The 287495-nt window shown below is 45.5% G+C and overlaps 5 protein-coding genes and 2 long non-coding RNA genes across 33 annotated transcripts in view; 5 read left to right on the plus strand and 2 right to left on the minus strand.

Annotated features, from left to right (window-relative positions):
- The first annotated feature begins 9413 nt into the window (after positions 1 to 9413).
- On the plus strand, positions 9414 to 12344 carry LOC113923519. 2 transcript variants are annotated; one of them, XR_003520352.2, is made up of 3 exons: positions 9414 to 9910; positions 10397 to 10467; positions 11363 to 12344. It is a non-coding gene; the product is annotated as an uncharacterized LOC113923519 (long non-coding RNA). The 2 variants fall into 2 exon arrangements; XR_003520351.2 differs by having other exon boundaries at positions 10406 to 10467.
- Positions 12345 to 68731: 56387 nt separating this feature from the next.
- HABP2 (hyaluronan binding protein 2) lies at positions 68732 to 101399 on the plus strand. Its single transcript, XM_027592172.2, has 13 exons — positions 68732 to 68896; positions 80715 to 80751; positions 87445 to 87555; positions 88959 to 89066; positions 90288 to 90404; positions 91300 to 91419; positions 91981 to 92152; positions 93371 to 93468; positions 94360 to 94615; positions 95880 to 96022; positions 96791 to 96925; positions 98278 to 98423; positions 100804 to 101399. The coding sequence occupies exons 1-13, from the start codon at positions 68828 to 68830 to the stop codon at positions 100966 to 100968; spliced, it is 1677 nt and encodes a 558-aa protein (XP_027447973.1). The 5' UTR covers positions 68732 to 68827; the 3' UTR covers positions 100969 to 101399.
- Positions 101291 to 171613, minus strand: LOC113921442 (nebulin related anchoring protein). 8 transcript variants are annotated; one of them, XM_027592105.2, is made up of 42 exons: positions 171385 to 171612; positions 170943 to 171037; positions 170160 to 170247; positions 165154 to 165258; positions 162606 to 162710; positions 161405 to 161509; positions 160584 to 160688; positions 159712 to 159819; positions 159388 to 159486; positions 156702 to 156806; positions 155589 to 155705; positions 153316 to 153420; positions 151715 to 151822; positions 150567 to 150677; positions 145350 to 145448; positions 143955 to 144059; positions 142115 to 142222; positions 141768 to 141869; positions 139524 to 139721; positions 138836 to 138940; positions 136309 to 136407; positions 135117 to 135221; positions 133857 to 133964; positions 132093 to 132404; positions 130872 to 130976; positions 128058 to 128156; positions 126355 to 126459; positions 125562 to 125669; positions 124906 to 125019; positions 123004 to 123201; positions 121224 to 121328; positions 119984 to 120082; positions 117740 to 117844; positions 117284 to 117391; positions 116079 to 116390; positions 110341 to 110445; positions 109458 to 109556; positions 108066 to 108170; positions 104659 to 104766; positions 103140 to 103451; positions 102232 to 102363; positions 101291 to 101650 (listed from the first exon to the last, which is right to left on the minus strand). In XM_027592105.2, the coding sequence occupies exons 1-42, from the start codon at positions 171454 to 171456 to the stop codon at positions 101546 to 101548; spliced, it is 5193 nt and encodes a 1730-aa protein (XP_027447906.2). In that variant the 5' UTR covers positions 171457 to 171612; the 3' UTR covers positions 101291 to 101545. The 8 variants fall into 8 exon arrangements, with proteins under 8 accessions (XP_027447906.2, XP_027447897.2, XP_027447917.2 ...); XM_027592096.2 differs by having other exon boundaries at positions 161405 to 161512; XM_027592116.2 differs by lacking the exon at positions 141768 to 141869 and having other exon boundaries at positions 161405 to 161512; positions 171385 to 171613.
- Positions 171614 to 178050: 6437 nt separating this feature from the next.
- CASP7 (caspase 7) lies at positions 178051 to 205341 on the plus strand. 6 transcript variants are annotated; one of them, XM_027596235.2, is made up of 9 exons: positions 178051 to 178092; positions 178396 to 178491; positions 180535 to 180683; positions 184004 to 184113; positions 200875 to 201011; positions 201476 to 201604; positions 202361 to 202536; positions 202933 to 203062; positions 203770 to 205341. In XM_027596235.2, exons 3-9 carry the CDS (start codon positions 180564 to 180566, stop codon positions 203991 to 203993), a joined length of 1026 nt encoding a protein of 341 aa, XP_027452036.1. In that variant the 5' UTR covers positions 178051 to 178092; positions 178396 to 178491; positions 180535 to 180563; the 3' UTR covers positions 203994 to 205341. The 6 variants fall into 6 exon arrangements, with proteins under 6 accessions (XP_027452036.1, XP_027452040.1, XP_027452038.1 ...); XM_027596236.2 differs by lacking the exons at positions 178051 to 178092; positions 178396 to 178491 and adding an exon at positions 178556 to 178954; XM_027596239.2 differs by lacking the exons at positions 178396 to 178491; positions 180535 to 180683.
- Positions 205342 to 212245: 6904 nt separating this feature from the next.
- Positions 212246 to 243278, plus strand: PLEKHS1 (pleckstrin homology domain containing S1). 10 transcript variants are annotated; one of them, XM_027597040.1, is made up of 14 exons: positions 212246 to 212260; positions 219956 to 220044; positions 221730 to 221776; positions 228394 to 228482; positions 228594 to 228700; positions 229522 to 229656; positions 231210 to 231285; positions 232169 to 232288; positions 234217 to 234339; positions 235436 to 235542; positions 236233 to 236439; positions 237150 to 237251; positions 238428 to 238563; positions 240998 to 243278. In XM_027597040.1, the coding sequence occupies exons 3-14, from the start codon at positions 221749 to 221751 to the stop codon at positions 241175 to 241177; spliced, it is 1410 nt and encodes a 469-aa protein (XP_027452841.1). In that variant the 5' UTR covers positions 212246 to 212260; positions 219956 to 220044; positions 221730 to 221748; the 3' UTR covers positions 241178 to 243278. The 10 variants fall into 10 exon arrangements, with proteins under 10 accessions (XP_027452841.1, XP_027452839.1, XP_027452845.1 ...); XM_027597038.1 differs by lacking the exon at positions 212246 to 212260 and adding an exon at positions 219198 to 219321 and having other exon boundaries at positions 219766 to 220044; XM_027597044.1 differs by lacking the exon at positions 212246 to 212260 and adding an exon at positions 219198 to 219321 and having other exon boundaries at positions 219766 to 220044; positions 236233 to 236397.
- A 19298-nt stretch (positions 243279 to 262576) lies between these two features.
- On the plus strand, positions 262577 to 271720 carry LOC113923510. The gene is made up of 3 exons (XR_003520347.1): positions 262577 to 262664; positions 263955 to 264154; positions 271526 to 271720. It is a non-coding gene; the product is annotated as an uncharacterized LOC113923510 (long non-coding RNA).
- Positions 271721 to 281050: 9330 nt separating this feature from the next.
- Positions 281051 to 287495, minus strand: part of DCLRE1A (DNA cross-link repair 1A) — a 21371-nt gene continuing 14926 nt past the window's right edge. For all 5 annotated transcript variants that reach the window (XM_027596348.2, XM_027596346.2, XM_027596344.2 and 2 more), the window contains 2 exons: positions 284053 to 284194; positions 281051 to 283013 (listed from right to left, as the gene is read on the minus strand). In XM_027596348.2, the coding sequence (XP_027452149.2) occupies positions 282853 to 283013; positions 284053 to 284194 (303 nt within the window). In that variant the 3' untranslated portion in view covers positions 281051 to 282852. The remainder of the gene's footprint in view (positions 283014 to 284052; positions 284195 to 287495) is intronic.

The raw sequence follows: 287495 nt of genomic DNA on the forward strand, positions 1-287495 counted from the left end.
GAGTGCTAAACCCTCCAAAGCGCTCTCGTTCTTTGATGGCCGCTCCATCAGCCTAGGTCCCCCCATGACGGCAACAAACAGAAGCATTGGTAACCCATGATGGATTTGTAGGATGGGCGACAAATAAAGCTTGTTATGTGGACGGTTGTTTGCTACCGTAACACAGCTCGCCTCTCCTCTCTGATATAATGGGCTTGATTTAGAATGGTGACTCTGGTTATTAGGGAAGAAGGTACGACTTTGAATCAGTCACTTGCCTTCTCTGGGCCTCATTGTTCCCTCAACCCGACAACATTGTCTCAGAAGGCTGGCTGCTAAGAGTCCATGCTCAAGAAGGAGGGAGAAGCAGCAGAACAGTCCAAACAGACCACCATCCTGTGGCTTCTCATGCTAACCTAAGGAGGTAGGCAGAGCAGGTGGATTTTATACTTGTTGAAGATGGAGGAGGTTGGGTCTTCTGCATTTCTGGTTCCCCCCTCACATCTCCCCCTACCCTCTCCCACTCCCCCATCTCTCTCCCTCCCTGCTCCCCTCACCCTTTCTCCCAAACCACCCCCGTGCCCCACCCATGCCCGCACTGTGACCTCCATCTTTTCAGGCACTGGTTGCCATCTCTGGGTAGTCATTCTAATGAATGTCTGCTGGAGTTGCTTTTATTTTACTTTTCTAAGAGTTAAAAGTTTATATATTTTTAAACCAATTCTGGGCTATGCTACCATCTTAGTTTAGATCCACCCCAGGGTCTCAGATCTACACTGACAGCTTTTTACAGAGAAAATGGACGCTTGCCACAATGGCCACAAGATGGGATAAAATCCTAGGGTGTCTTCAAAAATGAAAGGAAGAGACAACTGTGCATGAGAGATCTTCAGTTATGGAAGGAAGCTTAGGGATGGGTTTTTCAGGTTATACATGAGAAAAATGAGACCCAGGAAGATCAAATGACTTGCCCTGAATGATGTAGGAATGATATAATTATTGGAAGAAGACAAAGTCCTCTGCTTCCCAAATTCCCTAGTGTTCTTTTGCAAGATGACAGTTTGCAGGGCCTCACGGGGATTCTGTTCAGTCAGTCTGGGGTGGGGCCTGGGATCCCATGGTTTTAAAGGCTCCCAGGTGGTCCAGGAGGCAGTCAGGGTTGAGTGCCTCCACGGAAGCGGGCAGGGGTAGGGGCCAGCCGGGAAACTGATGGCAGGGTCCTTTGGGTGGGAAGCTCCAGGCAGCTTGTAGACCGTGGAGGGCAAGGCTATCGTCCTTCAGCGAGGCTGCTGGGAGGAGGCTATCGTCCTTCAGCGAGGCTGCTGGGAGGAGGCTTGCTGGCTGCCTGCAGACCCATCAGGTATGGGGCAGAGCCACACAGTTGTATGTCAGTGTTGAACTGACTTCAGCGGTCCCGGGGCTGGCCAGGCCTGGAGTGTTCGGGATGATGACAAGTGATCATGGCCCCGCTTTACTGATCAGGACACCAAGGCTCACAGAGTTCATGGCAGGGCTGAAGCATTAGGAAAAGGCAGAGTTGGAGCCAGGCTGCATTTGCTGTAACAAATTACCACTTAGTGGCTTTAAAACAACGCAATTTTAGTACCTTAAAGAGTCGGACACGGGTCTCACTGGCTCAAATCAAGGTGCCAGCAGGATTTGTTCCTTCAGGAGGCTCTAGGGGATAATCCATTTCCTGGCCTTTTCCAGCTTCCAGAAGCCACTGCATTCCTTGGCTCGTGGCCCCCTCCTCCGTCTTCAAAGCCAGTAGCCATGCATCCCCCCCCCCCCCCCGCTGCCCCTTCTGCCGGCACACCTCCCTATCCATAGCTAGGAAAGTTTCTCTGCTTGTGAGGACTCGTGGGATTATTTGCACCCACCTGGATCATGTCCCCATGTTGAAGTCCTTAATTAGCCTTAATCACATCCGCAGAAGTCCCTTCTGACAGGTCAGGGAACATATTCACAGGATCTGGGGGATTAGAGTGTGGGCATCTCGGGGTGGGGATGGGGAGCTTTGTTCTCTCCACCACACAGTCTCCACTCTTTTGGCTCCTACTTCAGAGCTCCGGGCAGTCCACCAGGCTATGCATCTGCCCTTTTTCCTTCTACTTCCTCCCAACCTCCCCTCAACACAGGGAGTGACTCCACCTCGGGCTACATCTGCTTCCAAACTGTGTGCACCGTTCTCACCCAAACCTGCCATTTGATTCAGAAATTACATGCAGGACTAATTGTTGCTTGAGGCTACTTGTGAAATGGGGATAGTTTGCTACAAAACAATCCCAGCACAAGGATTCGAGGTAGGAAATGAATTGCTCCAGGAGTGGTATCGGGACACACACAAACATACACACACACCGTTCGAGCACAATACTACACCTCCTTCCTAGAACCCACAGAGGCCTCCTACGGGGAAGCGGAGAGTGAAGACGCATCTTTAAAAAAGTTTTGTTTAACCCGACATTAAAAAGGAAGCCGAAAGGCAGAGCAAAGCTAGCTGTGGGCTCAGTCTGGACCACCACCGGTTCTGCAATTAGAAAGACCGTGAACAAGTCATCCCCTCCCTCTGGACCACTGGCTTCTACATCCATCAAAGGAGAAGGGGAGAGCATACCTGTGTAGTTTCCTCATTATTAAAATGCACACATGCTCCCGGGGCTCCTGGAAAGCTCAGCTGCAGAACTGAGTAAAAAGCCCTCAGCACAGGGTCCGGCACTGGTGCACGTCAGTAAATCCTGGCTCCCATTTCGGGCCACACAGGGTTAATTATCTTTTGTAGGGTCACATAGCTTCTCAGAGGCAGAGCTGGGAGGGAAGCTAAGGACACAGAGCCTAGAGTCTCTGCTTGCACCCCCAATTTATGCTTCTCTGGGGTGTTTGCCCCCTTCTCTCTAGCTCTTAGTCCCCTTCCAGCATCATCGATCCTTAAAGATCATCATGGAGTGATCACTGTGAGCCGAAAGCGGATTCAAAGAGCACATCAAGGATTATTTTTTTACTTGTCAAGTGAGTCTGAAGGAAAAAGTGTCCAGACAGAATGGAGGAGAAGTTCAGCCAAATTGTTCAATAGATAGGCCTTTGAAAAAGAGTGATTTTAAAATTAGAAATGTTTGCTGTAGATTTTCTGGAAAATGCATTCAGTGATAACCCCCACTTATATGTGGCCCAGTGCCTCCAAGTTTATCCCAGCTGCCAGAAAAAGTTGGGGCTGAAATTCAATGATTTTTTCCTGAAAGAATTCTTTTACCTCCCCGTGTTTGTGACTTGGGGTCTCTCGAACTTTCTCTGGATGTGTTTTTGTTTCTAACTTTACATGTTCCTCTTTTATTGTGAGCCCTCTCAAACAGTTTTGGCCAGCTCTGGGTTTACATAATAAGGCCACGGTGGGTGGGAGATGCAGGCATGTGGGGTCCAGGCTGTAGAGCCTGGGGCCCACCCAACAGGAGTCTACTTACCTGAGAGATGGGAGAGCCTCCCGGGATGGGACTCATCCTAGGGGAAGGGACAATGGACAGTGTTGGGAAAGATGGGGTGGTCACTCAGGTGAACCTCCAATCCACCCACCAAAGCTGGGCCCGAGCTCTCAGAGGAGGGTCCACAACAGAAGAGGACGAGTGGAAATTGAAAGGGTAGGACAAGATGGTGGAGCTGGCACAGGCTGCTGTTCCCTTCCCTGACCCCAGCCCTGCAGATGCCACAGAGGCCAGAGCAAGGTGGATGAGACCTGCAAAGTAAGTGAAGATGGGGGAGAATGCTAAAGGAGGCCCGACGTGATGAGGTCTCCAGGTTGAGGAGTGGGAGCACTCCAAGCAAAAGAGGGTCGGTTCCCCAGGTGTGGGAGTGCCTTTAAGGTCTGCTCTTTTCTCTTCTGCACACTGCCCAGGGCAGACCACTGATCTCCTTGTCTCCTGTGGGAGGTACAGCGGTGCCTGGACAGTGGCTCCCGGGGGCGGCAGGTGAGCTCCAGCCTCCCACAGAAGCTCCTCTCCAGCTGGAAACAATCTTCTCTGTGTTCCCTGCCCTGTTCTGTGTCCCTGATGCTCCCTCTCCTGAGGGGTCTCCTCTCACACATCACTTGGACAAGAATTCCTGCCTCAGGCTCTGCTTCCAGAGAATTTGACCTAAGCCAGGGTGGCAAATGCAAACACCTAAATAAAGTGACACGAATGAGTCCTAATATATTAGTTGTAAATAGGTTAAATTCACTTATAAAAAAAAAAATTGAGATTCCAGATCGGAGCAAAAGTAAAAACCAAACAGATAAATAAAGACCAAGGTATGGAAGTATCCATAACTAGTAAACTCAAATGAGGTGTTTGTAGAACAATGCATTTTACACTGACTATATATACATCACGTTTTGAGCGCACGTAGAACACACACAAAAACTGGCGTAGATTTAGCCATAAAAGCAGCCTCAAAAAATTCTAAAGAAATAAACCAGACAGTGTTTTCTGATGGTGTTAAGGAAATAAGAAACCAATATCTAAGTATTAGCTTAAAAAATTATATGTTAGGTAACTAAAAAGTGGGCCATTTTATTACTCTTGGATCAGAGAGAAAGTCATAAAGGAAGTTCTAAAATACTTAACGCTAAAAGCAAAATGAAAACACTGTATGTCAAACTTGTGTGACAGATAAAAGGAGGAACATACGGCTTTAAATACATTTGTCAAAAAAAAAACCAAAAAACCCTGAAAACAAATCAGCTAAGCTTTGATATTTAAGGTTTTACACTTTTTAAGTGGCTGAAAAGAAATCTCAGAAAGGCATGATGGGAAGAAATAATAAATATAGGATAGAAATTAATGAAACAGAGAACAGAAAAAAATAGATTTTAAGACTAATAGGACCAAAAGCTAGCACTTTGAAAAGGTTAGTAAGGAGGATCAAATATCTGGCAAAACTGAGTTTTTCATTGAAATTTTGGTTGAGAGATTTGTGGATTTACATGCAATCAGAAGAATTAATGTAGAAAGAGTCTCATGTACTCTTTCCTCAGTTTCCCCAAAGGTAACATTTTGCAAAACCAGAGTACAAAGCACAACCAGGATATTGATGCAAATACCATATACTGATTTTATTTAGAATTTCTCCATTCTATTTGTACACACTGGTGTGTGTGCATGTGTGTGTACTTAGGTCTATGCAATTTTGTCATGTTTAGATTCATATGTCCCCCACGCCAGTCAAGACACTGAATAGTTCCTTCACCATAAGGATCTCTCATGAAAGATCAATTTTTTAAAAAAGGAGTGAAAATATAAAAAAAATAGGTATACGATGAAAGCAGATAAATACTTACAGATGCAGTAGAGAGTAATAAAAGTATATTATGAACAACTGTGTACCAAAAAAATCAGAAAACTTAGGCAAAATGGATAAATTGTCAGAAAAAATATAAAAAACCAAAATTGGGATGAGAAAAATAGAAGTATTGAATAGACATAATAAAGTAATAGATAAGGTGATCAAATAGCTTTCCATGTTAAGTCCCGGTATCAATTTTAGAAGTAAATTCTATTAAATTGTCAGATTAAGAGATAATCCTTACTTTACACAAATTTTGTTTCAGAAATCAGAAGGAGAGAAAGTTGTCTAACATATTTTGTGGGAGGAATATGCCTCAACGGAACACCCAGATAAAACAGTAAAAAGGTAAGAGCTAGGAAAAGATTAGCCAACCAAATTCAACTCTATAGCTAAAATAGATAATGGCAAAGTAAGGTGCATTTCAGAGTGCAAAGATAACTTCACTTCAGCAAATCTAGTATTGTAATTCACCATATTAATGTGCTAAAAGGAAAAATTACATGGTTATCTCAATATTTCCAGAATATGATTTCAATACAGTTCGACATCTAATTATGATTTTTTTTAACTGACAAAAAGGGAAGGTTACTTTTTAAAAATATATAATATATATACTAAATATATATACTATACGTATAATATAGTATAGTACATTCCATTCAATGCAACAGTATAAGAAAAAGAAACAAAACATGAAAATTAAAAGAATAAAAATAAAAACTTTCTTTGCAAATGGTAATGATCAATGGGAAAACTCTTAATACTCAGAAGTGTTCACAAGATTGCCAGATGCAAGAGTAGTTGACGCATGTCAGGGAAAAGAGTCATCTCTGACTTCTGCCTACGGTCCTCTTGAGGTACCAGGACAGGGCTTACCATCCTAGCATAAACAACTAAAAAAAGAACGATAAAACACACGAAGTAGCTGTTTTCAGGCATCTAACAGCAGGCAACACAGGGCTGTGGTCTCTGAGAAAAGGCAAGCCAATGAAGTAAACCCTACGATCCCTGCCCTTCTTCCTGGAGGAAGGTTCTAGAATACAGCACAAACAGGAGGGTCTCAAGCAGTCCATGGCTGCCTCACTGAGTTGAGAAGAAAGTGATCAGAGGCTTCGGTGAGGCTGAGGATCCAGGAACCTGTGGGCAGAGAACCAGAGAGGAAGGAGGTTAGACGCAGAAAGAAGTCCATGAATTTACTAGAATGTGCACATGCGGGGCGAAATTCTACAAAGCCCGGGAAGGGACTTTCCTGTAAGTTTCCACTGTGAGGTAAACAATGTCCAGAGTTAACCCAGGGCTGGGAGACACTTGAGTTCTGACCAACTAAAGGAGAGTCCTTTGTATATCTGGGATTTGCAGCAGAGTCACTGAAAGAGTCACACTCTAGTGATAAGACTAAAGTAGCCCAGAGTAAAAGTTACTATTAATCGCCCCTTAAAAAAAGCATGAGAACAAGACATTCTACGATGTCATAAAGATAGTGTGGTACTAGTGCGAAAACAGACAATAGAGAAACAGAATGAAGAAAATAACTTAGAAAGAGATCCATGATACATGATTTAAAAAAAAAAAAAAAAAAAGGCACCGGGATTCAGTGGAGGAAAAAAAAATGAATTATTTAGTATATTCTGTTGGGGTAACTGGCTCACTGGATGAATAAAATTGTGGCTCTAATTCAAACCACATTCAAAAACGAACTCAAAAAAGGCCTCGATGTAAAAGAAAAATGCTACGTATTCCATAGAAGAATATGTAAAAGAGTATCTTTTTGACGTTAGGGTGGTAAGGATTTCTTCAATTAGACACCAGAAACATAAACCACATGGCAAAGATCGGTGAACTTGACTGCATCAGAATGAAAAGTATCTGTTCAAACATGGCCACCAGAACCACGGTTAACTGATGGGAGGCAGACTGGGAGGAGATAATGAACATTGTCTAAAACCAACAAAGAAATAGGCTCTAGACTACAAAAGACTGCAAACAAACAAGAGAAAAACAGGAAACCCAGTGGAAAGATGTGCACTGTTCCTAGAAGAGGAAGCTGAATGGCCAGTACGTTGATGGAGAACTGTTTAACCTCATCAGTCATTAGAAATAGGCAATTAAAAATAGCAGTGAGGGACGCCTGGGTGGCTCAGTTGTTAAATGTCTGCCTTCAGCTCGGTTCATGATCCCAGGGTCTTGGGATCAAAGCCCGCATCGGGATCCCTGCTCCGCGGGAAGCCCGCTTCTCCCTCTCCCACTCCCCCTGCTTGTGTTCCCTCTCTCACTGTCTCTCTCTCTGTGCCAAATAAATAAATAAAATCTTTAAAAAAAATAAATAAAAATAAAAATAGCAATGAGATGCTGATGGGCAAAAATTGGAAAGGTCAGAAAGAAAAGACAAAATGTCAGTGAAGATGTGGGGAATTGAAGCGTCCAATCAGCTTTCGCGCCGGCAGTCAGCACAGGGCCTCATCCTCCAGAAAGACAGGGACCCATCGTCCTGGGTGAGCTCCGGGTTGCTAGCTGGGTGCCTGGGCAGGAATGGCCTGGAGCCACTCCGAATGACACACACACACACACACAAAGTGGAGCTGTAAATGAGCCACCAGGGCTGCCCGGATGCGGGCACCAGGAGAGAAAATTCAGGAGAGGGGGAGGCTACAGAATGCAATTTCTTTCCACTTAGGAATGCCTAAGACAAGGTGGGAGAAATAGAGGCCAGTCCTGAGGCATTGGAACACTGATACCCGCCCCTCCTCGTCTCTCCTCCTTCCAAGGAGAGGGCAGGTGTGAGTGAGATCCTCAGGCCTGGCGTTTCCAGTGCTTCTGACTTGCTCTGAGAGCCTGGGTAGGACCCTCCAGGCCTCAGAATCCTCATCCACGGGGTGGGAGGGGGTCCTGGCCCTAGCCTGCCTCACAGGCCAGGTTACATAAATATGAAGGCCTGTAATTTCAAAATGCAAGGGGTGAGCTGGACCATTAAGGAGAGTTTGCTGGGCTGCTTTGAGGTTTGACCTATTTATTTTTCTCCAGGAGTATTTTTTTAAATTCTCTTTTTTTTTTTTTTTAAGATTTTATTTATTTATTTGACAGAGAGAGACACAGTGAGAGAGGGAACACAAGCAGGGGGAGTGGGAGAGGGAGAAGCAGGCGTCTGGTCAAGCAGGGAGCCCGATGTGGGGCTCGATCCCAGGACCCTGGGATCATGACCTGAGCCGAAGGCAGACGCTTAACGACTGAGCCACCCAGGCGCCCCTGAAAGTCTCTTTATTAAGGTTTTTCCCTTCCTTCTTCCTTTCTTCCCTCTGACTGACGTCAGCACAAAAGCCGGCGTGGGCAGAATTTGGGCATGCAAGGATATTGCAGAATAGCCCATTCCTGGCCCCTCCTCTTCCCAGGCCCTGGTCTCTGCAAGAGTCCCATCGAACCCCAAGGACAAAGGACAAGGCGTCTCATCCTCTGTCCGCCAGAGGTCCCACTTTCCGGTCCCTGTATTCCGCAGCCCAGGACTGGGGTCCCAGCAGAAACCTCAGGACCCAAGGTTTATCCTGAGCCACGTAGGACCAAGGCATAGTCACACTGCTCCCGTGTGTTACTCCAAAAACAGAACTTTGGGTCTGCGAAGTGTACCCCACAGAACATTCAGGAAGCAGGACAGACTTGATTATAGGATGAGACTCTGGCCACCAGCTTCACATCCCCTAAAATTTTCCCTACTTGGATGCCCAATGTCTCAGAATTTGCCATTAGAACTAAAATCGAGCAAGGAAAACTTGAGCCCAGCCAGAAGTATTCCATTAAGACTTACTAGCCATTTATGGCTCAGTGTGAGTGAAACACTCAGAGCCTTCCCTGAGGGTCAGGTGCGAGAAAATTCTGGAACCTTCCAGAAGCCTGCCTGTAATAGGGGAATTCTAAGAGGCGGAGGGGGCACAGGCAGTCCAGGTGAGGGTGCCAAAGACAAACCCCACCCTCTCCTGACTGACCCTGGACTGGCCTGCCCAAAGATTTCCCAAGCCCCCTCCCGCGCGCGGCCTGTTTCCTGGTCCGCCACGGGCCCCGCCTCCCAGGCCGGCCCTCCCGCCCCTGCCTCTCCCTTCACTCCTTCTCTCGCTTTCTCTCTCCTACGGATCCCCCTATCCCTTGTCCTTCTTTCTTTTCCCTTTCTATTTTACTCTCATTTTTCCTTTTCCTTTCTCATTCTTCGTCATTCGCTTTTGCTCACATTTTTATCTTATTTATTGCCTTTTGCCTTCTCTTTCAGGTTCTCTTTCACGTTCCCTCCTTCTCCCGCACTTCACTTTCACTTTCTCCACCTCTGGGGTGCACAGCCTGCCCTTCCAGAGCCTGGCGTCTTCCTCACTTCCCCAGGTCTTTCTGCATATCCTTCAGTGGAGGTTTTGGTTCCTGTAAATGCTACGCGTCGATGAGCATATGTTTTTGTTTTTGTTTTTCTCTTTTCCCTTCTTTTTCTTCCCCCTTCCCTAGTCTGTGCCTCCCCTCCTCTTTCCCTCTCTCCCTTCTCCCTGGATAGCTTTCTCTCCCCGTCCCCCCCTCCTTCCAGCTGCTTGAACATCTCAATTGTACCATGTCGGCAGATCCTCGCTGACCTGACATTTTATCCTAGGTGCGTCTGCTTTAACTATCCCACTTAAAAAATTAAACCCATCTGCCCCAAACTGAAAACAGCCTCTCCCCAACCAGGGACAATAAATATTGATGACTTGAGGCATGATTGGCCTTCTGATGTTTGATGACAACTGGTCTCAGTTACAGAATTTACATCATTTAATAAAAAAATGAAAAGCCCTAGCAGGGATGTTGCGTGTCAACAGACATTATTAAATGTCAAAAGAAATACATTTTCTTCAAGAGCCTGAAGTCTAAACAACGTGAGGGTGCCGGGGAGGGGTTGGGCGCGGGGAGTTTGGACAGCTCGAATTTGAAGTGCGGAATATTGTTTCTTTTTGGGTTCGCCCTGATTTGCTCCGCTTGAGTTTTCCTAGAGCCCTACTGTAGCCACCACCACAAAGCCTTTCTCGAGAAGTCCTCTCCCTTTTCATTATCTGAAAAGCTGAGCCCATTTGACATCTCTCTCCTTTCCCCACGGGAGAGCTCTCAGATGCTGCCGAGGGAGAAAACTGGATGTACCGAAGGGCATGATGGCTGGAAGCCGGAGATGAGGTGAGAACGCTTGCTTGGGTCTCTCTTTATTTTTATTGTCAGTACGAACTCAGGACTGTCTGGCTCTGAAGTTGAAAGCAAATAAACCCAGAGCTGCTATGTGAGCCCTCTGTGCTTCCATTTATATCCTGATAAGTTAAATATAAAAAGTGCTACTAAAGGGGGTGGCTGCCCACACTTCTATTTGGGGTACACTCAGTCATTAAAAAGAAATCGAAGGGTGGAAACAGTTACTGCTATTTTAAATGCATTTATGTGTTTTACGGAGCTGGGTTCCGACTACCTGAGATGCTTCTGGAGGCTCATGTGGGCATATTTAGAAGGATCATAAATGCTTGTGGTCTTCAGAGTGGTTTCGTGAATTAAGTCCCTAAAGGCGTTTATAATTGAAAAGGTTAACATAGCTTCTTGGAATTCCTCACCGACCTTCCTCCCCTCCCAGTGGCTTAGGCCAGGGGAGAATCAGACTCCTTTTTAATCACAGCAGTTGTTGTGGTCTTTCAAAGAAGGTTCTGGAAAAAGAACAGAACTGCAATAGGAATGCAGGGATTTATGCTACTCGGTCCTGCATTTGTAAAGCAGGGTTGTTATTAATATCTACTTGACGGGGTCATTGCGGAGGTCCCAGAAATGTTATTTGTGGGAGTGTCTTCACAATGGAGAAGGGACTGAGAGGTGTCTCTTCTGGAGAAAGGGTATGTCACCAGGAGATCTCTGAACTTTGGACGCTTAACAGCTGGGGACTTTGGGCAAGTCGTGTACCCTCTCAGGGCCTCGAATTTATCGCCTGTGAAATGAAAATGCTAATACCTACCTCTCAGGCCTTTAGTGGAAATTAGATGCCAAGTGTCTGAAACTGTTTAATAAACATGGAGTGCTGCCTTCTTTCATTCAGAAATACTTGGAACACTGCCTGTGAGCCAGGAAAGCAGCTGGAAGCTGAGGATGGGGACAGAAGTGGCCAGAGGAGCAGTTCTGCCCCTGAGGGTGCCATTCTGCAGCTCTGGCCTCGGAACCTGGAGGCAGTGGGAACCTGTGGGGGAATTGCAGCGAAGGTGGAGGAATGTGGGAGAAAGTTCCAAAGAGGGATGGCAAAGAGCAACTGGGTCTAACTTGTCCTGGATATGGAAGGTGGGGAGTAGGGGCACTGGGGAGTGGGAAAGTTGTCTGTTCCTGGCGAACGAGTCATCCGAGGCCGATGGAAGCACAGCGTGTTGCTGAATGGAAAGAATGATGCTGAATTTGGACAAAGGAGATCTGTGGAGGTTGGAACGATGAGTCGCAAATCCTTGGATGAGCAGAATGGCAAGCAAAATGCAAGGTTCATTAGGATTGTTATAGAGATTGCCATTGTGTTCACATCGACAAGATTTGCCCTGTTTTCTCTTTGTGTGGTTAAGGTTGGAATGAAGCTGGAATGCTCGGAAGGTCCAGTGTCCAGGTTCTGACAGGTTCTCTCAGACCCAGCCCATTACCTGACAATCTTAGTCACCTGAGTTGGGGGGTGGGCAGTTGGCAGGATTCTCGCCGAAATGTCTTTCTTGTGATTTGTCCAGCAATTCCTTCCCTCAGCCAAACCAGAAAAACCACTGAATCTGAGGTATTTGGAGTGGGTAGATGGTGTTCTGGATCCTTTAAAGGCAAATGGCTATAAAATGAAATGATCCCCTTAAAAGTTCACTTCGTCCTTGAAGTGTGTGTGTGTGTGTGTGTGTGTGTGTGTGTGTGTGTGTGTGTGTAGGGGAGGAGGTCCTGTAAGGCTCTCACTTTTTCCAAATGAACTTCCCCAACTTCATTAGGAGCAAGTGCAAACAGATGGGGAGGGCGTATTTCATAATAGCAACAGCCTCCTCACCACTGACCACCATGAGAAAAACAGCACCCCCCCCTTTCTGGAAGTTGTCCCTTTAAGTGAGGTAGGAAAGCTGGAGTTGTTTGCCTCCAAGGAATTTAAGAGAATCAACATGTTTTCCTTTCCTGGTTGCTCCTGTGGTTGGGTTTGCTTAAAATATTTCACTTCTTAAAGTAACCTCAGTTTGTTATGGTGGATTTTTTTGGTTTTTGTTTTGTTTTTCTCCCCCCTTGTTTTTGTTTTGTTTTGTTTTGAGGCAGAGAAGACCACCTCCAGGAAAAGAAAAAGAAAGAAAGAAAGAAAGAAAGAAAGAAAGAAAGAAAGAAAGAAAGAAAGAAAGAAAGAAAGAAACTTCTAGTTGTCAGAATCAGAATGCAATGCATATCAGTTATGCTGGAGACAATGAAAACATCAAAAAGCACATACAAGCCATAAAAAATTCAGGTCCTCTGAAGCAATGTGGGACACGCTTGGTTGCGCTCCTCATTTGCATGTCAGTACCCACAATGCTCTGCAAGCTCCCAGATCTTTCTGAGCAGCCCCAGTGTCTGAGCTCTAGGGAACAAAGTGAAAGGTTGGCGTGTGCTTGTGGGTGAGAGAGGGACTTTGGTATCAGCGGGAAAGGCAAGGAGGGTGTGGGGAGAGAACTGCTCCCACCGTGGTGATTCGCAGCCAGCCCTTTAGGGCTTAATCTCCGGCTTGGGAGCCGTACCTTGAGTTTTATTTTTTTGTTCGTTTTGGGGTTTTTTTTGTTTGTTTGTTTTTGTTTTTGCCTTCCTCTTCTTCCCTTTGCCCAGATATGCTGCGATGGTGAAGGCACGCTGTACAGCCTTCAGAAGCCCTGACTGACGGGGCTGCTACAGCACTTGCCTGGAATTGGAGATTTCTGTGCGGTGTGTGTCTTTGGATGCTGGCCCTCATTCCAAGACATGTTGGCCTCTTTGGCATTTGGGCTCCCATGGGCAGCCCTCACTTGGTCAATGCGGAAACACAGAGGTGCCACTGTGACCTGCTGCTGGGGACCAACGGGGCACCCTCTGACTTCACTCTTCCCTCCCACACACGACACTCTTCTCTGCAAACCTTGGTCCCCAGGACCCCCACAGAGCCATCGTCTGGACATTCTGAATTCCAGGGGCAGATTGGGAATACAGGCCCCAAACTAAAAGTCGGTAGAGGCAGGGCCATATACTTGGTCCCTGACTAGGTGTCCTCCGCCTCCTGGGTGGTCTTGGGTGTGTTGCTCGTTCCCCGCCATGTATCCTTTCCTTCCCAAGCCTGTCCTGTCCTGGGAGGACCTACAGAGCATCTGTGACTAAGACGCCTGTGATTTTTAACGTGGCCAACCATTCTGGGGCCTGACAAAATACGTAAAAAAGAAAAGTGAAGCTCCCATCTTAGAGGCTTCCACCTGGAAGGTTTTTGTCTGGGCTTGAGCGTCAATTTTCTCAAAGCTGCAAAGGAGTTCTTAGGCTAGATTAATTTAGCGGTAGGAAGATACGGGCGGAGGAGTGAACGTGGATACATGCGGGCTCTCAGCCCACCCCCCGACACCTCCAAGCGTCACAGGTAAGTTAAAAGCCAGCCCCCACCTAGAATCGAGAAGCTGCTCCGGAAGCTGGACCCAGCAAGAGGGGTTGGTCTGCTTCAGCCCGTACACAGTGCTATAAAATGTGTTCCAATGGTTACCAACATTTGAAAATCGGGAGCTTTTATAGCTTTTCTTCAAACATCTGCAGATCTGACCACCCTAGGCCTCCATTTCTTCATAGTCACCATGAGACGGCGGCTCCTGAGGGTGGTAGAGGCTCTCCTCTCCTGCAGGGCCCGCCTTCTCTGGCCCACCCAAGTCCTCCACCTACGTATAATCCGGTCTGGCTTTTGCAGGCTCAGCCTTGGCCAGACTCATGCTTTGAATCCCTGAGTTTTCCTACTTTGTTATCAGTCACATCGGCATAAGGATAACCCAGCCCCAGCCCCCGCGCCCCCCACCCCAGCTCTGACAGCTTTTCCTAGTGGGCATCCAGGGGAAACAGGACCAAGGGCCTTGACTTATAAACACCCCCGGCTTTTTATCCCAATCCCCAAACATGCTCTGCTTCAGCAAATGTGTTTTTCACCTGCTACAGCCCCAGGAATCTGCCCCAGCCTCTGTCTCCTCCTGGCAGGCATATTTCCCTTCATTTCTGATGCCTAACGTAGTCTGAGGTGAGGGGTGGGTTGCAAGGTTTGGATTTTTCAAAATTCTTTCCCAGGTTTGTTGTGTCTAATTTGGGCTGCAAATGGTTTTTGGTGTCAACGGCTAACCACTGTTTGGTCTGAACATTCAGCTCTGTTGAATTTAGATGGCGGTGAAAAGCCAGTTTCCCCAAATACAGTCTAAATACATTTACACATTTATTCCCACATGTGTCTTTATGTTTCTGCCTGTCTCACCACACCTCAGACATGTCCGTGGATGGGAGCATCCTGGGAAGAAAATGGGCAGGTAACTTGACCCTCTACTGTAAACTTCATGAAAAAAAAAAAAAAATCAGCAAGTGGACCCAATCAGATGATGAGTGATAAAGATGCTTCTGAGCAAGGGCATTCCACTGAGAGCTCGGACTGGAATTTGGTTGTTTCCTTACAATCTAAAAGATAAATAATATCACTAGAGAGAAGAAGGAGAAATAAAGTAAGGGAGTTGAGAAAAATAAGTAAAAAGGTCTCTTTTAAAAATTACGCACCCCCCCAAAAAAGTCTGTGATTCTTTATCGACATCAGAGCCTTAAATATGTTTAATGTTCACCAATTTACAAGACAGTTAAAATAACAGGTGATGCTAGGTGTTAATAATACCGATGGTGACAGTTAACATTTACTGAGAGCTCACAATGCTCTAGGAACAGGGCTGAGGGTTATTACATACACGCTTACTCCTTTAATCCTTGTAACAACGCTGTAAGGTCAATATATTATCCCCAAGGAAACTGACACTTAGCGTGGTTAAGTAATTTGTCCAAAGTCCCAGAGGTCGAGGTCGAAAGGGATGGAGCAGGTATTCAGACTACACTGCCCTCCAGCATAACGTGGGCCTGGGTGGCAAGACTGATGCTCCCCTCACCAGCTGGCTAGAGTAAGGACCTGGCGGATGGCCTGCCTCTGTCATGACTGGCTTGGGAGCTGGCACTTGGGTGAGCCCAGGAAGGCTGGAGAGAGACAAATGGTGTATTTGGCCCGCAATTCCTTTCCTAAAAAACGACCCCAAGGAGGCCCACTGGCAGGTCTCTGATGAAACCCGAAATCTTTAGAGATTATCCCACTCTAGACACATCGATGGAATGGGCCACAGCCTGGCTGATTTGATGGTTTCCTCACCCTGAATACATGTGACCGGGTTGGAGGATGCACAGTGTGCTCATTGCCTAAGGGTGCCTGGCTGTCTCGATGAGGTGATGCCTGATATGAGGCCAGGAATGAGAGGCAGAGCCAGAACAGAGAGCAAGTTCCATCTTCCTCTGCATCGTAACTGAAGATGGTGATGAGGTTGGAATGGGGGTCTGAGCTCCAAAGCGCGTGGCTGGGAAAGAGGCAGGGCATCATCAGTGAACCTTGAGTCTGAAGTGGGCAGCCCTTTATATGATGATTTTCAGATATGGGCAGATGCGTAAGCAGCCTGGTCTGGGCTGAAAACTCAGCTTTCACGTACCCCTGCCCAGAGACCTTGAGCACTTAAGGGGGAGGCATTGTGCCAAGGTATGGGTGATAGTAGGAAGAACAAGGGAGGTTCTTTGCCTTCTCTGCTTACATAATTCCTCTGCTGCAAGGCAGCTCGAACGAAGATTCCAAGCTCAGTGGAACGGAGCAACTCATGCTAATGGGGAAAAGGGGAAGTGTGTCACAGGGTAGGAGACCATGCCTACTCACCCTTCCATTCCCCAGTGTGGACTGGAGAGTTGGGCATTAAGTAAATGCCTGTTGATGAACGACTGCTTCAGTCGATAATTGAATTTTTCTAGGGCTCTTGGAAATGTCTGTGGGAAAGGTATAAAGGTAAGTTGTATCTGTCAAAATTAGACTTGCTGCTAGTAACCAACACCCCAGTTAGCAGTTGTGATAGAAATTAAAGGTTTATTTTTCTGTCATATAACATGAAGTGTAGAGGTTGGTAATCCCACGGCGGTATGGCAGCCTTTGTAGTCATGAGGGACTCAACCTCTTTCAATCTCTCTGTTCTTCCATCTTAAGTTCATGAATTCCTCTCCTAAAGTCACCTCATAGTAACAGCGTGGCTGCTGGAACTCCGTTTATCACATCCACGTTTCAGGCTGAAGAAAGAGAAAGAGGAGAAGTGCAGCCTTCTCAGAAGCCTCAGTTGACTTGCACTGACATTTCATTGGCCATTTATAGGGGCAACGGAGACTAGGAAACATGTTCTTTTATCTGGGCATATTTCAACCTGAGTAAAATGATGCTTCTGCTAGTAAAGGAGAAGGGAAGAGTGGGTAGTGGGCAGATAGCTGCAGACTCTGCCTTGTAAGATTCAGCCTTCTGTGCGGAGAGGAGGAAGAAAAGGAACTCACCAAGGTAATCCCTGTCTCATTCCTGTCCTTCGAGATGCACAGCTTTGAGACATTCTTTATTGCGGCCTGATGATGTGGCAAATCCAATATGTGGGTGCCTGGGGCGCATAATTAGTTCCTTCACTATTCAAATCCTACTGTTAAGGGCCTGGTTAATTGCATTGACTTCTCCTTCATTAACTTCAGCTGTGTAAAGTGCCTCTAAGACGGCTCGGATTCTATTTCCTAATGAAGCTTCTGGTGAAAAATGGAATTTGACAGGTATGTGGACAGAAATGCCCTGCAGTAGCTGACAGAGCTGGACGTGTTAGCCAGGCATGCAGATGGACAGATAGGCAGATAAAGCCTTTAGTAAATACCAAGTATTACTTAACAGCAAACTTACTGCTTCTCACTGACTCAAACAGGCTCTTACAGAATATTTAATGACTTCTGCTAAACAGAATATTAGAGTTTCTCACTTTTTTTAGGGCTGCAAAAATTAAAGCTACCATGTAAGACAAGTGCCAAATTTCCACTCTCGTGTGTGTTCAGCTTTCTTAGCTTTTTCCCTCAATGAAAACCAAATAGACACCCTTGGTTCTTCCGAGATGGCAACCCAACAACCTATGTGTTCCCAGGTAAGGGCTCCCTCGACACGGAGAGCATAATGGGGCTGGATGTTTCCCAGTTTTCTTTAGCCCTGGGCTTGGGAAACTGCACCGAGGTTTTTGAAGAGGGAGGCAAGAATGTGAAATGGAAGTCCTTGGATTTCTGCCCATTGTTAGCCTTGGTGAATCGCTGAAGGGGCAGACCACCTGCTGATGGTTTCACCAGGAGGTAGAAATGACCAGTAGGCATGGTAGAAATGACCAGTCCTTCAAGGAGGTTGAGATTATCCAAAATCCCAAACCTCACCAATATTCCAATATCTGGAAAAAGACTCATCAAAAGGAGAGAATAAATTCTTTGTATCTTTCATACCGGTAATTACTTACAAATATCTTCCTTTCTAGGAGTGAATAAGTCTTCCTTGTTCCCGATTAGCTTCTTTTCCCCACAACATAAATAGTGCTCAGTAAGTATTAAGTTTAATGGCTGTATAGATAACACCACCTAATTTCTTTCAGGAACAATGTCTGTCTTGGCTTCGTCCATCCCCTTTGTTGCCAGGCTTTTGACATATTTTTTCCTAGGCATTTTCTTTGTTTGTTTTTAGTGATTGAGATTATATTGCCTATACTCAACACTGTGTACAATGTAATACACAATATAATATAATGTAATACGCAACTGTGTACGATGCTCTCGTATTCTGTTTAGCAGAAGTTGTTAATGCTAACCATTGTAGCACAAACATATTCCTATGTGTGTTCATATAGGTTAAGCTGCTATAATAAGGAGACCCCAAAATACAGAGGCAAAAATGAAGTAGTACTTATTTATCTCTCATGTCATGGTCTAAAGATAGGCTAGGGCAGGTGGGCAGTTCTGCTCCACAAGGCAGTCCAGGGAACAGGCTGGAGGAGTACTCTCTTTTAACACATGGTCTCCGTATCTTGATCCCATATGGCTCCTCCAGTTTTCCTCACTTCAAAGCCAAGGAGAAGAGGGAAAAAGAGAGTGGAGGACAAACAGCTTCCTCATAAAAATATAATCCAGAAAGTTCACGTTCTATGTGGGCTTACGTCTTATTGGTTGAAACCTAGAACATGGCCATATCTATAGCTGCAAAAGGGAGGCTGGAAATTGTGGTCTCTCGCTGGACAATCATATGTCGCCTCGGTGTTTCCCAGGGGATATTAATCTTCAGGGTTTACAAATGAGAAGCTGGAATTCCTGGGAATTCTTGGAACTTCCTGAAATCTTAAGCTAGTCTTAAAAGAACTCCAACATTGTTCATACTCTTTTCTCATTCTATGAATTTCTAACAATATTGGTTCAATAAATTAGACACACTAAATTTGGTAAATTTACAACAATGATAGCATGTAGTAAATAATCAAATGTTGGAAAATATCAGTGAACATTAGTGGGTAATAGTCAAATAATGTGACATTTAGATCTAGCAAAGTTAAAGCCCTGTGCAGAATTACATGTCAAAATTACTTGTTATTTCTGAGATTATCATTAATAGGATGTATGTATATCAGATTATCATTAACAAGATATGTATATAAATTTAATATTTGTTTTATTTGCAAGAATGACTTGCCATTCACAGCAGTCAGGGTCATGAACACACACTTGTAATGAGCTAAGAGCTACAAACAAGATTGACTGAGTAGGTCATGATCACTTCTCTCCTATGTACTCTGATCCTGGTTCCTGGAAATGTCAATCTTAACCTGCCCATGTTTTCTGCTCTTGCTTTTGAGTTAACATTGATGGATTCAAACCAGCACTGTCTTTCTGTTGATTGTTAAGCATTGATTCTTACAGGAAAATTACAATACTTTTTTTCATAGTTCTAATTTCTTCACTAATTTTTCCTTCAGGATTTTGAACAACATAAAAATTTCCCAAGAAATTCTGGAAAGGAATCCTCACATGGAAGCCTTAGTCAGGGTGAGAGTGGTGGGGGGGGTTGGAGGGGACTCCCCCAACTCCCCCAGGACTCCCCCTGGGAGCTATCCCTGCTCAGGACCAGCTACATAATTTCTGGGCTCAGTGCAAAATGAAACTGTGGCGCCTCCTGTTCAAAAATTACTAAGAATTTCTGGATAGTAGCCATGGAGTATTAAACCAAGTATGGGCACCAAGGATGGGACCCTGTTTGATAGCTCAAGTCCCACACCCATGAAGCTGCCCCTGCCTCTGCTCTATCACATCATTTAAAAATCTTCGTTCATCTCATTTTAACTGGCTGCATAGTATTCCATTGTATGGATTTACCATAATTTATATAACTATTTCTGTATTCTCAGAAATTCTGGTGACTTTTAACTCAGCCTTCTTTTCCATCAGTTTTACTTATCCTATTCTTGGGATTGGTTTGGTCTCAGGAAATGTGTGGAAATGTTTGGTTTTCTGCCTAAGATGTGGAGCTTTAGTTCTGACACTCCTTAGGGGCTGCAGACCCCAGCTGAGGAGTGATCTGTTACCCACAGAGTTTAAGTCTGAACCCAAGCCCAATGGGCAGAAACCAGGACCGGATGGGAACCCCGCATGGGAGGCATCCTGGTGGTGAACAACATCAACAGGCAGATCAAGCCACGGCTGGGTGGAAAGAACAGGAATCAAGACAAACATGGGCCTGGCCTCAGTGAGAGGACCAGGGATGAGCTCCATGGGGGTTGCTGCTCAGCCAAGAGCAGCTGTTGCCCTTTTGCTCGGGGCTATCTGGCTCTTCTCGAGTTCTTCCCCAGCCCACGTATCCCTGAGCTGGTCTCCTGGACTTTAGAGAGCTATCTCTGTCCATGTTGGATGGCTCTTTCTCTCTTATAAACTCTGGGCAGGCTGGGAGCTCAGTTGTTAGGGGCTTGGAGAGGAGGGGGTGGGCTGGATGACCACTCTCTGGGACTCTAGAATCCCCTGCAGGCCTCTGTGTGATCGTCAGCCTGAGACGTTATGTTCACAGCAAATAAACATGTCCTTCTTGGCTGACACAGCAGGAACAGGCCAAAGCAACAGAGCAGGAAGCACAACAGGGAAGGATGGGAGAGGCACAAGACTAGTTATCCCTGGGGGCCAAAGGCATCCCTGACCCTTTCATTTATAACCAAAATGATCTTAGGTGACCCACAGCCATTCTGTGCCTCTGTTTCCCCATCTGTAAAGTGGGACCAATAGGGATCCCACAGTTTTAGGGAGCAACACACTTTTTCTGTAATGAGACATACAGTAAAAATTTTAGACTTTGTGGAGCATAAGGTTTTGTTTTGCTTTTATTTTTTTTTTGTTTTAGTAACATTTTTAACCTCTCTTGAAACTTTGAAGTGTTTAATACAGTGCTGTTAACAATAGTCACAGTGCTTTACCTAATATCTGCAGAATATACCCATCTCATAACTCAAAGTTTATACCCTGTGACCAGCAACTCCCCATGCACCCCAACCCCGAACCCCTGGCCAACACCATTCTACTCTCTATTTCTGAGTTCAACCTTTTTAGATTCTGCCGCTAGGTGAGAACTTGCCGTGTTTGTCAGACTTACTTCACGTAGCCTAATGCCCTCAGAGTCTATCCATGTTGTCACAACTGGTAGGATTTCCTTCTTATTCATGGCCTAATTTCTTTTATTTTTTGAATGGAGATATGTTTGTCCTATAACATGGTGTACACTTAAAGTATACAGTATGGGGATCGTGTAAATTTGATACACTTATACACTATAAGATGATTTCATTACAGTGTTAACGTCTCTATCACTTCACATAATTATCATTTCGCGCTTGTGGCAGGAATAATTAAGAGTTTGGTTATTAAAGTACCACAGTGTTGTCTCCATTCACTATACTGTGCATTAGATCTCCAGGATTATTTACCGACTGGTTTCAAGCTTGTACCCTCAAACATTTCTCCTATTCCACCCACCAAGCTTCTGGTAACCACCACTTTGCTCTCTGTTTTCATGAGTGTGGCTTTTATAGATTCCACATAAAAGTAAAATCATCCAGTATTTGTCCTTTTTTGGGTCTGACTTGTCTCATGGAGCATAATGGCCTCAAGGTCCATACACATTGCTACAAATGTCACGAGTCTCTTCTGTACCTCATGCCTAAATACTATTCCCTTGTGTGTATATATACCACATCTTCTTTATCCATCTGACAATGGGCACTTAGGGTTGTTTCCATATCTTGGCTATTGTGAATAAGGCTGCCGTGAACATGGGAGGGCAGACATCTCTTCAATACATGGCGTAGGGCGTTTGTCCCAAGCACCCCGCTCTGCTGCTGGGGGGTGAAAGTAGCTGCAGGTGGCACGTAAATGAACGGCAGTCCCTATGAGCCAGTAACACTGTATTTACAAAAGCTGGTGGTGACCATAGCGTGCCGACCCCGACCCATATCACAGGACCGGTGTGACAATGAATAGAAATAGGGTGTGGAAAGCACTTGCTACAGACCCCTTCATAATGAGAGCCTCTCCCCTGTGCAGCAGGGACAGCCGGATAGGAGCCGCTGGGAGAGCCATTCCCAGCTTCTCAGCTTCGAGATCTGGCCCCTGACTTCTTAGCAAGATACCGAGAGGGTCCTCCTCATCTACTTATCCTTCCTGAGAACCAAAGTGCCGAAAGGAGGCATCTTAACATTCTTCAAAGGAGGCATCTTAACATTCTTCTAAGCAGACATCATGGCCTACTTCTGCTCTGCATTAGTCACTCTCCGGGACCATCGTTGAAGATGAATGCTTTCTAAGATGTGCGTGTAGACACGGGCTGCCACCATGAGAAGAGTCTTCGAGAATGTCCCCCTCTCTTCCTTTCCATATTGCACGTTCTTAAAAGCACATCCCTCCTCTTCGATGTTGTCGGCTTGGTCATCCACGGAGAGCACTTGGGGAGGAATTCTCTTGAGCCCAAGACCCCTGGGTGAGCTGCAAAGGTTAGAAGTAGCTCAGAAAAATGGTATCTCCGGGACTGAAACAGAATCGACGCCCGCACTTTCTTTCACCGTGGAATCTCCAAAAGCGGATGTGACGATGGAGATTCTGAATCTAGTCTAGGGTGAGACCTAGGAGTCTGTCATTAAATAATAATTTTAATAATGATAATAACAATAATCTAAAAGGTCCCCCAGGGTGAGTCCACTGCTCAGCCAGGTAGCTGCTTAGCTCTTGGCCATTCTCCTGGCTGTGGTTAATTCCCCCTTGCTATTCCATAACCCCACTCTCCAAAACCCCAAGCCCTACAGCTGCCTGATTGCCTCTTTTCTCTGTGCACTCGCTGTGTTCGCCAAAAGGCAGAAGGCTTCACAGACGCGTTCGTCCCTGCAGCGGAGGCTCTGCGCTCCAAGAAGGAAATGATTTCACACTGGATCGGCCAGCCGGGAAGGCTGGAGTTGTGTGCTCAGCCAGACGACTCCGGAGAGCTTCGGGCCAGGAGGACTCCGGTGTTTCCAAGTCAATGCCGAAGGCTCATACACTGGGGGATGGGCAAGTCATTGATTTTTCTTGAGAATGATAACTTGAGTGTATTTGTTCAGTGTTTTTCAGAAACAAAGGGTTGTCTGATTTTATTTTCATTTCATTTTGGTTTTTTGTTTGTTCTGAGAGGAAAAAGCTTGAGTAACTAAAGCAAAATCTTGGTGTTTTATTATTCAGTGGCCCCAGGGGCCAAGTTGGTCACATCCTTCTATCAAATACATTGATTTTTCCACAGATATTTCATGGACACCTACTGTGTATCGTGCTGGGCACTGGAGGGCTTTGGGAGAAGCCTGAGACCGGGCAGTCTCTGAGTTGGCGGTCCTGCTCCTGGCATCTACAGTCTACCCCCCACGCCCCGAGGGGCTTCTCGACCCTAACTGCGGTACCACCACAAGGAGCCAATCCCAGACAAAAGGATTTTAAGGGAACTTGGACCAGCTGCTCCGTAAATCAGGTGTGTTGTCTGGCCTTGCTCAGCCACTTCCTGCAGCCCATCCTTGCCTTATCCCCAATAAGCAAGTCTTCCTTCCTTTTATTGACTGCCTGCTGTGGAATATGGTGCTTAGTGCTTTACACCTGCTATCTGGTTTGCCCTGCCACAACCATAGCAGGCAAAGAGCATGATGCTTATACGACAGATGAGGAAGCTGCGGCTGCAGAGAGATTATTGGCCTGGGCTTTGATGCCAGGTTGTCAGACACCCAAGTGCTCTTCACCCCTGTCCCAGATGAGCTCCTGCCTTGCGCTGTAGCTTCTGTGAGTGCATTTAGTTACGTTCCCAGATAGAGCTCATCTGCACTTTTCGGCCCTCAACCCTGGTCCCTCAAAACCAAGTGTCTCTTCACTATCCTGCATTTCATGGGGAAATGGGACATTCATATCTAAAAGGATCAGCTGTACTAGAAAATCACTCCTGTTCCTCCAGGTTGTCTGTTGCTGGGGAATCACTAAAGATCTCTAAATCAGTAGTTCTCAAAACATGGTCCCTCCACTAGCAGCAACAGCATCACCTTGGAACCCAGAAATGCATATTCTCAGGCCCCACTGGGACCTACTGAATCAGCACCTCTCAGGACAGGCTCAGGGATCATGTTTTAACTTCTCCAGGGAGCTCTGATGCACACTGATGTTTGAGAACCACTGGCCTAGATTTGACGCCTCAGAGCTAGTAATCGTAACTATGGCAGATGGGGGGGCTGTATGAGGCACTGGGGCAAAACCGAAAAGGGAAATTGGAGGGGCTGGCCCTTCAGTATTCAAAAACTTGGAAACATTGTATATTCTGTTGCTATCTTGGAAATTCAGAAAGATACATGCCACCAGCATATTCAAGACCAGGTCCTCCTGCATTAAAAGCCGTGTTTAAATTTACTTAAACAGCCTTTCCCAAATTCATTTAAATTTAAATCATGGCCCTTGTCTTTTGCAAAAGATCTGTGGACATCCCAAGGAACTAGGAATGAACACACTTTGGGAGGGGTGGATGTGATCATCATGATCATGACCCCCAAGTGTATATGACCCTCCCTTTGAGCATGTTTATCAGAATTAAATATCCAAGAGCCCTATTAGAAATTCAGGAACATCAAGAAGACTTGTTTTGAAAATCATTTTGGATCCATCTAGACACCATTTTGCAAGACTCCAGGAGACAGCTCATTGTACAATGCTGCAGCCTGGACCTATAGCCAAATACTGAATTAACAACAGGCTCAGAGAACTAAAATGTTTCCATCTACCAGAAATAACTTAGAATTGAGATGTTTGGGGGAAGTCTAGGGAGAGGATTTTCAATATATTTAACTCTTGTAAACTGTATGGAAAATATTGCAGGATGAACTTTGTCAAGTGTAACTCTCGCAGTAAGTGAAATGACATTGAATATGGTCATATTTCTGCTCTTTTAAGCCTGGCTCACTGTATGCTTTCACAGAATCTGACAAGAATAGTTAGTATTTAGGTAACATCTTTCATTCCCAAGCTTCAAGAGTCTACTAGAGACAGAACTGGCCAGAAAATTCCCAACATGGAGGTCCCCTCTGCCTATTGGGATGGTAACATTCTAGCAAAAGCAGCAAGTTTGCAGACAAGGAAGTCACTGGCTGACTACCGAAGACTGGAGAGGGTATCAGAGGTCATCAGCATACAGAAGAACCAGCCCGGACAACAGGACTGTGGGCTTCCTATTTCAGTTAATTAACTTAAGAGAAAGAAGAGGATAGTTATTTCTTGTTCTCTTTGTGGTGCCCTAAGAACTTCACATTGGATCCGGAGATGCTTGCCTCCCTCCCAGGCCCCAGTCATGCCTGAGAAGTGCCCCAAATTACTTCGCATGAGATGCTGGTTCCAGATTCAGCAGGGAACCAGCAATACTAGGCATACTTGAAAGTCCAGCATAGAGAGGTGGTGAAAAGGGCCAGCTTTGAGTTCCCCTCTGCTTGGCAGGTGATTTCTTTCTCCCTTATTTTCAAAAAAAGTTTATGATTTTCTCCCTTATACATTCTTATTACAGGAAATTTGGTGAAAATAGAAATGTACGAAGCAAAGAAACTCCCATCATCTGAAGAGAATCCCTATTAGCAATTTAGTATACTTCCCTCCAGTCTTTTTTCTATGCATCTTTTAACAACAGAATTAAGATGACATGTGGAGTATTAAGGTACAAGCTAGGCATATACCCATGGTTTTTTTTTTTTTTTAAATCCTGCATAAACAAATGAGGCCATACACTCTTGGAAGGCAAGGACCGGGTTTGTCTTTTCTACTGTAGTGATCCTGGGACCTAGTACAGGGCCTGGCAACAGTGATGTTATTGAACAAAATTGAACAATGGGGCAATATTTCATTGAGTAGATAAACCAGAACATGTGTAAAGCCTCCCTCTACTGTGGACATTAAAATTGCTTCCAATTTTTCACTGTTACAGGTAACATTGACATTCTGTGTTTTGTTTTGTTTTGTTTTTCTAAATTGGATTATCATCTATAGCAGATACTGTCAGCATCCCATCCCTAGGCCTCTCCCAGGGGTGCCCGAAGACTGCCTCTGGATGGTCTGCTGGTTTCCTGTGTCACCTGACTGGACTTGTTTCCTGGCCATGGAAACATGCTTGGCCTATGTACGTGGAGAATAGCCTGGAGGAGCCAGCATTAATGTCTCTGAGCAAACCTCAACCAGTGGGGATGGGAATTCAAGCTTCCTTGCTCTTCAGCATGGCAACTGACACAATTGACAGGGTGTGTTCTATATCCTCTGTCAGACAGTCTTCACAGGATTGAGCCCCAGCTACCCACCTTGTCTGACTCATTAGTGTATTCATCATCTTCACTTTTCTCTCATTCCTGTTTCCCACATTTACCTACCCCCTCATCATGCTTCCCATGCTTCCCATCTCCCAAAGAAACTTCTCACTTGCATCAAATCCTTGTCTCAGGCTCTGCTTCTGGGAGACTCCAAACTAAGTCATTAACTTTAGGTAGAGTCACAGAAGCCAAACTATTGAGCCAAACCAGATGACTTCTTTAAAGATCCATATTGATGGGCAAGTCATGTCCCTCTAGGGGTTTGCAGGGCTCTTTTATCAACCCTTGATTTTACTGTAAGAATTTGGACCAAGAGCTGGACATTTAGGAAGAAGAGGGAAAAAAATCAACACACTCACCTGCTGGTCTGCACTATAAGACTGGTAAGCTGTTCCATTTGCTGTTCACTTTTCTCTCTTGTTTGTCTTGCTTCATTTTATTCCACGTTCCTGGTCAGAGGCCAGTGGTTATAGAATTTCCTCCTTTGTCTCTATACCAGTGGGAAGGGAGGGCACTAATGGCAGGCAGCAGAGAAAAGAACCCTGGAGGAAGGACCAGGGACACGTTGCTTTGCAGTATTTCAGCCTTCAGTTCTCCATTACAACCAGAGTCTGGTATTTTTGGGGGGAAATGAAGAGAAACAGACTGTGCTATAAAGCAGGTTTTTGTCATTATGAAACCCCTGCAGTTCATGAGGCGTGAGCTTGGTTGTGTTCCAAAATAAAGCTCCATGTTTGGGGATTGTCATAGTGACCCGGGAAGCATAGTTTCTCCAGGGAAACAGAGGAATGGAGTTTCCTACCAGATTCACTGCCAAGGCCATGACTCCACATGGTAAGAAAACCAAGGCTGTTGTCCTGAAAATGAGGGACAAGTCACCCTCTTTTGCCCAAGAATGACTGGATATTCCAAGAAAGCAAGGTCAATTGTGGTTGGATGGACACTGAAGATAGACATTTGAGGACTTTTAGCATGTTGGTGAGGAATCCCTTTCTATTTGGTGCTTGCACCACCGCATCTGGTATTTTTTGTTTTTCTGGTCTTGAGTTTTACAGAATAAAGAGAAGGGTGCCTTGGTCAATGTCAATTTAAAGGCAGTTATTAAACCAGACATGTCCTCCCTCCAACCGGAAAATGTCAGATGCCTCCCAATTGTCTAGGTCCCTATAGCCTTCTCAAAACTCCTCAAACGTGTTCAAAACTCTGTTCTCCGGAGGAATCTAGCTTACTCAGAAATCCATTGTGCGGGGAAAGAGAATCACATGGCACCCACAGACCTGATGCGTGGGTGCCTTTGGGAGCAACACTAGCAGGGTCCCACATCTGGCCAATCTGGGAACACCTGGTACCATGTGGAGGGCCCTGCATGGCAGAGACTGCTTTATGCTCCCGAGCCAGATCTCCTTGTCCTTCAGGACACACAGCTAGACAAGATATGCCAGCCTCCCTGGTGGTGAGGTGGGGCCACGTGATTGGCAGAGGGACATATTCACACTTCCAGGCTGGCTCCTGGCTCTTGTGCCCTTCCCCCCACCTTATCCTTCTGCCATCCTGGCAACTGGATGCAAAGGACTCCAACGCCCCAGAGGATAGGGGACTAGTAAGACTCTAGAAGCCCGGTCCTTGGAGCCATGGCTTGGAGGTAACCTGCCCAGGAGAATGGCTGAGCAGAGCCAACGACACGGGATGTCATGTGAGTGAGAAATCGTATTTCATTCTGTGAAGACATTGACATTTTGTAGCTGTTTGTTAGGGTCCTACTACCACCGGCAAATACTGGTTGTTTCCTGGCATGCGTGTGAGTTCACCGAATGGCAGAGTCCGCTGCTCCAGGGGCCCTGCTGAGCCCCCGCAAGGTCGCTCACGGGAAGGAGCATTCCATCACAAAACAGTGGCGAGGGCGTGTGAAAAGCCTGCGATCCACAGCCTTCCTCCGTGGCCTGGGGCCACAGGAGCATGAGCGAGCGCCCCGCTCAGGTGAGTGGGGAGGAGCGGCGGGGGATGGGGCGTGAACAGGGCAGAGATGTGCCCCCCAAGCACATGGGCACATGGCGAAGCATCAGTGGGCCTCTCAGAGCAACTCACAAGCCGCTCAAATCTCCAGCGCATGCCCTTAAGAAACCACATAATACAAAGCAAAACTTCCCGAAATTCTTGGTCTCCCCATCTCTCTGTGATACAGTGCTCGCGGGCACAGTAACTGCTGCCCAGGCACTCTCCATCTGGGTGCCGAACTCATCCCCTAAAACCTCTCTCCCACCCCTCCCACGCTGTCCCTCTCCCCTGCCCCGCCTCCCCATCCCTCTCCAGAGCCACTCTTTTGTCTCACTGTCAGGTCTCCGCTTTCCAGCTCTGTAAATCAAGCCAGGCTTTCTGCTAGCCCTGGCCTCAGCATTTCTTGTTACAGCTCATCGGCTCAATTGATGAGTTGGTCATAAACCCTGAAAGGCCCATGAATGAAAACAGAATTCTCAGGGGTGGCCTTGGGGCAGTGCCTGTGCATATACATAAATTATTATTATTATTATCGCAAACAGACTGATCATCAGCTCCACTCCTTATGAGTTATATGACCTTGAGTAAATTCCTTACAGCCTTTAGCCTCAGTTTACACCCCCTATAAAATGGGGTGGATGGAGCTCCAGTGGCTTCCCGCCGGGAGGGGATGCAGTATAGTGTGTGTGAGGGCGGTCAGCGCGTGGCTGCCCGTGAGCGGTGTTGCCCTTCCTGCCCTTTCTGAACTTGACTCCTTCCCCCCCTGCGAGGAGAATCAGGGTGGGGATCCAGCCCAAATGGTGTGAAAGAGGGTAAACTGAGGCCCCAGCCCTCAGCAGCACCCCATTTGACGTCAGCTGCTCCAGAGCTCACTCCCGAGTTTCCTGGCCAACTTTCAAGTGACCTTGAAGGAAGTGCTGCTTTTCTGCCTGCCTCCAGCTGAGCGTTTCCACCACAGGGGAAACATGCCCACCCTTCGTCCCCCAGGGTGGGTTGTGAAGGTTAATGAATTGCTATTTGTGAAGTGCTTTGAGATCCCTGGATGAAAGGCCCTATGAAGTCAAAAGCATCGGGATGATGATTAAATTGCCTTGCCTGAGGTCAGACAGCGCAGGACTAGGGGAGCCGGAAAGGGAAGACACATTCCCTTTCTTCCATTCCCCTGCTAGAACAACTAAAACCGGCACCTGTTCTTGTGAAGACGGGCCTGTCCCTCTGTGGGTGGATGTCCTCGGGCCTTCTCATCCTGTCTCCGTTGTTCCCAGGACCCTAGTTAGGACTGGATTCGGGCTCCTCACCAAGCCTGCTCACTGGAGTGCCGAGCAGCTCCCCGCTCTGGGGGAGACCTCTGGCTTGCAGGGTTTTTTAAAAGCCCAGGGAGGCTGTCGTGGGAGGGCCGAAGAATCACACTTGACCCTGAGACCCTTCTTGAGAGGGAAAGGACAGTCTTTCTTATGCCAACTGGCCCGCCAAGCTCAGGAAGACCTCTGCCCCGGCCGATGGTGCAGGGTTGTGGGGCGGGGGGGACCCCACACCGCCAGCAATCTCCTACACCCCACTTTCTCTCCCCTTTCTTTTCCTTTTCTGTTCAACCAGCCTCACAGTGGTGATATTTGTCTTACAAACATCTCCTGCCCACCTTTGTCTTTTCCTGCCCCCACGTCGGCGGGTGTAGAGCCGATTCATTGCAATTCAGACACCTGTCACTTTCGGATGTCAATGTGGCTGTTGCCACACTGATTAGTCAAGATGAAGAAAAAAAAATACAGTGCCATATAAATAAAAAATTAGAGACTGTCACGTCATGGAAAAAAGGGCCCACCTTCCAACACCAGGTCTTGGCAGGGCAACACTCCTGTTTCCCGGGTATCTCAGCTGAGGGGGATGCATATAATGTCTTGTTTTTAGTGATTAAGTGGTTAATGATTTAATGAACTAAAAAAAAAATCTCATTTGTTGCTTCCCTTGGACTTGGAAAAAACCTCAAAGAGCTGATTTTCTATGTACCTCAGTCCAATATTGCTACCTGCTGGGACAGGAACACAGTCTCTAAATAAATTGCTAGTGGCCTTAGGCGGGTGGAAGAGTCTCCCTTTGATCCTGCTGGAGCAGATGAAGTCAAATGTTCAATCAATCAATCACATTCATAACTAGGAGCTACAATCGGGCTGACAACAGCCTATTATTTATTTTTAAAATCATATATTTCATTATTGCAGAACACACAGGCTCTCACGAGGGGGAAGAGACTAAATTATTGATAAGCCGTATAGATGACGGAGTTTGTTGTTTCTGACATGCTTGTCACTAACTATTGTCAGGAAGAATTTACTAAGATGTAGAGCCAGGCAAGTTGGCCTGAAATGTATGTCGTGCCAAAGCGGAGATGGGGAGAGAAAACTCTAATGGCCTCTCTCTCTCTCTTATTGAATTCTTGGAGGTAAAAGGCAGCTGAAGGCAGAACAGGTTTCTATTGTAAAGCAACACTTGAAAAGCCCCCAATTTGATTGCTACAGAGCAGGAGATTTGGTTCTCAAAATAGCCATGCGTCTGGGAAATGAATTTTTGCTGGTGTCTATGCATTCCTGGAAATAACAATCGTAACTCTCCAGAATTCCCACATGGACCAGGGCCAGGCATATTTATTCAGGATTGTGTGGTGGGGGGCTGGGGGTGGGAGGCGATGTGCGAACGCAGCCCAAAGTAGAGGGGATGAAGGAGGCTTGCTCCGGACTCCAATCGTGGGAGAAGAGGGAGCGCTCTCCCCGCTGCCTCCCCTTTCCAAACCCATGAGCTGCCAGGGTGCTCTCCATGGAGGTGGCCTCCCTGTGGACCTGCAAATGAACTTCTCCACTCGACTTAGGAGAAGGACGGCCAGTCAGAAAAATGCTCAGCTCAGGTTTCTGTGTGTGCCTTTCTTTTCTGTTTTCTGGGTCACCAGTTGGGGAGGCCATGGCTAACTGTGAGCCCTGGTGATGCTTACAGTCGCCACTGGTCCCCACGTCTGAACAGTGAGGGGTTGGACAGGAAGATCTCTCAGCACTGTCCCCTGGCTCTCACCTCCACGTTAAGGATCTGCTAGAGCCCCTTGGACGGAGGGAAGGGAAGATGCTTTATTAAGGGAACGTAAATGCTCACGGGTACAGATCAAATTCTATTAAAACAAATACCATTATATTTGAACAAAAACAGCTGTGTAACTAAAGACTGCTCATACCCCCCCCCCCCGCCATTGGATACCCCCTGGAATGAAAATATAATGTAAGTAAAATGCAGGCTCCTTTGGCGGTCCAGTTGAGATTTGACTTGTCCTCCTCAATTATTTGCTAATTCCAAGATGACCTCCCAGTGGTTGGGATGGAAGAGAGACCGTGCTATGGGTGTGCCCTAGAATCAAAATTTTCTCAAGGCAGAAGGGCCCTTCCAGATCAATCTGTCCAACACCTCCCCTCCCTATTTCACAGATGAGAAAACAGTGTCAGAGAAGTTGAAATCAGACAGCCAGTTGGTGGCAGTTGGGGAACGAGATCCTGGCCTCCAACCCCTTCCTTAAGATAACCCAAGGAATCATTATTAATAGAACTTGAGTCAGAAAAAAAGTATCTCGACTCCCGGTCAAGTGTTTGACTTACTTACTACATGATGCCACTTTCTGGTAGAACATTCTGATCTGTGTTCGCTCCGTTTTAAGACCATAAATTCCATTTCGAATCCAAACAACAGAAAGTTACCTAATCGTGTGTGGTTTCACAGTGCTGACCCCAGACGATAAGTAGACAAGGTCATATAGGAGTAGGGTTTGGAAAAAACTTTTGGATCCACTGGAAGATGTTGCATCAATCTTCTGGGAGCTGGGAGCCCTCCCGGCTTGGATGGCCACTTCCTCTGTGTGTCACTCCTGGCTGACATGCCCCAATCTGGGGCACAGGTTTCTGTCTGTGATGTAAGGGGCTGTCTATGTGGGCGGCAAGTCAGTGTCTATCTCCAAAATTCTACATAAAATCCTCCATCCGTGGCGTCTTCCTTTTATTGTTTGAACATTTTGCAGCCTGAGTTAGCACACATGGAAACGGAGCCAACCAAAGAAATCAATGCAGCAGAACAAACCCTACCTTCTCATCTTCGTGGTACAGGAAAAATAACTCTTCACCAGAAAATGAGGAAACTGGGCTGTTTAGTTGTGGCCTTCCTAAGTTTAGGTGAGTTGTGGAATCCTGTGCATCTCAGTTTTCCCATCTGTAAAATGGGAACATTGATTCCTTTTCTACCACTCAGCTGGGGCAGATGGCTATGAAGACCTGACTCCATCACCTAAGGGAGAAGAGGAAAAGAGGAAGGTTAAGGTGCACCGGAGATGTAGAGGAGTGGCATCACTTGGTGTGAGGGGTGGGGGCGATTTACTGCAGATGAGGGAGCTGGCTGCAAATAGAAGATTACATGCTTAATTACCTTCAGATGCTGACCTATATAAATAAGCCTATTTCACTTCTTTGGGAGGGGAGAGGAGAAAGGGGTAGGGCGGAACTCATTAACTTCCTGGCAATGCTTTTTCGCAGCAGTTTCAAGGAAAATCTTCGGGAGGAGGAGAGCCAGCTGCTTTGCTATAGTGGGAGAGCGATGCAGAAGAGACTGCGCCTTCTCTCGTTCCTCTCCTTTTCTCTTCTCTGGGTTGTGAGGTCCATCTGTCCCCTAACAGCACACCGGCAACTCCCCTTGACAATGTCCATAAACATTCCAGTCATTTCCTCTGTGTGACTTTTTCCCTTTTGAAGCCCCTGCGCCGCACACTTTGGGGAAGATTTGTTACCCCGAGGAGGGCCGGAGTACCTGCATGGCGTTGGGGTGCAGCATGCCAGACAGATGGCTTTTTTCCCTGGCAAGATAAGACTATATTAAGTATGATTTTATGAATAGCCTGTTTCCCAGCCCTGGTCCCCCTGGGGGCCTCCCGCGATTGGTCAGTTGTGTGATTACAATGGGCACTAATTATACCCAGAAGCGAAGGAATAGCAGGCGTAACTTACAAAGCCCTTGGTGATAAGGGTCTGGGTAAACACAATGAGATAAAAAACGACTTCATCCTTCCGAAAGGACAAAGGCATTACTTCTTGAAAAAAAATGGATGGTGTAGAAAAACAGTTACAGAGAGAACAGAAATAAAACAGAAATGCTTCCAGCTTTTTTTTTTTTTTTTAGGGGAACACAGGCAAATTTGGGTTAACCCTGTGTGGACCACGGTAGTCAGCAGGGCACAGCCCTTGACTTGTCCTGCATGGATGCTGGGAACGCTCAGATTTCATGGTCATGCCCTTGGGAAGGGGATTCTCAAGTGTGGAAGCCAAATGTGTACATTTAAGACCCCAAAGATATATGTTTAAGCCAAGAAACAGCCCCAGCGTATACCCCAAAACAAGTGCTCTTTAAATGGCACCCTCTTTTTCTTCCAAATGACTCAGCAGTGGCTGTTCCCAGGACTAGCCTGTGGCTCTTCCCCCTAAGACTGGTCAACGGAATGCTTAACAGAGTCAGGATGGCTGTATAATCACGTGCTGAGATGCAGCTTATGCACACAGAGGCAAGGAAGGCCGCACAAACCCTAGAAGGCACTTCCTGGAAAGAGGATGATGGGAAGCAGGAGGAAGACACAGGTAAAGAAGAATCATTTGTTTCCTAGGATGGCTGACTCTGGTGCCTGAGGCACAGGGCTAGACTTTTCACGTATTCCCTGCCCTTGCCTCTGCTGCAACACTCTCCCCCCACGTATCTTCATGGCTCCCATCTGCTTCTGTCAGGTCTCTCTCAAAGGCGCTTTCTTGGTCAAGCCATTCCCGAACGCTCTGCATAAAATACCAACAGCCTCCCCAGCCCCAGGCCTCACTCTGTTCCCCTCGGAGATTTTTCTATGAAGTATTTACTGCCATGTGACACATTCTATTCACCTATTTGTTTATTGCCCGTCTTCTCCCACTAAATGAAGCTTTGTAAGTGAGGGGACCTGGCTTCATTCGTGCTACAACCCCAGAGCTCTGCACAACCTGATTGGGATATGGGATAGCTGGTAACATGTCTGTGTGTGTCTGTGACAGTGTCTCTGGAAGTGATTCGCATTTGGATTGGTAGAGTGAATAAAGAGGATGGCTCTCCCCAGTGGGAGTGGGGACCGCCCAAGCCGGTGAGGGCCTGGATGGGACAAAAAGGTGGAAGAAGCATAGATGTGCTGTCTTTGCTTGAACTGAGGCCTCCATCTTTACCTCCCCTAGACACTGGCACTTTGGGCTCAGACAATGCTCACATCATCAGCCCCCATGGTCAGGCCTTCAGACTTGCATGGAGTTATACCACTAGCTTTTGGGTTTTCCAGCCTGCAGACAGCAGACTGTGGGGTTTCTTGGTTACCATAGCCACAGCTAACCATAAAGCTCCTCATCTACAAGATATCTATCCTATTGGCTCTGTGGCTCTAGAGAGCCCCAACTAATACAATGAAAGTGTCGCATGTGCAACCCCATTTAAGCCTTCGTTTTGCTCATGAGACCACAGATGCTGTGATGTTAAACCATCCAAGATCACACAGATGGTGGGTGGGGGGCTAGACTCAGACCTAGGCGGTTTGCTCCTGAGTTGGCACTCTGAACCACTAGGTTCTAGAACCTTCTTTCTGAGTTCTTGATTGAAAGTATGATTTCCAGCTCCTCACCAGCAACCAAAGCCCAGCTGAGCACAGGAAGGATGCATGGTCCCTTTCTTCTTCCACATTCCCTGTGGTCTGTGCCCCAGTAAAGATGCATCTCAATCGTCAGAGAAACCTGGGCTTTGACCCTTCCTGATTATGTTACTAAGATGCACTTGGGGGTGGGTGGGCCATCAACTGACACAGAGGGCGTTACACAAGAGGGCTGTATGGTGTTCCCCCTAATCTGCAGTTTTACTCTCCATGGTTTTAGTTACCCGCGATCAACGGGTAGGAGGTGGAAGCAGGTGATAGCCTTCTGACACATGGTCAGAAGGTCAGTAGTAGCTTAACGCTACATCACAGTGCTTCCATCATTCACCCCACTTCGTGTCATCACGTAGGCCTTTTACCACCTCACATCATCACGAGAGGAAAGGTGACTACAGTACAATAAGATATTTTGAGAGAGAGAGAAATAATATTCACATAACTTTTATTACAGTATCTTGTAATTGTTCGATTTTATTATTAGTTATGGTTGTGACTTGCTTACTGTACCTTTATAAGTTGAACTTTATCATAGGCATGCACATCTAGGAAAGAACGTAGTCTGTATAGGGTTCACTACTATCTGCAGTTTCAGGCACCCGCGGAGGGCTCTTGGAAGGTATCTCCGGCAGAAAAGGGGGGACTGCTGTATTGCTTTGTCACTTGTTACAATAAAAATGTCACGAGCAGCATTGCCCTTGATATAAGTGACCAGCGACCACCCCATGGGAATTCATGGCAGAAGATTCTCACGTCTAATATCTAAGCAACAAATATACATGCACCTTAGGGGCACCGTGAATCAGAGTAACTTGTAGTCTTTCCTAATTCACATCGACTCCTGGAAACTTAGAGACAAATGTCTGGCCCCACCTCTAGCACATGCAGAGAGCTTCCCAGCCCCAAATTGGTGAGTTAGCTTCCCTCTCTGGGCACAAGATAACTCTTCTAGTCTTGGTTTCCTTTTCCTTTTCTTCTTGAATTGTTTTTAACTGTTCTTGTCATATTATATGTCAGTGAGCGTGGGGGGGTGTGTGTATGTGTGTATACACATTTGTGTAGCTTGTAGATTTCTTTAGCTTAGGACACAAATATGGTCATAGCTCTTTTGATTTTCCAGTTCACTGCCTGAGCACTATCTGCCCTCTGTTAGCAGAATGTCCATCATGAAGGCTCCCCTCAGCCTCCCACCACTTCTGAATCCCTGAGTCTTTTTTTTATCTATTTTTAGAGAAGGAGGAAGGGGCAGAGGGAGAGAATCCTCCATGTAGACTCCCCGCTGAGCAAGTAGACTGAGGCGGGGCTTTATCCCACAACCCATGAGATTATAACCTGAGGAGAAACCAAGAGTCAGATGTTTAACTGACTGAGCCACCTAGGCCGCCCCTCGAACTCCTGAGTCTTTAAACGAAGAAGTGAAACTTTCAGTCCTGCCTCCATTTTCTGGATTAACAGCGAGAAATCAGATAGCTGAGTAGCATGCTGGGTTGTTGTCATGTGGTGTCCCTGATGGTCCTTGCAGTCCACTCCTGTGTTTGAGATCCCTTCCATGGTCTTGGGCACTCCACCATGGAGCTCGCGTTTTCTCTTTCAGTTCACTCTCATGTAAACCATTTATCCTTAAAATACGACATAAGCCAGGGTACAAGGCACACAGCATGCTGGGCCACTTGCCTACCCCCCAACAAAACTCCTGGACTCTTGAGATGTATTTCTGGCCATCAGTCCAGGCTAAACGTCCCTCTTCTGCTCTCCATAGTTCTTCTAGGGAGCCCACGTCTTCTTTCTTGCTAGAGAACTTTCGCCAGAGCCATCCTATCAGATTTCTAGAACTTTTAGTCTCAGAAAGCAGTGTTTGGGGTTCTAATTCCATCCCTCCCAGTAGGTTCTGAGCTTTTAATGTAAATGAGTCCACACCCTCCCCAGAGCTGTACATCTCACCTAGGGCCAGTGGGACTCTCCAAGGTCAGTGTCCAGCTCACATATTCTCTGTTGTGTTTATCTCTGCTCGGCTCTAAGCTTTATTATTTCCTCTCTTCTGCTTGCTTTGGATTTAGTTTTCTCTTCTCCTAGTTTCTTAAGGTGATATCATTGATTTGAAATCTCTCTTCTTTTTATACACAGGTGTTTACAACTGCAAATTTCTCTCTGAGTACTGCTTTTGCTGCCTGCCATGAATTTCAGTATGTTGTACTTTTATTTTCATTCATCTCAAAGTATTTTCTAATTCCCAATTCCCTTCTGAAGTTGTTATTTCTTTTTTGACCCATTGCTTATTTAAGAGTGTGTTGTTTAATTTCTGCATATTTGTGGATTTCTCAGATTTCCCTCTGGTATTGATTTCCAATTTTATTCATCGTGGCTGAGGAATGTATGATTTCAAACTTTTTAAACTTACTGACATTTGTTCTGTGGTTTAACATAGAGACTATCCTGGAGAATATTCCACGTGCGCTTGAGAAGATGAGTATTCTCCTCTTGTTGGGTGCCATATTCTATAGAGGCCTGTTTCGCCTAGTTGGCTTACAATGATGTTTGCATTCTATTTCCTTGCTGTTCTTCTGTCTAATTTCTCTATTACTTAAAGCAAGCTATTGAAGTGTCCAACTATTATTGTGGAACTATTTTCCCCTTCTATTGTGCCAGTTTTTGCTTCATATATTTTGGGGGATCTGCTGTTGTGTGTATATATGTTTATAGTTGTTGTATACATCATTTTCATGGCTTCCTTTAACTTTGTGTCCATGGTCTCCTTTATCTCTTGGAGCATATTTGAAATTGTTGATAGGAAGTCTTGGTCTAGTATGTCCAACATCTAGGTACTCTCAGGAACAGTTTCTATTGATTACTTTTCTTCCCGTGCATGGGCCATACTCTTTTGTCTCTGCATACTTCACAGTTTTGTTGTTGTTGTTGTTGTTGAAAACTGGACACTGAATATTATAAGGTAGCAACTCTGGAAATTAGATTATCAGCCTTCCTGGGGTGTATTGATGCAGGATATTCCGGCTGTTGGCTTGTTGAATGATTTTTCTAAGCTAACTTCATAAAGCCTGATTCCTTGTCATTTGTGAGCACTTAAGTCTGGTTACCGGGTAGAGATTGGACAGAGGTTTCTTTAAATGCCCGGAACAATGACAACCACAAAAACTCCCAGTCTTTGCAGATGGGCTTTGTGTGTGTACCAGGGCATGTCCTCAATACTCAGCCAAGCAGCTGACAACTCCACTTGAGCCTTTACCTCATTCTTGTGCAGCACCTGAATGTCAGCTGGAAGGGAGAGTTTAGGGTCTCCTCAGTTCTTCCCTGAGCCTGCAAACAGCCCTGGGCATGCATGTGGCCTTCACGATTCCCAAGAAAATGTCAGAGAATTTCAGAGCCCTTATTTTCCAAAGCGTCTCATTCCCCAGCCTTTCCTTCCAAATTTTTTGGTTAGTCTATTGCTTGCGCCGACTGTTATCCACTGCCCAGGCAGCAGGAACTAGTACCTTGGTCTTTAAGTGTTTTTGCCAAGTGCTCCGTGGATAGCCACCCAGCACCGAGTGAGTTCTGAGTCAGGCAAGGTAAAGGTGAGTCCTTTGAACTGCTCCAGGGGGCCACCAGACAGGTCAAAACAACCAGCCACAATTCTTTGAGAAAAAGATCTATTTTTCTCCTTCAAGGTGCCAGTGCCTATACTGGGATTGTGGACCGTTGTCTTCAAGACCACTGCTGAGCTAGGGAGTGGGGACTGGGACCAGGATAAGTTAAAAATGCCACAAAGCTCTCTTACTGAGATTCAGTTCTTAGGTTTGTTTGTTTTTGTCTTTGTCTTTTTGGAGGTTGGGTTTTTTTTTTTTTTTTTTTTTCAAAATTTTTATTAAGTGTCCCTCTTTCTGCTGTATGCTTTTGGTTAGTTTCCAGAATTCCAAAAGGGTTGATTCTGAGTTTTTTTGCCAAGTACTCATTGCTTTTGTGGAGGAATGAGCTATTTTCAAGTTCCCTACTCTGCCATTTTCACTGATATCAGCCTTTTAAGAATCGTGTAAGTACCCACATTGGGCTAGGTGATGGGGATGGCTTCTGACCTCAGGGAGTTTACAGTCTGGTAGGGCAGCAAGATTCTGGTACATGAAATAATGGTACAAAATGACAGTTGCTCAAGGTCAAGATTCCTACTCCCAAGGGAGGTCATGGAGGACAGAATCCTTTAAAAAGCCAAGGGTGAGGTGATTGGGCCAAGTCCTTTTTGCAACTAGTTTCCTAGGCATCTCCCTGTCCCTTCCCTTAAGCCTCTAGGGCCTACACTCAGAAGTGGTATTTGTTTCCAACTTTTGGTATTCATTTCTAACTCCATAGTAGACAACAGCAATCCTCTCCTAGGCAGCTCAGAACTGACCTTCTTTGAAGCCTCTCTCTTTAAACTACATATGAATGGAAACCTGAGCATCTGGGACTTGGAGAGCATTGATTAGGTCTAGGCTGAGTTGACCTCATTTGGAAATAGGTGGCCATCAGACTGATAGAGTACACATGTTGTTGGAGGCTCTAGTTAATTTGGAACGGCTGCAGGCCATGACAGCATCCGAAGAACTGTCTCTTAGTATTTCAGGTGAGCTCTCCTGTCTGCCAGGCAACACTTTGTCAGCCCCAAATGCAACTATTTCATTAAAAAAATAAATTTTTGGGGGTGCTCGGTGGCTCAGTCTGCTCCATCAAGCACCTGAGTCTTGATTTCGGCTCAGGTCAAGATCTTGCGGTCGTGGGATCGAGCCGCACATCAGGCTCTGCATTCATTGCAGTTTGCTCCAGATTCTCCCTCCCCCTCTGCCCCTCCTCCCAATAAATAAACAAACAAATAAACAAACAGATAAAATCTTTTTAAAAATAAATAAATATTTTATACATTTTATGTACTACAGAGTTGGTAGAGACAAAATACAGAATCAGTCAAGGTTTTTGGTCCTAACGAGATCATAATCCTTAAGAGGAACAGAAATTCTTGGCAAAATCATCTGCATCTACCCAGCAAAAAATGCACCAAGAGTGCTAGTCAATTATTTGGATGCATCCTTCCCTTCCTCGGCTTTCCTTCTCAATTTTTGCCTTCTTTCCCTCCTTCCCTTTCCTTCCTCCCTCCCTGCCTCCCTCCCTTCCTTCCTTCCACAGATATAAGATGTGTCCAGGGCTGCCTACCTGTGAAGAATAAAACGCTAATAAAAATAGACTTGGTTTCTGCCTTCATGGAATTTACAGTCTGGTAGTTGAGTCAAAGTAAAAAGATACTCACAAACAACTAATAACTGTTGAATCCAGGTAACAACAGAGGCTCGTGACCTAATCTCAGGGGTCAGGAATTGCATCCCCAAAGAAAGAATATCCGATGTGGGATGAGGAGGAGAAAATAAGAGTGATCCAGGAGAAGTAAGGGAATTTTTCAGGAGAAAGGACTAAGAGACGTGCAAAGGCCCTGAAGCAGGAGGAAATCTGAGAATGGGCAATGGAAAGCAGGCCAGTGTGTGGGGCATGAAGAGAGAGGAGAGGCAATGGCCCCAGAAGGGGCAGCGCAGGGGCCATGTCGTCCGGGGTCTTGTGGGACTGAATTGGACTGTATCCTAAAAACAATGGAAGCTGTCATAATCATAAAGCCACTGGAGGGATGGGTGTCCACACTTACACTCTAAGGCTCAAATGTATCATCAGAATGTTACTTTTCCCTCCAGCTAATGTCAGTCTGATCTTGCACCCTCACCATGGAGAAATAAAAAACTCATACTTGATGTTGTTCATGTCTCAGTCGCTTCCCATTTAAAACAATCTAAGATGAACTCTTTGGGATAAATATTTGGTCTTTTCAGAATGTGATCTCAATTCATTCTGGGTTTTCTTCACCCCCTTCTTCAGCCCTCTTCCCTGGGATAGACTACCGCTTCCCTGTTGTAGTTGTTTGTTTGCGGTAGGAGGCTGGTCTTGTGGGAGAAGCATGTCTGTGGGCATCTCCTCCTTGGGCCAGCCCTGGGTCCTCCCCAAACTCTCCAGAGATGTGTCCCATGCTATGGTCCCTGGTGGCTGGTACCTGTCAGGGGAAGCTGGACCTCCTATTCCTCTACAGCCCACCATGGCTCCCCACCAATGTGCTCGCACTTGGTAGCTTCCTTCTCCTCCCTCCCCTTGGTTGTGTGACCATGTGGTAAGTGCACCTCATCAGAATTAGCGGCGACCCTCAGACAGTTGTCCATGCATTCTCACCCAGTAGCTGGGGTAGGTTACTTTGAGACATCCCATTCTCTCACTCATGCTGGGCTCACCCCTTGGTCCTCCTTTGTCCTGGATTGTCCCAGTTTTCAAGCTGAAAGTGTTGTGCCCCTCAGTTGCAGGCAAGTGGAGTCAATTGGCCACCTTCCACCCCTTCCTCCCCGTGGCCGGTGGCTGGAAGTCAGGCGATCAAGGCGAAGAGAACAGAGAAGAACCCACCTTGACAAGATAAGGAAGCACAGTGGCCCAACCCCTAAGTAGCCACGGGCTTTCATGTGGGGTTCAGTCCACCTCGATGGATATACAAAACAACCTCCTGGCTTCTATATTTGCCAAGAAAGGAGTTATTCACTGCAAAAACGGATTTGATAAAACACATAAAGAGAACACATGCTTTAAAGTGTAAGGATTAAGTAGCTAAGTCTTAGGCTGAAGTCAGAAGGGAAACAAGAATCTTAGGTCATGTATCTAAGTTTACACAAACATCATCTAATTCTTATTTATTTGGTTAACACTTTGGAGCAGGAAAAAAAAAGTCAAATGTTATAGTTTCAGCATCAAAAACATATGTAAAGCAGCTCTTACTCTCCTGCACAGTTGATGGAAACTGCCCCTCTGGAAGGGGTGTGGAAGAATGCCTTTGTGTAGCTGAGTTTTTATGTTCTTGACTTACCAGATCAAGGACAGATGTGAATGTATTTTTCAGCTTTGTAACCAACAGGGAGTATTGCAACTTAAAGCAGCTGGGGGAGAAAGCTCTGTATAATACAACGTTCTTTCTGGAAACAGACTTATATTTAATGGAAAAACTGGGAGGCATCAGGGGTGGATACTTTGGTTCACTGGGAGAAATATAATGGAGGTGCATGGAGCAGATCCTGGAGCTTCTTCTGGGGTTATGAGAAGTCCCTTTTGCTCCCTCCGAGAAAAGCCCCCTCTTTGAAAGAATGCCCAGCTATATATTCTGTCTGAGGCCCCACCCGGCAGCTGTGTCCTTCAGGAGCAGGGGCTGGGGAGAGGTTTACTTGCTAGGTGCCAAATTCTGCGCTAAGTGCTTTATGTGTGTTCTCTTGTTTGATTTTCAAAATAATCTTTTGGATTGCAGGTCATCAGGCCCTTATCCCAAAATGCTTGGGACCTGATGTGTTTCAAAAGGAAGCCTTCCCCCCAAGATGTTAGTCAAGAAAAAATGGGGGCATAGACCATCACCCTCCCCCCAGTAGGTCTGCGGTAGCACCCCTTGATCAAACACACTTGTATTTTCCCATTTGGTGGGACAAATAGAAGTTATAAATTGTTTCACATGAATTCTGGTCAGACCTCACCACTAAATGGGTTTTAGTGACAAACATTTGGGCAAAAAAGGAAAGGCCTTGTGTTTTCTGAGCTTTCTGGATTTCAGAAAGACAGGAAGGAAATTTGGACTATTCTATGATGCCCACCTAACAGAGAAGGAGACTGAGGTCAAACACATTTGTTCTATCTCATTCTCTTCCAATTTTAAACTCATTTCTCAATTAACTCCATGTCTTTTGGGTCAGTGCTCAGTCTTTTTAGAATTTGCGTTCAGCTGGTTCTGGCTTTGCCCCCCACCCCCCAGCTGGGCCTCCTTCCTGGGCCGGTGGCTGGCTGCTATGGCTGCGTCCCGAATTGTCCCTGCTGGGTTCCTCAGCTGCATGGAGGGCTTGGCACCACCCTCTCTTTATCTGAACGTAGTTCTCTTTCCTTGACTCCTCAAGAAGGAAGATTTGGGCAAACAAGAAGCAAAATTATGGCTCATTTCTACAGAAATGAGATATCCATGGACTCCCCTGCCATGGCTTGAGAGCTGTTATTTGTGGCTCTAGAACATTCCATGTCTCTTGAATAGTAAATGTTTCCAGGGCAGTTGGGAAGGGCCTCTGTCCATCCACACACAAGAACCTTAGCTCAATATGTAATAAGCACACATCCAGAGGTGGTTCTAAGGAGAAAGAAATCAAAGGTGCTGGTGGTGGGGTGGGGGGTGGCAGGTACTTCCCTGACGGCGAGGTGGGTGCACATGGGTACACTCAGCGATGAAGTGTTTGCCAGTGGGACCCAGGCTGGCTTGACCAGCAAAGAGCCAGTGGCGAGACTGTGAGCTGGATCCTCGCACCTGTACGAGTAGAGGGTGGGTCTCGCTCTGAGCAGGGTTCAAGCCAGTCCCTTCTTGAAGGCAGAAGCATCCTTGATGACTTCTGCCGTCTCCCTCCTCCCTACTTCTGGCCAAGGGAAAGCAAGGGATCCAGAGCCAGAGAGGCCAAAGCCATGAGGAAGTGTGTGTGCGAGCGACCGGGGGTGGTGGCCTTCCCTGTCCCTGCCGGCGACACCATCCCACCATTCCACTGGCTGATGGACGACCATGGCTCTCGTGCGAATCACGAGTACAGTACAACTGACTTGGCTGCTCCAGGCAGATCGTGAATGTCTTTCTCGAAGGTGAAAGGGCCTCGCGATTCAGAGAGCCAGCCAGCAAGATCTGGGGATGGAACAGAAGACTTAGTTCCCACCTCGGCAGAAAGAAAAGTTCTGCCCCAGTGTGGTTCTGCGGTGTGCTTGGCCCCGCTGCCGACACAGCGAATGTTCTCACTTTCAAAGAGCAGGTGGGAGTCTGACACCCCTCCTCCCACCCAGTCCTGACCACTCTGGGGCTCCCCCTTGACAATGAGCAGCTCTGGGGTGGACTGATTAAGCGGGGCAATGATGTCCCCCCTAGCACTCCCCAGGGTTGGCTCCTTCATGCACTTCAGACCCTCTGGGCTCCCAGCCTCCTTGGCTAAGGGACAGCGCCAGAGGAGACAACAGTTGCAATCTTCCCCAGCAGTTTCTGGGTGTCCTTTCCTCACTGAGGTTCCCCTTGCTGGGGGAGGGAGGACACCCAACTACCCCAGTGGACTCCCTGGGCAGGTTAGACTATGGCCCTCGCCCGGGTGCTCCTGACACCCCAACATGCCCATTTGCTACCCCCAGGCACTCAGGCATGCTGGGGTCCACAGCCCAGGTCTTCACTTGGACCCCAGTTCATGGTTACCTCTGATACCTCTCACCACAAGCCTGGGAGGAAGGGACTATGATGCTCATTCCACAGATGAAGAAATAGAGGCCCAGAGAGGTTAAGTGTCAAGTCCAAGCTCACACAGCCAAGATGTGGACATGGCCTGGATTCAAGCTCAGGGCTGACCTCAATGACCTTGTGATCTCCTGGCCCTGCCTCATACCCAGAGGCTCAGATCAACTGCCAGGGAGGCGGTTGTTCGCCACAGACTCAGGACAAGGCCTAAAACAGAAGCGAAGGGATAAGGACCATTTTGGAAAAGGAGCTGGAAATCCAGCTGCCAGGCAGCCTGTTTTCCAGAGTTGAGGGCTGGGCCCAATGCGGGAAGGGTGAGGTAGGAGTACCCCCAGGGGTTCCCACCCAGCCGTGTCCCTTTGGGCTTGTTCTAGAGGAAGATCTTGCTGCCCTTGCTGGGAACTCCCACGAATGTGCTCAGGAAGAATTGAATCACAAGAACTTTCTAGAAAAGATGGGTTCCCACTGTCACCCTTTAACCAGCGCCTATAGCTCCACACCTGTGGGTGGTTATAAACCTGACCAAAAGACAGGAGAATTTCAGGAACCATTATCTGAAGGTAGCCATCAATTTCCAGTCCCTGGCAAGCAGCAAAAAAATTCACTTCCACTCCAGTGACTTCTGCAGCTGCCATTTTCCTGTTCCCTTTGTCTGGGATGTCCTTTTCCCAGCCTTCTCTATCTGGTGAACTCCCAGACCTTCTTCAAGACCCAGCTCAAATGTCACCTCCTCCGAGATGCCATCCTGGACCCTTCCAGGAACATGGTGAGTGCCTCCCTTGAGAATGCAGATACCAGGGGCGCCTGGGTGGCTCAGTCATTAAGCGTCTGCCTTCGGCTCGGGTCATGATCCCGGGGTCCTGGGATGGAGCCCCACATCGGGCTCCCTGCTCCGCGGGAGGCCTGCTTCTCCCTCTCCCACTCCCCCTGCTTGTGTTCCCTCTCTCGCTGTGTCTCTCTCTGTCAAATAAATAAAATCTTAAAAAAAAAAAAAAAGAGAGAATGCAGATACCTTTTAGATACTTGTAGAGTAGAGGTTGTCAGTTTATTTATCCATCATCCTCAGTAGCAGCACAGCGCTTGGAATACAGTAGGTGCTCAATAAATGCAGGTGGGACAAATATATTCATGAATAAAAGCCCATTTAACTTAGTTTATGCTGGAAGTTGCAGAGAAGTCCTACGTTAGGTCTTTGCACCAGCCTGTTGTGGCTCATCTCCTCCGCACATTGTTGAGAGTGGCCTTAAAACAATGAACAGCTGCTGCCCAGGCCTCCACTTGGTTCGGAGGCCTGGATGGAGGCTGGGAGATTTGGTGCTGGTAGCCTTGTCTTTACTTCCCTCTTGTGGCCAAAAATTACTGCTGCAGCTGAAAAAGCCAGAGATTTCACGGAAACCAGGGAGACGGAGGTATTTTTGCCCCCTGGAGCAGTTTTTTTAGGGTCCCCTGAGTCATCCTGATCCAGTCCCACATTTCCTAGATGTATCTGTGACCCCTCCCTCCAGTGCCTTGAAAATACATTAAAACGATGGTAGACATATAACCAGGGGGGCCTGACTGGCCTCAAAATGAGCATCTAAGAGACTCCAAGTATCTATCAGCTTTGGCTTAAAAGTGTATTGGGTGCTTGGGTGCGGAAAAGAAGGTTATATGACAAAGTGTGTGGTAGCTTTCTGCCCTCAAACACCTAACAGTCTATTTGTAACACCTCTGCTGGAAGTTCAGGATGACATATGACACTGTATACTAATAGAGAATCATAAAAATGCCTATCAACCTAACAGCCTTAGCTTTGGAATCAGGCAGAGTCAGAAGTCCATCCTGGTCCGACCACTTACTGCCTAGATGACCTTGAACATGTCACTTTGTCACTCTGAACCTTTCTTCATCTGCAAAATGGACCCACTAAGAGAATTCCTCCTTCATGGAGTCATGATGATTTAGTGAGATGATGTGTGTCCAAACCTCAGCATGGTGCCCAGTCCAGAGTAATTCCCACAAATGTTAGAAATCATTGTTATACGCAAGATTTTTAATTGTCTAGTGCGGATAGAGAACAGGATGGGCTATAATAAAGAACAGGATAAATACATCCCTAATCATGGCCTTCCCTAAAGGCAGATCTCAGGTTTTTTTATTCTTAAAGCTCATTGCAATATGGTATTTATTAATATGATAATGTATCAGGGGCAAGATGACCCACAGGGCTGCCTTGTTTTAAGGCTGCATGGAAGAGGCAGGCTACCAGCTGGCTCTAGCCAGAGTCAACTTGTTTCAATTTCTCCCTCCTTCACCCATGGCAGACATCACTAATCAATCACTTCTCCCTCCCACACCCATGGCAGACATCACTAATCAATCACCTCTCCCTCCCACACCCATGGCAGACATCACTAATCAATCACTTCTCCCTCCCACACCCATGGCAGACATCATTCCTATGACATGGCAGACATCACTGATCAGTCATAGCCCTCTTTCACATAGAGCAAGCATATAATCTCAGATTTCTCAGTCTAGAGCTCCAGGCAGTTACAACAATTAAGCAGAGTGGGGAAATGGCATACAATCTAATTTACCTTTTTGGGTCTTGACCCATGGGTGGTTAAAGATGTATAGAGGAAGGGGACGGACATCTTAGCCAAAGGGAGTCAAGTAAGCTGAAATATGAGTGAGGAGGCAGATGTGCCAGGAAAAGGAAGTTAGTTAGAAAGGGGCTGCTTTGTGGAGCCCCTTGGCCCATAAAGTGGGCAAAGGGAAGGTTGTCGGGCAGGTGAATATGTGACAGCAGTAGCTTTAGGGCAAGATCTCACCAGCAGTTCGTGCCAGGTGACTGTAAAGGGGCCTGAGCTCTGAGGAGGGGTGTGGAGGGTTGGAGCTCAGGTCAAGGTGCAGAGAGAGATAAAGGCCAGGGATGCTGGGAAGGAAGCTCTGGTGGGCTTGGTAACTCCAGGCACATTAGGAATGAAGGAAGTGGTGCCATCAAATCTGCTTTCATGGCCTTGAGCTCCGCAGGCTGGGAGAATAATGACACCTCCAGCAGGAAGGCGGGCTGGGGCTCAGAGGAGAGGATGTGCTTTGTTTCAGGCACTGGAGGTGCCTTGGGGACATCCAGGGGCAATTTCCTGTGGGCAGCTGGAGATGGGAGATTGCAACCAGAGCTAGAGCTACAGATATTAGAGAGGAAGAGAGGAAAAGGTTAATGCTTTACTGAGCCAGCCTCTCTTTTACTCAAAGCACTTTGGGTAGGAAAAGAGAGCGTGCATTCAGAAAAAAAGATGAACTGGGTGAAGGTCATGGCTTAATTAAGGTGCATTCGCTGCAATCCGGTTATTCCAAAAGATACTGCATATCTGGGTCAAGTGTCCTTTTCACAATATCACCTAAAATGAGTAGGGGAAAAAAATGTTTTTTGGTAATAGGGAACAGTAAGTCTCATGCACAGGACCCCTAATGTCCCTATGGCTAAGAAAGAAAGTGTATACTTAACTGAAATACCCAAGCAGTCAGAAGAGAGGTCAGAGGGACAATTCCTTTATTAGGAAACTCCATTTCCTAATGCGTAATAGAGTCACTTGGTCTCAAAGGTCAAACAGACCTGGATTTGAACCTCAGCTCCAGCACTTCCTAGCTGTGTGACCTTGGACAAGGCACTTAACCTCTCTGAACCTTGGTTCCCTCATCCATAAAATGAAGCTAATAGAGTACCTAGTTCACAAAGCTGTGGTGGTAATCAAATGAAATGATAAAGGCTTAGTTCAGTACTTGATCAGTAATAAGAATAGAAAGAATGAGAGCTGGCCTTTTATCTTATCATCTAACTTTTTTTAGGAACAGACTTTAAACAACCAGTGTATCTTTTCAAGGCTGATAGGATTCCTGGGATGTCCTCTGAGGGAGGCAGAGAAACCCTACACTGATATGCACCAGCAGAGCACATTTATTTCTTTTGTTTAAGTCCATCACATTATCCAGTAAAAGACAAAGTAGGAGAGGCTTCCAGAATTCTCCAGGAGATAAACAGCTTACTTGGCCATCTTCTGTGGGCTTGTGCCCCAGGTTGGGTCTGGGGGGCTCTGCTATTTCAGTCCTGTGTCCTTCCCCCTTTCTGCCAATGTTTTCATGACACAAGAGTTCCTGAGGCATTACATGGACTGGTACTACAGTCCCCTTGGCCCATAGATGAGGACACCCTGCCAACCTAAAGAAGATGTCCTTGAGCCAAGGACAGCAAGCAGAAATGGGTCCCCTATTTGGCCCCGGGCCTGTCCTTGAGGACACTTTGGAGAATTCCTACTACTGATGGCCAGCAGCAGACTAAAAGTCTGGAAAGTTCTAGAAGGTTCTGATTCATAGGTTGGCATTCAGGGCAGAAAGGCTATTTGTTGTAGGAGGATTAAACTCAGAGTATACTAACAATATCTAACATTTGCTGAGCAATTACTAAGGGCCAGGAACTGTTCTACGCATGTACTAACTCACTCCATCCTCACCGTGACCTGTGAGGGGACGATCATCTCCATTTTAGAGATAGATCACTGAGTCCCAGGGATGTTAGCCAACTAACATCTACTAAGATAAACTAAGTGGCAGGAGAATGGTTTGAACCCGGGAAGTCTGACTGCAGAGCCAGGGCTGTAACCACTGTGCTCCAGCTGTGTCCCAGGGCCGTGGTCCACACCTGAGGGAGGGGAGGGCCGTCGTGTGAAGCCTGAGCTGAGGAGAGGCTGTGGGGCAAAGGCACCCCTTGTAAGTGCTGTTTTCCCAGGCCTGAGCCCACCTCAGCGGAACGTCCTACCTGGGGCCAGGCGCCCAGATAAAGAGCCTTTTTGTCAGATGTTCCCAGGAATGAGTCACCCTCAGGAAGCTGCTGGATTCTTCTAAGGGCCACTGTTCTTTTATCTTCTTGTTCCTTTCCTGGGGAGAAATAGGACACTGAGAGAATTTCTTTAATTCCTATATTTACTCATATGTTCTTCTCATCCCCAAACAGTGTTTAATAGGAAAGGTAAAAAGTTCCCTGTTACACCATCGTCCTCCCAACTAGGGGAGGAACTGGGGAGTTGGCTCCGGGACCAAGCTGAATGGCTTTCCTTGTTGGACGTGTAACCCGGGACTTGACCACTGTTCCCACCTCTGCATTGGCTCTAATGAAACTGTTGAGAAGGGGAGGGCCGGAGTGGAGCAGCAGAAAGGGGGTGCTGTTGTCATGCTCCCAGCTTCAGAAGGAGCAGGGGGACACCCAAGGAAATGGCCTTATAGGCTCTTCTCTCACAGCCACTGGCATGAGGGTACGGCGTTGGATCTTAGAGTCTCAGGACAAATCTCCGGTAGAAATGGTAGAGGACAGAAACATGAAAACATGTCTCAGATCACAGGGCCCTTGGAGAGTAAGTCCCCAGTGACTTCATGCTGTCCTATCCTTGGGTCTACCCAGAGTCCAAGTTGGACACAGGAAGGCCATGGAATGAAAGACTGAAGTCCACTCATTCATGATTCACTCATTCATTCTACAAACACTCTCTCCACTGAGCCCTTGCTCTGTGCCAGGAGTCTCCCTGCAAGGTGGGGATGCAAAGCCAAAATGGACACAGTCTCTGAGAAGCCTGCAGTCTGGAGAAGAGTGGACCTCAGGCACCCAACCGAAACAGCGCCAGATCTCCGGAAGCTCAGAGACGCATGGGGGCCTTCCCTGCTGGCACGACTGGGAAGACGCAGCGGTAAGGTGGCTGCCCTTGGAGCTTGGGGAGGAGACAGGGGGCAGTGGGAACCCCTCGGTCTCCCCACTAAACAAGCTACCTGCTGATCAGAGCTCCAAGTTTAGCCAGCCCCCTTCTCTACTCCTCTTCAGGAGGCTTTGGGCAGATGTGCTCGGTGGGACTTGCCTGGGTCGAAGTTACAAAGCCATTCCTTCCTCCCGCTCTTGTTCCCACCATCACCCAAACTATTCAAACAGCACTGGTCACAGCAAGAGAGGGGACACGGGGCATGGGAGTGCTTCTGCTCGGAGGGCCCACAGAATCTCACAGAGGTTCGATGCCCAGAGGGGAAACCAGATCTACTTCAATATACATCCAGTGTTGCCCCCCCCCGAGCCCCCCCGCCGAGCAAATGTCTTGATCTCTCTGAGCTCCGGCTTCCCCAACTGCAAAGAATCGATAAGAAGACCTCCCTCACAAGGCCATCGTGACGATGACGTGGGACAATGCCAGCAGGGGCCCTTAGCAGAGTGCCTGGCTCATTGCAGCCTGCAAGAAATGGTAGCTATTCATATAATAGTATTAAGTGCGCTTTTACCATATTTGGACTCTTTGACATTTGGAGTGTATTTAAAGTCAGAAGATCTGGATTAGAGTCTGGGTCCTGTCCCTTCATCACCACTCCTTATGTCCATCAGTGTCTTGCGCCTCTCTTCCCTCATCATGGGGGAAAGGATATCTGCTCTACTGTGTTGTGAGGATCAAATAAGACAACAATGGGAGAGAGTTTTATGAATCAAGTGCAGTGTGGATTGAGATGATCACAAACCAAGAGCGTTCCTGGCTTCTGTCCCGTGTCTGTGGTGAACACTACCTGGTACCCAGAACTTCCTCCCCTCCTCTGATGTCTTCCAGCCCCTCTTGGGAATGAAGTGTTTCCACCTGATTCTATGTTTGACTCCTCCCCAGTCTCCAGCGAAACTTTAAGTCTCTTGAGGACCAGACACATGTTTATACACAACTAAGAGTCGCCTTCCGTTGCATGCAGGATGCGCCAAGCATTTTGTAGGCATCATATCATGTTCCCCCGCCCCCCCCCCCCACCAGGTCCCTGCCAGGAAGGGACTGCTGTTATCCCCATTGTCTAGACGAGGAAATTGACGCTTCTGCGAGTTAAACACTTTGCCAAAGATCTAACAGCCACTGTCTGACTTTTTCACCAGGACCCACAGCACTTATCTGAACCTAGATCAGTCTGACCCCAAGCCAACCTCTTAGCCCCATGAAGAGTCAGGCCCAGCAGGCACCCAGTACATTCATTTTGCTTGGTTATTTTTTGTTTCTCTTTTATCCCCACCTCACACCTATAAGAGAGAACCCCATGCAAGAATTCCCTGCCCTCTTGAACATTATGTGGGCACTGAGAAATGCACATGGATGACCAGTATAGACATAGTCTCTGTCCTAATCCCATCGGCAGGTTTCTGACTACCTACAATGGCCAGACCTTATCGGAAGGGCTGGGACTATAGTAAGCGACCTAGCAGACGAGGTCCTGTCCCCAAGGGGAGCGTGTTCTGATGAGGAAGATGGAGAAGGGCCAGCAGGGAATAGAGCTATGGGGAGAGTAAGTCCTCATAGGATAAGAAGACTAAGGAATGAGGGCTAGAGCATGACACAGTGGGGTACTGTTTACGTTGAATAGTCAGGGGAAGATGTCTTCAAGTGACATTTGAGCAGAGACCTGAATAAATGGAAATGAGCCGTGTGGATCCCAGGGAAGGGGTAGTAGTGCAAAAGGTGTTCCAGGCAGCGTGAAAGGCAAGTACAACAACGCTAACAAGGGAGCAGGCTGGGTACAGAGAGAGAAGACAAGCTGGCCAGAGCGGCTGGGTGTGGAGCCGCGAGGGGAAGAAAGGTCAGGTGAGGCTGAACCAGTGGAGCACGAAGGAGCCTGGAGAGCTTGGTAGACTCTGAATGAGACCAGAAGTCCCTGGAGGTTTGGGTAATCTAACAGAGAAACAAAATCACTCCTCGTCTTTCCTAGTGGAGACCAGTGGTTCTCAACTGAGGGTAATTTTGCCCCACCCTAGGGACATCTGGCAATGTCTAGAGACATTTGGTCATCACAAAAGGTGGGGGGCGGGGGGGCGGTGTGCTACTGGCATCTAATGGGTAGAGGCCAGTGATAATGCTAAATATCCCCAAACGCACAGGACAGCCCCCCTCCTCCCCAGCAAAGAAGCATATGGCCTAAAATGTCAACGGTGCCAAGGCTGAGAAAGATAGGTAAGAGGCCCAAGCATGGGCAGTATGCTCTTGGGAAGACAGCAGGGACTCACCAGTGCAGGATCCAAGCCCAGAGTCAACATTCCCTGCACTACTGTTGGTATTTCCTTCTCCGCTCCAAGAACCACTTAATTGGGACACATTCCAGGCCACTTCCTGCTGTGTGTCTAAGCTCAGGATGATGAATTTTCTGTGCTCAGGGCCATCCGTATGTGTATGTGGCCCTGACGTTTTGTGTGCATCCTGCATCCTGACGTGTGATTTATTAGGCCTAATCCCTGTCTGGGGTAATGGTAAGTCCTCCCTGTAGAAATGCTGGAGAAGAGGATATGCCCCATTATTATTTCATTAGGACACCATTGGGTATTCGGGGCGTCCCTGAGTAGATATCACGTGTTCCTCGGATGATTTAGGCAAGACAGCCGGGGGGCCTCCTTCCTCCCAGAACTCAGGACAAATAGCCCCAGATTTCCATTCGAGCATCTTCGGCGCTCTCCTTATTACCGAATTCCTTCTTTTCACTCCGTGCCAGGGTTGTTCTTCCAAATCAGGAGGATACACAAACACCTTAAAGAAAGTGTCAGGCATTCACTGCTTTCTCTACAACGTGAGTCGTAGGTCCAAAAGCTAAATGTCGGCAGCAGAGGTTTCTAACCTCAAAACTTGTGCCTCCAGTTTTCCCCTGAAATCAGCATTGATGGAGGCTGCTAAGGCAAGTTAGCATTTCATAAATTTTCTGTCCTCCTTCAGCCCGGCCTGTCTAAACATGCAGAGCGAAGGGGAAAGGCATGGAACTATCAGAAGACTTCTAGATTCTGCTTCCCTCAAGGATACTCAGCACTCTCTCAATCATTGGGCTTTGCCCTTCCTTCCCACCCTGCTTCTCGTGTTCAGGGTCAGCTCTAACCTGCCCTTGGTATAGGTATGAAGGTCACTGGATTCTAATTCCCTAACTCATGAAGATAAATTGTTCTTTGCATGTTCATTGCAGCTCGGAGACGCCTTCTTCTGGGTCCTTCTCTTTTCCATCCTATTGCACGGAGTCTCCAATTGATTTGAGTTGCGATGGATTCATGGACCTTCTTTTTCCTAATACTGCAAAGGGCTCCTGCTTTGCCCAAGGTCCCACTCACTCAGCTCACAGCTTCACTCATCACTATGGGCAACTGCTGGACCAGGAATGGGCTGAGGGATGGCTGCAAACTCGGAACCTTGGGTTCTATCCGAACAGTACACCTCAGTAACTGAGATCCTTGGGCAAGTCTTTTCCCCATTCTGACACTCAGTCTCCTCATCTGGCAAATGGGAATCACTGTATTTACCTCTTTGTGCTGTGGTCTGCAGAAAGTGAAACAACGCATAGCAAAGCAGTTTTCAAAATGCAAGGGGCAACCTGGAGGTTATGATTCTATTCTAATACAGTAGCCCCTTTATCCACAGGGTGTATGTTCCAAGAGCCCCAGTGGATGCCTGAACCACAGATCGTACGTACATACATACATACATACATACATACATACATACTTGTGATGAAATTTATTATAAATTAGGCAAGGAAGAGATTAACAACAATAATAAAATAGAACAATTATAACAATGTACTGTAAAAAAAGTTACGTGAATGTGGTCTCTCTCCCTTCTGTAGTGATGTGCGCTGATCAATGCCTCTGGGCTGAGATGAAGCAAGGTGAAGGGCCCAGATGGCCCAGGCACTGTGACGTGGGCGAGGCTACCATCGACCTTCTGATGATCTGTCAGGAGGAGGATAGTTTGCTGCTGGACCACGGCTGACCGCGGGTAACTGAAGCTGCAGAAAATCAAACCCACGGATGGGCCGGGGTGGGTGGGATACTCATGCCATTTTGCTGTGACTGATGGGACGAGAAGCTGCAGGGTGGTGTGAAAGGAATAGCTTCTCTTCCCAGGGTATGGCCAGAGAGCCCGGGGCACGATCTGTGCTGGGCGAGGCTGTCGCGCCCATGGTCACCATTTTAGCTGAGTGGGTGAAGGGAGAATGGAGGGGCTACTCAGCCCTACTCGTCGCGCAGGTTCAAGGTTCCACATTTGAACATCCTGACCGCCAGCCTTTCTGCAGGAGGAAAACAGCTGACAATAGAAGACAACAGGAGGACCCTCTTTCCCCCCTTTTACTTGGTGTCCAGCAATGCAGTCACGGAGGCAAGTTCACACATTAAGTTTGGAAGTCATTTCTGTCTGCCTCATCAATAGTTGCCTTATAAGAACTCTTCGTGCCTAAGAAGCATTGTAAGCCTTTCTAAGCTCCAAAGATTAGGGCGAAACAGGGAGGGGCGTGGGAGGAGAACAGATAAACAGCCCACTGGAGAGCATTCTCCATGCAGAGAAGTGGATTCTGTACTTTGGTTAGCTTAATCCCCAAACTGAAAGCGTCCCCGAACATTGTTCTGAGAAAGCAGAGCCCAGATAAGAGAGAGCCCCTCTGCAAAGCCCCCGCATTGAGCTGTTTGTGGAAATGAGGATCGTGTCCTTTCCCTGCAGCCAAAGGACAGAAAGACAAGCCCACAGAGGACAAATAGAGGGTGAGAGTTTCCTTGGGACAGCCCGGGGAAGCAGGAGGCAGAGAGGCACAGCAGTGACCACATGGGTGAGGCTCACACGTCCTGCCAAACCACCAGCCTGTCTTTCCTTCTCAGCCTGGGCACCACCAACCTGCCCACTTTCACACCATTAAAAGCACAAGTGTCAGGTTCTTCAAAGACTGAGCAGCAGGCCAGGCCAGCCTTGCTTCCAGTCCACCTGCAAAGGACTCAAATACTCGAATGAGAAAGCCAATCCCTCTCTTGTGGCAAACTTGGTTTCCAAGCCCCAGATCTCAGCCTTGTCGGGAGAGGCAGACTTTGGGTCCAAAAGACTCCTTCAAGTCTATGCTTGAAGGCTGAAGGTTGCCATCAGAGGGGCTAATGGGACATGGGTGGGTCCCAGCACGATGCATGTGGCCTGACTGGAATTCGTGGGTCACCCAAGAGAGCTGAGCACTTCCAAGAGGACAGCACTCCTTTGGAGGTGCCGGTGACTTAAACTAACAGTCTCATGAGTTCATAATCACACCTAGGAAGACTGCACAGTGGCATCTGCAGGTGGGGCCCTGCCCACCCCAGCTGGCAGGGGCAGGGATGTGACGAGCCAGGGCAAAGCAAGACCCTGCAGAGGGGGGCTGGTGGGGACAGGGGCTCCAAGGGCTGCAGAGTGATGGGCCCAGTTCTGTCAAAAGTTGAGAAAGAAGAGGAAGAGAGTAATCGTCAGAAGGGCGTGAGAAGGCTCCGGGCTGAAGGAAGAGCTGCAGTCTGCCCATCTACCTCTGGAACTTTGAAGAACGCCGGTTAATTTCAGACCAGTCCAGGAGCCCCAGTGGACACGGGGAAAGAGGGGTGAGGTCTGCAGGTCCATAGGAAGGGGAGAAACACAGATAGAGGCCACATGGGGAAGGTGCCCCCAAGAAGATGCCAACTCCCCTTCCTCACTCCTCCAGGCTCTGTGAGCACGAGGAGGGACACACCCCTGAAAGGGATTTGGGAACTTCAGGGACATGACAGTTTTTAAGTGCTGCTTACTCACTGGGCTCAGGGTCCCTTGGGCTTCTCTGTAACTGGTTTTCTCCACCCACAATCAGGTGATGAGGAAGGGTGTTGGGCTTGCACGCCTTTCCAGGATCTGAGATATTCCCAAGAGAGCAGGTGGGGGCAGAATGGAAGAACCGTTCTTCATGGCAGAAGAGCCAACGGTCCATGCAACCTGCCTGGGGAGTCTGGGGAGGGGTACAATGATGGCAAGTTCCAGTCTTACCTTGTTTCCCAGGTTTTATGTGGCACCCAACGCATTCCTTTTAACTTATTCCCTTTTCCCTGCTGCCATTTTACCTGTGTTTACCTTTGGGGGAAAAAAATTAAATGTATGAATATTTTAGGAAATATAAAATATTTTAAAATGTTTATCAAAACCACCAAAATGTACATCAAAAAAATTTTTTTAAATTGTATCAAAGTCATATATACACATGATTAAAAAATAATAGCATTCAATGGCATCTAATGAAAAACCAACTTCCTCTGTCAAGCCCAGAGGCAACTTCTTATTTTTAACATTGCTTCTGTTTTTAGTTCTTCTGGTGATTACCTCCATATCTTCAAATCTTCTGCTTCTACTACCACTTCTTGCTTTATTGATGGTGCACTTTATCTATCGCCCTTCTACTTGGGGAGATGAGGACTCAGCTCACTCAGGAACACTCGCCGCTTCTCATCCTTGCTTCTTCCTGGTAGAACTAAAGCTCAGTCTGACTTCCTCTGTTGGTCATCTTTGTCTACATAATGCATGCATCCGTGCTATTTTAAAATATCTACTGTTTACATACATCCGTGTGTGTGTGTGTGTGTGTGTGTGTGTGTGTGTGTGTGTGTGTGTGTATCGACTGGAGTGTCTCTCTTTCCTGTCTTTTGTCCTCTCTCTTGCCATATCTTCATCTATACAATCTCAACATAGTTGAACACTTTGCTTGGATGTGGGTAGAATCAGCACATACATGTTCATTGTTGTCCCATAGATAAGCAAAGAGAAGGAGAGAGTAAAATATATGAGGAGCTGGTGTCCCCAGCCCTGGAAGCTGGCCCAGATAAAATGAAGGGATCAAGGTTCACCCCACTTTTGCCTACATGCACATTTGCCAGTGGATGGTCAGATGCCAAGAGAAAGGCTGAAAACAGAAAACCCTGGAAGCAAATTGCACAGGCTGCTGCTTCTGGCCTGCAAGGACCCCCCTCCATAGTCTTCTCCTCACTGGCCAGCTCCTAGTTGTTGACTCTGCGTTCCTACCTACCCCAGGAACAGTCATTCCCGGGAATGGTCACCCCTGGGAACAGTTGTCCCCAGATACAGTCACCCCTCCAGACACAGTCACCCCCAGACACAGTCACTTCCAGATACAGCCACCCCCAGGAACAGCCACCCCCAGGTATGGTCACCCCCAAGTATAATCATCCCCAGGAATGGTCACCCCGAGATAAGTCACTCTCAGAAACAGTCACCCCCAGGAAGAGTCACCCCCATGTACAGTCATCCCTGGGTATAGTCACCCCCCAGATACAGTCACCCCTAGGAACAGTCATCCCCAGATACAGTCACTCCCAGGTACAGTCATCCCTAGGAACAGTCATCCCCAGGTAGTCATCCCTAGGAACAGCCATCCCCAGATACAGTCACCCCCCAGGAACAGTCACCCCCAGGTACAGTCATCCCTGGGTATAGTCACCCTCAGAAAGTCACCCCCAGGTACAGTCACCCCCAGGTACAGTCACCCCCAGGAAGGGTCACCCCCAGATATAGTCAACCCCGATATAGTTCTCACTCCTCTTACTGCAGTTCCCACCTCTGCTTCTCTGTTCTTGTCCTTCTTCAGCCACTCATGGATGCAACAAATATTCACTGAGCAACCACCCAGGGCTTAGACACTGAGAACATGGGCACGTACAAGACAGACAAAGTCCCTGAACTCTGGGAAAGGGGCTTAAGTGGCGTTTAAAAGGGACAGCCAATAAATAAATTAACTACATGGTGTAGAAGTACCTTAAAGGATATCAAGATAGAAAATAATAGACCTTCCCTTCTTTGAAAAGAAATGCCACTAGGCAGGCATGCACAGAGCAGCCTGAAGGAAGGATGGAGAAGGGAAAGTGAATGTGTAAAGGCCCTGTGGGTGTCTTTAGGAATTGAGAGGAGGCTGGGGCACCTAGGTGGCTCCGTCATTAAGCGTCTGCCTTCGGCTCGGGTCATGATCCCAGGGTCCTGGGATCGAGGCCCGCATCAGGCTCCCTGCTCGGTGGGGAGCCTGCTTCTCCCTCTCCCACTACCCCCGCTTGCGTTCCTGCTCTCGCTGTGTGTCTCTCTGTCAAATAAATAAATAAAATCTTAAAAAAAAAAAAAAGGAACTGAGAGGAGGCCCTTCAGCTGGAGCTTGTCAGGCAAAGGGGAGAATGGTCCAAGGCGTGGTTGCCAGAGGCAAGGGCCAGACTTCAGGGGCCTAGTTGACCAAGAATTCAATTATCAGAAGAAACACAATAGGAAGGCACTCGAAACTTTTAGCAGAAAAGAGATACGGCCCCATTTTTGTGCTTTAAGATGTCCTGTCCGAAGAACAGGCTGAAACATGGGGATTCCTCTGCCCTAACTAGAGCCATGGACACCCCATCTTTCTTGGGGAAACGGGTCCATCTTCTCTCCAGGTGGTGTATCTGTGGCTACCAAAGAGTTCAGGGATCTGGGAGAAAGGAAGGCGCTTAACAGAAAAGCCGTTCAAACCAGGGTGCCGGCTTGGCCACATTTCACAGGGGGACTCTCGCACCGCAGACCACAGAAGGTGCACGGGGTCTGAGCGTCATCACACCGGGCGAGTGGGGTCCGGCTGGCGAGAGAAGCAGCAGCGTGGGAGCATTCTTCCGGGGATCGCAGACGTGGGACCCGAAGGCTGGAATTACCGCCAGATGCATTGCAGTCCTCTATTAACAGGTTTTTCTTTTTTTTTTTTTATCACCTGAACTCTTTCCCGGTCTCCCTGGCTCCACAGCAGGGGTCCCCATGTGATTTCTGCCGGGATCCACCCCCACTTTCAGGGACCGGGTTTGAGGCCCAGCCCCTCCGCTTTCAAAGCCTTCCCCTGGTCATCAGAGAGTGTCTCGTTGGGGCTGGGCTCTGTGAAATCCTCACTCTTCCCTCTCGCCCCGCCCCCTCTCTCTTCCTCTTCCCTCCCTCCACCCCTCTGGTTTTTTTTTTTTTTTCCTGTCCTTTATATTGAGTTATCTGCTCAGAGCAAAGCCATCTCCCGGTACTGTGTGCATGGGATCTTGCCTCCCATCAAAGCCAGAGAACCTTTCTCCAGCTAGTGGTGTCTGTCAAAACTTGAACTGCTGTGGCGTTTCGAGGCGGCACTTCCCTCCTTGGAGCTGTCGGCACACGTGTGGCTCTTGAAGGCCCAGCATGGGCTGGTGCGCGGGGCCTGGTAGGGTCATGCGGGCTGATTACAGCAAGGCTTGAGCCAGCTCCCAGGTCTGGAAGGCACTTGGCCTTGGTGAGCAAGGGCTCTACAGCCCGACTGCCTCGGTCCACCCTCTGGCTAGTTCGTTGACTGGCAGTTGGATGGTTGGTGGGCAGATTAACCTCTTCTGGCCATTCCTCAGCTGCTAGGGGCCACCCCCATTCTTGGCACCTGGCCCTCCTTCCCCATCCTCAAAGTCTAGTCTCTCTCACACTTTGAATTTCTCCTTTTTCTTTTCTTCTGTCTCATCCCTTTGCCCCAGCCAAGAAAAGTTCTCTGCTTTTAAAGACTCATTTCTGTAAGAAATTGGGCCCACCCAGATAATCCAAGATGATCTTTCTATTTCAAGGTCCATACCCTTACCCACATTTGCCAAGTCCCTTTGCCATATCAATAGGTTCCAAGTTCCAGGGAATTTGAGCATGGGTATTTGGGGACCACTTCTATTCTATTCTATTCTATTCTATTCTATTCTATTCTATTCTATTCTATTCTATTCTATTCTATTCTATTCTATTCACATTCCCTTAAAAGCCCAGTTTAAGTTTTACATCTAAAAATTCCTGCCATTTGTCTTCTAAGCCACTGTGCTGTGTAACACTGAGAAAGTCACTTGGTTTCTCTGTTTCTCATTTCCATTGGGTACAGTTATGTGCTGGTGAACACTTAACAGCTAGCTCTCCAGGGTGGGGGAGCCCTGATCTGTAGCATTTGCTAATTTCTGTGATATAAATATTTCCATGTGGCTGATTTCAAGCTACCAGTGTGATGCTCCCAAATGTAGACAATCAGCTCTTGGGAGCCAGTACGGGCCGACTCCAGCACGCATTACATGCATGCTTACAAGGAATTGACTAGTTGATTCAAATATCACTGGTGAATTAATGATTCCTCAGAATCTCGGAAATGTCTGATAACTCTCTGTATAGTATGTCCCTCTCGGCAGCTGGTGCCATCTCCAGGGTAAATGTTGGAAAGATACCTCTGTGAAGAGCATATGGGAGAACTGGTTTCATGAGAAAGGCTGGAAGAAATTCTATCTAGAAAGAGATCTGAAGACCTCTGTGGTCTGTTGGCCTCGTTGTGATCACAAAGCCCCAAATCCAATCACAAAATGTGCTTGGCTTAAGGCAAATACATGATTTCTTTTTCTAGAAATGAATTCAGATGTGTAACGGTTTTATTGTGATTTCCTCAGGTAGACATAATCAAGGGGAGGAATCCAATGAAGAATGCCAGCCTCATAAAAGAACCATTAGGATATTACATAAAGTACAGTAATAATCTTGTCTTGCAATATGTGCATTTCCCTGTGGTGGTTGAAAGTCTTGCTTTTAGGCAGCCCAGGAAAGTAAGGGCAGCACTTACTGAGTATTGACCGCATGCAAGATATTGTGCAAAGACCTTCGTGCGTATTATCGAATTCAGTTGGCCTCCTGGGTCTCCGTGGATTGGATAACCGACCAGTCCCAGATCATTTAGCTAGAAAATGGAGGCACTGGATCCAAACCCTGAACTCCCTAGCTCCACCATTCCTATGTGTGAACACCAACCCATAGGACAGGCTCACGGCAAAGGTCTGTGCGAGGGAGGTCCCGTGGGAGGGGTCAGTCTGAGCCAGAACTGGCGGGAACGCAAGTATTGACAGGGAATCCCTGGGTGTCTGTTTCTGAAAGACGCAGTTCCCGTGAGCCCACCGACAAATGCTCCCCTTGTTTATTTGCTGTTGCTGCCACTTCTATGTACTTGTCCGCAAGGGCAGACGTCAAGGAGAACCTCTAAATAGGCTCAGACTACGTTTGGGGACCTGTCACCCCAGAGCATGCCACTGCTTGGTGTCTAAACCTGCCTTTATCCCTCTTCTCCTTCCTTCACCCCCTTCTGCGATCCCTGGGATCTCATATACCCCTGTGGTGACAGACACACCTCCATAGAAGCCGGAGGCTACTGCAAAGGTCCAGGTAAGGTTGTTGAGGGCTCGAGCCACACCGTGGCAGTGCTGGTAGGCCCAAGAGGACAGACATGAAAGAGATTCAGGAGGCGCACACACAGACTGACACATCACCTGCATCCTTGGCAGGGACCCCCAGCCTGGGGTTGGGGGTGGGGCTGGGGGAGGGGGTACAGGGAGCTAGGCCTGTGAGCTTCGAGAAGCACATTCCAGGAGGACGCAGGAGAAAAGGAACTCTGGGGAAAGAAGGTGATTCAAGACAAAACTCACCTGTCTCCAGGCTGACGGATAAGCCTGGACACAACTGCAGACGTGGCTGCTAGGGGCAAGGCACGGTGACAGCACACACATCAGTATTTTACGGGAGATCAGCAAGGGCGAGGGGAGAACCCACTCTTGCATTCGGGAGGTCATTGTGATCATGAAGCATTTCAGCCTTTCCTCACCACACTGGCAAAACTGGCTGAATGCACAACATTTTACAGTTAAAAAAAAGTGAGGCTTTGGAAAGTCGCCGATTTGCCCAGAGGTACCAAGGGACACAAGAGGGCGCTAGAACTAAACCCGGATCTATGGAGAGGGAGCCCCCGTTTAGCTTCTGGCCATAGGGTCCTGGCTTTCCTCTTCCCCCAGTCTGTCACTCCTGTCGTCTGTTCCACGTGACCTAATACTTGGCCGGTCTCTAACTATGTCCTGGGGTAGTAATGGCTTCACATTTGAGGTCTGTGCTATGTGGCAGGAGCTGTTCTCAATACTTCCTGGGCTGCGAACTGACCCAAGCCAAGCTGTCCATTCCACAGCTGTCAGGCTTTGGGGAAAACAAAAGGAGTCTCTGCTTATTAGAGGGGGATGGGAGCTGCATGGCTTCCCCTCCCAACCTGCTAGCTGAGGGCACTGTAGTAAAAGCGGTCGGCCACACGCAACAAGGAGGCATCAAATCACCCAGGTGGGGTCCTTGTAAGTCTCCACTCTGCTCTTGCAGGTGCTCTGACACCAGTCTGCAGGCAAGAGTCACTTTGCAATTGTAGGTCTGGTCTTTGGTTGGACCAGGAATCAGAGCCAAGACCACAAGGATGTCTAGACTGAGAATTTTTCTCTGAAGGGTTGGGCAGCCAGCTTCACCGGATTCTTTTCTTTTGTGTACACCGGGCAAAGGCACCTGCTCCACCATTTCAGTCAACCTGCTCTCTCACCCCCGAAATTTATTTTTTTAACACCCTTTATGCTAATTAACAAGGCCCTTGGTGCAGCTTTAGATAGTAGTGTTTAAAGCCCCTACCGTAGACACTCCGGAGGGTGGGTCATTTAACAAATGCTTGTAGAGCATTCCCAAGAGCTGGAACAGTTTCAAGCATTTTGAACTTTACACGTCATAACCCATTTAATTGTTGTAACAACCCCATGAGGTGCATACTAATACTGCCCTCATGTCCCAAATGAGGAAACTGAATCATAGAGAAATTATGCCTCCCCAAATGGGGGGTGAGGGCCTTAGTAGAGCCTGTAGGTGTGGTCCATCCTGTGATCTCTATCCTCAGAAAGACACAAGAAATACATGTTGGTGATGGTTAGTAATTACCAATATGGCAACTGGTTTCACTGAATGGCGTGAGGTTGGGGTGTGTGGGTAGGTATGAGTGTTAGCTGATTTATTCTGTAATGACCAATGGGACCCGCTTTGTACCTTCCAATATGACTTCCTCCAATTTCTCTGTGTCCTTCATGGCTCAGAGTTGGCCTCAGCAAGGACCTGGTGTTATAGCTGCTTGTAGATTTGCCTATTTGGATTTCCCTTGACAGAGATGGAAGTCTCTATGCACATTAGAATGCCATAGCACCCCACATTGAATGAGTTCTTCCAAAATCAGTGAAAGAACGCATGATTCAGGGTGCCAAATCATACACCTGTGTGTGTGTGTGTGTGTGTGTGTTTGTGTGTGTGTGTGTGTTGTTTCCACTTCTACCTCCTTCACATATATCATCCCATTTAATTCACACAAAAATTATTTAAGACAGGCTCAGATACATTAAGAAATTTGCTCAAGATCACACAGCAAGTGTGCAGTGCCAACCCAGGCTCTCGCCACCACAACACAAAGCTGGAAGCAAACATGTTTAGAAAAGATGTCAACACCAGGCTGTGTCTAGAAGTACATCCTTGGTGGGGGTGCTCCGAGGTCTGCCACCCCCTCAAAGGGAAAAGGCTTTTGAAAACAGCACATTCTATCCAGAAAGCCAAGTTTAGACAGAAAGGGACACCCAAATCTCAAGATCCCTCCCCTCTTTCAGGTTTTCTATTACACTGAAGTGGGGAGTGGAGGGCTTCCCAACAATCAAAACATATGCAGAATTTTATTCAAAAATGTTTAATAAATGTTTAATAAATCAAATAATAAATAATAAATTCAATAAATAAGTTAATAAACCTGTACACTTAGAACAAGAAGCATCACACAGGCCAGGTAATAGCTCTTTGTGAGTCTGAAGATCCAAGAGGGTGGACTCATGTTTTTGCAGAACTGATTGATGGGATGGGAGAGATTGGGGGGCAAAAACACACTCCCCGCCATAGACAACCACCCAACAGAGGAAATTTAAAATATGAGAGGGAAGATTGAAGCCCTGCTGAAAGATTAAAGAAAGGAAAGAACTGCAAATGGGCAGATCAATTGTTGTGTGAAGATCCTGAGTTGTTTAATTCATACTGGGCTGTGCTGTACTTGGAAGTCACACAGTTGTGCTGCACGGATGGTTCTTGTATCTTTCCAAACCTCGTAGATCACAGGAGTCACAACCACCAGTGACCAACGACCAGGGTTCATTTCAGCTAGAGATTGCCAGCATGTCAGTGGAATTCCCCATCCTGTTTACCCAACTCCAACCTGTGCTCATCAGATCATAAGGGTTTTGGTTTTTTGTTTTTTTAATCAAAATTGACCTGGAATTGACCAAAAAGGGAAAAAAAAAAAAAAAAACACCTTTATTTTTCCTGGAAAACTGACTTAAGTATAATGAAAATCATGCCAAACGATCAGGGTTTTCCTTTATCTTTGGCCAACAGGGAGCTTAGCTATAAATTTGTAGCTTGGCTTATTAACTGTGTAGCATTTATGATTTCCATAATAGCAGTCTGGTTTTCTGTTTGATATTGATTGCCCCAATTAAACATCTGCAATTGCTCCATGGACCTGGGTTGGCCTGGCCATGTTTGTGGCTCCAACCATCTTGAATTAGACCAAGGATAGACTGGGGAGGCTCATCCACAGCTGGACTGAGCCATTCAGGTTTCCTGACTTGGATTTTCCAGCTAGGCAATGTGAAGGAAATTTCCAGTCCATAGTTGGAGTGTATGCCATGGTGTTCAGATCCCTCTTCACAAACGAGGCCCTCTTTCTCTCAGCTGCCTGGTGTTGGCTCCTGAAGGCTCTCAGTTGAGCTCCTCTTGGAGAATTACCCTTACCGAGAGTCGCCTTGACCCAACTTGTGTTCCTTCCATGGGGATAGCCCACGTCCAATGACGCTGGGTGTTATAGGCAACTAATGAATCATTGAATGCTACATCAAAAACTAATGATGTACAATATGCTGGCTAACTGAACATAATAAAAAAAAATAAAATAAAGGATCAGAATAAAGATTCTGGGGCCCAGGCAAGTTGTGCAATGCTCCAGCTGCATCCTATCACTTTCTCCTGGGTCAGGGCTTCACAAGCCATGGCCCTTTTTTTTTTTTTTTAATTTATTTTATATATAGAAAGAGAGAGCGTGAGCAGAGGGAGGGGCAGAAGGAGAGGGAGAGAGAATCTCAAGCAGAACCCCTGCTAAGCACAGAGCCCGACGTGGGGCTCCGTCTTAGGACCCTGAGATCATGACCTGAGCTGAAACCAAGGGCCAGACGCTTAACCGACTGAGCCACTCAGGCGCCTGCCGTGGCCCTTTGTTTGTAAATACTGTTTTATTGGGACATAGCCACACTCACTGGTATAACATTCTCTGCAGCTGTTTCTGTGTCATAGTAGCAGGATTGAGGAGATGCAACAGAAATGGATGGACAGAAAAAAAACTAAAATTTTTATTATCTGGTCCTTTCAGGAAAAGTTTGCTGACCCTTGCCCTAGAGAGAACTAATGAAATAAGGGTTTCCCCCAAGAAGGGGCTTATTCCTTCCCTAGGTTGGAGACTAGACTCACTGAACACCGGGCCCTTTCATCTCTGAGGGTCTGGGGGCTCAGCAAGTACCATCCCATAAAAAGATTTGACTGATATCAAAGGCAGCGTGTTCTGCAAAGTCTCTTCTATACCAGCCGTTGCACTAAGACACCTCGTGCTCTCATGTGTACCTCTCAGTAACGCCACGGCGTGGGAACTATATTATCCCTACTTTACAGATGAGAAAACTGAGGCCCAAAGAGAATAAATGATGTCCACAGCGTCCCGTAGCAGGGCTATGGCAGAGTGGGGGCTCTCCCAGGGCTGTTCTGAGTCCTCGCTGCTGTTCGTGGGTACCCCTCTGTCCGCCTCCCTGTGCTAAAGGCCCAGCAGGAAGTCTGTTGGGACGTCACCATGAATAAACATGAAACAGGTTGGTTCAGACCCAACCAGGGTTGCTGTATAAAAGCAACCCCGACCCCAATACATCGAAGAGTGGGTCTCTGGCAAGGGCATCGTGAGGAAGCCTTTTCTTAGGGTGGAAGAATCAGCCCACAGACAACCAGAGTCCCAAGCCCACCCAAGGCAGAATAGGGGCTCTCGCCACGGGATGTACCCCAACTTGTGAGAAAATGCCGCCCAGAACTCGGATGGAACGACTGACTTGATTAGAGCTGACGCCCACACCAGAACAAGGGCTAAAGACTCTGCATTTGAATTCAAAACAACAGCGATCCCAGGTAGGTCTGCTCCAACTCCCCAGATAAAGACGTATTACACGATAAGCACCACCCTTTTGTCTTCCTAAATTAAAAGGACTACACATCGTTTAGAGAATGCTCTCCTTTAGAGCTATGCGCAGAAATTTATTCAATTTCACATTATTGTGATAACAAGACTGTAGGGAAATAAGATACATTATGTGGGAGGCCTGCAGTTATTACACAAAGAGCAAGACTGTTTTTTGCTTGAGATAAAGGGAAGATTACACGTCAGGGAAATTAATCCTTTTAAAAAGACGGACAGCACATGTGCTGAGGTCACTTTCCATTGACATAGGCAGGAAAGCCGCTGGTTTGTTTTCTGAGACTCTGTCCATAAAGTCAGAAGGTCTCAAGTTCACACAAGGCTGTGGAGGGAGAAAGAGATGCCCCAGTCACATGAGTGATGCAGTGATTAACTTAGGTGAAAACTTTATCTTTCTACTTTCTACCGACCGTACAGGTGCTGTGAAGTCCCCAGCTTAAGTTTGGAAAACAGCAAACTCCCTGGTGCTCTGCCTCTTTGGCCCTTGCTCTGGGGTCAGATAACCATCAATAGTGTCCCCAGCACCTGACACAGGTGACCTGTTCTGCAAACATCACCACCTTCACCACCTCCCAGGCTATGGAGACCTCCCACCCACAAGGATTTCTGGTCCATCACCTTGTTTCCTTCTTTTTTCACACCTATCGCTCACCAAAATGAACTTGCTTACTTTTTCATTGTCTACCTGTCTCCAGACAGAGTGTATGTTCCTTAAGAGCAAAGTTCATGTCTGCTGACTCGGTCCCTTCGTCGCCAGCACCGGGCTCACAGCGGATCACCGGTGCATATTCGATGGATATTAATGTAGTTTTCACGCACAGGTTGGAGTGTGTTTAAAATTTCACAAATACTTTAGTTTTTCACATTGAGCTGGCTCTGCTATTTTAGGGGTCCTTGTTCTAAGGTAACCAACTGTCACTTTAACAAAGTGGTTTTTCATTTAAGATATATTTATTGAACACCTACCATGGGCCAGGCAAGTGCCAGGCTTCTATGCTAGGAATTCAATAGTGAGCAAAATAAAATGCCTGCCCTCGGAGCTTTCAGTCTGGTGGGGAGAGCGGGGGATGAGGATTAATGAAACAGCAATGCAGGCACAGGAAGGCAAGCTCAGTAAGGGCTAGGAAGGAAAAGCACATGCAGGGCTTCTGAGAAAGTCATGTCTGTGCTGAAATCAGAAAGATGCATTATGCACTAACTAGGTGAGTTAACTAAATAAACTTGCTGAAGAGCGATTAGGGTTGCAGTTAAGAACAGAATTAGGGTGGGAGTAAAGATTAGGGGAAGTATAGGGTGAGTCCAGAGAACTTTCCAGAAAAAGGGACTAGTGAGTACATGTGTCATAGACATCAGGTGGATGTTGACCAAGAGTGAGTAGTTGATGGCTGCCAAAAATAGCTGGAAACAAAATAAGTATAGAAAAGAAGGCAGATTTGGAGTTATTTAGGAGGTAAAATGGCATGACTTGATTTGTCCTACAAGGACATCTGGTGCCTGAGGCATTGACCGGCCTTCTCCGGGGCTGGTACATGGGGGGCCCTCCACGGCTAGCAACCTGGCTTCCAAAGCCAAAAGAAGCCACTGAGCTGTCCGAGTGCGTGTGCCAAATAGGTTACGGCCCCAGGTGAGCACCTGCCTTGGTTGGCAGCAAGGTTTCAGAACTGGGATTCAGGACTCAGGCAGGAGGATTCCCGGAGCCCTTACATAGATTACTGTGGGCAATCAGGTGGTTGTGAGAGCTCAAGATGATGCCTACTAAAGAAATCAATTGTGTTCCTGAGAACCCACGCTTCATAGGTAGGTAACGTTGCTTTATATAGCCATCCCTGAAACCAGTGTAGCTAAATGAGGAACAGAGAGAACAATGGGCCCCAAATATGAGCATCGTGGTTTCTTCGCCCTTTTGATCAAAGAAAGACTCCAATGAAAGGAAAAAAAATAATTAAAAAGTAAAAACCTTATGTAATGAGATTTAAAAGAAAACTTTTGAAGGCAACAAGCAACCATGGGCAATGCTTCAAAGGGCCCAGAATCAATGTTTGTCAATAGCAGTTTTGCATCCTTTATCTTTCATGAATAGAAAGTGTGATGTTATTAGGAGCCCATCCATACCTTAATTCTGTTTGAGATTTGATGAGTCAGAACTCTGTTAACATTCTGTCTGAATCAGCAATGGCCACGGCCCATAGCAGAAGCCTTACCCGAACCCAGGCTTTCATCCTGCGACTGGGATGGTCGTTAACTCTCGGACCTTCTGCACTGAACCCTCAGCAGCCCCCGGGGTGCACCCAGGGGCCAGGGCTCTTGAACTCTGCTACTTTCTTTGGAGACTTTCTCCCCAGAAAAGAAACCACCCCATGACTCAGCCTAACTCCAAAGTTACCATTTGTTTAATCAAGATAGTTGGTTTGCAAAACATTAAACATTAAACAGTATTTGATGCCTAGTTAATAATTGGCATCCTCTTCATTTGTTCCTGAATCCTTGGAGACTGACATTTTCCCACCCTAAAGACATAGACAACAGAAGAAATTGTGTGTCAGGCAACGCAAGAGTTCTTAAACTGCATAGATGCTTGCCAGAATGTCTGACCTCCATATTCTGCTGTTAATGGTTCTGGCGGGAAAGACGGCCATGGGGGTAAGTGTTCCCGTCAAACGTCTGTAGTTGAGAGACTGAGATTATGGGGAGAACCAAAACAGCTGGGCCAGGAGTGACTAGAAACTTCAGTTGTGAAGGACTGGGGTTGCCACGTTGAATATGGCCGGGTTGTAAGAGTCAATGCGTGCCTGCAATGTTGGTTGCTGTTGGGAAGTCTGTTCCACAAGACCATGTAACTGACTTGAGCCCTCTTGGAGGAGAGTCTCCCTGAGCGCCTTACAACTAAAGGGACCAGGGCAAGAAAATCTGCTAAGACAGTGGGCTGGGATCCGGTGTGGACCTTAGAGAACCATTTGAGAAGCCTTTGAAAGCTACCAACTCTCCTTGTACCTGTTGATGGACCTACACAGTTTTCTAGCCATTTCAGGCAACACGAGGGTAAGATCCCCTGTGATTTGGCTCTAGAGGAGAATCTTGCTGGTTGCATATGATCCTGGCAACAGGTTTACTTAGATGGATTCATTTTGGAGAAAGCTTTGTGGGTAATACTGTTTCTTCCTTTTCACAGGACCCTAGTAGATGGGGCAGGGAGGGGAAGCAGGGGTCCAAGGGAGGTGGTGGTGAGCAGGGAAAGGAAATGCCATCTGAGGGTCTTGCATGGGGATGCTCGGCATTTGGGAGCAGAGGGCTAGAGGAGAGATCAGCTTCTTCTTTGGACCACTGGGCTCCCGGAGTATTGGCTGGATCTCTGTGGGCACAGGAGAGGCCCCATCAGCAGAAATAGAGCCTCCTGGAATTCCCTACTGGATGTGGTTTAAGCATGAGTGTGGGGTTGGGAGTCAGCACGTTGAATCACAGCTTTGCCACCTTCTTGCTGTGGAATATTGGGCAAGCAACATAATCTCTCAGAGCCTCAGTTTCCTCTACTGCAAACCAACTGATAATCTCTCACTGATCTGGGGAGGGCCACGGCTGATTGAATGAGGCAATGTATTGGCTTTCAATAAATGTTAGCTCTTTTCCCTTAAAATTTCCAGAATGAATACAACTTCTCTGTGAAAATCAGAGAATGCCCCCCTTTGTGCATGTGTGTGTTGTGGGGGAAGTGGATAGAGAAGCAGCAGCGGATGGGAACTGAATTAACAGTCGTAACCTCTTTATCTTGTGAAATACCTTTGCATTTTATTTCCCATTTTACTTCATAGAGCTTTTCCTGTAGGAAGCAGGTTCAGTTTCAGGTTTTCTGATTAGATACTTCAAAAACAAGAGCCTCTCTTCCCTTTTTGGTAAACTGTCCTCAGACCCCTACCTTAGCCCCATATTAACCTGTCAAGTGTCTCACCTCTGAGAGAGTTTTCTTTTCCAGTGATGACTTGTATATGTGTGCTGGGGTTGCAAGTACACATTTTCAAGCGCCCCCCCCCTCCCTGCCTCATTTGATTGCTTGTTGGATGTCTGGGGCAGAGACCCAGCAGAAACAGCACAAGTCTAGAGGAAGAGGGGCAATTATCAGAGGCCCACAAGGGGCCCAGAGAAAGTACCAGTTGGAAAGAATTAGAGCCTGAAGTTTGAAGGCAAGGAGAGAGTTGATGCAGTCTGTTTGAAGTTCACAAAACAATAATGGTCCCCCAAAATCCCTTTTTTGCCGGCCCCAGTGAATTTTTAGGGTTAGCAATGAAATTATAAGTCAATAATGGATAAAAGAGAAAATATGAGAGATAGCCTTCAGGCAATGAGCTTAGTCGGTTCCAGAGAGAGGATTCAGGGCTTTGGAATGTTTTCTTATCCCAGATGTGTGCCAGACAGGTGGTCGGGAAGGCGGCTTGCGTTCCACAGGCCAGGCCACAGACATCCAGGGGAAAGTGGCCAACTCGCTCAGATGCTTTGGAGAGTTCGGGGGCATCATCGGGGGGAAGGAGCCACACAGCCAGATGGGCTGGGCGGCCTCTCCCACTGCACATAGCTAAAAATACTAACCAACTGCTATCGTTTAATGAGAAGTCCTGTGAGCCAGGCTCTGTGTTTTCAGTGGATCAGTTCATCTCGGGAAGGACCCTGAGAAGTAGGAACTGTTATTGCTCCCATTTCACAGATGAGAAGATGGACAGCTTGGCCTCATACCCCTGGGAAGTGGCAGAGCTGAGCTCTAGACTATGGGATACTGTCCACTGTCTGGACCAGATCTTTTGCCTGGACCCTGGCTAAAGATGAGATCTCTTCTGTCCAAAGAGCTTCAAGGGCATGGTCCTTTGTGTAGGAACAGGGAGCTCTTAGACCAGGGGTTTATGTGCTGGTTGGGGTGTAACAACTCCATGTGCCTCTGGAACTTTAGAGAAAAGCAGTCACAGGGCCTGTGATCACTATCCTTTGGAAGGTTGTATGGACACTCTCCCATGAATTTAGGTCATGCAGCACACCTTACAATGCCTTCTCTCTGAGCTCATCTCTAACTTAGATTTTTATTCAGATACCTATGATCCAAAAAGGTATAGGTCAAATGTGATTGCTGTCAACACCAGAGCTTCAGCCATAGGTTCTTCCTGGATGGGGCTAGATTTGGTTTTCCTTAATGAACACCTGTCCCCAGCACAGCCTTGTATGGTTGTCCCCATTTTATGAGTGAGAAACAGATCCAGAGTTATTAAACTAACTTCCCAGCCAGGATTGAGGCCCAGGTCTGCCCAACTCCTTCCCCATTACAGGAAGCCCACTCAACTGTGAAAAGGAAGGGCACCACCATCCAGGGCTCAGAAATCTCTTCTTGCTGTGGTTCTTGGGTGATTTGGGGGTGCCACTGGGCTCGGCCATCATAGAATCAGAAGCCAGAGGACAAGGCTTATTCAAGCCTGCCCTACTTAGCTCGGCCCATCCCCAGAGAGGACAGAAGACAATGGCCCCTCCTCTCCCCAATGTGTTTGTTCCCACTCCTGGACTTTTTAAACCCTAGAGTTTAGATCTAAGAACTCTGGAACTCTAGCATCCTCTCAGGTAGAGCACCACAGAAATTTTTGAATAGGCCAGAGCCTGCAAATTGGCAACTTGGGGTACATTTGGCTCACAGCCCAAGTTTTATTTGGTGGGTAGAAGGTCAGCCTAAGAGTATTTTAATTTCCTTTCAGTTGCTTGGTGACATTTGCAAATCAGAACACTTCACATAGAAGTACAAATTCCCAGCTTCTCTTGAAAACCAGACATTTTAGTAACATGGGGCTCACATTCCTGTTTGGCACCAACCAGATGAGGGGCTATTGCTCCCATTTTTAGAAGAAATTCAAGCCCCCGAGTCCATAGGCCCTACCACTTTCTACTTTGACACCCTTTTGCTTGACAGATGTACATTATCTGCCAGATTCTAGCTTGGAGAGAGAGAGAGAGAAACGAGAGAGCCCAGCTTGTCTGTTATGATGCAGAAACAGTGTGGATGTTGAAGGATTGGAGCCAGTTTTGGATGGTCAAGTAACTGAGTTCAATGTCTGATTAATTTGAGCATCCAAATCTGCATGCCCCCCAGGACTAAACCAGGCCTTTGATGGGAAGATACAAGCCACCCCTTTCTAAGCCTCAATGTTCCAGAATGTCCAAGTCTCTTTCAGACCCAGGAGGGATGTCCTTCCCTCTTGCTGGAACCCACACAGAATCTTATGGAAAAGAGAGAGACTGAATTTCACTGCAACTTCTCATACATTTTTTTTTAAACTGATCCAAAGCACAATTCCAACTCATTAGCTTTGGTGGTGTGCACTGGTATTTAAGGAAATCAGATCGCGGGAAAATCACATGTGTATATAGGCACAGATATATTTATATTTTAAATTCATTATGGTTCCCTAAATGCAAAAGTCATGCTGCTGTCACAAAGAGACAGCATGGCAGAATATTCGGCAGCTGGGATTTTAAATAAAACATGCTTTTCTTTATAATTAATATAACAAGGTTTTCTGGCTTAGGACCTGGCAAGGATCCCAGCAAAAATGAAGGGGTGGGGGTTGGTGTGACATGCCTCTGACCAGACAAACAAATCCCAGGAAGAGGTTATGCTTAGTGAGCCCTCCTCAATCATGTCCACACTTTGCAAAAAAGAAAAAGGAAGGAAGGAAGGAAGGAAGGAAGGAAGGAAGGAAGGAAAGAAGGAAGGAAAGAAGGAAGGAGAAAGAAAGAAGAAAGAAAGAAAGAAAGACAGAAAGAAAGAAAGAAAGAAAGAAAGAAAGAAAGAAAGAAAGAAAGAAAGAAAGAAAGAAAGAAAGAAAGAAAGAAAGAAAAAAGAAAGAAAGAAAAAGAAGAAAGAAAGAAAGAAGAAAGAAAGAAAAGGAAGGAAGGAAGAAAGAAGGAAAGAAACTCAAACTCATTGACAACAGTGGCTAATAATCATAATCATAGTGGCAACCATTTATTAAGTTTATTAAGTCTCTACCATATGTCAGCTGTCGTATGCCTACTGTTTATGATCTCATTAAAGTTTCCCGAGAGCCCCGTGAGTTAGGGACCATGTCATCCGCATTTGACAAATAAGAAACTAAGCTATAGAAGAGTTCAATAATCTGCCGCAGATGGCAGCCCTGGGGGGTTACAGAGCCGGGATTCAAACCTAGGTCTGCCCAATGCCAGTTCCAAGCTCATTACCCCTGGGCTAGAGGTTGGCAATGTCAGGCGCTACCCAAGAACAAAAGAGGAGGTTCAGCATGGTGTTGGGAGTGTCAGAAGAGGGAGTGTCTCAGAGTCTAGCTTCGGGCAGGAGACAAAGTTACTCCTACCCAGAGGCAACTTCCACAGTCCCTACAGTTTTTCTTTCTAACACCAGAAGCATCGAGCCTTGCCAGATGGCTAACCAATCCGTTCAGTGTTTTCAAACCTTACTCATGAATGAAATCTTGCTAAAGCCCAAGCCAGTTTCTTAATATGTTCCTTAAACATACTTATCTTTTCTCTATCTTGATAGATTTATTTTTTAAAGGAAATTGTCCCTACTATATAAATAGGGGGAAAAAAAATCACAGAAAATGTCATTGAATTCTTACTGGTTACACTTGTCACGCAGATGCTCAGAACCTCAAGCCTGCTTTCTCCTTGTGGGAAGGGGAGACTAGCAAGAGGCGGAGAGGATAGACTTAGCAGCTCCACCGAGTTTTTCTTTGTGATGGGTTTGGAAGGGTTGACAGTAGAATTGGGAAGGGAGTGACCGCCTCCTGCTGTGTTTGGTGTCGCGCCCTGGCCAAGCACCACCCAAATCAGCTTGGGGATCCTCGGTTCCACACTAAAGAAAGCACAGCTTCAGGGATGGACTGGGTTCCCATCAGCGGGAAGTTACTTTTCTGAGCCCCTGGGCTGTTTGCTGAGGCCAACCGGCCAAGGTTAACATGGGGAATTATGCCCGTGTGGCCGGCCTCCGACCCATCCCCAAACAAAAGTTTGTTCATTTGCCTTTCCAAAGGCCTTCCAACTGCATTAGCACATCCAGAAAGGAGTGTTTTTATCCAATCTCACTATCCTGGATGACCTTACTCCCTAACCTTCAATCCTCCCCAACTCTTTGCAAATGCTACACTCCCCATGAGCAGCCGCATCCCCTTGAATAAAACATGAGGGCAAGGAAATTTTTACTTTTACAATTGGAGAAACTGAGGGACCGGGAGATCCAACACCTTGCACAGCAGCAAAGATCAGCCCACAGTCTCCTCGGCCAGGAGCTTCATGCCTAAGGCAGGTATAATCAAAAGCGAGGCTGAGGGTAAAGTCACCTGAGGGTAAAGTACCGAGGTGAACAAATTCATGTTCTGGGCCTGCTCCAGGACCCATGGACACTTAACCTCTGCAGATAGGGCCCAGGAATCTGAATTCAGCTCTCCTGCAAAGAATGACAACTGCCATGGAGCTCCTCCCTCCGCCCCACCCCCTCTCTGCTTGTCACATGAAGCTACAGTCCAACCCCCACTTACCTAGGCAGGCTTCTGAGTGGGCTCTAAAGCTCTGAACTTCTTGAGAGCAGAGAAGTTGTACAGAGTCCCTCTGAGCCAGACACAGGTGACTGACTTCGGAGCAAGGAGGTATGGTCTTGAGTCCCTCCCCTGCCCCAATCAGCTCATGTCCTTACAGGAATACTTCACACACACACACACACACACACACACACACACACACCCTGGGCCTTAGTTTCCTCCTCTGTACAGGAAAGCTGTAGACCTGCTCCTCTCAGCAATGCACCCTTGCTGGTCACTATGGTCCTGCTTCGCCCAGGCTCCCAAGAAGGAAACCACCCACCCAGAGCACTGGCCAGGGCTTTCTTCTTTGGCCTCCATAATTTCCCCTTGCCTCCTTGCCCTGAGCTTCAGATTAAAGCAAAGCCACAGTGGACCTGTCGGTTCTGAGATAGCGTCGTGCAGCTGCTGTGCTAAAGCAGGAAAGGCAAGATTCCTTGTGACCGAATAAAAGGACTGAGTGACACCACTTTGACACCTATTAGGATGGCTATTTCCATTTAAAAATGGAAAGTAACCAGGGTCGGTGAGGATGTGGAAAAATTGGAGCCCTCATGCGTGCCTGGTGGGAGTGTAAAATGGCACGGGCGCTATGGAAAACAGGATGGTGTTTCCTCAGAAAGTTAAACGTAGAACTATCCTAGGACCCAGAAAATTCCACTCCTAGGCACAAGCCAAAAAGATGGGAAGCAGGAACTGAAAGCTATTTGGACACCAGTATTCACAGCAGCTTTACTCACAACAGCCAAAGATGTAAACAACCCAAACGTCCCTCAACACACGAAGGGGTAAACAAAATGGATATACAATAAATCCGACTCAGCCTTCGAAGGAATGAAATTTTGATATACGCTACCAACACGGATAAACCTTGAAAACATCATGCCTCGTGAAATAAATCCAGTCACAGAAGGACAGATAGTGTGATTCCACACATACGAAGTACCTAGAATAGGCACATTTAGAGACAGAAAAGAGAAGACAGGTTGGCTGGGGGCAGGGAGGAAAGAGCAGTTGTCTGATGACTATATACTTTCTGTTGGGGATGATGAGAACGTTTTGGGTAAAGATAGTGGGGATGATTACGCACAATGGGAAAGTGACTAATGCCACCAAATGGTCCACTTACAAATGGTTAAAGTTAAAAAGTAGTGTGTTGGGCGCCTGGGTGGCTCAGTTGGTTGGGCGACTGCCTTCGGCTCAGGTCATGATCCTGGAGTCCCGGGATCGAGTCCCGCATCGGGCTCCCTGCTCGGCGGAGAGTCTGCTTCTCCCTCTGACCCTCTTCCCTCTCGTGCTATCTCTCATTCTCTCTCTCTCAAATAAATAAATAAAATCTTTAAAAAAAAAAAGTAGTGTATTTTATCACAGTTTTTTTTTTTTCCCCGAAAAGTTCTAAGTGGCTTTGCACAACTGTTAATTTCATCACCTGGTTTGTCTGGAGCAGGAGACAGAGTGGGGAGATGGTATGGGGCAATACTTGGGTTGGTGACCAGAACCCTGACAACCTCTGTCCTCTGTCACTGCCACCTCTCACCCTGACCTTGAGCTCTTTGTCCAACAGCGAGGACTGGCCTGCTGAACTGTGCACTCCTGTGTTTGGCCCGCCTTCCAGCTCCATGGCTGCATCCTCACCTGGCCCCGGGGCAGACTTCCCTCCCACCCAGCTGCCCTCGGGAGGAATGCAATTCTTCCACGTTGATCTACCACCAGGTCATGGTAGAACATCCAAGGAGGACAGGATGGTGGGGTTAGAGTCCTCAGTTTTTACCCACCAGGGGAAAGGTTTTTCTGTTGTTGGTTCATGCTAAGCCAAGCTTCAGGCCCCAAGGGACAGGTCTAGCTCCCCATCCCCCCTCTTCTGCTTCCCAAGCCTGGGATTCATCAACTCAAGAGTTTTAGCCTCTGCCTTTTTGTTTGTTTTCCAGAAGATTTAAAATTCTGAAAGGTTAGAGGAAGAATCAGAATTGAAATAATCTAGGAAAAGATTAAACTAGATTAAAGAGAGGCCAAAACAGATTAGACTTCAATGCTCTTCACCCCCAAGGAGATCACACTGTAAATCAGTAAGACTCAGAGACAGTATCTTTCTCTCTGGCCTCTGTCTTTCCCACTAACCAACCTTAGCCTAGAAAGACACTAGAAGATACTAGAAGTTGCTATTTTAGCCTATGTTGAGATGAGGAATACAAGTGGTGGCAGAAGCAAGCAGTGACTGGCGTGCCCCTTGATCTGGGTGGAGATGTGTGTTGAGCTGTGTTAGCCACAGTGGACCCGCCGAGGCTGGAGCTGACTTTTGTACCTTCTCAGCTGTCACTGGTGCCCAGTGGCTCTCTCTGTGTGCTGCCAGGACTGGGCTAGTCTGGACAGGGCCTTTCATAAAGCTTTCCAAGGACAGGGGTCTGATCTCATCACCCAGTTCCATGCCCTGCCTCTCTTAGAGTTAGGTAGCTCTTCTGTTTCCTTCTTCATTCTTCCATTCCAGTGAATGCCTGCCATGGCTCCCTTATCCCTCATTGTAATGGAGATTAAGACCAAGGACTCTGACGGAAGGCTGGCTCCATTCCATCCTGGCTCCAGCAGTTGACCCGCTGAGTTACTTTGGGCAACTTAATCTCTGTACATCTGTTTGCTCACCTCTAAAATGGACATAATTATAGAACCTCAATGATCAAGTATTATGTACTTCATTTAGCACACTGTCAGCTCTTGATACATGTCATCGGAGACCACAGTTGTCTCCTCCTTCTTCTTATTCTTTTGCTTTAGGGGTCTTCCTCCTTGGATTTGCAAGCCCCAGGAGTAGGAGTTATATCATTTCCCTGTCACCGTGTAAAAACAGAATGCCATAATGGGAGGAAAGGAGGCAAATATTCGCCTACCCATTCCCCCGGCCCCATCTCCCAGGTTAGTTTCAGGATCCAGACGGAGGGCATAAGTAACTGGCTACCGGCCTGACCTTTCCCACAAGGTCCCCCAGATATCCAGCCTGTGTTTGGGCGGCCCCTTTCCACATTTCACTGCAGTCTCTGCCGGGGGACCTGGTGATTCACAAAACGAGTGGGCCGGCTTCAGATCCCTGGTACCCCCAGACACGCAGCCCAGGCTGCACAGCTGGGCGGCAGCTGCTTCCGACTCCCCCAGAGCCAGTGGGATCAGCAGGGACCCCAGCCCCAAGAGGTCCCGCGTTCTTTTTGTTGGTTTCCCTCTGAGCGCCAGCTCCAGCTCCTGGGAAGGGCACGTCTGCCACCTGCTGGCTGTGGGTGGCACAGCACCCGGCTGGCCCTCCTGGTCCGCGTCAGAGCTACAGTTTGGGGCTCTGGCCCCAGGCACAGGTGTCAGAGGCCTTTCCCGCACTGGGCACCAAGGAAGTCTGTCCCTCAAAGTCCTCCCTCCTGTCCTGAGCACTTCTTGGGGCCGACAGTGGACAGGCACGGCTCACACAATTCAGTTCAAATGGGAGAATTCAGTGAGTACCTCCTCTGGGCTGCACGAATGCGGGTAAAGAGCGACAGGCCCTGCCCTCCAGACGAGCTCCATGGAGGGAAGTGGAGGCGGGGCAAAGGCCAGGACCAAGGCAGAGTTGCCAGGAGGGGTAACGTTGGCACCTGGGGCTGTCTCATGCCCTTCCTTTGGCACTGCCCTAGCCCTCAAGCCTGGAGGGGTCAACTTCAGATGCTCCCCATTTGAGCCCCCAGGCCCAGGAATACCCCTGAGACCTGAACTTACCCTCCCTCTGTCAGGTTCCCCACTATCAACCCCCTTCCTAAGAGAAATGCCCAGCCCTTGTCTCATTCTTTGCAGAAACCAGGTGCGGGGTGGGGGAAGGTGAGGCAATGAGACCGGCACAGACACAGTCCAGACGGTTAAGGGCCTCTCGACTCTCTGCATCCCGCTCCCTCCCCAGCCGTTTGCGGGAGAGTTTGCCAAATCTACAGAAAGTGGAAAGAGTAACACACTGAATATACATGCAGATACATTCACAATACCATCATCATTCTCAAGAAATTCCACATTGATACGCTAATATTCTCTCATATAAGTCTATGTTCAGGTTTCTCAATTGCCCCAATAATGTCCTTTAAAGCTGCTTCCTTTTTAAAAACAAGGATCACTCACTGCATTTGGTTGTCCTGTCTCTTCAGTCTCATTTCATGAAAAACAGCCTTCCCATCTTCTTTGTCTTTCGTGCCACTGACATTTTTGTAGGGTCGAGGCTGGTTGTTTTGTCGAATGGCCGCCATCTGCACCTGCCCTGTTCCTCACGGGTAGACACAGGGTAAGCATTTTTGTCAAGAATCCCACTCGTTGATGTTGTGCGCTCGGTACATCCTGTCAGGATGCATTCTTTCTTTTTACCTGTCTTTTCTAATTTATTGTCCATCTGCCTAATTCCCAAAATGGTTAAAGTGGCCGACGGTAAAACAGAAAACCCAAACTTCTGCCGGGGGGAGAGGAAGATTGATGTGGGTACTGGGAAGATGACCACATTGGCCACAGCTTTTTAGTGGCTAAGACCCAAAGGGAGGCCCGTCAGGGCTGCAACCCTCTTTTTCTAAATCGGATGTCAGCAAACTTTGTCAGGTGCCAAGAAGGAAATATTTGGGGCTGTCTGGTCTCTGTCACAATGACTTTGGTGGAGTAGTACAAAAGAGGTCTCAGACAATACTTAAAAACAGACACGACTGTGTCCCAATCAAATTTGATTTGTAAAACCACACTTCCGGGTTTGGCCCCAAGGGCCTGAGTTTGCTGACCCTTGAATTAAGTAAAAGCAAATATTCCAGCTATCAAATGAGTGAAGCTTTCTTTTTCCGGTAAGCACTGCATTCTAAAAGGAACTATTCATAACACTATTTATTTATTCAGCAAAAACTCTTTGAGGATCGTCATGTGCCAAGCACTATGCTCAGTATGGGGTAATACATCAGTGATGAAACAGACAAGATCTTTGCCTTTCTGGAGGACAGAGTCAATGTGAGAAACAGATAACGTGCAGATAAACAAATGTAAACTACATGTCGCAATAAGAACTACGGAGGAAATGAACGGATAGAGTGACGAAACAATGGGGGAGGGGGTCATACCCATAGGGGAGTTGGGGAAGGCTTCCTTATGACATTTAAGCTGGCACCTAGTGATGGTCATGGGAGACGGCTTTCCAGGCAGAAGGAAGAGCAAGTGCAAAGGCCCTGAGGTGAGGGGAGCTTGGCTCATGCCATTGGAACCCAGGTGTGGCTGGAGATTAGTAAGGGGCAGTGGAAAGGGAGGGGTATGGGGGGAGGTTCATAGGTTGTGGCAGGTGTTTGTATTTTATTCCAAGAACAAGGGGAAGCCACTGGAGAGTTTTAAGCATCTGTCCATCCCCAGCCCAAGGAGTTGTCACCCAAAGCAATCACTTGACTTGAGTGTGAATCCAAATCCTATCACAAATGTGTGACCTCTGAGCCTCAATTTTCTCATCTGTCAATGGGCCAATAAAAGCCTCCTTATAGGGCTCTTATAAGAATGAGATGCAGCAACGCACATCAGGCAGACAGGAGATGCTCAATCCATGCTAATCACTACCACTGACGAGACTGTCTGTACCGGGGCACCCACGCCCCGGCATGAGAACAGATACGCACAAGCACCACAAGTCCCTACCAAGGAGGATGCTCAACTGGCACAGGAAGAAGGAGGCATCTTCAAAATAGGCCCCTCCCTCTCCCTCCCACCCATCCCAGCTACAGCCATCCCAGAGCATCCAGCGCTCTTGATCCTCCTATGTGACCCTGGGAGAAGTTCCTCTTGCCTTGCAGGAGCCTAGGGAGGCACCCAGCCAGTCAGCTGACTCAAACTTGCTCAGCCCTGTGTTGGTTTGTGTTTGTTTCTGTTTTTTTCAGTTCTCCCTGATGTCTTTACTCATAGACCCGGACCCAGGTGAGTGTGTGGATCGCCCTGGGGCTCCTCACAAACTACAGGCTGGTTCTGGGATGGAAGAAAGGGGACCCATGCATGTGAGTGTGGGCGCAAGCTCAGGATTCAAACAATTCAGAAATGTTGTTGACCCCTTCCAAGAATTTTCCCAGAAAAATGTACTCCTGGTGTTTGTCCCTCCGTGCACGTACAGTATGCTTTATTCGATTTTGAGTTGCCCATGGGTACCCCTGGTCCCCCGTCTCAGGACCCCAGGGGAAAAACTGCTGATACAGTTAAATCCCTTCATTTTACAGAGAAGGAAACTGAGGCCCTGGGAGGGGAGGCTACAGGTCACACAGCCCGTTAGTGATGAGATGAGCTGAAAAGGCCGACACAAAGCGAGGGTGGCATTGGGCACTTACTGGCTCCAGGCAGGCTGGCCCTGGGCCCCCACTCGCTCCGGGAGCCGGGTCCTCCGTGCTGTGCCACGCAGGCAGTCCTCAGGCTGACCCGCCCCTGTGACGGCCTCCCACCTGCACCCCCACCACTGCCATCCTGCCCGGAGCCCTCCACTGTGCCCGAGCCAAGCAGGGCTATTGCTCTTGCGGTCACCCAATCTCTGACTCGGGGCCCATGTCTCCCTTCACTGCTCCGAGGCCCAAGGGGGAGAAAACTCCACACCCAAGTCCACCAGGGTGGAGGCTGGTATCCCCCACTGGCAGTGACCTGTGCTGGTCCCCCACAGAGGACCAGAGCCAGGGAGCCAGCACATGGAGATGGCGGTCATGTCTAAACTTTGGGTCAAGGGCTTATTTGGAGCAAATGTGGGGACACCTGGGTCAAAATCCACGTGACGGTCAATATTCTCTGGCAGCAAAGCCGTGGATGGGCAGACAGATTTGTGCTGGTTCAAGGCAGGCGATGTCTGAGCTTTGTCTACCCCTTATGCTCAGGGAATGTTTGTGGAATTGAGCATGGCATGTGCGTTTCCAGAGGGTCTATGTCTTTCCCCAAAGCAAAGGATTCTGTTCTATTCGACAACATATAATTTAATTCCTTGGAGGAATCGTGTTTCAGGGGGCTCCCCCCAGCTGCCTGCACCAGCATCCACATGTGGAGTCCGGGGGAGGGGGCGGTCCAAAGCCAAGAGGTGGGAAGAGCTGCCCCCTCCCCGGCCTTCAGCACACACCACTCAGGCACCAGGGGTCAGAGAGATGGAGCTCCAGAACTGTGGGGTCACACAACAGACAAGGAGCATAGAAGAGTCCAGAGACCTCGCTCTCTTCAAGGATTTGAAAAGCAGATCCACTCCTAGTCCATGACGTCAACTTTGTGAGAATTAAGAGGTGTCTTTACCTCAAGACACTGTACGGCCATCTTCCAGAAAATTGCAGAAGACATCTATAGTGACCACGAGTTTCTGACACCATGGCACTGACGTTGTGCAGTGAACAACTTGCACAACTGGATGCAGTGGCCCCACTGAACACAGATCACAGAAAAGGGAGGATTCATTCTCTGTGTTCATAAGGCTTTTAGCTTTAATGAAAGAGATTAGAAGCGACAGGATCAGATTTGGTCTGCAAACAGGAGAACTTCCTCCCCATCAGAGTCGTCCAAAAATCTGAATGGGCTGTTGGGCTCTTGGGAGGTAGTAAGTTCTCCATCACTGGTGGTCTTTAAACACAGGCTGAAAAACCACTTAGTAGGGAGTGGAGAGTATTGGATTTACCATTCTGAAAGTCTAGGCTCTAGAAGAACTCTGTCAATAGTTTCTGCCAGTTTGGTGAGTGGATGAAGGGACCCTGGAGCCCGCCATCCCTGGGCTCCCAAGTCCGGCTCCAGGTGTTCGGTCAACCTCTGGCTGTGGAGCGGGGCGAGATGTAGTATGCCCGGCCTTTCTGCAAAGAGCAGGTTAGGTTTTTAAAATGCCCCTGTTGGTATCTGCTCTAATTGCACATGGGGGTGGTGCTTCGATGGAATTTGTCAGATCCCAGCCGGCTTTAGAAAGCAGTGTGACCAAGGAAACACCATGCCCATGTCCACAGGCAAGTGGCTTCTGTAGCTGGTCTTGCTGGACACAGTGCATGGCGAGGGTTTTGCGGGAGCAGAAGGCGCCTGGGCCGCAGTCCCCAATGGGTGGCCAAGGAGGTGGCCATCAAACAGCACAGACTCTGCTCTCTCCCCAAAGCAGGTGCCGTGACAGCCAACGGGCCTGCGGAAATGCCTCTTCAAAGCTGGCTTGGCTCTGCCCAGCAACACAAGCTGAGCCCATCCATCAGCTGTCCTGCCACCTGCCAGTGAGGGTCTCCGCTGAGCTTGCCCTGTCAGCTGGATTGGAAGCGTCAGATACAGACCAACAGGGCTGGGGTTTGGGGGAGGCCCTCGGAGGTACCGTCTGTGCTACGGTGATGGATGACGCCAACAGGGACAGCATTCCAGAGATTTTTATTCCGTTCCGCACATCTGGCAAGCTCCTTAACCAGAGCAGCTGAGGAGCCCCCATCACACAAACTCTGAGCTTTTTCCGAGAGACCCTGGGTCCAGACCACGGTAATCCCGCTTGAGGGACTTGGAGCATGTGCTAAAAAAGATTTCTCGACGTGTGTTACTTCCTGGAAGCTGAAACCCATGGAATTTCACGAAACACAAACCCACAAGAGACTCCTGGGCCGGTAGAAAAGCAAACCAGACTTGGAGTTAGGTAGACCTGGATTTGGATATCACCTCCTCCTGCTCTCGTTTTCCCATTTCTGTCAAATCGGAATAATAATACCTATGCCACGGGGTGTCTCTATGGTTAAATAAGATCATGTGCCACCACATTTATTTAGTATAGTGTCCAGTACATAGAAAGTACTCAATAGATAATAACCAGTTATTGGGATGATTTGAGTTAGCTCAGGATACTCTCACCATCCTTCCTGATAAGTTCTAGAAACAGACTCTGATAAATAGACAAATCCACAAGGATTTCTTTTTATACCTAACATAAAATGCTCCTGAGAGCAGCTCCCATTCTTCACCCAAAGCATTCTCCTTTTCGACAGCCTAGAGAAAGTCTCCAATAATCTATATTTGGACCTGCGGTGTTTTCCTCCAACCCAGCAATGGAAGCAAATTCTAGGTCAGGCTCTAACCCCTCTTGATGCAGGAAAGCACTTGGACAAATTTCTAGACTCTACGGAGCTCAACAGGCATCTTCTTGACCAAATACCTACGACCCAGATCTCAAATAGTTTCTCTCCTAAGTTCCCCGTTTCCCCTGCTCCAAGCAAATACCAACTTTGCTGGCCGAGCTCCATGCTGGCCAGTCAGAAAGAAGGGAGGCCCCATCACAGAGGGAAAAACTCACTTGTCAAACGCATCCATTAACTGCATCTAGGGATCTGTGCTGGGTCCGAGGGCTACAAAGAGGAATAGACGTGGCCCTCTATCTTAAGACACCAACTATCTAGTTGGAGGGAACAATTAGATAGACCAAGTTGAATAATAAACCACAAGGAAGAGGTACCATCTGAGCTCCAGCCATGAGACCTAGCACTCTACAGCCTTCTGGGCCACTGAGGAAATACCTAAAACTCTTACCCCACTGGCAACCCAATACGAGTCAAGCCCTGGGTGCTCGTTCATTATTACTGCAGAGTATGCTACCCTAAACTTAGCGGCTTCAACCATGAATATTCTTAATAGAATAAGAATCAGGTCTCAATTCTTTGGGTTGGCGATTTAGATCAGGTTCAGCTGGGCACTTCCTCCGGTCTGGACCAGGCTCAGCTGATGTTGGCTAGGCCTCCTCTCAAGTCTGCAGTCAGCTGATAGATCGCTGGGCTCTCATATGTCTGAGGCCTTGACTGGAAGTGCTCGGCCTTCTGCTGCCCCACACGTTCTCTTAACCTCCAAAGAATTGGCCAGACCTGTACACATGGCAGTCGCAGGGGTGGGAGAGAAAGAGAGAGAGAGAGGGAGAGGACGTGTGTAAGACTTCTTGAGACCCAGACTTGGTGCTGGCACGCTGTCCTTCTAGCACATGCTATTATTGGTCAGAGCAAGTCCCAAGGCCAGTTTAGACCCAAGGGGTGGGGAAATCAACTCCATCTCTTGGTAGGAGGAGCTGCAAAGTCTCACTGCTAAAGATGAGACGACAGGGAGAGGTGGCGAGTCGGGGCCATCTTCCCCCATGGGATTGGCTCATACTGTATTACCGTGCCAGTGTGGAACGTGGAGCCACCTAACCTAGACTTGGCCACATCTAGCCCCGCTGCCTCTCCACTCCCTGTTCATTTCCTTTCTTGGCTGGTTTTCCTCCCTGACTCACCCTGGCCCGGAAGCTCCTGTGTTGGAGGCCACATCTCACTCTTTTTTGCACATCTCTCCATCACTCCCAGTGCTTTCCTGAGCCTGGCGTCATACTTGGCCCATCGTAGGTGCACAACACACTTTTCTTCTGTAGACAATGGGATTAAGTGCCAATAGCGTAGAAAAGACAAAATAAGCTAAGTTTGGAGGTGGAGAAGCCCTGCCAGGGGGTGCTTCTATAAAGCGCTCTGAAAACATGGGACAGGCGCCCCGAAGGTAAAGGATCTTGGTGCCTTTCCTTGCATAGAACTCCAATTGGCTGACTTCTGGTGACCTGGGGCCACTGAGCCTCTGTTGCTTCTCTCCACCTTAACCAAGGGCCCTGGGCCCCCCGGAGAAGAGCAGGGATTTTTTGCCTTGTTTAGCAGACATATGACTCAAAGCTTACATGTCTTATTCCCTCTTTAGCTTCGCCGAGAGCTGAGCAGACCCTGTTAACAAGGCTGGATTCCAGTTAAAATCCTCCAGCAGACATTTCAGCCATCCCCCACCACCTAGAAAAGTCACACGATTCCATTTATGTAAAAACCTTCCCCGTTTCCAAATATCTGCAAAGGGAATGATTCTTAATGGCGGAGCTGAGATTAGCCTGGCTGATCTTCAACCCGTGGGAGGGATGGGAGAAATTACAGGAGCACTCTGAAGGCACTTATCTATAAACACCTGTTGGAAAAACAAAAATAAATTCTCTAAACCAAAAAATAAATAAATAAATGATGTAATCAGCTCATTACCAGCCCATTGTCTCTCCCAGATGTCAGTTTGAAATCTTTCATGTCAAACTCTGAAAAAACGGTTTTTTCCCCTCACTTTCTCACTCTCTTTCTCCGCTTTATCGTGCTAGATGGAAAGAAACTTTATTTGCTCCAGGAAGACAATGGCCTTATCTTCAACCTAGATCCTCGTCCCTGGAAAGGTGGCCTCCTCTGGGAGCATTTTCATAGTGGGGAAAAGCAGCTCACGAGAAATAATGAGCAAGCAAAGGGAGTCTTGACTTGACACTGTGATAAATGAGGTGAAACTTTGGCAAGGAACCAGAGTTGGCGTATTCAAAAAGGAAATAAAAAGATCGTTCCATTTTAATGGGAAATATAAAACAGCCATTGTGCAAAAGTCGATTTTTCAAAAGCCAAAGAGATAAAGACTATAAGGGAATGACTGAGAGACGAGGGAGATAATGCGGTTGATAATCAGGCCGAGGTAAAGTGGCATGCTCCAAGCCACCGGCTGGCTCTGTGGGAGTGCATTTGCAAGTCTCGCTAGCTGCATTTGCTCCCGCCTCATTACCATATGCATCTCCAGACAGCATCCTTATAGCTTCAACTTGCCGCCTTGCCGCACTCCGGCCAGCTGGGGAGAGCAAAGTCAGCCCAACTTTCTTCAAATCGCGAACTTCTCTCCATGAGCCACAGAGCTACCAGCATCTTCTAAGTCCCCAGATGACAGAGAGCCTGAGCCCAGCCTTACGCATGCACTTGCTCTTCCCAAAGGACCTGCCTAGCATGAGGTTGACACCTGTGGGCAGTGCCATACCCTGCCCTGTCTTTCACTGGGCAAAATCCTTGAATCTTCTCTAGGTTGTCCTTGGGCAAATCCTAAATAGCAGCCTGGGTATGTGATGGGAATGGTTGCACCCCTTTCCCCAAGGGTAAGTGTGAATTAACCGAGGCAGTGAAAGAATCCAGCTGAATGCCGTCGAGCTGATGCAATTTAGGGGCTATATGGGGATCAACTGCCTTAGTCCAGATCCTGCCGTTTATTCGCCATGTGAAATTAGCTCTGTAAAATGCTTGGCACAGGGCCCAGTACATAGTAAAGGCTCAATAAATCTTAGCTGTTAGGATGAAGCTAGAGATACAATGAGAGTACTCTGATGCCGCGACCAAGAGGAAACTGACGCGTTTCTTCGACTTCATAAGCTAAGGTGACTAATAAAGGCCCAAGGAGACATTTTATTCACAAAACTGCCCAAAGAGGTGCTCAGGTGCTACTGGGTCTCACCCTGGACACATCTTGTGTAGAACCTTGGAGACCTTCTAAACCCCACTCATCTTCCTGCTGTTCACAGATAAACAAACCAAGGCCCGAGGATACAAGTAGCTTGTCCAAGGTCACAGTCAGTGGAAAGCAAGAACTTGACTTCTCCCCATTTCCGATCAGGTGCTCTGGACCCTGCCAAATGCCAACACTGCCCTGCTGCGTCATAAAACACACCAAATGAAAACACCACGCCTAACCCCTTCTGTCCACCCCATCAGTTGAGGAGCTAGAAAGACACATGGATCCTCCTTCAGGATTTGGAAATCTTTGGGTCTAATGATTGGCGTTTCTTCCATTCCCTTCCCACTTCTGCAGACTGGACCCCTGACTACTACGAGAATAGCTATGAGCAATCCAACCAGGAGGAGAACAGCAATAATACTCCTGTCTACCAGGAGAATCCTGACTGGTACTACATAGAGGACGGTAGGTGCCAAAGCTCTTGGGGGGCCCTCCTGGGAGGAAGCCAGCTCTGCTAGAAGAGTTTATGTGTGATTATATGCAAACGCCTCTCTCTCCTCTCTGACCACCGTCATAGAATGGGTATCGGATAAATGACTTAGACTGGCTTTTTTCAGTTAGAATCATACACTAGGGAGACTGGGGAGGTTCCTAGAGACTCTCTCTCCCACCCTCAAGTGACAGAGGAAGTGGCGTTGACTTAGCCAGGGTCATACAGCAAGTTAGTGCATCATCATCTGGGTCTCCTGACATGGTGAGTAAAAGTCATGTTCAAAATCACTTCCTAGCTTTGATTACAGGTCGGTCCTAATTATGCAGAAGAGGCTGGGTTAGCATTCAGCATCAGATTGTAGCTTTCACAAATGTGGCATTGAAACTTCCCTTCCCCTTGTGCTGTGGTTTTCTTTCTCTTTACATTCCTCGGAAGCTTTGCACAGTTGTTTGTGTGTGTGTGTGTGTGTGTGGTGTGCACACTCACATGTATGCTTCTACACTTGTTTTTGTTTTTATGGCTTCTTAACCCAAGCAATGGGACAGAAGGAAAAATGAGAAGTGGGGCCCAAGCAAAAGCATGTGACAAAGCCAGGAGAAGGAATGGAATGCACTTAGCAGCTAGAATAAAAACTGTAACTGTGCGAAGTGGCCTGGAAGGCAGGGCCAAGATACAGGGCATCAGGGGAACATCAGAAGGGACCATCAAAACAAGAGCTGGGCCCAGGGATCCTAGTTCCTGAACCAAAGAACAATGTGTGTGAACAGAAGGATAAAGAATTCCCCAAGGGAAGATCCATTCAGACAACCATGAAAAGCCAAAGGCACAGATGAAATATGACAAAATCTAACTGAACAAGTAGTTGAAGAAAGATGAAGGCCACTGGGTCATTTCCTCCTCGCCGCCAATCCTTCTGTCACCCTCTTGCCTTTGGTCCTCTTTCCTGATGTTCAGAAAGCTTGTGTTTCATTAGGGGTGGGTTTTCTTTCCCCACTCCTGACCTCCACCCCCGGGCACTGGGAGTAGGGGAGGTCTTCAGGCTTATGAAATGCCTTCAGCATCAGAGGCAGACCCCGTGGTACTCCCAGCGAGACTGGGAGGAGAAAAACACTGATGGTGGAAAAGGGGAGTTTCTCAATGAGAAACTCAATGAGATTCCTTCTCGCCTGTCCTCTTAGTAACCTGAATCTCTCTCTGGTCCTGTGACTGCAGTTTTCCTTGCTCTTTAAGGGCAATTCACGTTTCCCCCTTTCCCCAGTCACCGGCTATGCATTCGCTCTCTCCTTCGGGGCAGGAGACTGAAGTTTGACGAGCAAACAGGGGGCGTCTCACCTGCTGTGCATTGCGATCATTGACTTCTGTCCGCATATCATAGATCCGTGCCTGTCCAACCCCTGTGAACATGGCGGGGACTGCCTTGTCAGCGGGGACACCTTCACATGCAGCTGTCCAGCCCCTTTCTCTGGAAACAGGTGTCAGAATGGTGAGTGCACTTTCACTGGGTTCCCTCTTCCTTCTGAGTTGAACAAGAGGCACCCCAACTCTAGGGGGTAAAAAGAGCTGAATGATTCCATGGAAAGGGTTATAACCATACATATTGCATCATCCATAATGGACTCCTTGGCATGATAACAAGCGACATCTCATTGGATCCTTACCCATGAGTACTGGTATAGGACTGGTATGACCATTTTATAGATGGGAACACTGAGGCTAAGAGGAGATAAGAGCTGGACTCTGACCAAGATGTATTCTACACTCAGGACTTGTTGTTTAGAGTGTTTAGACTAACTACAACAGAGAAACACTGTTCTCAAATGAGAGAGCAGGAAGAATCTGAAGGCACATGAAGCCCAACCCAGTTAGAGAAAGGGAACCCAGAGACACAGGGGACCTGATCATGGTCACACAGCTATTTAGGAGAAAGAGCAGATATTAGAGCCGTGTTGCCTGGCTCCCATCCCCATGCTCTTTCTTCCTACCATCCTCACTTATGGAGACTCTGATAAGAACGATTTCTGCCTTCAGTGACCTCTTATGGGCATAACATGAAGCTATGTGATAAGATATTGAGAATAGAACCCTTACGGGCTGAGTGAACCCCTGGAGGCATGTGGATTCTGTTCCATCTGGTGACCATTGAACGGGGGTGAGGGAGGCAGTGAGGATCTTTAAATAGGGCTTTATGGTTGTCTTCTTTTCTCTGTGCCGTCTTCACCCCTTCCTTCCATTTTCAATCCTGTAAGTCCTTCAATAAACACGTCAGCATGGTTTGGGGTATCAGGCATTAACATAGTATCTGGGTTCATCCCTCAACTTCCCCAAAGAATGACAAAATTGTAAATGAAATATAAAATCAACTGCAAAGTAGAGAAATTCAAATTGTAGCTCTATTTGTTTGTTGAAGGTGTAAAAATGATCAAGGTTTTTTATAAAGATAGAGTAAAAAAGAATACGAGCCCTGGAAGGAACTGGGATGCAATCATCCATGACCCAAGGATTTATTAAAAAAACAAAAAAACAAAAAAAAACTTTTTTTTTTTTTTGTCCAGGGGTAGCATGGTATTTCAGGACCACAGACAAGGGCACGCACTCTGTCAGTCACCCTTCACCACCGCCCCCAAACATTGTATTATGCAGGTACCCCAGTAAGTAAAATTTGTCCCCAAATCATGTTGCTTACTTCTCTATGGATCTCCTACAGTGCAAAACAAGTGCAAGAACAACCCATGTGACCGGGGCCAATGTCTCATTACCCAAAGTCCTCCCTATTACCGCTGTGCCTGTAAACACCCTTACAGGGGTCCAGACTGCTCCACAGGTAAGTGAGGGAGGCCCCTGCTCTGCTAGGTTTTCTCTCTCTGGCTTGTGCCTGGGATGTCTGCAACCTATTGTGTGGAAGTCCAGATGCCTCTGGTGTTTTAGTGGCATCCAAGATGGCCCTTTTAACTATGACTCTAAAATGCATCATCCCAGGATGCCTGGCTGGCTCGGTCAGTAGAGCATGTGACTCTTGATTTCGGAGTTGTGAGTTTGAGCCTCACGTTGGGCATAGAGATTACTTAAAAATAAAATCTTGAAAAAAAGAAAATGCATCACCCCTAGAGAGTCTAGGGGGAATTGACTAACCTGTGTCCCTTCTCATCCAAAAAGAATAATCTTGAAACTCATTTCCTCCAGGAAGTAAGCCTGGGTCTATTCTTGGAATGGGCCATATAGGGGATTAAATCTCTACTTAGTCACTGCAATAAGTCAGGCATTGTCCCAAGAGATTTACATTTTTTCTTACATTCTTCCAAAAATACCACAAGGAAGAACTTTACGGATGAAGGAACTAAAGTTCAGAGAAGTTAACTGACTCGCTTACAGTCACACAGCTATCGAGGAGCAGAGCCAGGTTTCATTCAGCCTAGCTCAGACTGGCCCCTAGGTTCCTGCTCAGTCTATACCTCTTATTCCTCACTGAGTGACCCATCTACTTAGATGTTCTTCTTTGCATGGCCTCCATCACATTCCCTCACCCATGTTTGTTTATGTTCTTAAGGTTCATGTGTCCATTTACTAGAGTGTCAGTGGGTCTGTCTTTCCCCTTTGGTAACCCAAATTTTGTGAAAGGATGGGCACCAGAAGAGTGCCACCAATATCTCCTCATCATCTCCGATGTAGCTACAACTCCTTCTGAAGAACCTTCCTGGCCCTACTTCCTGTGTTCACAGTGGTTCCTGTGTGCAGGCCAAATCCCTGCCAAAACGGCGGCACCTGCTCCCGGCATAGGCGGAGAACCAAGTTCACCTGTACCTGCCCTGACCAGTTCAAAGGGAGATTCTGTGAAATAGGTATGGATCTCTACCACCGCCACTTCCAACAGAAACTCGGGGCCACAGTGAGGCCTCTGGAATCCTTTTACATTTGGCTTTTGTTCCCAGAATGGGGTTAACGTCAAGATTCCCAAACTCTATTGCCTCTGCCTTCCAACCAAAGGGCATAGGGTGCACCTGGCTCCGTGTAAATAGTCATAAACTGGGATGTAATGCAGGCAAATCAAGTACACCTGAGCCTCCCTGGCCCTCAACCCACAGGCCATCAGGCTTTGTGTGAGCCAAAATTAAAGAACTAATTGTGTTCTTTAACACAATTGTGTTAAATTGTGTTAAATTGTGGTTGTGATGGAACTAAAGTTCCATCTAAGTTCCATCACAACCATCATGTTTCATGTTTTTAAGCTGGGCTGAACATGGAATATACAAGCCACTTTCTTTCTGGAATTCATGGTGGAAGCTCAGGGTGATCAGTATTCAGGCCCGATCCTCTCCCCACTTGATACACCTGCCAGGTCATTTTCAGGAGCAGCATGCCAGTCCCTCTCAGTTCCCGTGTCCCTGCCTGCTCTCTCCAAGGTCCTGATGACTGCTACGTTGGTGATGGCTACTCCTACCGAGGGAAAGTGAGTAAGACAGTCAACCAACACACATGCCTTTACTGGAACTCCCACCTCCTCTTGCAGGAGAATTACAACATGTTTATGGAAGATGCTGAGACTCACGGGATCGGGGAGCACAACTTCTGCAGGTAAAACTTATCTTCTTCCGCATGAGCAGTCTTGGGTGCTTGTCAGTATAAGGGTTTGTCTGTCCCTTTCTCCTGCTCCTAGTGTTCCTGGGCCAGCTTAGAAATTGCGGGGGGGGGGGGGGGTTGCAGAACACTGAAACTCATCAGCTTTCTTTCTAGGAAGGTTTTCCTATACAGGATAGGCTTGGTTGTGCTGCTGTAACAAACAACCCCCAAATCCCAGTGGCTTGAGTACCTCAGGGTTTAATTTTCACTGTAGCTACATGGGTCCTGTGGGTTGGGGAGTGGGATGCAAGGGAGAGTCTTAGCTCCACAGAGTTACTCAAATACCCAGGAAAGGCAAGGAGAGACTCAAAAATAGAGCATGAGTTTTTTTTTTTTTTTTTTTACTACCTGAACCTAGAAAGGACACATCATCTCTGCACACATATTTCATTGGCCAGAAATAGTCACGCCATCCTGCACAACTTCAAGGGAGAAACGTAGAAGATAAAATGGAATGTCTGGTGAACATTGCAGTCTCTGCCACAGGATGTTCAGGTTTTCCCACATCAGGATAATGTCATTTCTATCCCTGGTGATGACTAGTTACCTTTTTCTCCTTCTGCTGCCTTCAGACTACTCTCTTGGCTTCTTCCACTGCTCTAACCACATAGAATCTGCACATAAGTGGCAGGAATTTTTTTGTATGGCTTTTTGTATGGACCGGTTCCATTAAGCCAGAGGATTTCCCTTGCAGAAAATGCAAGTTACCTCCCACCTTCACCCAGTTTGAGCTGTTCCCTTCATGGAGGGCTCTCCAGGGCGATGCTCATGGCAGCCTTCTGCAGAGAATTACCACGCATGGAATTTGGGGGTCTTGGCAGAGGCTCTCCTCTCACCATGCATCTGTAGCTATTTCACTTTCCTGACAAAGGAGAATCTTCAACAGGGACCTCATTTCTTTTCCTACAAACACTTTGATATGTCCCATGGATCTGGCACACATCTTGTTAACTGTTTTCTGGTCATTGGGATTCTCCCCTGCAAGTTAAAGTTTTGCCAAAAACACTTATGTGCCAGGGTTTGTTGACCTGTTGGAGAAATGGAAGGGAACATGGTCACTGAGCAGCAGGGGTGGACACAGGAACTTGGTACTCTTTTATCCAAGGGTCCTTTAATGAGGTTCAGGGGGTTCACCAAGCCTTGACTGTGGGTTATTTTGTGTTTTCATTTTAGAAACCCAGATGGAGACAAACAGCCCTGGTGTTTCATTAAAGCCAACAACGCAAAGGTGAAATGGGAGTACTGCGAGATCCCAGCTTGCTCAGCCCTAGGTAAGAACATGGCTGTCCTGAAGCCCCAGCAATGGTGAGGTTGCAGGCTCCTGCACCCCATCTCTTCATCCTGTTCACCCACCACACCTGTTTTACCAATTGCCATCCCAGTGGAAACCCAAATGCCCAATCCTCTGCTCCCCTTTCAGGATGCCTAGCAAGCCTGGATACCTTTGTTAACTGAGGCCAGTGATCCAACTATAAACTCATGTTTCCTGATTCCCAGACATGTACTCAGCAAATACTTATGGATTGTTCACTGTGTGCCTGGCGCTATGCCAGGTCTTCAGTATACAGTGGTGATCAAACATTGGCTGAGACTCCATAGCCTCTCAGAATGCAACATGGACAGAATTCCAGCCTCACAATCTTCCTGGCAGGCTTCTCTGGCCCACCTCTCTACCCATGTCCGGAAAGTTGCACCTTCCCGCCTTGTCCTGATCGATGGGATTACCTCCCTGGATAGTTTCAATTCTGTCCCTTTGCTTTCATGGTCATCTCTGTCTAGAATACTCCATCCTATATCTGATTTTGTCCATAACCAACCATTCTTTAAAAATCAACTGAAGTAACCCTTCCTCCAGTGATGGATTTACATATTTACACACACATTTTTGTATACATGTCAAAATAAGAAGTAAAAAGCAACATCTTCAGAAAAAAAAAAGCAACATCTTCATCATTAATTCTATAGACTTGCTTCATAGGAATCCATGTATTAACACATATTAACTGTGTACTTACTACATGCCCACCTTGTACGCATCAGTGCAGTCTCTTAACTCTGAAACTTGCTAAGCTGCTGGACTCGGAGTCATACCTCTGACAGGTCACTTCTGAGGCCCTGGAAGGAAAATGAGTAGTGTGATCTGTCTTTCTTGTGTCCCACAGACATTGCTGACCCAGAGGAAAGCCCCACTGAGCCTCTGACTAAGCTTCCAGGGTTTGACTCATGTGGGAGGACTGAGATGATGAAGAGGAAGTTCAAGAGGATCTATGGAGGCTTTAAGAGCACAGCGGGCAAGCACCCGTGGCAGGCATCCCTGCAGACCTCATTGCCACTGACTGTCTCCATGCCCCAGGGCCACTTCTGCGGGGGAGCACTGATCCACCCCTGCTGGGTGCTTACTGCTGCCCACTGCACCAAGTAGGTGCCTACTGAAAGCAGAGGCCAGGGAAACGCAAGTCTTTGGGGCGTGTTCTCCCCTTCCAATCTGAGCAGCATTTTGGTGACTTTGGCAGGATCAGAGGGCTGATCTAGCTCTAAGAGCAAGAGTGGCTCCTTAAAACCAGATGGAAAAGAGCTACCATGTCTAGAAGGCTTACCATGGTCATTACATGTATTATGACAATTAATCCTGAACACTATCTACTGGAAGACAAGCTGAGGAAGGACAGAGATTTTTACTTTTATTAATTGTAATATACCCAATGCCTAGTGCAAGTCTTCATACAGAACAAGTGCTTTGTAAATATTTGTGCAGTGAAAAAGTTGATTGTTTTTTTTTAAAGATTTTATTTATTTGAGAGAGAGAGAGAATGAGAGATAGAGAGCATGAGAGGAAAGAGGGTCAGAGGGAGAAGCAGACTCCCTGCTGAGCAGGGAGCCCGATGTGGGACTCGATCCCGGGACTCCAGGATCATGACCTGAGCCGAAGGCAGTCGCTTAACCAACTGAGCCACCCAGGCACCCGAAAAACTTGATTGTTATTCTCATTTCATAAACAAGGACCCTGGGTCTTGGGAAGGTTTAGCACCTTGAGTAAAGTCATGTGGAAAGTCAGTAGGTAAATGGGATATGAACCCAGACTGACCTGTTTCCTTAACCTCTCCGGTCTTGCCCTGAACAGAGAAAAATAGCATGCTCCCTATCTGATGCCATTACTATGAACCTCCTGGTGTTGTGTGTCTTCAGCCATGACTCCTATTTGGCCTAGAGAAGCCAGCACCTACTGAGCAGCTGAATTACCACCACTCCCCTGAGTTCCCCAAATTCATGGTCAGAGCTGGTCCCATGTAGCCCAGGTTTTGGTGGCAGCCTTGAAGGTCTTCCTATCCAGCATCATTAAACAATTTCTTCTGGGATTCTTCAAACATGCAAACATTAGCCTCCACAAAGAATAGTTGTTCAAGAAGTTAATTGGCTGCTCTTTAGCAAATCCCAGGGGGAATGGGAGGTCTCTCAGGAAATGTGGGATATATGTTACAGCTTGCATTTGGAGACCATGTTTCCTCACGTTTTCTTACTTGGACCACACAGCAGAGTTCTGTGAGCAAGATGACAGTTATAGATGAGGATGCCAAGGTTGCAGAAGGTCGGGTCATTTGTCCAAGGTCATAGCTCACTGGGAGCAGAGCCAGGGCTTAACTTCAGTCTCTCAAATACCAGACCATTTTACCTTCCCTTGCAGCATAAAAACTAAACATCTGAAAGTGGTGTTAGGGGACCAGGACCTGAAGAAGACAGAATTCCATGAGCAGAGATTCGGGGTGGAGAAGATTTTCAAGTACAGCCACTATAATGAAAGAGAAGAGATTCCCCACAATGATATTGGCAAGTCTCCTCTATGGTGGATCTCCCATGGGTCTTGTCCTGGGTAGATTTCATTACTGATGGAAAGCTGAGGTTTGGTTCTAGAAGGTGCTTTTATCTTTTTGGTCCCTCATAGACTCTATAAGATAGAGAATTTATTCCAGAGCCCTTTAGTTTTAAAGGTCTGTGTTGATGTTATCGATAAATGAGGGGAAGAGGTGCTAGCAAGGTAGTATTGTGGAAGGAACTCAGCCTTGAATCCCAGCACCCACCCTTACTAGCTGGCTTCACTTCTCCAAGCCTCAGCTCCTCTTTTATAAAATGGATATGCTGGTGTACAGCACTCAACTTCCTGTGTGTTAAGTGACTTGATGTGCATGTGTCCCCATGTACATCTGGCATCTGGTAGGTGCTCGGATGTAGACGCAATGATGTTAAGCTGCCGGCTGCTCAGTGTGTACTCCAGCTCTCCATTCCTGGGATCTGTATCTTCCTCTCATGTGGGAGCACTCCTTCCTCAGTATCTTTTTTTTTTTCTTCTTGAAGACTGTTCTTTAAAAAAATGGATTATAAATGATTTCAAACTCCACTATTATTTTTCGGTATTACACTCAGCCTGAAGTGTGACTCCTTCCCAGTTGGAAGTTAAAAGAATGCAGTAGCCGAGGAGCAAGGCATTCGTTTTTTAGGCACTAGGAGTGGGGCTTTGCAATGTCTACCTCCTGATCAAGTTGAAGCTAATGACAGAGAGGATATCATCATTCATTTCCTCTTTCTCTCCTTACCTAGCTTTGCTCAAGCTAAAGCCAGTGGATGGTCACTGTGCTTTGGAATCCAAATATGTGAAGACTGTATGTTTGCCTCATAGCATTTTCCCATCTGGGACTGAGTGCCACATCTCTGGCTGGGGTGTGACAGAAACAGGTGAGTCTGGCCATGCATTCTCCTGAGACCCAGGTGAGTTGCATTAACTAGAGAAGAAAGGGATCAAACTCGATATCCCCTCTGAACTTAGAATCAGTGTTCCATTGAAGGTGTATTACAAAAAGGAAGAGATTGCCTTACGGCTAAATCTCTAGATAAATCTCATCACTTCCAAGGAGCCTTCCCTGATCTTTCTATCTGTCCCTGTCCCCTACCTTGACTTCCATCAAGCATTGATCCTGTATCCACAGAGATCTCTCTCCTTCCCTTGGTAGACTGGAAAGAGGATAGATTATAAAGAAGATGGGTTTGGCATCAGACTGGCATTGGGTTCTTGGCTTTGTCACTTGGACAGCTGAGTTTTAGTTCCTCCATAACCACACTTATCTCCTAGGTTTGGAATCATGATAATAGGAGCTGACAGAATTCCATGGAGATATTCACTTAGTCAGCCCCTGGAGGGCAGGGTCCACGTTCGTTCATCTGTTTCCTCTGGAGTGCTTTGCTCAGGGGTCTCCACATTGTAGGCATTCTATAAATTTTCTTAAACCAAGCTATTGATTTGTCTCTAGGATGCATTCTTATCTAAAAAAGTAACCACAGGATCAATTTCCTCATGTGCTGACAAGATTATATTCTCTAACATACGAAATCCAGAGGTGTATTTCAAGTCTTTCTCAAATACTCAAAATAGATCTCTCTTTCCCCCAAATCTTGCCCTTAATAATGGAAAGCAAGAAACACTTTAAATAGACCTGTATTCGTGAAGAAAATGAAATGTAATACACAAATTTGTCAGAAGGCTTTTGGGAAAGATTTCGGGTTAATCAGATGTAAAGTTAGCCAGAGGCCAGTCTTCATAGGGATCTTCATTGTCGTGCACCTAAACCTTTCAATATCACCGTGCTGACCAGAGCACATTGAGCAGAACAGAGGATCCTCAGGGGAAGAAATCTCTGCTCTGGGAAGTAGGTAATCTAGAGGAGCAACGCATCCATCATTAGGAATCTACCGTGTGCCAGCCCTCTGCTAGGAAATTTAAAAAATGGTTTAAGACACTATCCCTACCCTTCTGACCTGATGGTCTAGCTGGGGAGACAGAAGAGGGAATAAATGATTCTTATCTCCACTGAGATAAGCACAAAACAGAAGGTCTATAAAACCATGGGGAAGACTGGAGGCTAAGAGCCTCCATCCTTGAAAGATGAGGCTCCTCTGCCCATCTCCTGGAAAAACCTTCCTTTCTGAGTTCAGACCTGTGGCCATATTCTTATCAATGCCCCCACCATCTTCTGGTGGGGCAGGTGTCTTCTGGGTCCCCACAGTGGTGACTTCTTTTCTCTACCCCACAGGGGAAGGATCCCGCCAGCTCCTGGATGCCAAGGTCAAGCTGATTGCCAACACTTTGTGCAACTCCCACCAACTCTATGACCACATGATCGATGACAGCATGATTTGTGCAGGAAACCTTCAGAAGCCTGGGAAAGACTCATGCCAGGTCAGAGATTCCAAATGGCACTTGGAGAAGGAGACATAGGTGGGAGCTTACATTGGGCAGAGGCCAGACTGAGAGCCCCTGGCTGGGAGGGCCAGTTTGGAGGCCCACCTGCCATAAAGCTAAGGCACAGGCAGGCATACCTGTCCTCTGGCAAACTGGCATCCACATCCATCCGGGAAGATCCAGCATTGTAACTGTAGTGGCCGCTTTGCCTGCTTTGTCTAAGTTAATTCTCATGACACTGGTGAAGGGGATGTCATCATCACAAGTCATAGATGCTTGGAGAAATGATCTTGGCCCACAGCACTTGGCTGGTTGAGTGGCAGAGCGGGGGTTTACTTCACTGTGTTTAAACATGAAGATGTTGCTTCTGGCCTTAGTACTGGGCAGCGTGGCTGAAAATCCCAACAAGGAGCTATCCAAAGGACCAGTGGCTAGAAGGAGAAAGATGGCAGGCCCAGAGAATTCGTAATAATAGTAACTAAACATCAGGATCTGTATGTTTGTGCCTGTGTACATGAGAGAGAGAGAGAGAGAGACAGAGATGGGGGTGGGGATTCAGCCCTAACACACTAAGTGGCTGAGTGGTTCCTCAGCCTACCTGACATCCCCCCCAACCCAGTCTAGGACTTTTGGGGACCCCAAGCCACAGAGGCCTGTGGTGACTCAGAGGCTGCAGGACAGGGAGATGGGGGAGGCTCCATCTACTGGTGCTGAAGTGACCTCAAGCCTTTACCCCAGGTCAGAGACCAGGCCCCATGGTCTCTCTCTCTCTGTAGGGGTCACATCTCACAGAGACATCCTTCCTAGACTCCCAAGAACACCTAAGTTTAGAATTTTCTGCCTAACGTCCTCATAAATCACCCAACTGTCTTGGAAACCCCAGCGTGGACACACTCAAACCTCAGCTCCCCCCTCACAAAGGGGCCCAACAGTGACCTGCCAGCCTCGAGCTGGGGTGGGAAATCACCGTCACTCTCTCTAAGGTTTGTGGCTCTGCTGGGACCCTCTGTCCCTGCCCAAGGGGCTGCAGAAATCCACCTCCTCAAAGGAGGGTCGGGCTGATGGGTGTGATTTGTCTGAAGCCCCTGGAAGATGAGTAAGAAAACAGATCATTCTGTCCTCTAGGTATTTTGAAGGCTTCGCTTGCAGGCTTTGGCAACAGTCATGGGTTTGAATCCTGGTTCTTCCACTTCGTGACTTTTGTCAATCACTGAATTGTTTCGTCAGCTCGGGCTGCTCTAACAAATCCTCATAGACCGGCTTAAACAGCACAGATGTCTTTCTCCCAGTTCTGGAGGCTGGCTGTCCAGATCAGGGTGTCAGTGTGGTCCAGCTCCAGGGGGCGCCCTCTCCCGGTCACAGACAGCTGATTCCTCCTTGTGACCTCACAAGGGGGAAAGAGTCGGCTACCTCTGTGGGGTCCCTTTCAGCAGGGCACTAATCCCATGCATGAGGGCTCCACCTCATCTCCTCTCAAACGCCCCACCCGCTGATACTGTCACATTGGGGAATTAGGCTACAACATCAGTATTTGGGGGGAACACATTCAATTCATTATACTGAAATAATTCTCCAATCTCGGGTGCCTCATCTGTAAAAACGAAATAACGTATGCATAAAATCCTAAGGTGTGGCTAAGATTCAAAGAGACAATTCGCTGTAAATCCTCTCAGCTGCCGGTGTGAGCAGTGGGGCGTGGTGAGAGCTGCCCCTTCCCACTACCCTCCTCCTGCCACTTTAGCTGCAGCTCAATATGAACCAGGCACTGCTCTATGTACTTTACAAACATTAATCTGCACAGGAGCCGGGGCAGGGTTGGGGGAGGTCTGTTGCTCTCCACAGTTCACCACGTGAGAAACTGAGGCCCACTTGGCGAGCATCCGCCGACCTGATTTGGAACCAAGAAGACCTAACCCCATAGGACCATGTTGAACATTTAGGCTGTGCTGTCTCTGAGCCCTGTCCTCCCCACCCTGTGTGTGCCCTGCGGGTCCTGGGAGGGCTCTATCCAAACAGGGTACCACCCCCCCGACCCTGCAGGAATGGGAAGTTGGGGGCCCCTGAGAACTCGCTGTGTGACTACGAGTCATGACTAAGAGTGTGGAAGTAGGGGTGTGACCACAGCACTGGGGTCTAGTCCTGTGGCTTCTCTGCCAAGCCCTCATGGACTCAGGGGCCTACGGTGGTATTCACTTCTCTCCCTTCAGAGCTCTGTGTCTGAGAAAGCTTCAGAAGAGCCCTGCCTCCACTTCCCAGAGAAATCCACTGGGGCAATGTCACCCCATCACCCCCTGGCATCTCCTCATGGAAGGTGGAGGGTGTCTCTGAATGTATTCTGATTCACAAAGCTGAACTCATGTGTCTTTTTTCCCCCTAGGGTGACTCTGGAGGCCCTCTGACCTGTGAGAAGAATGGTACCTACTATATCTATGGGATAGTGAGCTGGGGCCTGGAATGTGGGAAGAAGCCAGGAGTCTACACCCAAGTTACCAAATTTCTGAATTGGATCAAAGCCACCATCCAAAAGGAGGGTAGCTTCTAAGGTGTCTTCTGAACCTGAGAGCCCGTTGTCCCGAACACCCAGACAAGGCCAGGCCTCATGGGCAGCCCTGGACACCCTGGGAGCCCCCAGGAGGCCATATAGCCAAGTGTCCATGCTCTGAGCAGAGGCAACGGCCACCCAGCCTGGGGCGCCCTGAACCAGCATGTCCACAGCTTTATCAGGCTGCCTTGTGGGTAACCCAAGACATGCCAGAATCAACTCAATAGATACTTTGTTGGCTTCCCTTCAAGAAAATCACAGACCACCTTCACCTCAGACATTTGCAAACGTGGGATTTCAGAACAACCAGAGCCAGTGGGAGTCACCTTTACATCTTTATTCCTCATCCCAGACACCCAAGGAACGCAACAGAACTGGCCACCCACGTCCAGGATCAGACGGGGGACCAAAAATACAATATTCTCCGTGGCTTTCTGAGAGTCGTTGTTTTAGTAAAGGCGGCTCGGGGACGGGCTGGTGCATGGCTTTTTCAGCTCGCTGGAAGGGAAGCATGTCTCCGGTGGGCACATTTCCTCCTGAGCCTCTTTCCCAAGAGTCCTGGGTGGATGCTGCTTACTCACAACAGCAGAGCCTTCCTCCTGTTGACGTGCAGAATCTCAGTGGCATCTGGGTTCACGTCCCCCCTCTGATTATCTGTGGGCTCCACAGCTTCTGGCCCCCCCTGCAGAAATCAAACATACCTCCGAGTCAGAATGAAACTTCCGCCCAGCTCCCACAGGATGAACTGCCTCAGATGCCCCCGGAGCATTTCAAATGCTCCCCCTCCCCTGCCCTTCTCTTCCTCCATCCTCCCCAAGAGAAAGGATCCTCGAGGCAAGAAGGAGAAAGAAGCAAAGCCAATCTCTCATTTAGACGTGGCGTCTTTCTTCTGAACAAAGTAGGGTTCAAAACCCAGACTGTTGCAGCCAGCGAGTCCCTGACCCTTTCTGTGGATGTAATGAGCTAGCGGTGAGCACAGCCTGGGCGGCCGTGGCCCGCGACTGAAGGGGCCCCGGTAGGCTTGTCTCCACACAGCTAATGGCTGAGACTTCAGAGAAAACCCTGCAGGAAGTTTAACCCTGGTGTCATCCGCCTGGTCATCTCAGACCCATGAAATTAGGTGCCTTGCTCCAGCTAGCTGCATTTCACACTTCTTTAGAGCCGGCTGACCTTCGGCCAAAAATAAAGTTTGAAAAGAAACAATGAGTTTGCCTTTCCCCCACGGCCTTGCCAGCTGGGGTGGGTTTGCGACGGGCTACTCACAGAAGCCCCCCGGAGACCCAGGCCCCTCGCCTTGGCCAGTTCTGCCGCCCGCCGAGCCATTTCCACTTTGTAGGAGCCGGGAGGTGTCCAGCCGATACCTCTGGTCAGGTTCAAGTCTGATTTGTACTTGACCTTAGGGGACAGAGGGAAGCAAGAACAGGAGGTCAGTGGGGCCTGGGGTGGTTTGGCCACAGTGTGGCTCTGTGGGATGGAGCATATGTCCCTGTCAGTAAAGCCAGGACAAGGGGGGCAAACTCCGCCCAAACAGAGGCTCCCTGGCACGGAGGGCCCGATGTGCTGTGAGCTGGGCCGGCATGTCGCTGGGCTTTGCATCTTCCCACTCAAGTAACAGGAGCCATACTGGGGGTGGAGGGTGGGGAGGATCCATTCAAGTCTCAGCTTCCACCTCAACTCACTCTGTGGCCTCAGGAAAGCCATTTCCCTTCTCTGGGCTTCAGCTGCCTCCCAGGGAAAGTGCAAGGACTGAGTCAGGTAACTGCTAAGACCTCTCAGAAACAGTATGGCAGAACCATCGAGAGCTTGAGCTCTCACATCAAGCCAAATGGGGTTCGTATCCCAGGCCTGCCACCTATTTGCCGGATGATCTTGAGTCGGTTCCCTAAGCTCTCCAGGCCTCTGGTTCCTCATCTATAAAATGGGGCAGGGATGGGCTGCTGTGGGAGCATGTCCATGGCATGGTGCTTGGGAAAGTATTTGGCACCGAGCCTGGCCCACGGTAAAGACTCCATAAACTGCAATTATTATTCCTTCTGGCACTGCGGTGTTAGGTCTCCCGGATTCTGTCTCAGCCCAGATCCCCCCACCCCCCACTGAAGGTCATGTGGGTCATGTGGGATGCGCCGTGATGGCTGAGGCAGCGGAGGAAGGGTCTCAGCCAGGTGGCTCACATCACTCTGCAGCTGGTGGGCCTTCTGCGCGTGCTTCAGGCCCAGCTGCTCGGGGTCGCAGGTGGGCTGGGCTGGGGGCTGCCTGTAGCGCAGGTTGCTGGCCAGCTGCTGGCTCCTCCTGGCCTGGAGGAAGCTGGGCTGGTCCGGGCGGCTGTGGAACTGGGCCCGAGTCCTGGCAAAGTTCTTCTTGTACTCGTTGTCACTCTGCAGTTTGCTGACGCTGAGGAAATGCCTCATCCTTGGGTCGTCGCTGACGCTGCGGTAACCAACGTGCAGGCCCCGGTCCCGCAGGAAGGCCTCTTTATACAGGAACTGCAGGTCAGAGAAGCAGAGATGGGGCGCGGGGGCCTGCCTCCCCTCCGGGGCCAGCCCACAGGATTCTCAGCAGGAAGTTCAATGGCGGGGTAAGAACACATCTTTGGATTCAGGTAGACCTCGGATCTAGATCTCCCTCTGCTACCTTCTAGCTGTGTGGCCTGGGGCCAGTTACGGAGTCTCTCTGAGCCTCAGTTTCCCTTCCTGATAAAATGGGAGAACGAGCCTCCAACCCATGGGACACAGAGAGGATTCAACGAGATGGGGGCTGAGCTTCAGGTTCGTGCCCACCGAGTGGCGGCTATGGGTGTTAAGGCTGCTGTAATGAATAATCCAACAGGAAGAGAAATGTGCCCACTCTCTCAGCAGCCACTCTTCCTTTGATTCTTCCCGGCTTACAGGGGCCCCGTCCAGGGTTCCTCAAACCATCTCTAGGGAAGAATCAGATTCATTTTGTTTTGCTTTTTAAATTTCCAATCCATCAAAGTCCCATAGGTGGTTCTACTGCATCTGATTAGTATGTAGTGGTAACACCCAAACCAGCCCTGCTCCAGAGGAGTCCACCGGGCACAGGCTTGGTTGTCACAACGGCTAGTTGCTAAAAATGTTTCCAAATGCTTGTTCTTGATTTCTGGACTGACTGTGGGCAGATACAAGCTATTCATGAGTGATCCATGATCTACCTTCTTCTTCCATAAAAATGGCTGCCATGCTTTGAACACCTGTTATTTGCCTGACACTGTGAACCATTTTGTTTTCAGACCTCCATTGATCCTAGGAGATGAAAATTATATCCCTATTTCACAGATGTAGAAATCTGCGTTCAGAGGATGTAAGCAACTTGCCCAACACCACACGGCCGAGTCCTAAGTGACTGAGCCAGGATTTGGACTCAAAATCAATCTAAGGGAAAAGTTCAATCTCTTTCTACCCTGTCACGCTGCACGTCAGCTAGAAGTCCCTTTATTGTGGATCGACACATCAGTCAAATGTTAGTTCACTTCTAGGTACACATATGTCAACTTTTAAGAGTGTCCTCCCCAATCTGAAATTTCTGGCTAAGGTTCTAGAAAATAAGGCCTACTTTTAATTTCATTTGAAATACTTGTTCAGTTTTGGGTTCCTGGTGGTTTGCTTTTCAACAGAACTGGGAAAAGCAGTCAAACCCACAAGTGACAGAGGGAGAGAGAGCCTGAGGTCTTACATCACTGGCGATCTCCCTGGACGCCCGGGCCGTCTGGAATGGGATGGCGTCGAGCCTGAAGTCATAGCCGCCAGCCCGGGTCTGTTCCCAAGAATTTCTATAGGCTTTCTAGATGGGGAAAACAGAGAAATGAGTGAGCAGGGAGTGAGAACTCCACACCTGGCATGTTGTTAGTTCTGAGCAGGAACGAGCGCATACCCTCCGCCCTGCAGGTGTCCAAGGACAGAGCCATGGTCCCACATCTGTCCCGAGGACCTCCCCAAGCTCTGGGACCGGTGGGACTGGCCAGCTCTACGCTCTACGCTCCTGGCCTGAGCATCAGGCCCTGCTCGGATGGGTCTGTGGTCTGTGAATCTGGCTCCTTTGCTATATCCTGTTGGTACCAGAGGCCACCCGCCCCCACTCCTTCCTGTCTTTGCATTCACTTCCAGTGCCTCGGGTTTGCAGCTTCTAGGTGCCAGAACTCGAAGTTCAAGAACGCTGCTTCTTCCCTCATGCTGAAAGCACTATTCCTTGAGTCCTGGCACCCATGAGTTTGTTAGCTCCAACGACTTCCCAGGGGCCCCTCGGCTACTTTTGAAGCTGTGTCACACCATCGTAATGAAGCGTGCCGCCTCCCATAGGCACGCCCCTGGTGCCCACACAGAGGGAAGAGCCTTCACCTGAATTAAATTGATTGCCAAGAACCTGACTGAGTTCCTGACCCGTGTATTTCACATCTTCCTCTTTCATTTTTTCCCTTTTGAAGGCGTTCTCGCACACCCTCCGGGAGTCTGTAATCACATCCTCTTGGTTCTCAGGTAGACCCACGTACCCGAGAGAGCATCAAAATCTCCCATGCCTTCATGTAGCTAATATTTTTTTTTTCAGCATAAGGGAATGGCTCCATGAAAGGAGCCATCTGGAAATCCCAGTGGAGGGCTGTCCTTTATCCAGCCACAGAGAAGGGACACAGCAGGTGAGGCACATTCAGCAGCAGACGACAAAGTGACAGCCCCAGACCGTGTCGGTGGCTCACTCATTCCAAGAGCCACAGCAGGTCAGGAGGCCCCTGAAGAACCTTACTTTTGTCACTTGGAAACAGAGGTCATGGCCGAGGCTCTGTTCTACAGGGCATTGAGGGGACTAAGCAAAGGAAGGATGGCAGATAAAAAAGCAAAGTGCCTCAAACCACCGCACAACTGGGCCTGGAACCAGAGGGGCCCACAGAGAAGGAGCCAGGCGCGGTAGAGCCCCACATTGTTATGTACTGCCATCCATCACCTTCACCTTCATCATCACCTCCAACTCCGACATCCAATGCCATCAACCACGAGCCAAATACCTGCTGTGTTCAGGGGCCTAGAGATAGTTGGAGTAATCGCCTCATTGATGGGTCACAAACGGCCCCAAGGATTCGATTTACTGGGTCACCGCCGAGTGGAACAGGCAGGACGGAGGGATCGGTAGACGGGGAGAAACAGTCAGATAATGACAGAGCGACCATCACCTTCAGCATTACGCTCCCTGATATGGTGACCCCACCAATAGCAGTAGACATAGCAAAGAGAGTCCAAGCCCTTAGCATCCTCTGGGAAGGGGACAGTTGGCCCCTTCCTACAAAGGGCCTCCACACTGGATCTTGGCTAGGTAAGGACACCAAACTTTCCTCAGCACCGAACTCCGACGTCACCCTATTCTGGTGTCCAGTGCACCCCAGCTTCCGAGCCTCTACAACAGAGGGTCACCCAGCGAGCGTGGCTGAAACTGGGGTTCTCCCCGAGGCGCCGGCTCCCCTTTCTCCCGCTCCTTCTCCCCGTATACTATTTGCTTGATTATGATCACTTCCTCCCTGAGTTTTTTTTATTCTGTTGAGGTTTCTGCCTTGCCACTGGGAGCCTTTAGATTCGGTAGGCTCTTTGATTTGGAGCCCGGGGCGTCCCTCTTCTTTGTCACAGTGGGCGCAGTTTTGTCTTCATCCTCACACATTAGAGTCATTTGATTTTCAGTTATTTCGGCTGCCTTACACATGTCAGTGGCTTTCTTTGCCCAGGAAGGTCACTTTCCCTCCACATCTTCCTCACAGAGCACTTGATCCAATTGTGTGCATTCTCCACGCCCCCGAAGAAGTGCTCTTTCAAAAGAGGTCCATGAGTTCTCCATATCCGCGTGCCCCGGCGGCTAATTTCAGCTCCGGGACTCGGCAGACTGGTGTCCCTCGTGAGCCAAAAGATGCTCTGTCACCAGCCCAGGGTGGCCGTCCTCCTTCAGCCGGGGCCCAAATGGACTGGCAGCTTCACCCCAGTTTTCAGGGCTCTGGGCCTCCAATCATGCGGCCCAAGGAGGCCCGGCCTCCCCCCCCATCCTCGGAGCACTAATACGATGGATGTTTTGTCCCAGCTCTGCTGAGGGGGAGGTCCCGCTTCCCCCAGATGGAGGTCAGCCCACCCGAGCTGCTCTTCTAAAATTATCGCCTGCACATCCCTCAAAAGCCTCAAATGGGCATAATAACTCATATTTACAAAGCACCATCGCATTCACTGCGTGGGATCCCACAGGGCTTTACAAACGCAACAAACTAATACACACGCTAACTAGAAGGCGCCTCTCGCCGACCCCTGCAAGGCGGCCACCTCTGGGGTGCGCAGGAGCAGCTGCTGATCTGCACGGAGCCCCAGGATACAATGGCCAGGCCAGGGAGGAAAGAATGGCCGGACTCTGGGAGGCCCCGCGCGGCCCCAGGCCGACACACTCAGCCTGTGTGATTCTGATCTGACAGCGGCTTTTGATTCTGCCGCCTGCCTACCTGTTATCCCCGGATCACAGCTTTGCTGGCCGAGCGGCGGCCTATTCTATTACAACCAGGGGCCTCCAACCCCCGCTAACAACAAGCCCGGGTTTAGGAAACAGCATCTTGGTTATGCACGCAAAGGGCAGACATCTAAGGGAAACAGAAGTGTGGAGGCCACCGCCTCACGCACAAAGGAGCCGCTCGTGTTTGTACCCGATGGACGACAATTGTGCGACGAGAAAGTGCCACCATGCCTCCAAAGTCACCCTGCTCTGGGGACTGAGGAGACGTGTCTAGGAAAGAAACGGAGCAGGTGTCTACACCTGCCAGGGCCAGGGGAGCACCTGACTATGGTCTTGGCCGTCACGTCACGCCCAGAACCAGAATTTTCAAGCTGGAAGGAACCACAGGCATTGGTCTGCCCAGCTCCATCCCGTTTTCCAGTTGGGGAAACTGAGGCCCAGCGAGGCAAGTGGCTCAGAGTCCCATGTGCGGTCTGTCTCACTCTCGGTCCTGTGTTCTTCCTGTCTCAAGTCCTCCTTCCTGGGACTTTTCTCCCCCCCAACAAATACAATCCAGTCTGGGTGTAGATACATTTGCAGGAGGTGCACGCCACACAAAGCATCACTTCACTTACGTCACTCAGATGTAGTGCGTTGAGGCGGGCTCTGGCGAAATCAGGGTGGTCAGGGACCGGGGTGTATCTGTGCAGGGATTCCGCATCCCCCAACCTGTACAGACGCTGTGGGGGAGACAGGCTCACGGTAAATGCAGAACAGGGGCTGGCTGAGATTATGGGTGAGAAGCAGGCTGCCCCTCCCCACCGGGTGCCCACCGTGGGAGCAGAACCCAGCCCTGCACTCGAAGAGCATCCCTCCAGAACCCACATGCCCAGAGTCGGGTAGGGTTGGCTGGTGGTAAGGAGACCCTGTTTAAAATATTTATCAAGATCTGCTCCAAATGGGCCCCAAACCAACATCCCGGATGGCCACACCTGTGTGGTTTTACAAACAGTATAAGGTGTGGGGCTCTTTCAAGAATCTTTGCAAGTGAGCATTGTTCAAGCTTTCTACTAGTACCGAGATGTCTTAATTGCTTATTGCCTGATGTGAATAGTAATAATAAAAAGACACAACCGCTAATGTCTTTTTTTTTTTATCCTAAAAGGCCTTCATATGTTTTCAGAAAATTAAAGTTTTCAGAGTCTACCTGGGTCCCAGGAAGACACAATTTTAAAAACTCAAGCTTTCTCTTAGTTGCTATTTTGAGAGCAGTGATCTAAGAGTTGCAAAGAATTTTAGGAAGGGATGGAGTCTCATCTACTTTTAGAGAGGAAAATATAGTACTGAATATTCTGATCCTTTTCCAAATTCAATTTGGACTTCGCAAACGTGAACCTGTCGGTATATTTGGACTCTGTGTGACCAGGGGTTGGCTTTGTCACTGTGTGTGCAAAATCAAATCCCTTGACAAGGTCAGAGAAAAAATATTTAACTTCCTATACTTCGAAATAAATATAAGGGAGAAGAAATGAGGCTAAATCATACAGAGAGAGTAGAAGCAGAAAAAAGCTTTTAATATAGCTGTTCTTTTTTTTTTCTAACTGGGTTATGTTCAGCTTTTAATTCCATTACCATCTATCAATAATTAAGATGTATCTCATCTAGTGTTTAGTAAAAGATCATCAATAATATGCAGTATTAGTATTGTTATAATTATGAATCAAACCATAATATAATTATGAACCAAACCATAATAACCAACCATAAATTGAGGACTTACTACATTCCCCATACTTGCTAAAAGCTTCACATTCATTTATTTATTTAATTCTCATTTAATTCACCTAATCTTATGAAATGGCACTATCATTGCCCTCCTTTCAAATAAGGGAATGGAGGTTAGGAGACAGCAATTAACTGGCCCTAAATCACCCAGGTAGTAGACATCTATCCCAAGCCCGAGCTCTTAAGCCCTGAGTACTGAGCAGCACTACCCACTCTTGGGTTGGTGATGAAAACATACCCACCTCATTGCAGTGCATGTAGCTGTTCTTGGCATGAACCAAGTCTGGGGAGTCAACCACTGTGGTGAACTTGATACTATCTGGTTTCTTACGGTATTTGGTCTGTAAGAGAAAGACACAGATTCCCACAAAACAGTTGAATACCATGCATTTTTCTGAATGCAGCTTCACCCGACCTACTCAGTACCAGGTGTGCTAATGGCACTACTGGAAAACAAGTCTCTCTTCGTAGTGGGTACCTCACAGGGCTCCAAGCTGCCTCTGTGATAAGGAGCATTTTACAAATATTTACTCTCCTGCACATTTCCAAGTCATATCACAATAAAGGAATTCAGTAGAGGGAAGGACTCAGCATCAATGTCCTTGGATCCTGTCCAAGTAAGTCTGGCTACTAAGAGATGGAAGAAGGCAGCACCACCCTTGAAGAGATTTTTCCCCAGGGCAGAATCTCCAGGCCACCAATATGGTGGGCAGTTCGGTAAAGGTAACCATCCTTCTGCAATGTGTAATGCCATCTGAAATCAGATAACCCCAGACACTGGACACTCTGCATAAACTCTGTAGGTGGATGGCAAAATTCTGCCCCCAAGAAAACAATGGGCCAGCTTAGCTCAAAACTACCTGATGTACCAACTGAGAATCTTCTAGTGCATCATCTGTCTCTCACTGCCCAGTCTGGAATGACTTGAACTCCCCAGCAAGTGAACTCATTTGGAGGGAAATCTTCTTTTGTCTTGTGATTGGGTTGCAAAAGGCCAAGAAAAATGGTGGGGGTCCAGTGGCCATGGGGCCCTCTTGGGGTTTCCACCCCCTAAGCAGGTTCCCTCTTCAGGAGGAAATAAATAGCAGGTTGCACTTATGGCAGAGTTGGGTGAGTGGTAGGTACCTCGCTGATGAGTTCTCCAGCCTTCTTTGCACTCTCCAGCTGCGGGGAGCTCAGTGTCAGCCATCCCGTACCCCTCATGCCCATCGCGTCTGACTTGTAGCGAAACTGCAGACAGAAGATCATCGGTTTTTACCCACAGAGTGCCAATGACTGTCGGGTTATTTAAAGGTGCTTGATTTGTAATAGCATTTGTATGCATCTTCACCGTAACACGTCGTCGTCTTCATTCGGAGAGCATTATGCATATCGTTAAGTCAAACCATGTGAGTTTGTGCACTCCGACAGGAATTAAATAATGGATCATGCAGAAGATCCAAGCAGGCCCCACCTGTGAATGGGCAGGGTTAGAAGCCAAGGTAATGGAGGCACACGATCGCTTAAAGAGTGGAGATCTACACCCGAGCCCAGGCATCAGCCTGGATTATTCTGTTTCCTGCTGGCAGTGAGGCAACTACCTGCCTGCCTGCCTGCCTAAATAGTACAGTTTTACCCACCGTCAGGTGATCAAAGGGCCCAGAGTTCTGGGTCAGACCTGCTGGGGCTCAGAACAAATCGTTTCACCAAAATGTGACTCAGTTTCTCTCTGTGATAGCTGAAGGTCATGACAACCCTTCTGTTCTCATGAGAACACCTGAGAGGCCTTGGGAGCAAAGGTCACTTGATGCGTTGGATCTGGTTTTGTCTGGTGAAGGGGAGGGGGAGCAAGGGGGCAGAGACAGTGCCAGCAGGACTAAACCACACACACTTAGATACAACCGGCCTACAGCATGTGAGCCATTTTAACATTTTCGTGCCTGGATTTACCTCCCCTTCCTGCTGTTGGCTCAGGATTTGCTTATATCACAAAGATGGGCTGGGCCTTATGCATTTTCTTCATTTTAAGGACTCAGAAGATTAGAACTGCAGCAGCATTCCTGGGAGAAAATTCTAAGCGGTGAGTAGGACAATGGGTCTGATTAGGAGTCTCCTAAAACGTTAAATCTTATTACCATTCCACGATCTGCCCACCATTACCTAGGACGAGACAGTCACAGGAATGCTTTTCTTTTCTTTATGGAAATGAGGCATTTTTAAGGGTGGAAAAGGACTCGCTAAGGAAATCTAAAATCTGGATCTAAACGAAGTTGATAGCGTTTCTCTAATTTAGATATAAGCTCTGCTGTAACGCAAAATATCACTCCAGAAACCAGTCTTCTGGCCTTTTTAGTTTCCTTTCATTTCAGGATTCACAGCGTCCCTCACAGCTGGCCTCAAAGAGGGTCCGTTTCTGATCTACTGTCTGCTGGTTAATGCCCCTGTGCAAATTCCACTCTGCCTTCCGACTGGTGAAGGGAGGCATCACTCAGGTTCAGGAGCAGGTTTCAAAACCCCATGTCAGTAAGATTGCTTTGTATGCCACGATCTTTCGGTCTACACCGGCAAAGCTTTTGCCTTCCACTCTGATAAAGAACAGAGAAAATTGGATAAATTTCTAAGTTAGAGAGAATAATCCTACAGGGCCTCTTCACAGCCGGGCCTTGCTCCTTTCATACGCAAGATGAAGTGGGGAGCACTCTTTCAACTTGCCTTTTGTTGAGCTGAACAGTACAATTGCAGGGAAGTCAGAAAGCAAGATGCAGGTTCCCCAAAGATCTGACTGGGCCTCAGACTCTCTTATAAATGGATTGTCTCTTGATATTTCAGCTCCCAGGCCAGGCTTGACTATACACGCAGACCCTAAAAACAACACCCCTGCCCCGGACTTCACGATGAAAGAGGGGGAGAGAGGAGGGGAGCCGAGAAGAATCAGCTACCCAAAGATGGTTTTGAAGAAGGATTCTAAGATAATAAGAGACCTCTCATGCTGCCCAACTGCACCTGGCTTCCCCAGATGGCAGTCTTGCTGCTTTCCCTTGTACGGATTATGACCTGGAGGCCACCTTCAGATTCATACGTGGGGTTTCCCGGCACCCCCGTTTTGGAGCACAGGCTGCAGTTTTGGGTCCCCAATTTCCACCAGTGTCAACAACTGGACCCGGAGGAGACCAGGGGAGGAGGTATATTTGTCATATTAATGAGAATCTTTATAATCGCCCTCTTGCAGAGGGCATGGTTTGCTTTAGACTCATCTCATGCAGGGCTCACAACACCCTGCAAAAGCGGGGTTCCTATACCCGTCTGCAGAACAAGGGCGGTGTTCAAGGGACTGTTCAGATTCTCAGAAGAGCCATGGACGGCTGTCCTCTGGGTGTACCAGACAAACGGTCCTTAAGAGAACCCTTAGGAGTCAGAGCGCCTGGGTTCCTAATCCAGCCACCGGGGGGAGCCAAAGAGCACCAAACCACGAGTCGGGAGACCAGAGTCCTTCGCCTCTGACTTGCGGGGGGCGGGGGGGCGGGGTCTAGAGCAAGTCATTTCCCCGCCAGCCTGTGACCCTGGGCAGGTTACTTAAGATCATAGGTGCTTTAGGGGCGCCTGGGTGGCTCAGTTGGTTAAGCGACTGCCTTCAGCTCAGGTCATGATCCCGGAGTCCCAGGATGGAGTCCCGCATCGGGCTCCCTGATCAGCAGGGAGTCTGCTCCTCCCTCTGACCCTACCCCCTATTGTGCTCTCTCTCTCTCTCTCTCTCTCACTCGCTCAAATAAATAAAATACAATCTTTTTTTTTTTTTTAAAAGATCATAGGTGCTTTAGTCGCCACATCTATAAAACTGGGAGTCATGTCAATATGTAGCTAGATACTAAATGAGATAGTTCATGCGAAATATTGAAGCAAATGCCCGGTCCAGAATAAACATCCCATACATTTTAGCTATTGTTATTGTTCTTGTTTCTGATGGGGAAATGGAGGCTCAGAGAGCTTACAGAGTCTACCCAAGGTCATGCAGCTGTAAAATGTGGGGTCAGGGCTGTCCCCTCGACAGTCCCTGCAGGTGCTTTTCAGGACTCCCCACAGCCCCTGTGCAAGATCATGGCCATTCACGGTAGAGCATCCCCTGGGCAGAGTGTTGTGTCTCAGATATGTTCCAGAGGCAAGCACGACCCATGCATGGCTTGAGCGATCATGGCCCAAGACCTTCAGCCTAGGGGTGAGCACCTCTTGGCTCCCTCCAGCCCAACCCACAGCTTTCTTTCTGGCCTGGGTAGGAGAGGGCAGGAGAAGCAGCTGCGGGCCAAGGGTGCTATTCCTCCCCCAGCCTCTGCTGAATCGAGTGAACACATGTGGAACCTTTGTTCCTTTTTCTACACAACATAACCACATGAAATTAGATTTTCAATAATGACCACAAGAAAACTGAAGCCTCGGAACCAGCCAGACATTATGGGGGTGTCCTCTGTTCATAGCATCTTGGAATCCACACCCCCCAAATTAACAAACTTCAAGTCTATAAAGCAATGCATGAAGCACAATATGGTGATTTAAAAAAATTAAGCAACAGTTTCTCAGCATTCAAAATATTAATACATATCCTATCCCATAAAATGTGGCCATCAGAGTGCCAACCACCATTTCCTGGAAAGTCCTCTTCTTCTTAGATTGTTCTTCCTACTTGTTTTAGTGCTAAAATAGCCTTTCTTTTCAGAAAAAAAAAAAAGCTGTGATATAAATGGTAGCTTGAGGTAGTATTTAGTTTTTACTCCCTTACTTAGTTAAAAAAAAAATCTGATAATATATTGACACCACCATCTTATAAACCATCTATCCACAAATGCTGAAATCTGAGGTCACCAATCAAGTCAACCCTCTTTGCTCTTCTGTTGGATGAATGGAGGCCTAGAAAGTGAAGGGACAGCTCGAGGACACACACCCAGTAAGTGACAAAGTGGGGCTTCCAAAGAATATCTTCGGGCTCCCGGCTCAGCTCCCCCTCGCCTCTCCCAGATGACCTGTGTATCTCCCTCTGGGATCTGCCCCACCCCAGAGGTTTCTCTCCCCCTCCCCCTCCCAGGAACGGTGCCCTGACAAGAGGGTCAGGCCATGAGCTATTCTTGCAGGTGGCAGGCTGGCCATCTAGCAAATGGAAGGCCTTTCCCGTGGAACAAGGGCGGGCACCTTGGTAACTACGTCCTCTGTATGGGGCCCAATGAGTTCCCCCTGCTCCACACTCGACTTGCTCGTGAACCCTGTGATGTTGTTCTCCCAGCAAATTATGATGAATAATTAGGTGATCATTAAACCACAACCGCACTGACTCATAAGGAACCCCCACTTATGTGTTTATAATATTCTGCCTGTGCCATATAACTCAACCTATGAGCAGTCGTAGCCCTCAAGACAACCAGAATCGACAGGCTTGGTGTAGAGAACAATCCAAACAGCCAACATTTACTGGCATGTTTCTATGGACCACACACCACGCTGGGTGCTTCATGTAGACCAGTCCTCAACTGCCAGCTGGGTGCTCCACTGGGTGCAACGCTGTCCCTCAGGTACACGTGGCCACATTTAGAGACATTTTGATGGTCGTCCCAGGGGAGGGTAGCACCATTGGCATCTCCTGGGTAGAGGCCAGGGAGGCTGCAAGGCACAGGGCGGGGCCCACAACAAAGAATTCTCCAGCCCCAGACATCCAGGGCCCTGGAGTTGAGAAGCCCTGATACGGATGGGAAGGGTTAATGTGACAACAGTCTCACAGGCGGTGTTCTAAAGTGAGAGTTCCTTCCTCGTGGGGCTGCTCGGAGGCCTAGAGAGACAACATGTGCAAGACCTCGTGGCACAGCGACGGCGCACAGCACGCGCTTCATACGTGCTGACCACACCCACACTGTGGTAGTTAGCGCGTCCCGGTGGAGGAAGCTGAGGAGTGGAGGGGGATGGGACTGACTCCAGCATGTGTGGAGGGGCTCCCCACCAACTTGCTTGGTGCCCTTGCCTGGGTGAGGACCTCTCCCTTCTGTGTCTGTGTCTACATCAGGGTTGTAGGAAGCATGACTCCACTGCCTTGAGCTCCCTCCCCAAAAGCAAGATGGGTGAGATCGTGGGTTCTGGGGCCAGTGCTGCCTGGGCGTCTCCTGCATGACCTCATCTGTAAAAGAGAGATCACCACTGTCCCCACCTCAGGGCATCATAGCAAGAGGGACAGTGATGACAGTCAGTCAGCGTCAGCCATGATTGGATCTACTGTTTTCTGGTCATGACCTTCACCCTACTGCACAGCATCCAGCAGGCAAGGTCTGTCAGACCCCACTCGGGACCACGTCCTCCTCACTCACCCACTCAAATAAGCTGAGGCTCCTCCAGCTCAGGGACTTGGCCTTTGGATTCGCTATTCTGTTGGTGGGAGTGCTATCCCCTTCCTTCATCAACTTTGGTCTTTGCTCAAATGTTATCTCTTCAGTGGCAACTGGCCGGACCCCACCCCCAATCTAAAATTGCACATGTGCAGGTCTACACACACCTTCACACCTCCCCACTGCCCTACTCTGTCTCCACAACATGTGTCACTACACACCCTACTTCTCACATTCTGTCTCCCTCCCATGTAGTGGAAGCCCCATGAGCATAGCAGTTTTTTGACTCTTGTTGACTGTGGTAACCCCAGGGCCTGTGATGGTGCCTGGTACATAGTAGGTGCTCAAGAAACAGTTGTTAGGTGATTGATTCCAACCTAGATGACCTAACATAGAGACCCAGCAAGTCGATTTGGGGGTGGGGTGAGGGGGGTTGTTGGAAAGGCTAAGGAAGAAGCAGAGATTTACACCCAGTCTTGGTGGGAGGAGGAAGGTCAGGGGCTAGTGTGCAGCCCGAAGGCCCCCTACCTCACTCTGCAGGGCATGAGCTCTCTTGGCCCAGGACATCTTCAGGTCCTCTGGCAGAGCCGTGAACTCGTGGCACCGTGTCCTGTAGTCATGGTCGCTGGCGAGGGCCTGGGCCTTCCTGGCGTGGACCAGATGCACCATGTCCAAGGGCAGGTGGCACTGGGCGTGGCTGCTGGCCGCCCCCCGCCTGTACTGAAGCTCACTCTGCAGCTGGCCCACCCTCCAGCAGTGCTGGAGCCGGGGGTCATCGCTCACGCTCCGGGCCCCAATCAGCCTGCCCCGCTCCTTCACAAAGTCATGTCTGTAGAGAAACTGCAAGGGAGGACCACCGTCAGGGGCCGGCATTTGGCCTGCTTAAATTCCATCTGCACGTTTTCACTGCAGACCCTAGAAAAGTCACCTGTTCTTATACTCGAGGAGGTGATGATTATAAGAAAAACCACAGCGAGGTTGGCCTGAGAGCGTGCTTCCTCCCTGGGGGATGAACAATTAAAACATCGCTCCATTCTTCCTATCTAATTAAAACCAGATCCTCAGAACCAAAGAAGGGGACCCACTCCCCTTAACATGTCCTATGGCCAAAAGGAATTTATCAAAAAAGGTAAAAGAGAAACTTGTGCTTTAACCATGCGTACTTGGCAAAACATGAAACCCAAAAGACAGGATCCATTTATTTGAAGTCCACATTTTCTGTGATTTGTTTGTGGGAAAGAGAAAGTCACCTTCATGTCCCAAAGCTACGGACGCTATCAACAGAGTGGCTGAAAGACAGCTAGCAAATCCTCACACCCACATGTGAGACTGCAGAGAGCCAAGAGGGAGATGTGTTAGGGCTGGGTTACGATTTCTATAGCGAGTTCTCTTTCGAATTCTAGGTGAAGTTGGGCAGTGCACATGTTACCGGGCGGGGGGGGGGGGGGGGGGGGGCGGGAGGCGCGGATTGTGGCCCAGACACTGCAATTAGAAAGAAATCATCATCTCTTTCCTGCTGGAGACCTTTGCCTGAATTTAGCCTCTGATTAACAGAGCCTTTCCTTCCCTTCCTCCGTCAAAGAATCTCATTTCTAACTAATATATTCTGCAGGTGACATCCTGTCTCACAGGGTGATAGATTTGCTTTAATTCAGGAGAATCAGCCGTAGACATTGTTTTACATGAAGTTAACAGAAATTAGGCAAGATGGAAGGTCATATCATTCAACTCACATCACTGGCTATATCTCCAGAGATGCGAGCAGCCTGGAAGGGGAGAGCGTCTATTGTCAGCTTGTAGCCTTGAGCACGGAGATTACGCCAAGACTCCTGGTATTTTGCCTACAGTAGGAACACATGTAGATCTTCTTAAAAAAAAAAAAAAATTACATGAATCGGCGAACAAAGGCTACCCCTTTCATTTGTTGTACAGGGTTCCAGAATCGATTTCTGACCAGCAAAAGCTCTCTCTTTTGCAAAGACAATCTCATCAGCCCATATGCTGTAGTGCACGCTGACGCATTTGGACACCACACACTTGGGAAAAGGCATATTTACCGAGAGCATCGAAAAGACATTTTTTTTTTAAGTTTCTGGGAACCCCAGAAGGGTCAGTGGGAGGTCCCATCACAGCCACAGATATACGCGGCTTTAGAGCCTGTCTGAGCCTCAGCAACAAGAAAGGCTTACGTCACTCAGATTGACTGCGTTTGTTTTCGCTCGGACAAACTCGGGCAGCCCCAGGGTCACAGTGTACCGGTGCATCTCATCCTCTCCGGCTGCTTTATAGAGGCGCTGGGTAAAAGAAAAGAAAGAACAAGCAAGGAGACAACGCTGGGTGTTTCTGCAATGCTGGAGGTCCCTCGTTTGCAAGTGGGAAGTAGGTTTGCGGAAGGCCCCTCGCCATGTTGTGGGTACACCTTCTGCTTTGGGGAAGATCTTTCTTTCAATAAAGACAGTCTTTTATGAGTCAAATTGAGTGACATAAAAGGAATATGTAAGGAATTGCAAGTTGCTTTTGATGGGGCTCAGGACAGGTTACCCCAAAATATGGCACCGTGGCATCCTGAGTCCTTTAAGCTGAAGGAATGTGAGACACAGCAGGGGTTAGAAGAACTCTTCCTCCTCTCCTCTCCTGACACAGGTCATAAGAGCCTCCTATGAGAGGTGCCCTCCCTACACCCAGAGGAAACAAGCATCCTTATCACCAAAGACCAAGGGCCGCTGAGAGGAAGCTGAGGGAACAGACCTTGCTAAGTGCACCCCTGTTCTTAGCTCTATCACATCTTCCCATGACTTTCTTTCTTTTTTTTTAAGATTTTATTTATTTATTCATGAGACACACACACAGAGAGAGAGAGAGAGGCAGAGGGAGAAGCAGGCTCCCCACCGAGCAGGGAGCCTGATGCGGGACTCGATCCCAGGACCCTGGGATCATGACCTGAGCCGAAGGCAGACGCTTAACCATCTGAGCCACCCAGGCACCCTTTCCATGACTTTCTACTCCTCATCAAATCTCGTACAAAAACGTTCATGTTTAACCATTTCTTCTGGTCTTCATCTCCTTATGAAGGCTCCCATATCATGTAAAACTCATATTAAATAAACTCGTATGCTTTTCTTTTGTTAATCTGTCTTTGGTGACAGAATCCCCACTGAGAACCTAAGATAGGTAAAGAAAAAGGGGTTTTTTTTTTTTTTTTTCCTCCCCTACACTTTACTCAACAATAGGCCGAGGAAAGAAAAGCACATTTAGGAACGTCATTAAGGTTCTTCTCACTGTAGGCTTTTCCCTTGAGGATATGGTGTATAGACAACAAATACTAAGATCTGGGAAATTTAGGAGAAGCTCTGGTTGGTGGAAGAGAGGCTCCCAAACCCTGTTCTGCACCCTTTACTAAAGCCCCAGCTCCTCCCATGAACGAACTCATGCCAGTGTTGTCCTGGGAGGCCTCAGCCAGTTCCGGAAACACCTGTTCTCATGACCAGAAATGGGTCTGTGGCTGGTGAGTTCTCCGAGGCCAGAGGCCACCATAAGAGGCATGGTTACCCACAGCATCCGGCTCACACAGCAGGCAGGAAAGGCTCCAGAGGAATTTAAAATTGAGAACGTCATTACACAAGCCCTTGGGAGCATTCTTATCCCAAGCTGCTGTGTCTTACTTTTTGATGTTGCTGAGAGTGGAACCTCACTGTATAAATAGCCAAATCTCAACTGACTTCTAAAAGAGTCAGAAGGAGAATTTTTAAAACTAAGGACAATGCCAAATTTAATTCTCTCTCAAGCTCAATTTCTATTTCAAACTTGTAAGAGAGCCACTAAGAAGTAGAACCAAAGGGGCTGGAATGATGATCTGATGTCACGAGATTCCTTCCCCTGTATGCCCCTCTACTAGAGATGATTAAATGAAGTGAGCAAACAGCAGGTGAGGGGAGGAGGCAGAAATTCCAGAACGCTGACAAATACCATACTACATAACCACCCCTGGGTAACCACACATCCTCTCTCTACTAATCATCAGAACGACCATATAAATGTGGTTAGCCAGTATGCACCTAGACAGAACAGATGAACGATGGATCAGTACTTCTCAATTTCAACACGCAGAGGAAACCTGTGAGGATCCTGCTCAATGACCTTGTGGATTCAGTGGGTCTGGGGTGGGGCCCAAGGTTTGGTGGTACTAACAAGCCCCCAGGAGGTACTTGTACTGCTGGTCTGTGACAGCCCGTGGGACTAGAGACTAAACCCGATTTCCAGCTAGGACTTCCTTCCTTCTGGAAAATGTTTACATTCCGTATAGGACGTTCTTTTCTTTCCAGAATTCCATGTAAACACTTGTGTTTTTCCCCGGCCCCAATCCCACAAATATTCAAGCGTATTTTGAAGAGTCTAGCTTTTTAAAAGCCCATTCCAAAGCCATCCGATTTTACCTCATTGGTAATCTGGTTGCTGAATTTTGCATGAAGGAGGCTGGGAGTGTCTGTCACAGCTGTGTACTTGAATGACTGGGGATGCTGACGGTATTTACTCTGAGGGAAGAAGACAACTTGATAAGGCATAAAACCGGAAGCAGAACAAGCTCTATAAGTGCTAGTTATAAAACCTCACTTCGCAGCTGCTAGTCCCTCCCCCAGAACCCAGTCTGATGCCTGCTCTTGCGGCCTCTGTGAATGTGACTATTGAAATCCACATTTTGCTCCTGACCTTTGCTCAAGGGAGACCCAGAGGTCCTCAGCTTTGGGGGTATCCCAGAAACAACTGTGCAGCTTAAAAAAAATACATAATGCCTTCATCCCACCCTGGAGACCAGGATTCAGTCAACTGTCCGTGGGCCCAGGCCTCTGTGTTTTTTTAAAGTTCCAGAGAGGATTCTGATGCACCACCAGGTTCAGAAACCACTCTCTTTTGAGATTTCACTGGAAAAGGAAAGCACAAAGTTCAATCTAAATTCCCACGGTGAGACCAGTCCCATTTTCTCAGAGCTCCTAATCAATGTGTAAGCCCACCTGATACTTCCAGTGCCTTCCATCATGCCCTCCTGTCCTTGCATCTACAGCAAGTGGAAGTCCCAGAGCCCTCGCAGGTGTAAGTAAGTTTCCTCAGGCGTTCAAAGAGCTTAGAATCCTAGACTTCTGTATTTTTACCATGAAATTATCACCAAGCTTATAGCAATCATTTCCCAGCCACCAGAGAAGCACGGTTGCTTAGATTATTCATGTCAATCCCCTAAAAACTAAATGAGAGAGGTAGGAGCACCCCCATTTGACTGATTAAGAAGTTGAGACTCAGAGAGGGCAGGTGACAGGCTGGAGGTCACAAAGCAAATGAGTGCTGGCCTAGAATTTCAGTCTCTCCATCTGTTGGTCGCCAAGGCCTGCCTTCTTGTCATTGTACCCTAGGAAAGCAGATCTTGCGAGCCAATGAATAATTCTTATGGGTTCACAGAAGAACCGGCTTGGTATTTGCAAAGCTGTCTTAAACGGCATCCAGTCTGAATGGAGAATCTAGTAAGAAGAAGGGCCTGGCAAGAGGTAATGCTGTGAGTGGCCATTGTTAAGTTGAACATCTAGCTCGCTCTAGCAGTGAGCAGCAAGCTGAGTGCTGGGGAGGTACTTCTGCCATGAAAATAGACTGACGCCCATCACCTGTCTGTCCAGGGCCCCCGGTTACCTCACTGATGAGTTCAGATGCTTTCTTTCTCCCTTCAATCTCCAACGTGCCCGGAATGATACAGGGAACGCCTCGCATAAAGTTCAGGTCTGACCGGTACAGATTCTGTGAGAAACAACACAAGGCATAAGAAAAGCCAAACTCACAGGACAAGGAAGAAAGAGACGCCCGAGGATCCATGGCAGGACAACATCATAATTAGAATGCAAGGCCACGCCAAGTCTCTGCAGAGAGATCATCCTCAGCGCACACACAACGCCTCTCAGTAAATGTTCATTGGGGGAACAAAACCGTAGGTCAGGACAAAAGATTTTCTGCTGTCACTTGTCTCAGGAGCTGCAAAGGGACGAGAGGTGGGTTTTTATCTTAACGTGGGCTCTCAGAAAATAAACGCTGGAGCGGATTGTGGTTAGGAAGTCAGTTGTCTTGGGGCAAATGTGGAAATGATGGTTTAATAGGTCTTCTAAAACAAAACCCAGCAGCAGAGGGTAACATTAATTAATCATGGCTTAAGAAAGAGCTAATAAATGAATCCAGAATCATCTGGCACAGGCCTGTCTGAGTCTATCACGGGTAGGGGCGAGTGCGTGTACCTGAGTGATTTGGGCTGACAGTTTAAAAGGTCCCCAAATTCACGCCCCTGCTGCCACCAAGGTGCCCCCCTGGCATGCTGCCTTCCAACTGCTATCACGATGAGAGGCAGGGCAGGCGAGGGATCCACTCAGGCAACACACAGGTCCGGAGCTAAGCGTGGCAGCTCCCTCGTTTCTGCAGCTGCTCTGGGACTCCTGACAGTTCATGTCATCCAGTAAACACTGTGCACAGGCAGCAGATTCGAACAGATGACAGAAACCCAGATCTGAGCACCCCTCTGTTTCCAGGCCCTGTCAGATCAGGAATCAGTCTTTGTCGGTGTTTGCCCTCCAATCCCGGCCTGTTAGTTGCAAACCCCATCGCACGGAAACCCAGCATGCTGGGAAATAAGGGGAGTACCAAACAGGACGCTGCTGCCTGTTAAAGGGAGACATCCAGGCTCTCTTCGGGAGTAAGGAAATCCTCAATGCTTCCCAACACTCCCAGGCCACCTGCTTCAGCAAACAGGTGGCATGAGCTCAAAATGCACGTGGGAGGCCTATCAAGGCCTCCACAACTCCTTGCGGGGACCCAGGAAGAATCTCTGGGGCCCAATGTCCTGCCCTCCTCTGGACACTCTCCTCTGCTTTCAATGGGTCCACTCTGACCCCACCCTCTTCTAACAGAGCATAGCCTGCTGCAGAAAATGGGAAACCTGGCAATGTACAAAGCACCATAAAGAACCTCCAGTCCAGCCTGAGGCCAGAGGCAAAGCCACTGGCAAATCTTGAACATGCAAAACTGTGAACTGAAGGCATCATGATCAGATACTGTCTAAGTTCAAGTGTCAGCCCCCCTTTCTCACTGATAGTTGTGATCTCGGGCAAGCTACATATTTTCCTTCTTTGAGCCTCACTGTAATGTCTCCATAAAATAGGGTAAAGACTATTGACATAGGGTTCTTTTGAGGTTTAAATGAGATCATGCATGAAAACGTAATGCTTAGAAACAGTAAACGTTTCCTGCTGTTGTTAGATCTGTACAATCGTGCTGGGCAGGAACACCGGGCAGGGCTTCTGAAGAAAACCCGGGTTTAGGATTTCTCACCTCCGGAGCCCCCCACGGCACCAAGAGAAGCTTGCAGGTCCCTGCCTCATGGTCAAATCTGAGCCGACAGAGCCCCGAGAGAGAGGCCGGGTCTCCTTACCTCGCTCTGTAACTTGTGAGCTTTCTTGGCGCAGCTGAGCCTCAGGTCTTCGGCCAAGGAAGTGTACCGGGGGAGCGAGTGTCTGTAGTCCTGGTCGCTGGCCAGGCTCTGAGCCTTCTTGGCATGCACCAGGGTTACCATGTCCAACGGCAGATGGCAGTGTGCCTTTGAGAGTTCAAAGCCTTTCTTGTAATTCACCTAGAGGGGCAGACACATCAACAGCGGCTATTTCAAAGCCACCATTTGCACAGGGGCCATCAGGGAGAGCAGCGGCCATGCAGTTGTCCCAGGTAAGCCGGGGAGACGTTCCTGGCAGGTCCAGTGCTCCCTTCCTGCAGGGACTGGCTTCAGAAGCAGGACTCATCTCCCGGGCCTGAGACTCACCACCCCCAGCTCCTGGAGGTCATCATGATTTGGATGATGATGGACCATGCCTCCCCCAGTTGGGGATAACACAGAAGTTCAAGAGACAGGAATAATGTCAGTGATGCTCTTGCTCGAGTCTTTAGATCTTCTCATTTTCCAGAGACAAGAAGCTACATGGCTAACCTGTGCCCTGCCCACCAGAGCTTCTCCCCATCACCCTCTCAAGTTCAGATTTTAGACACCGGGGACTCTACTCGGGTGAGTTTGTGAAGAGTTTCTTCAAAGCATCAGATGACCTCCTAAGAAATCTGGAGGCCAGGAGCAGTGGGGCCAGTTCTGAGGGATGCGTGTTCCCAAGAGCCCACCATGCATGCTGAGGGAAGAAAAGAAAGGGCCATTCCAGACCACAAACTCCACTGCAATGCACAGAGAAGCTGTTGGAAGGTCGGCAAAGCTCACTCCGGGCTTTCCTGGAATTCTGATGCATAATCACCACCTATTCCATCCTTCCCAAAGCTCCAGCCACCCCTCCCTAACCTCCTGCTCCCATCTCCATGAATCCTCCCCTGACCCCCAGCATAAAGCCGAGGACAATTCATGTCCAACCCCACACTCTTAGGTCAGCACTCCAGCACAAAAATGGGGGGGGGGTGGGGGAATATTAGAAATGGGGAAACTGAAGCAGAGAACAAGATGGCAGAGAACGTGTGAAGCTGTGGAAAGAGCATGAGATGGAGGGCTGGCTCCATGTCCACTTTCTAGCTGAGCTTAGACAAAGGACTGAAGCACTCAGAGTCTAGGCTTTCTTATCAGCAAACCAGGCTGATAAGACAATGACATTCCTAGAGACAGTTCAGTGGTCAAGTGAGATGCGGTGTGTAAAAGTGCTTAATCCTCTGTGACACAGTGGGCACATACTAGGTTTTACCACCACCATTAGCCAACTCACATGTGTGCAAGGGGGCAGTGTGTACACGCTTGTGCCAGCATCCAGGGGGTCGAACTCAAGGGCTGCAAACTCAGATGGTTCCAGGGGCCAGACAAGTAGCACCAGGAAGTAAAGAAGGAAGTGGCGGAGGAGGGGGTGGCTGCATGACCAGGGGAGCATAGATTCCTTCTCAGTGGACTCTCAGCAGTCCACTTCAACTCTAGCCTTGAGGGATCCAGGCCCAGCTTCTGGCCAGAAGTCTAAAACTTTTACATGAAAATTTCCGTTTTTAAAGGTTTGCAATTAATTCACTCTGCAGACCAAACAGAGCACCTCTGCCGTGCAAATCTAACCCACAGGCCCCCATTTGTGGCCACTGGTCAAATCATAGAATGCCCAACCCCGAAGGGACCGAAGAGGCCAACGAGCTCAAACTCTCTCTTGATGAAGGAAGAAGCTAAAGCCCAGAGGAGCCAAGGGACCTAACAACGACACAGAGTCAGTCAGGATAGGACCAGTGACCACAACCAGAAGGACCAAGGACATAAGCTGGCTGGGCATCATTAGGCGGGTGGGCCCCCAGCTCCACTGCATTTTCTCCCACTTACTTCGCTCTGCAGCGAGTTCGCATACACTGAATGTGCGAGGCTGAGATCGTCTTCCAAGCTCCGGGAGCCAAGCATCTGCCCTTTCATTTTCTCAAATGCCTCTTTGTATTTGTACTAAAGGGAAAGAGAGCGGGAGAGAGTAACAGCTCGGGGACAAGGGACACAGAATGGGAGAGGTGGGTATTGGGCGAAAATGTTTTGTTCTTTTGACAGTGACTGGGTGAGTTAAAAGAAAACGCGCGGGAGTCGTCAAAAGGCCTATTCTTTCATATGCAAGACTCCCAATGACTAAAGGGCTGGATATGAAGTGGCAGGACGCGTTAGCACTTGGGCGGCCCACGCTAGAGGAAGGTGGGTGCATTGTTAGCAGTCTCTGCCCGCGGACTTGCTTTAGGAAAGCGCCTGGTGGAGGGTGCATTTCATCTGCCCAGGGCCCGGAGTTACAGTCCGGCACTGGGCTTTGTACCCGGGCTTGGGGATTTTTGTTGTTGTCTGGTCTGTTCTTTCTTGCTGGTCGTTATCCGATTACCCTAACACAGTCATTTGGGAAAGCAGAGGATAGTATCCACAGGCAAAAGAAGGCAGGGGTGAGGGGCAAAAGGAGTAAAAATTGGTTAGTATTAAACATTGACACAGTAATGGAGGTGGATGCTCACATCACTTATGATTTCACTGGAAGCCTTTGCTGCCTGGAATGGAATGGCATCCAATCTCAGCTTATAGCCCCCATCCCGAAGTTTGCTCCAGGATTCCTTATAACGTGTCTGTTGAGAAGATGTGAACAAACAAAGACCTTCATGGGATCTGGTGGTTCTGAGATTCTCATTACCCAGATAGGGATCTGCTTTGTTGTTGGGTTTTCTCCCACCCCACCCCCGCCCCCACCCAGGTGGATCCTGCCTCGTGTCCACCCATGGGAGGGAGAGCCTCTTGGGGGGTACTCTTTGGAGTCAGACAGACCCAGATTTCTCTGAACAGCAAGCTGAGTGGAAGCAGCAGGTATAAGGCTGAGTATGCAGAGCCCTTTACGTAACATACACAAAACTCAACTGTCTCTGTCAAAAAACAGGAAAGGCGGGTGGGGGGGGGTTGCTGATCAAGTTCACGAGAGGGAAGCGCCTCTCCTTGGCATAGCCTCTGGGTACACTTGCCTATATTCTGATGCTCCTGTATTTCAGCCCCTTGGTACAAATGCCCTTTGTACTAAGGCAGTTTTCCCAGTCTCCTTGTAAATGAGCTTGACTCTTCTGCAGGACGGCCTACCTATTCTGCAGAGCTCTGTGCCAATGAAAATGTGGGGGCCCTTGTTCAAAACTATGACAAATTTCAAGATGGTGACAGCACAGCATTAAACTTGGTTCCAGGCCCTTCTGAGCCCAGGCTGTTGTGCACCGTCCAGGTCACCTGACCTCCTGTAATTAAAACCAGTGCCCCTTCCGTCAGCCTCACCTCACTGATATTCATGGCATTCAGCTTGGCCAGCAGGACTTCAGGGAGGTCGGCTGTCTGAGTGTAATGATGCTTTATGTTTTCTCCTTGTTCCCTGTATAACCTCTGTGAATGGAGAGAGGTTTTGTATTAGACCCAGGAGGCTCCTCCACGCAGCCATCAGCCAAGTCGCACTCCTGGGGACAAGGGTGGGGCGGCTGCCCCCTCCCCATAGAGACAGGATGCTGGGTGCCTCTACCTTGATCTCACAGCGAGCATGGTGACATGTACTTCATCCCCTCCTGAGCCCTCCAGCTCAGAACATGGCAAGCTGAAACTTGCCTCTCAGTGAACCCCCTCTACTTGTAGCATCTGCTGACACAGGTCAGCAGAAAATGAGATCTACTTAACCGTTAGTAATTTTGTTATTCCCTATAAACCGTGACAGGGCATCAAAATTCAGAAGCATGAGAGATGGCTCTTCCCCAGGTGAGGTTTGCCCTGGACTGACTTCAATCCCTGTTCCCTTCCCCCATCTCAAGGATTCTTGTGCTAATAAATGTCTACTCGGCGGGTCTGGGGTGCTATTCACCCGGAACTCTGATTTGAGCTCATGACATCCTCGTAGTGACAACATATGAAGTTGGCATCAGCCGCCAGAGAAAGTTTCTAAACCAGGCTTTTCCATCCTAAATCTTATTAGTGTGTCCACATTTCTCCGTATCACAGCAGTGCCCCCTAGAGTTGGTTAGGGTAAGGAAGAAGCAGGTGTTGTTTTCCTTCATACAAAAGTTCTTGTTTGACCATCTGTGTTTCTCAGAATTCAGTGCACTTCTGATGGGCTGCTCGTCAAGAAATTATAAATTCCTAAACCCATAAGTGTGTAAATCATCTCATAACATATTCTGACAGGCACTCAGGACATTTCCAAGTGCCTGTTGAATGAAGCACCCCCAGAAAAATTTATTCAACTGGGAAGCAAGAGAGATAATCTTGAAAGTCCTCTCCCATCAAGATTTGTGAATTTTCCTTGTGGCATGTTGAATGGTTTGAAGATATTTATAAGGCGTGTCTGCCTTGCACAAAGATCTGTGGGCCTCTCTCAGTAGAATCAGCCAAAAGTGGTTAATCCTAGTCCTAAAGTGAGTTTTTATAGGATCTCATGGTTCAATTTAGTCTCCAACGAACGCTGTGCCGTGAAGGCAAAAGGCCAGATCTCAGTTTCACATTATAAAGGGAATATGGGAAATGCCTTCAAAGTTAGTCTTATATACACAAGACCCAAATCATTTTCAAAGTCTTTAGGGGAATTCAGAGAGCAAGAATTTCTGCCCCTGGGTCCCAAGGCACCCTAGCAGGGCTGAGTCTGCCAATTACCAAGAGTTTTGGCCCCAAAAATTCCAGTTCTGAAAACAAAACTTCAAAACAAAAGGACAGAGGAAAAGCCCCACCACAGACAAATCTTGAAGACATGCAAATGGGAAGAAAGGAGAGCACGGGGGCGGTGGAGTGGTGGAGCCCCACTTGGCATCCAAAGAGCAGTAACACCCCATTTGCATCCTAATGAGGAAGCCCCCCTGCTAAGGTGTGCCTCTGCAAAGGACAAGAAGTTCCTTCATCCTTAGAAAAACAGAAGGAGCAAGGCAAGAACCCCTCAGCTTCAATCGCAGTGTTGAAAGAAGAGCCCACTCTTAGAGTCATAATGTATATATATTATCACTTACATCCACTGCTTGGGTATAACTAATTCTGGCCTGGACCATCTCCGGAGTGTCTTTAATACTGGTAAACTTCAAAGCATCTGGATGCTGACGGTACTTCTTCTGTTGAGCAGAAAAAGATCAAAGCTGTGAATTTTGTGCTGCTCTTTCATGCCATTTGAAAGGGAAAATCATAGGTTGCTTGAGATTAGAGTGAATTTGTGAACATAATTATTATTCAGCTTCCTCCATCTTTATATCCTAGGTGCCTTCAGGTTAATATTTGTTTCAATTTAAGAATAACCTCATGTCAATTAACATTAAAGTATTTCTACCTGGTGCAAAGAAAACATTGCAAAATTAGGTTATACCAGTAAAATACTGTGGGATGCACACTTAGGGAAGGATTCTTTTTATAGGCTTCAAATACTGTGTCACAGTTGTTTACATATCTTAGTTTGGGTCTTCCAAGCAAGAAGGAAGTCACATTTATCAATTGAAGCTTCCCGTTTTCCTTCCCCAAAAGGACTTGGCAGAGATTATCACAGTCAAAACCCTTGCATTTAACAGCCAGTGATAGAACAATTCAATCCTTTAGAACCCAGGTCAGTTAACACAAGCAAGAATTCTTTAAAATGTTACAATAACAAAAAGAAGGGTGCTATTATTGAAAGGAGCCATCATACATTTTGAAAGGCACTGGGGAAAAAAAAAAAGAATTACAAAGAATTCAAATGCTGGCAAAGACTTAGATACCCAACTCTGGTTCTAAAAGTCACGCTTAAATTAATTCCTGTTGTGTGTGTGTGTGTGTGTTTTAATCCATATATATCTCCAGGAGACTAGAACCATTGCTATCTTAATGGAATTACAAAGCGTATCTTTCCTCAAATCAAATAGTTATTTTATAAACATTTCCTCATTTAGCAGGTTCAATTTTTATATCCTGGGTTGTTTAAAGAAGAATCAATTCAACATCCAGCCATCTGTCACCTGTTTTTGTAAATAAAGTTTTATTGGAACACAATCATGCTCGTTCATTTATGTGGCAGAGTTGAGGAGCTGCAACAGAAACCATGTGGCCCACAAAGCTGAAAATATTTACTATCTTGTCCTTGACAAAAAAAGGTCTGCTTTAAGTGACAGGCATCTGTGCATTTGTGGCTCTTTCAACAGTGCATGGCATTCTGTCTGAAAATTGAGAGGTTAGCCAATTTGACACTAAACTGGAAATGTGCCAAACTGAAATGAGATGATTGGGGAAAGTTGCTGAAGGATTTTCTTGCCCTACTGAAGTTGAGAACTGGTGTGAAGCATAGAAGATAAGCACATTTGTTGAGTAGGTTTGCAAAATGAGGTGGAAAATTAAGCCCACCGTGGGATAAATAGTTCCAGAAAGATCCCTTGGATGCCAGACTTAGATGCATGAAGGAATCATCTTGAAGTCTAAATTGTGTGTATAATTTATTTTTCACATCCTTTTATGAGTGGGCCCAATGAGAGTTTAGGATCATGAGTCCTCAAACCTACATGTTTGCTCCTGCAAGTTTCTCAAAATCATCCTTTTAAAAGGGCCTTTCCTCAATCAGACTGAACTACTTAGGGTAGTACAGTAGCCACAGAACCCCCAGGGTCTTCTGAGCCTTGCATGTTGACTAAGATTCCAAAAAATTAGGCCACTCAGACTGATCCCGCTTTTGGAACCAGCTCTGTGACATGTCAGGTTAACTAAAATAACCTCCCTTGGGAAAATATCAACGCTGGGCAGGTGTGTTTGAAAAACCAACTTAAGGGTCTTTCTGTTTTACCTATACATTTAGTAAAAAAGTCTTCTCCAAACAAGGTCCCAGGAGACTTATAACAGGCTATATAGTCTTCTGGGGTTATGGCCATTGTGGTCTCCTCCCCACCCAGAAGTCTAGAAAGACCAGGTTACTCTGAAGGCAACTAAGAAAATTCTCACTTTCCTTCTGAGAAAACAGACATGAACAGAGGGGGATTTGGGCTGTTGGAGGATGTGCAGCCTCCATGTGAGCATGAGGCTAGGACAGCTCCCTGGTGTCTCTCTACCTTTTGGCAGAGTCTGGAGACACTTTTGGTTGTCACAACTGGGGAGAGGGTGCTGTTGGCATCTAGAGGATAGAGGCCAGGGGTGCTGCCAAACACCCCACAAGACGCGATAGCCCCCCGTCCCCCCAGCCAGCAACAGTTTTCACAGTGTCAATAGTTCTGAGATTGAGAAACCCGGATCTAGTCTTTAAACGATCTGTTTAATGAAATTCTCCTAAAACGTGAGCAAACGGCTCTTTTTAACACACCGTGACGCCTTAGGGTCCGGCTAGGGAGGTTACAAGTAGAAAGGAGTGAGATTTAAATAGAAGTGAGACCCCCTTAACAGGACAGACCCAAGTCACGTGCTCCACACCACGTGAATATTCAAAAACTGTTTACACTGTGGCAGAAAGAGAGGGAGAAAATGTGCATAAAGTCACAAAAGAGCTTTCTGGGTGCAATAAATGTAACTTTTCATCATCTCTCCCTTGTTGCTTCATTAAAAAGGTAAGTTGGTAGGTAGCAATTGAGCTCTTTTTGATTGTCATTACTATTCATAATATCATTTGTCACCCACTTTGTTTTTGCCAGGGCTCTATGGGCCCCTACTGGTGTGTGTTTGGTATGTAGTTTCCCTCTAATTACCAGCCCTACTCTGGGTTTCCAGGCCTTTCATGTAGCTTTGCCTTTTTCTTTGCCTTTTGAGTGGAAATTATTTTAATTTTATACAGAAATGCCACACGCCTAGTGCAGCCAGGCCTGTTGCACGCTGTCAGGAAATCTCACCTCGCTAATGAGTTCTCCTGCCTTCTTCGCTTGCTCCACATTTAATGACCCGGTGGCGACCCATCCCGTGCCTTTCATCCACTTCACATCTGCCCTGTATTGGTTCTGACAAAGGAGAGAGAGAAAAAAAAAAAGGCAGGGCATTGTTGGTGCGCAGACATTTAAAGGGCTATTAACGGCGCCCAGATGTCGCCTTGGTGCCAGCTGAGTCAAATTAGATGCCACTTTTGTCTTATCCATTTCTGTACAGTCACAGGTAGGGCTCCAAAATGTCAATTAATTTCCCCTTTAATTGGAGCGTCCCGCGGCTGGCGCGTTAGGCCCCGCCCAGCAGCGCCGGGGGTGGAGCGGGCGGGGCGGATCCACCTGGTCCCTCATTAGGGACGCGCGTCTACCTCGGGAAGAGGAGCATCCTCATTGTCTGCTTCGCCCGTTTTCTTGTTTAAAATGACAAGCAGGGGAGAAGAAAATGAGAATTCACAACAGAACCCATGTAGGGAGCTATTTGAGGGAATTTCACAAGACAGCCGAGGCTTCCCACGGCGCCCGATTCCTTCCTACGCACCTCGGTGCGGGGCAGGGCGGGGGGATTTCTCATTTCTTTACTTGCCATTGAAGGAGTCGTTTTCATGGGAAGCCATTTAAATGGACAATTGTCTAAAATGAGCATATCACCCATTTATCCGGAAACAGCTCTACCAGGAAGGGTGTGTCGACGCCGCCCTCCCCAGCCCCTCGTGGAACAGTCTGGCTGCAGGTGACCTGCCTTTTCAGCTCACCCACTTTCTCGTGCAAGAGTCAGCTGAAGGCGGGTGGGATTGAGCCAGGTAGGGCATACAGGGAGAAAGGGGAGGGGGCTCTCGGGGGTTAGCGTGCTGCTCCTGAAAAGGGATGGCCAAGATTGGAAGGAGGATGGGAGATGCTCTCCCAGAACAGGCCACAGTTAAGAATGTCAGGTATATGTCTTCCCCCTCCGCAGTAAAATGAAACAGGGAAGACATAGGTAGAGCAAATCCCCAGAAGAAAAAAGTCGCTCTGTGATTTTCTGGGTGGTGGTATAGAATCTAAAGTGGGCAGAGTTCAAATAAAAGTCAAACCACCAGGAAAGCAAAGATGGGTCCGCCCTGGGATCCAGAAACAGGTATCTACATGTATCTACTGGGGAGGCTCAGGCAAACGCTCCCCGGGATGCTAGCACACAAGTGTACACACACAGCTTACGTCGCTCTGTAAACCGTACGCCTTCTTGGCCCATTCCACCTTCATGTCAGTGGGCAGAGCGGTAAACTGATGAGATGCTGTCTTGTAGCCGATGTCTGTGGCTAAATGCTGGGCCTTGCGGGCGTGCATGAGGTGGATCATGTCCAGGGAGATGTGGCACTGGGATCTGGTGTCCTCGAACCCCTTCTTGTACTCGAGTTCACTCTGCAGCTTGGACATTTGCAGCGAGTGGCTCATTTGTGAATCCCCCTGGGCGTCCTTCGCCCCAATGAGCTTCCCTCTGGACCTCTCATAATCTTCCTTGTACTTCACCTGAATGGGAGGAAGAGAGCGGAGTACCTTAGCATCTCCTAAAGGCATTGTTTGCTTTCAAACCCAAGGCACGGAAGTTCAAACAAAGCCATACAACAGAATGTTATTAGAATTAGTGTCATAAAGGGTTTGCCCTTGAACAATGAAATCAAACAATGAAATAAAATCTTACTCATTTCCCTTTTCACCTCAGCTGCCAGTCAGCTCAGAGCGAAACTGAATGCTCAGCTATACTACAGTCTTTTCCCAGGTTCCTGGTGACATTCTGTCTCTTGTCTCTACTATTCGACCTCATTTTTTCTGGCTTATTTTTAAGCGGCCTGTTGCTTTCATGAAAGTCATTTTAAATACCTTTCTGGGAATAGTGAAAACATCATAAATAAAAAGTAGTCATGAAATGAAAAAGCCACAGAATAGCCATCATATGATAGCCATTTGAGAAAGGGGCTCAAATTATAAAACCGGGGTACATAGAAATATTCAGGAGCACAGGGAGCATGCCAGCTTGGAAAAAGACACGAAGCCAAGAGCAATGAGGATCAGAAGAAAAAAATAAATATGGAAATACTTTAAAAACTGTAACAGGACACCACCGTGGGGCATCCTTTTCAACATTATCAGGAGACCTGGGCTCTGCTGTCCTCTGTGCCAACTACAATGGTATCAATACCTGCCACCATGTATTGACCACTTACTGTAAGGTGAGCATCCACACCCCCGGGCCTCTCAGAGCACGTCTGCAGACCAGCGCTGGTTGGTGAGCTTTTACACGTGAGGAGATAAGGAGCTTACGCCAGAAGGTAAATCGACTGTGTCACCAAGCCACTGTTTAGTCCAGCTGATATCTCCATATATTTATAGAGAGAAGTATATTTATGTGTATGCATCTATTTTGAAGCCAGACTGTCTTGATGAAGTGAGCGGACTTGGCCTTACGTTCTGGCTTAGGCTTCTTAGCTCCCATCAGACTCCCACCAGATGGCTTTGGACGGCGGAAACTCGGGACGCATGAAATCGTTTCCTTTCCTCATAACCACTTTGCAACTGCCAATTTACCAATGAGTTAATGGAGATTTTGAAAGGTGACACAGTCTTCCCAGAGTCACAATGCTAATGGGATGGAGCGAGGATTTTATCCAAGGTCCACCTGCCACCAGAGCCTGTACTCTTAGTCGGTGACCGGCCACAACATCCTTAGATAGTCCTGGAAAGTCTCTGGGCATCAATTAATCTGTCAAATAAGCCATTCAGATGATTAGTCATGCTTTCACCCACCGAAAACCAATGTGTGGCAAGCAGTGTGCTGGGCACTCACGTGGTGGTCTCATTGCAAAGTGGTCACCTCTGGCCCCGCTTCACAGATTGGACCCTGAGGCTCAGAGAGCTGAAGAGCCTGTGCAGACCCTCCTCTCTGGCTGGCTCTCCCACAGCATTCACTGAGCACCGACTCACCTCGCTGGCCAGGTCCCTGTTGGCTTTGGCTGCCAGGAAGGCCAAGGAGTCAAGACGCAATTCAAACCCTTTTGCCTTGTGGTTTTCCCAGCCGCTCTTATACAGTTTCTGAGGAGAGGTAGGAGAGAAGAGATCACCCTCCTGTGGGAGGGCTTCCCTAGCTGCTGTAATGCTCTCTCTCGGAGGCCAACACTGATCGTGCCCCCCCACGGCAACCCGGTACCCCGCATACCACCGGACCTCCTTGTTCCTGCCTCAAGGCCTCCTGATACACAGGGCTTCACTCAAAAGAAGGAGAATTCAAACTCTGGAGGCCTTGAAAAATAGAGTCTTCATGGAGGTCTCAAACACATGCCCGCGGTGGAATAACATTGCAAAATATACAGCAACACTTCCGAAAGGTCTGTTCCCTACCTCTGCCCACCCACACCGCCGCCCCCCCTCAGGCCCAGCTGCTGCTGTATTTACAGCTACTACCTTCCTTTGTCTTCCTGCCCCCAGCCTCTAGTCCCCCTAGGTCTGTCCTTGCTCCTCCCATTTCCTGTCCTGCCCCCACCTGCAGATTTCAAGTTCTTTCTTCAGCCAGTCTCCCTCTCTATGTGTGTGAATCAATTTAGCCTCTGTTGCTCCTTCTAATTCTCCCCTCTATTACTCAGACCAGGACTCCAAAGACTGGTTGCTGAGTGGGAGAGCTAAGGAAGGTCCCTCCTAGAAGACAGAAAGGAGGAAGTTGGGACCATGCATGCTTTTGTGTCTAGGAGTAATAGCTACATTGTGCACACTCCTTCCAGTTCTTTCTGTGTATTAGCTCACTGAAGCCTCGTGACAACCCAATGACACAGGGACTAGTATGACCCTGATTTTACCAATGGGACAATTGAGTGCAAAGAATTTGCCCAAGGTCACACACCTAGTAAGTGGTAGACCCGAGGATCAAACCCAAGCAGTGTGGAGCGAACACCTGAAACTCTCACTTCCTTCTATCAATACTCTAATGCTTTTCTAACTATGACCCAAGAATCACCACCACCTCCTACCCTGTTATATTCTCAGTGGTTCAAGTCTCCCGCCAGCTCATTCCTAGGAAAGGTGGGCCTTCCCACCCCTCCCCCCCAAAAAACTGGCCAGGAACAAGTTCTGCTGGACGGACCAGACTGAACGGAACCTCAGTTGACACACCAATATGGCGGGTGGGCTTTGTCGCCCGGGCGCCTACACGGGGAAGCAGAGCCTACGGCTGCCCCCTCCCTCTTGCCATACCTCACTGAGATTGGCAGCGTTGGCTCGGGCCTGTAAGAAGAGAGGCTCATCTTTGCTGATGCTGTACTGATGGACAGACTGCTCGTTTCCTGCCTTGTAGGCCACCTGTTGGGAGAGAGCACTGGGTCAGGAGCAGGTTGCGGGGGGCGGGTTGGCATCACTGCTGTGTCTTCAGATCTGCTTGGCGTTTCTGTGACCTGCACAGGCAGTCCATTACAAAACTGCCCAGACCAGACGCTGGCCAGCAGAATCCAGTAAAGGAGGGGTGAAGCGTGAAGAGCTGAGAGAAGAATGTGGCCGGGGGACAAACCTGAGAAGACCTCCAAGGTCTCTGTCCCCATACTTCTCCCATGATAACCTGCCCAAGCTGTTCCCATCTATGCTGTCCACGGCCACAGGAAATGACCCCCCAGAGGGCTCGGATGAGCACAGACTCCCCAAATGAGAAAAATAAGAAGCCTACACTGTCGCTGGCATCCCCACCATCAATCCCAATGCATTCATGGGTACTGACACCCGGAAAGTGTCAGTGTCACTGTTCAGTGACCCGAAAGACAGCGTTGGTGAGCATCTACTCTACGGAAAACTTACCACTCTGCTCTTTCTCTCTCTCCTCTCCTCCCCACCCCCCCAAACAGCAGCTATCTGCCGACTCTGAGCTCTGCTGATGGCACCCTCTCTGGCGAGTGTACCTGGACCTTTAGGAAGGAAGGCCAGGGAGGTCCTGGCCCCATTGTAACAACTCCGGCACCTGCTTGGTGCAGGGGCACAGGGAGTGCCGAGCGCTGATGTGTAAATAAGGCACGTGCTGTTTCACTGTCGTGCTACCCAGATCTGAGCTCAGGTGACCCGCCTCAAAGATACTTCTCTACGGGCTGCAGAATTATGGAGTCTTTGATGAGAGAGACGAGAGGGAGAAAGAAGGGAGTGGGCAACCCTGAAAGCCAGAAAGGAAGAATGTCAGTAGGCATCTGAACCTCACAATCAGCAGAGAAGGGAAGTGGGTGAGGCAGGGGGAGCAGGGGTCCAGCTTCCGGAGACAGCCTGGAGGCCCTGGGAAAGTCAGGCCCAGCCTGTCGAAAGCAAAGGCTCACTGGGTCCTGGATCGTGCCTGGGCAGCATCTGCTTTGTCCCAGAGATGCCCTGCCGGAGGCACAGCTGCATGGTGGGGATGGGGCAGCTCAGGACTCACCCCGCTCTGCAGCTCCTGGCTCCTCTTGGCGTGCTCCATCTGGGAGCTGTCGGCCACACTGGTGAACTTCAGCTCATCCACCCTCTGCCGGTAGTTTTTCTGTTTCCAAAGAAAAGGATCCCTGTGGCATTTGGATTTTGGCTGTCCCCACCACCACACTTGTGCTTACATCCACACGCGCACTCTCAGTGACTCCCCCATCTTCTCGGCGGGGGGAATCCTCCAGCTGGGCCTGCAGCTTAATCGGGACCCCACAGACCTAAGACAGCCTGCTCTGGGGAGCTTCTCCTAGGTGCTGCTCCTGAATGAGGACCTGAATTTCTCCCCTCACTAAACCCTATACTCCACTTTGTGCCCTGGGATGCATCCAATTTTATAAATTGAGACCTGGCATAGGAAAGTGAGGCAAAGGGAACTTGGACTTTACAACCAGGAAGATGGAGGCCAAACCTCGCCTCCTCCTCTTTCCAGCTTCATGACCTTGGGCACATCACTTAATCCCCGGAGCCACTCCCACCACAATGGTACAAAAAATAGCAGCTGCCCCACTGTGGGGCGGAGCGGAGGCTTCAGGGCTCTGCTTTCCACAAGGGGAGTCCGAGGACATGGGGAGTGTTCACATCACCATCATGCACAGTATGACCATCTATGCTCTAGGGAGAGGAAACCCCAGGAGCTGCGCACCGGAGGAGGCTGGCGGCCAGGTGGGATTCACCCCCACAGTTTCTTCGTGATCACTGAGGTCCTGTCTTCCTGGTGCCCCTGCCTCCCAGCCACAAAGTGACTGGCAAAATTTCAAATGTGCTAATTCTGTCTCCCCACAGGGACTTCTTGTCCTTCCCGGAGGTTAGCTCTGCTGGCTTTTCCATAGGAGGTGCCAAAGTTGATGGGAAAGGCGGCAGCTGAACATGGCTGACTGAAGCTAAAGCTTCACGTGGCAGGGAGAGCAGAGAGGAGCAAAACCCCTGTGCTGTCAGCAAGAGGGTCACAGATACCAACTGAACCCAAAATAGGGTTTGGAATATTAAAGCCTCCAAATGTCCTCCCTTGAGGAAAAAAAAAAATTCCAGAGACAATATTCCAAAGAGATTTGTAATTTTCCTCTCTCGTTCCAGTGTGTTGAATGGGAAAACTCCTTCACCACAAAATTGAAGGAAGTTGCATTACCTTTCCATGGTTGGAAATTCCCGATAATTCCAGACTCTGCCTTGGTCAAATCCTAAGAACTTACCGAAGAGCCAAGAACCCACCCTCTACAGGGCACAACAGAAATATAAAACAGGCAAAGAGGATGCTGTCTTCCTGGCCCTTGAGGAGCTTAATAATTAGTAGGCACAGGAAGTCAGACAGAGATGGGAACTCCTAAGGATGGAGGTCAGTCGGTTAGGTTTCCTCACCAAATCTTTACCCAAGACAAATGGGGCTTTGTTTACTCCTCCTGGAGTTTAGCAGGCCTGAAAAGAAACTAAGTAATAGGAACCGTAAAACGTCGTTCACTTTTCTCTACCTTCTTTATTTCTATATTCTAACCTTAAGTGTGTCTGTGTCTGAGAGAAGGAGGAGCAGTGGAAAAATAAGAATAATTTACAAAACGTGCTTTGGGGATGCAAGACCACTTTGTGGGCAGGAGCTGGGGCCTCGGGCCGCACACACAGAGACAGATCCCAGCTCTGCTACCTACTCGAAATGTGACTCTCAGTCTCTCTTTTCCTCATGAAAAAGAAGATATTAATAGGGTAATAAGTGTCTCCTCACATAGGGCGGTTGTGAGCCATAAATGAGCAGTATGTATGTAACACACTCAAAACGGTCAAATCAATGACAGCGACGATTGCATAATTATCATCAGCCCACAGAGGTCAGCTACATTATCACTATAATTGCCATTTGCAAGAGGGATGCTGACTCAGCCTTCCTGATCCTGAAACAAGAGTTCCCTTTGAAGATCCCAAACAGAGCTCCTGCAATAATCACACTTCCACATGAAATGCCCTTCCAAAATCCTCCTCCGCCTGCTGCCCAAGCCAGCGTTACATGGTGTAAAGAGAAGCTGAGGCTTGGAGCCACAGGGACTCTGTAACATTCTCTGTTTCACCCAGGAGGAAGAAGATCAGAAGGCTCGAGGGACTTGCCCAAAGTCTGCAGCGAGTTTAAGGCACAGGCATCATGTGAACGCCGACCTCCGGACATCAGGCTCTCTGATTCAGGAGCAATCACACACGCCTCCCATGACAAACACATTTCCCTTCATGCTCATCGACTGTGTGTGACAACCCTTCTGAATTTTCCCTTGGATGCCGCTGCTACTCTATGTAAATCGGTAGGCTTCTTGCAGACACCTCCCCGGGATGGGTAAGGGTGTGGAAGACTAACCAGGGTGCACTGCAGGTGCAAAAATGAAAAAGGACTCCTCTGGGTCAGGCTCAAAAAAGCATGGGGGTTGGGGAGGGGGAAGCAGAGGGAAAAATGGCTCACGGGGACTCGTGGGCTGAGAACCACTGGAAGCCAGGGCCTGAGCTCGGGTTACCTCGCTGACCAGCTGTCCAGCCTTCTTGGCCTGTTCCAGATTGAGACTCCCCTCCGTCAGCCACCCGACTCCTTTCATCCATGCCAGGTCGGCCTTGTACTGCAGCTGCAAGAGAAAACCCAAGCTATAATGGGACGCAGGGATGCAGATGGGGCAAAGGTGTTGGGAGACTTAGGGAAACCCTTGCTCTTGCCTTTGTTTTCCTAAAAGAACTGCCCCCCCCCACTCTTTTATAATCAGGCACAGCAATCTCCTTAGGGGTGAAGCCCCTGGGCCCCACCTTGTAACCAGCAGAGCATGTTCTGCCTCAGTGCTGAAACCCCACAACCGACCAAAAAGAGGGCTTTTCAGACTTTCTCACCAAAAATCTAATCTACCAACCTACTAAATTTCTGAGATTTACTTGCCGTATTCAACACTTGCTTCTCCCCATTGCCATTATCAGCAGATCTTGACTTTGGCAATAGCTCAGAGCCCCAGTCCTTCACCCTCTAGCCTCCATTGTCTCGACTTCTATCTATAACTCTCCCTCCCCACCCATCCTCCCTGGGCCCAGCACCTCTCAGCAGTTCTTCCTAGACCTCCGAGTTATGTAATAGATTCATACGCAGGTTCCAAATCACCCTCACAGTGTCACTGCACCCAACTGCAGGAGATGCATGAGACCTGGCAGTGAGGGAGAGCTCACCTCACTCTGGAGCCCATAAGCTTTCTTGGCCCACTGAGTCTTCATATCTTCAGGCAGTATGGTGTATTCATGCAGCTTTGTCCTGTAGTCCAGGTCGCTGGCCAGAGCTTGGGCCTTCTTAGCATGCTTGATGTGTACCATATCCATGGGTAGGTGAAAGTGGGTCTTACTCTCCTCAAAGCCTTTCTTGTATTCAACCTTGAATGTATCAACAAGGCCCATTACTTGAAGTCTGCCGTTGCAGAAGTGGCTTACAACACAGGAAAGAAGCCCGGGCTTTTGTGAGGAATTGGCAATGCCACTTATCTGTCCGAAAGGTGTGACCCAATTTCTGGCTCTAGAAGGGGGTGGTGTTGGGGAGCTATAGTTCCACACTCCTTTGTCTCTAGGAAGAATGCCTCTCACCAATATTAAATCTTTTTATCTGGCTGATCCAGGAGGAGAAGTTTCTATCCAAGGTTTCTGTAGACTCCTTAAGAGGCAGAATAACAAACCTTGGGCTCCAGAGCCAGATCAGCCTGAGTTCAAGCTGGTCTACCCCTTGCCAGTTGAATGACCTCTGGAAAGTTACATCACCTCTCTAAGTGCTCATGTTCCTCAGGGGACTACTGTGATAAGCAAGCAAAATAGTAGCTGAAATCTGCTTAGTACAGGGACTGGCATATAGCAAACACCTAATAAATGTTCACAGTGAGGATGGCAATGACGATGGTGGTGATGGTGATAATAGTGATGATGGTGGTAATGATGGTGATGGTGGAGATAGTGATGATGGTGGTGATGGTGATGGTGGTGATAGTGATGATGGTGGTGATGGTGGTGGTGATAGTGATGATGGTGGTGATGGTGGTGATGGTGGTGATGGTGGAGATGGTGGAGATGGTGGTGATGGTGGTGATGATGGTGGTGATAGTGATGGTGGTGGTGATAGTGATGATGGTGGTGATGGTGGTGATGGTGGTGATGCTGGTGGTGATAGTGATGATGGTGATGATGGTGGTGATGGTGATGGTGGTGATGATGGTGGTGATAGTGATGATGATAGTGACAGTGGTGGTGATAGTGATGACGGTGGTGATGGTGGTGATGGTGGTGATGATGACAGTGGTGATGGTGGTGGTGATAGTGATGATGGTGGTGATGGTGATGATGGTGGCAATGGTGGTGGTAATACTGATGATGGTGGTGATGGTGGTATGTGTGGGGGGGAAGGTGGCATGCTATAATAGAAGCAGTATGATGCCAGTAAGCAAGAGTCCTAGGATCTAATGCTACCCCTCCACCTTTATCACTGACTACTATATGACTTTGAGCAAGACACAATCTTTTTGGCCCCAATTGCTCCAACTGCAAATAAGAAGTATCATTTTGTTTTCTGTCTAAGAAGAAGCCGAATTCTCAATGTCTCAGTATATTTCATGATTATGCACGTCATCGTACTTGTTTCATAGGCACATCCAAAATGGCAACCCAGATGCCAACTCTCTTATTCTAGTCAAACCATGGCTCCTAAATGACTCATCAGGTAATTATATCTGGCTGTACCACGGGAGCAGCATAAGCTGGCCTCCTAACTGGAAGCAGCAATTGTAAAGCAGAAACTCAATGCTCATGTGTCCTTTTGGCCTGCTCAACATTGGCAGGGAAGACCTGATCTGAAACCAAGTCTGTCCTTCCCCCAAAGGATTTCGGTAAGTGACATTTAGCAGGGTTAATCTCCAGCCATTACAGTTGTTTACAAGCAGCGTCATTTTGATTGGTTGGAGTTTGGATGCCCCAGTTGTTTGCCAACTATTTTGGATATCAAGTGTGTTGCAGCCACAGGACTCAGCCGGGACACTGCCACAACAAGCAGGATGCTTAGTGTCTGACTCTCCCCATAGAAATAAGCCCCCCTGGGGAGGAACCTGTTATGTGTTGTTCATTCCTACAGCCCTGGTGTCTTACACAGGATCTTGCTCGTAGTAGTTGCTTGGTAAATGTCTGTGGAATAATACAGGTGGACGGACACCTTTGTACCTTGAGCCGTAGATACCGGTCACACTTCGGGCCCACACTCCTCATTTACTTTGAAAGAACAGTACACTTTGGCTAAATAAAGAAAGTGAACAAACTTCTTGCTCAAGCCAGGAGAGAAAGTATAGGTGGGAGTCAATCAAAAGATCCCAGGCAAAGTAGGCCCTGGAAGGACTTTTAAAGCAGCACAAGTCTGAGGAAAGGGTTGAGGGACAGGAAAGAGTTTACCTCACTACTCATCTTGGCCACCTGCAGAGAGTGCAGAAGCCTCGAGTCTGTAGTGCCCATGACTTTGCCTTTCGTTTTCTCATACTCTTCTTTATATTTAATCTTGAGAGAAAGAAGAAAGTCTACGGTGAGGGGAAGAGAAACTTTGCCACCTCAGGGGCTCTGGTATTCACAAGGCAACGGGAACAATTCTGAAAACAATCTCCCAGTCTTTCAGGAACCCAGAAGAAGATTAAAGTCGTGGGATGTTTACAACATAAGCAGTCATTATTTTTTTCCGCAGGACCACTGACATTTTTATGGGAACCACTTCTTATGCATTTCTGAGTTAATGAGAAGAAACCTACATTGCTAGCAAGCTCTCCAGAGGCTTTGGCCGCCAGCAGAGAAATAGCATCCAGCTTCATCTCAAATCCTTTCCCCTTGGCCTTCTCCCAGCTTTCTTTGTACTTAACCTGACAAACAGAAACACGGGTGAATAGGAGTCAGGATCCATATTCCTGCCCGAAGTTTAAAAAGACATTTTTTTTAAAGATTTTATTTATTTATTTGACAGAGAGAGACACAGCAAGAGAAGGAACACAAGCAGGGGGAGCGGCAGAGAGGGAAGCAGGCTTCCCACTGAGCAGGGAGCCTGATGCAGGGCCGATCCCAGGACCCTGGAATCATGACCTGAGCCAAAGGCAGACGCTTAACAGCTGAGCCACCCAGGCGCCCCTAAAAAGACATTTAAAAGAACAACATGAGGGGCCCCTGGGTGGCCCAGTCAGTTAAGCATCGGACTCTTGGCTTTGACTCAGCTCATGATCTCTGGGTCACGAGACCGGGCTCCGCGCTGAGCGTGGAGCCTGCTTAAGATACTCTCTCTCTCCCTCTGCCCCCCCCAAACAACAACAACAACAAAGCAACAACGGCAACAAAACTGGTTTCTTCATCTGTTTGCAGACCAGAATCTTGGCCATTATTGCCAAAATGGTCATAGCAATTCCTGAGACAGTGCATTGATTCCTGAGCTATGGGGCCATGCAGGGCAGAGGTGATGGGACAGAACAAAGAGAAGAGTCATGAGTCCATCTGGCTGTGTTGTTTCCTGATCATGAGACCTTGGGCAAACACATTACCTCTCTCAGCCTTACTTTGCCATTTGCAAAAAAGAAAGAAAACAAAACAATAACAAAAAACCTCTTATTACCTGTCTCAGGCTTGCTATGGGGATAAATTGGATATAGAACATGAACACAGAACCGAAGCTGGTAAAGACAAAAGCTATTGATGTTGGCATGGTAACAACACCTACAGGTTATTGACCTTTCCTAAGTGCCTTCTACTCGTCAATCTTCGCATTAGGCCTGTGAGGCTCAGAGACATCAACAACCTTATGTAGGTCACACAGCTTAAAAATGGCAGTGCCAGCTTCTGACTCAGGGCATTCTGATACCAAAGACCAGGCCACTGTGTGTCTGCCATAAATAGGTCCTAAGGGTTATGATAATTGGATAATCCCATATGTAAGATGCCTATCTCGGTGCACAGCAGAAAGCAGGCATTCAATAAATGGTGGCTCCTTTTTTTCTTCTCCTGTCCCCATCTAGGATAAGAAGCCTAACCACAGCCCTCTTGTGACTCCAGGAAGAATCTAGTGGTTAAGATTGACCTTAAAACTTAAATTTTCAGGGCACCTGGGTGGTTCAGTCAGTTAAGCATCTGCCTTCGGTTCAGGTCATGATCTCTGGGTCCTGGGATCGAGCTCCAGTTCAGGCTGCCTGCTCAGTGGGGAGTCTGCTTCTCCCTCTCCCCACAGCTCGTGCTCGCTCTCTCTCTCAGTCTCTCTCTCAAATACATAAATAAACAAAATCTTAAAAAATAACTCAAATTTTCTCCGCACAGCAAAGCTGCAGTCAGAAGTCACTAGGACAATGATGATGATGACAATGAAGATGGTGTGTGTGTGTTTCAGCTCATACTGTACACACATTCACGTAATAAGAATTAAATTCCTGTGATCAATTTATCCCCAATGAACGACCACATGCCATGAGACAGCAAAATTCAAAACCATAACATGATGAGCTCCTTTGATGAACATCCCTCACAAACAGAATAGCCTCTGGTTGTTGGGCCTGGTGCTCTCATCCTCACATTGGTTAGATAAGCTCCATCAAGTTCTCACCTCCATTGCTCACTCACCTCACTAAATAGTTCGGCATTGGTTTTGGCCTTCACCAGCTGAGGTACATCCTGTGGTAATGTGTAATTCAACTTATTTTTCTCATAGTCAGCACGATAATTCACCTGTTGGATTTAAAATAAACCCACAGGGTAAATGCAAGGTTTTTAGACAGACAGAAGGTGAATTCCGGAGGCAATGCTCTCTTTTTCACTTTCCCCTTGGGCCCACAGCTGAGAAGGAGTTTCTGGAAAAGGCATTTGACAAGGAAGCCTGCAATTTTATGAATGTTTTAAATTAACTGATTAAAGAGGTCAAATGAAAATTAAAACAACTCAAAGGCACACTCAGAGTTGTGAGTTTATAAAAGATTTCCCTGCAGTTACTTCACCAACTCTCCTTTGAAGCACTTGAGAGTACAGAACTTGTTTTTTGGGTTTTGTTTAGTTTTGTTTTGTTTTTTAACATGCCGCAGTGCTGAACATCTTGCTTATACACAGAGTAGATACTCAGAGAGTAATTATCAAATGGCTGCCCACATTGAAAAAAAAAAGCCACCTTAAGTCACACACAAAAAGTCAACCAGACATTATGTGATTCCTAGTGGAAAAATACAGCATCATCTGAAAAGCATCCTTGCCCCAAAATTGAACCTGAACCTGATCAAACCTATAGATCTGACTACTACTATTTTAAAGGACATTTGGAGGCCAGAGGAACACATGAAGTGCACGCTGCGATGCAGTACACAAAGCTCAGACTGTGGCAAACATACCAGGATCAACAATCCAATTTCTTCAATAAACCACTTGCGAGAAAAGAAAAGAGATAAACAGGAAAACATAAAGATGAAAAGAATCTTAAAGACCTATCAACCAGTCACAAGCATGGACTTCATTCGGATCCTGATTCAAACTAACTGTAAAACTGTAAAATTATAATTTTATCAGATCATTGGAATGTTAAATGCTAATAGGACACTGGTGATATCAAGAATTATTATTAGTTTTTTGGTGTGATGTATTAAAATTGTATAAACATGTTCAATTTTTTTATCTTTTAGACATGCATCCTAAAATATTGATGGATTATGTTATTTAATCTCTGGGATTTTCTTCAAAATAACAGGGAGGGAGAAGGGGATGGGCATACAGATGAAGCAAGACTGGCCATGAGTGGATAGAGGTTGAAGCCGAATGATGGATACATGGGGACTCATTACACTATCCTCTCTACATTTAAATATATTTGGAATTTCCCATAATAAAAAGTTTAAATTGAAGGGGGTCATCTTGTGGTTGTCACAAGACATATGTCACCGTTAATGAATGCCAAACCCTTGGGGAGCCAGGTATCCAGGGGCCGCAAAGCACTTGAGTCCCCCACACCTGGCTGGGGAAGGGCAGGTCACTTACATGACTCAGTTGCTGGGCATTGATTTTGGCTTGGATAATCTGAGGGGTATTGGTCACAGAGCTGTACTTCAACTTGTTGATGCTTTGCCTGTAGTTGACCTGGTTAAAAAAAAAAAAGGACATAAGAAGATGTCACCAGCACTTTCTTTAAGATTTGCTTAGTTCCTACCCCTAAGCCCAGCAGAGCTGTGATTCTCCTATTACTAAAAGGACCAAAGATTCCAGTTGGAAACGAACAGACACTCCAAGCCCATAGATTAAAAACAAAAATGATATGTTGAAGAGTGAGTGACTTGAACAGGCAGCGCACACAAGAGGTCAACGAAACTGTCAGTGAGCACAGGAAAAGGTGCTCATCCACATTGTTATTATTAGGAACCAGAGAAAATGCATATTAAAACTGCAATGAGACACCCCTCCACATTTGCCTGAAGAGTGAAAATTTGAACTGCTGACTATACCAAGGGCTGGCAAGGATGTGGGAGCTGCGGAAACTCTCACAACACAGCTGGTGGAAGTGAGGGTTGGCACAGCCACTTTGGGAACCAATATGGCGCTTTGGCACACACACGTACCCCAAGTCTCCACAATTCTATTCCTAGGTGTGTTCCCAAAGAAAAACACATGCACAAGGTCGCTTTATAATAATTCAAGCTGCCTGTCTATACTTAATGTTCTTTTCTATATATGTTTTATACTTCAAAAGAAAAGAGGTTTAAGAAGGGAAAGAAAAATGAGACAAAAAGTCCAACTGATGCGGTGTCTAAGTGGGAGGCAATGGCACATCAGTGGCCCCGTGTGAGGACAGTCTCACATGTCTTCACCCCGTACACCAGCCCCGCCTGGCCCTCGCTTCCACCTTGCCAGAGTCCCCAAGAAAAGGGCCCGAAGCTGGGCACTTTCCTGAAAGAAGAAGGGTGGGTGGGTTCAGAAGAGAAGGTGGTGAGCCTCCAGCACCGCCTGGTGCACGGACTTCCGGTTTCCCACTATTTCAAGATACTGGGGGCTCGTGGCTTTTCTCCTTTGAAAGTACAATTTGCCCCTCAGAGACTCAAGGATTATTAGCCATTTGCCCATGAGAAGATATTCATCCAATCATCTTATTTTCCTCCAAGCATGCCTAAGAGCCGCTGCAGAGACAATGGGAACTTGAGCAGAGAGGCAAAGGAACATGTGAGGCTTGAGGGCAGGTGATACGGGGAGGGGGCGGAGTGGAGCTGAGTGAGGGCCCCAGGCACCCTCACAGGTGGAAGGGGAGCTGGGATGTAGGTGAGTGACGAGAAAGAGCATGAGGTGGTGGATGGCAAACGACCTCTGCCTGCGTGGTCCCATCATTCATTCATTTGTTCATTCATTCATTCCTTCAACAAACAGCGTCCATTCTGCGCAGAGTGAGCAAACCCAGACACATCCCCATCCACGTAGATATCTCAGCTGGGTCCTTGCTCCCAGGACCCCAAACTGACTCAATCCTGGAGATCCCTGAGCAACCCCCCCGCCCCAACACAGGCTCCAGGCTACGCCCTTCCATCAGCTAGGCTCTGGCTTTGTTCACAGCAATCGGGTCATTGAACGCCCCACACCCAGTCTTCATGCCTCTGTTTTATTGCCTGAAGCCCAGGATGCCACCCAGTATCCCACACAGCGTGGCAGCTTCTTTAGGCCTACGCCATGCCTAAGATCGTCACAGACCCCTTGTTGCATCCCCACTACCTACTGCCATCCCTGCCCAGACCTCCACCTCCCGCCTCCGGCCATGCTCCTCCGGCTGCCGGCTCTGCCCGATACTACACTCCACTACCCTTCCCTTCTGTCTGGAGTCTGATGCCTTTGCCATTCTATCTTATTGCTGCCTCCATAGGTGACAGCCCTCCCCAGGGAGTCTTTGTAGCCCAAAGGTCACAAAGTTGGTGACAGCCAGCCAAACCACTAGCTGGCTACCGGTGAAGCACTAGTCTGGGCTCAGTGTTTGACCTCATTGTTGGGGAAGTAGTAAGGAGTTGGGGGGCGGGGGACTGTGGCAAGGGACAGCCATTGCTACTCAGCTCTGGGGGACAGTTAGGGTGCAACAATGTGGGGCCCAGCGCGATCAGATTTTCCAGTGATTCCAAACAAACCAAATATCCATATTATTATGTCAAGTCTTGTAATTTCTAAATGCTGACAAATAGTTCAATATTTTTAGAACCCAGTGACCCAAGTGAAATAGACCTATGCTTCCTCTCTTCCTTGTACTCACTCCACTCCCGCCTGCCCCCATATGGGCTAATAATAATCATGGCCTAAAAACAATACCATTACTATGTGCCTAGCATTATTTCAGGCGCTTCACACCTCTTAATGCATTTAATCCAACCACCCTGTGGATAGACACTCATGTTATCCCTACTTTACGATGTGAAAACCGAGGCCCAGAGAACTGAAGTGATTGGCCCAAGGTCACCCAGCTAATGTCAGGATTCAAATTCTAGCATTCTGCCTCCCAAAGTGGCTCTCACCCTCTACACTGTCAATCTGGTTTGCCAGAGCTAGTGTCGTGTGCTTGGAACTATTATTTTACAGATGAACCTGGGATCACCTGTAGCCAAAACTACCACTGTTTAGACAGGGAAATATATCCTGGGTACAAACAAATGACTTACAAATTAATTTCTAGGACAGGATCTAGGAAAAACAGAGTGTTCCTGACACTGGGACACAGAGTATTTTGTTGGATTCGGAGCTAAAGAATAGCATCGCTTTGTGCTTTTGGGTTAATGGTTCAATGACAGAAGTTTTTGCACATTCTGAGTTGCGAATAAGGGGTATAAAGGAAAAGTAGGAAATATAAAGTCATTTCAATGTTAACCGTTAATGAGATTAGAGTGCACTGGCTTCCTAATGCATTAACTCAGAGGGGAAATTATCATCTCATAATAAAAAGGCTATTAGAGTTTAGAATTGTGCATGATAAAATGTCATGAAAACTGTATTTTTTAAAAGGCATATTCCTTCCCAATAATTTTGCATTAAATCTGTTGCAGAGCACAATTACTCTCCTCTGCGGGACGTAATTAATAGTCTCCATGATTAATCACATCCTTGCAACATCACAGATGCTTGGCCATTGCTTCAATCTACTTTCTGAAGGAACTCTTTGCTGAGGATGGAGTCTCATTTTAATGCTATTACTGCTGATAAAATCCATCTGAAGGGAATGCTCTCTAATTAAAGACCCGTGCTTGTTTATTTAATTTCATAGCTATTTGACCACGGGTAGAGCCACCCAACAGAGACCATAAATGCTCTTCTAATGGGTTTCCCAAACTTCCTGAATATTTAAGTCCCCACACTAGGGGTGATAAACTCAAATTCACACGGAAGCCAGGAAGGGAAGGTGAAGGATAAGATAACACTTAGCACCTGCCCCTCAGTCCCAGCCAGTTGCTTCCATGCGGGAACTAGAGCTGTCGTTCCCAGAGTTTTTAGATTTTTCTAGAATAGATGAAAATATGAATTTTTATACGAACTCCCAAAATCTCTAAATGATGGTCCAATTATTTTTTAAACATTGTGTGGTCAAACTAAACACCTCTGCAACCTGGATCTGGCTCTTGGTCTTCCAGTTCAGAATCTCCCTCTGCTTCTTTTTTTTTTTTTTTAAAGATTTTATTTATTTATTTGACAGAGAGAGACACAATGAGAGCAGGAACACAAGCAGGGGGAGTGGGAGAGGGAGAAGCAGGCCTCCCGCGGAGCGGGGAGCCCGATGCGGGGCTCGATCCCAGGATCCTGGGATCATGACCTGAGCCGAAGGCAGACGCTTAACGACTGAGCCACCCAGGCGCCCCACTCTCCCTCTGCTTCTAATTAATCCTTCTAACCCAGGCTGGTTTCATTCTTCTATTAGACTTGCCCAGGTAAGCAGGCTGTATTTCAGGTGCATAGTTTGATCCACAGCCTTGCACAGACAAATGTAATAGTGAGTCATGTCACACCGGGAGTACCAAGTTGTAGGAATCTCTCTAGTTTGTGCTCTCAAATAGCTCTATGAACACAGTACACACTCCCATTCTAATGAGGTCCTCAATACCTGGTCCTCAAGTCCCAGGTAATGCATGCAGCAAAAAAGGAAAGGAAGTAGCTTAGGTAGTCAAGTGTAACCTTGGGTTTCATGAAGGTGAAGTGATAAGTCAACCCAACCAAACTTCCTGGGAAAAGAAGAAGCAAAGCTTAGTCTTCCTTTATAGTCCTCGACTTCCCATCCTTTGCTTTACTATATATTTGAAAAGCCCATTTCATTCATTAAATTATTGTTTGCCATTGATTGTCCTTTGTTGTCCTATAAACCATGCTAAACACTGGAGATGCGCAGCTGAACCCAACACTGCTCTCACTCCAAGCAAAGGGGAGAGCAATGTGAAGACCTACTTACCGGGAGCAAAACCCAAGTCAGTGCTACTGGAGTCGTGCTGATCCCAAAGGAATGTGAAGGAAAGTAGTACTGGGCATTCAGTAAATATATGTTGAATTATTTGTTAAATTATTGATTGGTTAGATCAATAATTTGAGATAACCATCACTGACAAATAACTATGATATGAACTCAGTTTAAGAAAACAGATGACTTTAATCTTTTTCTTTGTGCTTTTCTGTATTTTCTAACTTTCCTGTAATAAACAAATATAATAAAACTCCTATAATCAGAAAATAATAAATTTAATTAATTATACTTATTTCACTGGGACAAGCCGAACTATAGATAAATAAAATCACTGCTATAGTAATTAAGAAATACATATACTTTCCCAAGTGCTCTTGAGAAAAAAAAGTAAGTCAACATTACCTCTTCCTCTCAACTTACAGCCATTTTATTTTACTTCCTTTAGTCCCTCAACATAGCACACTCCAAAACTTTAAATTAAAAAAAAAAAAGAAAGTTCATCATTGTTAAGGAATAGTAATTTTAAAGGTGCCCAAAGGCAGACATATTCTACCAAATTCTAACTGACTGCTGGTTATTTTCAAGATGAAACCAGAGTTGTCCCCACCTTACATGGGAAATCTAAGAGTTTCCAAACATGCATGAATGGACTTTCCTAATGGAAGAGTTCCCTTTCTCAATCCCTTCCGTTAGGAACTGTTGTGTCTTGTTTCTTTCCATCTTGCTACTTAAGAATCACTCCACAAGAAGACGGGACAAGGAATAAGAGAAGATGCTCCTGGAGGGGCACTTACATCTTTCAAGGGAACCAGTTTCATTGTTGTTTGATAGGAAGGAGTGAGAGTGGCAGGGTAGTTGTAGTTGTAGTCCACAACGTCGTGTTTATCATCAGCCTTGTAGGCGATCTAAAACACAAAGAAAAAAAAAACACAAGAGAAAAGAAATTAGTCCCCACTTTCTTTTGACCTTGTTTGAATGTCATGGGAAACTTTTAAAAAGTAACCAGAAATAAAATTAATTCCATTTCATCACCTCCAAGGAAAATTAAATTATGTTCACACTTTGCCTTTAATTAATTTGAATTCTTCTTAATTAATCAAAAATTAGCTAACTTCCATCTGTAGCACATTTATTTTATCTTTCTTATTAATTATGGAACTCCTTATAGTTTTTGTTAAAAAGTAACACTGGCACATGGGTGTATGATGAAAGAGCTTCTTGGCTAACCCCCCAGAAAATAAACGAAAAGTCAAGAGTCTTCAGAGTAATTAATTTTTTTTAAAGGTCAAATTTGACATTCTCAAGCAGAGGAAATTTGACATTTGTATGTTTTACTAATGAAATCGGTTCCTTTGAAGTGCCCTTTACCTCCAAGATTTACAACTTGGCATTTACAAACATGTCAACTGAACTGACAATGCCAAGGAGAGATTAAGAGACTCCATGCTATGGGATCTGATGGATTTTTTTTACCCCACTACCTTGGCCAGTACTTGCCCATAGGAGGTCTTCAATGAACACTACAATTGAATAAATGAGTCAACCAACCAACCAACCAACCAACCAACCAACCCCAAATAAATCACAAACGCTTTGGAAGTTTGAGGAATTTCAAATAAGAATTATGTTCATCCATTTCTCTTTATCTCTCAGAAACTGCATGTTTTTCTCACACTGGATCAAAGATAATAGATCTAAGTACTCTTCAAGCCAGAGAAAGCTGAGATAAATAAATTGAAGCTTTTGAAAATTTTCAAGGGTTTTACTTAGCTTTGGTTATATTGGTTAATGTTTAGAAGCTTTTATGGGTCAGTCTTTATACAACAGGACACTGACTTTTAAAAAAGGAAGTTTGAAAAAGAGTTGGCTGAATTCCTCCTATTTTACCTTCCTCCACCCCAATATGTCCCCAGACCAACAGGCCCTTCAAAATTGGACTCACATTGCTTGCCAAGCTTCCAACCTTCATAGCATGGAGAGTCCGTCTGTCCATACCAACTCCTTCATAGTGGCCTCTCATGTGGTTCTGGTAATTTTCCTTATATTTATTCTACATGGAAACACAAAACAGTCAAAAGATTTCTCTTCCCAACTTGTTGAAGATCAACTACTCATCGTAATGCACTAAATTGGAAATATAAAAGATTAAATAGAACCTATTTAATTAGTCAGTGTATCACTGAATAAAAAATAAGCCAAACCTTCATTTAAAAAAACCACTTAAATTTCAAGCAAGCACAAGAAGATGGAGGGAGACAAGCACAAAGGCACACAACCAAACATAGGATCTGGTGAGTACAGACAGCACAAAACAGATCCAATTTTCTTTTTAACATTTTCACTTGTAAATGTGCCAGATTTTTCCCGTGTGAAAACCTCCCATTAGCTGGGCGGCGGGGCAGGGGCGGGGGGCTCTCAATGGACAAGACGGATCATGCAGACACGGGGCACAAAGCCCCACGCTAGGGGCTGGTGCAAATCACTGTGTGCTATTACCTCTGTTTCCAGTTATATGAAGAATATAACCTGAGCTTTGCCAAATTCTATGCTTTTTTTACACCACAAAGTAGTGGCTCCTAAAACCGTGTGAAATAAGGATGTCATGTCCCAAATGCATCTTACCAAATGAAGGGAAAACCAAAACAGGATGCCAGAAAGTCATAAATAGGAAAATCTGGGTAACTTCTAATGAAGCGGCATTAAAATCACCTACCTGGGAGGCCAATGACTTTCTAGGCACGGAGATTATTTAAACAGATACTATTACCATGCATCAGACACGATTCTACTCAGTTCATTTTCACAAGGACTCCATGAGAAGGAAGGACTTAGTATCATCCCCATTTTACACATGGACAAAGTGGCTCAGGGGGCTTAAACAACTTGCCCAAAGTCGAACACTTGACTAACTATGGAGCCAGGTCGGTCAGCTCCAAAGCTGGTGCTCTTCACCACTACATGTAGGCAAAACAAATTCCTCTCTGAGCCTTACAAAGTCCCTCATGATCTTAAATTTTACTACAGTATGCAGCGAAGCAGAAATAAAATCACATCATCTAGTATAGGTCCTTGATGTTCTCAAGGAAACATCTCCAGAACTTCTCTGAGAATTTCCAAATTTGCGAATGCCATCTGCTTCTCTGTAAAACCAGGAAAGCACATCTGGGTCCCCAGGTTAAATGAGATCAGACATGAACTAAGAAGCACAAAATCACATTGAGAGGGGACGTCGCATGCTCAGCCAGGCTCCCCCACCAGCATTCACCACCAGGAGCCCCCGATACTGCTACACAGGAAGAACACAGGAGGAGAGGTGCTGCCATTAAGGATTCAAGGTCAAGTGTGTGGTGGAGGATGGGACAGAATTTAACACTATGTGGACTACTCCCTGCAGGCAATCCTGATCAAAGCTCTTAGGTATTTGTGCCCAAGAGGCCATGCTTCTCTGAGACAAACAGATTTTTCACATAGACTGTCTCTTAAGAGACCTAGGAATTAGCTCATAAAAAAGTCCAAAGAAATGCTTAGGTGTTAAAAACTCACATCACTGGTGAATTTTGAGATCTTGCTCACGTTCCTGAATTGAGGTGTCTCACAGTAGTTGATGCTGTGACCTTTACTACTTCCCAGGTTCTTCTTATATTCCACCTTGGAAACCAAAACACCAGATGCACAATAGAACCAACCCCAAAGCCACTCTTGAAAATGTCACCAGGACTTTACTAGGATATTTTTAGAAAACTTTCAACCCAACATTTAAAAATACCAGGCATAGGACACTCTAAATTAAGAGTACATGTTTTCCTTTCAAATAATAAATAAGTAAATCATCAGTTTGGTTCTGAAAATTAAAAGATATATGGTCCCTTCCAAGAGAAAATCCAGTAAGAGATCATACAGCCCAAAAAGTGGCAAAATGGGTTTTAGAAATCAGGACGGCGGTTACTCTTGGGGGAAAGTGTCTGGGGGATTGTAGGGGGTATGTCTGAGTCATGTTCTGTTTCTTGATCTGGGTGCTAGCGTTGTGTCCACTTGCAGAAATCTCCCCCATTATGGACATACGGCATGTACACTTCACCATATGTACACTTCAATAAAATTTAACCCAAAAAGTTACTTTACAAAGGAGTATAATAAATGAGACCACTCATAGATGCACAGAGCGTCTTCTAATTTTAAACAGGTTGGCTAGTTGAGCTCCCCGGGGTAGCTGGATGTAAGATGTGAGGTTATAGTTATTGAATAAACCCCAAGTCGTCCCTGATAATTGGAGGAGGCAGCTGAAGGCTGATTACCATGAATAGAGCATGACTGGTTTGTCCTACTGGATGTTTATAAGGGCAAAAGGAAACATTTGGATTTCCTACAACTAGATGTCCTACTTATGGTTATAAGGGCAAAAATAAATTGAAGGTTCTTTTGTGACCTCTTACCAAAAAAAAAAAAAAATACAATTTGTTATCCTATCTTATAAAACATATGGTGGAAACATGCTTTTTAAAGTATGCAAGATGCATTATAATGCTCACAATCTGACAAGAAGTGAAAAAAGTATACCAAGCTATAAATATAGTTGAATTCTAATCTATAAATGTCTTTATATTCATATACTTGTTTATAGTATTTTCTCCTAGAAAAAGGCCAAAATGTTAACAGTGTTTTTCCTGGGTGGTAGAACTGTACTTTCAGAGATCTGGTTCCAACTTTGTCCCTAAAAGTCTCTCTGAACCAGAATAAGACACTGTACTTTTCTAGATCTATGACAAAGTGAGGAACTAAAGACTGCCAAGGTCCCATCTAGATCTAATGTTCTGTGAATCAAGAGCAAGGTTTACTACTTGACTTTGCTCTTGTGGGGTGAAAGCAGCCAGAGAAAATATGTAACCAAGCATGATGTGGCTATGTTCCAATAAGCTTTATTTACAAAACCAGGCTATGGGTCAGATTTGACACTCTGGTCGTAGTTGGCTGCCTCTGGCCTAGAGCATCAGAACCATCTCATACGTGAGCCTCCCACTGAGATTAGGAAAACGTCACTCCTGGTGATTCTGAGCAGCCCAAAGTTAGAGGACCACAGATTAAGGAATAATTGGGGGGAAGAAGACTGACCTTTAGAGGTTAGGGAAGAAATACAGGATACTTGAATATCTGCTTCTGAGTTGCAGATAACTTGTTAGGGGAATACTTTTAATAGCCCTCATTCTTCCCTTTGCAAGAGGTTGTTAACTCAAATGCCCTTAGGGTTTACTAAGGAAATGCCAATGAGACGCGGCTGGAAAGAAAAGACTGGAGGGAGTGATAAGAATTTGGGAGCTAGCGGGGTTATTTCCTTGCCAGAGTCCCAGCAATTCAAAAAATCTGAATCACCCGGTAGACCAAACAAAACACACAGTCTGGCGGCCAGTCCAGCCTCTAAGCTACGGGAATTCACGGGAGACACACAGCTTCTGGGACACCGGACTCCAATAATAAGAGAATGAGAGAGGTTCCATGTTGGAAACACTTTCTGATCTTTGATTTCCACTCTGTTTGAATGACGTATTGTTATAAAGGTTGGCTAGGGAAGTATTCTGCAACCAAAAATCGGCTGCCTGAAACTTCTGAATATCTACAGCCCTGTGAGAATTGGAGAGGAAACTTCTGAACCCTTGGAGAAATTCCATTTGTTTTAATTTGTTTGATTCTAGGCTCTCTAGTGAGTTGCTTTTTTTACTGCCCATTTGTTCCATGGGAACTGGTAACCGTGTTTAGCTCCTGTGTCTTTGCTCAGAATTTTTCACGCTGGGGTTGCCCCATCCATGGTCCCCCATACGCACCTCGCTCACAAGCTTGTTCACGCTCTGGGCCCGCTTGAGAACCAAGTTGTCTTGGGCTGGGAGGGAGTGATAATGCGCAGGGCCTTTCATCTTATTGAAGTCCTGCCTGTATTTTATCTGAAAGAAGCACACAAAGAGGGCCCAGAGTTGTTGTTTTCACGCTCCGTGAGAGAAATTACCCCAAAATGACCCTGCATTTAATGTCAACATTTACTTAAGAGAATTTTCTGAAGGGGAAAAAAAAAATCACATGGGTTTTTTTTTTTCCTCCATGAAATCCATAAACCACTCAGTCCCTTTTGTATTAAAGTTTTATTGGCCCTTTTCACACTTTGTGTACTTTATACTCTAATTCTGCATGAAGAAACGTCTTGAAACAAGCATGCCAAAGGGTGTAATTCCAAACCCAGTCTGCTCATGGTTTCAACATCTTTTCTCATCTAAACTGCTAACGAGGGGCCAAGTGAGTTACGTGTTTTACTTCCCCTCTCAGGGCAAGAATGCACTGTCTTGGGCAAATGGGTATAATAATTGAATAGCACAGAGCAAAGGAGAAGGGCAAAGGGGGTGTGAAACTCATGCGTGGCTTCTAACTATACATAGACCAAGCTCAAATTGGCATCTTAGATCTACATGGGCACATCACTCGACTGAGTTTAATTATAGCTTATCTTTCAAGGACCGCCAGCTGGCCAGCATTCTGCAAATAAAAATCATTTTATCTACTGGGTTACACCCAGTTTGATAATCATATAAGCTGTTTTCATCAGCTAGTCCCCTAAAGTGCTAGGTTTCTAAATGGCTTATTTTGCAAATACTCTTCTAACCCCAGCTTATCTGGCTGGACCAGCATCTGCACTTGCTTTAACTCACCTAAAGTAAGTTCCACCATTTGTCGGTGTCACACTCCTTTGAAGCAGATAAATGTGACCAAAGAGTTTGAACAAAAGAAGATGTCAGAAATTTGGAGAGAAATTGAGGGCTATAACATTTTACTCTGGCTCAGCCCTAAATAAATTGATCTGTGTGTAGGTTTCAGTTAAGCACAGTCTTCAACGTCTTGTTTCTCCTCTGCTTCGGTGGCTCTGCGGGTCATCCCCAAGTGGTACTTACATCACTAGCGAGTTCATTGGCTTTCTTAGCATTCTGATAAGCTGGGGTGATCATAGCAGGGAAGCTGCCTTTTCCTCTGTGCTCCTGATATTCTTCCAAGTAACCCTGCGGGGCGAATAGAAAATTTCCATCAGGGATGCGCCCCTCCCTGAATGGGTGGGGAGTTGGAAATGATCTCTCCTAGAGCCTGTTCCTATAGAGGCCCATCCACACTGGACATTCCAGGGATTGCCTTAAGAGCAGAACCGTGTGGTGGCTAAGATGGAGGACTCTGAAGTCAGGTCTACTTACTGGTGCCTGGCACAGAGTCAGCACTAAATAAATGGTAATTCTCATCATCAACATTTCCACTAGATAAATCCAGATATTCTACAAGTCTCCCAGACCCATGGATTACGGAGTACTCATTTCTTTTTTTTTTTTTTTAATATTTTATTTATTTATTTGACAGAGAGAGACACAGCAAGAGGGAACACAAGCAGGGGGAGCAGGAGAGGGAGAAGCAGGCTTCCCGCGGAGCAGGGAGCCCGACATGGGCCTCGATCCCAGGACCCTAGGATCACGACCCGAGCCGAAGGCAGACGCTTAACGACTGAGCCACCCAGGCACCCTTGGAGTACTCATTTCATATCTGACACCCGGGAGGTCCCTCTGCCTTCTAGTAATCTCAAATGCCGCCTTTCTTGGGCCCATTGGCAGATCTATGCAGAGAAACCCATTAACACATCCCAGATACCTTTTTCCCAGTGATGTATGGTTTTTGCCAAGAAGAAGAGCATTTTATAACTATTTGAATTTTTTTGTATTTGGGGGGAAATTTCAAATTGCCCTAAGAGGCTCTAAATGGGACTAAATGTGTATGTCAGACTATTATAATCTGAGCCTGTTTCTTCCTTCCTCTTCCCCACATCACCCATCCACTCGCACAAAAGAAAACCTTCTCTCTCATATCAGTAGCATAAAGCTTTCCTGGCAGTGGGATATACTTGAAGACCCCGTCCCACACTACCTTCTCTCTGGGAAACTCCTCCCTCATTCCCAGTCCTGCCCCAGGCAGAATTATATACTTCCTCATCTGTATTCCCACCCATCTGAAACAGCCTTCTGTGCCCCCTCAAGCTCATGACTCCATCTCCCTCCGGCCTCCTCCAAGGCAAGGGCCTGCCCTGCTCCTGCACCAGGGTCGGAGTCTGGCACACACATTTTAAAAAATAAAACAGTTGGGTCAAATTAGAAAGTCCAGGCTTTTCCTTTATCCAATAGTGACAACTGTTTAGCCTGAGTGCTCCTGTATGTTTGGCTGCCAAAATGTTCTGGGCCAAACGCAACAAGTAAAAAAAGTTAAACTAAAAAAAAAAATAATAATGAAGGCCCCCAAATTCTTTGATAATCCCCTTTTGCCCCTTCTGCTCTATGGGTGGGGGTTGGCTTGTAGCTTTATTTTAACTTCTCTGCTTTTATGTATCTATGTTAGTTGTATAAATCTTTTAGTGAGACATTCAATCCTCCTGGGGATTTGACTGGTTACAAACAATAAGTAGATTACATGATACAGCCCACTGACCTAAAAAAATAGTTATTCATGAAAAGGAAGGATGAATTGTTTGGCATTTTAGGCACTATGGGTATTTATAGTTTATCTGACTGTCTGCTTCTTTCTCACTCCCTCCTTCTCATGCCTGGGGGGGTCCCACTAAATCACACAAGGAAATGCCACACGAGGCTGATCCTCTTGACAGTTATTGGGGGCCCTTTCAAACAGCACCCTCTTTGATTCTTAGATTTGTTATTAGCATGACCGGAAACTTCAGCCAAGATGTCCTAATAAGCGAGAACCAACTACAACACTGTGAGGTTACATCTCATCGATGTGTATAGATATGTCTAGACACGCTCATGTACTGGCAGAAAGCGTTGGCCACATTTAGAACAAAATATTTTCTGCCAAATATAGAAACCAATTTTTAAAACTGATTTTTAAAAGTTGTCTTGAGCCTTGTATACCATAGATTTAAAACATGAAACTCATAAAAACATAATTTCATTGAGGTTAAAGCACTGAGGCCATTTAAGTAACTTACAGAATTTAATAAAATGGACCTTTTCATTTAAGACTGAACATTTTTGCTCAGACAGACATTTGCAAAGGGGTCACACCCTATCTTCACACAGATCCCAAGTTTTACACAAGTGTCTCCCTAGACACTCTTCTAAAGAAAAGAAACAAGTTGTCTCCTTTTATAAATTATGTATGTTGAATAAATCATATATGTTATAGAATCTACCCCCTGACAAAAAATTCAAAGAAGTTTCCAATTAGTTTTAAAAAATCAACTAAACTCCCTGCATGTACTCTTCCAGCACACACACTTAGCCTTCCAGTATGGTCTTCTTCAATGAATAAGTGAGAAAGCTTTACTCTTGGCAAATCCACCCTCTTCACAGAGGTTCTTTATTTTTAAAAAAGAAAGGGAAAAGTGCTTAGAAACTGTTTTCCCACGCGGATCAAGTTGAGCCCAATGTAATTGTTTGTCATTGCTTTCTGACTTGGAAAATCCACCTTTCGTAAATAGGGCAAGATAAACCACAGCCCAACCCCTGACTCAAGGGCCATCGTCGTGTGACAGGCCAGCAGGCTACTGACCATCAGAAAGGGCAGACTCCCAGGAGTGGTGTCATCACCTACCTGGCCATACTGGTCCATGCATTCCCTTGTGTCTGCAGCCCCAGCAGCTGGACTAGCCATTCCTTTCATTTCCCTTTGATATTGTTGATGGTACTTCACCTAAATGAAGGGTAAGGACAAACCTCGGGAATTTCACCTTCTATGCACAGAAGCCAGAAGAGTAAAAACAAATGTCTTACAGAATATTCTGTTTCTGCTTGGGTCCAGGGAAAGCTACTCCCTGGACCACAGTGCATGCAAAAGGAGACAGGAAGTTGTACTCGCCAGGCCCAGGCAACTTCCTGCTTCCTCCCCTACCACGAATACACTGTCATGGACACTCACAGCACTGGCCAGCTCATTGGCTCTCTTGGCTATCTGATATGCAGGTGTGATCATAGCAGGAAAACTGCCTTTTCCTCTTTGCTGTTCATAGTCCTCTGTGTATCTCACCTGGAAGATGAAAAAAGAAAATAAACATCATGCCACAATCCCACAATGTATGAGGCCATCTGATGAGAAGTCCTGCCAAGGGTTTGCATGACCCCTTCGGGTCCCCCTGACACAGCCCCTATGGCAAGATCACTGGTTTTTGGCTTGATGGACCACATGCATCTTCTTTACCTTTTTATTTCCCCAAACCCAGCACAGTGCCTGGTACATGGAGATACTCAATGCAGAATTCAACACATACTTATGAAGCATGTGCTGTGGGCCAGGTGGTGGGGCTGGGCAGAGGAAGGAGGTTTTTGCCTTCAACGGGCCACGAGTCAAGTCTAGGAGACAAAAGAGGTTTCTCAACCCAAGGCAAGTGAAAGCCACTCGTTAAGCTGAATCTGGATTTGTGCTTACACTTCCTGCTCAGAAAAAGACTAAGTTCTTGGTCTTATTATGCTAGGAAACAAGGGGGCTGTGAAAAGGCAAATGTAGAAATTCCTTAGAAGTTATATTCTATAATTTGCGGTGACAAGGACTGAATTTTTTCAGATTAATCACATACATCTGACTTGTGACTGATACTAAGTTTTCTCTCTAAGGAAGAGTTTTCGCAAGGTCTGTGCTGGCTGACTTATCTGACTTGACCATCCTTGACCTTAGAAAGTTCTCCCTGGCTCCCACACGGGACCAAGAGGACTCCTCCACTCTTCCTCCCTCCACCTCCAAGGAAGGAAGGAAAGGAGAATCTTGAAGGCCTCTAGACCTCCATCATTTCTTACATCACTTTGAAGCTGTCCTCCTGCCTTGGCCCGTAGCAGCTCAGGGGTGTCTGCCACCGTGGTGAACCTGGACACACGCTCGTCATGCCCTCTCTTGTATTCCACCTGATGAAGAGACGGCATGGAGTCAAGGTCTTACCCACCAGCCTTTGTGAGGACGCTTCCTTGCAGCTGTCCTGAAGCTATACCATCATGCTAGACTCAACACAAGCTTATGGCCAAGTCTTTAGGGCTGGTTTCCTAAGCTCCTCTTTAAAAAGCGTCATTCCTACTATGTTAAGTCCAAGAGAATGCCAGGCACAGTTAACCATTAACAAATATTAACTCACTTCATCTCTATAACAATCACATGAGGCAGGACTATTATTTTCCCCATTTTACAAATGAGCTGCTGAGGAATAGAGAACTTAGTCATTTGCTCATGGTCACACAGCTGGTAAGTGAGAGAGTCAGGATTCCAGTCCTTGCATTCTGGCTCCAAAAATCTGAGCTCTTAGCCAATAAGCTTTGCTATTCCTCAGGAGGACGTGCCATCCACTTAATAACAATCTGTGTCTAAGATGCTAAAGTGACCTCGAGAAATTATTTGGTCCAGTCTTTGGATGAGCTACCTGGTCTCTCCATTTGATAGATGTGGCCCAGTCAAGGCACAAAAGATAACAGGTAGGGAAAACATAAGAGCACAGTTTTCTCCATAATACCACACTAATGACACCTACTGTCCATAAGCACTCTCTTACTGGTTTTTATCTGAATCCCAGAGTTTCATCAGTGACCAAAATTAGCATAATCTATGGTGAAATAAGCCCTGGGATGCTCACTTGGCTGGCCAGCTGGTTGGCTTTCTTGGCTCTTTGATAAGCAGGCGTGATCATGGCTGGAAAGCTCCCTTTGCCCCTCTGTTGCTCATAGTCTTCTGTATACTCCTGCTGGACAGAATCAACATCAGCACAAGAACCAATATGATATCAGATAAGAACGAAGAAAACTGTAACTGTGAGCATCATCAGAACCAATGCAACTGGATTTATAAAGTAGTTGGAAACCATTTCAATCACCTGGAGTAAATTTGAAAATGTTATTCCACTGGTGATTTGAATAACATCTTCGACACTGAAGAAATCCTATTTCCCAGGTCAAAGGGATTCCCATTCAGGGCTTATGTCAAATTATGTGAAACCTGGCCCAACCCAAGGGACCCAAAGAGAGCACAACCCCTTCGACTCAAAGGCTTGTATGATAATGCAGCAGTTAATGTGCAGGAGATTCTTCTGTAACTTGTCCACTAGAATTAGTTCTACAGCATTGAGAGTAAAATGTTAGATTTTCCTTCTTACTTTCTGCGTACCTCTGATGATTAGTTTTCCTAATGAGACATGGCTCCTAGCATTTGTGTCTCTGCTTTCTTTCCATCTGCTAAAGACTAAGTCACTAAAGACTGACAATAGTTTCCAAAGTGGTTTCTTCAAAGGGTAAGTGCCCTGAGTGTGTGAAGAGGACCAGAAGGTACCATGTGTAAATTATTAAGGATTTCCACAATCTGGGCTAAAACTGCCTTTTCTACATGAAAATCTACTAAAATCTCTCTTACAGTGCTGGGGGGCAGGAGTCTAAAATGGGCCATCAGGGCTGGTCTCTTCTGGAGGCTAGAGAGGAGGCTCCATTTCTTAACCTTTTCTAGAGGCCACCTGCATCCCTTAGTGTATGGTTCCCAATGGCTTCGACCTCTGCTTCTGTCATTACATCACCTTGTCTCTGACTCTGACCCTCTTGCCTCCCTCCTTGTAAGGACCCTTGTGATTACATTCATCCACCCTAACAATCCTGGGTAATGTTCCTATCTCCAGATCCTTAACTTAATCATATCAGCAAAGCCCCCTTGGCCAGGAAATGTAACAGTTACACATTTCTGGGGATTGGGACTTGGTAATCTTTGGGGGAGGGGCCAGTAGTTTGTCTACCACAATCTTAAGATCAAGAAACATTCAAACTAATTGCTAGAATAGGTTGTAAGGCCCTTACCTCACCAAGAGACTTTCGGGCCTCAACCATCCTTACAATTTCAGGGTCTGGCAGAGCTCCTGGGCACCAAGCATTCCCTTCCCCATATCCAGTCCAATAGGCTCTCTATAAAGGAAACACACAAATGCATAAACACACACCCCACACATTTGGTTGGTAAGACCTACCCCACCCTCTTAGCAATGCTCATGTACACTGTCAACATAAGAGAAATTCTCTAAAAACTATAAACTCCTATTGGCATATGGTGGGTCTCACCTAACAACAAAGTTCAATTTTTTCACCTAGAAAATAATCTAATATCCTAAAAAGTTAAACTTTCTGAGATTCACTTATATTCTAGAAGGGTTTCAAATGTAACTCAGCATTTCTTTGCTCATCATTGTACCTAGACTGAGCAGTGGGGAGTCACTATGGACGGGAGATGTGAGATTAACCAGCCTGATTCAGACACGCTGCAAAAACCTACTACTTGTCATGTGCTTAATATTGGGATAAGCAATCAACACTGGGAAAAGAAAAGCCAAAAAAAAAAAAAAAGGGAATACAGTCTCTTATTTAAGATATCTGTCGCCTCTATAGGGAGATGAACCCAACAAAGGAAACAAGTAATGATTAGAAAATGTTTGTGTGCATAAGTGTACTGTATTGAGGATAAACACAAGGTTTTAAGAAGCAATCTGTATATGGGTGGGTCCCATTCTGGATAGGAAGATGGAACCTAAGCTGGACCTCCAAGGCTGAGGTCAGTTAACAGGGGCAAAAGGAGAAAGAAGGACATCCATTCTAGAAGGTCAGTTTTATTAAGGCAAGGATTTTCATCAGTTTTGTTCACTGATGTATTCTAACAGCCTGGAACAGTGCCTGGCACATAACTGACTCAATAAGTATTTGTTGAATAAACTCTAGGAGTAGGGACAATGATGAATTAAAGCATGAAGGCAATGACTGGCTTTGTGTGAAAGATCATGAGGAGATGGGTTTGACTGGAATTGAGGGGAAGAGATGAGGAGTCAAGTGGGCTGGAGGTGGGGCAAATTGGACAGGTTGGGTAGAATCATGCTTTGGAGATCTGGAAAGACAGATAATTCACATATGAAAATATGCTCAATCATACTAACAATCAGGAAAATTTAACTTAAAACAACAAGATAGAAATTGTCAAAAACTTTTATCTGGAAATACCAAATATTGATGAAAGTGTGGAGGAATAAGTATTCCCATCCTCTGCCCATAAGAGTATCAAATGCACAGCCATATTAGAGTGCAATTTGACAGTGGCCATGGAAATTAAAAAGGCATGCACCCTTTCATCACCTAGCAACCTCATTTTTCATTAGCTAGTCTAGAGAAACCCTCACTGTGTCCAGAAGAGGTCACACACAGGGTGTCCACTGCAACTTCGTAATAGGAAAAAAAAAAAAAAAAACTGGAAAGAACCCTGCCCATCAATAGAAGAGCATGATACACCCATTCTTAATGGTTGCATTCATGATACACCCATCCTGCAATAGCTTACAAGGAAGTTGACACAGAAATATCTCCAAGATATTTGTTCACTGAAAAATATAAGCTACAAAATAAGGCATGCTGTTTCAGGGAAAAAACTACACATCCCAATAGAAATACACATATGTAATGTTCAGTGAAAATAATGGCTAATATTTACTGTGCCTACCATTGTTCTAAGGTCTTTACATTTGTATACTCTTTTAATCTTCCAATAGTTCTGTGAATCAGGAATTGTCAGAAGTTCAGTTTACAGATGAGAAAGCCAAAGAAAAGAATGGTTAAATAATTCACCAATGGCCCCTCAGTACATGGCAGTGGTCATATCCAAATGGGAATAGATAAGAAATAAATGACATAGATCTATATTTATAAATGAGTAAAGTCTGAAAGAATACCCACAAGACTGATAATGACAGGTACCTCTGTAGAGGGACTGATTAGAGATGGTGCACAAGGAGTTCCTCTGTACTTGGCTTTTTTTACAATGAGGAAAATGCAAGTATTATGTGTATAATGAAAAGTAAATGGCTGAGGAATTTTGAAACAATGAGACTCTCCCTAGTGAGCATAAATTCTCAGGTGGTAGGAAGAGTAAGTTAGGGCCATCCAGGAAGCTGTGTGTGACCAACATCACTGGACAGACTGGACAGAGGCAAAGCCGGAAGAGAGAAGGCCATTTCGGAAGGTCCTGGCAAAGGTTCAGGCAGGAGATGACGTGCATCAGAGCAGGGAGAGTGAAATGCAGGGCAAGGGGCAGAGCTGAGGGAAGGATCAGAGGCAGGAAGGGCAGCCATGGTCTCCGGCCTGGGTGGTTGTTCCCAGGGACAGAAACACAATAGTTGGAAGACACAAACTGACTAATGAGTTTGGACTGGAAGCATGCTGGGGGATGTCTTCTGTAGACAGCTGGAATCACAAACTGGGTGAACGAAAGCCTAATCAATTTCTTTAGAAGTAATACTCATAATGCATCTCACTTGCAGAGTGTGTCGGTCTTTTCCCTTTTTCCCAAACCCATTCACACCTCTCCTCTCACCTCGTTCATCAGGACCTGCTGCTTAGGTGCATCTGTCCCATCCCTGGATTTCATGTCCCATTGAAAAACCGACTTAAACTGTCCGCCCTCATCTTGGTCATCAATCTGCACCACAGAGACATTGTCGGTAACATTTCCATCAGAGAAGAGAAAGAAAATAAACAACATATAGTTAAGTGGAGGGACTGTTCTAAATCTCAACGGCAAAGCTTCATAAGTGCACAACATACACACTGTGTTTGTCAGGCGCACCTGCTCCACCAGCCAGGTGACACATGCAGAGCCCCTGCAGTGTGCAAAGCTCTAGTCAGCAGTGCAATTAAAAAGACTGAAGGTCTCAATGAACTTATCACACGACACCCAGTATTCAGGTTAGAGTAACCTCAGAAAATGCTAGATATCAGAGTAGTGGTTCTTAACTTTAGTCTGTGCCACAATCACCTGGGGAGCTTGTTAACATGTTGTCCCCCTCAATTCATGTATGCATTTTCCTACGCTTTATAATTTTACCTTTAATATCTTGACCTGTAATATACCTTGAGTTAGTTTTTTTGTGTATGGGTGTGAGGTAGGGGTCCAGGTTCATTTTTTTCCACGCAAATATCTAATAACTCCAGCACCGCTTTCCTGAAAGATCATCCTTGCTATACTGGATTGCAGTGGCACATCTGTCATAATTCGAGGGACCACATATGAGCGGCTCTATTTCTGGACCTTGGATTGCATTCTACTGGCCTGTCTATTCTTATGCAATACTACGCTATGTTAATGACTACTACTTTTATAGTAAATCTCAAAATCTTGTAACTAAAGCCCTTCAATTTTGTTCTTCAGAGTTTCTTGGCTATTCTAGAATCTTTGTGTGGTTCACATCAATTTTAGAATCTGTGGGTCAATTTCTATGAAGAACACCAGGATTTTGGCTGGAATTACATTGAACGTGTAGATCAATTTGGGCAAAACTGACATGGGAATGGTATCTTCGGAGTCTTGGGCTGGGCAAAGAGTTCTTAAAGACAACACAAGTAGGACCCGCCATAAAAGAAAAAATCAAAAGGTCTTCGGTCTCAATCCAGATATCATAATGGATGAGGTCTAAAATAGGGCCAGAAACCTGCAATTTAACAAGCAGGAGTTGAAATCATGAATTTTACAGATGAAGAAAGAAACTGAAAGCAAAGAAGTGACCTTACTAAAGTCATTCAACAGGTAATCAGAGCCAGGCTTAGAATCCAGGAATTCTATTTCCACATGAAGGGCACTTCCTCTCATCAAATTTCTAGGCTGACTACTGCTCGGCGCAGCTGCAATATGTGTATTTTTAAATATATAAATTGAGAGTGCTTTACCTGCTTCTTCCCCTGGATTTTGAGAAACTACCACAAACATGACATAGACTGAAGGCAACGTTTCTGGTCAGCAGCACTACTGATATTGGGGGCCGGTTAACTCTTTTTCCTGGGCCCTGTCCGGGGCACTGCATGATGTTTAGCAGCACAGCTGCTCCTTACCCGTCAGACACCAACAGTACCCCTCCCTGCCAGTTGTGACATTCTAAAAAGTCCCCAGACATCACAAATGTCCCCTGAGGAGTAAAATTGCCCTTCTTGAGAGCCATTGCCTTAAGGAATCAGAACCGCGTGATCAAAATAGATAGAAAGTCTCATTTGCTGCCCTCCACCCACAGAACAAATCCTTCACTGGGGAATACCTGCCTCACCAGAGACTTTTCATGAGATTCCAGATTATTTTGAGGAAGTAGGAAGAGGAAAAAAAAGCCATTAAGGGTCGCGAGTGGGGTAAGGAAGAAGCATTAAGAGCTAAAGTCCCCTCTCTGAATAAAAGAGAATCTAGATGTTTTATTCTCCTAAAAATTCCATGCACGTCTACCAAACAGGAAATTTTGTCTTAGACATTTATTTATTTAGCTTTAAAAGGGTGACATTTAGGAAACACAAAAAATGTCAGCCTGCTTCGAATGCCAACTCAAACTCTTTCCTTTTCTCCTTCATCACCATCAGTGAAGCATCCCTTTCATTCTCTTTTAACACATGCACAACGAATTTGTTTTTATTCAATTGGCAAACTCTGTCAGAGATGCAAGAGTTAGGCAAGAAAGTCATCCATCCCCCTTCCTTAGGTGCCTATAAGACCCCGGGCCTAGAAGGGGCACAGCTGTCCATTTGAAATTTTTCCTGGTGGGGAAGGAGGAGAAAGTGACCTCAACAGCCAATTGTTTGGCATAACACACACATACACACACACACACACGCACACATGCATACACAAATATACATATATACACACACACACCATGTACACACAAATATACACAGAGACGTACACACATACACACCACACACCACACATGCACACACATGCATGCATGCACACATATGTATACCCACGCACTACATACACACGTGTGTGTGCCCGTGCACACTTATTCACACCTATACCCACACATACATACAGTCCCCATATGCGCACACACATTTACACACATGCACACATATTCACACAGAAGCAAACAAATGCACACACACAGGCATCCCGGGAAGGTCACGTCACCGTCTGTGGCTAGAACCAGAACCAGGAAAATTCTCACTTCAGATTGGGCCTGTCACACACAGTGAAAAGAAAATGAATCCACCACCACCTCAAAGAAAGGTAACATTGTGTGACCTGTTGTATGATTGGAAGGTAGGGACATGCCTGTTAAAAGCTAGCGTAGTGTGGAAAAGTAAGGATATTAGGGATCTTGTTGTAGAGAATGTAATGTGTCCAAACAGCACTCAGATGCTGTAAGTACTTCTCCTGGCATTGAATCTGTCAAACCCTAGCTATACAACGGTAGAAACATCTGGATGTTTGTAAACATAAACAAGTGCTTTTTTCCTTCTGGACAGTTTGCACTATGTGCATAGAAGTAGGCCAGTGGAGCAGTTTAGGATATGGGTTCTAGAGTCAGATAGATGTGGATCTGTCCCCACTCAAGTAGCTGGGTAAAACCAGGCAGGTTACTTAACCTCTCTCAGCCTCAGCCTCCTCAACTGTAAGATGGTAACATTACAGAGGATTCCTTTGAAGAAAAAATGAGAGAAGACAGAGAAAGAGCCCAGCAGAATGTTTGGCACCCTGTTTAAGTAAGAGTTTCACTCAGTACTTAGCGCAATTTTGTGTAGCTGCCCTTAGACATCAAGGGACGAAAACAAGACCCTAAAAGAACAAACACTCTCAATGTCCACAAGAGCCAAACTGTGGAAAGACCCAAGATGTCCATCGACCGATGAATGGATAAAGGAGATGTGGTATATATACACACACACACACACACACACACACACACACACACACACACACACACACACACACAATGGAATATTATGCAGCCATCAAAAAGAATGAGATCTTGCCATTTGCAACGACATGGATGGAACTGGAGGGTATTATGCTGAGCGAAATAAGTCAATCAGAGAAAGACATGTATCATATGACCTCACTGATATGAGGAATTCTTAATCTCAGGAACAAACTGAGGGTTGCTGGAGTGGTGGGGGGTGGGAGGGATGGGGTGGCTGGGTGATAGACATTGGGGAGGGTATGTGCTATGGTGAGCTCTGTGAGGTGTGCAAGGCTGTTGAATCACAGATCTGTACCTCTGAAGTAAATAATACATTTTATGTAAAAAAAAAAGAAGAAGAAGATAGCAGGAGGGGAAGAATGAAGGGGGGAAATCGGAGGGGGAGACGAACCATGAGAGACTATGGACTCTGAAAAACAAACTGAGGGTTCTAGAGGGGAGGAGGGTAGGGGGATGGGTTAGCCTGGTGATGGGTATTAAAGAGGGCACGTTCTGCGTGGAGCACTGGGTGTTATATGCAAACAATGAATCATGGAACACTACATCAAAAACTAAAGATGTAATGTATGGTGATTAACATAACATAATTTAAAAAGAAAAGAACAAATGCTCTCAGTAATCTAGGATTGTTTGTGAATTCTTAAGGCTTGCGAATGCTTCGAAATCAGTGATGTATGAGCAGCTCTGAACCTCGGGCTCCTCACCAGCAGAATGAGAGAATAACAGTACTTACCCTATTGGACAGTAATGTGTATTAAGTGAATTAAATGATTGTACAGTAAATGTTACGTAAGCATGTTAAAAAAATAATAAGCTCACAATTAGTGCAGGGCTCTTAGCAAAATAAGCTCCTTGGCAGGAGGCGTGGGGGTAAGCTCGATCTAACACATGTTTTCCTGAGGAGACTGGCAGTCTAGGCAGGCAGGAGAGGCAGTCTGAGGTGAGGTGACATGAGGAGGGCAGATCACTGACAGCCTTCCACGTCCTATGCAATTTTCTAATTTTAGAAGGTTGCTAGCTCCATCCCACAGAGCAACTTCCATGGGGCAGGGGGAAAGAAGTTAAATGAGTCATCATTTTAATAAATGCAGGCATCCAAGCTATTTGACAAGATCCAATTGTTGGTTTTTCAAAAGAAGTTGGTTTATCAACAAGGCTCCCTTGCCTATCCAAACATCACTTCCGAATCAAAATATTTTTGACCTACCCCCTACCCCAAGGGGAAAGAGAGGCTGCTAGTAATGGTAAAAACTCCTGAATTCAGAGAGATTTTGAGAGTGTGGTACTAGAGGTTTTTAGTTTCCTATACCAAAATAATCATGGGAGAAAATAAGGAAAGGCTCTTGTAATGTTTTCCAGCTATATAAAATTTGTTTTAGGTTATTAAACACCTATTGTATACAGGGACTATCAATGTGAACAGAGCCGTCAGACAGAGATAACAAAGACATCAGATATTCAAGCTAGATTATCTTGGGTATTGGCCCTTACTTCGTGGTGGGACAAACAGCAATATTTGTTACTTAAATGTACTTATAAATGAAGAACATGAGCAGGTTCAATGTTGACACAGATACTTAAGAACCTGAGTTAAGAAATTTTCTTTAAAGGTTATTTTGAAATTCAAAATTAAGTCTCTTACCCCATGGATGGCTTCTGGAGACTTCCTCACATTAAGATTTAAGGGAGTATGATAGACACTTGTGAAAGTGTTGTTTTTGGGGTTATGGCTAGAAAAAATAGATATAAACCAAAATTAGAAATGTACTTTACCCAAGATGATTGAGTGACTATCCCTAAAGGTATAGTCATTTTTTTAAATTGATAAATATAAAACTTAATAATTGCATGTTAAAAAAAAGATGGCAGTTCATTCAATAGAATATTTTTTAGTTTTCTTAAATGCAATTTATGATTAGTTTTCAATAAAATATAAAAACTCAAAACTCAAATAAAAAACTTATTAAGTTTACAATTTTCCAGGCAATGTCTTAAACAAAAAATAAAGGAAATCAAATAAATTCAATAGATACAATTTAAAGACCAAATTTAACTGGAAATGGTCACTTAAAAACTTTCTGAAAAAATAGAAAAGCATTCTGGAATTATTTAAAAGAAAAATATTAAGGCTTTATAGGCATATCTGAGGCAATTACACTGTTCTGAACAGTATTTAAGGATTTGATATGGGGTTATAGTGGGTAGATTTGACTTTTTACTTAGAAGAAATTTGAAAATTTCAACTTTCTGTCCTTTGCATAAAATCCTGCCATTGGGCTCATCAATGATTATACTTAAATGAAAAACTGGGGGAAGATATTTCTTGGATTTAACGCTGGGCTGTGTGATTGGAAGCTCTGGTTGGCTACTTGTTAAAAAATAAATAAAACCCAAGAGGTGGTGGGGTAGGGCACGAAACACTTACGCGTGACAATATGGCTTTTTCTGGTGACTCACGAAGTTATTAACCGATAGCATCATCTTGCAAACTTCACAGTGAAAACATGCTTTATGCCAGATCTAGAAATCATATAAGAAAAAGATGTAGCAAAATTACCTTTTCTTCCAGACTCGGGATTCTTATACATTTCCAGGTAAAAATGGATCCTTAGAGATAAAATGGTAATACACACACACACACACACACACACACACACACACACACACACACGACTACAGTACGTTAAATGAATGAATAACCTTTTTTTTTCAAGGCAACATAGAAGACAGAGATAGAAATGGGTAGAAATGAAGAAAGATGAGAAATACATCTTTTGGTGGTCCAAAAAACCCTACACGTCCATATGTAAGAAGACAAATCTCCCATATTGGTTATTATTTCCAAAGGCCAAGAAATGTCCACTGACCTGATCTAGACAGCTGATCTTCTCGGCAGGATAAACTCCATACCCACACCTAGAGCAAGCCTGCACATTCATCTTGATGTCCGAAGAGAGAAGACAAAGCTAGGCAACAGGCAAGAAATCCAAGGAAAAGTCCCAGGCTAGCTGTGCAAGTTAAATCCCTGTGGGCACCTTGATCATTCAAAATCCAACTTCCACTTTCCTTTGCTGACCTTCTAGTTTGAAGTCAGCAGCTGGATGGTTTTTAAAGCTGCCACTTACTCAAGGGGCTATTTTAGTGACTCACTTAGCACGCATGCGCCTGGGAAATTAGGTGGAGGTATTTCTAACTGACATGCTTCTCTAAATAGAAAAATGAACTCACAACAGCATCATGTTTATGTGGGTGACCAAATCCTCGTGTATGACTAGGCAGCATGTAGTAGTTTAACACGAACTGTGATCATAACCCAAGAAAAGAAAACAGAGATAGGCCATACACTTATCCAACAATCCAATTTAGAAAAGCTCACTCTATGGGTTTATGACTAAAGCAGAAAGGCCAGCTCCCAAAAATATAAGAAATGAAACGGAATTGATTCAATCCATGGAAAGGGTAAACACTGTATTTGAAATTTTGGCTTTATCTATCAAAAATGTTTACAACGTGGGGGACATGGGGGGCTCAGTTGGTTGGGCATCCAATTCTTGGTTTCAGCTCAGGTTGTGATCTCAGGATCCTGAGATCGAGCTCCGTGTTGGGCTCCGCACTCATAGGGGAGTCTGCCTGAAGATTCTCTCCCTCTGTCCCTCCCCTCACATTTATCTCAAATAAATAAGTAAATCTTAAAAAAATTTTTTTTAAATGTTTGTAGCAGTGAGGCTGAAAACTGATTAAGGTATTTATTTGTGTTTAGCTTCTACTAGAATGCATAACTAAGAACACACTAGAACTCTCAGTGTTTTGACCCTTATGTTATCCTGGACTGTTCCAAGGTCTGTCTGCTTACGCTCTTACCTCCCAGGCCTGAAGTGGGGCAGCTTAAAGACAAACCCTCTCTTCCTGGCTTTGTGTAGCCCCTCCATTCACTTCAGTGTCCACTACATGTCACCTTAAAACAGACGTTCTAGAAACAGCTTACAAAATATAGCAACTCACCTGTTCCCATCCCTCAGTTCACTACCTCCTAAGACCGTTACCCAGCTTTATGTTCTTAATAGCAGTTAACCGTCACCTGACATCTTGAATATTAGAATCTCTGCTTTTTAAAATTATCTGTCTCCTCATCAAAATATAAATTCCATCAAAACAGGATTCCTGGTCCTTGTCATTTCTATCTCTAGTGCCTAGAACAAGGCCTGACACAGAAAAGATGCTCAATAAGTACTTACTGAATCAATGAAACAAATTTAAGACTCTCACAAAAATGCCTACAAAGACCAGAAGTGAAGTCATAGGTCATATTAGGGACCTTCCCAAGTGAGCAGGCACATACCCCATCTGATGCAGCAACACTCCTTAGTCCCAGCCAACTTGTCATGAAGGAATCAGTATCCAGCCCTGCCAAATACTGTGACTTTTCCAGAGAAGCCTAATACTTGCATTTACACATCAAAGTCCCTGTTTTGTAAAACACTGGAAATAACACAAGGCCAGGGGCAGCAGAGTCCAGGACTTCGGCAGCCCACCACTTAATGACCCTGGGTCTAAATGGTCTGCGATCATGGCTGGGGGTCCCCAGGTGGAGAGAAGTCAGCAGTACTTTTGCGTTGTGTTAGCTGGGGCGGCGAGAGTGGTGGGGGAAAGGCTGCAAAGCAAGTGAAGAAAAGTAGAAAGTAGCATTCCCATGACACTAAGGAGGGGCTGCAGTCTGAGGTTCCCATGGATAGAGAGTGGGGCCCAAGGCTGCTCTCTCAGCAGGAAGGGGACCCTAGGCAGGGACTCTGGGTTCCAGAAGATTCCCACGCCGGAAGGTAGTGCAGGGCAGCTTGAATAAATGGGAACAACAAAGAACAAAGACTCGAAGCGTTCCCAGAACATTCTGCTCTGTACCAGGCTTCTCCAGCTTGACCTAGGAAGCGGGCTGCAAGCCCCATAACCACTGAGAGAGGCCTCTGCCCCAATCCAGAGGAATGCAGAATTACAGTCAGATTTCATTTAAGGTAAAAGCCACATTAACACTTCTCTAATGTGTGATTGCCCTGGACAGCTGCAGTCGCTTCTCACTCACCCTCCTGAAAACAGAAATTACCAGACTGAAGAGGCTGAATTTGACTTGTACCATCACTTCTGCTTGTAAAAGGCATGTATTAGGTGTCAGCAGTCATGTGGAGAAACCACCCCAGCGAACTGGAAATGGCCACTGTAAGGAATTCAGGTAAGATCCACACAGCGCTTATCTGCCTGGCAGGCACTGTGGGCCATCTCTCCTTTGTCCATCCCACCCCGCTCACATCCGGTAGAGCCCTCCCCCCTTGCCACGGTGACACTATCTCAGGCCATCCAAGCCTTAGCCGTGGAGCACACAACACTCCTATGGCCTTTGGGATTGGTTCACACCATGTGTCTTAGCCTGGGTTCCCCAGAAAACAGAACATGAGGCAAAAGGCTTATGTTCAAGGACTTTATTGAGCATTGTACACCCAGAGAGCAGAAGTGAAGAGGCAGGAAATGGAGGGGTGACAGTCGATATGAAGGTTCGCTTCACAAGTAACCTGCAAAAACTTAAGTTTATTTGGGGAGTACATTGGACTGCTTGATCTCCATCTTCCAAGAGGCTGTATAAACAGCTGCTACTCAGGAACATCTGCTATAGGAAGGAAGGGGGAAGAATGTATCTGTGGCCCTGTCTCCCTTTGGTGAAAGTCTGGCCCCATTGGGTGTTAACTCCCCTACACATCTATGCTGTGGGTATGCCCATGGCGTCCCACAGCATCTTATGCCTCAACAGCAACAGGGGGAAAAGCAAGGGCAACAGAAGGCCAAAGGCACTGTTGGTCGTGCCCCCCATGAAGATGGCAAGCCCACACGGAGCCTGCTGCCCCTGCTGAGCCTGGGCCGGCACAAGCAGGCAGAGGTCCTGAGACAGGCGAGGCTGTGTAGACCTAAAGTGGCTCCTGAGATGTGTCTGATAGGCTGTCCAATGAGCAGAGCATCCAGGACTTGGGCTTGGTTGTCACCAGCCAGAGCCAGATGGTGGAAAGTCTTGGTCCTTGATTTGGATGCTTCTGCCAACACTGCCCCACGTTTCTTTGGCTTTTTTTTTTTTTAAGTCTTGACTCATAGCGAGATTGTGATCAGTGAAAAACCCCACATTTTGTTTCACATTAATGGCTATCGTGTTCAGTGTGTGGGGTAATTGATTTTCTTTTTGAACTTAAAGATAGCATTGACTTATCTCTTCCATTTCCTCCTATTGATGGTGGCCCCATTGCTTCAGCTGGTCAAGATCCTTTGGTACCTTGGTTCTGTCATCCAGAATATGAGGTAATTCTTTCTAGCTCTGAGTCATTTCCAGTGCCCTCCAGGGCTGCGGATGTGAAATGGCTTTGAAATTGCCAAGATGACAAATTCAGATGGAGGAGAAAGCTCCCTACCCTTTGCTCTCTCACCGTCACTTTGCTTAGATTGGAGCTGTTCCTCCCATGCTGAAGATGTGTGTCTACCTTAGTTTATGTTCTCCCAAAAGCAGAGCTTGAGGTGAGGATTTGGATGCACATAGTTTATTTGGGGAGTGCTTCCACAAGGCAGGAGTGAGGGTTTGAATAAGTAGTAAAGTCAAATGTATTATTCTGAGGTAATTACCACAGTGGGCGGTCTCTAACAACACATAACAAACTAACATAACATAACATTACATAACATAACATAACATAACATAACATAACATAACATAACATAACATAACATAACATAATATGCCGCTACCCCTACCTAGAGCTGAGACGCAGAGCCCCCACCTCTCCCCACCCCAGGGCTGAGATCCAAACCTTGCTGGAGAGAGTTTGTCTGTGGCTCACTAGATGGCAGAGAAGTCACTGTGGTGCCATGCTGATGGAACCTGCTAGAAATCTGTCCTCTAGAACTTTCTGGAAGTCTACCCTCTGGGAGCTGTTCATAGGAGTATCTCAGTGGAAGAATTCTGCTATAAAACCATCTGAAGGATGAATGGATAAAGAAGATGTGGTATATATACACAATGGAATATTATGCAGCCTTCAAAAGGAATGAGATCTTGCCATTTGCAACGATGTGGATGGAACTGGAGGGTGTTATGCTGAGTGAAATAAGTCAATCAGAGAAAGACATGTATTATATGACCTCACTGATATGAGAAATTCTTAATCTCAGGAAACAAACTGAGGGTTGCTGGAGTGGTGGGGGGTGGGAGGGATGGGGTGGCTGGGTGATAGACATTGGGGAGGGTATGTGCTATGGTGAGCAATGTGAATTGTGCAAGACTGTTGAATCACAGATCTGTACTTCTGAAACAAATAATGCAACATATGTTCAGAAAAAAGAAAAAGAAGAAGATAGCAGGAGGGGAAGAATGAAGGGGAGTAAGTTGGAGGGGGAGACGAACCATGAGAGACGATGGACTCTGAAAAACAAACTGAGGGTTCTAGAGGGGAGGAGGGTGGGGGGATGGGTTAGCCTGGTGATGGGTATTAAAGAGGGCACATTCTGCGTGGAGCACTGGGTGTTATGCACAAACAATGAATCATGGAACACTACAGCAAGAACTAATGATGTAATGTATGGTGATTAACATAACAATAAAAAATAAAAAAAAAAACATCTGAAGGAGTGCCAGTGTTGCTGGGTTTTGCTGGTTACCATGCATAGCAGTAGTTGGGCACTGGAGAAGCCTCTCTAAGAGCCTGATTCTCCAGGAAAGGGCAGGAAGGAAAATTCCTTTTTTTTTTTTTTAAGGCAACCTGATCCTGGTTCTGCCACTAGCAAGTTGTGACATGGGCCACTTCTTTGAGCCTCAGATTCTTTATCTATAAAATGAGCAGAGGGATTAGCTGTTAAGGCCCCTTCCAAAATCTAACATTGTGTTTCACTCTTATTTCACGAGTAACCTGCAAAAACTTACATTTATAAATCAGTAACTAATTTTCTTTACTGATGGGGGTTTTCATTTCTTAAATGATTCACAATGGAATTCCTTTAAAAAGCAAATTATCTTAGTGTCTACCAGACTTAGTTACCACCGACATTTCAGAAACACAAATGCTAGATAAAGAGTAACGCAGCCTGTCTTAGCCTGTGTGAGCTGCTCTAACAAAATACTAGGGACCATGTAGCTTATAAACACCAGGAACTTATTTCTCCCCGTTCTGGAGGCTAGGGGTCCAAGATTAGGGTGCCAGCATAAGGAGATTCTGGTAAGAGCCCTCCTTGGGGATGAAAACAGCAACTTCTGCCTATGTCCTCAAAGCATGGAAGGGACTAGAGAGCTCTGTCCAGCCTTTTTCTAAAAATAAGGGCACTAATCCCACTCACTAGGACCCCACCCTCATGATTTAAGCATTTCCTAAAAGCCTCAACTCCTAATGCCATCACGCTGAGCTTTAAGTTTCAACATATTAATGGGGGGGGCAGTGGACACAAACTTTCAGCCTATTGCATGGCCACACTGGAAATAGTGTAACTGTTTAAAATACTCAGGAATTCAAGATTTTTGCTGAAATTAATAAATTATAATTATGCCCTGACCCTTACCTGGGGCCAGTCTTCCTTAAACCAAAAAAAGTGTCCTTACCTGGTGAGATTCTAGAGACAATACTGAAGTCTGAGGCCCAGGCTAAAGCAAGCCAACACAAAGACAAGATGTGGTTCTTGCCTCATCTCACGCCATGAAGGTTTCCTTTCATTCAAGGTGTTGAAAGTTCTTTAGAAGCAATTATTTCTGGCATCGATAAAAGTGTAATTTCTTCTCAGATATTCACACCGCTGTGTGACCGAGTTAATAGCTGCTGTCCTGAGGAGCCTTGGAAAGAAAGGCATTGGAGGCGCCGGCTGGAGGCCCAAGGGTGAAGAAAGACCAAAGCGTGAGTGGTGCGCACGTGTGCGTGCACGTATACGGGGGTGTAGGGGTAGGAGTGAGGTGGGCCGCGGGAAGTGCAGGGTCCCTCGCTCCTTAGACTGCCACGGCCACATGCCCAGTGGCTGACACTCGGGGACGCTCAATAAATATAGCGGGACTGATTCTGGCGCTTCCTCCAGACAAGTTCGCCGACTTGCGAGGCGGGAACTCGCCTAAGAGAGAGAGGAGTTCGGGGTCCTACCGTCCACGCGCAAATCGAGGCGTCCCCAAGAGTGGACACCGGAAGCCCACCGGCGACCCCACGACTGGCCCCAGAAGCCCGGCCGCGGAGAAGGTAACTCCATCTGCTGCGGGAGCCGAGCACCTCCCTCCCCAGGGTTGGGGCGCCAACAGCACATTTTGGGGCCTGGGGCCTGATTGGGGAAAAGCCCTCTGGCCGTGGGACTGGGTCCCCGACACTGGTGCGGAAGCCCGAGTGGAGGTGCAGACCACGGCCAGCAGCGGCAGGAGAGAAGGACGGGCGCCCCTGGCGAGCGCCGAGTCGTCGAGCGCCGAGAAGTCCGCGGAGCGCGCTCTTCCGCGTGCGCGGCTGGGGCTGTGCGCGCGGCCGGTTTGCAGAGCGCGCTCCCGGGTCACTTCGAGCGCTGCTGGGGATGCAGAGGGTGCTCTCCCGCGGACGGTGAGTGCGGCGTCGGGGTCGTAGAGCTGTCGGCAAACTTTACCCGGCGCCCTCTCCGGGTGTGCGGCCAACTTTGCCAGGGCGCCTTCCCCCCGGGCGACGCGCGCGGACCACGGTGCAGATCCGGCGACCAGTTCTGCAGGGGGCGCCCTCCGGGACGGTGCGCGCGTTGGAGCGGGTCGTTGGGCTCGCGAGCCACTCCGGGGAGCGCACCAGCGCGAGCGGGAGGCGGTGCCCGCAACCCCGGCCGTCCCGGGAGACTGCCCCGTGCGACTCCGCCTCCTGCCGCGCCGGGCCTTACAGTTTCGCTTTCGTTGGGGCGGCCCCAAATCCTCGCCGCGGAGGAACCGAGACTGACGGCAGCTCTGGCCGCCTGGCCGCCCGGTCGCCGAGGACACGGTAACTTCGGCCCCTGCCTCCGCTTGCGCCCCTCCGGGCCCGACCGCGCGCGCTCCTTCCCTCCCTCCGCCCGCGGCCTCCCGCCCACCGAGCCCGGCCCCCCTCTCGCTCAGCCCGGCGCCCCTCCCACACCCCGGCGGCTCTCCTCCCCCTCTTTCCCTCTTCCCCGCCCGGGCTAGCCTGCGCTGAAACTTTGGGGAGAGGGCCCGACACCGCTTGCTCGGCTCGGCTCATTCTCCTTCCCTGCTGGCCGCGGGATTTGGAAGAGGGGGCGTGGATTGAGACCGGAGGGAGGGGATCGTGATCTTGCCGGGCTGACAGCGAGCGCTCGGGTGTCAGACAGCCGTGGGCACGGCTCTCCGCGCCCGTCTGTCAGCTGTGGGCCTCAGTCCTCCCTGTGCTTGTCTGTTAAATGGGAACGGAGACGACGGCGGGCCGAGGGTCGCTGCGAGAATGGAAGGAGGTGACTGGTGCATATAGCAGTGCCTCCGTTTGGGCTCAGTGTGCCAGAGCCAACTGTCATCCTGGCTGGGGCTCTTGAAGATCCCTGGCGGAAGTGAGAAAAGGCAGGACCACAGGCGACCTTGCAACCTTTCATCGTTGTATTCAAGTTTGTCATTTATGGGGCAGTAAAATTACTTGTGGGTTATTCTGTGTGGGTCATTCCCAGGCCTCTGCTCTGGTGGACTTTGCTTCCTTACAGGCTGTTTCCTCCTTCAGGGGCTCCTGACCTTCAGCCTCCATAGGCAGCCCTCACCTGGGTTCATAATTCGCCTCTGATTCCTGTTAGTTGCGTAGCCCTGGGCAGATTACTTAAACTCTCTGAAGAAAGCGAAGTTTCCTAGCAGTGCTGTGAGCCCCTGGTGGGGCGGGGGGGGGCACTCGAGTGCCAGGAGAGCCCTTTCTCCAAGTGCCAAAGGTGAAAGGTGGAGGTCCTCTATCCAGGGCTGCTGGAGGGCTGCTTCTCTTTGCACTTTTAGGGAGATTGTCTTCATTGGGGCAAGAGTGGGGTGCAGATTGTGTTATGTCACTTTTCAGAGGAAGCAGCTGCAATGAGTCCATCCTCCCACCCATGGGGGAAAAAATAAACAGTTCAGGATATAGCTGGGAAGTGATTTCCTACCAGAAGTGTGTACCAGTCGCCTGTTAAAATGTGTTTAGAAATAATCACTAGAGGAATTTTTTTCATTCTCCACAAAAGCTGCTTAAGATATGGATGTGATTTTAAAATACGGATGAAGGTTGACAGCTGAATGTTTTTTAGTCTTTGCGTTCTGCCAACAGTGGTGATAAGGAGGAATATTTATTGAACATTTATTGAACACAGTGCTACACTGTGCTTAGCACTTTACGCACATTTTTCCATTCATCCTCATGGCCAACCTGTGACTTAGACATCGTTATCTTCCCATTTCACAGATGAGGAAGCTGAGGCTCAAAGAGATTGAGCACTTTGTTCAAGGCCCCATGGCTAATAGATGGAGGAGCCAGTTTAACCCCTGATCTGCTCTTCCCATGACTGGGCTGTCAACTTGGTTGTGTTTTCTGACCTTTATCAACAATTTATTCAGGGCACTGAATGATTTAAACATTTTAAGTACATTTTAGTTAAAATGTTTATAAAGAAATATTTATTGGGGCACCTGAGTGGCTCAGTCTCTTAAGCATCCAACTCTTGATTTTGGCTCAGATCATGATCTCAGGATGGAGTCCCTGCTTGAGCCTCTGCTGGGCGTGGAGCCTACTTAAGACTCACCTCCCTCTGCCAATCCCCCCTTCCCTCTCTTAAAAAAAAAATATGTATATATATGTGTATATATATATATATACACATATATATATATATTGAGTGCCCGCTGTGTCCTGGGCACTTTTCTATGACTAGAACAAAAAAAGGATGATTAAGATACACTCTCAGTCTGCAAATAGGGTCCTCGTGGTTACTAGCAACAGTAAGAATGACAATAGCTAACATAGAATGCTTACCTAGAGCTCCTGGCAATGCTAATGCTTTCTGTGCATCATATACTGATTCATTTAAAGAGAAGATAGACACATTTAACTGAAGACAGATGTGCCATTGGATGAGCGGTAGCCCTTGTGTGACTGACGGCCCTTGGCAACCTGAGCCCTACAAAGAGGACAAACACCAGAGAACAACAGTAGGCCTGCCCTTGCCAGGCACAGCAGAGGTGAGATCGGCCTGGATTTTCTTGATGGGATCTGAGGATGAGTGGAAATACGGGGTCAACACCAAGTCTTGGCTTGACTGAAATGATGTGGCCAAGATTAGGCACCCCGCTGGGCCAGGACCCTTGTTCTGGGTGAACTTGATTTTACCCAGAAATCAAGCCCAGTCTCCTAGGAGTCAGAAAGTCACTGAATGTTTGCTGCCCCCACTGTCTAGGAAGTGGGGACACAGAAGACCCCTGTGGCCTAGTGTTTGGAAGGAAAGCTCTGGAAAGCCTCCCACCACTAAACCAGGAATAAGCCTGAATTTTAGGTCTCGGTAACCAAGTCCCCTCCACGTGGCTGGGAAGGACAAGGAGTTTCAGCTGCACCCCTGCTCTGATGGAGCATGTGTGTAGCTCCCCTCTGCCTGCAGAGCCCCATCCCCACCCTCTTGGCTTCCCCTTCTCAGACCTCAGATCAGATATCTCCTCCCCTGAGAGCCTTCCCTAATTCCTCCGAGGCTCAGTCAGGTCCCCTGGCGTGGCCACAGATTGTGGGTCCGCGTGGTGCTCACCACAGTGGCAGCTCAACATTTGTGCCATCCTTTCCTCAAAGCCTGTCCCCCATCAAGGCAGCACCAGGTCAGCGTGCTCCCAGCTGTGTCCCTGGCTCCTAGCACCCAGCCTGATGTGTCAGACCCCCCAGTAAATATTCACTGAATGGAAGAAGAGGAGTTGCCAAAACTCTTCTCAGCACTTCCCCCCAGCATCAGAACCAATGTCTGGCTTTCTCAGGAGCTGTTTTGCTTAGGGTTGTCCTTTTTTAAAAAAAATTGGTCACCTTCTTTTATCACTGTATGTCCCAGACTCAGCCTTGAAGACTTAGCATTAGCAAAAGGCCCGAGGCTTAAACACCACATGTTGGAGGGAGCATCTTCTTCTGATGGATATTTTTGTCTGACTTTACCTTGCTAATTTTGAAAATATTTCTGTGCTTTGCTAACAACAATCTCCATGGAAAAGTAACTAAATCTATATAAAGGAGATGAAATAAAAACTACTGAGTATTTCTGCGTGCCTGGGTTTATGCTTCTCTGATCTGGGGATAGGGTTATCTCTGTTTTCAAGACGAATTTTGCACTCTAATCTGAAAAATCTAACTGCCACCAACAGGACACCACCCTTGTTGGGTGTTGAGAAACAAAATGACCACCTGGCTTCTCACAGTCATTGTAGAGAGCTGGTGAGGGACCCTCCCTCTCTCCCTCTCGGTTCTCTCTTCACTGTCCAGCTCACTCCTAAGGGAAGCTGCAGGGTGACGTGATAATACCACTCAGAATTCAAGGTCTCCAGGTCAGCACTTTGCCATCTTGGACGCCTCCCCTCAAGCTGGATTCCTTCTCCTCCCCATCTCCAAAAGTCCTTACTTGTGCTCTGGGGCACAAAGTGTTCTGTCGTGTGGATGCCTTGTTGTTTTCCGACTTAGTGAAAACATCCCTGGGTGAGCCTAATCAGAATGAGGACCTGCGCCTGCCCACTGGCCCACTCTGCGATCGATCGGAGACTGGGAGCAGCAGAAATTGGACTCTGGAGGGGTTTTCTGTTGTTACTGAAAGCCAGGCCGTTCACTGGGAAGGAAACAGGATTTGAGTTAGGAAAAACAGCTTTAGTACAGGCTCTGCTTCCAACCAGCTGCATCACTTTTAGCTGATTCTTATCCGTTGGGCCATTGGTTTCTTCCAGCTTTCCATTCAATTAATATTTACTCAGTAAGCACCTTTTGTGTGTTGGGTGCTTCTGCCATGATGAACTTGGAACTGTTGTGTTTGAGCTAAACAATAAGAAGAGTGAAAATAAAAGGCAAAGAGAATGGGGGTGGGGGGAGCTGATGAGATAGGTGTAATTAAAGAGGACTTCCCTGTGGAGGTGCCATTTAAGCTGAATTCTGAAGACTGATTCTCAGCAAGCTGGGCAGAGATGTCATGTCCAGCAAATGTGTGGGTGGTGACTTCCAGAAAGAGAGAACTATGAACCCTGACAGAACCTGAAATGATCATAATATGCTTAAGGACACTGAGAGGCTACATGGTGTGATGGTAAAGGGTGGGAGGTGCTCTGGGGTGCATACTGCTGGCTTCAGATCCAAGTCCTACTACTTGCTAGTTATGTAGCCTGGAACAAGCTATATAACTTTTTCTAGCCTCACTTACCTCATCTCAAAAAGCAGTGATCATAGGGGTGGTCTAACAGCATTATTGAGAGCATTAAATAAGGTAATGCTTACAAAAAATTAGCATGTAAATAATAATTCAGTTTCTATTCTTTTTTTTAAGATTTTATTTATTTATTTGAGAGAGAACAAGCAGGGGGGAGGGGCAGAGGGAGAAGCAGACTCACCACCAAGTAGGGAGCCCGATGTGGAGCTCTATCCCAGGACACCCAGATCATGACCAGAGCTGAAGACAGACGCTCAACTGACTGAGCCACCAGGTGCCCCAGTCAGTTTCTATTCTTACCGTTATTTTTTCTTCTCTAAAGTAGAGGGAGTAGTAGATTAGTAGGAGATCCTACATTTTTGGAAAGGGCCAGGTAGTGAATATTCTAGGCTTTTCAGGCCACATGGTCTGTGTCACAATTGCTCAACTCTGGTTGTGGCAGGAAAGCAGCCATAGACAATATGTAAACAAATGGGTAACTCTGCATTCCAATAAAACTTTATTTGCAAAAACAGGTGGTGGGCCATAATTTGCAGACTCCTTTACTAGATAACAAAGGGCCTTAAAATCCAAGGAGATGGGTTTAGATTTGAACTTTTTTTTAGATCATAGGGATCTCTTGAAGATTCTTGAGTAGGAAAATAATTTGATGGAAATCTATCTTGGTAAATAAAAGAATCTGATACAGACAGCTTTATACCCCAGGTTGCTGTTGTGTTTGAACTGGGTTTGAGTGATGCCAGGAAAAGGGTGAGCACTTTATAACCTGTCAGGAATGTAGGGGGAGTTTCTTGTCACTATAAACCTTGACCAACCTCCCACAGCTTCTCAGACACAGGGAACCTTTAACAAAACCATGGATGCCGGATGCAAAGCTCCCTGAGAGCATGGATTTTGTTTCCTTTGCTGCTGTCTCGTCCATCTCTAGAACACTGCCGGAAATAAAGTTGGTGCTCAAGCATTTGAATGACTTGTTGGTGCAATAGCCCTGGAGCCTAAACACGGAAGGCTGCTCCCCTGCAGGCTTGATTAAAAACTGTATCACTAGTGAGTGCTGCTTAAAAATATCCTGAGACTAGTGATGCCACTAAATACCAATGGTCTGGTTGGTTTTTCTCCTTCCAGATGGCAGACGATCAAGGCTGTGGTGCAGAGCAGGCAGCTGGGGACGCAGGCAGCCCAGATGCAGTCGATGCTAAGCCAGACCGGTCCTCCTTTGTCCCATCACTCTTCAGGTAAGTTTCCTTCCTTGCCCTGGGCTTCTTCAGCCCACCGTGCCCCTGCTATCACTACACGCACACGGGGAGAGGGACGTTCTGGGCAGGAGGTCTGTGCTGTGCGTGGAAGATTTGCACAGAATCCTGGCAGCTATCTGTGACAACACTAGGATTTCCATGTGCACTCCCTGTCTCTGGAGGCACGCCCAAAGCTAGCGGCGGGAGGATGGAGTGGTTGGTCTCCTGCTTGGTGGCTGTGCATCTGGGGGCAGCCACCCAGGAGTGAGGAGCTGCCCTCGGCAGAGGTGGTTTGCAGCCGGCCTCCTTTGAGGCAGAGTATATAGGCTGCTGCTGCCAGTTGGGACCAGGTTTGGCTGAAAGGCAGAATCCAGGGACACGGGACAGGAGGTTTTAGGCTAGCACTCCATTGAGGGAAGCATCCTGTCTAGTGGTTCTCATCTCATCTTTTCTTGAGTTCACTTCTAAAATTCTAAATTTTGCATTAATAATAATAATAGCTTCATTTATTACATTCTTGTATGCCAGCTCAGTGTTGCATGTAGCCCTCATAATCTTAGGAGATAGTTCTATTGTTATCATCACTTAATAGGTAGGGAAACTGAGGCACAAAGCGGTTTACTAGCTGGCCTCTCTGATAACAGTTTGTAAATGGTGGAACTGAGATCAGAATGTACACGGTACCAGCACCACTCAACAGTTCTGTGCTTTCCATTTAAAAGTGGGGCTGCAAGGACATGGAGGAGCCCCTTATCTCCCTTCAACCTTGGTCATGGAATGGCAGGCAGTAGGGCTTCCTGGCAAGAAGCTGGAGTGCTTTGAGGGTCAGAAGCATCTGACTGTTTGGTATCTCCTAAGCCAAGCCCCACCTGGGAGGGACAGTGACAGAGATAAAAGTTGAGGTTAGGGAGTGCTCCCAAGCAGTGCTCAGGAGGGGAAGAGTGGGTGATGGGGGATAGCCCGGCTCCCTGCAACATCCCAGAGAGACCCTGGGGTCATACCATCCCACACAAGACGAAAAAGTGGGAAGACCCCCAACATCCTGGACCCGAATTCCATTGGCCTTGGTGGCCATTTAGGGTCAAGAATACCCGAGGAAATGATCAGAACATACAGCTCCAACCCCTGAGAACTTCTGAAAGCCATCAGATCAATCAATCTAAGCTAAACCCCTCCTCAGTGCAAGCCCCTTAGAACAGTGGCCATAAAATATTTCGTTCACGTAGCTGCAAAGTGATCTTGTAAAACTACACGTGCACGCATACATTTTAAGGTGACACAGAAATTTGTCAAATAGTTGCAAAGGATGTGAGAATATTTCAGTTTTCCCAACTCTTTGAGTCTTGGGGTAAAGTGAGTTACCTGTTGTGACAGAGAAAAGAGGAACTGTGTAATGGCCATTTCACAAGTCTTTATAAAAGCGTTTTGGTGTACTTCCTAGAAATTATGAAAACCAATGGTTTGTTGTAAACTGTTGACATTTAAAAATCACTTGTTTATATGTATGCAGTGGAATCTAAAGCCACAGGAGTTTGTGGTTTTTTAAAGATTTTATTTATTTTTTTGAGAGAGAGAGTGTGAGTGGGGGGCTGGACAGAAGGAAAGGGAGAAGCAGGCTCCCCGCCGAGCAGGGAGCCCGATGCGGGGCTCGATCCCAGGACCCTGGGACCCTGGGACCATGACCTGAGCGGAAGGCAGTCGCCTAACCATCTGAGCCACCCAGGCGCCCCACTGTGGCCACAAGAGTTTTATAACCACATTTCTCCATTAAAAATGGACACGAGCAAGCTGTCTTTAATAGCTAGAATTTTTGTTGTTTCTTTTTTCCTCGAGCTCTTGTTTTTCCATTTATTTCCCCCCCACACACAGTATTTTATTCTTCTGTAATGCGTTTAGTTACTTGAAAGTCTTTTATTGATCACCTCATCGTGCACCTCTGTAACATATAGGTGTGCATGCATGCGTATGCATAAATTGTAAGGCCTTTTTCCAGGTATCAGGAGTATTAAAAGAAATTTCTCCTACATTGAGTTACTAATAATTTCTCCTAGACTAAGTTTATGTCCCACCTATTATTAATTCACAGTTGGTCCAAACAAATGTTGATAAATCATCAGTGCTATTAAATTGCTATTCACCAAAATAATAATGAAATAAAAATTGCATTTAAATTCCAACTTATAATGGGAAAGCAGGCTTTTAAAAAGCTAGTTTACAAATAGATGGACAAATAATAGTCATTGCTAGAATAAGAAAGTTCAATATCACCTCTTTTGCCTATTTGTCATTTTTAGAGTTAGAAGTGCTGAGACACCATGAATAAGTATATGGGATGGCAGCGGTTTTGTTATAATAATGCCACTTAATTCTTTGAATTCCTTCTAAGTTCTGTGCCAAAAACTGACAAAATCAATTAGGTCCATCTGCAATTGTATTGAGAATGATTAGAAATTACCTGACTTACAAAAGGAATTGTTATTCAGCCCTTAGAAACATTTACTTTTTTTCCGTCCTGGGAAGTACACTCAAAAGGCTTTATCAAAACTTCTCCCAAAACCGTACATTAAACCTGTTCCTCTTTATTTAGAGGCAACTTATGTAACCCAAAATATTCCCGACAGAGATAAGATAATTAAAATAGCAATGTTAAACTTTTGTCAGTACCCTTTTTTTCCCCTTTTTTGGTAAAATGCTTATTTTAAACTATCTGCTTTTTAAAATATTTCATTGTTAAGACCTTAGAGCTGCAAATGTAACTGGGCATCGGACTCGAATCCTATTATTTGTGATGCACAGGCCACCTACCAAGGAGGTAGTCCATTCAAATAAACTTCTACATAATTTGTGATGTACCCTAAAAATTTAGGTTTTTCCTTTCATTTTTATTTACTTAAGTAAGATGGAAGGTTCTTTCATGTGGTTTTAAAATTAACCATGTCTGGGGCACCTGGGTGGCTCAGTCGGCTAAGCGTCTGCCTTCGGCTCAGGTCATGTGCCCTGGGTCCTGGGATCGAGTCCTGCCTGCTTTTCCTTCTCCCTCCACCCCTCCCCCTCTCATGCTCTGTCTCTCTGTCTCTCGAATAAATAAGTAAAATCTTTAAATAAATAAATAAAATGTCAGGTGCCATTTTGGGTCACCAATTCATTATTTCAGTCATTCATTAAATATCTATGGAGCAACAGTGAGAAGCTAAGCCCCTTGTACCAAGTCCCATAGTTGATTAGTGAATTTGAACCTGCATTCGCCTGCCTCTCACACCAAGCTCTCAATGAGGACTCTCAGCTGCTGCCTTAATATGCCAGGCTCTGTGTTTGGCCCAGAGCCGCAGCTGGAAACAAGGTCAACAAGATCCACATGACCCCAGCCCCAGACCCTCACATTCCTGCAGTGAAGGCAGGCATGCAACAAACAGGTAACTGAGGTAGGGCAGAGCAGGGCGCTGGGGGAATAAAATTGAAAAGGGGACCCGGACTGGTCTTGGGTGAAGGAAGCTCCCTGCCCCGGAGATGTGATGTGTGCTGAGACTTGATGGGGGTGGGGAGGATGGCGAAGGGTGGTGGGTGTGTGAGATCCGGGTGATGCATGCTGGCAGCAATGTGGAATGTGGAAGGTACCCCAGAAGAGGAGACAGGAGAAAGGAGCAAAGGCCAGGTTTTAGAAGGACTCGTCTGTAAGTCACATTAAAGATTTGGAATCGATCCTAAGAACAAGGAAGTCATGAAAGAGTTTAAGAAGTAGAGTGATTTAGGGGCGCCTGGCCCAGTGGGTTAAGCGATGGGCTCTTGGTTTTGGCTCAGGTCATGATCTCAGAGTCCTGAGTTCAAGCCCCATGTTAGGCTCTGCACTCAGCATGGAGTCCACTTGAGATTCTGTCTCTCTCTCCCTCTCCTTCTGCCCCGCCCCCTCGCCCCCGTGCTCTCTCTCTCTCTCTCTCTCTCTCTCTCTCGAATAAATCTTAAAAAAAAAAGTAGAGTGAATTGATCAACTATACCTACCAAAAAAAAAAAAAAAAAAAAAAGAGCTGCAGTGCGGGGCAGGCCCTGAAGAGGGGGCTGTTGCAGTTCTCCTGGCCAGATGCCCCTGGAATGCGGCAGGTGGAGCGGAGCTGCTGGACCCCAGAGGTGGCAAGAGGTAGAAGCAACGGGACTCTGTGACCAAAAGGAAGAAGGGCCAGAGAGGGGAGAGACGCTGAGGAAAGTGGCATCTGAACTCCATGGAAGATTGGAGTCATCTGGTGACCCCTGAGTCCTCTGGCTAGAGAAAGAGGTGATGAAATCCTTATTTCTATTGTCATAATGACAGAAGGACACCAGCATTTTGCCACCTTCCATAGCTTCCCTGAACATTCCTGCTGCCTCGACTTTGCTGCCCGAGAGTGCATGACAAGTTTGGGTGATAGGACGAGACTCCAGACAGTGATTTGCTGCAGAGAGTGGGTGTCCACGGTCCCACCTGGTGCGTTGACAGGGTCGACGCCTATGGCTTCAGCTCTGTGTCTTGAGATTCTAGAAGGGATTGTTTATTCTGCTGAATTTAACTCATGGGGGTGACTTGAATACGGCAGAGCAAATCTGGGAGGTGCGGCGGCCCCTCCCGTGGTCCCCTCTGCAGAGTGCGGGACATGAAGTACCCCACATGTCAGGTGTGTGGGTGCACTGCGGGCTACCTCGGGTGCTCCACGCCCCTGACGGCAGGCACCCTACACAGCCTGTCCCGTCCCCAGCTCCCTTCTCCAAGGAGGAGAAGGTAAAGCAGTGGGGGGGACAGTGGTGCCCCCTGCCCATTTCTAACTGATGACACCCGCCTTCCCCTGGGGACCTCAAGGATTCTGGGAAACAAGAAAGAAGTCTCCTCCCCGCTACCCTCCGCCGTCCAGCCTGGGAGGACTCCCTGGCCCCAGGTATTTGTTCCAAGTTCTCAGACTTACCATGGCTTTGTCGCCTCTGTGTCACTAGATGGCATCACATCATCGTTTTATTTCCAACCCGTTGGGCCCTGAGTAAACCCGGCTGTTCTTTAACTTACTTTAAAAAAAAAAAAAACAATTTTATTAAAATGTTTTCTAATTTCCTGATTATTGAAGAACATTTGGAAAACACAGGGAACCACAAAGGAAAAATATTCAAGATATTAACTTAAAATGCATAAAAGTGTCTGGACTTGTAAACAGAAAAGACTTAGAAGAAATCAGTATGTGCACCATCGGCATTCGTTATGAACCACAGTTTATGGAACAAGTTCTAGAATCATCTGTGCCTGCAAAGAGGGCTTCCTCTTGAAGTAAAGGTAACCCTAGCACCTGGCACGAGGTACCTGCCGTCCAAGGTCGCAGCCTGGTCCCTGCCCTGGATGTGAACTCAGGTCCTTATTGAATGTCTAGGCATGGCTACGGAAATGACTGCAAAGAGCTCATTGCTGAACTGTAGTGTACTGGGAACTGTGGGAGGCAGGGGCAGGGGAGGAGGCAGAAGGAGGAGAAGAGAGAGCCAGAGGAGTTGGAAGTGGAGTTATCAGGGGACAGGCAGAGCCTGCCTGCCAGGGCCAGGCCACAGTGGAAGTGATGATCAGGCCAGGTCTCCAAGCACAGGTTCTTGGAACAGGGGTGGAGGCCCGTGGACTGCGTGAGTTTGGTACTGGTGGCACCACTGGGATCCACCATAGGTACAAGGCAGGGCCTCACCCAGCAGCCTCCTACATGTCCTCCCTCGGGCACACTTGAGCTGTGAAATCAGAGGCGCCTTTCTCGGTCCTGCTCAAGGTCCCTGTTCAAGGAAATAAAAAGGCAAAGTAGCAAACAGATTTCACACACTCAGATTTCCCCGGGACCTTGGTGGAACCTTCTGCCTCCCTGCAGAGGGGGGGTGTTTATCCTTCCATTTCCCAAGCGAAAGGGGGAGGAGAAAATCCTCATTTTCAAAACTTGATAAACTCCCAGCTTTTGAGGCACTTGTTCAGAGCCCATGGGCTTTCTGCTCCATGTCATCTCTGTGCTCCGGACTTTGTGCTCCTCAAGTGTATTTAGTGAAGGCCACTGGCTTCTGATTCTTTCTCCTCCGTTGCTACTCGGGTTTCTCCACCAGCTAAGTGTTATATGTAAACAGATCCCCGTAAAAATATGTGTTCTTTGTATAATTATAAGAAAGATCCAGGCAGCCTGTCTTTTCATTTGGAGGGGAGGGTGTTTCAGAAGCAATGCTTTGGAATTAGAGAAGAGGACAAAGAGAGCAGACCTTCAGCTCATTCCAAAGAATATGTTCCAAATTAAGCAAAAGCTCTTTGATCACACCCATTGATTCAAAGAGCCAGGACCCCCCCAAAAGAAAAGGAATGTTAAAAATAAAACCCAGGGAGTTGACTTTTCCATAAAGGAGGTCTTTGAATTCAGGGTATAGAATACTGGATGCTTGTCTCCCAAATTTGTATGTAAACAGTACTCAAGGTTCAGTGCTGTATTTGAGGCGGACGTCCCAGGTTCTGGTCCTGGCCTCCCAGTCACTCGTTGAGGGACTAGCAAGTTCTTTGACTTGTTTGAGCCTCAGTTTTCTCCTCTGCATAATAGGGGTATGAATACCTGTCCATGGGATTGTTTGTGAGACTTGAATAAAGTCTGTCAGCTTGCTGAATAGCCGGATGAGGAAGAAACTGTTACATCCTTCCTGAGGGGGAGGAAATCCTCCTACTGTAATGTTAAAACTGGAAGATTCCTGAAAACGTGATATGTCCCAATTCCTTCCTCTAATAGTCAAGGAAAGTTATGACCAGAGAAGTAAAGTGCTTTCTTTACCCATAGTCACCCAGCAAGACCAGGCCCGAGACCCAGGTCTACCTTGGGGTCCAGTACTCCACCCCTTATATCAAGTGCCGGTCCCGACTGCAGTGGTATGGAGCCTTTCAACCACATTAATCCACCAGCAGAGCGGTTATTCTCTCCTACCCAAGTGGGTCAGCAGATTTAATTCTTCATTGAAATTGCTCCCTTTCTGCTTCACTTCACCTGAGGGATGGACAGTGTTCCAGCAGGGCTGGCAATGGGCTTTCTGATAGAGAGCCAAGGGCCCATTACAGGAGCAGAGAGCCACACCTCTAAAACATGGTCACAGGATCTAGACACTTTGAAGCTCCACACATGCAGAATTCCTCCAGTTATTTTAGGTTATTGCTCTCCTGGAAGGGAAAAAGTGAGCTGGAAGGTTAAAAAAAAAAAAAAATGAAGAAGGCAAGTAAATGATCAGGTTTTCATAGTAATAAAAATGTTAAAACACTATTCTAGGGGCGCCTGGGTGGCTCAGTCAGTTAAGCATCTGCCTTCAGCTCGGGTCATGGTCCCAGGGTCCTGGGATCAAGTCCCGCATCGGGCTCCTTGCTCAGCAGGGAACCTGCTTCTCCCTCTGCCTGCCACTCCCCCTGTTTGTGCTCGCTCTCTCTGACAAATAAAAAAAAAACTTTTTTTTAAATAAAATCTTAAAAAATCACTATTCTAGAAGTAAGTCTAGTTACAGAGAAGTACTGTGAGGAGCGCCTAGGTGGCTCGGTCGATTAAGTGTCAGACTCTTGGTTTACACTCAGGTCATGATCTCGGTCCTGAGATAGAGCCCCACGTCAGGCTCCACACCCAGCAGGGAATCTGCTTGAGATTCTCTGTCTCCCTCTGCCTCTGCTCCTCCCCCCATCTAAAATAAATTAATAAAATCTTAAAAAAAAAAGAGAGAGAATGAAAAGTACCATGAAACTAATGCCTGTTTCTCCGGCGCACACATGATGACAAGTGAGATGCACAGTGTGGCCTTGCATGTTCAAACGCCGAGCTTGCTGGAGCTCAGGGTGTTTGGCCTGACACGCTTCTGTTATGGAGCGTCTACCGATCCTCTGAAGGTGGAAAAGATACTTGCAGTGAGTGTGTCAGAGTGCGGGCTGAGCTTGGCCATTCTCAGTTCTGGAGCCTGCAGCCATAATACAGACATCAGTTTTAGGCTATTGAAAGGGAATTCTGTCCTTGATTTACCCCTGGCTGATTTTTTTAGTCTTTTATCAATTTCTTTTTCTTTTTTAGACTGAGAGCACGTGCTTAAGCAGGGGGTGGAGGGGCAAAGTTAGAGGGAGAGAAACCTGAAGCAGGCTCCACACCCAGTACAGAGCCCAACGTGGGGCTCCATCCCACCACCCTGAGATCATGACCTGAGCTGAAGTCAAGAGTCGGCCGCTTAACCACCAGAGCCACCCAGGCACCCCCTTTATCAATTTTTATTGTCAGAGGTCTATCTCTCTGTTCCGTTGCGCAGGGGGGAGGAGGGAAACGTGCATGTGGATAAGCTTGGGGGAAGGACTTTTTCTCCGTAGCCTATTTTAAACCAACTTCGTTTCCCAAAGTAGGTGTATGCTTGCAAATCTGAGTTTCAGAAAATAATGTACAGAGACAGTTTTCCCTTTGTCCACAGACCTGAGGACGGCAAATGGTTCGGTGTGCCCAGGGGTAGCAGGGATTGTAGCTCCACAGTGTCAGCCCCACGTCTTCCGCTGGCCCTGACCTTGAACCAGGAAATTGAGAAAAGCATCCTTGAACCCTTTGCTCAATAAGTGTTTCATTTTTATGTGTTCACATTTTCCTCCTTGCGTTTGGAGGGTGAGGTGGGAAGGGGTAGGAACTCCTGGATCACTCACTTGATTCAAGACCATTGAAAAAGGTTTATCTGCCTCATTTGAAAATTAAAGTATTTGGTCTGCCTCTGTAGTCTTTTATTTGTATTACTACTTAGAATACCTTTATAAGGAGAAAAATAACCTAGAGAATTTGAACTCTGATCCACCACAAGGTCACCTCCTATTTTTGTTCATTGACTTACCTCTAATTTTACATATTTTGCCATTTCTGTGTGTGCTGTTCTGCCACCTTTTGTAGGCTGGCCCTTTGGTGGGTCACCCCCAACTGCATGCTCATCACTTTAAATAGCTGTGTGGTATTTTATTCTACTGACACTCAGTCTCTTGCTTAGCCATCCCCCTGTTTCCATGTTTTCACTCTTAAAAACGGTGCTGCTGGCTGCATCTTTGTGGACCTTTGGGGTTTTTTTTTCCCCCCTTTGGATCCCACGCTCCTAGAAAGTCACTTTTTCTCTAGGGAGCTGTCCCAGGGTGGGTAGGATGCAGCAGTGTGGAGCCTGGGCATTTCTGCCGGTCAGCAGAGAAGGGGGAGGCCAGTGTGACTTTCCCAGCCCCAGTGTGAATGGTCCTATGGAAAACTCCAGCGTGCAGTTCACTGCTGATTCAGTCACGGGCCTTCAGGGCCGGGCGGGCTCTGCCAGTCTGCTGTCCCCTGCTGAGCCCCGAGCATGCTGAGTTTTTATTATTACAGAGAAGAAGGAAACTCGCTGCCTGTAGTTGCCGGGCGAAGCCTAGTTCTGATGCACAGGGGGGTGCTTTCGGATGGAGACACGAGGTACCACCTTGACTCTTTCCTTTCCTCTCTACCTCACTCTGTGCCTTGGTATGTCAGGACCGTCGGGGATACCCACCGCCGTTCAAATGTTGAAACCATGAATGAATCATCCCAAAAATATTTAGACAAAGCAGCTACAAAAACCAGAGCTGTAGTTCCGAATGAAACAGCCCTTGGGAAATGTGCGCCTGGCGGTGTGTTTACTTTCCTGCTGATGAATGTCTGCAAACAGATAGAGCTTCTGGGGATCCTATTCATGGAGACGCTTTAGAAAATAAACAGTAGCAGGTTTGCATGTTTCTATCCCCTTCCAAATATAGAAAGGTATAATTCACATCTCGAGCAGTCTAGGGGATCCGTAAGAGGATAAAAACCTGTATTTATCCACTCTGGTGATGGGGAAAATGATACTCACACCCAGAATGGATTGTAAAAATTCACTGTGCACTTTCTAAGGTTTTTTACTTCTTCGTAAAGGAGACAGAGTATTTTTATCCTGTAATGTTTTCTCGTATGAGTTGCTCTAGGCTCTTCAAGGACATCTTTTTATATAAATAACCATCGGAGCTTGGTTGTAATTTTTTGCCCCCTGACTTTGTTGAAATGACTGAGTTGGCCTCGCACTGTGGAATTTGATGTTCCCTAAAAATGGGTCTCTAACCCAAGAAGTTAGGATCATCTAGTTTCTTACTGATAATCAATGCTGTCATGATCTGTGTTCCTAGAAGAGATTTGAGCTTATCTGAATATGTCTGGGAAGAGAAGATATTTGTCCTTGCTCATACTGGTGAGGAAAGGCAACACGGAGAAACAAGAGAGATGGTTAGGAAGCATCATAGTAAATTAACCGCCCATTGTATTTTAGTGCACACTTACGAACACTTGCCAAGTTGTTCTGCCAGGCTGTCCTGGTTAGTGCAGTCTTGCTTATCTGGCCTGAAGAACAATGATTTCATGGCCAGATTTATTTTTTAAAATCTGTAGCCAATTGTGAAACACAGGATCTTTTAAGAGGATTTGGAACTTTTAATTCACTGTTCTGGTTTATCATGAGCCTTGCACTTAATAGCACATTTCAAAACAAGAATCCTGTGTTTCTTCTCAGCATTGTAATCTTGGCCAAAGTCTTCAGAAAGTGAAAAAGGTCAAGATAAAAGCTGGGTTTATCAGCAGAGAATTAGCAGAGGCAGAGGAGAAGGGGTGGGGTGGAGGGGAGCAGGTAGAATGGGAAATACTAGAATCTGACTTTAAAAAAAAATACCATGGCCAGCTTTTATTTGCTGTCTTCCCATGCCTCTCATCTATACTTTGCAGAATAAACGGGTTAATGGTTATGAACAAACTTCTTAAAAACATAAAACACTACACAAACACTAACAATATTTGTTGCTGGTGACGTAGGGAGATAGGAAGTTGTTCCTCCACCGTTTGCACCGTTCGTCAGATTCAGGAGAAAGGCTGGCTTCCGTTGATCTAGTCCTGAAAGAAGCTCTGTGCACCCTCCCTTTTGGGGTCTGTGTCATAGCCGTGCACATGTGTTCCCGGATCTTCTGCAGAAAAGTCCTATCAACTTAGGACAAGGAGAATGGCCACTTTTAGAAGCTCTTATCTCTGGGGGAGGATCACCAGCTGAAGAAATGTCTAATCTGGATCTCTGAAAGCTTCTTAGTACCCCTCGTTCCCCAGCCCTGGGGGAACGTGCCGTGCGATTGGACTGTTGGCATCTTTCTGCAGTGGCTAATTAATGAGCACAATCTCTTTGGAGCCCTTGAAGCTCTTGCCCCTGTCCAATAGCAGTTGTTTATCTGAGGATCGGCTTGGTTCTGGCAATTGGTTTCCAAACAGGCAGTAACTCTTTATGATCTGCTGGTGCTGGGATTGCTAAGCTTCCCGCCCCTGACTCTGAGTTACTGCGCCACCAAGGCCGTGCAGGGGACTCTCCAAACACTGCAAATGAGGCAGAAGAGGAGTGACATTTCCTGGAAGCATTTCGGTTGCAGTGTTAAAGTAATTGCAGCCTCCAGTTCTGTTTGCCTGGCACCCCTAGGAGACCTTGCAGGTTTCTCAGTAAGTTGTAAATCACACACACGACCCCACAGACGGTCTCACTGCTGCCGAGGGGCACCTTCCACAGGCCGCACATCCCAAGGTGTATCTGGTTCGACCTTCTGGCCACGAACCAAGGGTCCCAAAGGCTACGCTCCTGTGGAAAGTGGTGTTTGACAGGAGAGGGCGAGCTGGCTCTTCTCCCTGGAAAGGGGCTCAGCAGTGGAAGGTTAGAGTCAAGAGGGCCCATGCAGGGGCGCCTGGGTGGCTTTGTCGGTTAAGCATCTGCCTTCGGCTCAGGTCATGATCTCAGGGTCCTGGGATCGAGCCCCACATCGGGCTCCACATTGGGCTCCCTGCTTCAGTGGGAAGTCTGCTTCTCCTTCTCCCTCTGCCCTTGCCCTCCCCCGCTGCTAATGCTTGCTCGCTCTCTCTCGCTCTCTCTCAAACAAATAAATAAAATCTTTAAAAAAAAAAAAAAGAGGGCCCAAGCAGTGGGAGGACAGGCTAGTGCTGAGGGCCTCACACATCAGAGGGTCTGAGTGTCTCCAGGAAAACACCCAGGCCTGGCTCTGATTCTCTAAGTCTAGGGCAAGGCCCTGGAATCTGCATTTTCACAGAGGCAAGAAATGCTGGAATAGGGGACTTGGTGTCAGACCTGTGAGTGGGTCTGGGCTCTCACCCCTGTCTGGCTTTGTGTTCTCGGACAAGCTAATGTCATCTTTTCCTATGAGATGGGGCCAGTGCCCTAGAGAGTTGTTGTAAAGACCTTATGGGGTCATGTGTACAAAGCAGTGAGTGTTCCAAAATGGTACTTACTATGACTGTATTTATTAATGCCGTTGTTATTGACACAAAGAGGAGGAAGAAGCTCAAAAGACTAGGGAATCAAGTCACATGTGAAATCACAGTGAAACACAGAATCAGGAACAGAATCTCTCAGGAACCCTTTCAACGAGTAGCACAAAGAAGTATGACTCCAGTAATCTTCAAAATAGACCAGATAATGAAATCCCTTTGCAGCAGGTGATTTTTAACTACTAAGTAATTTGTATTTTAATCTTTTGAATAACTTATTCACATGTACTAAAAAAGAGATACAGTCACATTCTTCCTCCTTCCTACTGTCCTTGCCCCTGACCCGCTATCACACAGGTGACCACTCATTATGATATGCAACAAATACCATTAGTAATAACATTTATGTGCTATGGACTGCAGGCCACACACTGTTCTAAATGCTTTGTGAATATCAACTTGTTCACAAGCTGTGAAGCAGATGGTGTAATTTTGTCCTTTTTACAAAGGAGGAAGCAAAGCATAGAGAGGTTAAATAACTTGCCTGTGATCACTCAGCTATGTGGTGGGGCCAGGTTTCAAAGACCAGCAGTCCAGCCCTGGAATTAATGGGTTTATCCATTACGTCACCCTTCAAGAGTCTTTATGCAAATACAAGGAAATGTGAAGATACAGTATTTTCCCCTCATTTTTTCCCAAAGGGTAGTGTACTGTTCTCATTGTCCTGCCCCCGCTGTTTTCTTTCATGCTTAACCTACCTACTGGAAATCATCCCACATCAGGACACAGAAAACTTCCTCACGCTTTCTTGCAGTACTATGTTATTCGGACTAAAAACCCTCCCCTTCATGGTTTAACCAGGAAGCAGAGGCTGAACTGGATCTTGTACCTGTCCTGCAGGTCCTGACTGGAGTGGCCAGCTGGACAAATTCCTGTCTGCCAGCCAGGTCTTTTCATTGAGGCATGCTATTAAGGTTGACGACCGGAGGGGCACCTGGGTGGCTCAGTTGTTAAGCGTCTGCCTTCGGCTCAGGCCATGATCCCAGGGTCCTGGGATCAAGCCCTGCGTCGGGCTCCCTGCTCAGCGGGGAGCCTGCTTCTCCCTCTCCCACTCCCCCTGCTTATGTTCCCTCTCTCGCTGTCTGTCTCTCTGTCAAATAAATAAAATATTTTTTAAAAAAAAGGTTGATGATTGGAAATAAGAGCAGCAGGGGGGAAAGGGAAGAAGACTCGCCAGTCCACCAGCGTTTCCAGATAGCATTAGGTGTCATGCACAAGAGAAATACTTAAGCAAGACACCTGCCCCGTGTGCAGAAGCAGCTGCTAGCAGCTACCCTAAAACAGTCTGCCTCTCGGCACTCATTTCTCTTCCCAGATGTGAGGCTCTCCTACTATCTCTGCAGCAGCCTTGCAGCCAGAATTAACAAAGTGGAAGTGAAGGCACTGCTCTCAATGGGGTCTTGAGGGGAAGGTGGAACAGAAAGGGTGCTAATCCCCAGGAGAGGGTGCTCGGAAGCCTCACAGCTAGTAAGTGGCCGACTCAGATCCCTTGGACTTGGATTATAGCAGAACGTATCTATTATGTCGTGGACTTCGGTCCCCTTTTTTTTCTTTCCTGGTGCTTTCTGCATCTTGATGATCATTTCTTCCTTTTGTTTGTCTCTCCAGTTACATGCTTTAGCCTGATCACAGGGGTTATTCCCCCAAAGTTAAGCTACAGATGGAGTTTTCCCAAGGCTGGTGCCTCTTAGGAAGATGAAGTCAATGGGATGGAATGGACCACTCTCTAATACGCATCTGCAGTCTGGGAAGACCTGGGTTTAGCAAAAAGCTCTTTTGGTTAGAAGGAAAAACAAATATTGACTGACTCAAATCCAGAAAGAGGAAGCAGATATTTTATTTCATTTTGAAAAATGAGAGTTGAACTTAGGCTTAGGCTATGTAAGGGAATTCCCTCCCTTTTGAAATATTTACCAGGGATAAGAATCACATTTCATCACATTCAATTTTAAGGTACTTTTTGTAACCATGGAGAGTATTTTCTTTAAAGGGTGTATATCTTTGTTCCCCTTTTGTATTCCTTTAAAAAAAAGTTTACTTCTCAAATCTATTCTAGTAGAAGTGGAGTTCTTTTTTTTTTTTTTCATGTAACTTATAACCAAGTCAGTTTTTCTTATAAAAGATGCTCACCAGTTTTGTTTTGCTCATCATTGTGGATGGGCTAATGGCAGCTTTAAAATATCACGGTGCGTTTCTTACTTGGCTGCTCTTATACAGCCAAGTTTGTTTCAGAATAATTCATATTGCAGAAGGTAGAAGTAGCGTTTTATCTCTTAAAGATCTCCAGCCTGTTAGACTTAATACAAGTCTTATTAGGGTCTTGGAGTGGCCTTCCATTAGCTAAAGACCTGTCCAGAGGCAATGAGAAAATGCAGGGAGAATTTTAACGAGGTCCTCGTCCCTTGTAAGCCCTGACCAATGTTAGTTGTTATTATAACCTATAAAATGCGTATAACAGAGCCACTTCCATCTCTTTCGGAGGCACAGATTGAAGATTTTGTGTGCATGTGAAAGACCACCTGGAGATAATTTTCCACGTGCACAGAGGACGCTGTCGGGATGGGTCATTGTCAGGAAATTCAAAAGTAAATCCTACCCGCCCCCCCATGCACGGCATGTCCTTGAACACTACAGAAGCTCGCTTTGTTGATACTCGTCTCCGCTGAGCTTTTCTGGAGGCCCAGGAGAGGGAGAGTATTTACTCTTGTGGAGTAATACTCCACAAGAGTATTTACTGCCCAAAAAATTGGCCACGTCATTCTGTGACCGTCGCAGAAGTCTCTGTTTTCCAGGAGAGGAGGTCAGGGCTCTGTGAAGGGTCCCGTGGGCAGATGCCTGGGTCCCAGCCCAGTGCTCGTTTGTGCTGCCTCCCTGGGGAAAGAAGCATGGAGAAAAGCTGGCATCACACCTGTAGACCAGACAGAAAATGTAGGGAGGAAGATTCTGGAGAAGGTGGAGGCTATTTCTCTTTTAAAAATCAGATGATGGGCACCTGGGTGCCTCAGATGGTTAAGCGTCTGCCTTCGGCTTGGGTTATGATCCCAGGGTCCTGGGATTGAGCCCCACATCGTGCTCCCTGCTCAGCGGGAAGCCTGCTTCTCCCTCTCCCTCTGCCTGCTGTTCCCCCCGCTTGTGTTCTCTGGCTGTCTCTGTCAAATAAATAAATAAAATCTTAAAAAAAAAAAAGGATTCTCTCCTTCCTCTGCCCCTAAACGCTCATGTGCTGTCTCTCAAAAAAAAAAAAAAAAAAATGCATCTATATTCATAAGGGATATTAGTCTGTAGTTTATAAAAAATATTTATGGAGCAACGTATATGCCAGGCATTGTTCTAGGTATTGGGACTTCAGCAGTTTTTTAGAACAGATCAAAAACAATCTTTTCTCTCGTGGAGTTTCCATTCCTGTGGATGACCAGCATGGTTGCTTTCCACTCACACTTGACATTGTTTTCTGTGTCCTCTCAATGATGCTGCATGTTCCATCCTCCATGCGAGACTTTTGGTACCTGGATGGTCAGTGTCGGGAGATTGGAAGGGGACTACTTCCTTTTTTAAATTGTTGTTCCTTGGGGCGCCTGGGTGGCTCAGATGGTTAAGCATCTGCCTTCGGCTCAGGTCATGATCCCAGGGTCCTGGGATCGAGCCCCGCTTCGGGCTCCTGGCTCAGTGGGGAGCCTGCTTCTCCCTTTCCCTCTGCTGCTCCCCCTGCTCATGCTCTCTCTCCGTCTCAAATGAATAAACTTAAAAAATAAATAAATAAATAAATTGCTGCTCCCCCCCCCCCTTTCTAATGTAACTACTTCTAACCTCAGGTATTTGTGTTCTGAATGTGGGTTCTTTCATTTAATACTATTGTGAGATTGGGTTCCTGTTGTCATGCTTTGTTCATTCTCATTGTTATATAGTTTCTCCTTATATGCATATTCAGCAGTTTATTCACTGCACTGTAAATGGACATTTGGATTATTTGCTGCTTGGGGCTCTTGCTGAACAGCACTGCTGTGCGCATGCATAGATCTGTCCTTTTTGCAAACACCTTTGCTCTGCTCTGGGGTGTATCACCAGGAGTGGAGTTGCTCTGTCATAGGATGCGTTTAAATTTAGTTTGGGTAGATTCTGCCAGTTTTCCACAATGGAAGTACAAAGTAGATTCCCAGCAGCTACGAGTGACAACTTGCAGGTGCCGTATGCCACTATAGCCATGCTGCTGGGTGTGTCCGGGTATCACATTGCAGTTTTAGTTTTAGGGCAGGAGATCCTGTTTGTTTTAAATACGACAAACGGAGCCATCTGCCCACCTCGGGCCTTTTCTTACAGAGATTACAGCTTTCTTGGGCACCCCTTCCATGCTAGCAGTAGAATCAGGAGGCCATTCCTGTCCACACATCTTCCACAGCCCCTGACTGGCTTTCTGTTTCCCCAGTAAGAAGAAGAAAAATGACGTGGGGAAATCAATCAAGACCGCCCAGGACCGAGTGCTTACATATCAGTATAACATGAATTTTGAGAAGGTGGGCAAATGCATCATAATAAACAACAAGAACTTCGACCAAAAGACAGGTCAGTGCTGTGGGCCTGGGCTGACCTTTCCTGTCCCCTTCTGTCATCTTCAGCTTGTATCAGACTTTGATTAGAGAAGGGCCGTGCCCATCTGCCGGGGCAGACAGCCGCCCACCCAGTGCTCTTTACGTGCCCAGGAAGAAGGCACGAGGGACATCGGGAGCTTCGAGTCTGAGGTCCCACCACGTGCATTCGCTGATGTGGGACTTGGACCAAAGGGCTACGAATCGAGGGGAGGTCTTTGGTCTCGACTGAAGCAGAGAGTTGCCGTGACAAGGCTCACCTTCTGTGGGCAGACTGAATGACCTCCTTTGAGTTTGCTTCTTATCTCAGTTGCTCATTTCAACTGTGACCTTGGGAGCATTGAGACCAGAGCCCGAAAGGCTACACTTAGCGCCCGACCGGATGCGGCTAGCGGGCAGCACTCAGCCAGGAACTGCTCATCATGGCCTTCATTCCCACAGGTATGAGCGTCCGAAATGGAACAGACAAAGATGCTGAGGCCCTTTTCAAGTGCTTCAGAAACCTGGGCTTTGATGTAGTCGTCCATAATGACTGTTCTTGTGCCAAGATGCAAGATCTGCTGAAGCAAGGTGCGTGCCCGTCTCCTCCCTGCGCCTCCTCCCTGCTCTGGGGAGGGCCAGCACGCCAGCCTTCTCTGGAGGGCACCTTGGCGGGACAGAGCAATTTCAGCCCGGGCAGCCTTTGCTTCCTCTGGGCTACTCTGGCCCAGGCAGAGGCCTTTCAGGAAACTTCCACCTCTCCCTAAAAAGATGAAATCAGCAAGTGATAGGTTTGGTATCTACGGAACAGTCTCCATTTCAGAAAGCTAATTCATAGGGAAGAAACAAGTCTGTATCTTTCTGTCTAGAACGGAGTTGAAGTGTCAACCTTTCCCTGGTGGCAGATAGAGAAAAATAATCTCCCTATATTGCAGATGTTTATGTTTTAAACAGACTTTGCAGATACGGGAACTAAGGCACAAAATGGTGATGTAACTTGCCTGGTGCCACAGGCCTAACAAACAGCAGGGCCTTGCCCATTCAGCGCCCCTGGACGCTGCCTCCCAGCAGCCACCTGAACCCCTCCCACACGGGGAGCACACCTCCTCACAGGGAGAACACCTCCTCACGAGGCAACCCCATCTAGGTTTCAGACTGTGTGAGAATTCTAGAATCCCCCATCTCTAACTTCTCTGCACTGGTCTTCCTTCTCTCCAGAGAGGTGCTCCTCCCCGTGCACACCTGTCTGACAGTCAGTGGCCACTGCCAGGCCGGGAGGGAGGACCCTCTGGAGGTCCCACAAGACTTACGTCTTAACGTTTCCGTCCTCAAACCGCTTGCTTGCAGCCTCTGAAGAGGACCACAGAAATTCCGCTTGCTTCGCCTGCATCTTACTAAGCCACGGAGAAGAAAATTTCATTTATGGAACAGATGGCGTGACAGCAATAAAGGACTTGACCGCCCATTTTAGGGGGGACAGATGCAGAAGCCTTCTAGAGAAACCCAAACTCTTCTTCATTCAGGTAATCCCTTTTCAAAGCCAGTGCCATTGAACAAGGACAAAGATGACAGAGCGATGACAGAGCAATGACAGAGTGGCTTGGGTTCTATCACCTTTACAGATGTACGTGTTGTTTCAGTTGGGGTTTGCAAATTTAGGTTTTGTTTTTCTCCCCCTCCATGCTTGGCGTCTGTACTTGCATCAGATCAGCCGTTGTGAGGGTTTAAGACACTGTGATATTTTCATTTGCTTTGCTTGCTAATTTGACACAAGCTTTATTCATTATGTATTTATATTTCAAATTCTCGTTGAGCCGCTAATGCATGCCGAGCGCAGCCCTGGGCCCCGGGACGCAGCAGTGAAAACGCACACGTTCCTATTCCTGACTCCATGGAGTGATCTCTGCTTTGGTACTTAGGCTTGCCGGGGGACAGAGCTCGATGATGGGGTCCAGGCTGACTCGGGGCCAATCAATGACACAGATGCCAATCCACGATATAAGATCCCCGTTGAAGCCGACTTTCTCTTCGCCTATTCTACAGTTCCAGGTATCAGATCCATTGCCTGTGAACCGGACCATGCCATTGCACCATCAGAATGCAGGCTTGAGGCTGTATGCATTTCCTGTTGCTGCAGTGATAATTCCCTGAAACGTGGTGGCTTCCGACCTACAAGCTTATTACCTTATGGTTCTGGAGGCCAGAGTTCCAAGTGGGTTGGCAGGGCAACCCAGAATTCCAGAAGGAATATTCTGGAGGCTCTAGGGGGGGGATATCCACGTCCTTGCTTTTTCCAGCAAGTTAGAATTCCCTGGCTTGTGGTCCCCTGCCTCCAGCTTCAAAGCCAGCAACCTTGAATCTCTGTGACTCTTCTCTCCTGCACATCCCTCTCTTGAGGCTTGGATTAGAAAGTAGCTCTCGCCCCACCAAAGGGCAGTGAGGAGTTCCAGAGTTCTTCTCAAGCATTTCCTTTGGAAAGCTCCATGTGCCCATTTGTCTCCTACACACTTAGGTATTTGATATGTATCCGTGCAGGAACACTGGGCTGGGCATCTTCAGGCAGCCTTCTAAACCTAAGATGTTTGCTCTCTGCTCACACAGCCTAAATCTCATGGGGAACTTGCATGCAAAAAAGAGTAAGATAATTTCAGAGAAGCAGGTGTGAAGGCCCCATACACCGAGAGCTCCTTCTTGGTGGCCCGTGGCGCAGCAGCCAACTCAGCTGATCTGATCTTCTCCTTTCTGTCTTGTTGAAGGCTATTACTCATGGAGGAACCCAGGCAGCGGGTCCTGGTTTGTGCAGGCCTTGTGCTCCACCCTGAACGAGCATGGCAAGAGCCTGGAGATCTTGCATATCCTCACCAGGGTGAACAACAGGGTGGCCAGGCACTTCGAGTCCCAGTCGGATGACCCCCACTTCCACGAGAAGAAGCAGATCCCGTGTGTGGTCTCCATGCTTACCAAGGAGCTCTACTTCTGAAAAATTAACCATTTCAGGGATGCTTTTGAACTGAAAAGCTACGGATCATTTGTTCATGAGTCTTTTTTTTTTTTTTTTTTTTTTGATGCTCTTGAAATACCCAGAAATTCTAAAGGATTTTAATTCAGGAATATTTATTGATTCAACAGGAAAGAAACTTTCTGGTGCTGTCTTATGTTCTTATGTTTTTGGAGACTTTTTTTTTATAATGTTACCTATTTGATGGCTTTGTAATTTCTTCTTAAGACTAATTTTCTGTTTGTATTTTTTCCTTGTTGTCCCACTCGGTACATACAACAGAAACAAGCTCCGCAGACTCTTGGCTGTGTCCATCATGATTGGTGGTGACATGGCAGACAGGGTCTACCTGGCCAAGAGCGTTCCAGTGCTTGGAAAAAAGCAGCCTGTATTCACCTGTATTGCAGAAAGTGGGTATTGAGTGTGATTTGAGTGATTTTTCATTGGCTTAGGGCAGATTCTCATGCAGAACTTCCCAGATAAGTTAGAGGGGGAAAAATGTTAATGATTCTAATATGTCTGTCTGATAGAGAGAAAACAGAAACCATTCTAGGTATTTCAATAGAGGGAATTTCATAGAGGAAATTGACCTACAAATATGGTAAAAGAGAAGCCAAATAAAAGGAATCTGTGACCACCAAGACTATGAAAAGGTATGGTCCCCTTAATCCAGAAGCTGGGGTAGCCCACAGGAGCCAGCAGTGTGGCGGGGGCTGCCTGGTGAGAGCCAGGACCACCGAGGGATTGTGGAAATTGGAGCCATGGCAGAGACAAAGCCCCTGCCTGAGGTGGGGCAAGACCAGCTGGGTCAGATGTGGAGAGATACCTTGGCTTCATCTCTCCTGCCCTCGAGTCTTCCTCCCGCACCTTACCCGGAAGCCAGCTGACAAGGGCCCTGCGAATCGTGATTTCCTGCAAATACAGAGCACAGCAAAGCCTAGTGGGGCAGCATAGGAACAAGAAATGCATATCAGAATGGCCCATAATGTGAATATAAGTAATCCTATTCCCTGATGTGCAACGACTCCTCCCTTCAATCATTTATTCATTGAGTTGTCAGATAATCTCTGTATTGCCCACTATGTGCAAAATAATCTTTTTTAGCTTTGAAATCTACCTGGAACTTTTTAGATTATTCCATTCCTGATTCTGAGTAAGTTTTTTGTTACCTCTAATTCTCTATGGGGGAAAAGTTTATGGGGGCAGAGATTTTTGCACTTTGTTTTCAAGGTTACCTTTTGAATTCTCGACCATTTTATTCTGGCTTAATAACTGGTTAACATACAGATGTTCATATTTATTGATTAAAATGCGGTTGCTTAATTCCTAATCTCAGTTTGCTTTCCTTCTAAAGTTTTTTATAGCAGTGGAAAAATAACAGAATAAGAATTGACCCCACTGACTTTACCTCCACACAAAATCTAATTCAGGTCTCCTTTGAAGCTGGAACACTAACAGAGCAGTAAGTCAGTCACTTTGGAAGCTGAAATTCTTCACATAAAGGGTTAATTAACTTAAAGCTGTTTGCGATGAGCGACCATTTATTAATTTGGCAACAAAATCAGAGCGAGTAGAAGTATTTTCTTTCAATAAGAAAACTACTTTAGGGCCAGTTTATTAGACCTGTCCCTGGTTTCCTGCCATCTAAAATATACCAAATGTACAAAATTTAAGTGCAGATCGTGAATCAAGAATCAACAAGCATCCTCCCTTCCATTCTCAGAATTCACCAGCTCTTCTTTGGAAAACAGACTACCCTACTAAAGGAAACGCTCATAGAAATAAATGTGCCTAAGTGCATTGTAACTGGAAGTAAAAATTACAGCACTCTAATTATTTCCCTTGTAAGCTTCATTAAAAATCCCAAGTGGCAGGGTTTTGGGTTTCTTTAAAAAGTCTCTGAGCAATCATAGGTACTAAGCTCACAAATAATGAATATTCTTTCATAGACCAGAGATAGAAAGGGCCATTAAGAAAGAGCCTTCACCCTTGAATACTTCACTGGGCGGACACTCTTGTTTATCAAGATCAGAGATCCTATTCCAAGTTGGGTATGTGCTCAGTCACACCTCCATTCTTAAACTCTCTGATCTTTCTATAAACCGAAATTCTGATAAGAACTCAATCCTGGTGAATACACATTCCTGTTAGAACCCAACCTGCCCCTTGCAGGAGTAACAGCCAAAGCCCTGCCTTGGCTCCCGAGAAAGCCAGTGCAGGCGTATGCTATCCTTGCTGGAATCATGGGCTCAAGTCTGGGCTTCTCTTTGTTTTTTCTCATGGTGCCATTAGCCTAGTTTAAGTGTTAGCTGTTAATACATTCACAGTCAGCTTTAGGCTCCGCCCTGAGCCTTTTCTCTGAGCAAATTTCCATAAACCAGCTAAGCTTATTGTGTTTATGAATTGCCCAAAATAGGTCTCAAAGTGCTGGAGTTCAGTGTAGTCACATGGTTTAAAACCTCCAGGAAGGGAAGGCCCTGCTGGGAGAAAGAAGATGATGTCTTCTGGAAGGGCACAGGCCCTACGTGACAAATCCTTTATTTTGTCCACTCTTGCAGCCCATTGCCTGAAAATCTTGGCACCGGCTCCTCTGGGAACCAAAGATTGCCTTTGGACTCCCAAGGAGCAGACTCCTCCCTCCTTCTAGCTTTTCATCTTTCATGACCCTTTCCAGCAAATATCTGGCTCAGTGAGAAGCTGCGGTGGTCACCAGGTTAAAGCAGCAATTCATCTCCGTCATTAGCCTGGAGAGAAGTAGCAGCCCAGGTGTCTCTAATTTCTGAAGGAATGGGATCCTTTAGAGTTCTTCAAAGATATGCAGATCAGAAGGTTTGTACATTGTTTGCCTTGTAGATATTTTGTATCTTGCAGCATTGAGTGTGTGAGCGTGTGTGCAGTGACGTCTGCATCCCCAGGGAGCTTGTCGGAAATGCAGGATCCCAGGTTCCGCCCCACACCTGCTCAACACAATCTGCACTGTAACCAGGTCCCCAGGGGATCCAGGTGCACGTTACAGTCTGAGAAGGTCAGTTTTGAGGGCAAGGACCCTTTGTTTACACATTTTTGCTTGCCCTTTGCACTTCTGAACGTGGAGCCGATAATAGGCCTAAAAAGGAATTAGTGAAAGAACAGGTATATTGTGAAGCTTCCACAGAAGATGCGTTTTTAGGCATCTCTTAACTTTAATATCTTCTTGTGAAATGACATGTTGCCCTTAATTTACATGGTAGACTTTTTATGCCCTTCCCCATTTTAAATGACCTTCTGAGCAACATAATAGGATTGCTTATATGTTCTCCAAGTGTCTTCAAATGTGAATTGCAGCCTTTAAAATGTCTTCATAAATAGAATGGGATTAAGGGAACCAATCCTTGCATGTTTTCGTTGGTGCAGGAGCTGTTGTGCATTGAAGCCTCAGAGCTTGTCTCTTCCCACCTATCCTCAGAGCCCAGGTGGACACCAAGCGAATTTTACTTCTCCCTGCCACGGTGCCCTCAGGCCATAGATCACCCTTTGATAGACCTCAGAGCCTTGTTTTGGATCAGATGGCAAGTAGTTCTTTTTGATTTGTAAGTAATTAACAAAAACACACCAAGAACATATTTGGAAGGCCCCAGCTACCACCACAGTAATGATGTGGACATGGAAACCCCATTAGCTTGCAGGTTCATGCATGAATAGCCATTAAAAATTAGTTGGTCAGTAGTCAAAAACACACAAGCCAAATCTGATGAGTCGGCTTTGCTATGAGTTTTGATTTATAAGGCACTATAAACATGTATGGCAAATTTCTAATAAGTTTGTTTTAAGCATTTAAACCCAACCCATATCAAAGATTTAAATTTAGGGACATGGTGTTATAGCTGCAGATAGATCTATAAGGCTGAGCACTTCTTGGGTTTTGATGGTCTAACCAAAGTAGATAGCATGAAGTTCAGGGAGGATTTGGGAAAGAGAGGGAAGTATAAACAGTCTGATAGGTTTGGTCTAAATTGCTGGTTCCAGCTTAAGTGGTTTAAGCATATCTCAACCAGCACAGCATCATACTTACTTCTTAGGATGCAAGGTTAGCAAAGGTGTTTTAACCACTAGTGTTTTGAAATTTGGCTCTGAGTCCCATCTGAGTTCTAATCCCAGCTCAGCCATTTGACCACCTAATATTTATGTGACCTTAGGCAATCTTTCTATTTCCTCATCTACACATGAGGGTAGTAACATCGTGGAGATTAAATGAGATGATGTATGTGAAGTGCTTATTAGCACAATGCCTGGCACAAAACACTCAATAAAAAGGTAGGTATCAAAGATGATGACAATGACACGAAACCTGTAGAAAAGCAAGAAAGGAAGATGCTCCACTGGACCCTCCACTCACTCTTTTCTGCCTCAAGGACTGTTTCTTTGATCATGTCTTCCAGTCTGTGCCTCTCAAAGTGAGGTCTCCCAGAAGTGCCGTGATGACACCAAAGATTGATTTAAGCAGCACCCACTGAAAGAGTCCTACTAAATGCCAGGTGTTGGGTTAGGGGTGGGGCTAAAAAGATGACCAAGAAATGATGCTTTCCCCAGAGGAGGTTAACATCACTCCAGTAAAATAGTGGCTGTAAAGGAGTTGTGCATACATTACTCCAGAATGCAGATGAGGGGGTGTCCCTCTCTGCTTGGGGATTCAGAGAGGTGTTCCCAGAGGAAATACATAATCTTCTTTCATTTTAGCCACCCCAGAAAGGCTGAGAGGAGGCAGTGCAGAAGGGGAAATTAAGGTCAGTAGGTAGAAGATGACATTTTTATTTAAGAGATTCTCAAGCTCTGGGTACTTACCTGAGGATCCTGGGGGATCCGTGTATGAAGCAGATTCCTGCGTCCAGTATTCCTGGGATGGAGACCAGGAATCTGCTCATTTAACAAACCTGCCTGGATATTCTGATGTAGGTGCTTTATACTGATATCAAAAGGTTGGCCTGCAGATCAACATGAGTGGCAACAAAACCTACATTAAACAGCTGGAAAAAGATCACCAAAGGTCCAGCAATGCACTGACTATTTGCACACCTAGCTATTCACAGTCTTAATCGGCTCAGGTTGCTGTAACGTCACCATGAAGTGGACGGCTTAAACAACAAACATGTATTTCTCATAGTTCTGGAGGTTGGGAAGTCCAAGATCAAGGCACTGGCCGACTCCATGTGTGGGGAGAGTTGGCTTCCTGGATCATAGATTTCACCTTTTGCTCTATTCTCACCTGGCAGAGGGCGGGGGTGGGGTGTGTGTGTCTCTTTTATGAGGGACTAATCCATTCATGAGGACTCCACTCTCATGATCTAATCACCCCCCAAAGGCCCCACCTTCACATATCATCATATTTAGGGGCTAGGATTTCAACATAGGAATTTTATTTTATTTTATTTTTTTAAAGGTTTTATTTATTTATTTGAAAGAGAGAGAGAATGGGAGAGAGCACATGAGACGGGGGAGGGTCAGAGGGAGAAGCAGACGCCCTGCCGAGCAGGGAGCCCAATGCGGGACTTGATCCCGGGACTCCAGGATCATGACCTGAGCCAGAGGCAGTCGCTTAACCAACTGAGCCACCCAGGCGCCCGTCAACAGAGGAATTTTAAGGGGACACAAACATTCAGTCCATAACACCTGGCTAGCCATCTTACCCCAAGATTGAATGGCAAAGGATCAAAGGCACAGATGTGCTCAGGACTCGAGAACACTTGCCCAGGAACTTCAGACGCTGTCCAGGAGCTTCAAGGCCATGGCAACTTGGGAGGAAGCCCACGACGTGTAAGGGAGGAGCAGACAGCACACAGCTTACAGGGGATGGGTCCAGGTGCTCTGCTTCTCCAGCTGGTGTCAGCAGGCCCACTTCTTTCCTCTTCTTCTCCAATCACTTAGGCAATCATTTCTAAACAAGATGTGCCACTCACGTTTTTCCTTCCTCCAATACTTCGTGGGTACCACAATGCAAAACACTCCCTTTGACAACATTACTAACATGTTTAAAGGAACTTTCCTCTACATCACCTTTCATAATTAGTATTAACTGGATTAATGTTAAGTAGGGAAGGGAAAAAATAATTTTCAAGTGAATGTTTTTTATACCAGGGTAAAGGACTAACTCTTTAAAGCTTAGGAAAATTGGCTTCTGCAAATTATCTTTTCTGAAGCTTCCAGCTGTATTAAATGCTGATGGTTTTTAAGCACCGAGATGAAAGAGACAAATTCTTTTTCTTTTGTGTTGCTAATTACAATTTTGCTTAGCATTATGAAGCCTGCTTTCCTCTTGAGACATTTGCCAGCATACATTAATTGTGCAAATATTTACAGACTGCTAAAGCACAGGGGCAGCTTCCACCAAAAAAGATATGGAACACTTGAAAAAAAGCCTCTCTGACACATTACATTTGTGGCCAGCTACCCAGAATCAGTGTAAACTATCTGCCCCTTAGCCTCAGCAAATGTGTTTAAAGAACATTGTCCCTGGGTTGATTTAGTGTTTGCTTGGCTGGCAATGGCCGCTGAAGTCTTTCTTCTAAAGCCTTCTTTTTCTCAGGGTTAAAAATAAGGTTTCCAAAAATGTATATTCATCTTATGGATTGCTATACTGTCAACACTTAATCTCTCAGGCCACCCACATGGCAAGGAAGAGGTCTATCCAGGGGTTGTTCCAAATGCCAGGAGTTTCAGAAAGCTAAACTGAACAAGCTAGAAGATTTGACTAGCTACTCCACAAGGCTCTAGGCTCTTAGAACCACCTTGTTTTCCTAGCACGCTAGTTAAGAACCAGGGCTTTGGGGTCAGACAGCCCTGTTCAACTCCTAGCGTTGGCCACTTCCAAGTTGCATGACCTTGAAGAATCTCTCAACCTCCACAAACCTCGTTTTTCCATCTTAAAATGGAAAGAGTCCTATGTGGGTACCTAGGAAATAGTACCAACCTCCAAGAGCCGTGTAAGGAGTAAACGAAATAATGAATGCAGAGCACTTAGCACAATGCCTGGCACACAGAAAGGACTGAATAAATGTTTGACTGCGTTTTTTAAACCAGCCTGAACTTATAAATAATTTAGGCCACAGACAGGAGAAAGGAAAAGGGGGCGGGGAAAGGAAGGGCGAGTGGATTCTAATATCCAGAAGAGGCTCTTTCTGAGGATAATGGCTACCCATACAGAAGAGAGGAGGAACGTGGGCAGGAGCTCAAGCTGACGAGTTGCTAGGAGATCACAGGAAGGCAAGAGAATGGCAGAGCCACCAGCCTGAGCTTCAGAAGAGGAATGGGCCCTGAGTGTACAGATGCCCAGTACAATTCAGGGTGCCCAGTTAGTTTGAATCTCAGAACAATTTGTTTTAGTATACGTATGTCCCAAATAGTGCATGGAACATACTTACATTAAAAATTATTGTTTACCTGGACTTCCAATTTAACTGGGCATCCTGTTTTTGAGGAGTTTTGTTTTTGTTTGTTTTGCTCTGTTTTGTTATTCTTGTTTTGTTTTTGTTGTTTTTTTAAGATTTATTTATCTGACAGAGAGAGACACTGAGAGAGAGGGAACACAAGCGGGGGGAGTGGGAGAGGGAGAAGCAGGCTTCCCTTGGAGCAGGGAGCCGATGTGGGGCTCCAATCCAGGACCCTGGGATCATGACCCAAGCTGAAGGCAGATGCTCAACGACTGAGACACCCAGGCGCCCCTGTTTTTGTTGTTTTGTTTGTTTGTTTGCTCACTGTGGCCACCCTGGCCCTAACTTCAGACAGCCACTCCTCCAGCTGCCCTCACCTCACCCTGGCCCCAAATTCTCACTTCACGGGGAAGTAGGGAGGAGCCAGGGAAATCATGTGGGGGAAGTGGCTGTGCAAACTCCACAGAACTATAAAATCAAGTAAAGGAGACATTTCTTTTGGTGGGTGTCGTTATGAAAACTCTGAATCATCAAGCAAAAGCCAGGTCTTTGTAAATTTAAGGAGATGTATGGAAAATTCCAAGGAGTTTGGGGAGCTTATTCAGAAGGGGACGTTCTAAAGACCCCAATGAGAGGGACTAGATGTGGTGATTCGCAACTGTGGCTGCACCTGAGTCTCACGTCGAATGTTTTTCCAGTCCCCAGGCAGCACCTAGACCAACTAAACCAGGATCTCTGCAAGTGGGACCAGGAATCCGTGTTGTTAAACCCCTCCATGTGATTCCAGTTTACAGCCAAGCTTGCAAAGCAGTGGTAGAATACACCTGTGAAAGGGAAGTTGAACAGGTCAGAAACCTTGGTCCCTGGGGAGGGTGCTAAGGGACGGTTACACCCTTTAGTGTAAACTTCCCTAAGAAGGTAAGGAGGGAAAAAAGAAAAACAAGTAAGAAAAACAAGGGAGGAGGGACTTTGTAGAGATAGGTATAGTCCATCTGCTTAAAAAAAAAAAATTTTAAACATTTTAAAGTAAGTACCAAGAACAAATGAGAATGGCTACTTTTAAAACCAGGAGATTTGGGCGTGAGCAAAAAGCAGTGGGTTAGATAAGAAAAGCAGGTGAGAATTTTCTACAATTAACCCACCAGCACCTACCAGCCACATAACCATTGGGAACAGTGGTCTCTCTCATTCGAGAGGGCAAAATGATCCGTTTGTGATTGAAAAGGGCTGTGTTGGAGGATTTGTACTTTCCATGAAATCACAGATGGCTCGCAATTTTTCCTCTAACTTCTGACAGGACTTGTGGTAGCTGAGGACCAATTTCTCTTTCAGGCATAAAGATTTAGAAGTTGTGGGTGGTTATGTAAAAATGCAGGAATTCATGTGCTGAGTAAGTCACACCTACATGAGAAGCCAGCACTTGTCTTTGACTAGCTAACCGTGATAGTCACCTACAGGAAAATAACCTTTCATATATATTTTTTTCAATCAACAAATATTTATTGAACTATGTGCTAAGCACTGTTCCTGGCATTGGGGATAGAACAGGTAACCAAACAGTCTCTGTCCTCACTGAATTTATATTTTAGTAGAAAATACAGATAGTTCATATATTTTCATATAGTGAGAAGTGTTATAAAGAAAGATAAAGCAGGATAAGATGACGTAGGAGAAGGGCAAGTTAATTTAGGTAGAAAGCTGGGAAAGCCCTTTCTAATGCCTACATCTGAGCAGAAACTTGAGTAGAGTGAGGGGACGCACCATGTGGATATGTGAAAAAGGATGGTTCTAAGCAGAGCAAGCAGCAAGTGCAAAGGCCCTGAGGCAGCTACCACCTGGCCCTGTTTAAGAAACATCAAGAAAGCCAGTGCTGCAGAGCAGGGTGCTAGGCAATAAGGATGAAAGGCAGGCAGGGCCAGATCATGTAGGGCTTTCAACCATGGTGAGCACCTTGGATTTCATGCTAATGCAATAGGAAGTCATTGGAGGGATTTGAGCAGGGAAGTGATAGGATCTGATGAACTACTGTAAAAGACACTGTGAAGACTGGCTTAAAGAGGGAAAGAGTAGAAGCAGGGAGCCCAGGTGGGAAGCCGTTGCTGTAGTTGCCTAGGTGGGGTGATGGCAGGTTGGAGTGGCCACGAGGTTGTGAAAGTGGTCAGGTTTGGGCTTTATTTGGGAGGTAGAGCCAGCAGGATTTGCTGATAGATTTGAAGTGGGATTGTGAGAAATGCCAGAAACTGAGGATGGCTCCCAGGTATACGGCACAAGCAGGTAGATAAATGGTGCCATTTCCTGAAACCGGGAACATGTTTGGTGGGAGGGTTGAAAGTGGTGAAATCAACATTTCTATTTTGCACAAGCTGTGTGAGCTATCGACCAGACCCCTGAAGGACACCCCTCCAGTAACCCATCCGATATCCATCCTCCCTGTATCCGCTTCCAATTGCTGCTATAATAAATGAGCACACATTTAGTGGCTTAAAACAACACTAATTTATTCTCTTAGAGTTCTAGAGGCCAGAAATCTTAAATCAAGGACTTGGTAGAGCTGTGTTCCTTCTGAAGACTTAAGGGGAGAATCTATTTCCTGGCTTTTTCTGGCTTCTAGAGGCTGCCCGCGTTCCTTCCCCCTTGGCCCCTTTCTCTAATCTTCAACCTGGCAGTATAGCGTCTTCTCTCTCCTATGGCCAAATGCCTCCCTCTTACAAGGACCCTTGTGATCACATCAGGTCTGCCTGGCTAAGCCAGGATGACCCTCCCATCTCAAGATCCTTAACTTACATCTGCATGTAAGATTATATAAGGCAATATATTCAAAGGTTCTAGGGATTAGGATGTGGACATATTTGAGGGGGGTCATTATTTAGCCTACCCTATGTCATGACTTTCTTATCCTCAAAAATATGATTGAGGTCAAAAGAGTAATGTGCCTCACTAAAACACCACATTTCACAGGAGTATTTGCATGTAAAGGTGACTAGAGCATCTTGCCAACAGAAACTAGCACATGCCGGTGGTGGTCACGCCTAACTCCTTGTGCTCATCACTGTAGTGCAGTGGCTTACTCTCAAGTTCTTTCCCTGAGGAGTCCCTCTGGTCCCTGAGCCCACTTTCTACTTGTGCAACAGGCCAGAAGTGCTCAGAAATTAATGTCCCCCTGATGACTGACAGGAGTTGGTATATAAATAGCCCAACTCCCTCACCCCTGGATGAGATGAAAGGCAGCTCCCAGAGTTTTTCAGTGGGATTCAGCTTCAGTTACCCTCAGTGGTAACTTATCTAATATCAAACCTTTTTTTTTTTTTTAAGATTTGTTCATTTATTTGAGGGGAGGAGGGAGAAAGAGCATGTGAGCATTGGTGGGGAGGGGCAGAGGGAAAGGGAGAGAAATCCTCAAGCAGATTCCCCACTGAGCATGGAGCTCTATGCAGGGCTCAGTCTCAGGACCCTGAGATCATGACCTGAGCCAAAATCAAGAATCGAATGCTCAACTGACTGAACCACCCAGGTGCCCTTGATATCAAACCTTTTATCAGCTAGTTTCCCTTCTTTGTTGTAAAACAGGAAGAATAATATCTGCCTTGCCTCCCTCAAGAGGTTTTTGCATGAACAGAAGGAGACACTGCAAATGCTTCGTAAATGGTAAACTACAGAATCAGTTAAGGCGGCATTATGAGACCCGTAGACTATTAGGGCTGTTAGGTACCTGGCAGTCATCTTGTCACCCCCAACCCCCAGAAGGAGAAAGAAGACAACTCCAAGTTCTTCTAGTGAATTGAAGCAGACCACAGCATATATTTGGTGTCCCAATTCCAGATCTAGTGGGATTTGGCTCCATCATGATGGGTTTTTTTTAATTTTTTATTGTTATGTTAATCACCACATCATGATGTTTGTTACCCGGTTCTCTCTTAGATGATTTCTAAGCCTCCTGGGGCCTCTATTTATTCATGTGAAACATAGAAAGAGTGACCTGGCACCCACACTATCACTATGTGGAGTGTTTTGGAGAGTCTTCAAAATCAGGGAGCTCAGCCCCTCTCATTAGAGGTGGGGCTTATGCACAAACTCAGTTGCAAATTGCAGACACAACGCCATTGATTTATTTGACAAACACTTGTAAAGTACTTAATACCTTCTGAGGACTCTTATAAGCTCTTTACAAATATCTGTTCATTTTGCCTCTTCTTAATGGATGAAGAACTAGATAGCTAGTACCATCAGGTACATGAGAGACATAAATTAAAATCTCTCAAGGATGATGTCACCTTAGCCTTCAAATTGTTTTCTACATATGATGTAGAATATTATATCCAGTACCCAAGCAAAGGTAACCAGGCATGCACAGAGATAAAATAGCATCTAACAAAAACGAACAGAGGGGCGCCTAGGTGCCTCAGTCAGTTAGGCTTCCAGCTCTTGATTTTGATTCAGGTCATGATTTCAGGGTCAGGAGATTGAGCCTCAGTGGGACTCCGCACTCAGTTGGGAGTCTGCTTGATTCTCTCTCCCTTTCCCTCTACCCTTCCCCCTGTTCATGCTTACACTCTCTGTCTCTTTCTCTCTCTCTCTCTCTGTCTCTCTGTCAAATAAATAAAAATTTTTAAAAAACATAAATATCTGCTTATTTAATCCTCATCACAACTTTATCAAGTAACTACTATTATCATTCTCACTTTCAAGATGAGGAAACTGAGGCATAGAGAGGTTAAGTGACTTCTGTAAGTTCACAGAGCATAGCAATGAACCTGGAAAGTCTGACTCCATGATCAAAAATTGTATGCTATCACCTTTTTTACCATTCCTTTTTTATCCTTTGTCTCCCTCCAAACTCCCTGCCCCCATCTCTATCCCTGAGCCAGTTCCTAATATTCAAATCATAACATCTCCCAATCAAAATGATTTCCATTTGCACAAGACCATTTAATGTAAATTGACTTAAAAAGTCAAGGGAATATTAGTTTGTCCTAACCAATAAGTCAGGCACGGTTTGACCCAAAGTTTGCCCGTCATCAAGAGAAGTGTTCTGCGTCTCTGTGATTCTTTCAGCTCTATTCTTTCCTTGTGTCAGCTTCATTTTCAAGTTGGCTTCCCTCAAGGAAGCAAAATGCTCTTTTATCCACACACTGCACCACCCAGAGGAAGAAAGGGAGCCTCTGACCCAGAATCCCACTCACAAGGCAGATTCCCTCTGCCTCTGAACCAGTGGGTGAGGCCAAGGCTGGGATCAAGACAGTGTCTACTATCCAAGGGTCACATGTGCCCCAGGGATAACTGGGGAGTGGGAGGGTGGGGAGGCTTCAAGGCTCAGCCGAGGTGTCACCTCCTCCATGACATCTCCCCTTTGGTTTCATCCCCTTCCGCCTTTGGAAGAACAGGTCCTTCCTCTGAATTCCCATGACTCCTGATTTGCCTTGCTCTGACAGCACTCACCACTTCATATTATTCATTTTGGATTCTTCTTGAATCCTCTTCACTTGCTTCTCCAAAGAACTCTCCACTGTTCTCCATTCTTCTCTGCTATGTTCTGTACCCCAGCAGATGGACCATTTCTCTTTTTAGCCCACTCCCATCAGATTTTCTCCTCTACACCACTCCACTAAAATAGCTCTCGCCAAGATCATGATGGCCTCCATCTTGCCAAATCCAGTGACCAGTTGTCAGTTCTCATCTTGCTCATTCTCTTGGCAGCATTTGGCATGGATGACCCTTCCCTCCTTCCAAAACATTTGCTTCCACTTCCAGATACCACACGCTTCTGTGTTGTCACATACTCCTCTGCTCCTTTCTAATCTCCTTTGCTGGCCTCTCCCCTTCCTGCTCCACCTCTACTTAACCCTACTCTCTCCATGAGGGCCATAGTTTTGAGAGTGGCAACTTTCGCCTTCCTACAACCACTGCTTCTGTGTGGTGGCACCTCACCCACAGCTACCGCTCTCATCAGAATCTGGCAACACTGCTACCTCCTCTTATCCCAGCAGGCCTGGAGGTGGTGAAGACTTCCCACCATTGCTAGACACTGAATGCTTCCCCACCCCTTGTTGGTTCTCTTAATCCAGCCAACACCTCTATAGATAGTCCCTTTAACAAGTCTCTTCCATAAATCCTTGGAGCATGCTATTCCCTGCTAGGACCCTGAGTAACACATTGCTTGGTTTTGTTATGTCACTTAGCTCCCATATTAGCTTATAAGGTCACTAAGAACATTGCCCGTGTTTAATTCTTCTTTTATCCCCAATAGTGCTTGCTATCCAGTTGGTACCAATAAATACTGAAATAAAATATTCTTTCTTATTAACTGCCTTCAACTTGAACAGGAAATGAAAGTGATACAAGCATTAAAACACACACACACACACACACACACACACACACACACACACACACACACACCTCCCAGGACAAAAGGCAAAAGAATGAAATAATCGTAAGTGCTGATTTTATGGGTTTTGCCTGATTCCTCAAATTCATAATTTATTCAAAATCCATATGGAACATGCTTTTTCTTCTCCAGGCCCAGACATGAAAGATAGTTACTTTTGTTACAATAGAAATTGAAGTACAAATAAACTGAGAAGCAGGGAAGATCCATTGCTGACCAAGAGGAGGATCTAAGAAACATAGGGTGCCAGGAGTTGCATCATACCTTATGCAGGAGATGGGTTTTTGGGGAAGAAGCTATTCTGTGGGGTCCCAACTTTTGGGAGTCCCCTTCCTACTTTGCTTGTTTCTCTCTCTTCCTATTATGAGCTCTATTACTACCCCTTCCCTACCAACCCTCATCCCACTGCCCCAATGGCAACCAGGTGGGCAATATAAGGACTCAGGGCAATAAAGGGAAAGGTAGAGAAGAAAAAAGAAGCCCCATCGTCTCTCATCTGGCCCCAGTGGTAGTCTTGTTCGCTAACTCCCTAGGCCACAATCTTCAGGCCATCCTCTATCACCTATAGACATCCCCTATTCCCCAGAAATTGGACCCAAGAATTCTTTCGCAATAAAGAGGATTTTGGCTTCAATCTTCTATGGATCCAAGGGTCCTCTTTTGACATCTATGTCTGCTTTTGCTTTTACAAGTGAATCCAAGAATAAAAATAGACACTGCTGTGTATGCATTGAGGGAGGTGGGTAGACGATTACCTTTATTCTCTTTCTCATATTTCAAAAACCATTAGAGAGCCTCAAAAAGCATAAACTGGATGTCCACGTGGATGACCAAACACCCTACCCTCTCAGTTCCTTGACCTCATCACCAATGACCTTCCTTCTCCACTATAGCAAAGCCACCCACTCCCTACAGCTGCTCTACTTTTCAGATCAGCGGTCAGTCATGCTGACTCCAAGCACTGCTTCTTACCTTTCCAGCCAACTTGCCCTATCTTTCTTCAATCTTACCAGTACTTCCTCCCTAGGAGTCCCCTTCTATTCTCTCTCCTCCATATGCCCCTCCGATTCCATGGTTCATCATTTGGGGCAGGCTTTTGCAAATATCCTAAGTTCCCTTGCTCCTTTTTCTATCTGTGGTATCTTCCTGGCAATAAATAAATAAATAAATATTTTTAAAAAACACACCAAAACACCATTAACCTGAAATGAACCTCAACCTTCAGCTTCCCCATCCTGTTCCTGAATAGCTGAATGCCACTAGAGAAAATCACATATCAGTCAGACAGGAATCTTGCTAAATTCAAGGGCACAAATCTCAAGAGACTCTCAACACTCCCAGCATCAAGCAATACTTGCAGAGTGGGCAAATATATAAGGAAGGAACTGGGGATTCTGAAATGAATGCCCTGCATGCAGGTAGAGGAGCAAGCAAAAAGACAAAGCAGAAGAGAACCAGATGAGAAGAGTACATTGGAAGCAAAGAGGAGGATTTCAACAAGGCTTGACTGTCATTGCCTCTTGTGAGCAAACCCTTTTTAAAAAAGATTTTATTATTTATTTGAGAGAGAGAGAACACAAGTGGGGTGGGGGGTGGTGAGCAAAACTCTTATTTTTAGGAGTTGTTGGGTGGCCGTACAGGAGAGCCTGCCTTGTGCCACCCTGTTGAGGACAACTCTGTTACGGATGAAGAAGCAAATTGTCCCGGAGATCCTTGGCATGTGCAAGTGTGTTGGAGAAGTCAGGCTTTTGTTTCCTCATCTGGTACAAAGGAATCCCCCCTACCTCCCCCGGGAGGACCTTGGGAGGATACGGATGGGTGGGAAGCAAAGGCATTATTTCAACAGTAATGAGTGTACGAGGTCAAGGCAAGGCTGACACTGTTCTCAATAAGAAGCGTTGTGACTATGAACAAAGGCTAGTGGGAATTTTTTTTTTATTTGTTTGCTTTTATTTTCTGATGCTAGACAGTTGGAATGCCAAGGGCAGTTCTGTGCCAAGCCACAAAAGGAATGAAAGCCCAGAACTTTCCCTAGGACAGCAACTTCCATACGAGCTAAAGGCAAGCATAAAATCTGCCCTAAGGTAGTAACTTAGGAACTTCCTGTTGGTTCACATTTCAAACAGATTGTATTTAATTTTCACCGTACCCCTCAGAGCTCAGAGTGGACAGCCAGCGATCAGGTCAGGAGACCCAGGGACAGGGCACTTGGCTGAGAACTGAAGCAGCGACCCCCTGGTTTCTAGTAAGTACTGCTTGGTTTGAATGTTTTAGGTTCTCAAGGCTGTGGTAATCTGAAATACTAATTGAACAAAATTGCTGTTTTGGGCTCGCGGTTCATAACTGTACAGTCAGAAGGAGATAGGACCTCTTGGTATCGCGCTGATTAAATCCCAAATGACATTAAAATGAACAGGTTATAGGCAATGATAGTGGGTAGATTCCTCTGAATGAGATCAAAGAGAGAAATCTGAAAGGCTTTTTTGTTTGCCGGCAATGACAAGAAATGCAAGTAGAACTATGAAAAGGTTTAATTCTTCTTTCTTAAATAGGAGGAAAAGCAAAGTGGTTCAGACAACTCTCAGGTTAGCATTCTGGCTCTGCTTCTTTTTTAGTTACGTGGTCAAAAGCAAATTGCTTAGTATCTCTGATAACAGGTTCCTCATCTGTAAAATGGGTATTATACCATTGTAAAAGTAGTGTCAGTTTTATGGTATTATATGTAAAAATATATGTGAAATCTATATATTTTATAAATAAAAATATATATGAAATTGAATGAGATTTCATATATAATATATAATTTTGCTTATATAACGTAAGCTTATGCTTTATTTTGCTTATGTTATACAAGCAAAATTTATATAATAGGTTTCATATATAATGGATTTCACATATGTATACATATACTGGATTTCATATATGTAATACAAAATTCATATACATAATATGAAATATATGTTATGTAGGAAGTCCAGTATTTATATACATATACAGTTGAATCTTGAACAACATGGGGGTTAGGGGTGATGACCCCCCCACACAGTTGAAAATCCACGTATAACTTTTGACTCCCCCAAACACTTAACCACAAACATCCCACTATTAACCAGAAGCCTTAGAGTTGGTTGACGCATATTTTGCATGTTATAGGTATTATTTATAACATGCAAAATATGTATAGAGGGCCCTTTGCCTCCTCCCATTTTCCTGGGACTGCCCTGGCACTGCCCTGCTTGATGCTACCCTCTCTTTTGAGAGTTACTCTGATCACCAACACATGCCTGGTTGCAAAGATCTGCCCTGCCCCGAGGCCCTTTCCTCTGTGGGATCCCCCTTCTCGCAGGGCCCCACGGTGGTCAAGGGATCCCGGCACAGCTGCCAGGAAAGAGCTCCAGCTCCCCAAGTCAGTTTCACCCCAGAGCCGGGCAGGCTCCTGAGACAGCTTAAGAACACGACTATGCCCAGGTCCTTGCTCTTCAGTTTCCCTCTGGAGAAAGCAAGTTCCTGGCATGGAGGAGGGCTTATCCTATGCTTGCTCCTGGCTAGACATGCTTTCTCAGCTGCACTGGGTCCATAGCCTCCTGCCCTCTGCCCTGTTGTTGTCTCTCCTCCTCGGTGCTGTCTCCCCCAGGAGCTTTGTTGTCAGAGCCCCTTACGGAGCAGGAGCAGAGAAAGTCCAGGGAACATGGCTCTTTCCGTCGTGCTAGCAACACCTCCACAGAACTGCCACTTGGTGAACACAAGTTGCTTGTATGTGTCCTTGTTACTGTGGCGACTATCAGCCTTAGGGGCAGAATGGAAAGTGGGAGGCTGATAACCCATCGCAGCAACATTCGCGGGCACCACCCCGATGCTCCACGACTGAGTGGCTAATCAGTGAAGCACACTTGTTTGAGGACTAACTGGCGTTTAACTTCCTTTTGACAGATGAGAACAGCCAGCCATAATGGAACCCAAACCTCAGAAGAGTCCAGGTACCCAGGGGGTATTCTCTCTGAAGTAAAAAACTTTGTTAAAAACGACGAACAATTCTGGTCAAGCTAACCAGGATACAGAAGACAGTTTTAGTGAGACTAAGGCAGAAAATCATTCTGGAACAATGATTCTTGGTATGGAGAGTGTGGTAGGGGCTGTTGGATTCGGTTAATTATTCTGTAAGAGCTCACCTATCCGGAAATTTGACATTTTCTGATTTTCATTAACCAAATGTTCCATCTGTTGCTTGGAGATGGTACTAAAACAGATAATAGCCCAGAGAAGACTGAAGAGTATTTCGTAATTTGGTAGGAAATTCTCACTGAGAAATCGCCTAAATTGTTATTAGAGAGGTAGCTCGAGGTTTATTATTCAAAGGTCCTTGTTCTCGTTGACATAGTTCATTGCAGGTGGGTAGTTAGGAAAGCAGAGGGTAGGATGAAATAATTTAGAAAGCAAATTGTCCAATTCAATTTAAAAAATAGTTTTGAATATCTATTCAAAGCACCTATTATTAGTAAAGTCACGGTGCTTCATATTGCAGAGAATATACAGATTGAGTTATAGAGTCATTGCTCTCCGTGAGTTTACAAATTTTGTTGGGAAGTTAAGTGAAACACATGTGAGTAACTGTATTGAGAAGCTAAGATAAGCACAAATAATCAGGGTTTGATAGGAATCAGAAGTGCAAAATGTTTTGGGAACCTAGGGAAGAGCATACAAGTAGTTGTGGGAATCCAGAGAGATTTTATGGGAAGGCATCTAAGCTGGACCCTAAAAGATGTGTAGGGTTTTAAAAGAGATTGGAAAAGAGCACATCTCAGCAGAGAGGGATGGCATGAACAAAGCAATGCATGGGTTAGAGGCAGGGTGTGTCAGAGCACAATGCGTGTAGAAAGTAGGGGAGAGTAGAGGATGAAGCCGTGGCACTCTGCTGCGCCCCGTCTTGACCTCACATGACCCGGAATCCTTGAAAAGGCTTTTGAGCAAGAGAAAGGGGTCATTAGATTTGCATTTTAGGCTGGTCATATTTTTTTGAAATAGCTTTGTGCGGTGCACATGACATACAATTAACTGCACAAATGTAAAATGTACAGTCTGGTAAGTTTTGGTATGTGGATATGCCTGGGAAACCATCACCACAATCAAGATAATGAACATATGCATCACTCCCAAAAGTTTTCTGTTACTGATTTCCAATTTGATTCCATTACGTTCTGAAAATATACTTTGTAAACCTTGGATCCTTTCAGATGTATTGAGACTGGTTTTATGGCCCAGAATATGACCTGTTGGGTACATGTTGCATGTGCCCTTGAGAAGCGTGTTCATTCTGCTCTTGTTGAGTGTTCTATAAATGTCAATCAGATCGAGTTTGTTGATAGTGTTGTCCAAGTCCACTGTACCTTTATGATTTTCTGCCTATTTTTTCTATCAGTTATGGAGAGAGGGGTATTGAAATCCCTGACTATAATTATGGATTTGTCTATTTCTCTGTGATGTTCTATCAGTTTTTGCTTCATGTATGTTGAAGCTCTGTTATTAGGTACATAAATGTGTAGGATTGTTATGTCCTCTTGATTAATTGACCCCTTTATCATTATAAAAAGATCCTTATCCCTGGTAATATTTTTTTGCTTTAATTTTAATTATTTTTTGCTTTAATATAGCCAGCCCAGCTTTCTTTGGACTGTTGTTGGCATAGTATGTCCTTTTTCTGACCTTTTATTTATAACCTATTTGTGCCTTTGTATTTGAAATACGTTTCTTGTAAGTATCATACAGTTGGGTCTTGCTTTTTTATCTAATCTGACATCTCTGTCTTTTAATTGGTTTAAGACAATTTATGCCTAATGTGATTATTGATATGATCAGGTTTGAGTCTATCATAGTGTTATTTTCTATTTATCTCATTTTTTTCTTTGTTCACCTTTTTCCTCGTTTTCATCCTTTTTTGAATTAATTGAGTACTTCTATGATACTATTTATCTCCTTTCTTGGCTTATTAATTATAACTATTTGTTCTGTTATTTTAGTGGTTCCCTTAGGGCTAATAGTGTATATCTTTAACATATCAAGTCTATCTTATTACAAGTGATATTATACCAATTCACATATTATAGAAGAATTTTACAAAAGTATACTTCTATTTTCCCTTCCTGGCCTTCATGCATTTTACTTATTGAAATTGTATTTTTCTTACACATATGCTATAATCTGCACAACATATTGTTAGTATTTTTGTTTGAACAATCAATTGAAGTTTTAAATGTTTTAAATAGTAAGAAGACAACTCAAATAAATATTTACCCTTGCAGTTACCATTCAGTGTTCTTCCTTCACTTATATAAATTCAGATTTCCAGGGGCACCTGGGTGGCTCAATCAGTTAAGCATCTGCCTTCAGCTTGGGTCATGATCCTGGGGTCCTGGGATTGAGCCCCACATTGGGCTCCCTGCTCACTAGGAAGTCAGCTTCTCCCTCTCCCCAGCCCCTGCTCATGCTCTCTCTCTCTCTCTCAAATAAATAAATAAAATCATAAAATAAAATAAAAAACAATCATTACCATAAAAAATATTCAGATTTCCACTGGTATCATTTTTTTTTTCCAGCCAGAGGACTTCCTTTAATGTTTCTTGTAACGCAGGCCTCCTGTTGATGAATGCCTTTAGCTTTTGTATGTCTGAAAAATGTCTTGAAATTGCCTTTATTTTAAAGATATTTTTGCCGCATTTAGAAATCTAGAATGACTGTTTTTCTTTCGGTACTTTTAAATATGTTGTTCCACTGGTTTTTTGCTTGCATTGTTTCTGATGAGAAATCTAATGTCTTACGTATGTTTTTTTTTCCCTTCTGCATACATATTCCAAACACCACCCCCCCACACACACTGGCTGATTTTAAGGTTTTTTCCTTTATCACTGGTTTTGAGCAATTTGATTACGATGTGTTTTAGTGTAGTTTTCTTCATGTACCTTGTGTTTGGGGTTCCTGATCTACTTGGATCTGTGGGTTTATTAATTTTCTTTAAATTTATAAACTTTTCAGCTTAATTTCTTCAGATGCTTTTCTGTCTACCTTCCCCACTTAGGGATTTCATTACTTGTCTAGTAGGCCACTTGAAATTATCCCGTGGTGCCCTGGTGCTCTTTTAATGTTTTTTGATTCTCTTTTCACTCCGCATTTATGTTGATAGTCCCTATTACTTGTCTTCCCGTGCACTAAACCTGCGATTAATGCTATTTACCCTGCGTTTTTGTCTGTTTGTTGCTGAGGCATTGTAGTTTTCACCTTTAGACATTCACTTTGGATCTTTTTTATATCATCCATATCACTACCTAATTTCTTCAGTCTATAAAATACAGTTATAGTGACTGTTCCTATGGCTTTCTCTGCTCATTCGAACATCTGTGTCAGTTCTAGGCCCATTTCAATAAATTATCTTCCTAATTATGGGTCATGTTTTTCCTGCCTCTTTGCATGTTTGGTAGTTTTTGATTGGTTACCGGACATTGAAAATTTGACCTTGTTGGGTGCTGCATATTTTTGTATTTCTACAAATCTTGAGCTTTGTTCTGGGATGCAATTAAGTTTTTTGGAAACAATTTGATCCTTTTAAGGCTTTCTTTATGATGTGTTAGGTGGATCTGGAGCAGGCCCTGGCCCAGAGATAATTATCCCTCACTACTGAGGCAAGACCTCTCTGAGTACCCTACCCAGTGTCTTGCCAGTCTTACCAGTCTGGCTGGAAGGAACAGGTAATTCTTCTGGTTCTGTGTGAGTACCAGACATTGTTCCCTCTAATCTTTTCTAATGGTACTTTCTCTGGCCTTGGGTAGTTTCCTCACACTGATATATTGATTAAGACTCTTGAATACTTAAGAAGAACCTTATGCATGTTTCTGTGATTCTTTCTGTGTGCAGTTCTTTCTTCTCTAGCACTCTATCCTATGAACTCTAGTGCCTTGATCTCCCTGAACTCTTAGCTCTGTCTCCTCAACTCGGGAGCCCACCTGGTTCCACCTCAGTTCCCCTTTCCAGTGCTATAGCCTGGAATCTCTCTCAAGGGAATTGTAGGGCCCACCTTGATTGTTTCCTGTCTCTTAGGGATCAGTGACTTTCGTTCCCCATGCTCAGCGTCTTGAAAACCACTATTTTATATATTCTGTCTGGTAAGCCCAGTCCCTGTTATTCTGTCTTTGCCCAAAATGCTAGATCAGTCAGAGTCGGTGTTTAGTCTCAGGGGTATGTCAAGGATGGATTTGAAGATGTCAAGACTGGAATTAGGGGGTCAAACTGGACAGCTACTGAAACAATACAGTGAAAAACATATAAAGGTCTCAAATTCACATGATTTGAAACATACTGAAACGTTTGAAGGTCTTGAAGGCAGTGCAGGTAAGAACAGAGAAATAGGGATGGATCCCAGAAGTATTCGGGAAGTGAAAATAGGCATGATTTAGTCATTGACTGGCCATAAGGCTGGTGGAAGGGTGAGAGTTGAGGTGCTTCCTCAGCATCAGTTCTGGAGAAAACAGTGCCATTGCCACGGTCAACAAACACCGTCAGTTTCTGTGCCTTGGATCTGGTAGTCAGTGTGAATACTGGGGACACCCTGGGAATGCCCAAACTGGGCGACGTCTTCACAGATATTTACTTTACTTTCAGATTATGCTAACTGTAGGGGCACCTGGGTGGCTCAGCCAGTTGAGCATCTGATGCTTGATTTCAGTTCTGGTCATGATCTCAGGGTCATGAGATCGAGTCCCATGCCTGGCTCCATGCTGGGTGTGGACCCTACTTGAGATTCTCTCTCCCTCTCCCTCTGCCCCTCCCCTCTTAAAAAAAAAGATTCTGCTAATTGTATACAATGTTATCAGAGACTTCTAAGACCACATTTTCATAAAATATCTATGTCTGTTGAACCCTCTAAATTTAATACCACCAAAGAGCACCTATGTTATAGGCAGATGAGAGACTGGTTTATTCTGCAAATGATAAAGGCTAAAATTTCCTCTATTATTAATAATAGCTACTCTTCAGTGAGCCTCACTGTGTGCCGGGCCCAGTCCTGAGAGGTTTCCGTGCATTAACTCCTTCAGTCCTCACCACAAATCTGTAAGATCAGTGCCATTGTCTCCATTTTACGATGAGGAAACAGGGAGACTTAGTGACCCAAGGTGCACTATAAATACTTGTTCAGTAAATAAATCTGTGACTTTTGTCCAAGGCCATGCAGTGGTTTTAAAGAGGAGCTAATGGCAATATTGTTTCCTTCTATTTTTCTTTTCCTTTTCCTGTGTGTGTGTGTGTGTATGTGTGTGTGTGTGTGTGTGTGTGTGTGTGTGTGTGTGTGTGTGTGTGAAGGGATGAGTGGTGGGGAGCAGGCTGATTTGCTGCAGAGGGAGGAGAAGGAGGCAAGGTGAGGACAGCTGCCTAAGAATTACTAGAGTCTAGTAATTACTAGACTCTAGTAAGAAGCTAAAAAAGCGCACCTGGCTGGCTTGGTTGGAAGAGCATGTGACTCTTGATCCCAGGGTCATGAGTTTAAGTTGGATGTAGAGATTACTTAAATAAATAAACTTAAAAAAATGTTAAAAAGGGGGCGCCTGGGTGGCTCAGTTGGTTAAGCATCTGCCTGCAGCTCAGTCATGATCACAGGGTCCTGGGATTGAGTCCCACATCGGGCTCCTTGCTCAACAGGGAGCCTGCTTCTCCCTCTGCCCCTCCCCCCTCTCATGCTCCCACTCCCTCTCACTCTCTCTCTCAAATGAATACCTAAAATCTTAAAAAAAACTATTCTAAAACAATGTTTTAAAAAAAGAATCACTAAAAAACTAATGGTGTATGTATGGTGATTAACATAACAATAAAAAATTAAAAAAAAAAGAATCACTAGATAGACTGCAGCATAATGTCCCCATCAGCTGTGCTACCTAAGCCTGATTCTGGGTTTCCACTTAATAAAAAAGCTCTAACTCTTTAGTAAAGGCTGTCTTTTATAAAACCATGGGCAAACTAGAACTAACAGACTGGATGGGAAAGCAAAACGAAGCTCTTTTTTTTTTAAATAAATTTTATTTTAACAACATTGCATTTTTCTAGATAATGAAAGTAGTGCAGATTTCTTGAAGACATTTTTGAAAATACAGAAAAAAAGCCCCTATAAATTTCCATACTTACTGAGAAGCAGTTAACATTTTGGAAAACTTGTGATTTAACCACTTTGCCACCTCATTTTCAATAGCAGGTGGTTTTGCTTTTGTTTGTTAAGCCAAGGCAAGGCAGAATTATCCTGCTCCACTGGCTGGTTCTTCAGTGAGAGTAGAGACAAACCCTTGCTCACAGCTGGCGAGCCAGCAACATGCCCCTAGATGCTAGAGCTAGACATTAAGGAGCTTCTACATGTCATCTGAAGGAAGGTCCTGACTGTGGACGAAATAAGAACACTCTTGGTCCTTCGGCTTCTTTGTTTTCCTGGCCTATTATAGATGTTCTTTCCCATCACTGAATAAGTTGAAGACCTTTCCAGAAGTAAACAGTGTTTTCCAATTGAAGCAGTTCTTTTCCAAACTTTACAGGGAACAAACTGAGTCTGTTCACTTTCTTTTATTAGGCAAACAATTTACATTTTATTATGAAAATGAAGTCTGCAAACAAGATTACTTTATTAAATCACCACCTCCTCAGCTTTTCTTCTCTGCTGTAAGTATTCACCATGATTTAACAGGCCTCCCACCAGGCTTATGAACATTTTTAAAATCCTTTCTCTTCCTCTGAGATTTAACTAAGATGAAAAATGTTTTCATTTTTCAGTCCTCTTGGAAAAAGCGGTTTTTCATTCTTTCAAAGAGTGGGGAAAGGAGCCTGCGTCTTTCCTACTACAAAGACCAACATCGTCGAGGGTCCATTGAAATTGACCGGTGTGTATCCAATTGAGAAAACGTTTATAGCAGCAAATATTAACAAGGTGCATACAAATAAAAATTTAAATCATTGACTGAAAGAACCAAAGACTTCACACTCAGCAATACCTGTTGCTGAAAAGAAGCTAAAATGAGGAACATTTTTGAGTAAAAACATAACTAAATACGTGTTTTGTATTGTATACTATAGTTCATAAATTATTAATTAATAAGCATCTAGTTACAAAAGATTTTGATTCACTTCACTTATGGATGAGGGCAGATAAAATCATCATTTCATAAAGCCAAGATGGATTTTTTTTTTAAGATTTTATTTATTTATTTGACAGAGAGAGATAGCAAGACCAGGAACACAAGCAGGTGGAGTGGGAGAGGGAGAAGCAGGCTTCCCGCCGAGCAGGGAATCAGATGCAGGGCTCGATCCCAGGACCCCGGGATCATGACCTGAGGTGAAGGCAGACGCTTAACGACTGAGCCACACAGGCGCCCCAAAGCCAAGATGGATTTTTAAAAAGTATTTAGATTGGCTCTTTTTGTCTTCTCTTTAAGAAATTACATACAAAAAAGAAAATTAGAAAACATGATACTTTGTAGAACAAAGACTCCAACTGAAAAAAGAATTTTTGAATTAAGTTTGAGGCTGAACAAAGTATTTTCAATCAGTGTTGAACCAGATCTAAACTTATTTTCTAAAATTATCGGACAGTTTCCAAAATATTGATCAAGCAGATCTAAATTTTATTCAGTTTGAATCCTAATATGAAACACTAGTCTTCGTGTTTGAATCTGTTTAATACTTCGTGTTCTATATCTGACAGAAATTCCAGTGTAGAAGTTGGCATAAGTGGCCGTGAAAAAATGCAGTCTGTACATAAGATGTTTAAATGCCGCCCTGATGAGGTGATGTCCATCCGAACCACTAACAGAGAATACTTCCTCATTGCTCAGGACAGGTAAGTCGCAAATTAGCACAGAATGTTTCCCATGTGCACAATAAAAAATAGACACACAGACAAATAAAACATTTTAAACCAATAAACAACATACTTTGAACAGAAGCCCATGGCCACACCCTTCAAGCCCATCTTGATAGTCTTCCTTATTAGTGAAAATATCTTGAAAAATCCCAGTATTTGTTTCCTAGGGTGGCCATATCAAAGTATCCCAAGCTGGGTGTCTTAGAACAACAGAGATGTATTATCTCACTGTTCTGGAGGCTAGGTATCTGAAATCAGGGTATCCCAGGGCCATGCTCCCTCTGAAGTCCTAGGGAAGGTCTGTTCCAGGTCTCTCTCTTTAGCTTCTGGTAGTTCCTGGGCTTGTGGCGGCAGAACTGTAAGGTTCACACAGCATTCTCCCTGGGTACGTGTCTCTACATCCAAACTTTTTGTAAGGACACTTGTTTTATTGGATTAGGAGGCCAGTATGACGTCATCTGAGCTAAGTACATCTACAAAAACCCAGCCCGATTTCTAAGTAAGGTTCCATCCTGGGTACTGGGGGTTGGGCCTTCAACATCCAAATTTTGAGGGGACACAATTCAACCCATAACCCTATCACCATCACCCCAGATGCACTTCATGTAAAAGGACCCAATACACAGGGATGCCTGGGTGGCTCAGTCAGTTCAGCATCTGACTCTTAATTTCGGTCAGGTCGTGATCTCATGGGTTGTGGGAATGAGCTCCCTGCTCAGTGGGGAGTCTGCTTGTCTCCCTCTCCCTCTGCCTCCCCCCCAGCTCTCTCCCTCTCTTAAATAAATAAATAAATCTTAAAAAAAATAATCAATTCACAAACATCTGTACAAGCTACCTATGTTAGGGAGGGGCAGTGCTCATCCCTAAGGGGGGTGTTCAGTTTTTAAGAGGGGCTCCTGGTGCTAGCAAAGTGCCTAATGGATCCTTTATAGATGATTATCTGCTTGGCAGAGAGGCCAAGGTCAGGGGAGGGAGCTGTGAGAGGAGGTAGCGAATGCTAACGCCAAAGTATGAAGAACCTTGATCTGTTGCAGAGGAAGCCCAAGGCAAAAAGCTTTCTTTTTACATTGTCATGAAAAGTCAATAGAAAAGAAGATGTGATTTATATAAATTCATTCAAACCCATTCTTCATAAACACATGCCTTCCCCCAAGGGGTGGCATACCTGGATAGCTCCACAAAAGTGGTGCTGACAGGTTAAGGGGCTCGCTTAAGAACACAAAAGAAATCAGTGTCAAAGCCAAGAGCTCCAAACCTATGATTATTACTGTTATTTTCCAGTGTTCTTCCCATTTCCCTGAGCTCTCCTCACGGAGGTGGCGTGAATATTAATTCTAGTGTGCAAGTGTGGAGGTGGTGAGGAGCCAGTGGGTCATTTAAGCAACTTCGGGAAAAAAAAAATCTTAATTTCCCTGGTACCTGCTCCCACTGCCTGTTCCAACCTTAATAAAAGAACCCTTCCCTGGTTCAAAAGGAGTACAGGTGCTATTGTGGCCATGCACCAGCTGCCAGTTTATTCCTATCAACAGGGAGAAGATTAAAGACTGGGTCAGCTTCGTGTCATCATTCTGCCACCATGGAGAGCCAGCACGCCACAATCCAGAGGTGACTCTACATCACTAATAAAATAACAGGGCACGCAAGCACACCCTCTTTAACAAGGAAACAATGGTAGCTTTTTCTGTTCCTCCTTAGCAACTGGCACTAATCCAAGGAATAAATACAGGAGAGAATGTACATCCTTGTTATTTCTATGATTAACAATAGGAAAAAAATACTTTTGTGTTTTGCAAGACACCCAAAATACAGACACATCAAATGTTCATTACTGGGGTCAGAGGACTGTGGCATTTTTTCAAGAGTAGCCAAAACTAGAGTATTCTCCATCATTGTTACGCAAGGTGCATAAAACGGCTACCTTTTGAATGATGACGTCTAGGGTGGTTTCTATAAAAATGCTTCTCCTATCTCTTGCATTTTCAATGTAATACCTCTTTAATGTAAAGGCTAGTAGCTTTAAGTTTTTCATTTACTTCCCAAGAACCTTCGCTAATTTACAGAAGTCCTTTCTTAGGGCAGACCTCTTTAAATGAAACTCAGTCTCCAGGTATTGTTTTGACATGTTTTCTAAGTTGTTCGATGCTGACAAAGAAAGCAGAGGCCAAGGAAGAGGGAAAGCGAGGCATGTCTATGAGTAGATTCAAATGATTAGAGCCAAGGGGCAGGGTGCAGAGGGGTACAGCCTTGAAAAGATGGGTGGAGGGAAACACAGGACCTCTGAAGGCCAGGCGGAGAGTCCGCAAGGGTTTGGAAACAGGTGAGAGGCACAATTACATCGATTACATTGTGTCTTAGTGACAGAAGGCTGGCTGGGGGTACAAATGTTTGTGGTAAAAGACTGGAGGCAGGAAGCCCAGCCGGGAGGCTGTTGTTTATTTCTAGGTAAGAGATCAATCGTGCCCTGATTGCAATATTCCTTTTCCGTAAGCAGGAGAAATTCAAACTGTGTGGTAAAAGGCCCTCCTCCGAACCCAGCCCTCTCCTTGGTCCTTCCAGCACATCAGAGGCTATCGGCCCCACCACACCAAGAAACAGTCTTCCAGACATGGTAATCAGACTTACATCTCTCTCTCAGGACGCCTTGCCTGGGGGTTAGCTGATGTTTCAAAAGTCTTACCAATGTATCTGACACCTTCCTCTAGGCCTAACCCACCATAAGAATGATTCTTAGCCCTAGTGTTGATCTTAGGTTTAGTCTGTTTCTTATACCACAATGAGCCTTACTGCTTGCCCTGCCTACCTCGAAAGGTGTTCATTCATTCTGGGTGCTCCTCACCCTGCATCCGGGTATGTGGGGTGGAGACCCCTCCAGCTAACTAAAAGCCTGGCTGCCAACCTGTCCTCTCTTTCACACAGAGGGCACAGAGTACCTCTGTAAAAAGATTCCTGAAACACCACTTGGTTTTCTGCCATACCATCTATACAGATTCTGAGGTAAAATCAAGGTTCTTATTAATAAATTTCCTTCATTTACCCAGATCAGTCTTGCTTCCCTGTGTGTGTGTGTGTGTGTGTGTGTGTGTGTGTGTGTGTGTGTGATTCCATCTTTCTTTCTAATGAAATCCATTTGAGGAAAAAAATACATCTGGCCCTTGAAAGTGATTTGTGATTATACTCTCTGGCTGTCTCAGATTTGCAATCTTCCGAAGTTTGGATAAGTGGGCTCAGTAGTTGTTTGTTTGCTTTTTCTTCTGCCATGGATACCATTTTGTCCTTTAGAGATGTAACCATTGACTTTCCCTACTCCCTGTGTACCAAGCACATCTTAATATGGCATAACCTCCTGTTTTATCTAGTTGGGAGCTCTCCAACTATTTTAAAAGCTTTTCTATAGCAGATCAAAATCACAAAGGCCAAACACCTCATTTGGTATTTGTAGGAAATGGGTTGCAAAATATAACTCTTTTCAGTAAATACCTCTTGTTTTTCACTCACGATACACCTTCTCCCTAAAGATAACATTGCTGGTTGTCTTGCCTTTTCACACGCTGTATTCCAATTCAGTTAAGAGTACCACCTGCCTTGTTGGGGTTTGTTGTCGTCAAAATTAAGTGGAAAGCCTTCTTCATCCCCAGCTCAGCATGGTCTGGCTTCATGATCTTGGCGCTAGGGAAATGGACACAGTTGAAAGGATTATGCTTTTTAAAATCACTTTCCTTCAAGGACTTCTTAGAACACATTCAAGATCTTTTCAAAACCCCCTGCTCTCAGGCATTGTTCTTAGAAGAATTAAGTTGTGCTTATAGCAATTTTCCTGCCATGCAAAGCAGCTACTTTAGTAGAGTATCTTGTATCTACCAGGGAGGGAAGGCAGCAATTGGTTGAACCTACATTACCTTGAAGACTGTAATTCATACTATCACATGATCAACATTAGCAAATTGCATTGCTATGGAAACAATAGAAGTATGTGAGCAGAACACAAAAGAAGAACATTGAGCAGGAAGAGGAAAGGTGTGGTGCCTTGACCGTGGGCTAATTACCTTCTCAGATGACGCTGGGTGAAAACTAGTAGGTGGGGATGGGGGCCTCTGTGGCAGAGCTTAGTGCCTCAGAATACTACCCCCCACCCCCGCCAGAGTGAACCACTTGTTCTGAGTTACAGATCCCAATGGTAGAGAAAAGCCTGAAAGATGGGCTTATATTTTTTTTATATCATCAAGGTGACCCAGACACAACAGGCAAATCCAACTGGTGTGGGCTTCTTCATGTAACCTTGGAAGATCCTCCGATCTTCCGAGCAACCCAATTAATCTATTATGGTTTCCAAGCAACCCAATTAATCTATTATGGCTTCCAGCAACCCAATTAATCTATTATGGCTTTTCCAGAGAGCATATGGTTTAATTCTGTCCCCTGCAAAAAGAAGAAAGAAAGAAAGAAAGAAAGAAAGAAAGAAAGAAAGAAAGAAAGAAAGAAAGAAAGAAAGAAAGAAAGAAAGAAAAGAATTAATTCTGTCTTCATCTCTTTATTCAGCATTTAATGGAAAAAAATTCTCCAGGACTCAGACAAGCCCATTTACTACGTTATTTCTCGTCAGAGACTACTGAAGATACAGAAGAGAGTCATTATATTAGTCCTCAAAGTATTCTTTTAGAGGTAAGCCCTTCCATCCATTAATCCTTCATTCCTTGTACAAATATTTGCTGGTCCCCAGCTGCATGCTCTTCCTGAGGTACTAGGCTGGGTTTGGTGGAACAGAGCAATGAATCAGGCTCAGGTGATGTGCTCACAGAGTAGACACTTGAATAGGAGGTGCCACAATACCAGACAGAAAGGGTTCCATGCTGAGGAGAGATGCTTACAAAATGCATGGAGTGCATGAGGGAAGGAAGGCAGGGGAGGTAATTCCAAGAGAGAAGACCAACTAAAACGAAACTAGTAAGGCTGATAGAACAAAGCTAAAAGGCCATTGAAAAAAAGACTCCCTCCCCAAATTAAGTGCAAAACTGTGCAGGAGAAGTTCAAAGAAGGAGGAGATTGGGCGAAGGCTGAGGTGGTCAGAGGGGGCTGTGGGACCTCGCAAAGCCTGAACACAGCTTCGTCAAGCCAGAGGGCAAGGGGTACTCCAGGTGAAGCAAGGGCCATGAAAGCTGGCTCTGGAAGACCACCATTCATAGGGGAGCAGCAGAAAGACTGGCTTGACTGGAATGAATTTTTCCAATTATGGGTTCATGATTAATCTGTTAGGCAGGCAGCTAAAAGCCCTCAGGGTTTTTGAGCAACCATTCCCCCAAATGACTTAGTTGTGAGGGGCTAGTGGAGAGCCTCCTGGGGGGCAATATTTTCTAGGACCTTTGCAGCCCTTTGCAGCCACTTGGTTAGCCTGTGAGCAGAGTAGCCTGAGGACAGCTCTGTGTTGTGTGGGAGTCTGACCCAGCCAGGTGACATGATTCTAAAGTAGCACCAGTTGGGAAAAAGTTCATATCATTAAGTGCTTAGTGATGAAACAGAAAAATAAATAGCAATTTAGTCCAATAAAACACTGTATTGGGAGCATGGGGGAATCCAGGAGGTGAAAACAGACTTTGAGTCAGAGAAGCTTTACTGGTTCAGTCTCCTAGAATGAGCACCACTATTCATTCAGTGCTGGATGTACTTACTATTTCAGGACCCAGAACCATCATGGAAGGGGTAAAGAGGCACCTGGCTATTGGTAGACTTGCATTCTTATGTCTATTCCTCTTGTCTATAGTTGGATACTTTTGTTGCTTCCAATGATTCTGGTGAATCTGCTGAAGCTGATAGTCCAGACCAGTTCTCCAAGACAACTGAGGATCACTACATGTCAATGAAATCCTGGTATGTAAAATTGCCATGTTCTTTTTTTTTTTTTTAAGATTTTATTTATTTATTTGTCAGAGAGAGAGACAGAGCACAAGCAGGAGAGCGGCAGGCAGAGGGAGAAGCAGGCTCCCACCGAGCAGGGAGCCCGATGCGGGACTCGATCCCAGGATCCTGGGATCATGACCTGAGCCGAAGGCAGCCGCTTAACCAACTGAGCCACCCAGGCATCCCAAATTGCCATGTTCTTAAAACTGATTTTTAACTAATGCACTTTTATAGAACAATTACTGTTGATATATTAATTCAAAATTATTACCATAGACCAAGTTCACCATATTATTCCAATAATCTCAAAACAAGAAGAAGTGAGAATGATTTCTCTAACACTTGAAAACCATTTAGTGACTGCCTCAGACCATATTCTGTCTCCTGGGGAACTGATTTTCTATTCTGAATTTATGTCTCACACTCTCCCTTCTGTGTTCCAAGTCCTCCCAATGTAAAGAGTTATTTTGACGCCATTTCCACCTTCAGAAGGAAAGTTTGTCAAATTTGATTCTAAGTGTGATTCTGAGGGTTAGGCATACTTGAAGACCTTGTTAGTATTCACATGGCTCCTAGCTACTGAAATCTGATTCATACACCATAGAAAGTTATACATAGATTTGCTGAAAAAGGGTATTATGTTAATTTCTTATACCATAGTTTTTTCAGAGAGACATCCCACGAGACTGCTGATAGCGAAAAGGAATCCCAGGCCCTTCCAGAGAGCCAGAATAGCGGGCTTCACTTGCAAGAACAAGATTCACAAAGTGACTCTTGTCTTCCACCTGCCAATATGGAAGCACAGACCACGAATGACAAAAAGCGGTCGGCCTCACTTACTGTTGTGCAATTATCTATACTAATCAAGTAAAGTTCTAATTTCTAAACCTCTGTGGGCTCTTAGAGCAAGGCAGCCTTCCTTTTTTACTTAGAATTCAAATTTTAAAGTAGTTCCTAAAAATCTCCAAGTTAGCCAACATTTCGACCAGCTTCCCCTTCTCACTGATGTGGTAGCCAAGGACAGTGAGTAACAGAGCTGGAAGCAAAGTGGTCCCCTGGGCTCTGGGTAGCATTTTCAATTATTGCTAAAAATTCTCCCTTGGCTAGTGTTTCAGGCCCTAGAACTTTGGATCACGCTGAACTAGGTAGTGTGTCCCCCCCATGTCTACAGTTAAAATTATGGTCACACAAGTTGTATGATGTTTGGTTATAGAATAGGAGGGGGACGTTTAGGTTTTAAGTGATGACAAAATATTTGATGAGATTGTTCTCCATTTTCACTCTTTCCATTGTCATCTTCTATGGGATCATTTCCAGTGGAGAAATGAGCAGATGGACGTGATATATAATCAACTTAGTCCATTTTGTACTCACTGTCTGCCATCCACTACCACATTCCAAGAGGGGTGGGGAGGGCATCAGTGAGTAACTTAAATTCATATTCTCCAAATTTGGGGGACAATCTTTAACTGGAAAATACCATCTTAGATGTAGGAGGCCAAAGTCTACTCAGGAAGTCCAGTTCAGAGCCAGAAGCAGTGGCCTGATGTGACTTTTACAAACATTTTATCTCATAGTAACATCCCTGATGAAGGCCAAGTGGAGAAATTAGATGTGTTCCTTTCTCCTTCCGACATCATCAATTATCTTACTCTCATAGAAGCCGCAGGACAGATATGGTAGGTTGAAGATCTGAGGGTTCTTGATTATAAGTGGGGTTGGAAGATAGGGAGACAACAATTTTATCTTGAAACTCCGTATGTGGCAAAACAAAGAGTTTGGACAGTGGTGTTGCTTATATCACCAAAGGTCTTTGGTTGCAGCAGAAATAAGGGTGTAGCTGTTGGAGCATCAGCTGGGAGGTGGGTTGCGCATAGGAGGACCCAAAAGTCCAATAAGCAGCAAGTCTCCGATACTTTGAAGGTAAGGAAAAGCAGGAAGGAACAGGTATGGTCCAAGGAAATCATCCCCAATCACTGAGCAATGACTACTGTATAAATGAATGAAGTTCTTGAAGTCACCAAGAATCTAAGGTCTAAAAGAAAAGGTGGACCAAGGTCAAAGACTTCCAGACACCTCTTGTCAGGGACAGACACAAGGGAGAGAATTTTCTTAAAGTCAGCACTGTTTATTTGGCTCTGTATCCCTTTAAGAACTTTGCAATTTATTTTGGTGGAAGATTACATTTTTACAAGGGAAGGAAGTCCTTTAAGGTAAAGGGATGACAACTTCTGTAAGAGGACAGGAAACACAATCTTCCACTTTTCCAAATTTCCTACAATCTCAGAGATTCAATAAATACTTGACTGAAACTGTAGACTTCTCTGTGCCTGAGTTTGCTCATTCCTCAATTTATTTATTGTTCCTTAGATAGTCATTGTATAATCATCATATGCTCCCTTTCAATAAATAATTATTAAACATCTTCTGTTTACTTGGAGTTGTGTGGCTATAATTTTTTTGGGGGGGGTAAGGTAGTGCTATACTTCTGGGGTCTCATAGCCTGGTGAAAAAGACAGCCACATAAACAAGCAAATGTAAAATGCATGTGATTTAAATATACCATAAGTGGGTGTTCCCACTGTGCAATAGAAGCCCAGGGGCAGGGAGGGTCATTAAAGGAAGAGGAATGAAGGAGGCCCGTGTAGAGACGGTATGATCAGAATTGGTTTTGGAAGAAGGGCTGGGGTCCAACAGTAGTGACAGACGAGAGAATATTCCAACGGAAAATGGAGTTTGTCTGCTTCAGATGCGGTGCAACATAGGTGAAGAAGCTGGTGACAGTAATGAGGGAAGGCCAATGTGTCCTGCAAGCACAGTCTCACACTTGTGTTGAATGTTATGTCCCCTTGCAGTGTGGCTCAGTGGCAAGGCCCCCTGCGCCTGGGATGCTTATTCTTTCACGGAGATCATCTTTTGGCCGTGAATGACCTGAAGCCCCACGACCTGGACGAGGCCTCCTTGTTTCTCAGCCGGTCTGTCCAGAAGGAGGTGAGTCTTGCTGACCGGCCCTAGACAGGAATAAGATCAAGGTCTCCAGAGGAATCTGAACAGTACATGCAAATACATGCAAATAACAGAATGTTGTTTTAGAAGCTTTTCAAAATTGCTTCATATAAAATAGGTATTTGGAGAGGCCCCCGGGGTAGGAGACCAAACATCAGGGTCCAGGACCTCAGACAGAGCATGAGGTGGTGGAAGGAGCTTGCAAGGGAATCACGTTGGCTCAGGGTGTGTGTTGCATTTCCTTTAGACAATCTGTGCCTCAGCTTTCCTTTCTGCAAAATTGGGGGTAACGCTAATACTTGTTGGAGAATTAACTGTGATAATATGTGTCACATTCTTACAAATGGGACTAGGCACTCCTTAGCGTTTATTGCTTTTGCTTCTCCCAGTATTGGCTGGGGAACATTGGCCAGGGTCAGCTTTTTTACTCTTTGGACTCCTCATCTCAGAAATTGGCCTCGTCATACCTTCCTCACGGAGTTATTGGAAGAATTAAACAAAACATGTGAGTGTGTATTAACGATGTATGTTTTCAAAGGGCTCTCCACGGCTCTGCCTGTGGGTACCGGCTCAGCGGGGTGAATTCCTTCCCTGGCCTATGTTTATTTCTAACACGCCACATGACCTTGGGAAAATCACTTTCTCTCTGGGCTTCAGCTTTGTCTGTCTACAGTAAGATCGTTGGTTTTCAACCTGTGCTTCTTGAGCCCCCTAAGAGACAGGGACTTGAGGAAGAGGTGAGGAAGGGGACAGTATATGAGACTTCAACAAGAATGATCTACATTTATCATTTATCTGCTTTCTACGTTGGCTCTGTTAGCTCTCCCAGAAGAAATATTTCCTTGGCTTACAATTCCTGAAAACCACTATGCTAGATGATCTCTCCAATTTCTTCCAGCTCTGAGGGTTTATGATTCTATAGGTCTTATCTCTGCATTACATAGTAACCTTGTTGGTTAAACAAATGGTGCTATGCGTATTCTCTAAATGGGGAAAGCCAGCAAGGATGATGAATTGTCTAAGGGACATAACTAGTTAGTGGCAAGGCAAAGACTTTTTCCTTCATTCAGTCATTCATTCACTATTTATTGAACACCTCTTATATGCTGGATCTTGGGCTAAGTCCCAGAGCTACATAAATGGCCTCAGCCCAAGCTTAAGGAGCCCAAATATTATGGATCAAATAGGCATGTTATGTGCTAGTTACGATACAGTGTGTGCCCTAAGATGTGAACAGAGGGCCATGGGAACAGACAGAAAAAAGCAGTAAATGTGTATGCGGAAGGCTTGAAAGGTGGCTCAGAGAAGGTAGTGTCTGGCTTGGGTTTTGAAAATCGGGTAGGAGTTTGGAAAAGAAGTAGATGTCAGGGGCTCAGACCAACAATCAGGTGACTATAGTATATATCCTCTGCCAGAAACCTACCCTGGGGCCAGGCGTTCAATATAATCTTCTGAAAGTTACCAAACAACATTCTGACCCAGAGATCCAGGCATTAGCTCTGAAGCCAAAAAAAAAAAAAAGGATTTTTGCCCGGGAGCAAATTCAGGACCTCCCCCTGGGCACTGCTGACTTCGGTGTATCAAGACCACCCTTCTAGACTGTCGAGTCTCTTGCATGGGAGGGGACAATAGCATCTCTCCTGATTCTGCCTGTCCCTTTCTATAGGCTAACAGTTAGGGGTGTTTGCCCACATGGTTATCTGGGAGATCAAAAACTTCTACTTTCCCATTCCCCCACCTCCAATCCTGACTATTGTTTATGTTAAGACGGATGTCCAGTTCTTTTTAAAAATTCAAATAGGGAAAAGAATGTTGGAAGAAGGGAGATATGAACAAAAGGAGGGGCAGCCAAGGGCTCTAATTGTTTTAGAGCGTTTGGACCGATCACATCTACTTTCCCTCCTGTTGCGCCGCAGCTGAGAGACAAGGAGGTTGGCTTGGGAACGGGGAAGGGACAGCGAGAGGAGACCATGTGAGAGTTTAAGAGAAGGGGGAGAAGGGGTATGTGTTAAAAAAAAAAAAAAAAAAAAAGGAGGAGATGCTAGATGATGACGGGAGAGACACATCAAACTTCAATTTCCCCCTGATCTTGTCCGGGGCTGGTTTTGTATGGTTTCATCCGGATATTCTAGTTTCGAGAGGCTTTTACTTCCTGATACAACTGGGCCCCTCAGGCCTCATCAGCACTCCCTGGAAGCTACCCTAAAGGCTCAGGCTGGTGGCCGCCAGAGAATAAAAATCCACCCTCCACCTGAAGAAGATACAAGTCATCCTGACTTCCTCTGGCCCAGATTTTGTGGTTCACCATAGGGTTTTTCTTCAAAACCAGCTTCAAAGGGTGTTGATGAGGACAGACTGAGAACAAACAACCGTAAGGATAATCTTTAGTCATTTAGTTTCCCTCATACTTGTGTTTTAGAAAATAAAACTCACCATCGGCCGGATCCCAAATTCAGAGAAATTCCATGCTGTCGCCTGTACATGCCCCTTAAAAGATGAAGGTGTTGTACCTTTTCAAGTGGATAGCTCTGGATCAGGGAAGACACTGAAGAGGAGCCCAGCCATTAGAAAGAATCCGTGCAAAGGAAGTAGAGAGTAACATGCCAGGACCCACTGCAGAGGAGCAAGGATGGCCCTGGACTCTGCAGGGGCTCTGCTTCTCACCACTGTGTGTAGGATGAGGCAAGTCAGCACAGATCTCTGATTTTCTGCATCTACATCTTAATGGTGGGGATAGCTCCCCTCTCTGGCTATTGCATCAGGGATGTTGCGAGGGCCAAGGGTGGTAATGACTATGGAACACACACCTTATTATCTTTGACTTTGTCCCACACAGCACAGAGATCGGGTAAGTCTGTCATATAAAATGCACTGTGTTCTATGAGGTCATGCTCCACACAATCCCTTCTTTGTCAGGGAACATACAGTTGGAAATAAATGCTCATTCCAGGAAGGCAAGTTTCCCGAGAGATGCGATATCATATCAACCCTCCCAAACAACTCCTGCTCCTTGTCATGCCCCTGGTCCAAAATGCTGAGACAGAGCCGCCTCTTGGACTCAATAATTATCTTATTTTCTTAAGACCCAGTAACTATTCTAGAAGTCGAAGCAGTTTTAGGTCATATACAGCAAAGATCTGTTTTCTCTACAAGGAATTAAGGCAACGACTTACCACTTCTAAGTTTGAAAGGTCTTAACTAACTGACGGTAATTCATTGATCCTACAAGGCCAAAAACATCAAATCTTTTTCCATAAACAGGAAAACAGAGGCAGAGAGAGAAAGGACTAATCATATCTGGGAATGGTAGAGCATAAGGAGGCTTCAGAAAATATATCTTACCATGTTGTCATCTTGTGCCAGAAGACATCCAGGCCCCATACGTTTAATACAAACAAAACAGAAACAGACTCATAAATACAGAGAACAAACTGGTGGTTGCCAGAGAGGAGGGGGTGGGGGGACGGAGAAGGAGATTAAAAGGTACAAACTTCCAGTTATAAAATAAGGAAGTCTCAGGGATGAAAAGTGCAGGATGGGGAATAAAGTCAATAATACCGCAATAACATTGTATCGTGAGTACACTTAACTGTGGTGAGCAGAGCATAATGTACAGGATTGTTGAATCACTCTGTTGTACACCTGAAACTAATAGAACATGGTATGTCAAAAAGTAGCAACAGTAATAATATACTTCCTCTGTGGTTCCCAGTTGCATAGCCGTTTAGTGGCAGAACCAAGAATCTAAAACCAGCTCTGAGAAACAGATGTCCTGATCCTCACTTTGTATTTGGACTGAGGTTTGAAAAGACCTTCAGCAGATAGAAGACACATTCAAATACAGATCTGTTATCCAGATTGTCTAAAAATTTTTACCTACTGTTTCTTTTTTTAAGCTGGATTGAAAACTCTGCTTTCTCCCTGGTTTTATTGAAATGTAATTGACATATGGCATTGTATCAGGTCAAAGTATACAATGTAATGATCTGATGTGTGTATAGTCACCTACTGTTTCTACTTCCGGAAATCTGTCCTACAGAAATACTCAACACACAGATTGTTTTGTAATGTTCACTGTAGCATTGTGTAATAAAAAAAAAATTATTCAGGGATTGTTTAATTATGAGGACTTCATGGGATGGGATGCTCTGCAGATGTTAAATGTTCAGTTAAATGTGCAGTCACAGGAAGATGTTTACAATATAGTGAGAATGACAAAAGCAAGTTGTGGGGGGGCGCCTGGGTGGCTCAGTCGGTTAAGCTTCTGCCTTTCGGCTCAGGTCACAATCTCAGGGTCCTGGGATCGAGCCCCACATCAGGTTCCTGGCTCAGCAGGGAGCCTGCTTCTCCCTCTCCCTCTGCCACTCCCCCTGCTTGTGCTCTCTCTCAAATAAATAAATAAAATCTTTAAAAGAAAAACGCAAGTTGCAGAACAGTGGGCATGACATTGTTATATTCTTACAAAAATAAATTATTGGTATTTACATATATGTATGTGTGTATACAAAATTTCCCCAACCCTAATAAGAGAGAAATGCCTACCTCATCAGGTTGTCATGAGGTTTAAATGGGTGATGAACGGACAGCAGCTAGTACGCTGCCTGGTTCATAGTGAGCACTCAGTGCTGGTTATGAAGCTGCCGCTTTGACAATGCTGTTTTGTGCAGTAAGAATCATGAGAAGTAGGAGCAAGAATGAGCCTGTCACTTTTATTAAAAAAAAATACAAGTGTGGGTGATAAATAAATTTTATATATTTATGTAAATTTGTGTTTATTATATATATATACTTATATAAATTTATATTTGTTATATAGATGTTTTATATATTTATTTATATTTATATATTACATTTATTATATAAACACACATTTAAATACATATATTTATAATTTAGATAAATATTTATTAAAAAAATTTTTTTTTCTTAATCTTTCTAAGTAAGAAACCCAAACCACTTCAGGAAAGGAAATGCAAAACCATCAAGTTAAAACTGTCCAGCAACCAACAATGTGGGTGGATACACTGCTTTGAAGCCCAAAGGTCCTTCCGTTGTTTGGCTCAAAAGTCCACACCACAATGCTAATAGAAGCTAAAATGAGATAGATGGACAGACATTAGCCACCAGACCCTAAGCCCCTCGTGGGATGAACTAAACCCGTACTGGGCTCGCGGGACTCCTGGCACCCAGCCCAGCCTCTTCTCAGCACTCCAGTGTGAGGGCCGTGGGCCAGCTTCTGGCCGTCCCTCCCCACCTCAGGTTCTGCCTGTTGCTTAATCAGCTGGGGGGCTTGTTAAGCAGGATCCAGCTCTAGGTGCTCCTCCCACTTGAGGGCTTTGCTCCTAAAAGGAACCCTCAGAGCACATTCCAAGATCTCCCCACCCACAACCCAAGCATTCTGATTCCATAGGTCCAGGGTGGGGCCCTGGAATCCACATTCTAATGGCCACTTCCAGATGATTCGATTAGGTGGACAAGGGACACTCGGGGGATATCACCCCCAGGGTCATGGGAAGAGGCACATGTGTCTTCTGAGAGGCTGCAGGACATGGAATGAGCCCACAGTTTTCAGTAATTCTAGAAGAGGCTAATGGCGGCCACCCCTTGCCTCCTCCTCCTAAAAGAACCCTGTTCCAGAGGTAAGAAGCCCACTTTCGTTCCTTGCTCTTGGCCCCTGGGGAGTGTCCTAACCAGGGCTTGCTAGAGGTGTTGCTGTCCCGACTCTGTGCAGCCACAGGCCCTTAGATGCGGCAGGAACCCGGTGCTCGGCTGCAGGTGAAGCCATTCCTGCAGGCCGCTCCTCATCGACAGGCGTCATTCCTCTTTGCCTCCCCTCCCAGAGCTGGGCGCCAGCCACTCTCCCCAGGGATTCAACCTGGGTCCCTGCCCAGCGAGGGGCCTTTCTTCCTCCTAACAAAGGTAGTGACCCCAAGGAAAGCTGCTGACTGAACTGGCCCCAAAGTCCGGTGATCGAGGCATGTGTCCCAGACCCCAGCTTTTGGAATCCTCTCTGTCCCTGGGCTGAGAGAGCTGGAGGACAGTCTGCTGAGAGGTAGGGGCAGGTCTCCAGGCCAGGCCTCAAAAGACTTGTGCCTCATATAAATATAATTTCCCCAGAGCAGAGAGGATGGGACAGACCTCCTCACAGTGCCCACCCACCCCCAGCCACATCCACACCCGTCCTCAGGGCATAATGCCATCTGTGACCTCTTTCCTTCCAGAGCTGCCTCCGTGTTCGTTCCAGCCCGGTTCCAGGTGGATTAATGTGGGCAAAGGTGGGGCCGGGGACCGCAGAGTGATGGACCCTTGTCCCCATGGGGCAGCCCTGTTCTAGGCATACTTGCGGACGGAAGGCAGTAACAAGAATGGATTATAAGCTATTCTTGGCCATCATTTCTCAGGCCTGGTGCAGCGCTTCCGTCTTGCTGGAGAAGAAACCAGAGCCCAGACATGGAAAGAGGCTGACCTGGGCTCCCCGAGGCCCCAGGCCACGCCTCCAGCTCCCAGGCCAACAGCTTTTCTGCAGGGCCTTTGCCATCTCTCTGGGCGCTCCCTCTTCTTCATGGCCTCGCGCCTCTGGAACCGACACCAGAGGGAGTCTCTATCTTTCCACTCTGTCTCTCTGCTGGGGACACAGATGATTCAGTCAATTCTAAATAGCAGCTGGTGAGATATGCAATGAATGTGCAGGGCCAAACACATCCACCCCTACTTGAAGCTGCTGACATGTTCGCGTGGGTTCCAGGAAGGCATTTGTCGTTAGGTAGAGGGAGCCTCTGCACGCTTACATATATGTACCTGTGTGTTGAGAGAGAGAGAGACAGAGAAGACAGGTGGGAAATAACAATAATTCTTTATTTTTTTAATATATATTTTTTAAGATTTTATTTGTTTATTCATGAGAGACGGGGAGAGAGAGAGAGAGAGAGAGAGAGAGAAGCAGAGGGAGAAACAGGCTCCCAAGGAGCAGGGATCCCGATGCGGGACTCGATCCCAGGACCCCGGGATCGTGACCTGAGCCGAAGGCAGATGCTTAACCATCCGAGCCACCCAGGCGCCCAATAATTCTTTATTTTTTAAAGACTTTATCTATTTTTGTGAGAGAGAGAGAGAGGGAGCTGCACACATGAGTGACAGGGGGAGGGGCAGAAGGAGAAGCAGGCTTTCCGCCCAGCAAGGAGCCCGACGCAGGACTCGATCCCAGGACCCCAGGATCATGACCTGAGCCGAACACAGACGCTTAACCCACTGAGCCACCCAGGTGCCCAATAACAATAATTCCTTACTAAGCTGAGAAGCCCAAGCCCACAATGTCCCCCGCCCCCACCTTTCTTTTCAGGGCTGATGCCAAGTAACTTCCTCTTAGGATGATAAGGAGAATTTAAAGTATCATAAACAGGCCCAAAGAGAGAGGCCTTTCAGATTCAGAATGTGACTTAATTCAGAGTTCTTTAGTGAAGTTGAATTTCCAGATATGCAAGAAATGTGTTTTATTGGAAAAACTCTTAAAACATTTGAGTTAATGAATTCTTTGTCTAATGATCAAGGATCAGGAAGGATCTCAGAAGCCATTCTCAATACCAACTCTGGCTAGATGGTTCTGGAAAGCTAACAGTTGACATGAATCTTGCACTCACAGTACTAGACTCTGGAGCTGCCTGATTCCATAGCCACTAGCCACGTGTGACTTTTAAAATTTGAATTAATGAAAATTAAATAAAATTTAAATTGCATTTTCCAGTTCCACTAGCCACATTTGAAGTGGTCGGTAGCCCCATGTGGCAAGTGGCTGCAGTATTGAAGAGCATGGATAGAGACCATCATCACAGGAAGTCCTGGTGGACATTGGTGCTCTAGAATGTTAAACCCCCAAGAGGGGAGCAATTCACAACTGCCTTGTTCGCCATCATGACCCTAGCTCGTAAATACAGTGCATCGCTCATGACGAGTGCTCAATAGATACATGTTGAAGGAAGGAATCACTAAATTTGGGGTTGCATTATAATTCCTAAGCATTCTGTTTGATGATGTTTTCAAATAAATATTCACATCAGTGATTCTGATAACAAAAAATTTTGGGGGGTAGGGGTCAGATCCAAATTAATTTTAAAGTCAAGTTGCACGCCTTTTTAATGTAATCTGTTTTCTCAAGAGTTAACAGGTTTCTCTGAGTAATTGATATGACTTGGGAGCTGTTATAGACACACACACACACACACACACACACACACACACAAATACAAGATCTAAAACACTTTCACAAGGGTTTTTATGACATGGTGAAGAAGGGAAAAATGACTTGTGATCTCTGGTTTACCTATTATCATTTGAAGAGGGACTATTCCATAAGTTTAATTTTAAAATTATGTTAATCATCATTTTCCTAAAACTTGTTAGCACCTCCTTGCCTTCTTCAGCTCTTCTTCCTCGGGGCCATGGCTTGGCAGCCTTTCACCACACCCCACGTATTTCCTGAGGAGTACTGAGACCTGGAAGACTATTTCCTCCTCTACCAAGTGATCCGGGACTGCCTGCGTTTATGCTGGGGGCTGGGGAAGCGGATGATGCAACTCATTTTAAAACCTACACAAATAGGCTCTAAGGGTGAGAGGTTTTGTGACTAAAGCCCACTCATTTCTAGTATGGGGTTCTGTGACATTGATACGGGCTGCTCGGTTCTCTAGACAGCGATGTCTGTGGTGCTGTCATTTGCTGGTCTCTTGGTTTCCAAGTGTGTTCCGGGTAGGTGAGACAACCAGGAAAATGATGGGAAGCCAAGTACAATTACTCTGTCAGAAAAAGTAGAGAACAATGAACTACCAGACTGTGTGGTGACGGAGGAGTTCGGAGAGGCAAGCGGTGCTGGTGGAACGGAGCACTCATGAGGACTTCCACCCAGCGTGGCCATGCTACGGAATCTTACCACAGCTTCCTGAAACCAGAGCTACCGTCATTCCCATGTTTTGGTTGGGGAAGTTAAATAACTTGTTCGTGGCTAGTACACGACAGAGCCAGAAGTTAAACCAGACAGACTGGCTTGGAGGCCACAAGCCGAACTCTACCCCGTGCTGAAAAACTCCTGGAGGAGGAGGTGGCTCCAGCTCCCGAAGAGGATAATCCCCAAGGCTCAGTGATGTAGACAGTGAGCCTGGAGCGCACTTCCTCAGTGAAAACAGGGAATGTGAGGAATGACTCAGTTTTCTCATCCAGCACTGGTTTCAAGAATATCCATTCATCTTCTGGGCCTCTCGCCCAGGAGAACGTTAAAAGTCCACACCGTATGTTTCAGGAACCAGGAGAATTCTCTGGAGGCTCCTGTCATGACTGTTTAGCATTTTTTACACCTCTCCTTTTAGATGGCCATCTGGCTCCATATAATGTTCAAGTTAACAAGCAATTAATGCACAGCCCCAATGACAAAGGCTGCTAGGCTGGTCCTCTGGACAGAAGATGAGTAATAAAGAATCCTTGACTTTGCAAGCCTTATCCTTGAGTGGGGGTAATACAAACATATACATAGAGAGCTACAAGGCAAGTCCATGATCCTAAATCCTTTGTTAAAGTACAAATTCAGTGTTAAATGAGTAAACAGTTTATTTTTTTAAAAGATTTTCTTTATTTGAGAGAGAGAGAGAGTGAGCGAGAGAGAGCAGGAGCAGGGGGAGAGGGAGAAGCAGGCTCCCCGCTGAGCAAGGAGCCCGATGATGCGGAACTCAATCCCAGAACTCCGGGATCATGACCTGAGCTGAAGGCAGATGCTTAACAGACTGAGCCACCGAGGCGTCACTTAAATGAGTAAACAATTTAAAGACTAATCCTATGTAGTAGGTTTGGGAAAAGCTTTATAGGAAGGGTGACTTTTCTTCTTTTGCAGGTGTGGGGGGGGGTGGAATTTTACCTCTGGCCAAACCCTCATCACAATATGCAGCCATCACAATATAATTGTCAGGACCAAAGAAGTTCTCAAAGTCCATAGTACAGAACTCTTTAATCCTTATGCAATTTGAGCCCTTTGAACTGTCGCCATCAGTACTTTTGGAGTACTTCTTGGGTTTAGGGCACAGTGCCAAGCACTGGTGATATTAACAGGAATAAAAGATGGGACCTCAGGGAGGTGATAACCTAATTAAGGATATGGGTGTAAAAATTGCTTAGGGGTAAAAACTTCCCAAATAGAACTGAGGTATATATTCATACAAAAACTTGTCCATAAATATTCATAGCACCATTATTCGTAATAGCCAAAAAGTAGAAATGTCCATCAATTGATGCAGGGATAAATAAAATGTGATATAACCATATGATATGGATAAATATGATTTAGCCATAAAAAGGAGTGAAGTACTGACAAGTGCTACAAATGGATGAACCTCCTAAATGTTATGCTAAGTGAAAGAAGCTAGTCACAATAGGCCACATGTTATATGATGCTCTTTATATGAAATGCCCAGAATACACACGATTGTACAGACAGAAAGTAGATTAAGGGGAGAGGGAGAAATGGGAGGAGGGTGACTGCTCATGGATAATTTCACCCACTCTGTTTGGAAGTGTGAGATATTAATTAAAGAAAAAGTGGGATTTTTCTTTAACCCATGGATGGGGTTTCGTTTTGGGGTGATCAAAAATTTTTGGGATTAGATGGTGGTGATGCTTGTACAACTCCAGGCATACACTAAAAAACCATGGAATTGTACGCTTTAAAAAGGTGAATTTTATGATATGTAAATTATATCTCAACAAAAATATATAAAAATAAATTTCACTCACAGACTCTAAAGTGGGGTAAGGAAATTGGATACCAAGGCATGCCCCCCCAACCTCGGAGATAGACTTCATTTATAGTTGATGAAGAATAAGGGCAGGAGCCGTCTTCCCCATGGACTGATTGAGCAGCCTTTTCTAAAACATTACCTCATGTGAAGATGGTAAGGGCATTCCTGTGTAAGAAACAGCTGATGACCTGATTAATAAAAATCTTTAGCTCTCTTATAGGTAATAATTCTTATTACCATCAGATCTCAAAAGTACCTCGGGGCACCTGGATGGCTCAGTCGGTTAGGCGTCCGACTCCTGATTCTAGCTCAGGTCGTGATCTCAGGGTTGTGAGATCGAGCCCCGCATCGGGCTCGGCACTCAGGGTGGAGTCTGCTTAAGATTCTCTCTCTCCCTCGGCCTCTCCTCCTGCTCTCTCTCTCTCTCTCTCTCTCTAATAAATAAATAAAATTTTTAAAAAAATTTTAAAAATAAATAAAAGTACCTCAAGGACCAAAGAAACTGCTTAAGGACTCATTCATACTAAGGTATAAATAACTATATGAGTCTTAACTTAGAGCAGAAGGATGGCAGGAGAGGACAACAGAGCACTCAGTACCTGCAAGGGTAGGATATGCATTGCCAGACCACAGAAAAAGAGGAAAGATACCAATAAATCATCTAAGGCACACTATTTCTCAAATTACCAATAGCTAAGTAGCTATTAATACTGTCGAAAGGAGCTAGAAGTTATATTCCCTACTCTAAAGACTTCTACGAACTGTTTCGAAGACATAACTGCTATTTTTGCTCAGCCATATTTAGGACTGGTAGAATTTCTTGTGCTCCAAAGCAAGGTAACTCCTTGATCAAATGTTTTTTGCCTTATATGCTTATCTGATCCTGTTTTCTCATGAACTTATCTTGCCACCAAAGAATAAAACAAAACAAAAAACCCACAAAAAAACCCACGAAAAACCAAACAAACTCACACAAAATTTAACACTGTAGTCGAAAGGTCTTCCCAGAGCCTAAACAAGGACCAAATCATGAGGACCCAGTTAGGAGAGGAGAAGCTCCAGCAATGAGCAAAGCGGAGAAGGAGTAAGGCTTGAAGTCAAGGGAGAGATTTAGGAAGGAATCAGTCTTAACCAATTACAGATGGCTAGCAAGCTGCTGCCAGCTCAAATCAGCCTGCATGCTGTAATCCCACTTTTTCTTTAATTAATATCTCACACTTCCAAACAGAGTGGGTGAAATTGTAGAGAAGTCTGCCAGGACTCCTCTCAGCTTACATAAGCCAAACTTGAGCTGGGCTGTGGATTTATTAGGCAGTGCTGTGAACATTTTTAATGCAGTATTTATTTACTGAGCTGTATAAATAGACTTGATACTAGTGTCACCATAGTTTAGGAAAGATGCTTCTCTTCGTATATGGTCTGACAGTGGCTGTGAGGCACTTGCCCATTAGTCATTGCTTCAGAGCAGTTCCATATCCACCTCTGCCTCCCGCAATCCTTCCCTCCCATTTTGCTGAATTTGAGAATGTAGACAACAACCCACATCATTAAAACCGTATCAGAACTGCCTGGTTAACTCTCTAGGATTCAGGAATTAATGGGAAAAAATAAGAGTAAAGCCAACCCCCGTGCTCCACTTTTAATGGAGGATTTCCTCACTTTTACTCATTTAAACACTTGACCCACAAGGTCTAACCAAATGTCATCCTTCTCTGTCTCTCAGGTAGAATTGATTGCCCATCTGTGTTTCCACATCACTTTGTACCCATTTCCTCTGTGGCACATCAATCTATTAAGGATGTTTGTCAATATCCATGTTATTCCACAGAAGTCTGGATTCTTTGCAAGCAAGCTGTGTCTCGGTCACTGTTAACATCATTAGGGTTGGGCGCCTGGGTGGCTCAGTTGGTTGGGCGACGGCCTTCGGCTCAGGTCATGATCCTGGAGTCCCTGGATCAAGTCCTGCATCAGGCTCCCTGCTCGGCGGGGAGTCTGCTTCTCCCTCTGACCCCCCTCTCATGTCCTCTCTCTCTCTCTCTCGTTCTCTCTCTCTCAAATAAGTAAATAAAATCTTAACACACACACACACACACACACACACACACACACACACACACACACACACACACACACACACACACACACACACACACACACACACACACACACACACACACACACACCCCGTTAGGGTCTCTGAGAGCGCTCAGGCTAATAACAAAAGCATGGTGAATTAAAGTGGAATCCAAGGTTACCAACTCACAATGTGAAGCCTTCCCCAAAGTGCAGCTACCATGCCCACAGGACACAAAGTCTCCACTTGGTTTTGGCTACAAAGATGAGTTCTTAGGGCCCTCCAGTTCAGAGATTCTTGGGATAATAGAGTTTTAACATTCCTCCTTAGCAAATATCCTCCACTTTGCCGAGTCTATAGACAAGTATTTATTCGGTGCTGCTTAATAACAGGCTTGGAGCTTAGAAGCTCTAGAAGGTAACTTCTTTATTCTTAAAGTTATAGAAAGGAATGGAAAGGGTCTGATTTTTTTTTCTTTTTCTTTTTTTGAGTGTCTATTCAACGCTAGGCCCTGAACAGGGGTTTCATGTACATTGTTTCATTTAGCCTTTCAAACAATCCTTCAAGGTAAGTGCTATCATTTCACACAGGAGAAACCTCATTTTGCAGGTGAGGAGAATGAAGCTCACAAAGGTTAAGTAATCATCCCAAGGTCACAGATTCAAACCCAGGTTGGCCTGGCTCCGAAGCCCATGTAGCAGTCCCCTGACCTGTCACTTAGTTTGACCTTGGGCCTAGAGCATATACTTCACCTCTTGGGCCTCAACTACAGTTACATCTGTAAAATGGAAATAATACTACCTTTTTGGAGAAATGATAATCCAATCTTTTAAGGAACCCTGATTACCCTCAGGCCTATCATTCTAAATCCACTCATAGAGCTATGACTAATTATCATGAGACAAGTGTATAATATAAGAAAGAATGTATTTAAGTGCTAAAATCTACCATACAAACAGCAAGCGATGTGGGATTTCCGAGGAAGAAGAGGTGCATACAAGCTAATGTCTAAAGCCCCTTGGAACAGACCAGGCTTAAGTTGGGACTGAAAGGGTGAATGATATTTGGACAGATGAGGGAGAAAGCAGGTTGAGCAAAGGGAGGAAGATGAATTTGAAATGAGCATGACAGTGAAAATATCACTGCACATGATGATAATGAAAAATACCATTTTTAAAAAGATTTTATTTATTTGAGAGAGAGTGTGTGTGCATGCATGAGTGGGGGTTGCAGAGGGAGACGAGAGAATCTGAAGCAGTCTCCCCACTGAACGTGGAGCCCGATGGGGGCTCCATCCCACAAGATTATAACCTGAGCCCAAACCAAGAGTCAGATGCACTTAACCGACTGAGCCACCCAGACACCCCACGAAACATACCATTTATTTTGTGTTTGCTGTACAACAGGAATTGTGCCGAGCACTGCGGTAGCAGAATTTCATTTAATCTTCACACCAATTTTAAGAGGTTACCTACCTCTTTGATTACCTCCATTATACTCATGTGAAAACGAAGGAGCAGAGAGGTGAAATGATTTGCCCAGGGTTAGTTATTAAGTTCTATAGTTATTAAGGTGCAGAATGAGGAGTCTGGCCCCATGCTCTTGACCAACCGGAAAGAGTGCCCATGTTGCAGATTGGTTATGAGAGGGATATGCTAAGGGACCTCTACAAGCACTGAGATGATAGATCTATCTGAGCTGATTGTCCCCACAAAATGTTAAGAAATGCAAAACCTTAGAGATACCTCCCGCAAATTCCTAAAACTTGTCCTTCCTTTTGATGAAACAACAAATCCAACTCATCTGACTTGAGCTTTTCTGGGTATTCCCTGTATCATTTCAGTTTTGCCAATGTCAGTAGATTTCATGTTTTGTTTTTATGTCCTGATGTCAACATAAAATCCGGATGGTTTCCAGTAACTACTTTCCCTTTGGAAAATTATCCTTTCTTCCCCTTTTTAAAGTTAATATCTAAAAACGTTTTTTACTGATTAAATTGTCTATTATTCCATATCGAAAGACAACAATGAGAGGTTGGCTGGTCAATGAATTAGCAGCTTTATTCCTTTAATCCCCTCTGATAGATGGCAGTCACATGAATCACTTTTACAGAGAATCCATCTCTCAGGGATTCTTTAGAGGAAGATAGCTCTTTGTTTAAATTTCTTTGAATTTCATTATGTTTAGCAAAGAGTCCCAAGTTTTATTATTATTATTATTATTATTATTATTATTATTATTATTATCTAGATGCATTTATGTGCCTATTGGCATTTTTTTCCTCTTTTTCTCCCAGGCTTTTAACTCTCTGCTATTCTCTTTGAGCTGTTTAACTAAGACAACTCTTTCTATATGTTACTATATCAGAAAATTTCTAGGCTGGAGGCTCTGTTTGGTTCTAGCATGTATTTGGTCCGTGTGCTCCAAGCAATTCAAGAATTTAAAGCTAGACCTCTCATATAGAAATGATGTGATAGAAGTCACGTTCTCACTTCCTTGCACAAAACAGAACAATCAAAGGCTGTGACTTTGGGCTTCAGGGGTCAAGAAGTGATCTGGCTTCACATGAAGCCACCTTCGATCATGGGCCTTTTTGGTTCAGAAGAAAAACCACTATTTATTTTTTCTTTATTTTTTTGCTATGTTCAGTGAGCCACTGTATAGTACATCATTAGTTTTTGATGTAGTGTTCACTCTTTCGATGACCATTACAGTTTGAAGCACCCCTACCTGCTTTTATTCATCCACAGGGGCAAAGATTCAGTCGACCTGTCACTCAACTTCACGGCATAAATGTTGTGCCTTCAAGTTGGAGCTCCCAGCTGTTGGTGGGAGTTTGCGGCCAGAGTGTGTGGCAGGAGCAAATCACTTGAAGACTTAGTGCCCGTCAGGTGAAGTTGTTACTATCACACACTGAGCTTGCATTGACTCTCTCGAGACATCAGTTCTTAAAAACCAAACTGAATACCCAGCAAAACCAAGGGTTTTTTCAGGTGGGAAAATTGGGGATCACATGGCCCTAGATGTGAAGATTCCTACCTGGAAAGGAAGTAAAGGGTGTTGAAAGTCAGCATGTAATGATGATCACTGCACCTACTCTGTGGACTATGTATGGACAGGGGGAAAGTGTGTCAGAGAGGTAGGGAAGTGCACTTCCTGTACCCTCTCCTCAGGTGCCCGACGCCCCCTGGCGCCATCCTGTGAAAATTCAGCCACAGGGTCTCACAAGACTCCTTCCTGGTTGGGTGGGGGCGGCATAGAGAAAGTTCAGCCCATTGATGTCAACCATCTGGCCCTTGAGGGGGCCTTGTATTGAAACACTTAACCAGAGCATCTTAATAGAACATAAATCTATTACCAAACCGCATGGAACATTCTACAGATAGCACTTATTTTGAAAATGACTGGCAAGTGCAAAGGAATTGTGCAGCATTTCTCCATATGTTAACTGCTTTTCGTTTCAGGTCTAGAAATAAAACCAAACCTGATCATTGTGGCAGGCCCGAATAACAATATGTCTGTGTGTTCAGTCCTTATGTCGATTCGTTTCCAGGTTAACATTTGCCAAGAAAAATAGTAAGCAACGCTTCAGACATGGGTTGCAACTCTACAAATATGTATTAAATACCTACGGTGTGCAAGACACCCCAAAGAGGAACAGGTGGAGGAAATATAACGCTTCTTTCTATTGTCATCTGGGGCATTGCAAGTCGTCAAGGTGAACACCTCCCTGTAAACATATGGGCTGAAGATATGGAAAATAGAAATCAAAGTCAAAGCTGAAATGCCTTCCTTATTCCCAAATGGATGATCAACCTCAACCTGAATGTGAGACTAAGATCCAAGTATGAAATGCTCTTAAACCTTGGTAAATTCTCCCAAGTTTCCAGTCCTGGCTACTTGTTGGCCAATTTATACCTGGTTAAGAAAAGCCATTGGTTGACAAGTATTTCCAGCACCTGTTACATTCCAGGTACTATTTAAGGCACCAAAGCTACAGCAATGAACAAAAGAAGCACAAGTTGCTGCTCTCTTGGAGCTTACATTTTGGTAAAATCATCACCGCCAGCATAGAAATCATAATGATAGATGTGTTTTCCATACAAGGTTGACAGAGACTATATATTTTCTACAAATTTTTCTCTTAGAACTGACATCTGAAAATAAACTCTTCTAAAGAATATGCATACTGGTTATTACTTAATTATACCCATATTTTAAAAATTAATAACGTACTTACCCTAAAATTAAGTATAACTATGCTATTGATTAAATACATATCTTTTTAAGTGTTTAAAGATATTAAATATACTTAACATGCTGACAATATCAAAACACTTCCATAAATGTTCTGTTATTCCTAAAATCTTGGGTCTTGCTGGATTTTGGTTTCTGCTGTCAGTCTAATCTTGGTTTTCCCTGCCTGACAAATGTAATCTCTTGAATAACTTGTTTTTGTCCTGAGAAATAGTAATCCCACATGTGTATCCTTGTAAAGACTTCAAGTATTTTTCGCCTCATAATTTTGCTGCATTTCTGCAAGGTAGCTGGAATGGACCAGACATTTCCTAGCAACCTCTTTTGGATTATACAGAGCTCTGAATTTAACATTCAAATGATACAGTGCACCATTCAGAAGAAAGAAAAGAAAAGAAAAGAAAGAAAGAAAAAAGAAAGAAAAAAGAAAGAAAGAAAGAAAGAAAGAAAGAAAGAAAGAAAGAAAGAAAGAAAGAAAGAGAAAGAAAAAAGAAAGAAAAAGAAAGAAAGGAGGGAAGGAAGGAAGGAAGGAAGGAAGAAAGGAAGGAATTGGTTAAAAACTTGCAGAGGTTGGCATTTCTCAAAAGAACCAAAAAGAGGGTAATGTTGCCAATGAACTCAACAGTAGGGTTCCCAAGGCAGCGGGGTGTTGGTGCACAGCAGAACATCAGGATTTAGTCTGAGCTCCAACACTTTAACAACCCTAGATGAGTGACAAGCTCTCTGGTTCCCTACCTGTTCCATTTTAAACCTACATCTGGACTCCACATAATGAACCTCCCCTCTCAAACAAATTGATGTTTAAGTCAAGTAGATTGAATCTCGGTGAGTAATCCCATTTAGTTTTAAATAGAACCAGGTGGAACAGTCCATCTGAGTGACAGCATTTTGGTTGCTATATTGACACGAATCTCAGGAACTTAGGGCTGGCTGTCTACTTTTCGGTACCAAAGGGCACTGAAATTATTTCCTCCCATGTGCAAAATGATTTTAACAGAAGTTCAAAAAGTCACTTTACTTCCCCGAGGTCTGTTCCGAGGGATCAGAATTAGATCTTGCCCAGTCCAAAATTATAACATTAGGAAATTCACAGAACTACAACCTAATCCTATAGATAATGCAAGGACGAGACTGGGCTGGTGGCTTGTTTTCAGATTATTTCAAGATCCTATTTCCCTAGTTTTGCAACTCATTTCTTCAGCCATGGAAATAAATAATTGCACAATATTTTCAGAACTTAAATCAGGTTGAAATCAGGCAATAAGACTAAAACCAACTGAATTTACTCCGCCTCTCTTCCCCATTTCCTTATTTTTCGTAAGCGCTGTATTTATTGGAAATCTTTTAAGTTCAGTGGAAATTTCAGATTAATTTTACTGAGGAATGAGTTGTATTATATAACTTTTTTTTCCAGTACAAATTGCCTTTGAGGCTAACAGTAACAATTCTCCCCCATTAGACTGAGAAAACACTCCCTAACAAGATTGTGAATCTTTTGTGTGTTCTTAAAATTTTTTAAGCTAAGAAGAGGCCTAGAAGCTGAAAGATACTGGGTGGGATTTTTGGGTTTTGGTTCAGTTTTAGGTTTTGTTTTGTTTTTTTTTTTTCTAGAAACTTTATACAGTGAAGGAGAAAATGCCCCCGGTGCAGTTTCCCTGATACCAGGGAGTCACACCTGGTAAGTGTGTGACTTAGTCAAAGGGTCAAGGCCTTGCAGGTACAGGTGATGATTAAAGATTCTGACATTAATAGAATAAGCACGCCATGTTTTCCTTTGGGTTTGGGATTGGGGTTGGCTATGGTGTGGAGACACTTCCTAACCTGTTCCTATGGAACATCTCCTGGGAACACAGGATAAATATTTACTTATTCTAACATATGTTCTGTGAATCATTTGTTAAATTCACTTCCAAGAAGATCAAACCCTTATTCCCACTCATTTGCAATTTGTGAAAGTACATAAGATCTATACATGATGGGTGTATGGTGTGTGTGTGAGTGTGTGTGTGTTTAAACCATACATTATTTTCTCCTTCTGCAAATTTCAGTTTTCTTCATGACGAACAGAAATTCAATCGCAGAAAAATTGCCTTTTCAATCTGCCTGTGTAAAGTAGTAAGAAAGCCTCTGATTTCTTAGTCTAACATGGACTTATGTGGTAAAGGAATGCTAACTTTATGGGAACATTAATTTGAAATGTAAGCCTACCTCTCTGAATCATACATTTTTCATAATTCATTTTATTTTTAGCATTTGTTTATATCATAGGTTATAAATATGAAATGTGACAAATAATAAAGTGGACTCATTTTAGGCTGGACTCCTGTTTAGTCATGAGGAAAATCCTAAAAGTTTACAGAGAAAATAATTGATTTCAATTTTTCTTAATTAATAAAAGTCACATAGAGTTGAAACGAATTATATTAAGGGTATGAAATAAATTAGAAAACTGGTCTAGATATGACAAAATCAAATGCATATTTTTCATGGTTACATTAACCTTCCTAATTATCTCTGTACTAAAGTGACATTTATAAATAAGGTCGGTGGTTCTCAATTCTGGCTACATATTAGAATTCTCTGGAGAGCGTTTCAAAAAATACCAAAGCATGAGCCCCCTCCCAGACCAAATTGAATCAGAATCCCTAGGTGGGGGAAGGGGGGCCTTGGGCGTCAGTATTTTTGGAAACATCCCTTATGATTCTAATATGCAAGCAGAGTTGAGAATCACTGATTTAGGTATTAATGGAGAAACTGACCCTAGAAACGTGAATGATCACTTGGTCTATGTTCTGAAAGATGCCATTGCAAACCTACACCAGCAGGTAGCAGTAGAGGGAAGTAAAAAAACCGGGACAGATGCCAGCCCTGGTTAAGAAGTTCGGCCAAGGGGCACCTGGGTGACTCAGTCGTTGAGCGTCTGCCTTTGGCTCGGGTCATGATCCCAGTGTCCTGGGATCGAGCCCCGCATCGGGCTCCCTGCTCCGCGGGAAGCCTGCTTCTCCCTCTCCCGCTCCCCCTGCTTGTGTTCCCTCTCTCGCTTTGTCTCTCTCTGTCAAATAAATAAATAAAATCTTAAAAAAAAAAAAAAAAAAAGCTCGGCCAATGCACCCTGGGCACCAAAAGGAATCTTTAAAGACTGAAGAACTTAAAAATTATTCTCAGGGTGCCTGGGTGGCTCAGTCGGTTAAGCGTTGGACTCTTGATTTCAGCTCAAGCTGATCTCAGGGTCCTGGGATGGAGCCCCATGTCCATCTCCCAGCTCAGCGGGGAGTCTGCTTGAGGATTCATTCCCTCTCCCTCTGCCCTACCCCCCGACACACACACTCATGTTCTCTCTCTCTCTCAAATAAATAAATCTTTTTTAAAAAAAATATTTTCAAGGTTGTGTTTTTTGGCCTTTTTTGAAACTTTTACCTGGGTACGGTATTTCAAAAATTCAACATGTGAACCAAGGCAAGGTATAGATGAAAGCCTGGAAGATGGGGGAGGGGAAAAGGGAAAGAAAGCAAGAACAAAAACCTATTCTTTCTCAAGGACTTCCTTACCTCCCAAACATGCAAAGTTTTTGGGAGAAAGACCTCTATCCATATTTATGTCTGTATTCATGTATGGCTTCAGCCATCAGGACTTTGGAAAGAACTATGGAATTTAAAATTAAAGGTAGGGGAATCTTGATGCTCTGACAATGTGATCTTGGGCGAGTTAATCTCTGCGAGCCTCAGGTTCTTTATTTGTAAAATGGGGTTTAGGTAGAAAAATAAGGGAGATCCAATCCATTTATACAATTTTCAAGTGTACACGTGCTATTTTCTTTCATTAAAATTGGTTTTCGGGCATATTGGAATTTCAAGGTCATTCCACCAGCAATCATTTTTCGCGAGCCTCTCTCTCATGTGTACAGCTTTACCTAAGGGCTGCGGTCTAATGAAGATCCTGACCCATTGTCAAGTATGGCTGAGAATACACATCCCAAAATGTAGCCTTTTTAAAAAATACCTGTACATGCCTTGACTTTTTCTCAGTGCTCAAGAACTAGCTAATAAGGAGTTAATGGTTCAATTAAAGTTACTTAATGTGACTAAAATAGGACATTCTCTTCTCAGCAACTGGAAAGAACATTGCTGCATTTTAGACTACAGGCTTCTGGAGAGCAGCCGAGTTTTAAAATGTTTATATCCCCATGTCCTCCTGCCCCAAAAGGCTTAATAAAGATTCTGGTTGGAATTAAATTTATAATATGGTGACTGGACATTTCATTTTTACTGAAATGTAGTCTAATCCCCTTAGAGTATTGTATTTCATCTATGTAAATAGCTACAATTTGCAGATGTCTGTCCCTATGCCAACAAATTGCAAAAGACTGTTGATGATATTTGGCCTCCCCAGAGCTCACAGATTTGTTTACAAACTATAATCAGTATTATTTTCAAGCTTTGCAATCAAAATTGTGAGCCTCAGAAGTCAGCTGCTCGGGCATTTCATAACACATAGCCTGAGACTGATAAACTTGACTCTTGTTTGTATGCCTGCTCTCCCTGACTACACCACAGCTACTGATGGGCAGGCTCCAGGCCTGTTATATGTCTCCTTCAGAGCCGACACTCAAAGCTACTTCCTCCTTGGAGTCCTGGAGCTAAAGGGAGTGGGGGATGCCATCAAATCTAACATTCTCATCTCCAGACTGAGGTTGAAAGTTGGGAGAGGGGGAAGTCGAATGACTTGCCCAAGGTAACTCAGTTAGTAGCAAAATGAGAACTTGAACCTAGGACTCCTAACTCCCAGATTCGTTGGATGAATTAACAAGAAGCACTGAAAAGCTCACAGAAGACTCAATGATTTGGCAAGGCTGACACTGAGAAGGAGTGAGAGGTGTGGAGTCGCCCTATTCCCCCAGCACCCTGCTGGTCCCCTATGATGGAAGGACGCTAGGTTACAAATCTGAGCAGAATACATGAAAGCAGCATTGGTGGCACTCAGGAGGATATAAGGATATAGAAAAAAAGTAGGTGAGTTGTTTTTTTTTTTTAAGATTTTATTTATTTTTTTGACAGAGAGAGACATAGTAAGAGAGGGAACACAAGCAGGGGGAGTGGAAGAAGGAGAAGCAGGCTTCCCGCAGAGCAGGGAGTCCGATGTGGGGCTCGATCCCAGGACCCTGGGATCATGACCTGAGCCGAAGCCAGACGCTTAACGACTGAGCCACCCAGACGCCCCAAAAGTAGGTGAGTTCTTCTACCCCAGCCAGCCTCCAGGAACTTTCCCACCTTGTCCAGACCTGGTTCTTGAAAGAGAACGAACTGATTTACCAAAGCCCTGAGTCAAGGCTCTCAGGATAACTGCCCATACTGTTCTGGATTTAGGAAGCCGAGGGAATGGGACCGGGATTCGTAAATAACAGTGCACCAGACAAGCAAGAGGGAGATTGCTGCCCATCATGCATTTTAATGCAAGAGAGGCTTGGTTTTTATTTATATTGTTGGAATTTGGAGCCAGAACAAAAAAGTATCAAGGATGCAGGATTCACTCTTGGCTTTTAAAATGAAGAGTGGCAGGGCGCCTGGGTAGCTCAGTGGGTTAAGCGTCTGACTCTTCATTTTAGCTGAGGTCATGATCTCAGGATCTCAGGGTCATGAGATTGAGCCCCATGGCGAGTTTCTCTCCTTCTCCCTCTGCCTGCCCCCCCATGCCCTCTCTTTCTCTCTCTCTCAAATAAATAAGTAAATAAAATCTTTAAAATGCAGAGTGACCACACTTGTTCCTGTCATCAGGGGAAAGGCCCAACTGCTCGCAGGGAAGGTCCCTCACCATTTCCTCACTCTAATGTATGTGGGAAGCACATATCTTTCATTGGATTGAAATCCACACCTGGCTAATATTTCAAGGCTGAAAAAACACAATAACAGAAGGAGGGCTTTGCGAGTGATTCCCACGTACTTTGGTGATTTCAGGCATTCCAGCACTTGAAGTTTATGAAGTTAAATATCAATTTCAGCTATGTTACTTAATTCGTGACAAGAAGTCTCTGGGGTATAAAGACATTAAGACAATTAGGATTGCAACTTGTGTCCCTAGTGAAGATCGAGTGCGCAAGTTGGCGCAATGCCCAGCAGAGGAGAGTTAGCAGAAGAGCTAATACGACTGTGTACCTAGGGGTCAGAGAAGACGGTGTCTCCAATCTGAGGTCTGCCCTTATTCTCAAGAATGGTTCTCAGGAGCTAAAAGCTAATTGTGTAAAGAGTCAAATCTCAAATACAGATGGAATAGCCATCTGAAGTTAACATGCAAATTAGCTTGGGCCCATGGCTTTAGTCCTAAAATAAAATAAATCCAGACCAGAAGAACTGGGAACTCAATCAAAGATTAGGGACAGATGGATGATTCTTCTCTAAATAGAAACTGCCAATATTAGTGGCTTCTTAGGAATGTGTGCTAGAATTAGTCCTAAATTTTTACAAATGACCCAGAATTGGAATCTCTGAGTTTGTGCATCATGCTAAGTTTTTCCAGAAGCTGAATGCCAAGCAGATAAGGATAAATGGTAGAAGGGCTTTGCTGAGTTCTAAGAGTGGCCAGACTGAAAATAGAAAGTTTCAAGGTAGGCAACCATGCTTCAATAATCATGGGATCCAGCTATCACTTTGACTCCTGCAAAGTCGTAATGGAGTATTCAGAAAGCATGGGCTCCCATGTTTGGAGAGGGGTCAGAGCTGCATGGGAAGGGCCTGGGGGCTGCCGTGTCTGGAGTCCTACAGATGCAAGCTTGCCGTGGTGATGACCCTCTGTAAAGTCAGAGCCAGGTGGAGCCCAGGACGAATGTTCTAGACTGCTGACGTACCAGCTCTGTGCTGAGTGCCTCGCACACACCCAGGTTCTCATTTGTTATATACAGGCACCCCATGAAGTGAGGACTAATTATTAGCCTACTTTGCTGAAGAAGGGATGAGGCTTAGAGACATTAAACAACATGCTAGTAAGGGGTAAGTATTGCACCCCAGGCTGCCTGATTCCCCACCCGATGACTACCGTAACCTCCTGTCCTTAGGCTTTCCATCAAGCTTTAATTTCCTTTCTCCTAAGGAGTCGTGGCTCCTTTTTGATTGTGTCTGGGTGGTGTCCCCCTCCCCTGGGTGTCCTCCTCATCAACCCCTCTTCTGGGAGTGGTGTTGTCCCTCTCCTTGCAACGTCGCCCCAGGAGGAGGGGGACACAAGCTTGGGTAGAGACTGAGCGTAGAGCACGAGTGACATTTTGAAAGTATAATTTAAGGAAGTGAATCTAAGATAACCGCATTTCCAAACACCTATAAAATCAAGGAATTCCTCACCCCACCAAGAGGCACAGGTTAAAAGCATAAACGAGCTCAACAAGAGTTAAAGTAAGTTCCTGAATGATATACCCAATGGATTATTAAAGGACACTGGGAATGTCTGAGGGACATATCTACTCCTTTGGAAATGGTACAGCATTGAAATCACATCCCCTCTCAAAAGTGATTTTTTTCCTCTCATTTTTACTTTCAAAGGTCATTTTTACACTGGATGAATTAGGGTCACATCGACCTGGAAAATTTTTACCTAAGTTTCTTTAAGTTTCTGAGTGTCAACACTTTTATTTGGGAGAGTACGGGGGAGGGGAGTTTTGAAGCTGGGCTTCTGAAAAATTGATGAATGGACTGATTACCAAAGCAACAATAAATACAGAAATGGCAAGAAGTGGCGACAAAAGTGATGATATTTGGAAATATGATGGATTTTTCTTTCAAAATACGTTAAGTGATGAAAGATCAGTAATCTTTGTTTTATTTATTTTTTTTAAGATTTTATTTATTTATTTGAGATAGAGAGCGGGAGTGAGAGAGAAGCATGAGTGCAGGGGAGGGGGCAGAGGGAGAGGGAGAAGCCGGCTCCCCACTGAGTTGGGAGCCCAACTCAGGGCTCAATCCCAAGATCCCAGGATCATGACCTGAGCCGAAGGCAGACACTTAACTGACTGAGGCACCCAGGAGCCCTGGTCAGTAATCTTTATGGAGCCTGAAAACACAGGAAAATTTAAAAGTAAACAGATAAAAAGCTTATGTAGTGAGGAATATTACAAATCATAAGCAGTGACTTCATGTATGTAGTTAACTCAGAAGCTCAACACCTATCTCATGACAAAGTTTTCTGTTGTTTCTATTCATTGCGTTCATAGCCTCCTTTTCTATTGCCTTTGATAATGTTTTACAGACATCATTGATTTATATTCCTTATCTGTGTCTTTTCCTTCCCAGACAGAAGTAGAGTGAGCAACATTAGCAAGAAGAAATCATCGGGCATCTATCATGACTTGGGGTCCTGTGCTGGTTGCTGACTACGGATGTTTAGTTATCCCCAAAGTGTGATAATTGCTTTAAGTACAGGTTGCCCCCGCTATCCGAAAGTAGAATGCTTCTGTGAAACTCTTCGTGAGCCAGTGTTGTAAACTGAGGAGGTAATTACTGTTCATTTATATGGAAAATTTTTGAGCTTTTCAAGACTCAAAAGATAACCTCTCTTAAGCTTTTCTTTTTCTTTTTTTAAGAGAGGGAGAGTGGGGGAGGGGGCAGAGGGGGAGGGAAAGAGTGAATCTTAAGTAGGCTCCCTGCCCAGTGTGGAGCCCGACAGGAGGCTTGATCTCACGACCTTCAGATCATGACCTGAGCCAAAATCAAGAGTCGGACGCTTAACTGAGCCACCCAGGTGCCCCTTAGGGTTTTCTGATACCTTAGGACAGAACACATCTTGCTAACAGATGAGCAAGATAAATGGAGACAAGGCCCAGGTGCTCACAGACACAGTTCAGAGCTCAGGAGGCTTCATGCTGAGATGCTGAGTGTCGTTCGAAGGAGGTTGGCGGCGCCACCCTCACTGCTCGGGTGTGCCGCTCCTGTAAGGGCTTGCAACAAACAAACACCAAACAAACGCTGACCGCTGTTTCCTCTTTCCATCTTTTTTTCCCAAAAGCAAAAATCCTCTCTGGATTTCTTACAGTTAGTGAAAGCAGGTACTCATGTAGGTCCTTTGGAAAAGCAAAGTGGTGGAATGTGAGTTTTCGAAAAGTGGGGGGGGTACCTGTATTTACTGCTTTTTAAAATAATACAAAGTCTAGGGGCGCCTGGGTGGCTCAGTCAGTTAAGCGTCTGCCTTCGGCTCAGGTCATGATCCCAGGGTCCTGGGAACGAGCCCTGCCTCAGGCTCCCTGCTCCTCGGGGAGCCTGCTTCTCCCTCTCCTTCTGCTGCTTCCCCCCACTTGTGCTCTCTCACTCTCTCTGTCAAATAAAATAAATAAAATCTTTAAAAATTTTTTTTAAAAATAATACAAAGTCTAATCAATTAATTGTCAGCAACACGTAGTTGACCAGCCAAAAAAAAAAAAAATAAGGATAACAACAAAATACGGACTATTATATTTTCCTCTTAGTCTCCCTTTATTTATTGCAAATTTTGAGAAACAAATTCACATCTTTTGAACATGTGGATCAGGTCACTCCCAGTGCCCTCTGACAGCATTCCATCACCCACATGGAATCCAGTTTCCCTGTCACCATCACCCAGGCCCCACGCGATGGCACTCCCACCATCACAGTCACTGTCCCTGAGCTCCCCACACTCCAACCGCTGGTTTCCATTTCGCACCTGAAAGGCTCGAAGTTCTTCCCAGCTGCAAGGTGTTTGCACATTGTTGTTCCAGCTTTCTAACCAGCTTTTTCTTCCTCTGCCCTTGCTGGCTGCATCTTTCTAGTCACTGATCTCTTTAGAACCCCTCCCTGCAAAAAAGGATGTAGGTTCAGTAGGTAAGCAGTATTTATCAAAACCTATTAGGATTATGTGAAACCAGAGAGTCAACATAAACCTTTATAAAGAAAAAACAGAATTGTTTTCTTTCTTTTTTTAAACAAGATTTTATTTTTAAGTAATCTCTACCCCCAATGTGGGGCTCGAACTCACAACCCCAAGATCAAGAGCTACACGCTCCACCAACTGAGTCAGCCAGCTACCCCCAGAATTGTTTCCTATTCATCACTTCACAAAATGTTCACTTAATCCACTCAAAGTGAATTATTGACCGCCAAAAATCTTTAATACTAAAGACCAAAAGTAAACTACCATTGACTGTTTTCTTCTCAGAATGTTTGATTCTTTAATCTCATTGTTTGTTTAATGATCCTATCTTTGATAGCCTTAGTTTGGTTTAAGTTTAAATGCATACAGGAATTTCTTCGTTCAATTCCGACCCATGAAAAATGAAGTCTTCATAGGGGCTTCTATGCTGTTGTTTTGTTTGTTGCCTTGGGTATTCTACGACACCAGGTTTTCAGATGCACTCAATGTTTTTTCACCACACCATTGGCAATCTGGGCCCCTCTTCATGATCCTTACTTCCCTCTGCTTTGTGGGTCATTCACGAGTATCTCCTGGAAGCTCCTGCACCTGGAGCCCACCAGAGAAAACGTGGCAGCATGGGTTTGTAGGATGGGGATAAGCCAGCCAACTGGCTAGGCACTAGATCGTGATGTGTTTCTGCCTTAGATTACAGTAGCTGGCCCTACAGCCTACAGACTGTGGGTGCTGAGCCGTGTGCCCTCCAAGAGGCAGTGAAGAGTGCTTCCATGTGCTAGAAATTCACTGCAGTGCAGCCTGTGAAGGGATCCCTAGCAAAACCACTTCCTTATTGGAGCCTGGTTTTCAGGTGCATCGTCTTTCTCCGGATACGTGACCTAATACGCGGGTATCTTCTATGCTCTCTGACTCCATGTCATAGAGATGCAACCACTGTTTTCTCTTTCAGTATTTGTCACACATATTTCTTTAATGCTTCAGGATGCTCCGAGCTAAGCAATGCCCACGTGTCTTGGCTGATGATTCAAATGCTAAAAAACTGTTAAATGCTATCTTTTACGGAGAGAAAAACAGAGCTCTGAGTCCTATGGATTAAAGCAGTGGGGGTTCGTGAATTTTTATTGGCGTTAAGAAGCATCTGAGGTCCTTCCTCCTTAAATACAAAAACAAAAATGCCTGAAGATTGCAAATTCCCAGAATCAACTCCTGAAGATGTGATTTAGGTCCAGGAATGTGTCCTTTTTTTTTTTTTTAAACTAGAGCCCTAGGTGACCCTGGGAAAGGCCCACAGACCATGCTCTGAGAAAGCCTAGAATGAGGGAGAGCTGGTTTAGCTCTTCCCACCCACTTACTAAGCTGCCATCTGGAGTAATTTCTGTCTAAGCTCAGAAAGAAACCCATGAGGAGTTAAAAACCCTTTCATGAGTGAACTAAGCATTACGCAGTGGGAAGTTTCTGGAAGCCTTGGGAAGAGATAATGGCAAATGCTTTTTTTTTTTCAAAAACTGGCCTCATTTCATCATCTGGTAACTTTCCCCTCCTCCCTCTCCTTCTTCCCCTTCCTGTTCTCCCCACTCCCCCTCCCCCGCTTTTCCTCTAGCTTCCTTCCCCTTCCTGTTCTCCCCACTCCCCCCTTTTCCTCCTCTCGCTTCCTTCCCCTTCCTGTTCTCCCCACTCCCCCCTTCCCCCCTTTTCCTCCTCTCGCTTCCTTCCCCTTCCTGTTCTCCCCATTCCCCCCTTTTCCTCCTCTCGCTTCCTTCCCCTTCGTGTTCTCCCCACTCCCCCCTTCCCCCCCTTTTCCTCCTCTCGCTTCCTTCCCCTTCCTGTTCTCCCCATTCCCCCCTTTTCCTCCTCTCGCTTCCTTCCCCTTCCTGTTCTCCCCACTCCCCCCTTTTCCTCCTCTCACTTCCTTCCCCTTCGTGTTCTCCCCACTCCCCCCTTCCCCCCCTTTTCCTCCTCTCGCTTCCTTCCCCTTCCTGTTCTCCCCATTCCCCCCCTTTTCCTCCTCTCGCTTCCTTCCCCTTCCTGTTCTCCCCACTCCCCGCCTTTTCCTCCTCTCGCTTCCTTCCCCTTCGTGTTCTCCCCACTCCCCCCCTTCCCCCCCTTTTCCTCCTCTCGCTTCCTTCCTCCTCTTTCTCTTCTCTTTCTTCCTCTCATTCCCTCCTTTTCTTACTCCTCCTTTTTTGGCTCATTTAAGGCACTATATTCTTTTCTCCTCTCACCCAAATTCTTTTTCCAGAAACTGTTGCAAACTCTGTCACGCGACCATTTTTAGAAGACTTAGTAGGTCAGTATCAACTCCTAGCAGAACTTGGAGGTGAGATTCAGAACTTCTGAAAAGCCAAGAGACCACCCTCGCCAGCAGCTTGGTATTGGCTGGGAATAAATCCCCTTTCTTATGTTTAAGATAACCATGATACGTGTGATGCAAAGTGGCAGCAAAATTCAGTAGCACACCTTGCTTAGATCCTAGCAAGGGAGCATCTCCCCCTCAACTCCACTCAAACTCCAAACCCCACCCTACCCCATCACCACCATTACCAGGCACAGGCACGCCTGCCACAGGCCACAGTCACCTGTTCCATCACATTCAAAGCCATCACACACAGGTGCTAAGACGGCCTCCATGGAAACCTCCAAGAGCTGATTATCAAGATTAGTCACCAGGGTAACATAGCCTAGGAATGGAGCAGAGCTTTGGAAGTAGCAGTTGGGGAATGTGAGGGTAGCAGGATGATTTAAGAGGTTGCTAACACAGACAAAGCTATTTACAATCAAGGGCTTTCATTCTTTTATCGGTGAAGCAAACCAGCTGCCCTTCAGGCTTGACACTGTAATCTCACCAGTAAAATGGCAGTTGGTTAACAACATCCTCTCTCACCAAGCCAGGAAATGATGAAAAAATGTCTCCATGGACCCTTTAGGGATAAACAGAAGGAAATGCTTATTATTTCTTGAACATTTAGCTATGTGGTTGGGAAGAAAGGAGTTGCAAGAATGGGTGAACATTCACAGTGGGGTTTGAACCCTGGCACTGTTTGTAGCTGTACTTTTTGTGGTTGAAGAGCTGCCTCCAGAGAATAATTGGGAGAAGGAAAAGAAAGAGAGGGAGAGAGAGGGAGACAGAGGGAGACAGAGAGAGAGAGAGAAATGGAACTTTAAAAAACTACTCTTCTTTTCAAAAGCAGAAGAGCTCTGTCTCCTTGTACCCCCCACTAGGGGCCATTGCCCCAGTCTTGCCTTTCCTGACTGGGAATAGACACATTTTCCCTCTGGAAACCTGGCTCTCTTAAGCCTATAGAGGGAATCCTGGATGCACGGAAGAGAATGAGATGCAAAAGTTCTCTCCTACGAGTAAAAATGAGCAGTTCTTACTCAGGGCCATTCAACTTCTATATTCAATTTCTGATTCTCCCCATAGCCACCTCAAGCCTTTAAATACATCCTTTTCTTTGCTGCCTCTTGGACCATCACTTAGTCTATGTGCAGGGGAGGAGCAGATACTGCAATGTGTTATCCCCCCGTGGAATCATCAAAGAGGTTCCATAGTGCTGTAGAAACCTGTTAATGCAATGCATCACTAAGTGATTCTGGAAATTGCAGTTCTGAACCATAAGTCATCATTTGGCAATTGATATAATACATAGGTCTTACCAATTATCTGTAGCAACATCTTATTTATCAAAATGAGTAATCTGCATCTGTGGGTTTGTTCTATTCCGGTGTGTTCACTATACCCCGAGAATACTAAAGAATGAATGTCCTCTGCTCTCTCTTTCCACCACTTACTGGCAGGCTGTTCTGTTGCTGTGGGCACCTGGCCCTATTTTAGAATTAATACAACTGTATTACATTAATACCATTAGAGGGGACTGATTTCTCATTGCTCCACCTCCGTGGTCCCATATCTAAGCTGGGGAAGTTCTGCTGTTTATGTACAAGAAAGGTAAATATTAAGTGAGACATACACAAAACATTTTCTCATCTGACATATTTTAAAACTGTAGAACAGATTCGTTGTAATAATTAGCTTGATAAATACCATTATGTCTAAGCCCCGGAAAAGCATGAAACACTCTGAAAAAAAAAAAAAAGAAAACTGGGCTAAAAGACTCACAGAATTGTAAGGGCATGTGATCTAGAGAACAATCAGGTCTCTCAACTGTAGTGGAGGAAACTGAGACCGGGGTTCATTAATTCAGAGAAGTGAATTAATTTGCTAAAAGTCACAAAATTAGTGGCAGAACCAGGCCTAAATTATAGTATCTGGACACAAAGCCAAAAGTTTTCATTACTACATCTGATGCATAAGCAATAGTTCTTCTCAAAGAGCCCTACATTAATTACAGGTTGTATGATGATGATTTTTGCAGAGCTAACCCCTGGCCCCTCAGATCATCAAGAGATGGTGTTAGCATTCCCAGCTCATCTGGCTAATTTTGCCAGGCTTAATTGGAACTGAAAAAAATCCCCCTCTTCTTTTGGTTGGTGGTCATTCCAATCAAGAGATGTTCATTGTCAGAGAGCCATGGTGGAGTGTGGGGTGCTTCATCCACTTATGTTCATCACTAAAAGGTACCCAAGACCTGCCATTCATCGCTTCAGCTGCTCTTATCTGGGCTGCTGTAACAGAGACCACCACTCCCCCTGTGGAATGCCGCCATGGCTTTATCTCCAGGATTTTCCAAGTGTGAAGACTAATCTCATCTCATCCTGTGCCCCAAACCTCCTGTCAGTGGCTGCTTGAGGTTTCTCATTCATTCACAAATTTATTGCATAGTTGCTGGGGTTTGTATTTGCTATTGGTATTTACAGCACATATGTGGGACCCACCATCCAGAAGGTGCTCAGGAAAGTGTTTTTTAAATGCATATTTTGATGATAAGGCAGGTAGTATATAATTAGAAGCATTTAGTTTGAACACAGTACACTCTACCACAAAACCATCATGCCCTTAATATTCCTATGTCATTTTCCAAATCACTTACTGCTTCCAAGAGTTATTACAAAGAGAAAATCATGAAAGGAAAGATGAGAAAGATGGCAGAGAAAGATTTCATGTTGTTCGAGACGATGCAAGAGACAGGACAGGTTGATTATAAAGGAAAAGTAATAATATTATGGAGCTAGGATAGAAAAAGAAATAATGGCTTGAGAGATGAAAGAAGAAGGGGAAAAGGCTATATTCAGAAAATAGCCATGGGCTGAGAATATCCTTGGCCAAGAAAGTTGGGAAAATGCACAACGCAAATGTCAATCAATAATCTAGAATCTGGTGGCAGTGTGATTTTTAATGTCACAAAGTCGATTATCCTTTTTTGGATTTGTGCATGTGTGTGGGTGTCTTTATCCTGGGAAAGATAGGAAGGATACACAGGAACTATGGTATAATCATGCAGCAGGGAGAGGCAAGTACTTGGAGGCCTGGTTTTCTGGCACCACATTCGGAACCACCACAAACAAGTCCCTGTCAGCCTCCTGATAGTGCACAGATTACCAGTGTGACCAAGTGGAAAAACCTCCCTGCTGCCAAACTCGTCATTGGAACGTTGATAAGAGGGTGACAGTGCAGCGGTGGGTTCAAGTTCAGAGACACGTTCAAAATAAAGGGGGAAAAACTAAAAAGGAGGAAAGGTGGTAGATCATTCCATCAGTCTCCTGAACACAGTAAACCGGTTCCCAATCTCCAATTGCCTTGTGCATCCTAAAAGCCCCGCTCGATGTCACCAACAACCCCTTTGTTCTAAACACAGCAGGTGTTTTCCACCATGGATCTTGAAGCTCTATTGACAACATTCCTCGCTGTCGGCTCTCCCCTTCTTTTGTGACACCAGATTTCCCCTCCTACCTCTCGGGTCGCTCCTTTTGATTTCCCTCCTTGGCCAGCTGTCCTTTGATTTGGGAGCTGCTCAGAGGATCTGTCCTATATTCTCTCACCCGATATACTCTTCTAATGAAGTATTATTCCCTTCTCTGACTCGAGGTACCATCTTTATGCTGTTGACTCTCAAACCTATCTGGAGCCAAGATCTTACAGCCCTGGAGGCCGAGCTGTTCACTGGCTGCCTTCACATGAATGAGCACGGAGAATTATAACGCTACAAGTCCAAGCTCTTCCCTGGTGTCCTTCTACCCACACTGGCCCTCGTGTTCCTGCTCAGCGAACACCCCTTCCCTCACCCAGGTAACCTCGTCAGACTTGTGAGCCTCATCTTTGAGTCTTTCCTCTTCTTTAGATCACAAATATTTACTGATGTCAGTATGTACCAGAGACTGTGCTAGGTGGGCCCGGGATGGAGTAGTAGATGAGGTCAGAATGGTCCTTGCCCTTGGGGAGCTTACAGCCTCAGTCATTTCCCGCCTATCGTGCTAACACCTTCCTATTGTTCTTGAGACAGCCCCCTTCTCTCTACCGGACCGCTACTCTCCTATGATAAGGTTAGGTATCCCTCAATTTTTGCCCTGATTGCCTCAACTGCTTCCTAACTCATTTCTGTGAGTCAAGGCTTGCCTTTCCAAACCACTTCCACAATACAGGGGAGAGAAATCTGCCCAAAACCAATTTTTTCATGCTAGCTCTGCTTATATACTGCAGTGGCTCCTCACTGCTCTTAGAATAAGGTAAAACTCCTCATTAGATGGCTAGAAGCAAGGGCTTGGCCAAGGCCTGTGGGAACACGGTATCCCTTCAAACCTGAAGTCTTTAAGTATTCATTCAACGTTGTTAATCAGGAAAATCTGATTCTATTAATAAAAAATTGAATATCCACTTCCATCTAAAGTTCGGCATTTGCCATATGCATTGACTATAACATGGTATTTTTTATGCATATGTGCTTTACACATATGCAAAACTGGATCCTGCTCTACATACTGATATGTTATGTAACCTACTCGTTTTATTTTCATGTCGTGGATGTCTTTCCATGTCATTAGACATTCTTCTACCACATCATTTGATGACTCCACAGTGTTTTATCGATTTATTTATTTTTAAATTTGACCTTTTCCAAACTGATATATGCCCAATTAAAAAAAAACAAATAGTATTAAAGCATTTATAATAAAAAGCAACAGCACCCTGTGCCACCTGTCCCTATTTCAGTCCTGGTTTCTAGAAGCAGCCATTAAGAATATTTTAGCTGCTGTTTCTCCAAATTTACCTCTGTATTTCCAAATAATATGGGTATGACACTCTTTATTTGTTTTTAAAGATTTTATTTATTTGAGAGAGAGAGACAACGAGAGAGGGAACACAAGCAGGGAGAGTGGGAAAGAGAGAAGCAGGCTTCCCATGGAGCAGGGAGCCCGACGTGGGGCTCAATGCCAGGACCCCGGGCTCACGACCTGAGCTGAAGGCAGACGCTTAACGACTAAGCCACCCAGGCGCCCCGACAACTCTTAAAAAAAAAAAAAAGGGATTTATTTATTTATTTTAGAGAAAGAGAGCATGAGTGGGGGGAGAGGCAGAGGGAGAGGAAGAAAGAATCTGGAGCAGAACCTGCACTGAGCATAAAGCCTGACACAGGGCTCAGTTGCACGACCCCAAGATCACAACCTGAGCTGAAACCAAGAGTCGGACGGTTGGTTAACCGACTCTGCCACCCCAGGCGCCCTGACACTTTTTTTTTTAATTGATTCATCTGTTTTACCTATCAGCTTGCTGTGTGATGTAGTCAGTCATTCAACAAATATTTTTTATTCACAGTGCCAGGCACTGTTCCAGGCAATGAGCAAAACAAACAAGATCATTACATTCATGAAACTTATATTCTAGGAGAAAGGCAATTACAAAGCAAATAACTAAATAAAACAATTTAGTATACTGTTACGTGTTATAAAGAAAATAAAACATGGTAATGGAGATTTAAAAGACTGACTTCAGTTAGGGTGGTCAAGAAACCTTCCTCTGAGATGGCATCTGAGTTGAGTTGCATTGTGAAGATCTACAGCAAGAGCTGTATTAATTAGGATATGGGTTGGGTCCATGTCACAGACCCTGTAACAGTGGTTTAAATGAGAGAAATCTATTTTTTTTGTCTTAAATAACAGCCTGAAGGTAGGCCTTCCAGGGGTCCAGCCTCCTTCTAGTTTCTTGCTCCACATCTGTATGGTCCAAGACAGCTGCACCACATTTATGTTCCAAATAGTAAGATGCGGGAAGGAGAAGGGCACATCTCCTCTCTATAAGGGCACAATTCAGCAATTTCCCACCTCTTCTGCCTATATACTTTTGGCTAGAATGTAGTCACATAGGCATACCTGCTGCAAGAGAAACTTGAAATGTGGTTTCTATTCTGGGCAGCTGTGAGCTGAGCCAAAGTTCTATTACTATGGAAGAACAGAATGGGTATCAGGGGCTGACTTATTCTCTGCCAAAAGAGCACTTCACACAGAGAGAAGATCAAGGACAAAGGCCTTGAGGAGACAAAGACCCTGACTTGTTTAAAGAAGAGAAAGAAGCCAGTGCCACGCCTTGGTGTTTGCAAAACGGAGAGTTGGAGGATATAAGATCAGGGAGGCAGACAGGGGCCCGATGGTGTGGGGATTTCAAACCAACAGCAGGAATTTCACTTTTATTCTACCGGAAGCAATGGGAGAGTTTTCAGCGGGGAACTGATGGAGACATTCTCTCTCACACCTTCCCCTTTCCCCATTCCTTAATAGCATCCTAACACTGATTTTGATTGAATCACTCATCACTATTTACATCATCATGAGTATGTAAATATTGTTCATTGCAGAACCACGCAGTATACTAAGGTTCCATTTCCTTTCTTGTACAGCTTTTAGTTTTCCTCAAGTTAACAACATCATTGGTTTTTCACTTATATCATTATACATACACAATGCACACAAATACACAGCTTCAATTCATTCCAGATCCTCTATCAGACTATCTATCGTCTATTCGGTCCGGTTTACTTTTTTCTGTCTCCCGGACATTTCTTGTTGGAATCTCTCATCCACCCAGGAGATTATTCTTGTGAATCGGTTTCTTTTTAGTATCTTCACTACCCTGTGAAGGAATCTTGGGATAGAGAGAGAAGAAAAGAATAAGCATGATCTAGCCACCAATTTAATTGAAATTCCATTAACATTTTAGCTTAGGAACTCTCTCCTTTGCAATAACTTTGAACTTGGTAAAATACATTGAAAATGAGACTCCCCTTCTGACATTTTTGTGACACCGCAGGAAAGATTCAAAAGGCTTCTGATCTTTGTCAAGTTGTTCCTTTGAATGTGACTGAATGCCGGAAGGGGACGATGAGCTCTGAGCTCGATGAGCTGGCTTGGCTTTCATCCGCTACACTCCTTTGTCTTTTGACCCCCAGCTTGCACACTGCCTCTGCCCACACCATCCCACTTCCACTATAATGTATTATAATTTATCGTTTGCTTTGTGTATTCCTCTAGCCCTGTAAAGGCAGGCATCTCTGTCTTGTTGTTTTTGAACTGCTCGGCTTATTGCCTGAACGACTTTGGTGGACACTTACCTATTTCTTGGATGTGTGGATGCTATCCACCTCTTACTCGAGAGGAAGGATCATAACTATGTTTGATTTTTTTTTTGAGATGTAAATGCCACTCTTAGCTTTATCTTCCCTCTGAGAATCCCAATTTTACTCATGTTTGAAAGCCCACTTTGCAAAGCTACCTGGCCCCTGAGGACTTCCCTAAGGAATCCGAACCCCTTCTTCTACTCAGTGTGGTCAGCGTCTCACCCTTAATTAGCAACCATTTTATGATGACTTCATAAATAAATGAAGTCATCCAATGAGGATTCAAATACACTTTTTAATATTGTGTATTTTTAAAATTTCCAGCTTCTATCGTTAAATATTTAGCAGCTGACAAGCTAGCATGGTTAACATCAAGCACCATTCCTAGCCTAGATGCAGACATGCAAACAAAAGGATAGTTAACGTTTTCTTAGACTGTTTATTTGGCACTGCAAAGCTAATGTAACCAAACCCATCTGTTTCCTCTTGTCCAGGGATTTTGAATGGTGACAAAAAGAACTTTATGCTGAACTTCTAATGACTTCCAACTTATGTCACCTGTTCTTTGTCAGAAACTTGTTAAAAATTTTAAAACAGATGAATAAATTTCTAGAGCACAACCTGGAAGAAGTATAGAGTTCTTACATAAAAGTCAACAGCTTTGAAACAAAAAAGATAAGTTTCTTGGCTGATTATTCTCATGACATATGAATAGCTGAGTTGTTTAAACCAGTATGCTTTTATTATGTACTTAAAGGAAAACTTGATGTTAGCCAGGAATTATATAATTATAGGATTTGGGGCTAAACGGGACCCAGATAAGTTATTTATTTCATTATCTAGCTTTCAGAGAAGATCTTAAATAGCACGCTGTAATTTTAAAAATTTAGAATCTGGGTAAAGATGTACGGTTATTTATCACATCAACATTGTGGGCCATTTTTATAAATGGCTTTGCTTATTCAAGGTCAGCTGGTGTTATCCAACCTGATATTTAAAACCCTCCTATCTTAAATCCTCCTTTCTAACTTACAATTATGATCGTTTTTGCTTCCTTTCTGTAAGCTGAGGCAGCCAGTCTGTCTTACCTACACTGCATATAACCACTTCATGATTCGTGGAATGCTGCTACACATTTTAAATTTGTCCTTAAAATTCTCACTGAACCAAAATCGTAGGCATGTAATTTTTAAACACCATCATTTTCTAGCAAATCAAAGCCAAAGTCTATAAAACTGATTATTTTGCTTAGGCTTAATAACACATTTTTGAAAAAAAAATACATTTTAGAACTTTCACTGAACTGAGCTTTCCGTATGGTGTCTTCTTTCAAAATAGTGAAAAGATGCTCAGTATAAGTTGTTGTTAGGGAAATGCAAATAAAAACCACAATGAGATACCACGTCGCACTCGCCAAAATGGCTGTAATAAAAAAGACCATAACACTTGTTGGAGAGGATGTGGAGAGGCTCGCATTGCTAATGGGAATGTAAAGTGATGCAGCACCCTGGAAAACAATTTGGCAGTTCCTCAAAAAGTTTAGACACAGTGACCATATGACCCAGCAATGCCATCTCTAGGTATATACCCAAGAGAAGTGGAAGTATATGTCCACACACGAACCTGTACAAAATGTTAATAGCAGCATAATTCATAATAGCCGAAAAGTGGAAATAACCCACAGGATGTCCACCAACAGATGAATGGATGAACAAAAGGTGGTATTTCCTAACAATGGACTATTTTGGCCGTAAAAAGGAGTAAAGTATTGATACATGCTACAACATGGATGAAACTTGAAAACATGAAGTCAAAACAGCTAATCACAAAAGAACACATACCCTATTCCTTTTATGTGAAATGTCCAGAATAGGTAAATCTATAGGAGCCAAAGAGATTAGTTGCTGCCTAGGATGGGGGTGGGGTGGGGTGATGGGCAGCGGGGGGAGGGCTGGGGAGTGACTGCTAACAGATATGGGGTTTCTTTTTTGGGTGATAAAAATAATCTAAAGTTGGTTGTGGTGATGGTTGCACAACTCTGTAAATATACTAAAAACCACACTTTAAATGAGTGGATTATTTGGTATGTGACTATCTCTCAATAAACCTATTTAAAAAACCCCAAAACATAACAGAGATGAGCACTCTTTCCATGGATAAAAGACCCTCATAAAAAGAAATGGGCTGATTTAGCAAAAACCAGAGTATTTGGCTTTTATTCTCCTTTCAGATACTGTTGCTTTTAGTTCATTTACAATTTTATCTACTTATCCCATGTGATATGTAATCAGAGCTCAGAGCCTCGACAGGAAGTCCGTGACCGTTCTTTCAAACAAACTTAAAAAACAAAACACACACACACACACAAACCACTTAAAAAAAAAGTTTAATAACATCCGATAGTGTACTAAAGCAAAGCTTTGATGCCATTTTAGGATCTTAAGCTCTTGCTTTCCACTTTGAAATAACAGAGGGGCTTATACAGATAATGTAATTTGACTTTACACAACTCTTTCTCATTGAAGAAAACACCTCTCATATTTAGGACGAACCAGTGTTCTTAGGTGTTTTTAAATCCGTGTGTAATCTACAATAGCTCTATAGGGAGTTAAACCATAGAATGCAGTCCCAAACGTAAGAGCAGCACTTACATAACCAAGTTTCATTTAAATTAAATGAGCTTTTTAAAGAGCAGTTCAATTGATCACTCGTGAATTATTTACATACTGTATTTTGTGTTGCTAGTTTTCTTTTTTTATTATTTTATTTATTTATTTATTTATTTTTTTATTTGCCAGAGAGAGACACAGCAAGAGAGGGAACACAAGCGGGGGAGTGGGAGAGGGAGAAGCAGGCCTCCCGCCGAGCAGGGAGCTCGATCCCAGGACCCTGGGATCATGACCTGAGCCGAAGGCAGACGCTTAACGACTGAGCCACCCAGGCGCCCCGCTAAATTAGTTTCTCATGTATCCTCTTTCACCAAGTAGCTCATACAACTCCAACCGACCACAATCTCTCCTTCCTCAAGATACAAAACTGCACAGATCTTATCTCTTAAGTATTTTACGGATATTAGTTTTACTCAGTCCCCTAAGGAAATTCTAAGCTTCTCCAAGGCAAGGACCTGGTCTTAAACACCAACACCTTACAGAGACCCCATAATTACAATGTGTTCGTCAAGGTTCAAGGCTTGGCCTAGTTCTCCTGTTAAGCTCTAATTCATATACTTACATACTGTTCAATACATGGTGTGTGTATCGACATCTAACTCACTTTTTCATTTCACATAAATTTGTGTTGACTGCCCCCAAATCTTCAAGAACTCTTGATTTTCTTCAGAATGACTTCCAAACAACTTAGTATGGCTCTCGAAGCTCTTTGCCATCTTCCCTCACCTACCGCTCCAGCCTGAGCTTCACACACCACCCCCAACACACCAATGCTCCAAGTCCTCCCCCACCTGCCCACACTCTCTACGTTTCACCCCTCCAGCACTGGATGGCTCTCCAGTCTACGAGCAGTCTGTCAATCTTTTAAGGACCATGTAAGAAGTCATCTTCTCTATGGCCTCTTCCTTATGAGAATTTATTTTTCCTTTTTAAGTGCTCCCACGCACGTTGGTGTTACACCACTTCTCACAGCTTGCCTTTTACAGTGCTTAGGGGCATGTCTTTCTTCCTAATGTTCCTTGATGTTTGAGACTATTTTATTCATGCATTAAGTCCCCTAGTGGAGCAGGTTTATAACCCCGTCACCCTACACAGAATAACCGCTCAAAATATGCTTGCTAGGTTGAATTGGTTTGGTTTTTTTTAAGATTTTATTTATTTGAGAGTGAGAGAGAGCATGAGCAGGGAGAAGGGGCCAAGGGAGAGGGAGAAAGCAGAATCCCTGCCGAGGGAGCCCAACTCGGGGCTCAATCCCAGGACCCCAGGATCATGACGTGAGCTGAAGGCGGACGCTTAACTGACTGAGCCACCGGGGTGCCCCTAGATTAAATAGTTCTTATCTTAATTTCCATACAACACCAAAAATAGTGTGGAGAACATAACAGTTAATCAACAAATAATATTGATTGATAAAAGTTCTTAGAAGGAGGATTTAAATGCTCAGTGACTGATTTTAGTGACAAACTCAAGCGATACATCTTGACAAAGAAAAGTTTATTCTCTAAATTGTTCCTGCACTGAACTGGACCTAAGTAACAGATAAGTTTTAATGTACCAAAAACAATCAACTGAGTAGTTTCAATATATTTTTATTTTGAGTGGTTCTTCTGGAGTGAAACTATTTTTACCTGAGGAAAACACGTGAAAGAATTTTGGAAGTCAAATTCTTAGAAGGTGGATGGATTTTTCACTGTCTATTCAAGATTCACTCAAGCACTTACCGTTTATTAGAAATGTCTCTGGACCGAACACTGAAAAAGGTACTAGGTCATAAAATGAATAAGATAAAGCCTGCCCTGAAGGTGTTTACATATCCTGGAGGACAAGTCTCAGAGAAATCTGGGTTTTGGTGCCCTAGAAAAACCAGGACTAATTAGCTCTATGCTGATGAATCTGGAAGTTCTTTAAAATGGACACTGTTCAATTCAGATTATAATATTTATGTTTCAATGTATATTAAAAACAAAGCTATAACAGTATTTTATTTTATTTTTTTTAAAGATTTATTTATTTGAGAGAGAATGAGAGATAGAGAGCATGAGAGGGAAGAGGGTCAGAGGGAGAAGCAGATTCCCTGCTGAGCAGGGAGCCCGATGCGGGACTCGATCCCGGGACTCCAGGATCATGACCTGAGCCGAAGGCAGTCGCTTAACCAACTGAGCCACCCAGGCGCCCTAACAGTATTTTATTTAGAAAGCCACTTTGGATTCTTCAAGACAGCAAAACACATAATCAGATGCTATGAAGCAGGGCTTGGGAATAGGGTAAGGCAAGAGAGTTTCCTAGTGTAAAATGTAGGGAGGCTCTCCCTCTCCAGGTCACGCAAGTGCAGGGTCAGCCCTGAGAACCAGTGCCCCCTTTAAATCACGCACCCTAACCTCTCCTGCCTCACCCTAGTTCTGGCCCGGCTACGAATATTTAAGAAAATAACCATTTTGTGTTATACTCAGTTTTGTACACTTGGTACACTCTATAACAAATGTTTTACAAATTATTTCTGGCTTCCCAAAAATGGAACTGTGAAATCATGGAGGGAATGAGACCTATGCAGAGTAGGTCTACTTTTTGGAGAAAGGGGTAGATACTAAGGGAAAGAGGCAACATAATTAGCACAGTAAAATGCTTGCCAAGTTAAAAGCTTCCAACTATTCAGATTAGAAGTAATTCTTATACCTAAACTGCTCTGCTATTATCTATAACCATTAACTTATGGTTTTGCTGGCTTCAAATAACTTTTTTTTTTTTTTTTTAAAGATTTACCTGAGAGAATGGAAGCGCAGGGTCGGGGGGCGGGGAGAGGAGGGGGAGAGGGAGAGGGAGAAAGAATCTCAAGCAGACTCCCCACCCAGTGCGCAGCTTGATCTTAGGACCCGGAGATCATGACCTGAGCCGAAACCAAGAGCCAGACGTTCAACCAACTGCACCACCCAGGCGCCCCTCAAATAACTTTTTTATTGGAATTTTTCTAAGATCAATATCAAGTGAACTGAATGAACGGTAATAAAACCACCAGGAAGGTTACAAGCCAATATTAATATCTTTTCAAGAGAGAGTATTTCGAGGATTAGTACTTGAAGATAATTCCCTTCTTAGTTCCTTAGTCTAGTTATTGATGGTTATTTATAAGGACCAAATAAGGAAATTCTGAATTCATTTGGTTTACAGGACTATAACTCAGTAACTGAACACACTGTGAACTTAAATTTGTTGTTCTGAAAACCCGTTTCATATTTAGGTACATTAATTAATACAGAATCAGGGATAAGTGATTTAGATTTAAAAGGGCATTGACATCAAGTAGAAAAGATTTTCCCATGACACTGAAGTCATGACAACTTAGAACCAGCCCGTCAAGTGTCACTGCCTCTGGGAATTCAATGTACAGTGTCAGGTAAGGTGAAGCAGCTTTCTGAAAAGTTCCAAATACAGATAGAGTAAAACATTTTTCTCTGGTCTGGCTTAATTCTATTTCTTCCCTACACGTGTTTAAGATGTTTAAGAGCTGTCATCCATTTATTTTGGGTTGATGGTAGATTTCTTCTTCTTTCATTTCACTTTAAAATTGAAATTTTTTATCTACCGACGCGTGAAGTATTGGAACTAAGAATTTCATATATAGCTCTCGCCTGAGCCTCGGAAAGTTTGGCTGTGATTGTGACTTATATTTAAAACTCTTTGGGGTGGTCCCTAAATGAGGTTCTGTGTATTCTGCGGCAATGGCAGCAAACGACACCATTCCGAGCTGCTGTAAATAGTGCTGTTTGTGTAGAAAGAGGTTTTCTGCATTGGATAATACAAAGGCTGAGGTTGCCTTTAAATAAGATGCTTGGATTTTCAAAGTCAAACCTCCAAAATCATGAAAAATCTTTTTACCAATGAAAAAGGACAACTCTAAGAAAAGACCATTACTCAAATAATAAACTAAAATGACCATAAATGACTTGACCATCTCCCCAAAATGCCTGTTTTTGTGGACTACACAGACTTTTTCTAATTGTAACGTGTAACAACTTACAAGTTACGAAAAGTTCAAAACATCAAAAACCCAAACAAGTTAAAATATTTTAAGTGTGTAATTGAAGTCAACTGAGAGTACAGTTAAACTGGATTTACTACCACTGTGCCCCTAAAAGCTTTTCCTCCCTTAAATGTGATCCCTATAACTCCTACCTCCACAGCAATGTAAAATTCAATCTTGTGAAAATATTCATGGAGAATACTATCCTTACTGAAATCATTACTGGAAATAATTTTCCATGAAAACATTTATTAAGAAACTCCCCACATAATATCATTGCTAGAGGTAATGCAAGAATATACATACGCACACATGCATACATGCATTATACTTGTTTTCTTATTTAAATCCCATAAAAACATTTTAATATGCATTGGCCTCCCCAAATTTTCATTTTGGATCAGCTACTTTGTGTTGGAGACATCAAGATACATAAATAAATTATATAATCTCACTTAAAAAAAACAATGTTGCAATCTGAAGTTCTACTTATCTGATGTCTTGAGTAAACAGTTCAGATAAACATCAGTTCAGGCAAACTTTTCACCATCCTTTATTGGGTGATTACCTAGGCTCTTTGAATCCTCTTCCTTAGTGTCAAGTGTTGAAATTATTTTCATTGAAATTTTTTAAAACTGCATGAACAGCACAGTTATAAATCCTAAAAACCAAAAGACACTATGGCGAATTTAAGATTAATTTTTTATTTAAGTATTATATAAAAGTTATTTCATAAAAATATGCTCCATATTAAATAATTTTAAAGATACATAATTACTTATAATATAATGCTTTCAATGTCATTTATCTATTATCATGAATCCTTTGGTCCCTAAGGCTGCCTTTTCTGCCTCTCCCGTGGCCAGATGCAGAGTATACCTGCTCCTGAGGGAAGAGCAAGAATCAAGGGCGCTTGGGGGACCAGTCTCCATCATTACTGATGATGCTGAGAGATGCCTGGCACCATGAACATGCTATTCAAACATAAATGAGAAAACAAGCTATCCGAGCAGCCTTCACGAGGCTTTCCCCATACAGCACATTTCATATCACTAAAGATTTAACTAGTAATGAGCTATACCTAAGTTACTTAACTAGTTCTGAGTCCTTTCAGGTAACATCAATATCCAGCTTCCAATTTCCACTCTTTAAAATATTTCTCCATTGTCCTCCTAGATTTCAAGGTGCCAACATTCACGGTAGGTATGATTTTCTGGGGCTTCAGCCACTGAACAAACCGCTTCATTTCTAGGTAGCTGCTGTGTTCACTATAAGGGATTCCTGAAACACAAAGAGAAGATACTGCAGACAAAAAGATCAAATTATTTTTAAAAAAATACACAAGCCCAAAATAAAATAAGAAAGGAAAGCAATCCAGAGTACTGCTGTCAAAAACTCCTCAGTATTTTATTTCTGATTAAAAAAATGTTAATAATTTTTATGGAGAATAAAGATTAAAACATTAAAACCATACTGAAACTTTGAACATTAAATAATTCTACTGCTTTTCTATGTAGACACTTCATATATATTTCTACAGATTCTTATTTTTAATTAGGCTTTCTTTTTAAATTAGGCTTTTCTCTTTAGGCACTTCACTCAGCTATGGATTTCAGGAATATCCTGGAAAAAATATGAGTAAAATGTGAAGAGTGACTAGCAAGAGACTCTTGGTTTCCAGAGCAAGTAAGCAGAGTCCAGTCCCTGAGCTTTGCACACATAAAAAAATAGGACCAAAAATTAAAAAAATAAAATCTTAAAAATCCCTCTATCTTCCCTAAAGATCAAGTGCCACAGAGAAAGGGAGAAGGGGTCCTGTTTTAACTGGGATCTTTAGGGGCTGAAATTAAGTCACTAGTCTAGGGACATAGAAAAAACGTTTCCATCAGCCATGATTACAGTAAGCAATTTCTGAGGACAAAGGTAAACCTCCTCCGAGAAACGAGAAAAAGGAGTCAAGGCTGTACCTCTTGCTGTCATGGCATTTAATCCGGTCTTCCTTCCCACTGGCAGTCTGACCGTGGCACTTAAGCTTCCAGACCCAACTGCACTGCCCGCCCCTCCTCTGTGGGTTCCTTCACATAGCACCAAACATGTAAACGAAACCATCGTATTAGCCAATGTCTTTTTCCTCCTGTCACGCTCCTCTCTATCAGTTTATGATGTACTAAAGATACAGCTTTAGAGTATGTAGAGCAATCTGAAACTCGATTTTTAAAGATTCTTTGGTGCCTGTTTTTCTTGGATCTTATTTTTACAAAAGCTCTTTTTAAAAAATGTCATAACAAACATTAAAAGTGAAAAAATTTCATAATTATACCATATATTGAAATGTTTCCTTTGGTCTGGGGAATAATGTCTGCTATAGTCATTAACTTGCTAGAATGCGTCCATCCTGTAGGTCGAAAAGCCAAAATCTGATCATATTTTCCACCACATTTCTTCAAATGACTCTGTAAAGCCTGTTCAGTAAAAATAGGATATTTATTTAGCAGTCAGTGAAGGTGTGTTATGTGGAATAAAACAGAATGATCACACTGGTATAGTCTCAGGGAATATGCAGTTGGTAAACATTAATTTGCAATAACCTAGAGTCGTACTTCCAGAAAAAATAAAATCACAGAAAAAAACAATTTTTCCTCTTATCTAAAGTTAAACAAGCTCAACTCCAGTTTGAAAAAAAGCAAGGTGAGGCAACTTTAAACATAAAAATTATGAATTGAAAGATTACAATTCAGATAGCTATCGGAAAAGGAAAAAGGAAAAGGAAAAGGAAAAATAAGAAAGAAGGAAGGGCAGGAGGAAGGAAGGAAGGAAGGAAAAGAAAGAAAGAATAGAAAGAAAGAAAGAAAAAAAGAAAGAAAAAAGAAGAAAGAAAGAAAGAAAGAAAGAAAAAGAAAAAGAAAGAAAGAAAGAAAGAAAAAGAAAAGAAAGAAAGAAAAAGAAAGAAAGAAAGAAAGAAAGAAAAGAAAAGAAAAGAAAAGAAAAGAAAAGAAAAGAAAAGAAAAGAAAAGAAACTCTCCAAATCCTACTACTATTAGGATATTGAATATACTGTTAGGATGTTAACGATACCAATATTAACACTGGTGAACAGCAGCCCAAACGTATCCACATGTATATGTACAACAGAGGACTGACAGGTGGAAAGATGTCAATAATTCTATGAACGGCATTACACTCAACATGCACGTACATTTCAAAGATTCACACTAGCACTCTTCTCAGGGTCTTACTCCTTTTCACTCTTTAAACATGAACTAGAATACTTGCAAAACTTTTCATGCTGCTACAATTGGGAGTACTATGCTTCCGTAATAAATCTTGAGTAGAACTTTCCAAACTAAAGTCATCAAAAGTGATAACATTTGATGAAATCCGAAAATCAACGACCAAAGTTCAAACTTTGAAAGATAAGAAAAGTCCAAATAAAGACAGTAATGGCACAAGAGATACCAAAAGTCTAATACTTTTTTTGGTCTTCAGGCAAAAGCCACAGTGTCAAGGGCTTAGTGTAAATTTATAATAAAGTTCTAGTTTTATTTAAAATAATAAAAAAAAATCTAAACTGCACATGGTATCATCTTAGATTTCCAAAGGTCTCTTTCTCTTCCTTCATCATCCATACTCTGAACTATTAAAGTGTTGTAGAAGATGCTGGTACAAAGTTCTGAAGAAACCAAAGACAAATCCATGCATCCGACTACTCAGTCCTCATCTAATACATGTCTGTTCCAGGATTAGGCCATGTCGGTGGTGTCAGAGTAGTGGATATGAGACACAGCCCTTCAACCTTCTGGAAGCTTAGAGCCTAGCAGGGAGATGGTCAATAAAACCCACTTTCTAGTTCTTCTTCTTCTTTTTTTTAATGGAAACCATATGCCCTTTCTTAACTTTTTCTAATTCTCATCTATTATACCATCAGCAACTAGAAGCCTTGCAGATTGACCTTTTCACAAAGGACTCATTTTCAGTAGAAATTTCTAGAAATGGGATTGTTGAGTTAAAGGATTTACCCCTAACTTCTACTTCTGTCCAAGTGGATGAGAGAGCTAATTTCTCTAAATCACAGCACAGAAATATTACCTTTTAAAAAAGTATGCCAGTTCGGTAGGAGACAAACATATTCTTGTTAGTTTTATGTTTGATTACTAGAGGCTAAATGTTTGTGTTTATCAGATATTTGTATTTCACTGGTGAATTAATAACAATCTTCTGATTTCTCCTTTGTGTCAATGATCTCTTATTAATTTAAATACCTACCATTTATTTATTTTTAAAGATTTTATTTATTTACTTGACAGAGAGAGAGAGAGAGAGCACAAGCAGGGGGAGCAACAGGCAGAGGAAGAGGGAGAAGCAGGCTCCCCACTGAGCAGGGAGACCGATGTGGGGCTTGATCCCAGGACCCCAGGATCAAGACCTGAGCCAAAGGCAGCCACTTAACTGAATGAGCCACCCAGGGGTCCCTCTTTCTATTTTTTTTTTTTTTTAAGATTTTATTTGTTTATTTGAGAAAGTGCACAAGAGGGGAGGAAGGGCAGAGGGAGAGGGAGAAGCAGACTCCCTGCTGAGCAGGGAGCCCGATGCGGGCAGGACTCAATTCCAGGACCCTGGGATCGTGACCTGAGCCGAAGGCAGATGCTTAACCGACTGAGCCACCCAGGTGCTCCAACGATGTTGATTCTCCTTTTTCATGTTTTTAGGCCATTTAGACCTTCTCACTCACTCCTTAGCCTTCTGCCATCTGGCTCCTTCCAATATCACTTCACTGAAACATTTCTTGCACAGGTCAACAAAGATATTCTGATTGCCAAATTGCCATTATTTCCTTATATGACCTCTCTGCAGCATTGGGCACCTTTAAAAACTCTTTCATGAAAAGTTCTAGTCCTTCATTTCTATAAAACTCTGACTCTTCCATCCCCATTATCCTCCTAAATACATCATTTGTTCAAATGGAACAAACTAAGTTAGTAGGAAATAAAACTGTAAGATAAAACTCATTAAAAATATGCTATACCCTCAAGATATCAATGTTCATTTTATAATTAACACCTCATTAGCCTCCACACAAATTAGATACCTCCCAAATTTAAAATATGTTTCCAAAGATGGCTTTAAAAGGACAAAATTCTGCCTTGATTATCCCTGAAATTTTTATGAAGTGTATACTCAGGAAACTAGGCCATAAAAACTTCGCCTTAATCTCATGAAGAAAGGAGTTCTACCAGTTACAATTTCCTTATAACTCCAGGGAGAGAGCTAAAATACTCATTTTATTAATACAGAGTATTATTATTTATAAGACACACACAGTAATCGACATCCTATGCTATTTCAAAAAGTTCCATAAAAGTTAGTTCATGAAATTATAGCAAAAGTGAAAATACATTCTTTGGTGTGCATTATGTTCTGATTTGTTTTTAATACACAGGTCTGATGTATTCTATTGCTAGGTATCCAAATTTAGTAAATGGAATGAATCTTAGTTAGTATATGAATAAATCTGACAGAGAAGTCCCCCAAATCACAGTGAGGTCCTAACATATATCTTTTTCTTATTTGTTTTTAAGTAGGCTCCATGCCCAACGTGGGGCTTGAACTCACGACCCTGAGATCAAGAGTCTCATTCTCTACCGACTGAGCCAGCCGAGTGCCCCAACCTCTCTGTATCTTAATCTATACCTCAGAACTGATATGAGAACTTGCTCTTAGGATACACTTCCACTATTTCACTTAATCCTCACAACAAGTAAATTT

Source organism: Zalophus californianus, chromosome 15 (genome assembly GCF_009762305.2).
Source record: "Zalophus californianus isolate mZalCal1 chromosome 15, mZalCal1.pri.v2, whole genome shotgun sequence".
Lineage (NCBI taxonomy): Eukaryota > Metazoa > Chordata > Mammalia > Carnivora > Otariidae > Zalophus > Zalophus californianus.

Coding starts and splice junctions, on each gene's coding strand:
- PLEKHS1 (XM_027597040.1), top strand. CDS start 221,749: ATGGAACCCAAACCTCAGAAGAGTCCAG. Junction 235,543..236,232: donor TACATGTCAATGAAATCCTG/GTATGTAAAATT, acceptor CTTATACCATAG/TTTTTTCAGAGAGACATCCC. Junction 238,564..240,997: donor GCCGGTCTGTCCAGAAGGAG/GTGAGTCTTGCT, acceptor CTTGTGTTTTAG/AAAATAAAACTCACCATCGG.
- CASP7 (XM_027596235.2), top strand. CDS start 180,564: ATGTGCCATTGGATGAGCGGTAGCCCTTGTGTGACTGACGGCCCTTGG. Junction 201,605..202,360: donor GCAAGATCTGCTGAAGCAAG/GTGCGTGCCCGT, acceptor GCTTGCTTGCAG/CCTCTGAAGAGGACCACAGA. Junction 202,537..202,932: donor CCAAACTCTTCTTCATTCAG/GTAATCCCTTTT, acceptor TTTGGTACTTAG/GCTTGCCGGGGGACAGAGCT.
- LOC113921442 (XM_027592096.2), bottom strand. CDS start 171,456: ATGAATGTGCAGGCTTGCTCTAGGTGTGGGTATGGAGTTTATCCTGCC. Junction 165,259..170,159: donor CTCCAGAAGCCATCCATGGG/GTAAGAGACTTA, acceptor TCTGTGGTGCAG/ATTGATGACCAAGATGAGGG. Junction 125,670..126,354: donor ATGCCATGAATATCAGTGAG/GTGAGGCTGACG, acceptor TCTTCTCAACAG/ACACGTTATAAGGAATCCTG.
- HABP2 (XM_027592172.2), top strand. CDS start 68,828: ATGCTTGCCAGAATGTCTGACCTCCATATTCTGCTGTTAATGGTTCTG. Junction 94,616..95,879: donor ACTGCTGCCCACTGCACCAA/GTAGGTGCCTAC, acceptor CTTCCCTTGCAG/CATAAAAACTAAACATCTGA. Junction 96,926..98,277: donor CTGGGGTGTGACAGAAACAG/GTGAGTCTGGCC, acceptor TCTACCCCACAG/GGGAAGGATCCCGCCAGCTC.